This window comes from Arvicanthis niloticus, chromosome 3, assembly GCF_011762505.2.
Source record: "Arvicanthis niloticus isolate mArvNil1 chromosome 3, mArvNil1.pat.X, whole genome shotgun sequence".
NCBI lineage: Eukaryota > Metazoa > Chordata > Mammalia > Rodentia > Muridae > Arvicanthis > Arvicanthis niloticus.
Window position 1 is genome coordinate 51,493,455 of NC_047660.1, and position 288,358 is coordinate 51,781,812.

Below are 288,358 nucleotides of genomic sequence, written 5' to 3' on the forward strand. Positions count from 1 at the left end.
AAGGGATGGCTCAGAGGTCCTGAGTTCAATTCCCAGCAACCACATGGTGGCTCACAACTATCAGTAATGGGATCTGATGCCCTCTTCTGGGATGCAGGTATACATGCAGATAGAGCACTTATATACATAAAAATAAATTCAAAAGAAAAAAAGTGAACTTCATTCAAGTTATATTTTGAATGAAAAGCAAGACTGCACCTTTGAGACCGAATAGTGATTCCGTTCTAATCATCATACTGAAACTCCCATTCATCTCTGTTCAATCTCAGAATCAGTTCGTAGATCTGGGTTCTCAACCTGTGGGTCACAACCCCGTGACTGTTGAATAACCCTTTTACAGGCATCATCTAAGACCATAGGGGAACACAGATGTATACATTATGATCATAACAGTAGCACAATTACAGTTATAAAGTAGCAGTGAAAATAATTTTATGGTTAGGGGTTATGATGGTTTGAATAGGCTTGACTACCCCTAGATTCATGTGTGTGTGTGAATTTTTGGCCATAGGGAGTGGCATTATTATGAGGAGTGGCTTTGCTGGAGGAGCTGTGGCTCCTATGCTCAGGCTCTGCCTAGTACCACAGAGAGTCTCCTCCTGGCTGCCTTCAGATCAGGTTGTACTCAGCTCCTCCAGCACCATGTCTGCCTGCACGCTGCCATCCTTCCAGCCATGATGATAATGGACTGAACCTCTGAAACTGTAAGCCAGCCCCAGTTAAATGTTCACCTTTGTAAGAGTTGCCATGGTCATGGGGTCTCTTCACAGAAATAAACTCCTAACTAGGAGAGGGGTCACCACAGCATGAGGAAAGCATCTCAGTGTTAGGAAGGTTGAGAACTGTTGCTGTAGACAATACACAAAGAGTTCTGTTGTAGTTACAGAAAATCGGTTCTTAACGATATAAAATTAACAATATTTCTGACCAAAAATTAGGTACACAGAAATGCTTCCACAGAGAAAAAGTATAGAGAGCACAGACAGATGTGGAGACTGTCAGAGGAACTTGGGTCCTCTCACTTTAACCACTGAGCCATCTTCCCAGCCCCAATTTTATTGTTTAAACAGAACCAGAAAAAAAAAAAAAAAAAAAAAAAAAACAGCAGGAAAGCTGTACTGAACACATAATTATGACAGTATACAAAACCACCTGCAAAGCTCAAGCCAGAGCAAATCCCATCATGGAGAGGTGAGGTACACACAAAGTCCGACCCCTAGAAGAGAAGATGTTGGCAATCGGTAGCTGCCAGAAACGGAGAGTCAGTTTCTTGAAGCACATACCCTAAGTGGGTTGACCAAACTCCAGTGGAAGACACACATCCAGGAATATATGCTCGGCACAAACTGGATTGATGCGTGGGGGGGAACAAAAGAGGACACAAAATTAGGTTGGTAATAAAAGATAGTAGATATGGGGGGAGGGGAGGAAGGAGTGACTACAAGCACATCACATGACATTCTAAAAGAGCTAATAAAAGGTAAGGATTTAAAGTGGTGTGGCCATTTTCAAAAAAATAAGACAATAATCAGAGACGGCTCAACAGGTAAACATGCTTGTTCACCTAACAGCCTAAATTCAATCCTCAGGACCTGGTGTGGAAGGAGAGAACAGACGGGGGCAAACTATCTCTGCCCTCCCATGCTGGCACGGTGGTATGCATGCCCTCACCCCCACCAAATAAGTAATGTAATAAAGTGGTTGTGTGTGTGTGTGTGTGTGTGTGTGTGTGTGTGTGTGTTTTAATTAAGAAAAGAGCTACATACTAGTGCTAATCTCTGTGTTATTCACCACAGCAGAGGGGTGGGAGCAACTCCAACGTCCATCAACAGATGAGCGGACACACAAAATATGGTCTTCCTGTCCAGGGGCATATTCTGCAAACTTAGTAAGAAAAACATACCATCTCATGGTAAAGCATTGATGGGTTTCAAGCACATGTTGTTAAGCCAAGTGCATGGTTCTTTCTGTCCCTGGGTAGGTGGGCCCTCTGTCTCGTTTTCAACTTGCTTGCAAAAAATGGAACTCGGCCGCTAAGTGTGTCAACTGTTCACAAAAGGGTTAAATTACCTTGCTATCCAGGTCACATCGGCTGAGAGGAAGAGGGGACGGAAGGACTGAAGCAGATTGCCCAGATGGACCTGCTGTAGGCAATTATCTTTTTGTACCAAAGGTGCGGGGGTAGATTGGAGCCGTCATTTCTGGTTTTGACTTGTTTGCTCTCAGAGATGTTCTGAGACCAACACATACTGTCCTGGAGCCCTGACCCCTTGCCTCTAATAGCCTGGACTCCAGGTGAACAGCTGCCTGGATTGCTCATGCAGATATCCTGAGGCTGCAGTAACTGGCTTCTGGCTCCACTTCCCAGACCTTCCTGCCCCCGGCTGTTTGGATCTGCTGTCCTGATGATCTCTTTCCAGTTCATTCTGTCTGTTGTTCCCACCACTTCTTTAAATTTCTCAACTGCTTCATGCCCTCTGCTTTCTTTATTTAAAACTTGACAGGAAATAGCATTATATTTAGCAATACACCTTTGGATCCCTCAGAGCGGCGGTTCTCAACCTGTGGCTTGCGACCCCTTGGCAAACCTCAATCTCAAGTAATATTTACATTATGGTGTATAGCAGTAGCAAAATTACAGTCATGAAGTAGCAACGACAATAATTTTATGGTTATGGGTCACCACAATATGACAAACCATATTAAAGGGTTGCGGCATTAGGAGCGTTGAGAACTGCTGCCTTAGAACATAGCGCTAGGAGCTGTCGGCGTCTGCATTCTGTCACTAACAAAAGTTTAACAGAAAGCCTTGTACACAGATGCAAGTCCAATAAGCCCTTCTTATAACACCTGGTCATAAAGAGGATGACAGGGAAGATCTGATCCATACGGCCTCCCCGAGTCTACTTACTCTCTCCCTTCCTTGTTATCTCTTTCTTACAACTATTTTACAAGTATTCAGGGCAACAGATTAGATCAGCAGTTGGATAACTGCAATTTGTAATTCCAACAGCAGGTGGCACTAGCACCATATCTATCTAGTACTACATTGTGCCTGGCTTTTTTTTTTTTTTAAATAAAGACTCCCCCAAATAACATTTCTTTTCCAAGAATAGCAACATTGCCTCCTTGATCTGATAATTTTTGCCATTCCTCCATAACACAGTACGCTATTCCTTCATAATTTCATAAGCTATTTTCAGTAAGATATAGTGAATTATTGCTATTTTTAAAAACCGCAGGCACAAATTGCTATGGACTGATTTCCCGAAATTTACAAATCTGTTTTGAAGCTTGGCCCTCTTTCTGCAACTCGTTCCCCAGATTTGATGGTCTTTTCCCACTATATGCCAGGGAGACACGAACATTCCGAGGGCTTCTGTAATCCTAAGAAAGGCCATGCCATGTGCTTCTCAGATACTACAGGACATATGTTTATTAGAAAGTTCATACAGTGCTGACTGAGGTCATCCCCCTGTTGCTTGATGGACAGACTCCTGGGTCACTTAGCAATGATGGTAATTATATTTATTTTTTTATGCTCTCACAAATATCTTCCTGTATTTAATCTCCTATGCTCCTGCCTCTGCAACTAGCAATGGCTCCATCTCCACACTGCCGTGGAAGTCACAGGTGACCTGTTACAACGAGGGTCCCTCTTAAACTGGGTCTGGACACCCACTCAGCAGATGCTCACTGAGAGTCAATGCTAGGAAAAGTCTGTGCAAAATCTATTGTGCAACCACTATGGTCTCACTTGTGAAGAGACTTCTGTGGTTTACAGAAAAGACAGCTGATAGAGATCACAATAGCACCTCTACCGCAGGGGCAGGACTGTCAGCTCACTCTGGGTGGGGAGGTGAAGGCTCCTGTAAATGCCTTCTATGGCCATCATGGCACCCTCTTTGCTGGAAGAGTTCAAAATGTCACTTCACATTACTGTAAGACTCCTTCCACCCAGGGGAGTTCCCTTTGACAAGCAAAAGACAGCCCTCTGGTTCTGTCTGTTTTTAGACTCTTCTGCAACAAATCAAGTAATAGCCTTTGGCAGTCAGATTCTCTTCTGCACTTGTTTGTGAACATTTGGGGGGAGAGGAACAGAATTTGCAGAAAGATCATGCATTTCAACATCTTAGTAGATCTTATGAAGGGACTGGTGAGTGTGTGTGTGTATATCTGTGTGTGTGTGTGTGTGTGTGTGTGTGTGTGTGTGTGTGTCTGTGTCTGTGCACTCATGCTTGTTGGTACCCATGAGATAGAATGTGTTAAAGTGTTTTTGTCTTGTTTTGCTCATGGAAAATACAGACTTGGTATTTTATAAAAAAAAAAAAAAAAAAAGAAGAAGTGTATTGTTCATGGCTCTGTTGAGAAGGCCAAGTGTACAAGGCCAGCCTCTGGCAAAGAAATCCATGATATGTTGTGAGGTGAAGGGAGAAAATCCAGCAAAGACCTAAGGAGAGGTAAACTCGTATCACCTCAAGAAACTGCTCTCTATAGTAATATTGAAGTGTTCTTAAGTGCAGAGCTTCTGTAAGCGGAGCACTTCAATGCTGTAGCCCTGGCCATTGAATTTTCACTTGCATTTAGGAAGGGACTGACAAGCTGTGGCTTTCATGTGGTTTTGCTTCATTCAAAAATGTTGCCTCGGTCACCTCTGTTGTCCGCAAGTAAGGACAACCTGGTCTACTCCCATTCATGCATTTTCTGTCTGTCCCTTTTCATTAGACACAACTTCTCAGAAGCTGCTCCAGTTCCAGGGGATTCCCGCACCCCAATCTCTTTCTCTCAGTTTTTATGTGGGAGGTGGTTGAGACAGGGTCTCTTAGATACAACCTGGCCTCAAATTCACCACATACCTAAGGATCTTTTTAAAATGTATGTTATTAATTTTATTTGTTTGGTTGGTTGGTTGGTTTTCCAAGATAGCTTTTCTCTGGGTAGTTCTGGTTGTCCTTGCACTCTGTAGACCAGACTGGCCTTGAATTCCCGGATTCACCTGCCTTTGCCTCCCAAGTCCTGAGATTAAAGGTGTGTAGCACTGTGCCTGGCTCTAGCCAAGGATATTTTAATGCTTTTCTAATGTAATCAAAGCTGATTTCAAACCTATGATCCTCCTGCCTCAATACCCCAGTTACTGGAATTACAGATATGTACCATTATCAATTATTAATATGTGGCCATGTAAGCCACTTTTGTTGTTTGTTTGTTTGTTTGTTTGTTTGTTTTGGTCACGGTGACAGTATGCCTGAAGGAAATCATTTCAAGAGAGTAAAGATTTATTCTAGTTCGCAGTTCCCCTGACTGGTTGGATCCTTTGCTTCTGGCCTGTGGGGAGGCAGATAATCATGGTATAGAACAAACCAGCTCACTCATGGCTGAGAGTAAAGACAGACACACAAAGGGCAGGGGACACCAGGCCCTTGTCGAGGTTCCTCCAAGCAGCCCCCACCTCCTATTTTCACTGTTGTCACCATGAATCTATGAAGTTGAAAGAGTTAAAAAATTTTAAACCTTCCACAGATGGAGTCAAGAGTGCAGATCAGCTTGTTCTGTGCTCTGGGTCCTAGGAAACTAGCTATCCACAAGACAAAATAAATAAGATAAGAGTTCAGAGCTGAGCCGGGCGGTGGTGGCACACGCCTTTAATCCCAGCACTTGGGAGGCAGAGGCAGGAGGATTTCTGAGTTCGAGGCCAGCCTGGTTTACAGAGTGAGTTCCAGGATAGCCAGGGCTACACAGAGAAACCCTGTCTAAAAAAAAAAAAAGTTCAGAGCTGGGAGTTCAGGACAGCGTGATCAAGTGCTATGGGCACCAGGAACTAAAAACTAACCATAAGATTGATTGAATAGGGTTTGAGCTGGGAGTTCAAGTTAGCGTGCCTGTGTACCCTGGATACCAAGAACTTGGCTGACCACAAGATAGATGGCTCTTGGAGAATAGCCTGTTCCTTGTTCTCTGTCACAAACTGAATAATGGGCTGGGACTTTACAGGTGCTCTCCAATAGCCCTCCTTTACTCCCCCTGGGTTGTGGTTCCCCCCTGAGTTGTGGTTTTGGGCTTTAAATTCTCTCTGTCTCCAAAGCCCCGGGGTCAGACCCCATTGCCCCTGCATGGGCTACAGGTCTTGACCTCAGTATAATGATTAAAATGTGCCTCTTGCTGATTACATCAAGTTTGGTGTCTTGCAGTTAATGGGTGGCCTCGAATTCCCGAGGCTTGGGTGAAGTCCTCCATTCGTGGGGGCCTTACAAAGTGACTGGTCCTGTGAGGTAAAAAGATGTCACAGGAAGAAGAGAGAAGAAACCAGTTTCCCACAATCCTCTTGGAAAACAGGCCCCCAGTCCCTTGCCATCCCAATCCCCTACTGGCTCGTCCTCTATCTTAAAGGTCCCAACACCTCCCAGTAGCACTGAGCTGAGGACCAAGCCTTTAGCCCTTGGGCCTTGTAAGTGTCTTTTACACATCTCTTAGCTGATCCTTGGACTTGTCTCTATTGACCTTCTGATAAGATATTCTGTTGACAGATTTCTTGCCATTCTATTAGAATAAAATTCGATAATTCGTTCGACATTGCTCCTTCCACACTACCTGGTGGGATTCATTAGTATCTTATTCTGGATCTCTGCTAGAGTGGTATTTCTGATCTATATGCATATAGAAATACACATTTCTGGTTCTATGCCATATGTTTTAACAAGTTTTACTGCTAGGGTGTTGGGAACAGAAGGTTGTAAAGGACCGGTTATGATTAGACAACATGGTGCTGTTCTGAAATGCAGCTCTTATATGAGTTAGTTAAAATATGGCCGACACTGGACATGGTGCGGGGGGGGGGGGGGGGAGGGGGGGGGGACTGTGAGTCAACACTGGATGTCTGGGGAACCCCAAATGTAAACAGTGATGTAATCTCTTATATATAACCATTTCTGGCAGAAGTCACTTTTGTGTGTGTGTGTCCTGTATAAATACAGCCTTTAGGTCAGACACTAGGACTCGAACCTTTGCTTTCACCTGCCCGTGTCTGTCTGTCTGTCTGTCTGTCTGTCTGTCTGTCGGCTCTGTGCCTAGCCTTTTTGCTGTATGGATATATACCTGTGTTTGCCTGATACCTACAGTGGCTGTCTGAAATAGTGGCTTTCACCAAGAGTGAATAAAGTGTGGCCTATCATTCTACAGTTCCTCCGGTTCTTAACCTTCCAGCCTTCCATGACCCTCCTGTCCTGGAATCAAAACATGGACCTCAAATAGGGTTAAGGTAGTTTCAAAGGGTAAATTAGGAGATTTCTCACCTTTCCGTGTGGATAGTGTGGTGCTCTGAATGAGAAGTGCCCCTGTAGGCTAGGGCATTTGAACACTTGCTTCCCAGTCGGTGGTGAAGATTTAGGTGGTGGGGCCTTGGCAGAGAAAGTACTGGGGTCAGGCTTAGAGATTATAGCATCACCCTACTCCTCTCTCCCCACCTCTTTCTCTCTCTCTCTTCCTCCCTCCCAATCTTTATTCCTCCCTCCCCTAACTCTGTTTCAAGCGTTTGTTTCAGATGCTATTTCTCGTCTTCCTCCTCCTGCCACTATGCCTGTCCCATGCCTCCTTGCCATTCACACAGCCATGCCGGCTGCCACGATAGACTCTTATCCTTCCTTAAGTTGCTTTTAGTCATGTTTTTTTTTTAACACATCAATAGAAAAAATAAATGATAGGGAGAGTAAATGCTGTATTTAACTGACTTATTTTTCAAGTATCCAAAAGTATTTGCTGTTCCAGTTAGGCATTTTCTTTACAAGTAATTTTTTTTTTTTTTCGAGAAAGGGTTTCTCTGTGTAGCCCTGGCTATCCTGGAACTCACTCTGTAGACCAGGCTGCCCTCGAACTCAGAAATCTGCCTGCCTCTGCCTCTCAAGTGCTGGGATTAAAGGCATGCGCCACCACTGCCCGCCCAAGTAATATTTTTATTCCCATTTCTTCTTTGCTGTTTAGTTAACTTGGGCTTGGGTTTTCTTTTCTTTTTTCTTTTTTCTTTTTTGGCTCAATTTTTAAATTTACATTAATAAGGGAATTGTTTCACATTGTGATTCTTTACACTTTATTCACTTCATTTTATAAGACTTGTACGTGATTATATTCTATCTTATACACTTGGGTTTCTCTATGCCTGTGGTTCTAGATCCTTCTTAGTTCTAATTATGTGTGATTATACTTTCCTTTTATTCTTTTTTTTCTCTCTTCCTCCTCCTCTTCCTTTTCCTTCTGAGGCAGGGTCTCTATGTAGCTCTAGCTGTCCTGGAACTCACAGAGATCCTCCTGTATCTCCCTCCCAATTGTCAGGATTAAAGGTGTGTGTCACCACGCCCAGTCTTTTCCTTTTCATTCTTGAGTAAATTCCTTAAGCTGTTCTTGTTAGTACACTTCAACTTAAAACAGGCTATAGAAGATTGAGCTAACTACATGGCTGATTGAATTCTCCTGTTCTCATCTGGGTAACGTAGTTCCTTCTCTTCAGATCTGTACACCATCTTGAAGAGTTCTACCAAGGCAAAGAATTACAAGAGCAACTTGCAAACACACAGACTGAGATTTTGAGAGGACTGATTGGCAAATCACAGGAAAAATAAAAACTACCTCCCATGGTTTGAGTGTGCCAAGACCACTTTAACAAGGGCAGGCAAACAAACAGACCACTTCTAAGTGGGGTTGGCATCCAGGAAGAAGTGAGGGTTAGTTCTCCTCCTCAGGGGCTCTCTGCAAATGTGTCATGCAATGTCTAAGGGAACAAGCCCTGAGGTGTAATATTATGGGAGGGAGGGGCCTGTTTAAATAAGAACATGATGCCACAGTAAGATGACTAAGAAACCACGTAAGTAATGAACTCCAGGAATCCGCCTGCCAGAACTACTCTGCTGAGCTAGGCAGCCTTTGCAAAGCATTTGAAGACAGTTGGTTATCTTGAAAGAAAAGGGTTCTGGAGTCCTGAAGTCATGCCCAAATATGAGCAAGGCTCTTGGACGGAGCTACATCTTGAGACTGGAGTAGGCAGAGGACAGTTCCTAGCACTGCCAGGATGCTAATCTTGATGTAGTTGACACTGTTCAAGGGTTTTGCAAGCGCACAACTTCAAAGAGTTCCTTCCAAGGTAAGGGAATTCAAACTCTTGCCACACAAATTAACAGCCTCTAAAGCTCTGAGTCACTTTTATTGTGTCTGTAACAATTCTACCCTATCTGCCCTTTCTCCCAACAGGACACACACACACACACACACACACACACACACACACACACACACACCATGAATCTTAGGGATAAAGAGCAGGTAGAGGTAACGAGTAGCCTTTGCAGGTCAGTTGATCATGAACATGCCTACTCTACCTCCCAAGCCCCTTCAGGTATGTCTGGAAGACCCCCAAGCCATTCCTCTAAGGACTCACAAAGCAACCTGGCTATTCAATTTTCTTCAGCCTAGCTTTCACCAGGTGAAATCACCACAACCCATCTGGCCCTTTTATTGTAACATTTCCTTCTAGTTCCAGTCTTTCATGGTGGTGGTAGTGGTAGGGTCATCCACTGAGGTTTCCTGTTGTCTGCTATGGCTACTAAAGCATTCTTGTGTGTGCCACTGTCTCACAGAGGGTTGGGTTTTGGTTGTCATCACCATCATCATCGTCTTAGTTAGGATTTTACTGCTGTGAACAGACACTATGACCAAAGCAAGTCTTATAAAGAACAACATTTAATTGGGGTTAGCTTACAGGTTCAGAAGTTCAGTTCATTACCATCAAGGAGGGAGCATGGCAGCATCTAGGCAGGCATGGTGCAGGAGGAGCTGAGAGTTCAACAACTACATCTGGAGACTGCTAGGAGAATACTGGCTTCCAGGCAGCCAGGATGAAGGTCTTAAGCCCACACCCACAGTGGCAGACCTACTCCAACAGGGCCACATTTCCTAATAGTGCCACTCCCTGGGCCGAGCATATATATGCAAGCCATCACAATCATGGTCCTTTGCCATCATTCAGTATAGACTTCAAAGGGGCTAGGTCAGAAGATAATAAAGACAGAGAAAAAACCTGGGTTCTCGCTGCTCTTAGACATGCCATAGTCCCTGGTCTCCCAACCCCACCACCCCACCTTCCCTGTCTCATTGAGAAAAGGTTTTATTACAGAGGCCAGGCTACCCTGGAATGTGCCATTCTCCTGCCTCCACCTCCAGAGCACTGGGATTTCATATTCACAACCCTCTCCAGAGCCCCTGCTTTGTGATTTCTAAGTCAACCTTGACTAGTTAGTGACTTCTTCCCCAGACCCTCATGCATATACTTCCAGTGAGAAAGTTTCTCCTTTGTCACCCAGCCTGCCCACCCACCTAAGGGTGGAGGGGATCCTGTTTTTTTTGTTTTTTGTTTTGTTTTTTTAAGAGCCCAAGTGCCAAGTCAGCTTATCTGTTGCTTTTATATAGCCTGGAGTTATAACTGTCTTTCACTTTCCTAAATGACTGAAAAATAAAATCCAAAGAAGGATATTTCATGCATATGAAGATTATGTGACATTGGGATTCAAGTAAGGTTTTATTGAAACATAGCTATAGTCATCATTTACACACTGACTGTGGTTGCTTTCCTGTCACTGTGCAGAATCAAGTTATTGCAACAAAGTTCCTATTATGGTCAACAAAGGTGAACAGACAGACAGAAACACACACACACACACACACACACACACACAGAGAGAGAGAGAGAGAGAGAGAGAGAGAGAGAGAGAGAGAGAGAGAGAGCTTTCCAGAAAAAGGCCAATGATCTTCAGTTTCCAGCAGGGTTCTGGATTTACTTCTGTCTGACACTAATTAACTATGCAGGCAATTACACCTTCTAAACCACCATTTCCACATTGGTACGGTGAAGAGAACAAGAGTTACATCCGTGGCTCTTGACCTGTGAGTCACGACTCCCACGGGGGTCACATATTAGATTCAACATGAATTGTATCACATTACAATTCATAACAGTAGCAAAATTACAGTTATGAAGTAGCAACAAAATGTATGGTTGGGGGCCACCACAACATCAGGAACCATATTGAAGGGTCAAAACATGAAGGTTGAGAAGCATTGAGTTATTGCACTTATTATGTCTGTAACAATTCTACCTTATCTGCCTCAGAAGATTGCATTGGTAAAAAAGAAACCAGGTATAAGCTTGGCCACTCACATTAAATGGTGAGTATCTTCAAAATTATTCTCATACTTAATAAAGTTTCTAGATCAAGGCTTTGTTTTCATGCCAGACAGGAAGAACTGCTGAATGTGACAGTCATGGAGACAATATAGTTCAGTGTCCCTGGGATCAAGAGCTGCTGTGAACATCACTCTTACTACAGACAGAGGTCAAGTTTAAGCAGACAATTTCCAGCTTTTGCTCACAGCCCATGAGCTTTCCATATTATGTCCCGTTTTTCATCATTGTCTCTTTTGAACAGTTTTACTAAGTTTGTTTTAAAAAGGTTTATTTATTACTTTATGTTATGCCTGTGCCAGCAGATGATTATTTGCACCACATGCATACGGGAACCCACAGAGGTCAGAAGAAGAAGTCAGATGCCCTGGAACTGGAATTACATATGTTTGTGAGTTGCCTTGCATGACTGGAACAGAACCTGGGTCCTCTGTAAGTGGTAAATGTGCTTGACCATGGAACTGTCTCTCCAGCTCCTAGTTTTTGTTTTTTGAGACTGGGTTTCATGTATCCTAGGTTGATCTTGAACTCTTGATCCTCCTACTTTCATCTTCTAAGTGCTAGGATTACAGGGATGTATGACTGTGCCAGGTTTTATGAAGACTTTTTAATGTACATACATGGACTCTTCAAAAAAAATATATATATAATTTAAAACTATATAAATGTAGTTAAGAATTATAAAAAAACATATATATATATATATAATATTTAAAACTGTATAAATGTAGTTCTTTTTAAATCAAAAAGCTTTCATCTACCTCACACAACTGTGAACATATTATAGTTTCAACAAACTAACGATTAATTTAAAATTCTGTGTCTGCATTTATGTGTGCGTCCACACTCATGTATGTGAGTGCTGGTGTGCGTGTATCACGTGCACATGTGGAAGTCAAAAGAAAGCTTGAGTGTCAGTCTTTACCCTATACTTTGTTTAAGATAGGAGTTCTTTGTACTTTTCAACTAGTTGGCCTGCAAGCTTCAGGGGTGGGGGCTCCTGTCTCTACCTCCTTACAGAGGTCTCCTGTAGAGTCCCCAGGGTTACAGCACACCATGGGGCCATGTCCAGCCACTGAGCAAAGTAATGATTTCTTGATGCTCATACCATCAATTTCCTCAGCAAGGTGGGATCAACTTATATAGACATCCTAGAACTAAAACTACAAGTGTCTTGTTTTGTTGTGTAAAAGCCTAAAGTGCTGACCTGTTGCGGTCCAAGCTGCCCCACGCTGCTCTGGTCCTAGGGTCAGGGTTCAGCAAGAGAGAGAGTGAGGACGGACACGAGGAATGGAGACCAGACAGAGTGTGATTCAATCCCATTTATTCTTCAGTCTCTCTTCCTAGTCCAAGTACCAAGTTTTGAGTTCCTAGTCCCTAGTTCCTAGTCCCTAGTGCCACCAAGTTCCAAGTTACTTCTTCCAAGTGCTAAGTGCCTAATGTCTAATTCCAAGTTCTTCCTCCAAGTGCCAAGTGCCTAATACCTAATAATAATTTCTTCTGTCTGCCTCTCGCCTTTTATATGTCTCACTTCTAAGCCACGCCTCTAAGTCACACCTTTAAGTCATGCCCTTAGGTCTTGTCTCTAAATCTGATCTCTAAGTTACGCCCTTAAGTCACACACCTTTAAGTCTCACACACCCAAGAGAAAATCCTGGGTATCTAAAACAAGATGTTATCAGAGTGTGCTCAGCTGTTGTAGGCTATTGTAATCAAGTCTCTCTTCTGGGTATATGGCTCAAGAGGGCTGCAAGGATGATAGCCGCCTTCTGTTGGCTCCCCACACTGACCAAAGCATAAATCTTCCCACAAGGGGGATGGAGAGAGGAATTGTATAAAAAGCACGATTATTGTCTTCCTAACCATTGGGGTCCATGCCGCATCCAAAGCTAGCTGGCCAGTCTAAGGATGATCTGGAGACACTCAGCACCTGTGCAGTTTGAAGTTACAGAGTTGTGTGAAAGTCTCTGGGATGTATGAGAAAGTGCTTCTGGGGGTGGAAAGAGGAGCCCTGCCCTGTTCAGCTCAGGGATCCCAAATTCCAGTGCATGTCCTGTTCCATTGCATTTACCTGTAAATGTCCACCAACCTCTGCTTAGACCCAGTCATCATTTGTATCCCTCATTATGTCTCCTGTAGTTCTAGAAGCAACTTATTTCCTTATGTAGAAAAAAAAAAAACCCAACCCACAAAACTGTCCTTAACAGAATCCATATCTTCTTATGAGAAAGTTGTGTCAGCCAGACTTGGTAAAATAAACCTGATTAATGGGGAAGGTAGAGCCCTGACCAGCTGCCTTGATATCCTATGTTAGGTACTGTCAAGGATAGCTACAGAATTCAGGTCAATTAGCCTAGCCTGGAAATTCATTTCTCTTCATTTCTTCTTCTGGAGCTCCCAAGAGCACAGATGCGAGTATTCTTGTGTGCAAGAGCTGCTGGTATCTTTATGGGCTTTAGAATCTAGATAGCTGCAATTGTGAAATATGTTTCATGGTTTTCTTTTCTTTTCTTTTTTCTTCTGAAAAGACACCAGAGGAAGAGGGAAAAGATAACTCTGGGAAACGTGCTGTTACTCCACCTACCCATCTGGTCAACTGTCTAATTTTAAACTTCATTTTAATAACAAGACTTTGAATAGCTGTGCTTTTATGATTTAAATGGACTTTCAAACCGAGAATAGAACCATCTGATATAACAAAGTGGGTGGACTTCAGTCTGCCAAGGAAAAAGAATAAACACACTGGAAGTTTTTCCCATTTTTCCTCCAACTCTCTTAAAAGCAATCAATCATTGTGAAGCCTGAAATCTCCAGTGTTCAAATTCAAACCTGAAGTTTTGGAAAGAGCCTATAACGACACCAGAGTGTGAATCGATTGAAATGGTTCTGGTTGAAACCAAGTTCCACAGAGTAAAAGGATTTACACTCTAGTGTGCATTAAACGTAAAAAATAAAAATTAAAAAATCCAAGAACAAAGATCATCCATTTCCCTGCACACAGGTGACTGAGGCAACTCTGGGCTGCTCCAGCTCCACGGCAGCCCAGACCTACGTTCCAGACCAAGATTGACAGCTGCTAATGGTTCAGGGGAAGCAGTGGCTCAGCTCAGCGGGGAGGGGGGAAGGGAGGGAGGAAGTAAGTCCTAGGAAATATTCAAAGGTAAACTTTGATCCAAAACAGAGAATGTGAACAAGGATGATATCATGGAAGATCAACAACAAACTAAAATGGCAGTTGTGATCACCAGTCGTTCTGCCCCGGGTTATTCTCTGCTTACTTTGCCCCTCACACCCCAAAGCCAGGATTTGTAGAGCCTACGTGAATATGGTGTGAGAAAAGATTCCAATAGAACAAAACAAAAAAACAAAACCTCAAAGGCAACAAAATAGAAGTTTTTAAAATTACTTAATTTTTGTTTGTTTGTTTCTTGTCATGCTTTTCCCAGAATCACTTGCTGGTAAAGCAGAGCCCCCCCCCCCCCCCCCCCCCCCAAAGCTTCATAGAGAATCCCTGTTTGCCCTGTCTTCCTGTTTGCGCCCCCTTCAGTTTATGTCCAGAACTCCAGCTCTTTTCACAGCTGCCTACCACCCCCTGGTGTCTCCATTAACTGGCATCCTTAGCCCTTCAGAGTCAGCAGACACAGTTAATTGAACAGTGTCTGGTATCCCCACCGACACAAGCTGGAAACCTTTAGAATTTGTAATAACACAGGAAGTCCTCGTCTGGGTCATGGCCCTCCTTCTCTTGTGCCTCTTGAACCAAGTTTCCTGTTTAACTCAGATCACTCACTGTCCAGGACTCTTTGCCAGTTTGGAGCCTGTTAGACCTGCTTGGTGGCCTTTGTGTTTGCTGCTCAGGCAGTCCAGAACACTTCCCTTTTTATCATGGGGTCATCCTCACTTCCTGTAATTCTGTCCTTCAATCTCCCCTTATCTCAGATGTCTCTCCAGATGCATCTGTGTAAATCTCCAGCACCCACACTCCCCATGGCCCTGGCTAGGGTTTCTCTCTGTGGGCCTCGCCTCCTTTGGTATGCATTCATTTCAAGTCTTAACTTCTTCCAGCAGCTGTGTGAAGGTATGGGTCTCATTTACCTCACTACTGAACCTCCATTCCAGGAACAGGGCCCAACACACAGTAGGTCACTTATGGAGGAAGGAAGAGAAATTATCTAGCCTGGGTGGTTAAGTCGATCAAAACATCTAGAAGTTATTTTGGGGGAGATGGTGGAAATCTTCGTGGATGTCAGGTCTACACTAATGGAAATATGTCTTGCTGTGTATTATAAATAGATTCCTATTGGAACTTTTTCTTTCTTTTTTTAGAGTGTTTCCTTAGCCATTTTAAATTTCTTCTTTTGAGAACGGTTCAGTACAGTAGCTCAGTTTGTAGTTTGGTTGATTGTTTTTCTACTGCTGAGACTCTTTGGTGACTTGATTTTATTTTTTAAACATTCAGTATTAAATACCCAATGAACATGTAACTTTAAATTACAAAGGGAATAAATGACACATTATGTAATCATGTTTAACTTTAAGTTCGCCCCTATCAAGAATAAAAACTGGCATCTAAAAAAGAGATGTGACTGAACCACATTAAGAAAGATGGCCAAAGCATGGTCATACTAGGTACCTATTGTTTCTCTCAACCAGGACTCCAAGTTCAGAACTTACTTTCTCAGGAGGAAAACCAGGATTAAAAAAAAAAATATTCAGACATACTTTGCAAAAAGTCACCAGAGTTCACTCATCTCTAGTCAAGCATTACTGTCTTTTACTGTGTATTTTAATTCGATGTTCTTCTGTTCTTGTCAGGTTCCAAACTGACAAGAAAGCCTCCACAGACCCCAAGAACAACACAATTTCCCGCAAGAGGTATTTTTTTCAGATGGCGAAGCTAACTGGTCGGTTAGTCTGAAATTTTACTTCCAAGTGAGAGGTGTCCCTCTACTAAGTAGCTTCTACTTCATTCTGGAGGTATCTCCAAGAGGGAAGCGCGTCTCCCCGCAGGCAGAGGGCGCCAAGCGCACCCCTGAGCAGTTCAACACACAGCTGCCTTTGGAGTCCTCAATCCCAGGCTGGAAAAGGACAGGAGTGGGGGTAGGGATGGGGTAGATGTTCCGGGGTCCTCCCCACAAGGGTGCCTCGTGGGCAGGGGGTCAGTTGGAAAGGGGAACCTCTTGGAGCAAACTTCTTCCCTTAGTGCGAAAGTTTGAGTTGCTGCAACCGGGGAGAAATAAGTCCCTGAGTTTGGAGTGTCCAGATTTGTCAAGTGTCCTAATGGAGGGTCCCCTAGATTGGATACTTCTACTTGTGAAGCGCCCGTGTCCCTTGCACCAGTTCCCTGCGGACCTTGAGGCTCGGTTTCCGGCTCTCGGGGTTGCAGCAGACGCTCCCGGAGGCGAAGGCGGGAGCTCACGGCTCATTCATTCAACAAATATTTACTGAGCGTCCGGAGGCGACGGTGACTCTCACCAGCTCCTCCTCCTCCGCGCTCGGCGGCGCAGCCCGGGAGCGCTGGGGAATCGCAGAGCCGACGGTGGGAGGACAAGCAGGGCAGCTCCGGGCTGCGGCTCCAGCCGGGCGAGGCGGAGCCGGCGGGGGAGGCGGGCGGCCCCAGGGCGCAGAGGGCGCGGCCAGCGGGAGGAGCCGGGGCGGCGCCGGGAGGGCGCGCGGGGCTGCACGGCCGCTGGCCCCAGCAGGTGACCGCGGGCGGGCGGGTGTGCGTGCGGGGCCCCGGGCGCGAGCGAGGCGGGACGGCGTAGACGCGGCCGGCGCGCCAAAGTCGCCCAAGTTTTGCCGGAACATGGCGGAGGAGTCCGGCCGGCGCAGCGGCGCTCCGAGCACGAGTAGCTGTAGCCGCTAGCGCCGCGGGGCGAGGTCGTCGCCATGGCCCGTTGGATCCCTACCAAGAGGCAGAAGTACGGGGTTGGTGAGTGCTTGCCCCGCCCCACCCTCGCCCCAGCGCCACTGAGTCCACTTTGGCCCCGCCGAGCTGGCGCACACTCGGGTACTCGGTCCGCTGCTGCAGCTTGGGGAGTCCAGCCCGCCCTGGTGTAAAAGTGCTTTTAGGCTTGGGGATCCTGACCCACCCCCATCCGAACCCCAGCTCTCCTGGCGCGCACTGTAGGAGCGCGCCGGGTCCCCACTGCTGTAGGTGGCCAGCACGTGGGATGGTGCGCTTTGCTAGTGCCCTTTCCCAGATCCCACTCGGAAGCCCCAAAGTCCCTCTCCCTCCCTCCCTGGGACTGCAGTCCCGACCGCAGTCACAGACAAAATGGGAAACCGAAGTTGCCAGTAGAGGTGATGGAAGAGGCAGGAAGTGTGTGGCGTGGGAAGGAGGGCAAGGGGGTCCTGGGGCTGTGTGTGAGGACACCCATCTGACCTACTGGCGTGGATGGAGAGGTGTGACACAGCTTCCCCAAGGGGCAGGAAGGAGGTAGGTCCCGCGCTAGCGCGTGGCGTTTGTGTTCGCAGTACCCTAGCGCTCCGTCATTTCTGAACTCTGGCCTCTTGGTTTGGATCTGAAACCGTGGCGTTGAGGGGTTGGACCCAGGTGGAAAAACTTTCCACTTTCACTTTTCATTGAGCCAGGTCGGGGAGGAAGCACTCACCTTTAGCCAGACGATTGCCATGACAATTAGACTTTAAATGGAGCCTCTGGAATAAACAAGTGTGTTGTGTGAGCATTTTATCACTTTCTCTCATGTCCACTCACTTGGCACGTTTGAAATGCAATCCCTTACTTCACTCCCCGTCAGCGCACCGCTTTTCCTTCAAATCCGGGACCTGCAGGAACACTGCCTGAAGTTATCAGTCTGCTGTGACATCTAAACTCATTTCAGACACTAAGTCCTATGTGCCCATATAACCAGTACTCAGGCATCCCCTTCTGTCTTTAGTATATCATTAATTTGATGCAGACTGAAAGCCTGCATATGTATATTTGCATATATTTTTTTTCCAAAACTTTTTTTTTTTTTTTAATTTGGCTTTACTTTTAGAAGCTTTGCTCCTCCACATGGCTGCAGGTCACATGGATAGGTGAGATTTCTTCAGTCTCAGATCACCAGGTCTTGACTTAGCCTTGATAAGTAACTTAGCTAGATACCTGCTAGCAAGTAGCTGGTCATTGTGTAAGTGAAATACTGTACAACAGATGAAGGGTTGGGTGTGACAGTCATAGAGCATGCCCAAAGCCCTGGCTTCCTTCCATCTTCGCACCACAAGAGGAAATTAATTTATTTAAGCAGTATAGAGTACTAATTAATGACTAAATCATGCTTAGCAGCAGCTAATCACTAATTACAAAAGGGTCCTTTCTAACCTTACCTGGGTTAAAAGTAGGCAGGAGAGTAAGAATGTTTCCAGTATTTCCCTGTGTTTTAGAGTCAGGTTTTTGGTTATTTATCAGAGGGCATTGAAAGTGTTTGGATAATGTTTCTAGGGGACAGAGCTTAGCAAAGTTGTTCCGGGGTGTGATCTGGGACATTTACTTCACTAGCCACAGCAGATCCAGGTAGGTGCAGATGTTGAAGCACAGAGTATGCGCTGAAGTAAGGGATGAGTGTTCGTGGGGGTCTGTGCTCTTGTATTTGGAAGCCTTCCCTGGCTGCAGGAGAGCCTGAGAGGCGAATTGTCAGAGTCCCCACACAGAAGCCCCTTCCCGCTTCTGTGAACTCTTCACTCATCTCTGTGGTTCAGTATTCCATGGAGAGTCGCTTCCGTGGGACTTCACTCTCCTGTGCTTGTGCCCCCATCGACAGGACCCCCCCCCAACACTGCACTCCCACACTCCAGCCTTTTTCCTTGGGGTTCAGATCTGCCTCCTCTGCCTTCTTCCTTCTGCAGCTCTTCACTGCAAATCTTGAGCCATCCCTTACTTTCTTGCCCTCCCCTCCCCCACCAGGTGTTATAGACTGCTGACCTCTTCAGCAGAACAGCTGGGACTACTTGCCAGCAGCCAGGAGATCAGCTTTATTGACTGTTAATGTAGGAAGGCTTGGGGAGGGTCATTGGTTTCTCTGGAATCCTCGCCCTTCCCTCTGACCCCTTCCGACTAGTTGTTGGTTTTTTAAGACAGGGCTTCTCCGGGTAGCCTTAGCTATCCTGGAACTCATTTTGTAGACCAGGCTGGCCTCAAACTCCCTTGTTCCAACCTGCATCCTGAGTGCTGAGATTAAAGTCATGCACTACCATCCCAGCATGGCTAATCGTGTTAGTTCTACCCTAATTGCACATATGTAAAGGGTGCAAGGGTATTGGAAGGGTGAGTCCATCATCCCTGGTGAGACTCTCTGGTGCTGAGGTTGCTTTGGGGTCACCTACTCATCTCATGCTCTGTAAGGAAGCCCAGTCAACTCATTGGGCCCCCCAAGTGTAACTTTTGATGGAATCGTGCTTTGGTTTGTCATTAGTGCCCTATAAAGTTGGGGTAGATGTTTATGTCTCCCCAGGGGAAGGAAGGATTCTGGCAAGAGAAGTTTGTGGGTTTGTTTTTTTTTTTTTTTCTGCTAATCAGAGGGTTTTACCAGGTAAGCAGTAGTCTTCCTTACAGTTTCATTCTCTGTAGTTAACAGTTATCAATAGTCAACTGAGGCCCAAATATGATATGGGATATGAGAGAGAGAACAAGAACACATCCGTACAACTTATGTTTTGGTACATTATTCTGATCTATTTTATTACTAGCTGTTCCATTTCTGACAGTGCCTAATCTATCAGTTAAACCTCTCACGGGCATTCATGCAGAGCATGTACTTGGAACATGTCTGCTATGGACACTCCTGTGTTCAGTCCTGTGTGTTCGCCCTTGTTGCTGGGGCACCCTTGTAAAGCAGGCTGACATGACGGTTCTAGAGATGTAATGCAGTTTTCTTCCAGTTAAACTTTGACACCTCACTTGTCCCAATATGGGTCCTATTGGAAGAAGGTAAGAGTCCACACTGTTTGGACACCACTGGGTGTATTAATGGTGGTTGTTCTGCCCCGGGACTTGTCACTTCTGAGGGCTACTGATGAAGGAAGCTATGGGGTAACCATTTTGAGGCTCTTGGTGACTCGAAGCTGTATGGGAGGCGGCCACTCAGTGCAGGTTTGCTGTGAAGGCGGGACTGTGATCCACACTTGACCTGTATTGCTGTTCTATTATTGGCAGTATAGGTGACTGAATGCAGGGCCTGTGAGTGTTCGGCAAGTGTTCTGCCATTGATCTGTTTTGCTAGATTGTCCAGACTAGCCTTGAACTTCCTTAGTAGCTCAGGCAGCCCTTGAAACTTGTAATCGTCTCACCTCAACCTTCCAAGTGACTGAATTTGCAGATCAATAGAATCAGGCCTGGTACTTTCCCTTTTTGCCGTTTAAGTGAATAGAGATGTAAAATACTACTAATATTTGAGCCGGGCGGTGGTGGCGCACGCCTTTAATCCCAGCATTTGGGAGGCAGAGGCAGGCGGATTTCTGAGTTCGAGGCCAGCCTGGTCTACAGAGGGAGTTCCAGGACAGCCAGGGCTACACAGAGAAACCCTGTCTCGAAAAACCAGAAAAAAAAAAAATACTAATATTTGAACTTTAAGCACATAGCTATGACAAACATGCTTGTTGATCTTTAACTTTTAAATCAATCATTCTCAATCTGTCTCTCTATGAGTCAGGGTCTTCCCATTGTAACCCAGGCAGGCCTGGGACTAACTTGCCATTCTCCTGCCTTAGCCCCTGACACTCGGCTTATGTATATTTCTAAGCCAACTTCCACACCAGCCGTTTATGTCGAGAACAAAGATTATATTCTTTGTGGCCTGTTTGCAGAGCTGTTCACTGATGCATGTTGGGATTTCCGGTATCTATAGCTATAGTGTGATAGGAAACCTTTGGAGGGAGACACTGGCTTTCACAGTCAGTCCTCCAACAGTTTCCTTGGGGTTGCCCCAGTTAGCCTCTAGCATCGAACTTTGTAGGGCAGATTCTCAAGTGCTGATTTAAGACCTATGCCAGACTCTGGGTCTTTCTAGTGCTTTCAGCCTGTGTCCTGTTCCTGCCATCCTGCCTCACCATGGCCCAGAGTTCCTCAGGCTGGCGTGTGACATCAGGGAGGGGATTTCACAGTGACTGGTCCAGTTGCTTTTTTTAAAAGGATATTTTTTTTTATTATTATTACTATTTGTAATCATGTTTGTATGTGTGGAGGTGCATAGGCATGAGCTGGAGTTACAGGTGGTTGTGAGCTGCCTGATGTGGGTACTGAGAGCTGAGCTGTAAGAACTGTACACCCCTTTAATCCCTGAGCCCACTTTTCAGTCCCCTTTAAAACATTTTTTTTTTTTTTTTAAAGATAAATAGCCCTGGCTGGCCTTGAATTTCGGATCCTCTTACCTATGCCTCCTGAATTACCATTGTAGGTGGATACCACCACAGCCAGCTCTGATTCCCTTTTTTGAGACAAGTCTCTTGTAGCCCAGTCTAACCTTGAACTCTCCTTTCTCCACCTCAACCCTCTCCTGCTAGGGTAATAAGTAACTTCACCTGGTACATGGCAGTGCTGGGGATTAAACCCAAGGATTCCTGTATGCTAGGAAAGCACTCTGTCAACTGCACTACACCACCCAATGTCTTCAGTTTCTTTCAAAGAGAGGAAGTTGGTACCCTGAGAGGCCCAGTGAATTGCCTCACTCCAGGGGTTCTTGGCTTTAGGATTATAGGAAACCCTTTGGTAATCTGGTGAAGCCCTCAGATCTGGTCCACTGAATGAAATTACTGAATACAAGGGACTGAAAGTGAGACTCATTGTACTGAAATACTCATCAATTGATTTCTCATCTTTGGATACCTTATCTTTTATCAATATATTAAATAACAGTGTAGCAACAATAGTTCTAATTATTGTGACTTATTGATGGATGAGTGCATGTGATTTATGTATATATGGTACTTTCGGATAGGATCTGAAGGTGTCTGTTTGTAGGAATGCCTCTTGGGTTTTACTAATCCAACCATGGCTTCTGTCCTAACTCAGTTGAAGTCAGTGCTGGTCATTTAGAAAATCCAGAGGGAGCGTTCTCCTTGAGTATACCAGTCTTCTGGATTTGAGTTCAAATTGAGTCCTTGCCTGAGGCTCACATAATTGATTGGTTGTAGAGCCATCTGTGAAACAGAATTAACACTTGACAGCCCAGCCGTGTCACTGCCTGTGATGATGTTAGGTATTACACAATTGCATTCACTCAAACTGTCCTTAGTGTGTTCATGTTTTAACATGGAGGCTAAGAGAAAGGGTTCAGAGAATCAATATGATCCAGAACTTATGGGTGCTGTTTTATACTCTTTCCCAAGAAGTGCTGTTCTGAATGCTAGTTTTGTATGATTCAGGAGCATGAAGGGGTCTGGAGAGATGTTTTCAGAGCTCATGAGATTCAAAAGCTTTTCATAGTGATACTGAAAAAATCCTTGGCCCCTTTCCATCCTCATGTTGTGTGGGTGTATGTGGGGATGTGCCCAGATGTTAAGTGTGGCATGGTAGTGGATCAGCAGGACAATACCAGATGCCACCTTCGAAGCCAGGCATTAGGGAAGTCCACAAGAGTCCTAGAGAGATGGCCCATTGGCCAAGAGTACTTATTGCTCTAGGAGAGGACCAGTGTTTAGTTCCCAGCACCTCTCATGGTAACTCATCAACATTTGTAACTCCAGTTCTAGTGGGTCCAAGGCCTGTTTCTGATTGCCACAGGCACCAGACACACATGTGGGACACATACATACATGCAGGCAAACACTTATACACATAAAAGAAAAAAAATTAAAGTTCCATAAATATGCCAAAGGCATGCTTCTAAGTGTCTTTTCTTTGAAAAAGAATGTTTTGTTCCTAAAAGAATATATATTGATGTTTCCATGTATTGGGCTCCATACAGTGATTTTAAATTTATGTTTTAAAAAATGTATCGGTTTATGGGGTTTCTATTTTAAAGGTTTCTCAGGCAGTACGGCTCTCTAGGCATGCTGTAACTGACTACTGGGGCAGAGCTGTGAGAAACTTGCCTTTTGCAGGGGAAGCACACAGGCTCCAGAGGCTCATCTGAGCCCCTCCAGTCTCACTCCCAAACTCAACTTCCTTACTCTATATTTCGTCTCCTGGACTTCAGTTATTTATGCTCTCTGATTCTTGACATGTTGGAGATCACTAACTGTGAGATAGATACCTTTATGGCCAGTGCCACAATAGCTAATAGCCTTTAACATTTCCTTTTTTTATGCGATATTTTCTTTCTTTGCCTGGCTTCTTTATTTTTTGAATGCTTCACAGTCATTGACAGATCTGTTCCTCCTCATTGTCTGCCATATAAAACACAGTTACAGAAATAGGGAAAGGAAGTAGCCGAGTGGGACACTGTTACCTCCTTCTTGCCGAAGAGGTTGAGGCTCCGGGCCGGCTGAGTCTTTGGACATCCTTCCAGTCTGTGTAGTTGTACTAGCTGTGTTCTGTAATGTCGCAGCACACACAGAATTAGTGAATAGAGTAGTCCCTCCTACAGATTGTTCTCCACAGTCTGGGTTATTCGCGATCATGGACATAGTAAGTGGAAAACTACAGAACAAGTCATTCATACAGTTTGTTTGATGGTTTGATTTACACTGTGTACTGAGTAGCATGGTGACCTCCACCCCCATCTTTGTCTGTTCCCCAGGACACTCAGCATCCCTTTGTCTCCAGTGTCCACTGCACCACCCATCTGTTAGTCACTAAGGGGCCATTGACTGTGGGTATGGCAGTGCTGTGTTTGTGTGACCTTTATTTTGCTTATCAATGGCCCCGAAGCACAAGAATAATAATCCTGACAGTTTTACCCAAGTATATGGCTGTGTCTATTCTATTTGACTATAGTTACTATTTGCTTACTGTGCCTAACTTATGAGTGAAACCGTATCTTCACTCTGCATGTACAGGAAAAACTTAGTAGATGAGGGTTTGTTACTGTCTGAAGCATCAGAGATGCACTGAGAGTTTTGGAGTCACCCTGGTTGGCCTCCCTTGGGACTTGGGCACATTGTCACCTCTCTGTATGGGTTTGTGAGTGTGGCACCATTGGCAGGATAGATAAGGGAGCTACCAATGAATGTTAATGAGTAGAGACTGGATGCTGAAGATCAGCTGTAGTTAGGAAGAGAACTGGAAATAGGAATCACTTTCTTCCCATGTGGATTTTGCTGTTTTGTTTTGACAGATTTAACACTTCCCCCACCACCCCCACCCCCACCCCCACCCCCCACACTTTTGAAACAGGTCTCCTGTAAGGCAGGCTGGCTTGAATGAAACACTATGTAGCCAAGGATGACCTTAAAAATCTAGGTTTCTCCTCCTCCCACCACCCGAACGCTGAGATAGCAGGCATCCACCACCACCACGCAGAGTCGGGGCTTGAACGCTGTGCATACCATGAAAGCTCTGAGCCCCTGGGTGACTCCAGGAAGTGTTTTCTTGTCCATCCCTTCTCATCCCATCTCTTTATAGCTCTCCACACCCATGTCCTCACCTCTGTCCTCCCTGCCCTCTTGCTTTATCTGAGCGTTGGCCGCCCCAACAGGCTTCTGTGGCTCCTTTACCCTCCTGACAACCAATGGTCCCATTCTATCTCCTCTGACAGACATCTGCTTCCTGGCATCTCTCCATCCCATCCTGCTTACAGCAGGCAGTTCTCCTAGGCCTTGTGATAGCCAGTTGATGCTTAACACAGCATGATGGTTTGAATATGCTTGACCCAGGGGGTGGCACTATTAGGGGGTGTGGCCTAGTTGAAGTAGGTGTGTTACGATGGGCGAGGGCTATAGTACCCTAGTCCTAGCTGCCTAGAAGTCAGTATTCTACTAGCAGCCTTCAGATGAAGATGTAGACTTCTCAGGTGCTCTTGCATCATCCCTGCCTGGACACTGCCATGTTCTCACCTTGATGATAATGGACTGAATCTCTGACACTGTAAGCCAGCCCCAGTTAAATGTTGTCCTTTATAAGAGTTGCCTTGGTCATGGTGTCTGTTCACAGCAGTAAAACCCTAACTAAGATATATATATATATACCAAACCCCATCCCAACACCTCCCTCAGTTCTGTTGTTTCTGTGCACCGAGGGTCAGCCCGTTTTGTCCTTCCTCCATAGTCATCCCCAGACTACCAATTCTCGATATGTTTGGTGCTTTTCTTTTCCCTACAAGCCTGCTTGGCAGCCTTCTAACGCCTTGCTCTTTACCCTCTCTCTAATCCTTACTCAGCCAGGTAAGATTCCAACATGTCTCCTCCCTCCAAAAGTCCTCCATGCTTTCTAGGTGTGGTTGGTGACTTAGGACCTCTTGCTCGTAGCTTAGCAGGCCCTGTGCGTCGAGATCCATCATCTCCTTTCCACCCTTTTGCCTCCCTTTCCCCTGCAGCCCTGCTGTCGTCATTTCTGTTTTTTGAACTCTGCAAACTCAGTTTGACTCAGGACCTTGGCACTTAACGCCTCCCTCTTGTGGAATGTGCTTCCTGGATGTTAAAATAAATCCAGTTCTCTCTGGTTATCCTGTCTTCCTTCAGATAACTCAGAGAGTCCCTTCTGAGGTCCCTTCATTCAGAAGCCCTACCATCCTGCTCACACCACTGCGTGTCAAGCCCTTGTCACAACATTGGTGATCTCCATTCCTGTCCTACCCCGGTGTTTACATAATCCTGTGATTATAAAGTGCTTTAGCATCATTCTCTCTTCTGACTGCCATGCATCTTGTGGGAAGCATGCTCATGCGTATTCTCTGAGTGGGTAGATCAGGTAGAGTTAGGTAACTGATGGACACAGAGTCAATACGTATGCCTTTGCATAGTCACTGGATAATAACGGTAAGCCAGGTAGCATTCCTGGGGCTGGGGTATGCTGCTAGATGCTGGCCTCAGACCTTCATAGTTTAGTGTGTGACCAGACAGCGAATCTCAACTAATTTGAAAATGGAGAATTTCTCCATTATTTATGGAGATACATGGCTGGACGGGGTAAATGGAAAGAAGAAACTGGTGACACTGAATAGACTTTGGGGGTCTGAATCACTGGATGGGTGCTGCGTTGAACAGGAGTTGGGAAAGTAGAAAGAGAGATGTGGAAAACCCTTTGTCTCTGGGTTATGTTGCTTTCCTGTAAGAATATAGATACTGTAGAGTGTGCATACTCAGAGAAAGGGTGAGAGATTATAGGGAATGGGGGTGGGGGGCAGAGAAAATGGGCACTAACAAGCAGCATCTGTTAGCTTGTTGACCATGGGAAAGCTGAGGCAGGAGGATGGTGAAGTCAAGGCCAGCCTGGGGATAGGGTTAGGACCTATTCCTCAAAACACATACCAGAATTTCTGTTCTGGTCTTATGTGTGATACTGCCTCTGTAGTAGCCGAGATTTTAAATGAACTTCTTATTTCCCATGATGAATTTTGAAAGACAAAGAAGAGGAGTTGAGGGTAAGAAATCCTGTCTCTTAATATTGAGTTTTCTTATAAAGCAAACATTTCTCAACTGCTAGCTTATTTCTGGAAATACCCAATGTGATAGCATAGCAACCGTAGTCCTTTACTTATAAAGGAGTTTTAGTATATTCAAAGAAAGAAAAAGAAAAGCTGGATGTGGGTAGCCAATGCCTATCTTCCTAGCACTGGGGAGGCAGAGGCTGGAAGATCACGAGTTTGAGACCTGCCTGAACTACACAGAGAGCTCCTGTCTCAAAGAAAGAAAGAAAGAAAAAAAGATAGGCAGATAAGGTGTTATCTAGTACTTTGAAATTACGTTTAATGAACTTGACCCTTTGCCTGTATTTCTGAGGTTAAGTAGTACGTAGTATTTCAGTAGAGAGTTCGATGTGCTAATACACACCTGTAATCTCATCCCTCGAGAGGCTGAAGCAGAGGGCTTGCCATTAGTTGGAGGCTAGCCTGGGCTACTCAGAACAAGATCTTGTCTCAGAAAGCACCATTTTCTTCCCAATAGAGGGAACTATCGTTTTCCCCTTATTGCAGAGGTAAAGCCACCAACAATGGGCCTTTTCCCTCTGGGCACTAAAGGATTTAGAGAGTTCTTTAAGGATGTTTTAACCTTGGTTTATAATTAGCCCCAACTTGCTTTGTGGGATTAATGGGTTTAGGTAGGAAGCCTTAAGAAGTGCCTCTGGTGAGGTTGTTTAGAGGCAGAAATGGGACCGTGAGAGCAGAGCCGATAAGTGCATGAATTCATTGTGTTTTTCCAAGTGATGTCCAGTGTCCTTCCCTGAGCCCAGGCTGACAGGCCCCATCCAGTGACTGAATTGCTGGCAGCCACGATCCCAGCAAGAGACAAGTAGGCTTTTTGTCTCTGCACTTGGAGCCTTTATACAGCCCCCCCCCCCCCCCCCAGGGTTCAAATGGTGTCAGAATTATTATTCACCTTTTGCTGGTTGAGCCATCTTCTCTCCCATTTTCAAGCCACAGCAGGGGCCAGGTGGATCCCTGGTCACCTCCTCTAAGGAACTTAGGCTCCCTGTCCTTGTAGGCAATGTGAGGGAAGGGGATTGCAGTGGAAATGAGTTCTCTCTGGAAATCAGGTTGTTTCTGACTCAGACAAGATGATCAAGAACATACCCTGTGGTAGCTTTGTCTTCTGAGTACTCTGTGTCCTATGAACCATGTGACCCTCAAATCCCAGGTATGGTGGGGGTGGGGGGGGGGTGGGGGGGGTGTAAATGAAAAATGCCAACTCTGAGTTCGACGCCAACCTTGTCTACAGAGTTAATTCCAGGACAGCCAAGGCCACAAGGAAAACTCCTGTCCAAAACAAAACAACAGCAACAACAACAATAACAACAACAAAAACACAAAAAAACACTCCATAACAAACGAAAAACAAATGAGAAGAGAAAGAGATTGAGAGACAGAGACACACATACATACACAGAGACAGAAAAAACAGAGACAGACAGACAGACAGACAGACACTGAGAGATTGGAAGATTTTCCCCATAGTCTTGGACATTTGAATACTTGGTCTTGGTCCCTGCTTGGTAGTGCTATTTGGGTAGGGTTAGAAGGTGTGGCCTTGCTGGAGTAAATACATCATTGTGGGTGGGCTGTGAGGTTTCAAAGCCTTATCACAGTCCCAGTGTGCTCTACTTCCTGCATGCTCCCAGCTTCTGTTCTTACCACCACGGCTTCACTCTGCCACCAGGGAACCATAAACCAAATAAACTCTGTCTCCATGCGTTACCTTGGTCATGGTGTCTTTTCACAGTAGTAGCAAAGTAACTAAGACACCAGGTGCTCTGCGGGAGAGACCAGCTGAGGAACCGAGTCCTAAGGTATTAGAAGACCTCACGGTTCTGCCCCCTTGGGTATGTGACATAAAGTCCCGAGAACTGGATTCTGCCAATGCTACTTCTTGGGCAACACTGTCATGTTAGAGACGAAGGAGAGTCTAAAGGCATTGGAAACTCTTCCAGAGTCACATTGCTGGTAGCTGATAGAAGCCGACTTTTAAATATATTAAATATTAAAATTAAAAATGAGTTCTTTGAGAACTTCATGCAGTGTATTTTGAGCATATTTATTCCCCTCAACTCTCCTTACTCAGCATCCCATCTCTTCCCATGTACTTTGAGGAAACCTTTTTTCCCCTGACTCCATAGAGTCCCTTTATATTGCCCTGCTAGCCTTGGGTCTGGGGCCTGCCCTGACATGTGGTCAGCCCAGCAGGTGTCACATTAAACAGAACTGACTCTTGCTCTGCCTGTAGCTACCACATGGTAATAACTGCTCTGCTGGTAGTGAGGTTACATTACTATCATCCCCCATCTGTTGTATAGGTCTTGTACATGCTGTCACTGTCTGTGTGTGTTCTTATGTGCACATGCCCTGTTGTGTCTGGAAAACACTCTTTCATTGACATTACCTACCACCTTTGGCTCTTCCAGTCTTTCCTCTCCTTTGGTTCTTTCATTCTTTCTGTCCCCTCTGCCACAAAGATCCTTGAGCTCTGGAGTGAAGGGTTAGTTCAACCTGGTTCCTTGCTACTTTTTTCCCCCTTTATTCTCAAGGATAGAGAAAATGTCTTTATCCGATCTGCATTTCAAGAAGAACATGCCTATTCTTCTTTGCTTACTTTCCAGGTAGAGTTATAAATAAGATCCAGAAACCAGGTGTGATGGCATACAGAAGACAGAGGCAAAAGAATCAGAAGTTCAAAGCTAGCCACAGTGACATGCTGAGTTTGAGGCTAGCTTGGGCTACATTGTTCAAACAAAACAATGGAAAGACCCAGGAGTTGGGGTTGTTGCTCAGTGGTGGAACATTTGTCTTATGTGTGTGAAACCCTGTGTTCTACCTCAACACTGCAAAAAGTAAAGATATCCATGAATAAATAAAGCCCTACCTCTTCCTACCACTCAAGTGCCTTCCCACTGAAACAGGAAGGTACTACCAAAATAACTTCCTGTTTCAGAGTTTCTCGAAGGAAGTGTTTTTGAGCCTCTAGAGTAGAAGAGGGGGCCGTCCATGGTTTGGCCACGGACTTCTCACATGGTGTGAGGCCTCTGCCTTGGGGTCTTGGGTCATGGTTCATAGCACAGTGACGGTGGGTGACATGGGTTCCATCACGAAATGAATAGGTAGGGCTGCTGCTTGCTTCATCCCAGGCAGGTCTGAGAACTGCTGTCACTGACAAAGCATTGAGGGATGAATGGAGGGCATATTTTCAAGGGAGGATCAGGAGAATGGCATAGAAGTTGGAAAAGAGTAGTTTTTGTCAGAACTGGATTTGTGCACAATGAGGATGCCATCTTCTGGAGTCTTCAAATGCAAGCCTGCCACCTTATTCTTTCATGAATTGGCTTCTCCTGCCTTTTGTTCTCTCTGGTGCAGAATGGACGGCTTACCACTGGGTGAAGAGATGCAGCCTCACATCTTTTTAAAAAAATAATATTATCTATTCATTTTTATTTATATGAGTACACTGTAGCTGTCTTCAAATACACCAGAAGAGTTTGTCAGATCCCTTTACAGATGGTTGTGAACCACCATGTAGTTGCTGGGAATTGAACTCAGGACCTCTGGAAGAGCAGTCAGTGTTCTTAACCACTGAGCCATCTCTCCAGCCCCACAGCCTCACATCTTGCAGGTGCTGATGCTCTTCTTCCAGATGTAGCTTCTCTCGAAGTGGGCGTGTTTGTGTGTCTGGTTTCAGAGGCTCTGCTGCAGGGCCTTAGCTTCCTTCAGAGCAGCAGTGAAGAATGCATTGCTATGGTGAGCAAAGGACTGCTGGTCAGATCTGATAGTGTGAATTATGATAAGTTTTTCCTTTCCATCTTGCAGGATTCGGAGGTAGGTTATGAACTTTGTGGCTATCTCCTTTGCCAGGGATCCAACATACTGGGGAGATTAGTGTTCTTAAGATGAGAGTGTAGTTTATCTGCTAAATGTATTTTGGGGTCATAATGCTTTTAACAATCAAGTTGCTGACATGGCCCCCAGCAAGGAATGATTAAAATTGAAAATGCACATAGCCTTAGATTCTTCAACTCCATTTAAAAGAGTTTATCTTACTGATAGGTAGAGAATGATGAGAAGGTCAGAGGTTATTTGTTCAACTATTACTTATAGTGAAAATGTGGAAAAGCATCACTTGCCTGGGGCTGGGTGCCATAACTTAGGATATGTAAAAGTGATGAAAAATAATGTAGTTATTTAAAGGCAGGCAGGCATAGCAGTGCGTAGAGCTGATAAAGATGGCCTAGCATGCAGATGCTACCAAGCTAAGTGCATATTATTCATGCTCAGTTCTTAAGCAGATACTGCCTAGGTGAATTCTCACTTTCTGAAACTTATGAGAAATCTACAGATTTGGGTGATATCCTTTTCTGCACGCGTATCAAACCCAAATAAACATTGTAGAAAATAACAAGGCATTTCAATAAATGTATGCACTGTTGTGGGCTTTCCCAGGGTGTATATGAGAGGCAGCAAGATGCAGGAAGTAAATTGTGAAGTGTGGACTGCATTCATCTAACAAGTACCTTCGCCATACCTGCTACGTGCCAGACACATTTTTAGGCACTGGATATAAAAGAAAAAGAAATCGTATATCCTTTGGTTATACATGTTCTTCATTGCCGAAAGAATTCAAAAGTTAATTGTTCACAATTGGTTCCTAAGGGGACTGGAGATCAGGTTTCAGCAATAGAAGGGAAGGCTGTATTGCTATTTTACATTTTTATTTGGTGTGCATGTATATGTGCATGTTTTTTATGCATGCAAGTGGACATAAGAAGACAACTTGGTTCTCTTTCTGCACTATGTGGGTCCCAGGTTCAAAACTCAGGTAATCAGGCTTGATGGTAAGTATATTTACCCACTGAGCCCCAGAAGGTTCATGGAATCTTTGTGTACCTCGTAAAGTCTGTATGTTGCCATTGGGTTACAAATTAACACAAATAAATTGAACAGCCCTGCTATTATTAATGGCATTTGTGACCCAAGGAAGCCATTGCAGTCACCTCTGCCTTGGAGAGCCAACAACCAAAAAGTGTTTGGAGGTTTGTCCCAAACCACACAGGATGTTCTAGGTGAGTTTGGTGTGAAGGTTTTCCATGCTCTCTCCCAATGCTGACTTGTACCTTCCAGCAAACTGTGACTTGATAAATTATATATAACCATCAAGAATTCCAGGAACTCTGCATACGCTTCACTCCCTTCCACTCAGCTGATGGCTTATGTGCACTCCAGCTCTTCACCATAATCAAAAGAGAAAGAGCCAGGATTTTGCTGCAGATAACAGAAAAAAAATGGAATTTGCAATGTTATTCTCATCTGTTTACGATCCTAAAATGTAAAACTTACAGTCACATCTCATTAATTTTAATTTTAATTTGTTGGCTGTCTCAAAGCTCTAAGTAGCTATTTCATGGTGGATGAAGCATTATTCTTGGGGGTTTCACTCCTCTCAATTGAAAGGCAATTAAATCTGACATAATTACCTTATTTTGCATTACATAAAATAAGGCATCAACAATGAAATGGCTTCTAAATATGGTTATTGCTGTAATCTGGCATTGTCAGCGCACGCTTTTTAGAAGAAACGTGTCTGAGCTACTGAAGAAGATTGAGACACACGTTATGTTGGTTTGCTTAGTGACACATGGAAAGCCGATCTGAGAACCATAGCTGCCACAGTTAGTTCTGCCCACTGTGTGCCCTGCAGCCAAGCCAGGCTTGAAATCGGAATTGTCAAGGTCAAGCTTTGAGAGCCTTTGCTTCGGTGATGCCGGGAGGTAGCTGCTTCAGGCTGGGGGTTTTGAAGTCCTAGTCTGCTTTTATTACACTTTGCCTTTCTGATGTCATAAAGGGCCCTAAGCCAAACGGTAGATATAAGAGTCTATATACATGAATAGTACACATAGCTCACTATCTGCGATAGGCAAGGTATAGCTGTTAGACCATATGCTGGCCTGTCAGTCCAGTGCCATGGTGACTGAGTGCCCTTGTCTGCAGGACATGGTTGACAACTAGGTATAGTTAATAGTGCTTAGCTCCAATCCTTCTTCACAGTTCACAGGCACAGACAACAGTCTAATAGATTTCCAATCTTTTAAACTGTGAAGTGGCCTGATCTTGCAAGGATCTTCTTGGAAAATGTTTTAGTTGCTCCCAGAGGTAACATGAGGTTTGTTGTCTGGTTAGAGAAGAACAATTACTCTCTGGTCTAGAAGAGGCTGGAGTTCTAAGAGGAATGAATGAGTGAGTTGATCACACTCACAGTGAACTCACACGGGTGTTTTGAGTCATGCAAACTAGACCAGGAATCCCCATGTACTGACTACTCTTCTCTCTTATTGCTCAGAGGCAGGCCACATTAACTGAGTCCTGTTTATGTGCAGCAGCATGCTGGGTGGGCATGAACATTAAATAAAAAATGTATAAAGACTGAGGAGGTGAGTTCTGATCCCAGCACTTGGAGGTGAGAAAGTGAGACAGGTGAATCTCTCCAACTCGCCAGCCAGCTGATCTTAACTATCTTCTAGAGACCCTGTCTCTAAACAAACAATAACGTAGAGAACAATTGGGCAAGACACCTGACTGACCTCTGGCCTCCACATGTATGCATTCCCGCACATACATGTGAACATACATGCTATACATGTACACATATACAAAATGTGTAACAGCATCTCAAGTAGGCTAGCTTCTTTCTCTTTTGTCTGATGAAAGGTTGCAGAATAGATTTCCAAATTCAGGAATTATGTACATTATAACCAGGGGTCCTGGACCTGTTCTTTATGTACAAACTATCTATGAATTATCATAAAACCCAGAACGATGTACTTTCTCAAGGCTGATGTGTACTTAAGCCAAAGAGTTGTCTGAGTGTAGAACAGTCTGGATTCGCTTCTTGGAAGATTGGGACGTGTCTAGGAGAGGCTGAGATTCAGTTCGTCTTTGGCAGTGGCAGTGGCAGTGATTGCTTCTCATGACCATTTTCCAATGGCTTGATGATTCTGGGGAGGTCTTCACATAAGCTCACAAATTCAGAAAGGACCAGAGCCTGCAGAAGAATTCTTTTCATGTTTGAGCCTTAGCCTTAGCCAAATCCCTTGGAAATACTGAATCTGCCTGTGATATTTTCTTCCCTGAATTAGATATGGGTTGGCTCGCTCAGTTCAGCATTTGACAATATGACTTCTTCTTTGCAAAGCAAATGGCTTACTTCCATTTCCAACCAGGAGCCCCATGACTTTCCCCTTTGGTGGCATTTGGAGTATGACTTGGGAAGACAGTTTCAGACCAGGGAAAGATAAAGCCAGTCGTCTTTCTGCTCCAAACAGTAAAAAATTAAAGATCAGGGAGGGCACAGGGACATAAAGAACCGCATCCCTGCGGTTCCTTCTTAAAAACCACTGCCACCAAGAAGTGGTAGGGCGGGGGAGACGGTGTAGTCCGTAAAGTGCTAGCTAGCACTGCAAGCCTGAGGATCTGGGTTAGCTCTCAGCACTCATGTAAAAAGGTTAGACGTGGTGGCATGCAGTTTCATCCCGTCAATGTGATGATGGCACAATGTGATGAGGCAGATGGACCCAGGGAATCACTAGGTGAATCAGATCTCTAGGGTCCAAGTGAGCGATTCCATCTCAGAGGAGGTGGATGGCTGTTGAGGAATAACTCCAAGGCTGTTCTGTGGCCTCTACATGTACTTTCACATATATGTACACACATAAAGACATTAAAAAACGATAAAACAGAGATGGGGGAATTGTAATATAATGTGTCCTGTGTTCTCCTCTTCTCTTCGTGTGTATCTTGATCTTCCTGAATACATCCGTAGCCTTGAGTGACAAGTTTCATTCTTTTGGAAGATTGTCTGTGCTTTCTTTCTTCTTCTTGCGGAAATGTTCATAACCATAAGATTCTTACAATTTGTTGGCAGCCCCCCTGTCCCCTCTCCCAAGCATGTGTTTAGAATAGGTTTGCTTTAGGGATTTTCCATTTTGTAAAGATCACTTGATTTTTATATTCAGGGACATTTAGGTTTGGGGGCTGAAGGGACAATGAAAGTAACAGAAGTCCTGGGGCCGTGTAGGACATGTGGAGGCCCACAGTTGATTTCTTTATCACTCTCCATCTTGTATTTCGAGGCAGGATGTCTCACTGAACCTTGTTATTTTGTCTCGGGCTGCCAGTGAGCTCCTGCAGTGGGCCTGTCTGCTCCCCTGCCCTAGAATTACAGGTGGGCATCGATTGCATACCAACTTTCACGTGGTTGTGAGGGTTCTGAACTCTGGTTCTCCTGCTTGTGCTTAGAGCACTTTACTTATTGAGCCATTTATTTCTCTAGCCCCTTGTCTGACTCTCTTATGTCCTCTCTCCCCCAATCTGTAAAATAGAAGTCAGGTGTTGTGGCACACAGTTTTAATCCCAGCACCTGAGAGGCAGAGGCAGGCTGGTCTACATATCGAGTTCTAGGCCAGCCTGGTCTACATAGGGAGTACTAGGACAGCCAGGTAGAGACCCTGTAAATTAAAAAAAAAAAAAAAATTGAGAGATATTTTCTACTACTTCTAGATTCTCAGCGTGTAGAGAATGTTCAGTTTCTGAAGATTCCTTTCTTTTTTTGCTCAGGGCCTTACTCTGTAGCTCTTTCTGCCCTCAAGCCCATTAAAATCATCCTACCTCAGCTTCCCACATGGCACCTAGATGTTTTTGAATGTTTCTGCTAATTAAGCAGTGCCAGACAGGCCATGGTCATTGCCCCCACAATGTCAAGATCTAAAGTTGGCATGCCATGGAACTTCTGAAGGCTTCCTCAGAAGGCTTTGTCTAGAGCCAGGATTCTCAACCTTCCTCACGCTTTGCCCGAGCCTTTAATACAGTTCCTCATGTTTTGGAGACCCCCAACCATAAAATTATTTTTTTTTGTGGCTACTTCATAACTGTACTTTTGCTACTGTTATGAATCATAATGGAAATATTTTTGGAAATAGAGGTTTGCCAAACAGGTCACAACCCACAGATTGATTGGAAACCACTGGTCTAGAAGGTACTTTGATGCCAATAAACCACCCCATGACTTCAAAGCCAGAGTCTCTAACACGCCCGATCTAGTCTGATTTTTTGTAATGTCTTAGTGGCTTTTGTATACATTCAGACTGGTAAGTGACGCCTGATGTGAGGGTCTAAGTGTTTCCACTTGATGCTGAAGTCATGAGTTTGTTCATGTTGTTTTCAGGGCTGAGATTGCCACAAAGCTTCCAGTGACCTTCCCCAAAAAATAATTAAGAGGAGATTGTTTTTTTGTTTTTTGTTTTTTTGTTTTTTTGTTTTTTTCTGGTTGCTGGGGACTGGATTTTCCCCCTAATCCCATTCATACATCGAAATCCTAACGCTCAGTAAGATGGTATGTGAGGTGGGTGAGTCTTTGGGAGGTGGGTGCATTCATGAAGTCAGGAGGTGGGACCGTCATGATGAGTCAGTGCCTTAATCAGAAAGGACCAGAGAGCTTGCTGTGTGTCATGAGATGACACAGACAGATCAGGGCCACCTCTAGTCTGGAGGAGTGTACCCCCAGAAATGACCCATGCTGGCTTTTACTCTCAGACTTCCAACCCCAGTGTTGCAGAAAGATAAATGTCTGCTGTCTAAGTCTGTGGCATTTTGCTCTGGCAGGCTGAACTGCCTTAGACATGGCAGGATTCATACTGAATTATGAAGTCACTGTTCCCGGGTCAAAGTTTAATCTCTGTCATTTAATTTCTGAACCCCCCTCTCCCCACGTACAGGCATAATTCGTACATGTGTCAGAGCCAGGGCCTGTGCAGCCTTCTGGCCTGGAATCTCGTGGCTGCTTTGGTTGTTAAGGCTCAGATGGGTTAGGGGACTCCTGAGCTAGCTGTCTGGAGTCAGAGGTACAGGAAGGGGAGAGAGAGAGGTTCTGATGAGGATCTATAAAAATGTAACTTCCGAGTTTGTTCATCCTCAATCCCACTTTATTGGAAGAGCCTGCTCAGCATTTAGAAGGTTTGGTGAAGCAAACTTAAACACTGTTTGTGGGAGGTTTATAAACTCTAAAGCTGACAGGAACTCTAATGAAAGTAAGGTGGAACATGGACTGGGCAGGTGAGAAGCATGGACTTTGGGGAAACAGCTTGTTTTCACTAAGGAGACTACAGAGAGCTTGACTTTGAGATGAGCATGCTGTTTGTGAAGACAGGAACTCTGGTTCAGCACAGCAAGTGCTGGTCTCTGTGCCAAGTGGGTAGGGAGGAAGTTGCCCCCTTTGGCGGGAGCAAAGTGTAGAGGAAGGGGAGAGGGAGGTGGTATCGATTGTGTCAGATAAGGGAGGCTCCTAATCTATGGTTGTGTGCTCTGAGGTTTTGTGGTGTTTCCCCCCTCAGCCCCAGAAGCTTGGTGTGCTGGGAAGTTTGCTCTCCAGTGGGGGTTAAACAGTGCAGCCCAAATCTGTAGCGTGTGCCAACATCTGTAGTGCACATATCCCCACTGTGGCCAACTTCAGAGCAGCAGCGGATTAGCCGGACGTTCGCAACATTCCTCAACATCTAACCGTTGCCTGTGGGAGCAGTGTAGGCCTAATCCAGCATGAGATTCTAGAGGCTGGATAGTGTGATGAACAGCAACTATAGCTGCTAGCCTACAGCTTCTAGGAGACCTAGGTACCTGTTCTTACCCTCTCTAAGACACCTGCTGCCATGGTTGACTGGTCTGTGAGGGCTTGTCACCCAGGGACACCAGAACAAGGACGTATGATTTAACATAAAGAAGTGAATTACCATTTAGATTAGAGTCTCTCTTTGGGGCATTTATTTGATGAAGGCATCACAGGGGTAGTTTTGCTACAGAGGCAAAAGGTTAATGGAGAGTACTGTGTCCAGGCAACAAGTTGAGACCACTTAATACCCAGAGTTAAGAAAGAAAAACTGAAGAAGCTGAACAATGGACAGAAAGGAGCTGATATGGAAAGAGACCTTATAGTCTACAAAATGAAATCTGGGCCTAGGGCTCTGGCCCTGAGGTAACTTGTAATCCAATGGCACAATTAGACAAGTTTACCTGGTTCTGTGGAATACCTTGGGAACTTCCCATGGACACAGTCTCGGCTGTATCCTTAAGGGAATTGTTCCAGGATTCCTATGGAGTACCTCTCTGATCATACCCAACCCCTTCTTGTACTACCCTGACCCATGCAATACATAATTGATACCCATCAGAAGATGAAAACATCTGGCAATATAGAACAGTTATCCTAGTATACTGAGATAAACGTTATTCAGAGCGTACCTGCTGGGGATGTAGCTCAGTGGCAGAGCACTTGGCTAGCCTGCATGAGACTCAAAGTTAGGTTACTGTAACCTGGAAAAAGAAAGTTATGAATGGTTCATTTCTGGAATTTTTTCCTTTAATATTTGTAGACCACGGTTGACAGTAGGGAGGAAACTTAGAGCAATCCAGCCGGTTAAGGACACTGGGCCAGATGTGGCAGCATACTCATGTGACAGAGCCAGGTTGATGTGTATGAGTCTGAGGCTAGCCTGGTCTACATAGGGAGTTCCAAGCCATCTAGAACTACACTGTCACACTGTGCCAAGTTTCTAAGGACAGGGAGGGATCATGTAAGTCTGACTGAAGTTCGGATAAGCCCTCATCTTTATTTTGATGCCTGCTCTCCTCTCTTTGCACTCTTCCCAAGTGGCTATGAATATTTTCTACCTTTTCATCCGAGCATAGCTGCTTTGAGATCCATGACGGTGAGAACGTAGGCAGTGGAGTACGGTGGGGCGGTCAGCTGTTGATGCCGACTGCTAGAGGAAACTGAGACAATTGAAACCATTGCTGCAGGAAGGAGAATGAGGTCTTTCTCATGCTGAGGGCATCTGGAGAGGCGGGTCTGTAAAGATGCCCTGCGCAGACTGCATTGGTATGAAGGGACATTTGAAAGAGGCTTAGGGCGAGTGGGGGCCTTTTTCTCTGCCCAATGTCCTCATCACATGCAAGTTTGTGAATAATCAAATTGTTGGGAAAGGGAAAGTCGCCCTTGGCTGTTTGGGACCGGGAGCTTAGTCATACAAATAGTGGCATAGCCTAGACCAGTGGACTAGGATGGCAGAGTGGTCCAGTGAGTGAAAGCATTCGAATTTTAATAAGGGATCACTGTGGGCCAGGAAGATGGCACAGTTGGGAAAAGTACATGCTGCATTGAATAAGGATTGAGCTCAGATGTTTGACACCTACATTAGAAACAAACACAACAATAGCACACTCCCGTGATCAAGTTCTGGAGCAAGTGGGGACAGGGTGGTGCCTGGGTTTGCTGGTCAGCCTGTGTAAGTGACTCAGTGAGCTCCAGATTCAGTGAGAGGACCCTGTCCCAAAAAATAAGGTGGAAAGTTATTTAAAATATTTGACATCAATTTTCAGCATGTTCACGCTTGCAAGCATGCTGACAAATGCGTGCGCACGCGCGTGCGCACACACACACACTCACACAGTCACGCTCATAAGTGCACACTGACACACACACTCAGACTCAGGCATGCACACACCCACACTGTTGTGAATCAGGGGGAAGAGGAAGTGTGGATTCACTTTCTCGTTTGATTCTACCTGATACATGACCTTACCCTTAACTTCTTTGGGGAAAGTAATTTCTGAATCTACACTGAAGGATTTTTGCCACTGTATTTAACCTTTTGAGAAACAGAACACCCCTGGTAGTCTAATGAAAGGTATGGATTCCTCCCCCAGAGAATGGTGTGTCTGTGTAGAACTGACATCTCACATACAACCTGAAGAAGTTTAAGAGCCATCTGTTGATGCCTAATCTCTTTCCTCCACCATTGTAATTCTCTAAGACCGGGATCCTGGAAGTGACCTGGGAAGTCAGGAAAGCCCCTGGTTTTCTAAAAGAAACATGCGGTCTCTTCCAGCACTGTAAATGGGAAGCAAAAAGCAGGGCTTGTCTCTCTCCTCACAGAATCCACAGACAATTGAAGGCGAATTCTAAGTAGGCTACAGCAAACAACTCAGAATGGTAGTGCATACTGATAATTCAATATTCAGAGACAGGAGGATATCTACGGGTTCAAGGCCAGCTTGGGCCAGAGAAACCCTGTCTTCATTCTGTGGTGGTGGTTTGGCCATAATAATGCTAAGGCCACAATAACAAGGAGGATGATAGGGTACAAGGTGGGTTTGGCCAGTGTATCTGGGGCTGAATGAAGGAAGTGGAGAGGGGAGGAAAGGGATGGAGAGGCTGGCAGAGGTGGGGGTTGGGATGCTGTGTCCACTGAAACACAATTGTCTCTGCTTGCATAACAGCTAATAATAGTTATTCATTAAGCTGGGCATTCATTTACTGTATAAGCTTGATTTTTTTTTCCCCTCACAATGGCAAGGTTCTGAGCTAGCTGAATAGCAACATGGTAAGCAATCTTGATTGTATGCAGGCAGCATCTGAGAAGCCTTCTAAAGAGAAAGGCTCCTATCAAGATCAGAGTCTCCTGGATACAAAGCCCACGCTTTTCTTTTGTTTCAGGAACTCTCCAGGGGATTCTGCTGGGAGGGGCAGGGGCTGTGTGATGCTTGGTATTCATTGTCAACTTGACACAACCTGGGAAAAAGAGGTTTTAATTAAGGTTTAAATCAGGTTGGTCCATAGGCATGTCTGGCAAGGGACTGTCTTGGTTGACTTCATTGACATAGGAAGACCCAGCTGAAAGAGGGTAGCATCATTTCCCCCACCCCCACCCCCAGGCCCCCAGGATCTGGGTTGTGAGTTGTGTAAGGATGGAGAAAGCTAGCGGAGCATCAAGCTGGGACACACTCATTTCTCTGTGCTGATGTCTGTAGATTGATGTGACCAGCTGTCTGCCGCGCCCACTGCTTCGACTTCTCTGCAATGGTGGACTGTAACCACAAGCTTTCTTACCCAAGTTGGGTTTTGTCAGGGTATTTTATTACAACACCAGAACGAAAACTAGGAAAACCTACTTTTGAGGTGGGGTGGGGGTCAGGGAGTGTACTAAACCATTAGAATAAGGTACTCTATCTTCTGGGAGCATAAGGATGTCTGAGTTATTGTGTTCAGGAGGAGAAGAAGCTATGATTTATAAGAGAAGCACAAGGGGGAGAAAGCATGAATACTTGGTATTGCTGAGATCAGGGAAGTGTCTGTGGCCATTTTCGTAGTCTGAGAAGGTGGATGCTATTAGATCCTGAAGAGCCCCATACTCGGGAGACCCTTCCTCAAGCCTCCGGAATCGCGACCCCCCCAAAATCACAAGAAACCATACCTGGATGCAATCAGCAGAGGTTTATTAGGGGAGGAGCCGGCGGTCAAAAACGACATGCTCTTTAGCTCCAAGAGCAGGGTTTTTGGCCACGTGTGGTGGGTTAAAGGGTCTTTTATAGCATGGGGTGGGGGGAGGAAGGCATTTTTGCGCGCTTACACATGATTGGATATTTTAAACATCAGCAACTTGCAGAACTGGCAGAACTTGTAGAAACTCGGACCTCCCAGAAAAGGGAGGGAGAGAGAAGTAAACACCAGATAGCCCATTACTCAGTTGGGCTTGTTTGGACTTGTCTGGGCACGCCCTTGCATGCCTTTATTTTTTTGTCACCCTGCCCCTGCAGGAGCTTAATATTTTTATTATGACTATATTTAACAAATTGTTGGTGGTCTTTGCTGACCATGAATTTTTGTTATTGTTACAATGCTGCTTTCAAATTTTGTTCTCACATTCCCTACTCCTTTAGTTTGGAATAACTTTAATCTTAAAGTTAACGATCAGTATCTTCTATCTTGTCTCTTATAATCTCATCTCTTTGTCTTAACATCATTAATTGAACAGTATCTATTTTAGTTTTAACAAAAGCTAGCAATCTATTTATGACACATGGGCCTAAACCTAAAAGTAAAAAAATAATTATTATCAAGAGACCGGCCACAACAGAGAGTAGGGTCATCAACCTCAAGGGCACTTATTGAACTAACTTTGTTGTGTCTCTCTATCTGTCTCTGGTCTAATCTTTCTCTAAGTCTCTGCATTGAGTCTTAGACTACCCCAGTGTGATCAGCATAAAAACAACAATCTTCTTTGAGGGCTGCATATAGTCCTCTATCTTTAAGAAACAGCAAGTCTAATCTTTTTCTGTTCTGCAGAACAATATCTGAAAGGGAAGTACTGATTGTTCTAAGGCTCTCAAATCTATATCAATGGCAGCTCTTAGCTATTGGAAATAACAGGGTGTCTGTATTAGTGTAGTAGTACCTGTTTTCATTTCTGCGGCCACTCCAAGTCTCAGTATGATAGCTAGGGTCAAAGAAATAGGCTCTCTGCAGAAGTGTCTAGGGCGTATCTCAAACTCACATTTAAAAATGCCTTCAGGGTGGTAATAAACCTAGGAGACTAGCTAGACAAGTACACAATAATCTTTGACCTCATCAAAGACAGAAGTAGATATATAAAGGGTTAATCTTGGACTGTAAACTCACCATTTATCATTTTTAGGCACTAAGTATCTGTTATCAGGACTCCTTGGGCTCTATTTTACTGACTAGGGGTCTCAAAACACCTTTTTTTTTTTTTCTTTGTAACACACTTTTAAAGTTGTCTTCTGACTTTTCCACATTTTGTGGCACATAGCTGTCTATATATATATAAAATCACATATATAATAAAGAGAAATTGCAAAAGGAACAAATCTATATAACTCTAGATTCACATTTCAACTTCAATCTTGTAATCACAAGCTGTCATTTAACCTTGGGTGTACACACACTAAGTCCCACCCTCCAAGGCAGGATTTTCCCTGTGCCTCTGGGGTGGTCTCAGGAGTCAAGGCCTGCTGCTTCTTTAGCCTTGTAGAATAGCAGAAGACCTGGAGCTAAAGAGTAGGGGGTTGTTCAGGCATCTGGATCTTCTCCAGTTGGCATCAGTCACAGGTGGTGATGGTGAACTTTAAGGAGGTCGGATGGTCCACAGCACCAGGAACAGTCTTTTAGTACCCTGAAAAATCATTTCTCACACAAATGGGCATTCTGGGTATGGAGCAAGGACAAGGGACACTCTAGCCAGCGCCAGTTCCCAAGGGTAGTTTAATTTTAGGGTCCTGTATATTCTCTCTATCTGTCCTGAGCTTTGGAGACAATATAAACAGTGGATCTATAATTCCTGTCTTATCTTAAAACTGCTCTCTGATTTAATTACCTAGGACACTTGAAACCTCGGGAAGGTCCCTATTCTAGGCTGTTTTCTCCTAGGTATTTCTTGTTTATTCTAAGTCTTATTATTTCTCTGGCTCAGAACCTAAGGTCCCTTATACGCTTTAAGTCTCTCGGCTACTTGGTTGTACTCATATTTATAAGAGTCCATCTGTGTATTTAGCCTGGTAAATCCTTTGCTTTCTGGGGAGTATAGTTCTTCCTTCTTGTGTGCACTATTATCTCTTTTTTCTCTAGATAGTATCTGGCAGGATGGCTAGCAGTCTGAGTTCTTTCTCTTATTCTGTGCTTTAAGTGAGGCCATCTCTTAGGCCCACAACTGGAACAGGCTCCCATATCAAGACACTTGATTTGTCCAGTTATTGTCTCAGGCCACTGAGTCTCCTCCCTTTTGGTGTCCTGGGCAACGAGTACTCACAGTTGCTGGCTTCATCAGGGTTTTCTCTCTTGGTATGTAGTCCTGCAGACATGTGCTGTGGCAACAAAAGCATACCTGTTGTCCATGCCGATGTTGGTCTTCTTGTCAGCCCCAAGTTCCAAGGTTGTTCTCTGCACTGATGATCTCAGGGGTAGGGAGTCAGTCCAGATGACATTTGTGTCCACCACAGTAGTGCTGGCTTGCCTCTGACCAGCATGGAGAAAACTGCTCCCGTCTGTAAAACACGTTACCTCGGCTCCCGGCTGGAGTCAGTAGGTGAAGCCTTTCCTCTATCCGTGAGTTCTTGTCAGTTAGTTGCAGCCTGTCTGGGCCCCAATCCTGGGGAGTAAGTCTCAACCCAACAGAGGGTAGGAACAGTCTAGGATGACCATAAATGAATGGGATACCCAGCCCATCTCTTAGTCCACCATTTTCGGGTAGTCCATAAATATATTTTGGCCCATTGGCCTGGAGGAGGACCCTGTCTATCTTAATCGCTGTCTTCACACAGAGCTAATATCTTCACCATCTGGGATGTTTTTCAAGGCCTGGGATTTCTTGGCCCTGGCTTTTATTTGTTAGGGCACTCTTGGAACCGAAGCTGGCTCCTTCACTTGTAATGTACACACTGGTTTTTTTTTTTTTTTTTTTTTTTTCTCTAGACTATCTTTTTTACTCTTTTCCTCTAGACTTTCACAGCAACTTACAGTAAACCTTTTATTTTTTAATCTCTTCTCTATTCTTTTTTTTTAGACTTTCCCAGCAACTTTTCTCTACTCCTTAACCTTCTCTGACTTACTATTATCACCAATAATTTTAACCCTGTCTATGATCCCATCTATCTTATCTTTTTTTTTCTTTTACTCTTTTCCTTTTTCCCTGATATAGTATAGTATACTTCTTAAATCTTTCAATGACTCATTTTGTAGTCTCTCTAGCCTCTGAAGCCTTGTCTACACTGACAGAATGTTTCTAGCTCTCTCAAGATCTGTCAATGGAATCTGGCGTGGGCCTTTGGGTGTCTCTTATCTTCTGTAACCCACTGTTGACCACAGCCTGATCAATTGATGGGGTCCCCATGTCTGAGGGAACATTTTTTTCGGTGTCTTCTCTTGTTTTCTACTCCTGAAGGCCAGAACCTATAAGGGTCTTGTGGAAGAAAGGCTCTTATCTTATTTATTACTTTAATTACCTGTAAAAGCAGTAAATAGTCTTTTAGGACTCTGTACAAACTAATGTATCTGTGAGGCTGCATGACTGCTGTTTACATTATATTAGAGACCACAACCTAATTTAGTCTGTAAACAGTACCTTGTCCACAGGTGTAATGTGAGCTCACCTCTGAAGCTCTAAGAAAGAAATCAAATCAGAACGAATAGCCTTATCTATAGCATTTCACAGTAAGGACTATTACGATGTTTAAAGGTTTACACAGTATTAACATTTTTTTTAAAAAGCAACTTGAGTTACATTTGACACTTATTTGAATTTAACTTTTAACAAAATAGAAACTTTGGTAGAAGTGATATATAATAAGAACAACAAAGTAAACATTTTTATGTCTAACATAAGAGCACAAGTCTTTATCACTTTTTTAATTTTATCTTGTCAAAACTCTCATCTTTGAATCAAATCTTAATAAAAATCTCATATAAATAATGAAATTGTCTCAAACAGTAATGGCTAGAAAATTTATCAAAACTGAAGCATGCATATATATATATATATATATATATATATATATATATATATATATATATTGACTCAGGACAGCCTGTAACTTTTAAGCTGTAATTTTAGAAAAAAAACAAAACATTTTTTTATTTATTAAACTGGGAAAAAATCATTGTCAACTTTTTTATTATAGAAGCTAAAAAAACTGTTGCCCCCCCCTTTCTTTCTTTTTTTTTTTTTTTTTTTAAAACAATTATAACTTTCAGGTGAATAATCTTGCTGCGGCTGTTTTATCCAGCATGGCTCAAGGAAGATGTCTGTCTCCTCCGCCAGGTTTTTTTATCATCTGGGCTCTACCTATTTTTATAGGCAGCAGATGGAAAGCTGCCAATTTGTTACAGCAGCGACCTTGGGGTCCCCTGCATAGCCACACACACACTCAATTAGGTAGCTGTTGTATCCTATCTCCTCCGTAGCCTCCGCTAACAGCAGAGAAACAGAATCTTTTCTTGGCTATAAGCTGTGAGACAGGACCTGCTTGTCTTACTGCTCTGCAGCAGCACTCACCAGCTGCTCTATCTCTTTTTAACTTAGGATGTTTTACACAGTAATTTCAGTCCAGAAGGAAAGAAAAGAAACGACGATCGTCAGTCAGAGTCTAAGAACATATAAACTAAATAACACAGATTACTCACCCCTGCCACGGGCGGCACAGAAAACACAGATAGCTCACCCCTGCCACGGGTGGCATAAACAACACAGATATCGCACCCCTGCCACGGGTGGCACAGACAAACACACCCGGCCACGTCGGCCAAACGCGACCTCAGACGGAGAAGCACACCACGTCTTCTCCTCCAGATGGAGACTCCGTCTCCCAGATTCAGAAACTCAACAGTTGAATCTCTCAACCGCCCGGCCGAATCCCTCGACCGTCAGATGGTCAAATCCCTTGACCTAGCTGGCTCTCCCAGCTCTTCTAGGGCGTCCCCTAGGGTTGTAGCCTGTCCGCGGGTCCACAGACACAGAAACCAAAACACAGAGACATAGACAGCAGCGCTGCACTCAGACACACTCTACTCATTGTCTCCTCTCGAAACGAATGGTTTACTGCCCCTCACGAGACAGAAACAGCTGCCAGTCCAAACCGAAGTGCACTTTTCAGAAACCAAATAATCTAGACAGACGGGCACAAACAACTTAGAAATCAAATATCTTAAACAAACCTAGACAAAACAGCACGCAATTTAGGCAACCCTATCACACGAGAAAGCAGACGATTTGGACAAAAGGTCACACAACAACTAGACAGAAAAAAACCGCGGTGTCCCTTTACCTCCCAGCGTGGTTCTTGGATTAAGGTGGTCGCATATCCCGGACGAGCCCCCAAATGAAGAGCCCCATACTCGGGAGACCCTTCCTCAAGCCTCCGGAATCGCGACCCCCCCAAAATCACAAGAAACCATACCTGGATGCAATCAGCAGAGGTTTATTAGGGGAGGAGCCGGCGGTCAAAAACGACATGCTCTTTAGCTCCAAGAGCAGGGTTTTTGGCCACGTGTGGTGGGTTAAAGGGTCTTTTATAGCATGGGGTGGGGGGAGGAAGGCATTTTTGCGCGCTTACACATGATTGGATATTTTAAACATCAGCAACTTGCAGAACTGGCAGAACTTGTAGAAACTCGGACCTCCCAGAAAAGGGAGGGAGAGAGAAGTAAACACCAGATAGCCCATTACTCAGTTGGGCTTGTTTGGACTTGTCTGGGCACGCCCTTGCATGCCTTTATTTTTTTGTCACCCTGCCCCTGCAGGAGCTTAATATTTTTATTATGACTATATTTAACAAATTGTTGGTGGTCTTTGCTGACCATGAATTTTTGTTATTGTTACAATGCTGCTTTCAAATTTTGTTCTCACAATCCCACCAGAGCCAAGGGACCAAATAGCATTCTGCACTGGGCCTGCACTCCCGAAGTAAAGTGCTCAATAAAATATGCTGCAGTCCTTTGAGTTAAGTTGTAAAGAATGGTGAGACTTTAGGAAATAAAAAATGACTTGTCAGGGCTGGGGAAATGGGTCAATTAGTAAAGTGCTTGCCCTGCAGGACCCCTCTCTTCCATCCCCAGTGATGCCCTGAAGCCATGTCAGAAGGCTGGATAAGATAGCAGGCACTTGGAATCCTAGCCTTGGGGAGGCAGAGACCCGGAGGTCTCTGGGGCCTGGCAGGGAGCCAGCCTAGTTGAATTGCTGAACTCCAGGTAAAAGTGAGACCTTAACTCAAAAGGAAGGTAGAGCACACCTGAGGGATGACACACACACACACACACACACACACACACACACACACACAAAAGTGACAGCTATGATTTATCATCCATGAAAATTTTTTTAAATTTCCATATAAAGAACTACTCAATATTAACACCAATATATTAAAAAAAATCTGTTAGCTTTATGAGTAACGTTAATTGATTAACTAATTAATTAACAAGAGGGTTAAGATTTTCTAGACCTATACCCATCTGTGTAATCTTGACCTGGAAACAGGCTGGTATTTTTAACCTGATACATCCAAGCCCTCTTCATTGTCTGATATTTACTTTATTCACTGACTGGACCAGCTTTAAAGAACATACCATAGCCCAAAGCAATGGGCAACTTTGTGTTGTTCCTCAGAGAGGAATGTAACACTACAGGTAAGAGTCAAATGGAGTTGAGGCTTCTTGGTGTAGGTTGGCACCTAGAGAGAACTGGCTTTACACTTGCCAACAACATCTGGATTCCATTTGAGTTGGAAAGTATTTTGAAAGGAAATACCCAGATGTGTCACGTGACCCTGAGTCAGTCATCAGGGAGTAGTTAAGAGTGTCTGAATAATTTGGTTTGTGTTGATGCTTCCAAGTGAGGTTTGAAAATCTTTGTGCTGTCTGTCCCATAGTGAGATCTGAGAAACAGGACAGTCATGCAGGACCAGGCTAGTCAACTGGGGCCAACATCCTTTGCTCTTTCAGGACTTTGCATTCAAATCCCTGGGAAATAGGACTGGGATTTAGACCTTGAAGCTTGGTTGTATTTAATTGATCCCTGCATTTTAACTGGTAAAACCCTGAACAGAGATGAGTCTGCTGTTTAGAGAATATTCCCTGGTGGATTGAAGGCTAATTTCTCGAGTCCCAGGAAAAGGTAGTGTAGGTTGTATAAGTGAGTTTTGGAACTAGCCCATGGTGGTCGTGGGTGGGCAAATTTGTGTTGAAAGGCTCCACTTGCCTGAACCCCTGGAGTGGTGTGTGTGGGTGGGGATGAAAGATGGAAAGTTAAAACCCTGAGTTCAGTGGGATCCTAATCAAGAAGTTTCCTGTGGATCGGGCCCAGGCCCAGGCCCAGGCCCAGAGGCTGGGAAGGCTTTGTGTTTCTGGCCTGAAATGAACTGGCAGGATGGAAGGGTAGGCGTGGGTAGGGTGACTTCCCTGGGGTCTCTCTGGTGTCTGAAACTCTCTTCACCTAGACTGCTTTGTTTCACATAAAAGTCAAGAGCCCTCTGAAAAGGGGTCTGAATGAAGCAGGGACAAAGCTGGGAATCTCTAGGTCCTAGACCTGTCTGGCTGGTCAAGTCATTTGTAACTTTTCCTTTGTGCTGTGTGTCTGGTTGTGGCTCTCCCCTAAAGGTTTCCAAGATGGGAGAAACTGGAGACCAGAGTGTTGGCCTAGTTTGAGGTCTGCATTTCCCACGGGTTTTTCAGGGGCCTAGTTACTAGTGTCCCTCTAGAGTCCTTCAGCAAGGAATCAGCTTCATCTGCATGTCTCCACCTGCAAGGAGAAGCAGTGGTGCCCTGGAGATGTAGGCATCCAGTATTCAGAACTTTAGCCTGTAAACCTGATGCCATACAAACATCCTGAAGGTCACCATAGTGGAGCCTGGAACATTCCTGTTGTTTCTCATGGCCTTGGCAAAGCAGCCTTTCATTTGGTGATGGAGATGAAGCCTAGGGCTTCATGCATGCTAAATTTCTTCACTCAACTCCACTCCCAGCCCCGAGGGGAACTCCTAACACCTTAGGAAAGGGTGGTGGTGAGGTGAGGCTGAGCCTTTGATCAGCAAGCCAGGGTCTTGATTCTCCCTACCGCCCTATCTGAATCTGAGAGAACTAATTCTTCACATGCATATTGCTCTTGTGATGTTAACCTGCATTTACTCAAAACAGAGAAAGATGGGCTAGGATTCTGTGTTGGAAATAGCATGGGGTCAAGTAGCGTAGGGTGAAGGTTCCATTTCCGAGCGAACGCCACTGTTGAAGGAGAAGTGCCATTTTCACACCTGAACACATCTTGCTCAGTCAGATAAGTATTTCTCTTTTATCCTCAGTTTTACTTCCTCTGGTTTCAGCTATCCACGGTCAACCATAGACTTTATTAAATGGAAAATTCCAGATGTCAACTGTAAGTTTTAAGTCGCACAGTAGATTCTTACACATCCTGCTCCCTCTTATCAAAGATGTGACTTGTCCCTCGGTCCAGCAGATACATGCTCTGTACAGTACCCAGCTGCTAGTGACTTAGTAGCTACCTCACTTGTTAGATTGACTGTCTCGTCGTCAGAGTAAATAAGTAGTGGTTAACTAGTCCTAATTAATTAATAGATAATTGATAATTATTACTTATATAATTTAATGTAATATTATTTAATTAATTGACTAATAATGGCTTTGGTGTGTAAGAATATCGATGTCAGCAATTCAGAGATATCAAGCAAAACACCCATGAAATGTTTCTTTCCCTTCAGTGAAGTTGAATTTTTTTCTTTCTTTTTTTCCCCATTTCTCTGTGGTTGAGTATGATCTATTTTAGATGTCTACTGGGGCCCCAGATATATCCCTCAGGAGAAAGGGGACTGCTAAAGTCACACAGGCATAAGTTACGATGTAAGTGCCTCCTGTTTGGCAGTGCTTACAGAACGGAGCCCAACTGTGGGACTCTGTCGCTATCCAAACCCCATACGCTGCTCCCTGCTCCCCAGTTTATAAATGCAAGAGGAGTGGGCCATTGGGTTGTGATGTGTATGAGAGGCCTTGTTTGGCACAGTTCTTGGCTGGATGCATAGCAGAGAGAACCAGGGATGCCTAGAACTGGTCCCTGGGCAGCTATGTTTCTGTCTGCCTAGTTCTCTCTTGCCAGCAGCCAGCTAGGGACTAGAATGAAAGATGTCACATAAGCCTGGCTGGAAATGCTTTGGGCCATCTGTGTCTGTGCTTGCCCATTTGTGCATAGATGAAGAAGTCCTCGGAAGGCCAGTGTGTTTGCATCTGCACTTAGCGTGTATAGACTTTTGATTTGGGCATTCTCCTCAGTCTACACAGTACAGTGCAACAGTGATTTACATAGCACTCATGGTGTGTTGGGTTATTTGTGTAATCTGGAGATAATTTAAAGCCTGTGGGAGAATGTGTGCAAACTCTCTGCTTCCACCCCCCTTTTTTAATGAGGTAAGGGCACCCACATGTTACAGTACCCTCCTGATTTTTCCCATCTATCAGCAGAGGAGCCTTTCAAGGGACACAGTGTGACCAGAGACTAGGGATGTGAGAAAGCATGCCATTCATAGAGTTGGGGGAACCCTGGACTCTAGTCATCTTGTCCACAGCTGGGATATGGTTCTCCAGTCTAGGAAATAACCTCACAATGGTCCCCATCTTTGTGTTTATTTGAAAAACATGGGGAATTGGGTAACCACTTTGATTTTTGGCATTCAAAACATGGATAAGCCAGAATGAATGTGTGGTCCAGACTATCTTTGAGCAAGACAGTGTCCATCACTGTGTATCCTGAACCCTGAGTTCATCTATTGGGTACTTCACTCAGCCTCTTCATCGTCTTGGGCAAAGCTGGTCTCCATGGAGATTTGTGTGCTATAGTGTCACTTCTTGTGAGGGAGGGATGGCGGGGAGAAAGTGCCCCTCTCCTGCTGGGAGCACAAAGGAATTTGCAGCAACTCAAGCCCTTGGACTTTGTTGTTACTATTTTGGGCGCATTACCAAGACAAGCTTCAGGTTTTTGGCTTAAAGCATAAAAGATCATTGTTGTAATGGTGTCATTCTGTGTTCAAAAAAATAAATAAATAGTAGAAGTCACACCCATTAATGTTGATACAACTTTCTCAGCTTGGATAAAGAAAAGGTTCTTGAAATCACTTGGTGCCAGGTGTGATGGCTCACACTTGTAATCCCAGAACTCTGGTGGAGGCTGAGGCTATCCTGGGCTCCAGAGTGAAACTCTTAAAAAAAAAAAAGTAAGAAGAAAATGAAGTTTCTCAACTAGGAAGTAAATTAAAAATAAAGCATCAAAAGAATACAAGGCCATGAATTTGGAGAAGGGTGGAAGGGACGTGGAGGGGTTGGGGGAGGGAGGAAATGACGTGAATATAGGAAGTGTGTGTGTGTGTGTGTGTGTGTGTGTTCTGTGTTTGTATGTGCCTGCATGTATGATGAAAAATTATTTAGCCTTGAGAAAAGGAACTTCAGATACATGCTGCAGCATGGGAGACCTTGGATGACATGATATGTGAATTCTGCAAGGAACAAAATGAAAAATACACTGTGCTTCCCACTTTGTTGAGATGCATTTAATAGTCTCATTCAAAGAGACAGAAAGTAAGAGGCGGTGGTGGAAGCCAGGGAGGGGGGAAGCAGGACACAGGCAGTGTTTCCTAGGTGCAGTCACACATTACTAAAGATCCTGATTTTGCACAACAATGTGAATGTCCATAACCATAAACAGGAATGCACACCTGTTTAGGTGGTGATGTTTATGTTGTGTGTATTTGAGCAGAAGTTTATTTTTTTTGAAAACTTTGTTAATTATCTATTTTTTCCTGTGTATGTACAGGTATTTTGTCTGCATGTATGTATGTGCACCATGTGTGTGCCTGGTGCCTGTGGAAGTCAGAAGAGTTTTGGATCCCCTAAACTTGGGGTTACAGATGACTGTGTGGCAGTGTGTGGGTGCTAGGAGTCACACCTGGGTCTTCTGCAAGACCAACAAGTGCTTTTAACCACTGAGCCACCTCTCCAGCCCCCAATTACTAATTAGTTAGTTAATTAATCAATTTACTTTTTGAAATAGTGATTTTCTATGCTGTCCTTCTTGGCTGTCCTGGAGCTCACTCTGGAGTCCAGGCTGGTCTAGAACTCACAGAGAACCTTCTACCTCTGCTTCCTGAGTGCTGAGATTAAAGGCAACCACCATCATGTCCCATATGGTTACAATTTGAAAAGATGTAAAATAAAGTTTAAAAGGAGGCTAGCAGAGACCAACCACCTTTCTTTGTTCATAAAAATAGATATGTAGGTTGCAGTTTGCTCTTTTAGATATTTGGGAAGGGTTCATACCCTACCATTGTATTCAAAAGGTGTCCCCCCCCCCCCATTCCTAATCCATTTAACAATGTATCATGGACACCTTTCCAGATAGGTCATAGAGTCCTGACTCACCACCCCATAAAAGATGACTGTTCTCCACTGGTACCAGGATACATTTCATTTTCTTTTCTTGCCTCAGGATTTGTTTCTGCTTCTGAGACCACTACAAGCCTCCTAGCAGTAAACAGCTCTGTTTGTGTTTCCTCACACAGATGCTATTCCTACTGAGGCCAAAGGTTAATTGCTGGGCAGATTATTCCCTACAACACTGAGAGCCATTGGCATTCATGCCAGCTTGTGAGAGAGGCCTGCGTGCTGACCTCTCTGCTGGGGCTGACACTGAGACTGTTGTTGGAAGATGCTTACTGTGGTTCTCAATCTTTGTGACTGAGTGCCCAGGCTCAGGACTGACTGACTGACTGACTGACTTCCTTCCTTCCTTCCTTTCTTCCTTCTTTCCTTCCTTCCCTCCCTCACTCATTTATTTGCATATTAATTAATTAATTAGTATATAGAATGAGGAACTCTCCTTTTTTTTCTGTCTCATCTGTAGCCCAGAGTACCAACATTGCTTTTGACACACCTTTACTCACAGAACAAAAATTGCCATAATTATATGTATTTTTCTAGGTTGCTTTCTCAGATTCATTTACTAATTTTGTGTCTGTTAGATGATTTCGAGTCTGTGGAAATGCATAGAAGGTCTTGGAGAATCCCTAACAATTCCCTTTTTGGCGGTTCTTGTCAGTGCTCAGACACTTTGCCTTCTGTGCATTTTTTTCAACCATTTTGCTCAGTTCTTTTAGAAGAGCCAGTTGGAATCTAGTTATTTATTTCATGTAAAGTCTATGTAATCTGAGGTGTGCCACGAGTTGCCTTTTATAATCAAAAGAAATAATCAAATGGAAATAAATAGATCATGGTTTCTCTCGAAGTTTGAACACATGCTAACAATTTATTATATAGGCGTAGACACAGATCTCTGTACTTTTGAAACTCCTTGATTCATTTAACCAAAAACAGTGGGCTGGCGAGATGGCTCAGCAGGTAAAGATGCCATCAAGCCTGATGACCTGAGTCCCAGTCCCAGAATCCAGATCCTAAAAAGAACTGACTCATACAAGGTGTCCTCTGCCCTCCACACACACCACACTCTGGCATACCTCATAGATAGGTAGGTAGGCAGGTAGATAGATAGATAGATAGATAGGTGGATAGATACATAGATACATAGATAGATAGGCAGACAAATATTTTAATTAATTTGTTATGTATAATTTATAATAAATTATTTGTAATAATTTATTAAAATATTTTAAGAGATTATGATCCATATAAATATTATAGCATGCTTTTTTCTAGTTGGGGAAAATTAATGTAAATTATCAATAACTTTAATTCAGTAAACAGGTTTAAAACAGATAATGAAAGGTTCAAAGTAAGCTTGAAATGGTCACTATCTATAGAGTCAGAAGAAGGGTTTCTTTTGAAAAGGGCAATGACTAGAAGGACTTCTGGAAGTTTCTGTGCTCTGTTCCATGACCAGGCTAATTTTAGGTGGGTAGCATTTGCATGTGCATACATGTACCCATTTTTTTCATAACGAACAGAGCTCAAACACTATGTTTTATCTTCAGAACGGGCTCTGAAAACAAGCTGTCAGCTTGTGAGTAGTGGGTTCAGTCTTGGTCTTTGGTTTCATCCCCAGCACACGCAGAGACATACACATACACGTTCATCTGTTCTGTTCACACACACCCATGGTTGGGGTAGGCGGCAAGATCCTGGATCGTATCCTCTGGGCAGTGTTGATTTTTTTCCCCTCTTTGGTTAAAAATAGCTTCCACCCCCATAATACATCTTGATTGCATTTCCCCTCCCCCTGCTTCTCCTACTTCTCCCACCTCTCATCTGTGTCCACTCCCTCTGTGTGTCTCGTTTAAAAACAAGCAGGGTTCTAAGGGATAATAATGAAGTAAAGGAAAGACTAACACATCGGGATAGGGCAGCACAAACAGAAGGAGAAGAGCCCACGGAAAGGCACAAGACACAGTTAGACACAGAAACACTCATTGGCACACTCAGGAATCCCATAAAAACACTGAGCTGATTATATGCAAAGGACCTGTGGAGCATATAGAGAAAAACATATATAAATTAAAAAAATAAAGATTAAGAAACTATGGAAAGAGAAGCTCTGGTATGACTTTATGAGCCGAGGAGCCTCCAAGGGTGCTGTTGAGTTTGTTCTCTGTTGGTCGCTTTCTGCTACGCATGATGCCTGCCCTAGAGAGAAGAGAGAACACTAAATGCTCATTTGCTAGTAGTTCTCCATTGGCAACAGCTTGTGGGTTAGGGATGGAGCCAAGTGTCCTTCAGAGCCAGGACGCTATCTGGTACAGACCTGTGGACGGAGGCCCTGTGCTGCTTCAGTGTCAGACTTCATAGGATCATTGGTCCTGTGGTTAGAAGGCCTTTTTCATGTCGTTCGTACCCACTGGCCATTACACTCTCTCTACTTCCCCTTCCACAGGGTTTCCTGAGCCCTTGGGGGAGGGATTTGATGGAAATATCTCATTTAGGGCTGAGTGTTCCAAGGTCTCAGTCTCTTCATAATGTCTGGCTTGGGGTTCCTATCTGTTCCTATCTTCTGTGCTTGTGTTTGCTTTGTTTAATTTTGATTTAAAAAAATTTTTTTTTGTTTTGGCCAGTATTGTTTATTGTCGCCCTAGGTTCTTGGGCTATCTAGTCTCGGGTTCTTGGTCACCCAAACAGTGTTGGATATGGACTCCATCATGGAATGGGCCTTCAGGCAAATCAGATATTAGGTGGTTACCCCTACAAGCTGTGTGCCACCATTGCAGTAGTGTATGGCAGGCAGGACACTATGGTGAATGGAAGGGTTTGTGGCTGGGTTGATGTTTATGTTTCCCCTTTGATAGCTTGCAGAATGCCTTCCTGTATCAAGGACACGAGAATGTAGAGGTGAAGGCTCCACGTAGGCGCCAGCTGGACTTCTCCATATTCAATGAGCTGGGCAGGTGGTGTTGTCAGCAATGGGGCCTTGCCATCAGTTTTTGGAGAGCAACCTGTAGTCTTGGCAACAGTCTGGGTTGTTTGGGGATTCTCTTGGGACCCTTTTGGCCAACAACCCAATTAGATGCAATCTATTTCTGGTACTAAAAGCTTCCTTTGGTGACAAGAGATGTCTAGTTGTGGCTCTATCTCCCCTGTTACTTGCTGTTTCATTTAGAACACACACACACACACACACACACACACAAGTTTTGGGGGCTCTATCTCCCCTGTTATTTGCTGTTTCATTTAGAACACACACCCCCACCTACCCCCCACACACGGATGTTTTTGGGGCTCTATCTCCCCTATTATTTGCTGTTTCATTTAGAACACACACACACACACACACACACACACACACACACACACACACACGGAAGCTTTTACTCTATTAGGTTTCTATATTACACCTTTCAAATGGCCCTTAATTTTAGCTGTCTCTCCCGATATTCCCTCCCTTACTTGCCCCCACTTGGTCCTCCTGTTGCAGCCCCCACCTCCATCTATTTATAACCATTGCTGACAACACCACCTGCCCAGCTCATTGAATATGGAGAAGTCCAGCTGGCGCCTACGTGGAGTCTTCACCTCTTCATTCTGTGTCCCATTGTAGGGAGAGTTGTCTGTCTGCCTTATTATAAGAATAGTTCCTTATTCTTATTCTTTGTGGTTCTAGTCTTCACCTCTTCATTCTGTGTCCCATTGTAGGGAGAGTTGTCTGTCTGCCTTATTATAAGAATAGTTCCTTATTCTTATTCTTTGTGGTTCTATGGATTATAGCTTGGTTATTATCGACTTAACAGCTACTATCCACATATAAGCAAATGCATATTATAATTGTCTTTCTGGGTCTGGGTAACCTTACTCAGGATGATTTTCTTCTACTTCAGTTCACTTACCTCTGAGTTTCATGACTTCATTATTTTTAACAGCCAAGTAGTACTCCGTTGTGTAAACGTACCACAGTTTCATTTCCATTCTGCTCTTCTGTTGAGGAACAGCTAGGCTGTTTCCAGTTTCCGGCTATCATTAGTAGAGCAGCAGTGAACATGGTCGGGCAGGTGTGGCAGTGGGAGGGTGCAGAGTCCTCTGGGTGTATCCCCACTGCATTTTCAGACACGTGTTTCCACCTTTGGCTGCCACATTTCTAAACATTTTGTTACTTTAATTCCTATTGGTGAAAATGAAGTTCATTCATGGGCCTCACGGGCTTGCTGCTTCTGTGACTGACCTGTATGTATTCTCCGTAAGTTCATTGACCTGATAGCATTCCTCCTTCTCCCTCTTTTGACCCTTGGTGATTTATATCTTTTGTCACATGTTTTTCTGGGATGATTTTTTCTGTTGTGGGCTGTTTATCCAGTGGGAGTTTTAATTTTTGTCTGACCAAGCCTGTAGTCTTTAGCTGTTTTCACTTGGTTGTCAGTGAGGAAATTTTGTTTTTTTGTTTTTCCAAAATTATAAAAATATTATCATGTAATTTTTTAAAAAAATTTAACACTTATGGATGTTTCTTTTCATATTAAATCCCTAGTTTGGGGGGGGGGAGTTGTTTGTTTTGTTTTACCAATGGGAACCCTTCACACTTGCTCGGTTCTCTACCCCATAAGTCATTATTTAGACATCTGTTAATGAGTGTCTACTTTGTGTTTGATTGCTAGCCTTGTCATTTACTATCCTGCTTAGCTGTGAGAGGTTCGACAGACTCTCAGAGTCATGGGGCTCCCAGAACTAGAATTAGGAGCTCTGTCCTCCGTCCCTGGATGTCCCCACATCCCTTCATCACCAGCCAGCTTCCAGCCTTAGCCCTTGGCAAGCATGACTCTGTCTTCCTGTTTTATGCTTTCTTATGCTTTTCTCTCCTCCAGAATGTTATAACTGCAGGACAGTGTAGGATCTTGTGTGTCCTCTGGGGTCTGGTTCCTCACTTGACCTGCTTTTTTTTTTTTTTTTTTTTTTTTTTAACCTTGTGTGCAACTGTGACTGTCTTATTACTGAGCACAATTCTGGGGAATGGATGTACCACAGCCTGTTTGTTCTAGAGTTAAAGGAATTTTGGATTGCTTCCAATCCTAGGCCAATACAAATAAAACCTTGGCCGGGTGGTGGTGGCGCATGCCTTTAATCCCAGCACTTGGGAGGCAGAGGCAGGCTGATTTCTGAGTTCGAGGCCAGCCTGGTCTACAGAGTGAGTTCCAGGACAGCCACGGCTACACAGAGAAACCCTGTCTCAAACAACAACAACAAGCAAAAATAAATAAATAAAACCTCTACAGTCCAGAAAGAAAAAAAAAATAAGATAAACATAAATTGAAATGGTTTAAATGTTGAAACATCTTCAATATTACTACATTTCCCCCATTATGGGGCAGAGAACTAATTGCTTCTAAACCTAGACAACTAACTTTACGTTTCTTAGTTCCTTCAAAGAGCCAAGGAGTTGCCAAAATGGCATTAACTCTGTCAAGGGGTTGTATTATTCCTACCTCCTACCACTGGTACAGACAAGACAAGATGCCCTCAACAATATTCTTAACTTCCTCTTGAGAAATTCAGCATGGAAGAAAAATCTTAACACTTTCAAACAGAAATTGATGTATACAGGTCCACCTCTGGTGACTCCTGGGAAAACCCTGTGTGTCAAAAGCCTGTAAGCAAATAGACTTTGTCAACCTGAGGACTAGTTGAAGGCAGACCTTTGTGTGGAACCCCACGAGGGACATGGGCAGGCCACATCACACAACAGGTTGTATTGGTGTGGTAGTTTGGATAAGAATGCCTCCCCTCTCCCACCCCTCCCCTTGCCATAGGCTCATACATTTGAATGGTTTGCTGAACTGTAGGGAAGGATTAGGAGGTGTGGCCTTGTTAGAAGAGATGCTTCACTGGCTTCGAGGTTTCCTAAGCCCAAGCCAGGCTCACTCTTTGTCTTCTTCCTGTTTGTGAATCAGCTGTATGTTCTCACATAATGCTCCACCAGTGCCATGTCTGCCTGCCTGCTGCCATGCTCCCCGCCATGATGGTTAGGAATTCACACTCTGGAATTGTAAGCAACCCTCAAATTAGGTATTTTCTTAGTCATTGGGGTCTCTTCACAGTAATAGTAACTAAGACAGTTGACTCAGCTCTGAGTTAGGTAGCTTAGCATTGTCATCCAGAGCGTGCTGTGGGTGAACTGGGCTTTTGTAAATTTAATTTATGGTTAGCATTAGGTCAGATGGAGGAAAGTAGCAAAAGCCCTATTTGGGAATTACAAAAAGAGACTTTGAAAGGAAGGAGCTTCAGACGTTCTAAAGACATAGGCAGGGAAGTATTGGGAGATTTTGAGAAATAAAACCTCATATATAAAGTGAGCAGAGAGCTACTGGAATGACAAGAGTCTACAGAATGGTGTGTTTTGGGGCTGAGGATTAAGACTTCTTAGAAAGTAAGAGAGAACAAGCAAGGCAATAAACAAAGTTCCGAGAACACTCCTGGGATGACCAAAATATTAGAGCCAACTTCCCTGTCCTAGCCCAAAGTCATTTTTATGTCTGAAGCCTCCTTCCTTGTTCTAGCCTAAAATTTGGATTCCTGTCTGAAATTACTTCTTTGTTCTAGCCTAATATTTGATGAGTGCTTTGGGAATATTATTTCATCTCTGCCAGCCCATGATGTGATTCTTAATGCATGTGGGAAGACTGGATGGGGGATGATCAAGACCATAGGGGAGTTATCTTGCATTCAGACGAGGTAAGAAGGCTCGGAGGTAGGATGGAGATAGAAGCTCTGAAATAGCTCTTTCACTCTTGAGTCTGAGTGACCAAAGCCCAGTGTCCCCAGCATTCTATTGAAACTACCTTTAGTTTCCTATTAGTTTGGTTCCCTGCTCCCTTTTTTCCCTCATATAGTATTATGTTCTGGTATTCTAAAAAGTTCCCTGTAGAGTAGAAAGATAGGTTGGAGGTATGAATGGTGAATGAAATATATACAGAGATAAGGTTGGAAGTGTGAATGATGAATGAAATATGTACAGAGATAAGTTAAAAGTGTGAGTGGTGAATGAAGTATGCACATAGGATATACATAACTCATGAAACCGGATGTCTTTGTCAGTAGGAAGCTTCCCCATGGTGGTTTACTGGGTGCAGGCAGAGTTTGAAACTGCTGGGCTTTCCATTGCTGCCAGGGCAATGGCTGTGTAGCTCAGTGCTACACCATGTCTCATCCGAGTGGCGTGTATGAAAATGAAGTATAGCACTGTAATGTGGAAGAACAGCAGATAGATTTCCCACTGATTTTAGAGTAGCATTTCTCTTTAAACGCCAGAAGACCAGCAAGCCATCAAACCTAGATTTCTCCATAGAAATGTGATTTTCCTATTAATGTTTAGATGGTGGTGTAAGTTTGGTGGTCAGATTTTTTTTATGAACTATATTTTCCTTTTATGAGTATTCATGCCTAAAAATACTTTATTGCTTTGGGGAAGTCAAAAGGCATGTTGAAATTGCAAAACTTTTAATGTTACATTTGGTTGTCATTAGATGTATTCGAGAAGAAAATGGATTGCATGTGAAGTTTTTTGAAATGTAAGGGGATTATCATGAAATACTGTCTGTGGGATGTGTATGTGGGATGGGAGGACTGTATGTGCTTTTAGGTTCTGAGAGAAGGTGAAGTTGAAAAAGATTATATATCATTGTTAAATATATGTGTGTATACATATATGTGATAAATGTATACATATATATGATAAATATATAAAAGGATGAGCTCCTAACACAACCATGGATCTGATCATTGTTTACTTTCTGATTTATAGATCATTTATTTTTTACTAAATGGTAGTTGCTCATTTGTTTTTATTTTCTCAAATTTTATACTGCACGTGTGCATGTGTGCGTGTGTGTCTCTCCAAGGGTGTGTGTGTGTCTCTGTATGTGTGTGTGTACTATGACATGAGTAGAGAGCAGAGAGCAGCTTGCTGAAGTTGGTTCTCTCCTTCTCTTCTGTGGGTCCTAGCCTTTGAACTCCAGTTGTCAGGCTTGGTGGCCGTACCTTTATTTATTTATTTTTATCCACTCATTTGTTTTTATGCCTCGGCTGTTTTCTCTGTTCAGAAAAATAGTTAAATACAGGGTGACATTTACTCTAGCTCAGTATAATGCTCACTTACAGAGATGGAGAGATGGTTTAATGATTAAGAGCACAAAACCTCTCTTGCAGAGGACCTAAGTTCAGTTCTTAGCACTTACATCAGACAGCTCACAACCACCTGTAACTCCAGCTCAGTGGGACCGATGCTTCTGACCTCCATGAAACATATGTGTATACATATAGACACACATACACACACACACACACACACACACACCAAATAAAGTAAAATGTCAAAATCACTTACGTGGCCCTTAGAAAATATTGCCCTACTTGCTCACCTAATCCTACCTCTAACTAGCTGTGTTAAAGATCTTTAAACCCTTCCATTTTGGGTTGGGTTTTTATTGGCTCTAGAATTCCCACTAGACTTCCATTTTTAAACATCTCTGAAATTAAGGGGAGAGAAAGCTTTTGTAGTCCTCACCAAAAGACACGTACGTGTGCTGTTGGTGATGAAGAGTGGGTCTGAAGACCTCTGGGGTCCAGCTCTGTCACTGACTCACAGAGATACAGGTCGTTCACATCCCTGGGGACTGCTGGACGACAGGGAGACTTGGGTGCCTTTCATTGCTCAGCCTTTATTCACCACAAACCCCCACACATTAGGGGCACCCCGTAACTACTTCTGTTTTACAAGTAGGAAACCGAGGCTCAGAGTGATTAAATTATCTCCATTGGGAAGTCACAGGAGCAGAGCCAGAGTGTGGGCATAGCCAGCCTTCATTCCGATGGTGTGGTGGCTCATTTCCTGTATTGTAGACCATGGACTTTCTCTGACATCTGTTTTTGTAACTCGAGGGCCACAGTAGCTCCTTTGCTGGTGTCAATGGGTGCTCACTACAGGAATGACAATGGTTTTTAGGGTGGCTTTCCTAAACTAGCAGAGCTTGCAGACATGCTTGCTGTCCCAGACCTTATTAACCTATTGAGTCAGAGGTTAGGCCCAGAAGTCTGTGCCCTCTAAAGCCTTCCATGGGTTTCTGATGCATGCTACAATCTGCAAAGCACTGGGATCATAGACATGGAGGTGTTTGTTAACAGACAAGTGTTTCCTGGGGTGTTATGGGACATATGTATGACAAATATATTACTTGTTTATATATTCTGTTTATTCTCATAAGCAACAGGCTGGTTAGTCAAATCCTAGTTCAAAAAAATGTCATTTTATTAATGAGGAATCTAAGTCTTGAAAAGATTAAACCACTTTTCTCTGAGAGTTTAGGATGGAAGATTTTAGACAAGCTGTGCCAGGCATCTTAAGTGACAGTGACAGGATTTTCCATCACCATTGTCAATTTCAGCTGCATACATGCACATACGCGCACACACACACACACACACACACACACACGTCTTTTTCTCACTGAGGGTCAGTCAGCTGGGGCTCTAGTATCTGTAATGTCAGAGAAGGTGAGGTTCAGTTTTAGGATCTTCCCAGGCATGGTCCTGGGACTGCAGGGCATCCCTTGTCCTTGGATGGGCTATGGGGCTGAAAGTTCTGCTGGGAAGTTTGCTCACATTAAAAGCTGCTATGGAAATCCTCACCCTTCCAGGTAGGAAGCAGAAATGAACAGATTTTGGTAGCCTGGTTGAGGACCATTGTTTTCTTCATTGAAATGAGATTTGTCTTAGAGTCATGTACATACAGAGAAAAGTAGCTGATGACGTCATTGACTGTCATTCAAAGTGCTTCTCCTAGATTCTATTATTCTGGCTTCTAGCTTCTTATTCTCTTCCTCACTTATGATTTCTGTTGGATGCAGCAAACTCGAAAGAATCTTAGATATGACTGGTTTAATCATAGATCTCTTAATCTTCATTTAATAACCTATCTCAGGAGCAATCATTTATTACTTGTTAATTTGTTTGTTTTGACAAGTCTTCACTGTGTAGACTAACAGTGGTTAGTCTGATTCTTGTTGTGTAGAGACTAGGCTGGCCTTGAACTCAGGTCAGTCATCCTGCTCTGTCTTCTTAGTGCTGAGACGCCAGACATATGCTAATGAGCCTGGTTCCTGATGCATTCGTATGAGAGCTTTTGTGATTGGATGTAGATGTTCTGGGGCTGCTTTCTCTCACTTGTGCCTAAAACTGTCTTAGTTAGAATCATGCCCTCCCCCATCTCTTTTCCTTCTCCTAGTTTGATTATCAAGGAGTTCGGTGAAAAGGAACAGAGAGGTCATTGAAACAGAGAGACAGATAAACCAATGATCTTCAGATGGAGAGGTATGATTAAGAGTGTTGCTGGCCTTCTGACTCACACCGTGCCTCCTCCACGTGGCTGAAGAGATGGCTCAGTGGTTAAGAGCACTGGCTGCTCTTCCAGAGGTCCTGAGTTCATTTCCCAACAACCACATGGTGGCTCACAGCCATCTGTAATGGGATCCGATGCTCTCTTCTGGTGTGTCTGAAGACAGCTACAGTGTACTCACATATGTAAAAAATAAATAAATCTTAAAAAAAAAAAAAAAAAGGTTGCAGATGCTGTTGTGCTCTAAGTAGGAAGCTGAGAAGGGAAAGGAAAGGAGAGGACAGGTGACTGCCCTGTAGTTGGTGCCCACCAGGTGTTAGTCATAGTCCAAGGGCCGCTGCACAGATTCCCCTTTCTGGGCTCCACAAACCGTATGAGTAATTGGCTGTGACCTCTGTTCTTCAGATGAGGAAGCTGTGGGAGAAAAGTCCCTGTATGTGTTGTATCCCACAGACTTTTTGTTCTGTAATTTTGAGTTGCTGTGCTTCAGCTCTCCTCACATAAAATATTAAACTTAATCTCATGTTAATTTACGTGAGGTGGCTTGCAGGAGCGAGCCAGCCAGTAAACTATAGTTGAGCCAATATCTACCTAGATCAAGACATTCAACCTATAAATTTCCATAGGATCTTCAGATTAGAAACTTCTGGAATCCAGGCTGGAGAGAAGGCTCTGCTGTTACAAGCACTGGCTGCTCTTCCGGAGGAACTGGGTTCGAGTCCCTAAGCCCACGTGGCAGCTCACGGTTGTCTATACTTCTAGTTCCAGGGGCTGTAACACACACATACAGGCAGACATGTAGGCAAAACACTAATGCACATAAAGGGATAATGAAAGCAACAGCAGAAAGAAGCTTCTGGAATAATAACCAGTAAGTTGGTCATGACAGCCACTCTTCTTCTAAGTGCTTGAGGAAGTCAAAAGCCTGGAAGCTCCTGCCCTCTTGGGGGAGGGCACTGTTGTTAAGAATTGCAACAGGCATTCTAAGCGAAAGCCCCTGGCTCAGGCACATCAGAACAGGATGGGACGTGGCTAACTCAGTGCACATAGACAGGTTTGAAACCTGGTTGTCGGTCTGAAATGATAGACTTTTTGTACTTCTTGGTATTATACCTGTTGTTGAATGTTATTTTCTAACCCCTATTGTGATGTTTTATTTAAGATTTAAAAAAAAGTACATTTGGCCTTCTAGAATATTATTAGTGCATTAAAGCCAGAATGAAGGTCCAAAGGTAGTTGTAGATCTTTAGTCTTGATAGAACTAATGGCCAAGCCCAGATAGATAAATACAATAATGAAATAATAATAATAATAAAACCCGTGTGTGGTAGTGCAAGTCTATCCTACCCTATTCTGCATTATATCCTTCTGAAGCAGGAGCCCTTGCCAGAGAGAGAGAGAGAGAGAGAGAGAGAGAGAGAGAGAGAGAGAGAGAGAGATCAGATTCAAAATTGAGATGAATAAATCCAATCACCTTAATATTCTGAGTAGCAAAGGACTCAGCTTGGAATCGTATCCTTTGCTGGACACTTCTGTAGATTCTATCTATAAAAAAATGAAAGGTTCCAGTTGTTTCTTGGGGGAACTATAATTTGGGGACTCATGAAAGATCTCAATTCATTAGAAAGATTTATAGCTCGTGGCATGGCCAACAGACTTTCCTTCTTCAAATCTGATCCTGTTTGTAGCTTCTAAAAGTGTTCTTTTGGTTGCTTATTATGCAATTTTCAGTTTTCTTTCATCTCCAGCACCCCCTTACCCCATCCCCCTTGTATAAGCCTAGTTTCAAAGAAAAAGCTAAATCTAGGATTTGGTGAGACGCAAACTTATTTTACATTTGTAGACATACTGTCTTGTCTGTTTGGCTCTGCAAAACTACACTTTCCTGGTATAAACAGTAAGCTGCTTAGGGAAGAATTCCAGCAATTTGTCTCTCCCAACCTTGTACAAAGCAGTCAGGGAAGCAGTTTTTATGCCGCAGACTCCCTATTCTTGTTTAATTTCCTCAGACAAAACAAGAGCTTGCGGTGGTGCCTGCCAGTTCAAAGCAGCGTGTCTCTCTGGCCTGGATTGTCACTTCATGAATCAGGAAGCTGGAGCTAACGGGCCCTTGAGTCACCCAGTCTGGTTATTGTTTTATAGATGAGAAACTGAGGTCTAGATTAAGTTAAGTCCTTGAAAGGCATGCTGTTTGCAAATGAAAGAGAGACAGAGAGAGAGAGAGGGAGAGAGAGAGAGAGAGAGAGAATTCTGCTCAGTTTAATTTTGGAATTTCCTAGCTTCACTCTGTCCCTCACTTTCTCTTTTCACTCTTTGGGGTTTTGTTGCTTTGTTTTGAGAAGGGCTCTCCTGTAACCAAGTCTGGCCTCAGCTTTCTGTATAGACAAGGGTGAACTGATTCTCCTGCCTGCTCCACCTTCCCTGAGCTGGGATTACAGCATGTGCCACCATGCTTGGTTTATGTTGTGCTGGTGATTGACCCTGGGCTCATGTGCCACCTGAGCTTCTCTCTCTCTCTCTCTCTCTTTCTCTCTCTTTCTCTTTCTCTCTCTCCAAATTGTGGGCCGGAGAGTTGGCTCAGTGGCTCAGTGGTTAGAGGTACTTCTTGTTATGACTTGATTTCCAGCACCCACATGGAGGCTTACCACCTCCTCGAGCACCAAGCACACATACAGTACACAGGCACAAATATATACAATAATAAAAATAAATCTTAAAAAATTATTTTTATTTTATGTGCATCGATCAGCATTTTGTCTGCATGCATGTCTGTGTGAGGGTGTTGGATCCTTGGGAACTGGAATTATAGACAATTGTGAACTGTCATGTGGGTGCTAGGAATTGAACCCAGGGCCTCTAGAAGAACAACCACTGCTCTTAACCACTGAGCCACCTCACCAGTCCCCTGGTTTCTTTGCAGCAGTTATTCACGTTCTAGAATGAAAACATTAGTTCCTCCCCTAATTAGTGCACTACTTTTTATCCTGTGCATAAAACAGCGACAGGGTAGCACAGGATGGTCACCAGCTATGGGTTTGTATGATAACAGATGGCTTTGGAGCTAGTATTTCCACTTAGCAACAGAAATCTTGGTACGTCTCTATTTCTAGACTATTCAAAGGTACACTGTTGTTACCATTGCTGGCCATCCTGGGCAGAGGAGTGGGCAGCCTCATCAAGGGCCTTGCTTCTGCCAAGCTGAGTCTAGTCCTTAGTCTTAGTCTCCTGTTGCATGCCTTGTGGTTCAGCAGAGTTGTGTAAGAGTAGCGACAAGGGAAATCTGAAGTGCCCTCAGGTGAGGGAAGTGGAGGGCGGGGCTCTAAAGAGATGGGTTAGATACCAGATTGTAAGTGACTGCAGTCCTGTTTACACTTTTACCCAGACATGAATGGGATAGAACACAGGTGTTTTTTGGCCCATTTCTGAGGAACATTGCTGAAAGAATCTGTTCTTTGACAGCCTCAGTTGGAAAGAAATATACATGTTTTTTGTTTTCTTGTGCGACCAAGTGTCTGGGGATGCGGGGGTGATTTCTGAAAACCTGTTCCTGTGCAATGGGAAACCACAGGTACTGTTTTGGAGAGAAGCAGAAACACAGTTGCATTGGGGGAAGAAGGGCGAATGACTGGACTGTTCTGTGTGTTTTGTAGAAGAGTTACAAATAATATTTACAAACAATTTATTTGAAAACGTATGCATACCCAATTGAATTTTTATTCAACCATTAAAAGATAAGAATGAAATTATGTACTTGCAGGGAGATGGATACATGTGTAGAGCCTTGTATCAGTAGTCAGTCAGCCTGAGAATGACAGATGTTGTGGTCTAAATGCCTATGTGTATAAATGTGTATGCACACATATGCATGTATATGTAATGTGAAAGTAGAAAGAGTATTTGAAAGGAAGAAGGGCAATAGGAACAGAGGAGTGGGGGTAGAAAGATAGGCTAATGAGGTATTAAAAAGGACAAATCATATGCTTAAATAAGGAGTGGGAAACATAGCTCAGACATTAGAATGCTGGCTGAGCACGCATAAAGGCCCTCGGTTCAATCCCTAGATCGCATACACCGAGCATGGTGGCTACAAGCCTGAAATCCCAGCCCTGGGAAGATGGAGCCTGGAGATATAGAGACACAGAGGCAAGGTTACATAGAGTTAGGAGGATAACATGGCATATGGTGATGTTCGTAATAAAACAATATGTAACAAATCAAGAGTTGTCATTTGTGCCTTGGATTACTCTCCGGGTTAAGTCCCTAAGTCTGTGTCTCACGAGTAGTTGACCAAAGGCAGTCTGAAGCCAGGTCCACATTCGGGAGAGCTTCCCCTCCTAGTTGAGGCAGACAGATGCGCAGGACTCTCTGGAGTTGCTAACTCAGATTTCTGGAAGGGGAAAGTTGTGAGACTTCAGAGGAGACGTCATGCTGGGTGGAGAGGGTGCTCAGGGGCTGTCTGTGGAGTTGAATTTTGGATGTGAGATTTGGATTGTTCTAAGAAAGAGAGAGGCAATGGTTAAGACAGGAGAGTTGAACACTGAACTTTAAGGAGAATATAAGTCTTTTTGAAAAAAAAACAAAAAAACAAAACTACTTAACGTGCACAGCTGTTTTGTCTGCATGTGCCTCTCTGTATTATATGTGCCTGGTGCCTGAGGAGACCAGAAGAGAGCATAGCATCCCCTGGACTGGAGTTACAGATGATTGTGAGCCCCTTTGTGGGTGCTGGGAATTGAACTCAGGTCCTCTAGAAGAGCGGCCGGTGCTCTTTAACTGCGGAGCCATTTCTCCAGCTCCGAGCATAGGAGAGTGTTAACTAGAAAAGAGGGTGGATTTGACACAATAGAGGAAAAATGTATAATTAAGGCTGGAACATTTGGAGATTGCTGGTCTTTGGTTGTGTGTGTGTGTGTGTGTGTGTGTGTGTACATGCATGAGCATGTGTGCATATCTTTCTGACTTTGTGCCTACGTGTGGTCAAGTTCATTTCTGCGTGTGTTTGCTTGTGTGTACATGTGAACATGCATGTGTATGTGCAAATATGCACACCTGTATTTCCAGCAGTCCTAGGCAGGTGCTTTTACCTGGAGCTGAACAGCAGGAGACTGCCTTTGAGAGCCTCTGCTTACTTTCCCATGACTAAGAATCAGGAAGAGTGAAGATGGTCATTACACAGCTTGTGACAAAGTGGCCTCACTACTTCCTGTTTCCGTGGGGGAGGGGTGGTAGGAAGAAGCATTTTAGGGGACAGCTATGAATGGAGTCTAGGTGGTAGTAGGACTCTCCCGGCCATGTTTTCTGTTAGAAAACCCGCCACATCCTTCAGGGGGAAATGCTTGGAGCAAACTGTAGCAGTCAGATGGTGTTGAACTGTTGTGAGGTAGCAGCAGCTACAGGCTGGGGACACACCAACAGGCCTGGGAGGCTGGAACTCCCTCCTCCTGCGTTCTGTGTCATTTCTCCTAACCCACTTCCCCAGCTGGTCCTTATTCAAAAACCGCAGCCTACTCTGAAAGCACAATAGAAAATAACTGCCAGGGTACTTCTCCAAGTACCCTGTTTGTGTACCAAGGATGCTATTTAGAACTGTGACCTCCATCATAAGAGAGAGGCCATTTCTGAGAGGAGCCTGGGGGCATGCTCATTCTCTTCCCAAGCCCCGGGGTGTGCTGACAAGTTTACTGTGACAGGAGCCAGGCTCCAGCCCAGGGAGAGGAAAACAGGATGTGCCCACCACAGGCAATGATGGGACACCTCTCTTCCTTAACTGGGTAGGATATGAGGATGGACTGAGTCGTCATCCTGCTGTTCAGACCTGTAGAAACGAATCCTACAGTGAATTCCTTGTTTGTAGCTGAGTCTCCCAAGTTGGTACTTTTTTCTCGTGTGGATACAGATTACCCATTAATAAAGACAAGAAATAAATCTATTTAAAGAACTTTTTCTCTGAAACATAATATACAGACTGTCACATCCGTGTATTTTCAGTGCCCAATGGTTTTTTTTTTAAATGTTTATTTGCTTTTTATTTATGTATATTTGTGTGTGTGTGTGTGTGTGTGTGTGTGTGTGTGCCTGTGTGAATTTATGTGCACCACACATGAGCAGGTATCTGTGGCTAGAAGACAGTGTTAAGTCCCCTGAAACTCGAGTTATGGTGCTTGATGTGGGTGCTGAGAACTGAACCCAGATCCTCTACAACAGCAGTAAGAGCTCTAACCACTGAGCCTTCCTCCCAGCCCCCAGTCTAGTGGCATCAATAAATAAAGATGGAACTGTTTACTTGTCACCATAGTTCAGCTTGGGGTTCGTTCACCTCCCTAAGAGGTTCCTGAGTGGATAGGTTGCTCAGGGGCCATTCTCATATCCAGCTAGAACAGCAAATCATTTGCTGTAATGTCCGACAGATTATCATATTCTGAACATTCCAAAGAAAAAGTAGGCGTAGCACACTCTGTGGTTATCCGGGTTGTGGCATGTGTCTGTGTGCATTCTTTTCCATTGCTGAATAGTATTCCGTTGCACTGAATTACGGCCAGCCCTCTGTCTGTTTTAACTAGGGCTCAGGAGCCACATGGCTGTGTTTGTTACTCTCTAAGACAGTTTGTGATACAAAATAGGCAGCCAGTCATATGTTCCATGGTGGGAAGGGGACTCGATGCTGTTTAACAAGGTGTGATTCACTTCAGGTCAAAACTATTTGGAAAAGATACTGTGTCTGTTGAATATGTGTCGATATTTTTTTGTTCTCATTTTCTCTTTGTGTGTGTGTGTGTGTGTATATATACAGTGTATGTATGTATTCATGTGTACATGCATATGCCTGCATATAGGATATATATGTGTGTGGAGGGTAGAAGTCAACATTAGGTGTCTTATTTCATTGGTTTCTGCTTTATTTTTTGAGACAGGTTCTCTCACTGAACTTGGAGCTCACTAACTAGCTAGACTGACTGACTCGTGAGCCCCAGGGAACTTGCTGCCTTCATAATCCCCTAGGCAAGATTACAAATGCACTTGTGCCCTCACCTGGCATTAAAAATGGGTATGGGGTTCCAATGTCAGGTCCTCATGTTTATGGAGCAGAAACTTCTTATTTCTTAAGTGATACAATATAGTCGTTGCCTATTAGCACCTACATTATTTTAGGTCTGTCGGTCATCTGGAATAATAGTGTAGGAGAGGGTTTGCTTAGGCTCTGTCTGGGCCACACCACGGTTTGTAAGAGGTTGAGTATCACTGAGTTTTTCTATCCTCACAGGGCGGGATCGTGCAGTCCACCTGGTGCAGACATCACAGCACACTGTACCATACAGAGCTGTGTTCCCAGCCATAGCTGAGATGTTTCATCTTGTTTACTATTGTGAATAGCACAGTGGCTGCTGGAACAAACGGTGCCATAGTCAATGGCTCAGAACAACAGGAATGTGTTACCTCAAGTTCTGGAGCCCAGAGTTCTGAAATGAAGGTGTGGACTGGTTTGCATGCCCCTGGAGACTCCCAGGAGAGTTCAGCCCATGCTACTGCTGGCTCCTAGTGGTGGTTGACCATTCTAATTGGTTAGGTCACAGCAAATCTCAGCTTCCACGCATTGTAATCTCTCCTCAACTTGTAGAAAATACCCTAAGGTAACTCAGCTCCATCAGATTTTTGCCTGATGAGATAGCACCCACAGCTGCAGGGGTAATTCTTCTGCCCAGTGCAACAACTATGAACACTGAGTATAGGTGTGTAGGTTTTTCTTCTTTCTGCTGCTCTCCTAGGAGTGGATTTGCTGAGTCTAATCTACTCTTAATTTAAAATTAATTATTAGTTAATTTATAAATCTAATTTTTATTAAAAATTAATTAAATTTACATTTAAACTAATTTAAATACATTAGTAAGTGTGTTTAACTTTTAAGACACTGCCTGTCTTGCTTCTAAAGCGGCTCCTATTTTGCTGTTCTTCCAGCCAAGGTTGTGAGCTTGGGCAGCTCCGTTGTCTTGTCTTAAATGCAGCCGTTCTAGGAGGTGTGCAAGTGGCATCTGATGGTGGTTTTGATTTGCATTCCCCTCATGACTAATATTACTGAACGTGTTTTCATATGCCTCTTAGTCACTCCTGTGGAGTGTTGGTAAAAACACCTATGTGAAGCTTTGGCCTGGTCTCCCCAGCTTCAGTTGTGATTTAGTCTGCTGCTTTCTGTTCTGGGGACTTGACATGGTCCTCAGGATTATGGGACACTGGGGTTACTCATCTCCAGGGTACTGAGGGCTGGGACAAGGTGCCATCCCTGCATTCTAACTTATTTCACTCTGTTATAGGAGGTACATGTCACTCAGATGCATTCAAATCACCATGTCAAGGAAGCCAAGAGACCACTCCCCCTGTGCCCTAAAGACCATAAGCTTAAATGAGGTTCACATTGGCCATTATCTCCTGAACAAGGGGACTGACCTACAGAAGTTCTCATTGTATTTTCTAGCCTGGATTCTTCTGTAGTGTTGTCCCAAGTTTAATTAAAGAATTATTTCTGGGATCCGGATTGTACATTTGATATCTTTCTTCCTCCCACTAGACTATCATGTTTCCTAGGAACAGAGGCTACATCTAAGTTTTTTATCTGACACAGGATGTGGTATGTGTTAGGCAACCAGTCAGCATGTTGGAGGACATGCAGCTCTGTCTCATGCTTTACATACAGTGGATCGTAGGAAATCATTCAACAGTGGCAGCTGACTTATTAAGTACTGTAATGGATAGTGTTGGTTGTTAACTTGACAAACCTGGAAAGAGGGGACCTAAGCTGATGAATTCTTCATTTGATTGGTCTGAGAACTTGTCTTAACTGTTGGTTGGTGGAGGGTAGCCCACTGTGGGTAGTACCATCCCTAGGCAGGTGGGCCTGGGCTATGTAAGTAAAGTTAGCTGAGCAAGCCAGGAGAAGCAAGCTAGTAAGTAATGTTCCTTTATGGTTTCTCCTTCAGTTCCTGCTTCCAGGTTTCTGCCTTGAGCTCCTGCCTTGGCTTCTCTAGATGATAGACTGTAAACTTGGCCAGGACTTTATCACAGGAACAAAGAAGCAAACTAGAACACATATATCGGGTAGGAACTTTTAAAAGTACGTGTTTTCTAATCCCCCCTTCCTTTTCCCTCATTTACAGCAATCTACAACTACAATGCATCTCAAGATGTGGAACTCTCCTTGCAGATCGGCGACACCGTCCACATCCTGGAGATGTATGAGGGTGAGTGTAGCAGCCTCCTGCTGGGCGGGGCCCATGAAGAGTCAATAGGAGTTAGTTAGTAATAAAGCACTTCCATGTTAGGATCCATGTGCTCTACTCCTCCAGCTACAGGGCCAATAGCTAAAGCCTTGGAAGACCCTCAGGTCACACAGCCCTACACTGAGAGTAGTTTTCAGCAGAGCCACCACATAGGATTGTGGATATGCCCAGACACCAGAGTCAAGATATTTGCCACTGGATACAGAAAAGTTAGCTGCAGAGCTGGCTAGGGAGACATACTCAGAACATCAGGCCTGTGGTAGCTGGAAGGAAGCATCACCATTTATGGGTGGGTGTTTCCAGGTTGGGGGAGAATGAGGGCAGGGCTTTGTGGTAGTACTGAGACTCTGAGAGAATTAGGTCAGGACTGTAACGGCAGGTCCTGCTTGTTTTTGTTTGTCTGTTTCCTCCAGCTCGCTCAGGCTTGGGAAATGGTTCTGTCTAACTGGAACAATTTTTAAGACTGTGCAAAGCAAAGAGCATGTCTGCGTCTACCCCTCCCATCCTAGGAGACCTCCCCCAGGAGTTCACATCTCTAATCCCAAACCCTGGAACAACAAAAGTATATCCAAGCCACTAAGGTCATAGAGCAAGACAGAGAACACACTTTTGAGCCCAGTTCATCACAACCGTGTGAAAGTTGGGATTAAGAGACGGTGACAGGAAGCCAGGCAGATATTTTTTCTCTTAGAGTAAAGCTTATTGGGACAGACACTCTGCATTGGTAAATGCTGGGACAGTATAAAAGTATCACCTACAAGCCCGTGCAGATCTCCAGGTTAGGACTGGATGACTCAAGAAGGGGCAAAGATGGGAAGCCTAGGGAGGAAGGAAGCAGGATTTGGCCATAGTGAAGCTAGGTCATCCAGCTGCTTGCATGGGGCGCTGCTGTGATGGCTACCTCCCTTGCATGGGGCGCTGCTGTGATGAGAGGGCCATGTGGACCCTTTCATCTGTGTTCCTGCTTTAACTATCACCCTGCCACTTTCAGGCCTCACTAGCCATTGGTTCTAAGTTCTCTACTCATGACACCTGCCATGCATGTTTTAGGACTCTTGCTTCTGGAAACCACAGTCCCCTTAGACCTTACTCTGTCAGTCTTTTGTCAGAGGGATAGGTAAACATGTACTGTGGTCTTCCTGGACATACTTTCCCACTGTGCAGGTAAAAAGCACATGATCAACTTTTATAACTTCTACATGGGCTTAAAGAAAAGAAATGTATACTTAAGGATCGTTGAGTATTAATAAGTTTCATGATGACATTTGGATCCAGATTACTTATACCCATTTTTCAGTCTGCTGTATGCTGTATGCTAACTTTTTTCTGTCCTTTTTGGTTACTGTGTAGAGTTTTCCACCATGATTGTAGTTTCTGTCTCTGCAGAGATGGCTTTTTTTTTCTTTTTTTTCTTTTCTTTTCTTTTCTTTTTTTTTTTTTGCTTTATACAGTCTCAAACCTGTTTTTAGAATATTTATGCCTACTGTTTTAGAATTGTGCTAAACATCTCTTTCAACTTCTGCTTATTAAGCCTTTTATTACTGTCTTCACCCATGCTAAAGCTTTATGCTTTATGGAAATTACAGCTGACTCATTGTGAGGCTCAGCCCTCTAATTTTTGTCCTGCTGGTCCCATAAGGTCCTTAGAAAGGTTACTCTAAGCCACTCAGGCATCCTTTCTTTCATCAGCAAATGCCCCAGGCAAGAAGCCACCACAAGTGCTGGGTGGAAATTCTTCCCTTTTTGTTAGTAAACTCTCTTGTCTCTGTGTGTCTCTCTCTGTGGTGTGTGTGTGTAAGGGTGGTATGTGTGTGTGTAAGGTGGTGTGTTTGTGTAAGGGTGGTAGGTATATGTGTGTGTGTAAGGGTGGTGGTGGGGGAAGGGCTTCCTAATTGCTCAATGGATCACATCAGAGAAGAATAGAATATTGATGTTGATCTGACATAAAGTTAATGCCATCCCTAAAATACATTCTTAAGATTGTTTTCTCAAAATAAGTCGCTCTTGAAAGTTTTTATATAGTATAAAACTATATATTTATATATAGTATATTTTGTGGTAGCTATTTGAAGCACATTGTTCTCATAGAGTAGATGTTAGTAGTGGTTTTGAATATGTTCACTCTTATACTTTGGCTCTCTTATCCAGAGTACTTGGGACTGGAAGGCTATGATTTTAGACTGTTTTGGATTTTGGAATATGCATAGTGAAATATTGAATAGTGCCTAGCTGTAAATTCATTTCTTTTTCACATATGTCGTCTTATGCACATAGCCTGAAGATAATTTTATACAGTATTTTAAGTAATTTCATCACGGTTTATAATCCACCTGTGAAGTCATGTCTGTGCTCGTAACATTTTGAATCTTGGAGCATTTTGGGTTTTGTAGTTTTGGATATGGGATGTTCCTGTTGTATGTAATGTAGACACAGGCAGACAAACCCCATCTGTTTCTGATCCTATGCAGTTGGGCCTCCAAATCCCAACCTGAGGTGCTTCTAGTGTATTGTAGCTCCAACGAAGTGTGAGCGCAGGGGGTGCTGCATTGAGCCCTACACAGAAAGGGCTTGGCATGGCAGTATGAGGATGATCAGGCCCTGCCAGCAGGAAGAGAATTCTCTTGTAGTTGTTGCCACGGAGTATTTGAATGTCAGTCTTAGAATGCTAGCCTCCCAGAGAAGGATGTCACCCGCTGTGCTTTCAAAGTGGACCTGCGTCCTGGTGGGAGTGAGGAGACAGAACACGTACAGAGTTCATGACCTCCAAGTGGCATGTCAATTTCACACGGATTTTGACATTGGATTATATTTCTTCCAATAGCATTTCTCTTACAGGACTCGTTTTTGAATAGTGCCTCCCGTGCCCGACACTCAGGGGGAGGCGCTTGTATCGGCTTAGTACTTCCAGTTCTTGGCTTGAGTCTTGAATTCCTTTATTACTTCAGGCAGTTGAGGACTCGGGGCAGGAGTGCTTTGCAAGCATAAGACCTGCAGGAAATGCCGAGTAATGACTTGTGTTCGTTCCCCACTCCCTGCGCCTATCTTCCTTTAAAACAAATAAACAAAATGGAAACACCCCCGGTACTGCCAGGGAGAATGCCAGGGCAAGGCTGGCACCATTTCTTGGCTTCTGAGGGTTTGTGTCTTGCAGCTTCCTGTTGGCGATTTGGGGACTCTCCCTCTGCACCTTCTGCCCCACCCTACCTTTGAGACAAGCATACCTGATCTATGGGTGCTGTTCTGGCATGGAGCCCAGTCCTCCCAGACAGTTTTCTTTAATGTTTTCCACCCACAACCCACAACAGAATGCCACCGAGGACTCTGCGTGGCTGCTTCCTGCCCTGTGGTTCAGTGAGTGATTCTCCAAGAGCAGTCACAGCTAAGAGTCACAGCTGGCTCCGGCTTAATCTCCAGGTGCTTAGCATAGCTTCTGACGTGCTCTTGGCCCTCAGCAAAAGCCTGGAATGAATGCAGGTGAGACTGACACGCACTCCTGATCTCCAGCCCTCCCTCCGCAGCTGCACAGGGATTTGGTTATTGCATATGTTTTTGTTCTTAATCTGAAACAGAAGCTTTATTAAGCTAGAACTCAAATGCCACACAGTTTGCCCACACAGTCTACCATCCTGTGGTTATTAACTAAGCATACTATACAGGGACTTGGGCGACTGTCAATCACGGTCTACTTCCATTACCCACCCTCATCTCTATCACTTATCAGCTATTTGCCTGGCTCTAGGCAAACACGTACCTGCTTTCTGCTTCTGGGAGTATGTTTGTGCTAGACTTTTATAGTAATGCAGCCAAACAGTGTTTGGTGCTTTGTGGCTGACTTCTTGTGATTAGTTTGGTGTTTTTGGGGGTTCGTGCACACTATAACAATTATTAATACTTCGTTTCCTTTTCTTTTCGTTGCATGGACACACCACAGCTCAAACATGCATCATCAGATGGCTGTTGGAGCTGTTTAGATCTTTCAACCAGGATGCTGCTGTAAACATCCATGGGCCAGTTTTGCGAGGATGTGTGGTTTATTTCCCGTAGGTAGACACGAGCAGTCATGACCGCTCTGTTGTTCTATTCTGACTCTGTATTTAAATGTTTGAGTCTCTCCAAGGCCACTTAATCTTTAGACTTCGGTCTTTAATGAGAGAGCTGCTCTTGATTGTCTCTTGGATCTTGTGACCACCCTGACCCCAGCTTAATTTGTTACTTAAAGATGAAAGAAGGAAGTGAGTTGATAGAGAGGCAGTATTGTAGTTCCCTGAGAGTTGTTTGCCTTCAGAGACTGTCAGAGAAGAGAATGCTAGCTGAAGCCATGGCTCCTTGTCCCTCCTCCTTGGCACCGGTGTGCCTGTTGGTGCTGCTGCCTTGCTTCTTAAACTCTGGAAGGTATTTGGCACCAGGACATGCATCCTCCCCCATGAAGGTTGTTTTCTGCCCCAGATCTGTGAGCATGTGGACACTGGGCACTTCAGCTACAGTCACCTTGTTTTTTAGCCACGCCTGCTTCACACCTAGCATTTGCCCAGTGCATTTAAGCACAGGAGATGGTACCTCTGCTCAAATGAGTGATAAACCAGCCAGCTGCTGCCTCTCGTAGGGTTTGCTTAGAAAGACAAGACAAGAAAGTAAATAAAAAATAACCAGACACTTACTGTGGGGAGAACAGGGCAATGTTGCTGAGTCCACAGAGGGAAGAGACTGATGGAAGACTATGTTAGATTAGGTAGTTCACTCTCATCTGAGTTAACTGTTCCTGGACAAGGCTGTCTCGAATGTTCCAGTGACTCATTGACTTGGAAGTGATCAATTAGAGAGTGGTGCATTGCAAACTATGAATATTGCATTATAAGCGTAAGGTGTCGGCATCTAGTCACCACAGAGTGTTTCCTTCCCGTGATTAATCTAATGCTACTACACATGGCTTCAAGCCCGGGACCTGCTACTTCTGGCACTGGCTTTCTGTGCCGCGCTGAGCTCATATCCATCGATTGACTATTTATTGGTTGTATAAATCATTCATGTGCTCATGAGCGCGGGTGGCTGATGTTAGTAGGGACCCTGAGATCACCAAGTGAAATAACGTCTCAAAGGTGTTCTGAGCTCTGAGAGGCAGACACAGAGTAAAGCTCTGTATTCAGAGTAAGTTTTAAAGACTCAGAGGCTAACACAAATATTTGGACAGTAATTAGGGACAATGAGCAGCCCTGGACTGTTGAAAGAAGTAAGAAGCAAGGACATTCGAGGCTTCCCTTTCTTTACATGTTACTCTTGTATGGAACAAGGCCAGTGTAACTCCACCCATTCCCATATGCAGGCTGAGCGTTCCCTATCCAGAATGCTTACAAGCCGAGGATTTCGGTTTAATTTTTTTTGGAGTGTTTACATATTACATACATATCATAAAACATTCTGGGGATCCACGTGAGAACACAAAATTCACTTATGTGTCATATACACCTGTTACACAAAACCTGAGGATAATTATTATTATTATTTTTAGTGTACCTACCTTTTGACTGGAACCTGTCACATGGTCTGGAGTAGAATTTTTTACTTAAGGACTTCATTCTAGATTTCAACAAGCTTTGAATTTTAGAGCCTTGCAATTTGGATTTTTAAAGGGATGTTCAACCTTTACAATAAAAAGCACACACGCACAAGTGCACACACACACACACACACACACACACACACACCCTTACTAAGCGCTTCAGATTTACTAGATGAGAGGTGTACTAGGATCCTCCATGTATTTGTAACACTTCTGTCGCCATCTTAGTCAAGATCCTGGGAGGTTTGTTTTAATTCTTAATCCATACTGTCACTGTGACTTCGTTATAGAAAGAACTGTCTTTCCAAACGTAAATGGCAATGAGCCCAGCAGCTCAGAATCTGATGACAAGCTCTCCGTGCAGACTCTTGGCTTTAGCTTGGGAAGCACGTCAGGCTTTATGGTGTTTTGATGAGGATGCGCCCGTGGTCGCTTCCCACATCTGCTTGACCTTTACCTTTGGAGCAGCTTGTCATCAGTCACACCTCTGGGAACATTCTTTCCTGAACTGTGTTTTTATAAAGACAAGTGTGGTAATAGGAGTGTGTTTAGGAGAGACCTTAATTAGATGTTACAGCCACTGAAACGTCTCCTCTCAGATTGTGTGTGTGTGTGTGTGTGTGTGTGTGTATACATGTTCATTCGACAATGCATGTGGTGTGGGGGGGTGCATATGCTTGCATGCATACATTTGAAAGGAAACCAACCTCTGTCATTCCTCAGGAGCTACCCACTTTTGTTGAGAAAGGATTTCCTACTGGGATCTGAGACTAACCAGTTAGGCTAGGCTGGATGGGTACCTTCTATCTTCTCCTCCCAGTGTTGAGAGTTTAAGTGTGCACTGCCACAGCCAGCACTTTACATGGATGCTCAGGAGCAAACTTAGGTCCTCATGCTTGTGTGGCAAGGACTTTACTAACTGAGCTATCCCCCAGCCTTCAGATGAAGCCTTCTGCAACAGAAAATGCCTTCTCGTATTTTTTCTTAATATGCTCCTGAAATACATCCTAACATATGTTATTTGGACACAGGCATCTGCCCAACCTTCTGATGGAGAATTTACAACTCTTTCCTGAGTACTAACCTTGTTCCATTAGCCATCATGCACTAGGACTTGGCATTGACCCATTTGGGCAGTTGCCTGTGCATCTTCAGAGACAAGAGAACCTGGAAACAAAGAAGTTTCTGGAATGCCACAAAGGGATGCTCTCAGCAGCACCTGTCTAGCTGATTTTGCTCTCCAGGGATGTTGCCTAGATCAAGGGATGGGAAAGAGTCGTGGAGTGGTAGTTCAAGCTCCTTGTACCCTGCCGGAGCCTCTGATTGCTGGGCCGTTCTCCTTTTGTAAAAAATGCTTTGTAAATAGCAGTTCCCAGACTACCCTGGACCAAGATTCACTTAAGGATTAAGGACATGGAAATCAGAGTGAACATGTCGATCCACCTGGAGAAGTTCTGTGATGGCCCCCAAGGCAAGGCATGTCTTTTTTCTAGCACTGGACACATTTGGATGTGTCACCTCTTGACTGTTCACAGTGACTTGGCCCTCCTTCTGGAGGTATCATAACATGTGAAACAGATCTCTCTGCTTGTCTGTGGAGTTGAAAATAGAGATTTCTGATTTCTGTTACCATCTATTCTAAGTAAGCCGGGGGGAAAAAATAAAATCTTCTTGGTGTTTGTAGCCAGAGTTAGAGTTTATACTGGAATGGCTTTAAAAGCAAGGGTGCGGGTGACTGTGATCTTATTGAACAACAGCTTTTAAGGGATTGAAGCTTCATTGCATTAGATTGGTAGTGACTTCCAGAGTCCAGATGTGTTCTGCTAGAGAGGGAGCAAGGCCTTGTGGCTGGCAATCCTGCCAGCTCCACCCACTCTCCCGGTACAATCATGTGGCTTGTAGGTACAGACTTCATTTCACACTCATTCCAATAGTCTAACCAAGGCCAAAGAGACTGTGTGTTGTGGTTAACATAGCCACCAAATGTTTCCTGAGCATCTGATGTATGCCAGGCTCAGCAAACAAGAATCCTCTTTAACTTTAAAATAAATGTTGAAGAGGCTAAAGAGATGGCTCAGTGGTTTAAAACACTTACTGTTCTTCCAGAGGACCCAAGTTTGGTTCCCAGTATCCATACCAGATGGCTTCACAAACGTAACTGCAGCTACAAGGGAACTATAATGCCTCTGGCCTTTGTCGGCCCCTATACTCACATTCATAGACCTGCATGCAGACACAACACATATATAATTAAAAATGATAGGGCTGGAGAGATGGCTTACTGGTTAAGAGCACTGACTGCTCTTCCAGAGGTCCTGAGTTCAATTCCCAGCAACCACATGGTGGCTCACAACCATCTGTAATGGGATCAGATGCCCTCTTCTGGTGTGTCCGAGGACAGCAACAGTGTACACATATACATAAATACATTTTAAAAAATGATAAAAAGTGAAAGTTAAGTGAAAATAATCAGAATTCATTATATCCATGCATGAAATTGTCAAAACAAATTTAATAAACTAAATTGAAAAAAAGAAATAGAAAAAGAAAGAAAGAAGAAAGAAAGTTAGTTGAAGCTGGGTATGACGGTGCATGCCTGTAATTCCAGGAAGCCGAAGCAGGACACTCAGGAGTTCAGGGTTATCCTAGGCTACATAGCAAGTTTGAAGCCAGCCTGAGCTACATGATGCCCTGTCTCAAAATCAAAATGGCATTAAAGTAGAAAGCTAGACTGTTTCTTGATCAGATAGTATGCATATTTCTCATGCTGATCAGGCCCAGGACTAAGGTCTCCTCATCTGAAAGACTGAGTTCTCAGTGTCAAGTTTGCTGTCCTCACAGCAAAGCCATGGCAGCAGCTTGATGCAAGGGAAAAACAAACAAACAAACAAACACCCCTGTGTTTATCTATGCAGATTGCTTATTTAATTTTATGTAGTGAAGCTGTTAGCTTTCAGGTGCTCTGTCTGAGTCCTTCAAACTCAAGCTTCCGTGGTCAGCATTGCTTATCAAAGGGCTGATGGATTTATCTCCAGCAAAGAAGCAACAGAATGGAGTTGACCTCCAGTATCTTTACATCCTTTGACTTTTTTTTTTTTTTAACCTTGCAGCTTATCTGTGAAAGCCCTGTGCTTTTCGATGTGAACAGCTGAGGCTCAGGGTTCTGGGAGGCAGCAGGATGCTCCCCACGGATGAAGGTGGACCACTGTCCTCTGTAATGAGGGATTTCATACTGAGACTTTCTCCATCCTGTGAGGGTTGGCACCCAGCTGGCTCAGGATCCCTGGAGGTTCTGCAGGGCATCTGTTTTGAAGGGTAGCTCATTGGGTTCTGGCCCTGGAAACTGACAGGTTTACCTGGTCCACAGGGGTGCAACCTTTGACTCTGGCCTAATTAAGCTAGCAGGCCTGAGAGAGTTAAAGGAACAACAACAGGATTTAGCACCTGCTCCTCCTCTGTGGCTGCTGCCTCCTCTCTGCCCCCTGTGTCATGTGGACGCTATAAACAGCCACTCCCTGTTCCTGGCTTTTCATTTCTAAGAGGATAAACATAAGTTATCCATCTTTTATATGTTCGTGAGCAGGAGAGCATGTTTATCTTGTGATGGCAAAATGAAAGGTGCTTGTGTGGAACATTCTGTAAGTCACACACTGGACCATACTTCATTGCCTGGAAAGTCTTCAGCATTCCCCAGTAATTGCCTGAGTCTGGAGCACATTCATAGCACACTCTTTTGTGAACTAGAGTCTCCAATCAGTTCCATTAAAGGGCCCTTTGTATTCAGTTACTTGTTTATGGATCTGTTTCCTTCCTCCTTAAAGATGATGTCTGATAAATCCACTTTAAGAAGCGTTTTATGTATAATGAATGAACGGTCACATAAGCAGTATACAACTCAGGCCTGATGGGTCTCCTCAGAGATTTCCACCCAGGCTTTCCCTCATCTGCTGAAGGCAGCCTTCCCTGCATCTGCTTTGATTCCTTCACTTGAGTCCCTGCTTGAAATTTTGTTTCTGTGTAACTGAATTCTTTTGTTTTTCCTCCTGTGCATTATGAAGTAAAAATTAGGGCAGAGAAACACTCCGTGTCCTGGTCTCCTAGCACGCTGATTGAATAAATGAATTGCAGGACGGCACCGGAACATCTAGGGATAGTACAAACTCATTGAAAATCAATTTGGAAGCATGCCAGGAGTAATTAGGATGGATAATGTTGTTGATGAGATACAAGACAAAAGTACAGCCATGGAGAAAGGTTTCTTATTTTTCGTACCTGACTCAAACTCATTTCAGTGACAATGCCAAATTAAAAGTTCTCAGGCATGTGTGAGTGATATTCTGTTAGAGGTGCTTAGTTTATAAAGTAGTTCTCACTTAATAATATTTTATTCCTTTCTCTTTCCTAAGTTAAAGCCATCAGATATCAGGGAAAAACTTATACGCTGTAACTAACACGCACCTAGATACACAGCAGAATGCTTCTTATCAGGTGACAGAGCCTGTATACCTCACCCCAAAGTGTCCTGAGCTTCTGTCTTACATACAATACCCCCAGCCATTGGCCACTGTTCTTATCTCATCACTAACTATTAGTTTGACTTGCTAGTCAACCCTATGTTAGTGGCATTATATATGTCAGTTGTTTGGATTCTTTCGCTCATTCATAAAGTTATATGTACGTAACTTTTCTGACTTGTTGAATAGTACTCATTACAGAAACATGCCATGATTTGTTCCCTCAAACGTCACGGTGCCTTTCATTGAGTTCCGACTTAAGCTTGAAAGAATTGAAGTATCCGTAATGTTCCTGTAAAGCATTCTTGCAAGTGTAACTTCCCATTTATCTTGCGTAAATACGTCGGCCTAGGAGTATTGCTAAGTCGTGGGTTATGTGCAACTTTAGAAGAAATTATTAGCATGGTAGGAGAATTGTTGGAGTTGGGGGTTTATACTGTTGTTAATAAAGCTCCATAACCCAAAGCAACCTGGGGAGGGAAGGGTTTATTTCATCTTCTGTTAAGGCACCACAGTTCATTATAGAGGAAAAGTCGGGGTAGGAACTCAAGGCAGGGACTTAGAGGCAGGAACGGACGTAGAGGCCATGAGGAACACTGTTTACAGGACTGTGCAGCGTCTTTTCTTACACAACTTGGAACCACCTGCCCAGGGGTGGCACCACCCACCATGAGCTGGGCTCACCCTCATGAAAATATCACATGGGCTTGCCCATGGGCCAGTCTTAACAGAGATATTTTTTCATTTAAGATTCTCTTTCCTCAGACATGTCTAGATTTGTGTCAGGTTGACAAAACCAACAAGCACGTGAGCCCACTTACTTCTATCCCTTGCTTACTGTGGCCACAATCAGTCTCCTTGACCACAGTCATTCTAGTGGTGCTATCCAATTGTATCGCTTAAAATGAAAGGCATAGTTGCATAACGCTCATTATATTTACGATGTAATTCAATGAGCTTTGACAAGTGTATATCATCAGGAAATGCAAGCAGAATTAGTCTCTTTGTCTTAGTTACTGTTTTACTCCTGTGATGAGGTATCTTTGCCAAGGCAACTTATTCTGGGGTGGGAAACCATTGAATTGGAGACTTGCTTACAATTTAAGTGGGTAAGTCCATGACCACCATGACAGGGAGCGTGGCAGCAGGCAGGCATGGCACTGGAGCAGTGGATGAGAGCTCACATCTTATCCACAAGTTGGAGAGGAAGAGAAAGGGTTGTAGAGACAGAGACACAGACACAGACAGAGACAGACAGACACATACACACATACACAGACCGAGACTGACTGGCCCTGGCATGGGCTTTTGAAACCTCAAAGCCCACTCCCATGACACACTTCTTCCAACAAGACCATGCCTCCTAATCGCCCAAACAGTCAACCAACTGCAAACCCAAACATTCAAACTCATGAGCTATTGGGGCGATGCTTCTTCAACCCTCCACACTGTCTTAGGACCCCGTACATTGTCTCATCTCCCTCTTTAGGCAGCTCCACCCTCTCACAATAGACTGATTACCTGCTGTTTTCATTTTACCTTTGCCTGGCTTGCCAGGAGTTATCCATATTTTTGTCAGTTGTAAATTGTACCAGTCATAAAAAACATATAACTTGAAATGTTTAAAAAGTTTTAAATTATATTTTAATTTGTATGTGTGTGTGTGTGCGCACGCGCGTGCGTGTGCGTGCACGAGTATGTGTCTGTCTGTCTGCCTGCCTGCCTGCCTGCCTGCCTCTCTATTTGTGTAGGTATGCATGTGTCCCAGCATGCATGTGTCCCAGCATGTATGTGGAGGTAAGAGTCCAAAATGCCAGAGTGTGTTCCCTCCTTCCATCATGTGGGTTCTAGAGATTGAACTGAGGTCATCAGACTTGTTGGCAGGCACTTGTAACCTAAACACTGAGCCATCTCTCTGTCCCTAGTTATTTTTACTAGTCCATAATGAAAACCAGCAGTTCCTTCTAACTCCTCCTCATCTCAGAGGAGTCTCACTTCTTTCTGAACTCTTTCCAGTCTTTTATCCAACTAAGAATTGACCTTTCAACCTTCCATTCTATTAACCAGCCTCTTGATATGGAAGACAGCAGCCTAGCCCCTCACATGTGCCTCACTAACTCTATGCATACCTGATTTTCACTAATGTTGATAACCCAGTATAGGTCCATTGTAGCTGTTCATTTCTGACACATGTTGTTTGGGTTATTGTGCCCGTGTGGTTCTGGTGGTAAAAGGCAGGGTCCTGGTCACATTTCTTGCCTAGAGTTAATCCCTCTTATCTTGATCCTCTCTGGGCTGACCTTTGTTTCATATCCTGGTATTTGACAGAAATGCTTCTCTCTCAGGCGCATGGCCAGCTATTAAATGATGATCATCATTATGATGCTACGTGGGCTCTGAGCTGTCATGCCGGTGTGACCCCACTGACTTCCCCTCCCCCAGTGCACATGGCCAGGGTTCCACGTCATACCAATAGGATTCAGTTGCTGAGGGAGGGAAGCCTATGGGTCAGGGTCTGCTGCCTGTGCCTTCTACCCCTATCCAAGGCTTTCCCTGTTTAAATCTTCCTGTACCATATGATAACACTTTGTACCATTTGCATAAGCCCAGGAGCCGAACACCCTTTTTTTCTCTATGCTTGCCCATTGCCAGTGAAGCCATGAGCAATTCAAGCTGTTTCTAAATATAGTCTCAGTCTTCTCATCGCTTCCGTTTTCAGTGTACCCACCAGTCTCCTCCTGCTTCTGCTCCTCGCCTCCCTTTGTCTGTTCCTGTATAGCAGCCAGAATGCTATTTTTTTTTCACAAGATGTGATGGCATTTAAGCACCTTTCTCCCCTCCAATCTTTACTATCGTACTTAGGCCAAAGCTCAGATTTCACATGGTCTATGGTGCTTTTGCCTGGGGTGACACTTTCCCTAATGCATTAGTGTCACCAGGGATTCTTTGAGAAGCTCTAATTCTGAGCTTGAAGAAGAATATTTGGGGGAGGTGACCCAGGCATCAGTAAGTTACCCTGGTTGCTCAGGAACCAAGTAAAATACGTTTCCCTAATGAGTCTAATGAGTGCCCAGGATGGTTGCCCACACTCCTGTCCGACCCTCGTGGTGCCACCTCCCTCTCTCACTTTGAGCTCTTTCTGTCTCTGGGTAGAGTTCTTGCCTCATGGTCTTCTCATTAGATTGGCTTCTGTCTGCAAGTTTTTTCCTAGTTATTTTCCCACCTGGTTCCTTTTTAACAACTCTTCTCCACAGTTAATATTTCTTGAACTACCACAGAGGGAGACATTGTTAGGTGGGACACTGTTAGGTGGAAACCAGAAAATACACAGCTCCATCCTCTGGACAGGTGAATGAAACGGGCTGATGGTAGAGTCCTGACTGATGAAGAGTAAAGTGAGCCAACCTGCCTGTGGAATTATTGGCTTTGGTGGTTTCCAGTGAGAGGAGATGCTTTTATCCTGGATTGGGGCAGTCCCCAAGATACTGAAATGACCTCTTACCCCAGAAGTGCTACCCATTTTGCCATGGTGGCTGCAACTTACTTTTTGGAGACTCGTTTCACTAAAATGTAGCTAAGACTCCCGCTCTGGCCCATTGCTGTCCTTGGAATTACATAATTTAGGAACATACCTGCCATTTCATTCTCCCTGTTCTCTGCTTGAGACTACAGACTACTTCTTGATACACCCCTCACTGCCTCTTTGCATCCCAGTGTGTACTGAAGGTTAACTGCAAACTGCCTTAAGTTACGATTTTATATTAAATGTTGAGGGTTAATAGGAAAACTGTTCTTGTTTGTATTGCAACCCAGTTTTATAATATAGGACTCTCTAACTGTGCACCATGGTCACAGCCTTTGGAGTTATTAGCAATCATTAGTAGTTGCATTCTTAGAGCTTTGACACTTATCAGTACCAGCAGACTCCAGCTGGAGACTAGGTGCTTACTGTGCCTGTTGCCAAAGAGAGCGAGTATTCACTTGGACACGTCCAGAATCATAATTTTTTTCTAGCAGTTATACACACACTATGATTCTAGAGACAAGCTCTTAGAAGGATATATAGAAATCGTCCTCCCACCCCCAGATGGCAGGTTTAGGAAACATAATTTTGTGGTGAATGGCTGTGTAGAACACCATTTTACAGGCCTTCGAGCTCCATTCTCCTGGGTACGAGGGCCAGTCTGTCTTGTGACTTCTTGGTTTTGTAGGGCCTGAAAAGTGAAAACTGCCTCAACCTGCTCTCTCTCAGTGTGGCCTTCAGCTCTGTCTTTGATCCAGGGTGACATCAAAACCAGCCATTTGCCCACAACTGTTTTCATATCTTAGTAGAATCAAGGGTACGGAGGGACGTAGACCCTTAAGTCATGGGAGGAATGGTCAGTGTGTTCCAGCTTAACCTGATTTCCTGCACATTGGCTTCCTAAAGTGAGACCAGTGTTTTCTCGACTGTGTGCTGTGGTGCAGATTATAATTCCATACCAAAGCCCTACCCCTTTACCCCTCTCTCCAACACACGGCAAATTCCTTAACTTTTTAGTTTCACTGGTAATGTAAAATTTGTGAAAGCACTACTCAGTCTGCACCCAAAGAGATTAACCCAATTTTCTACTTGTAACATGTAAACAGCAAGTATGGGACTATTTTCTGATTGCTCTTATAACAAGCATGAGACAGCTCTAGAGACCTACTGGCAGGTGCCTGCAATTCCAACTACAGATTGCGTCTATTCACTGTTTACTTACATGATTCTGTTTACAGTAGGCTTCCTGAGGCAAGATGGTCACTGAGCATACGGACGCCTTAGGTGGGCGTGGCTTAAAAACAACTAAGTGTTCAGTCATTTTTAATATAAAATACTTGTTTATGGACACCTTAGGTTGTATACTCTGTGATAAATGAGAAAAATGTCCATATATAAATAACCGTAATGGAACTTTATGAAAGAATTAAAGTTTGGTGTGGTGCATAGTGCAGAATTGTCATCCCGGCACGTGGGAGGCTCAGGCCAGGTGCTCCATGAGAGCAACAGGTGTCCCTAACTGCTGAGTCATCTCCCAGCGCCCTCTGTGCAGATTTTAAAGTCTTGTAGTTAATAAGAGAATACAGCTTTAAAATACATCTTTACTGTGTAAGAAATGAGATGGTTCATAGTCTAAGGCAGTGGTTCTGTGGGATGGTTCACAGTCTAAGGCAGTGGTTCTGTGGGATGGTTCACAGTCTAAGGCAGTGGTTCTGTGGGATGGTTCACAGTCTAAGGCAGTGGTTCTGTGGGATGGTTCACAGTCTAAGGCAGTGGTTCTGTGGGATGGTTCACAGTCTAAGGCAGTGGTTCTGTGGGATGGTTCACAGTCTAAGGCAGTGGTTCTGTGGGATGGTTCACAGTCTAAGGCAGTGGTTCTGTGGGATGGTTCACAGTCTAAGGCAGTGGTTCTGTGGGATGGTTCACAGTCTAAGGCAGTGGTTCTGTGGGATGGTTCACAGTCTAAGGCAGTGGTTCTGTGGGATGGTTCATAGTCTAAGGCAGTGGTTCTGTGGGATGGTTCACAGTCTAAGGCAGTGGTTCTGTGGGATGGTTCATAGTCTAAGGCAGTGGTTCTGTCTTCCTGATGCTGAGACCCTTTAATACACACAGTTTCTCATGTTGTGGTGACTCCCACCATAAAATTATTTCCATTGCTGCTTCATAACTGTAATGTTACTGTTATAAATCGTAATATAGATGTGTGTGTTTTACTGTGGTCTTATGCAACCCCTGCGAAAGGGGCCAAAGGACTTGTGACCCACAGGTTGAGAGCCACTGTTCCAGGTTTCATTGCTAGTGATCTCTTGGTTTCTAACTCAGGATTGCTGAGAGAACATGTGAATGTATGTTGCTGATGTCTTTTTGTCCTCCCAGAAAACATAACATGCTTTCTGTTCTCCCATCTCTCACCCCCACAGGCTGGTACAGAGGGTATGCTCTCCAGAACAGATCTAAAAAGGTACGCACATGGTTCCGTTTCTTTCTTCCCTCGACTGCCCACTAGTTCTGGGTTGTGCTGTGGGATACCTTTATCTGCTGTCTTCAGAGCTCGCTTGCTTTCTTTTCAATGACTCTTCTTTGAGCTGAAATCAAATACTTGGGCCCCAGTGTCCAAGAGCAATAGGTAAGTTCATGGATGTGTTTCCCAAGCAGCTGATTTGAGAAGGTTTCCTGCTGTCTACCCTTGAAGCTGAATAAGACAGCAGGACAGTAACAGTGCCCTAGGGACCTCTGTCAGGGAGGAAGGGGCAGGGCCCACTTCTCCCTATGTCCTTTACTTCCGTCATACACTGTCAGAACTGAAGGGTCATGTTGCCCCCCACTCATCCCATCAAACCAGAGTGGTGACTTCACACTATGAGGCCCATGGAGCAACTTGGAGTTATTTTAGTAGATTTTAACCAACGTGTAACAGAGAAACAAAGCTGAAAAACAGACGGCTTGTGACACGTTTACTTTGGATATTTATGTTTATCTAGTTTGTGATTTTTATTGCTTTTTTTTTTTTTTTTTTTTTTTGGTATGGTACTGGACTATAACTGAGTTTGTTATGATTCACCACAAGCAGCAGAGTTGGAGAAAGCACTGGCCTGGACGCTCTCTTTTCACAGTGTCGGGGGCAGCTCATCATCAAACTAAGGAACGCCTCCTGGCTGTGTTAATGTGCCCCTGGGTTTGCTGTGGACCCTGTGTCAGCACTTTTCCTTTGATGGTGCCTGTGGGGCCTTGCAATGTGCCAGCACTTTTCTTTTGCAAAAACAGCGTTGATAGGGCTTTATTATTTCACAGTTAGCTGGAGCGCCAATAGTAGAGGGTGAGAAAAACTTGAGTTTATCAGGGCAGAAAGGGTAGAAAAATTCACTGTTCTTACTCTTTGACCATACTGCAAGCCAGACGTAGGGCCATGCAAGTTGGCCAATGAAACCCCTCAGATCTCAGAAGAACATGGAGCCTTCAAACCCCTACCTACTAGCTAGAGGTCACAGAAACCCCAGAGAGTATGGCTGAAGTTGATGACTCTTCAGGCTTAGTGTTTGCACACTTGTGTACACACACACACACACACACACACACACACACACACATTATTTACTTTGACGATCTCATAATCTAACCAAAGAACATTTGCAGTCCCTGTAGGTGCCAAGTCCGCCCTGGGGTATTCCTGCCATGCCCTGGTGGCTGAGCTTTTCTGCCCACAGTCAGAGTCCTGTGCCACATACCATTTCCAACTGAGTTGTTTTGCTTCTTCTCTTGCTGACTTCAGCATCCCTAGTGTTCCAGTAGAGATCAGTGTAGCAGTCAGATGTCTGTCATGATGAGGGTATCATAGGGCTAGATTGAAGGCCCAGGGGGTGGGGCAGAGCAGAGCTGGTGCCCGGCACGCCCACTCCTGCTGTGTGTGGGTTTATCCCTGTCACTAGTTATTTTTGTGGACGCTGTTTTGTTTCCAGAAAACAATAAGAGTTAATGACTGGGCTGGCTAAATGGCTCTGCAGGTGAAAGTACTTGTCTCATACCCAGTGACCTGTGAGATCAATCCTGGGATTTCACACTGGAAGGAGAGAACCAACCTCTGAAAGTTGTCCTCTGACCTCCACCAGAGTTCCGTGCCCCACCCCCATTGCCCACAAGTTAACAACTTTGTGCTCTGAGTTTGTGAGAAACAAAGACCACCCAGGTCACTTCATCCTCAGACCTTTCCTCTTTTAATTTAATATGGAAAAAAGTGAACAGAGAACTTTTTCAGACAAATCCTATGAAACATCAAGAACAGCTGGGGGGGGTGTGTGTGTGTGGAGGGGCACACCTGTCATCCCAGCTACTTAGGAGATTGAGGCAAGTTTCAGGCCAGCTTGAGTAACTTAGTGATATCCTGTCTCCAAATCATTTGAATGGTAGACACTACCTAGCGTACAAGAGGCCCAGAGTTTGATTTTACCACCATCTCCATTACAATAACGACGACAACAGAACCAACCACCATACCAAGTAGGTACTGTTAAAACATGTCTCAAGACCTTCACCCTACAGAAGGATTTGTTCCAGTGTGGAAGACCTCGGCTTCTAAGGCATTCTGTGCTTTGCAGTATGTCTACATCCCTCTAGCTAGTGGTGCCTGCCACCACTAATTGGAATACTATGTTCCAAGGAGTCTGATTGGAATACGAAATGGTCCAGTTAGCATCACCTGAGCCATGTGTGTCTGTCATATTCCTGGGAGTTTTGTTTTTGTTCTTAGTTAAAATGTTCTTTAAAACCTGTAAGCTTAAAAGCTTCACCTTCTGGAGAAAACTATTTCAGTAAGAACTCCTCTGTCCTTTGTTTAAAAAACAAAAAACAAAAAACAAAAAAAACATGAGCCCAGGTGTGATGGCCCACACCTTTAATCCCAGCACTCAGGAAGCAGAGGCAGGCGGATCTCTGAGTGTGAGGTCAGCCTGGTCTATAGAGCTAGTTCCAGGACAACCAGGACTACACAGAGAAACCCTGCCTTGGGCAGGGTGGGGAGACATGAATAATTTGATTGTATATTGATGAGTTCTGATTTTTTTAAAAACTAATTATCTTGCCATGTGGAGATCCAAGAAACAAAGATGTAATTAAAGGCATCAGCCTTGAATTTTGCTGGGTTTGTGACACCCCTTAGTTATGAGATGCAGCCTGATAGAAATGCTGTCCTGTGCTGGTCCCTCCTTTTCCTGCCTTAAGGGAAGAGCTATTTGAAAGGCCTATTGTTTTTGTGGAAATTATTGGTGTCAGTTGTAAGCCAACCTAGCCATTTGGAGCGGTGATAAAAGGAAGCTGGTGGCCTTACAAACTGAAGACTGGAGCCTTGAAGAAATTCATCCTTAATCCTGGCAGGATCGTGGTGCAGGGACAGGATAACGTCGGGAAGATAATTAGTTGAAATAAAATAGAATCATTTTATTCGAGTGAGTAGGTTGCATTGAGAAAGGAAAGGCAGAACTGAGAGATGGGCTGCATATTGGAAATGTGAGACCCAGGTTGGCTCTGGCTTTAGGAGAGAAACCAGATGATTATAAATGGCCTAGTGCCACCACGACACGATGATGCTGCAGATGACAGCACAGAGGGATGACAAAACGCATGAGCTCTGGATGTCAGCACCTTCATGCCTGAGTACTTGTCTGCAGCGGCCAGCATCAGGCTAAGTCATCATTGGCGTAGGTTTCCGAGCACCTCTGGCTTGGCTGGCTCCCAGGGATTCGCAGGGACCAGTCACCAGACTAGGAATTCAGCAGGGATTAGCAGTGTTACATTTGGGGGAGAAACATTTACATTACATTTGTTTGGGAGAAACAAAGAATACCCAGGTCATTTAGTTCACAGGCCTTCCCTTTCTTAATATGTAAAAAAGTGAACAGAAAACTCTCTTAGACAAATCATATAAACCATCCAGAACAGCTGGGCCCAGCAGTGCACACCTGTCATCCGAGCTACTTCGGAGACCAAGGAAAGTTCAGTTAAAACCTCCCACGTATCCTGTCTCAGAGCTACACACCTAGCCTCAGCAATGTCGCATAGTGCATCCATTTATGTTGTGTCTGTGCATGTGTGCGTGTGCACATGCACACTCATGAGCCATAGCCCGAAGGTGGAGGACAGAGGACAACTTGGAGGAATCAGTTCTCTCCTTCAACCATGTGGGTCCTGGGGTTCAAACTCAGGTTGTCAGGCCTGGCAGCCAAAACGTTTACCCACTGAGCCAGCTTGTTAGCCCATAGTTACTATGCCTACCCAACCCTTTTCATGAGTTCTTCACTTGTTGATTGTGAAAGACTAGGTGACATACAGTTTACTGTTATATTCATGTATGCACATGCATGGCTGTGGAAGCCAGGGTGTATGGCCTCAGTATGTGTTTTTTAGGTGTCACCCACCATGATGTATTCTGAGACAAGTTCTCTCACTCTCCTGGAACTCACTGCTCCAGCTAGGCTGGCTGGCCACCAAGCCCTGCCTCCCTAGCTCTGAGATGACCAGCTTGACCATCATGTGAAGATATATTTGAGGGCTGGGATTATACTCAAGTCCTCATGTTGGTTACCAAGCAACCTATCTCTCTAGCTCCAGTTTCATACATTGTATATGCACCGAGGTACCACTGTGCCCCACGAATAGAGGCAAGCATTGTGTGTCAGTGAAGGGGTTTTTAAATTTAAAATATGACTGCTTCCTGATAATTTCAGTAGGAAGAAGACATTTAAAAGCCATCAATTAAACATCTTAAAGCTGAGAATAAAAACATAGAGGTATTACACATGAAAGTTCTGTAATTGGGCAGATACTTAAATGGGCAAGGTGGTGAGCAAGCATTCAATCATGGATTGACTAAGCATTTTGAAAACAAATACAGCCCAGTACACGCAAATCCCTTGTAAGAGTGTCTGATATGTGAAGGTGATGACTAATTATTCTCACTCTCTCCCTGTCACCATCAGAGTTATTCCTCTGTCAGGTATCAACAGTGGCCTCGTGGCTTCAGTGTGACGTTGAATTTGTGTTTGATTGTTGCTTACTCTCTCCCTGTATCCCAATTACTCTGTATCCTGTGCACTTGAAGAAACTCAAGGTCACCTTATCTGTGTGTGTGGTGTTAGTCTCTTCAATGGAGAGACCTGACAGTGCCTTCTCACTAATGTGTCACCCTGTCTAGCTGAAGAGATGGGGCCTTTGCTTCTGCCTAAAGCAGTTGCAGGATCCCCTTTGTCATCCCCGTGCCACCACGAGGTCAGCTTAATCCCTAATGTTCTGGCCATTCAATTTTTTGTTGGCAAAGGAAGAAAAAAGAGAAAGTATTGCATAGACAAATGCAGTACATGAGACTGGCCACAGGGGCAGCTGCTGTCTGAGTTCACTGGTTCCTTGTCCCATTGAAGATGACAGGGTGTATGCACATTTTGAACTATGGTCCTGTGGACTGTGGGCTATCTCCACTACCACCTGTGTGGTCAGCAATCCTTGGCATGATGTCCACTGAGAGCATGCCAGCCCTTTCATGAGCAAGGCTAGGAGTAATCGAGCCCAGATGCCAGCTGGTTCATCTGCTCTGCCACGTAAGCTCTTCTAAAGCAAAACCCAGCATCTCCTCCGCTACATGGCTTCATGACAGCATTGCACAATGAGGCATGAACTTTTGGTATTCAAGAGAACGCATGTGGATGGTTCCTGCCTACTGAGAAATCTCTTCCTTCCGGCAGCTCTCTGGTTCCCACCCAGTGGTTTTCAGCCCTTCCCTGGGACTTTTTTGTACTTTCTCTAGTGAGCAGTGTCACCATCCTGATGTACAAATGCCTCTTGGGGTTATAAAGTGGAGAACCAATGGAGACTATGCAATGATGAAGTGGTCAGGTAGCTAAAAATACTGTGCAGTCGGTCTTCAGTGAAGGTACTGACAGGTAGGACGTTAAAGCGTGAGCTGCTCCGTCTCACTCACGATGCAAGGCACCTTAATGGATGCACCGTGGCTCGTGGGCTCTGTACAGATTCTAGGTTCTCAGTATTACGCTCCTTGCCATTGTTGGGTCTCTGAGTTGATGGGACATTTGGACTCTTAATTTTCAAAACATCCTGTACATCCTGATCCCAAATCTTAATTTCCGTTGCTTCAGTGTTTCCATCCTTCCTCTGTGGGAATGTAGTTGGTCCTTATAAGTGACCAACTCAGTTGGGAATTTTCTTTTGTCAAGTTTTTCAAAGCCCACCTTTCAGTATTCATGTTCTTGACTGTTTTTAATATCCGTATAATGAGACTTCTCTCTCCATAGGGCATTTTTCCTGAAACGTACATCCATTTGAAGGAGGCAACCGTGGAAGATGGAGGGTAAGTTCCCATGCAGGAAGACCACTAAAGTGATGGAGATGTAAGATGACCATGAAAGAATGGCCTACACCCATTGATATCTTTCTCCTCTCATTGATTTCACTTGCCTCATAGAATTCCCCCCTCTGCCTTCTCTTTCTGGACTTGTTCCTTCTTGACACCCTTCCCCAGAATAGCAAAGACAACAGTGATGAACTCTGAGGGCTTTCCTCTCAGAGTTGCTAATTACTCACTGGGTACATGAGTGTGAGACCATGTGGACATCTAGGGAGGCAGGACATCAGTCTGTCCCCCTCAGCTCTGAACCTTGGATACATCATGTAGTTGCAAGTACACCTTGGAAATTTTACAGCTTCCTGAAGGAAGACACTGATGATGCGCTTGGTGTGAGATGCTAGCAGTGCGTGGGAACGTGCTGTATAGACAACATCAATTCAGTTTGAGGACTTATTTCTTGTCCGTGTCATCTTTCCTGCAAAGCACGGACTCCGTGGCGCCTGAGAAAAACAGAACACTGAAAACAGGAAGAGAGAATTAAGAAGTCAAGCTCGATCCCATGGCTGGTGCCAGAGAGGCTGTCCCAGAATCCTGGAACCTCTGAACTAGATGAACATTACTGAGAAGTTCCAAAACTTGGCGCCCACATTTTAAGACAAGAGGTAGAGACGTGGTCAAGTCCTCACGGGTCTTCCACAGTAGACCCAGCACGTTGAATATTCTCCTCCACCTCTTCAAGGAATCCTCTTCCCAGTGGGCCATTTCTGGGCAGCCACAGAGTGTCACTTGTAAAGGCAAAGTAAAAGTCCTGTTCTAACTGGATCTGCCAGATGAAAAGCAGGATGCCCAGTTTACTCTGTTACTGAGTCAGCAAATACAGATGTTCCTGAGCTTGTGATTACATCATTATAAACTCTCCAGGGTTGAAAATTTCACAAGCCAGTGTCACAGGCAAGCTCATCATTTTACGCAATTAATATATGCTAATAAGAAAGGACAACAAGAAATGCATTTATTTCACCTAAATTATGAAACATAGCCTAGCCCGGCTACCTCCAGTATACTCAGAACATTTATATCAGCTGACAGTTGTGCAGAATCATCTAACACGAGGCCTATTGGAGGATAGAGTAGTGTGTATCTCATGTAGTGGGTTCAACACTGTGCTGAAAGTAAAAAAGCCAATATCTGTGAGTATACACATTGCAGTCATCTTCAGGTTGCAAAATCAACCTCCCCCCCCCCCAAGTCAGGGACTGCTTGCAGTTTTCCATAGTTAGCATGTAAGAAATGTTTCACGAGTCACATTTGCATGAATATATTGTCTTATTCGACTTGAAGCTTACATCCAGCTACATCTGTTTGCACTGTCACCTGGTGGTCCTACCGCTCTCCCCTGTGTGTTTGCATATCCTTGCTAACTTTCTCCTATTGATGAATGTAGGAACATGGTGGGGGGATTCATGTGAGTAAGTACAGTTCCGCCTCATATGAGTGAGGATGTTGGTTTGTCTCCATTTGCTGTGCCGGGGAGCAGTAGGTGAGAAGAAACCCCCATTCTTTCCAGAGGAGGGCATGGATCAGTCCTCAGGGGACTGGGTGAAGTCATGTGCCACTTACCTCTCTATAGAATGAAGCAGCTGCCAGATGGAACCAGCTAATAATCTGGCTTGGTTGTTGGCAGTTTCAGAGAGGATCAACAGGAGGAAGTAGAGTCTGGGCTTAGCCTGTGCCATGCAAAAACTTAGTTCTGTAGACCATGCTGCTTTCAGTTCCTGGCTTTATTTATTTATTTATTTAGCTCATGTTTACCTGTGTTAAGTTCTCTAAAGTAGATGCCCCCCCCTCCAGAGGCAGATTGGTTTATTTCAAACCACAGCTGCCATGTTCCTACATTGGATTGTCAAGAGTGTGGTGGTCAGGAAAGGCAGTTCCTATCATGTGCAGTAAAGTGTGCATCCTTTTGGTTCCCTGTAGGCAGCATGAGACCGTGATTCCTGGGGAGTTGCCCCTGGTTCAAGAGCTCACGAACACACTACGAGAATGGGCCGTCATCTGGCGCAAGCTCTATGTGGTAAGCTTTCCCTGCTGCTCCCCTGGTGGTGGCCTTGGGTGTCATTTCTGGATGCTCAGTCTGATTGTTGGGCTGCAGAGCCATCTTCTGCGTTGAATTGAGTGAGCCTTCCCTGGAGCTCACAATGCTGGAAGCCATCCGATTCTCATTTCCCCAGAGTTGGGCCACTGATGATGGGATTGTGGAGGGAAGTGAGTGTAATCATTTATTTAGTCTTCTGAATGTGAGTGTGATCAAAAGTGAGTTATAACTTCCAATACTTGCCCAGGCCTTCTTGAGTACCTCAAACCATGAAGCCTCACAACATTGCTATAAAGAAGATGCAATTATAACTATTAATATTCTAGCAGGAACATCACCAAGGTCTGTCAGATGATTCTGGGCCAGAAGGCTGAAGATTTGATGCTCCAACGTTCGGTAATATAGGGGCTTTTCAGGTGTTCAGAGGTCTCTATAAATTGGCTAAGTTTTAGAAGCTATGCTTTGTGCTTCCCACAATTATAGTTAACTCAGTCATTCTGGATTTCTGATGGGGTTGAAAACTTATAGCTATTTACTGTAAGAGAAAAGATTTGAGTGGATGGTCGTCAGCTGACATTCATCCTAAAGCCAGGTTCAGAACTAAATGTTTTAGTTAGGATAGATGACAGAGGTGCTGGTTAGTCAACAAAATAATGGACTGGGTATTAGGACTATCTTGTACCTCACTGGTACAAATTGGCATAATTATGCTCTAATTGTATTTTGAGAGAAAAGTTTCATTTTAACAGGAAGGGTGATGTGTAGGAGGAGCTAAGGTAGGAGGAGTACTGAGAGGAAGAAAAGGAGTAAAAAGAGGAGAAGAAGGATAGGAGAAGCTAGGTGATGAAAGAGAGAAAGAGGGGGAGACAGGGAGGCAGATATTCATGTATCTCCACCAGTCAAAGATAGTTGTTATATCTAGGTTGGTCAGTGGGTTACACCTCTGATTGAACAATTCCAAACTTATAACACTTATGATTAACATTATTTTTAAAAAATGTATAAATGCAAAAAGGAAAAGGGGGCATGGGATAGGGGCTTTCTAAGGGGGGGGAATGGGGAAAGGGGATGGCATCTGAAGTGTAAATAAAATATCTAATAAAAAAATATTCTAGCAGGAAGCTGAGGCACTTGCTGTTAGCATCTTCATGTATGCCACAAAAAAAAAAAAATGACATTTATAAATATCTCAGCTTCTGAGGGGCATTCTTAACCATGACCATTGGGCCATAAGACTCAGGACCATATATAGTGTTAGGCTGAGATCTGGCTTATCTCAGTATTGTCTGTTCTCACACTGGTTTGCCCTCAGAATGCTAATGTAAATGCTAGTTCACTGGGAAATCACATAGGCACCAGAACATCCTCTGTATGACACCCATAATCATTTGCATAATCATTTGTGTAAGCATTTACAACCAGGAGTCTGTGGTTTAAACATAATCTGTCCCTTCTGAAGTTGATGTTAGAATTTTATCCATTGTAGGGCATTAAGAGGATCTAGACCAGGACCAAAAGATGGCTCATCAAGAAAAGGCACTTTCGTCCATGCCTAGAAACTTGAGTTGGCTCCTCTGGACTCACATGATGCAAAGAGAGAAGAACCAACTTCCATAAGTTGTCCTCTGACCCCACATATACATTCGGAAATCTTCAAAGAGTGGAAATTTAATCTATTTGTAGTGTTTAGAGAAGACCTGGGATGGGGGGTAACTAGGAGGCTATAAGAATATTAATGTGTAGGCTCATGGTGGAATACCAGTTGCTTCATAGGAAGAGGGAGAAAGAGCAGAAGACACATATACAAACTGTGTCTCACCTAGAAAGCCATTGTCACATTAGCTCCTCAGGTTTGCTCTAAAACTGAGGCAAAAGGCATGTTTTCTTTAAACACACCCACCCTGTTATGCTAGGACTAGAGCCTGGGACTCCCAGCATTTAGCATCATCAGACTAGAAATGGCTCTTTTGCACATGCACAAGATGCTTAAAGTTCATTGCCAGCATGGCGGCCTCTCCTTCAGTGTAGGAAACTTTTTCCTTAACCCCGAAGCCCACAGACCATTTTCTAATGTTGCTTCACTGGAGAGATTGTTGGTGAACACCAGTGGGTCTCACCTATGTAGGGGATTTCCAGGCTTCTGTGGGTGACCAGGAAATCATGTGGTGAGCAAAGTATATTCTCTGATTAGACGTGTAAACGGGTACATGGCATTGTAGGCTAGAGAGCAGCCATTACCTTTTCTTTATGTGATCAGTCTTACTAAGTCACAGTGATATCCCCCTTCTTGTTCCTGTGTCGTGAGGCAGTAACCAACCTCATTCCAGCATCAGCAGTTAGAGTTCAGGGCTGTGTATTCCAGGATGAGTCATAGCCTTAGCAACCACCAGCCCTTTGTGTGGACAGCATGCTGTATCTCTGTCTACCCACCCTTCAAAGCCTCATTTGTGTCCTTTCCTCTTCATGACGTATCTTCTAAACAAACTCACCCTTAATGTTCTCATCTTGACCTCCCAAACACTTAGCTGCTGCATGCATGGTCTGGCCCTTGGGACTCTATGCCCATATTGAAGGTGATCTTTTGATCTCTTCAGACTTGGTTGATGAGAGCACTGAGTCTGAGCCCCTAAATCATGCACTCTGGGAGGGGAAGGATACAGCTGTCATCCCTGTGGCCGCCATTGATTAACTTGTACGTACGCTGAGAGCACTCTGGTTCTGGTTAATTGATTGTTGAGTGGTGGGTATAGCAGGGTTGATGGGTGAGAAATGGCGGTGGACATAGGTTTGTTCCTTAATGTTCTTTCTGGAAGTTGTTGAGTAAAGAAATGAATCAGGTAAGTACAGGCTAAGTGTTCTGCATGGTCTGTGTTCTGATGTTGTAATGAAATACCTTACATCATAGTCCTGGAGGCTCAAGGATCTGACCATGGAAGTGGGCTTAACCCCAGTGGGTGCCTTGTGGTGGATTGTCTAGCAGGAGCGTGTGTGAAAGGATGCTCCACACCACATAACAAGACAGCTGAGCATGGAGCGCATTGTTTGCATGAGAACCCTCTCATGATGACTAATGTGGGTGATGCTTCCAGTACTCCCGTGTCAATCTCCATTCTTTAGGAATGGAGGCCATACTGGAGGCCAGCTATCCAACACATGGCCCTAACTGTATCACAGGTAAACCATAGGCATTCCTAATCTAAGATTCAAGCACCCGAAATACTCAAAAATCCATAGTGTTTTGAGCACATTCATGATAACACATGTGGAAAAGTCTACCCCATCCCTGATCTCATCCGTGAAGCTTTCTGTCTGTATAAAAATCCATCTTGAGGCTGCTGTCGAAGGCACAGACAAATTTCATATTTAGACTTAAGTGCCATCCCTAAGAAATCTCATTCGGTTTATCTAAATATTTCTTTAAAATATTGAAGAAAAAAAAAAAAAAAACCTTCTTAGCCCAAGCATTTTGAATTATCGGTTCTTACCCTGTACTGTGGAAGGAGTTTTTGTTATTGTTTGTGCCATATGTAAGTACTGTATGAAGAAAGGCCTATCTATGCTCTCTGTAATAGACATCATTGGTCATCTTCCTCACTGTGTCCTCTCTGCATCTACGAGTCATCAAGACTGGTTTTCTAAGGAAAAGAACTAAGATGGGGCTAGGAGTGTAGCTCAGTAGTAGAGTGTTTGTCCTGGTGTGCCCAGGGTTCTGTATCCAGACAGACAGACAGACAGACAGTCACACACACTGGCGAACACACGTACACGCATGCGGACGCACACATGTGCACACAAACATGCACACACCCACACATATACACACAGATAAACATATACAGAAAGAGAGAGAGAGAGAGAAAAAGAGGGGGTAAGACTGAGGAAATATGTCCTGAGTACTTGTGCTATCTGCACCCCACCCCGTTAGTTGCAGGGCAATGAACTGATAAGTAATTTTGAGCATTTTCTTTGTGAGTCCCCCCCCCATTTAATAGCAGAATCGAGTTTTTAAGTGCAAAGCCTAGTGAATTAATTGATTTTTCTTTTTAATTCCCTCTCAGAGGACAGCGCATTTTTTCATCTTAGACATCTGAGGAGTTAGCTGCTACTGATTGGCTGTGAAAGGTGTTGACGGTGGGTGGAGCTTTGCCGTTGTCTGGGCTGAGGCCTGATTGTGCTCTTGATACCTGCTTATCCACTAAGGAGTAGTCCACATAGAAGGAGTTTGTTGCTAATCACCTCCAGCCCCCCTGCCCCGCCCCTGCCAATGCCCCTTTCCCAATGCATTGACAGTTCACCTCAGGCACAATTTCTGATTTTCTTTCTCATGTTAAAGTAACAAACCTCAAATACGGTGTTTCACGGGAAGTATTAAAAGGAAAGAAACCCTCGAATCTTAATCTAGTTTCTAAATCTGTCTTCCCGGATGTACGTCTTACTATTTGTTTTGGATTCTGCCCCTGTGTTCCTTTATCTATGTAAACATAATAAATTTGGGCTCTGCCAGCATACATTAGTACATTAACATGCCCACCTCTTTCTTCCCATAGATGAGTTTTTTAGTTCTTGATTGTAGCTAGGGATTATACTCAGGCCTCTGTGTACATTAGGCAAGGTCACTACCATCAGATCACATCTGATTTGTGGAATGGGATTCCATTCACAAATTTTAAACAGGTATTCTGAGTGACCTTCTTCTGTTATTCTGTTAACCACCTCTAGGGTGCCCTAGTAACTGTGTATTTCTAAATATGCTTCCTGCTTCTGTTCTTTTCTGTCCAATTTCATTAGAAATTTACATTTTGAGGCAGAGTTTTCTAGAGAGATAAGTGCAATCAACTAACCAATTTGAGCCTAGCCCTGAGTTGCTGTATTATTCAAGAAAGAAAAGGTGTTTTTCTCCTGGTTTTAGCAATGGTGTAGCGTAAAATCCTCAGATATATGTCACAATGGGGAGGGAGACTGTCTACACTGAGGAGAGGGGAAGCTTACTTGGGAGACTGTCCATACTGAAGAGAGGGGGCCCCTCACCCAGAGTGGAAAGAGGAGAGGCTCCCTGTCCCCATGAGCTTCCTTCATGGTACCTCTTCTCTCAGGAGAGTATTGTTATTGATTTTATTTCAGCTATCTTTTCTGGTGGGTGTTGACCTTATGCTATGGGGAGGAAACAAACTATAGGAGACAAACACTGGCCTATTAGCTGGGAAAGGGCGTGTCCACTGCATGCCCTGCCCTAACTAGCTCCAAGATCTTAAGCAGAGACTCCAAACTTCTGAAGGATTTTGACACCTTATAAAAGTGACACAGAATATCATTCCCTATCTGAGTATGTATTTTCGTATCTGAGCTTCACAAAGCTATGAGAAGAACATGGAAAGGAACCGTTGCTAAAGAGTCATCCAGCGTGCAGATAATCAGTCAAGGCCTCCACTGGTGGAGACCTGTGGCGGTTGATACTGCCCCATTTGGAAGCAGCAGCCACAGTGGATGCCCTCCCACTGGACAACCTTGACTCAGAGCTGCCATCTCTCCCAGCTGTGGCTGCCAGGAATATGGGAGCCGCTTTCTGTGTGCCACACTTATCCAAGGCCGCTGCCTTTCTCTCCTGTAATCATCTTGGGCAGAGTGGCCTTGAGCACTTGGGGAGCAAGCTGCTGTAGATAGCAAGCCTTGTTGGTTGATGCTCAAGTCCAGGAGGCACAGACGTTTCCAGCATGTAGAGTGCACATTCACAGCAGTTCCTGGGAAGCTTAGCCTGCAGAACCGCCGCCCCTTGGTCAGAGTCAGTCATTGGGTGTTTCCAGGTCTCGATCAGGGAGGTCACTTGGTGATAGGCCAAGGCAGTAGACACTGGGGCTGGACAGACCAAGCAGTTCTTAGAGGGCTCTCTCCCTCACTGAATCTATTTTTTTACATTCAGAAAAATCTACAAACCTAATAATAGCCACTGAACACAAACTGCCCTTTAATAGAAACGAGCATAAATTTGGAAGACTGGTATCAGATCTTTCCAGTTTAAGAAAAGTCCTTGATCTCCCCGGACTCATCTCCTCCCCTAAAATTGAAATTAGGTATTATGCAAGTCTTGAACATTTACTGTGAGAAGTTCACCCAAGCTGGTCCAAGCTAGACCCAGTTAGGTTTGCACTCCAGAAAAGTCTCAAGCTTCTGATCCTCCTGCCTCAGCCTCTTGAATGTTTGGATTATAGGTATGTACCACTATACCTGACTATACATTTTTTTTTTTAAAGGTTTGCCTTTAAAGGTGTGTGCTCATGTGTATGTGTGGACATGTGAACATGGAAGCCTGTGGAGATCAGAGGGTTTTATCTACCCACCCTGGAGTCACAGGGAGTAGCTATGGAACTCTTGACATGGGTGCTGGGAACTGAATTAGGATCTTCTGCAAGAGCTTGGTCTGCTGAGCCATCTGTCTAGCCTTTACCTTTTGAATATAAACAGCCATACATTTCAAGTCATGGGGATGATATTTTCTCAATTGAAAGCCACCAAGCCAGACTGTATTGTGGTAACAGTGTTTTTGAACACAGGACTGTTGGAAATTTGATTGTCATAAGCAAACCGTCCACCATCGTTCTCAGTGAGGTGCAGCCCAATGCCTCTCTCCTCTTCTTGCTGGAAGTCCAGTGAAGTTTTTGTGAGGTAATCGGCTCTTTCTATAAGTTTTGGAGCTGGTGTATATTCCTGCTTCCTGATGAAAGGGAAGAACCTGGTGACAAGAGTGGTTAATACACACAGTGGAATCGGGGAGTTTAAGTATTAACATGTATTCCTAAGAAAAACGGATCTTCATTTCAAAGTTGCTCCAAAATAAACCCTTGTACCTGCTTTAGTTTTGGAGGATTGTGGAATAGAGAGGTGGGGTAGGGAAGGTGTAGGGCACTCTGAGTCACTCTTTCTTCCTGTTGCCACACCCATGGTTGGCTGTACATCTAGGTAGATGAAAGCTGCCTCTGAGCAGCCAGTCACCCACAGGCTGCCGCAGCACACTCTAACGTACAGTTTAGCTGGCCTCCCTTTGGTCTGCTGCTGAAACAGATTTCCTCTTCAGGCGGGACGTGATCTCTAAATTACAAGCTCTGCTTTTATATGGCTTTGTCAAGAAACAGGATGTGACATGGAGATGCTGGAATGTTTTTCTTAAAAACCAAAACTTCTCCAGGCAGGCAAAACTTTTCTGGGGTGGGAAGAGGAAGTAAGGATGAGTAGAAGCCACGGCTGGACCACCAGGTGTCACTCATACTGGACCCAGGAGTTAACAGCTACATGGAAAAGACTTCTGAGATTATTGCAAAGCTCCATCCTCAGGGAGAATTTGTATAATTCCTACTGAGTTTGTGCAGAACAAGGCAAAGAAGTGAGACAGCCATAAGCAGCCAATCAGGAAGTTGTTTTATAGGATGAATTGAGTTGAACAGGACTGTCATAGACTGGGAGATGTCTTTGGGCAGGGATCTTTGCCCAAAGTCACATAGTAAATTAACGATAGAATTAGAAACAGAAGTCAAATTTCCATATGTTCCCCTTTTCATAAAACCCATGAAAGAGGAGGGAGAGGAAGTGAGTACAATTTGTTTCCCTCCCTCCTTCTCTTCCTCCTCCTTCTTCCTCTTCCTCTTCTTCTCCTTTTCCTTCTCCTTCTCTTTTTTCTCCTCTTCCTCTTCTCCCTCATTCTTCTCTTCCTCCTCCTCTTTCTCCTCTTCTTCCTCATCCTCTTCCTCCTTCTCCTTTTTTCTTCTCCTCCTTCTCTCCCTCCCATCCTCCTCCTCCTCCTCTTCCTCCTCCTCTTCCTCCTCCTCTTCTTCCTTCTTCTCCTTTTTTTCTTCTCCTTCTCCTCCTCTCCCTCCCTTCCTCCTCTTCCTCCTCCTTCTCCTCTTCCTCCTCTTCTTCTTCCTCCTCCTTCTCCTCCTCCTCCTCTTCATCTTCCTCCTTCTCCTCTTCCTCCTCCTCCTCCTCTTTTTCCTCTTCCTCCTTCTCCTCTTCCTCCTCCTCCTCTTCTTCTTCCTCCTTCTCCTCTTCCTCCTTCTCCTCCTCTTTTTCCTCTTCCTCTTCCTCCTTCTCCTCTTCCTCCTCCTCTTCCTTCTTTTTCTTCTCCTTCTTCTTCTTTCTCCCCTGGCACCCAATCAATCAATGTCATGATCTGAACAGCCTCCAAATTTCTGAAACACTCCCTGGGTGACTTCTACATTCCTATCACCGTGGGAGGCAAAGCTGTCTTTTCTAGTAACTTTGTTTTTAGTCTCCAGAAGTTCTAACAAAGAAGGAAAAAAAAGATAAATATCTGGATTGCAAACACACCAAGTGAGATACAGGGATATCCGTAGTGTCTGATAGAAAACAGCATCTGTGGTGTGTTCTGTAGGGGTGACTGTTCTTCACTCAAATTCGAACTGGACTGTTGCTTTGAAAGTTCAAGCTGTCAGATTTGTTCCCAAGTTCCCACTATACCCCAGGATTGTGCCGACGTTTGCAGCGAAGGTCAAAAAAAATTAATGTTGTGACAATGGCTGATGATGCAGAAAAGACTAACCTGTGAAGACTGACTAGAGAGAGTAGAGGAGAAGATCTGCAAAGGGCAGGCCTGGGCTATGTAGGCTGTAGGAACCAGAGGCCAGGAAGGAGAGCCTGTTAGTCCATTTTCTGCTCCTAGCACAAAACACTTGAGCTCAGGTGCTGTTTAAAGGGAAAAGGTTTGTCTTGCTCTCAGCTTTGGAAGCCGAACATTCAGGGTCAGACACCTACATTTGTACATCCCTCTTGCCCAGTCATATCAACGAAGGTCCTATGCAAGGAGGATCCCTCACAGGGAGGCAGGAGTGATTTGGAGCCTAGGTCCACAGTCTTTCCTAACAGCCCAATCAAGGACGAGCAAACTGTCCTCCACCTTAGCCAGAGAGCTGTCTTCTGTCAGCAATTAGTCAGAGCTGAGAGTAAGGCAGTCATTGAGAGCTCACTCTAAATGAGGCATCTATATTTTAGTATAGATTTATATCTAAGTCTATACTATCCTGTACTCTTATCTAAACTATATCATACATACATACACACACACACACACACACACACACACCCTGCCCCCTACTCCCATTGCCAGTAGGCTCAGGGAACATCATCCTGTTAAAGGGAGCAGAGAGAATCTAAGAAGGGAGAGGAGTATGTGAACTGCTGCCTTCTGGATGTGCTACAGCCATTGCGTTCAGGAACTCACAGCAGCTGTGTCCACTTGCCCCAAACCTACACAAGATCAAGCCAGCAGCATTGCTCAGCAATCTGTGTTACCTGGACTAGGTGGGTTTACAAATCACCAAAAATCATGAAGGTGGGAAGGATATACTTGAGACGTACTGTATATGTGTATGAAATTATCAAAGAATACATAGGATTTCTTTTTTAAAGAACTGGCTTAGTCCAGGAGGCCAACTTTAATCCCCTCCACTGAGCTGCACCCCTCTGTGGTTTAATTACCTCCTCCTGGGCCATTCATAAAGTCAGTCATAGACATCATGGATCTACAGACCACACCTCCAGCCCAGGACCCCTTGGGGAAAACAAACTATATCCAAACCACTGAAGAGGGCAACAGAAGAGACACAGAAGAATGTATGTAACAGACCCATTCTACTTGGGAGTGCTAGATCTTCCTCTGCCCTCACATGCTTACCCCCCAAATGCATGAGGTGTCTGAGGAGTGGGGTGGGGGGGGTCATCTAGGATGTAGACAGCCTAGCTCAGAGCAGTCAGAACAAAGCCCACTTCCTTGAAGTAAGTGGGGTAGGGGGAGCTAACTTCCTTTGGCCTGTTCCAGCTTGTCTATTGAGAACGAATTTGGCACAGTGAGCAGGAGAATAATGACTGTCTTCATCCTTCTTTGGGGGAAGGACTTGTCAAACAAGGCTGATATGGACAGGCAATAATTAAATTGCCTTGGATAGCGTCTGATATAATTGAGACCAAGAACTTGTGAACATGAACCCCAAACAAAGCACCACCTCATGCCAAGGATTCCCTGGGCCCCTTGAATCCTTTCTGTCTCAGAGTATGGAAATTAATACTTGAATTACAGTTAGAAGATGCTAAAAAGCTACAGGAGTCAGGAGTCACAGGAAAGAAAAAAAATATCCTTTTACTGTCTAGCAGTTCTGAAAGGCAAAGTCTACAGATTTAATTCCTCCTCCTCCCCTCCTCAGTTTGTAATACAATGCAATGGGAACATTCTATGCAGAATTGAACTGAAAAGGCAGGGGTTTTACCCCCACGGATTAAAGGCATGATCTTTCCATATCTCTTTGTGCTTTCCTAAGGCCTGGCTCTGGAGGTTGCACAAATATGTAAATGCCTTCCTGGTTGAAACTGGAATTGCCTTAATTGTGAAGATCTGTGATGTAAATAAAGCCCCTTGAGAACACAGATAAATGGGTACCTCCTCCTTCTCCTTTGTGTTCCCATGAACTTTGAACTTGTTTAGAATTTTTATCAAAAGTTACTAATCTTATCCTTGCCTCTTACTGCCACACCTGTGGGTCCAGGCCTCTTCCTTACAGACCTATGCTTTGTTCAGAAATACCTTGGATGTTTTCAGGTCTGTTCTGGCTGGTGTCTTTGCCTGGGAATCTGTTCTTGGAATTGTCAGAGTAGACCAAACAAGAGGTAAACAGTGGCAGCCATTAAAACATACTCTTGTTGTGTTTCCACCTAGCCCTTGTCTTCTCCACCTCTCCATTCCCCCCCCCCCAATCTGTCTGTCTGTCTATGTCTTCTCTATGAAATGGAGCAGTTAACTATAATTACTTAAACATTATTGAACTCTTCTAATAGTTGACACACAACCACTGAGTTGTAAATGAACTTCAGAACTACAAAGTCCCATAACAGTATCATAACTTTTACCTACAAACAAGGAAACACTAGCATCATAGGCCATAAGTAATGAGTGGTACTGTACACATTTTTATTTGATACATTTCAAATATGGCATACTTTTCCTGATTGTCTAAGGTGGCCCCCTCCACCATGCATATTTATTGTACTTTTTCTTTGCAGATGGGAGTCTCACTGTGTAGTCATGGCTGGCCTTGAACTCACAGAGATACTCTTTCCTCCACCTCCCTAGTGCTGGGGTAAAAGGTGTGCACCACTATATACAGCTTGTTCAATTTTTTCTTTGAATTATTTCCTTTTTCCTACTTTTCATAATCTGAAATTATCTCGTGTGTATAGATATAATAACATAAGCACAGACTGTAGATAACTCAGCAATAAGAGTTCTTTTCTAGGCCTTAAGTTCAATCCTAGTGCTGCTGGGAAAAGCAATCACATAGTACATGGTAAGTACATGCATATGTGTGCCCACTTATTACTTTCCTCCCCCTGGAATGCTGGATTCTCTAGGACAAGAACTTTATTTCCAGTTCATTCTCACTGGCCTATGGTTTTTTAGAGTACATAATGATCCAGTCAACCATTTAGAACAGAGATGGTGAGGGCTCAGACATCAAGCCTTTGACTCTCAAAATGACTGAGCTTCAAATGATGATTTGGTTGTAACTTTACTTTAGCTCAGTTCAGTGAGTTACTAATAAAGCCCAGAATAACAGTTCAGTGTCCATTTGCTTGGGGGGGAATAGAGATTTTTTAAAAATAAAATTTAAAGTCATATTTTCCAATATTCCACATCTCTGAATTAGTTATTTCTCCATTTGTAATTCATCCTTCATTGTCTTTTACTGGCACGGACACAAAAAGAAATGAGAGAGCTGGCTAGGAGAGAGCTAGCCAGGCCAGTCTTCCAGGGTTCTGTATACTGGTGTGGGTTATGAATTCCAATCAACGGAGGGCATGGCAGACTCACAGGCTAAGTCTTCTCCGTTGAAACTGCAGTCAGAATTAGGTACTTGATAGGGCTGCAGTGGTGGTGTAGTGTGGATAAAGTACCTGCTATGCAATTAGGGGGCCTGATTTCAGATCGTAGCCACCCACATAAAAGCTGGACATGATGGCAAACATCAGGGAGGTGGAGGCCAGCAGATCCCTAGGGCTTGTTGACCATCCAGTCTACCTAAGTCACTGAGTTCCAGGTTTAGCCAGAGACTCTGTCTCAAACAATAAGGTGAAAAGCAAGGAAGATTTCTGATGTTGATTCCCCCTTGCTTATACACACACATGTGCATGTACACCCCCACATATGAACATGTACATACAAAAGAGGTTTGGAAGGAGAAGGGCAGTGTGGCAGTGTGGGGAGGAAATCCTGACAGGCTCTGGAACACTTGAAGTGATGGTCATTATCATCACTGTGCATGAAGAAAGCACAGATTCTGTGATGTACAGAAACCTGAAATATAGATGGGGATGTGGCCCAGACCAGCCACAAAATGACTTACCGTGGACCCTCGTATACCTGATGGGAATGTCTAATGGGGTTTAAACAGAGGAAGGGACATGGTCAGGATGTTAGGACGTGTCTGTGATTCTGTGGGTTTATTATGATTTAGGACCCATCCTCGTCATCCTCTTTTAGAGTTGCGTGTTGGGACAAATTAGGAATAGCTTAGAAAAACTTGTCATCATGAAAACGTGCTTCAAGTGTGCAGCTTATCGTGACCTCATGAGTAAGGAACTCCCTGTAGACAGAGTGCGAAGAGAAACGCCTTCTCTCCATTTCACCTTTGTGTCTCTTTCTGTCCTTTTGTTCCTCTCCTTTCCCATTGTAGAACAACAAGGTGACACTATTCCGTCAGCTGCAGCAAATGACATACAGTCTGATCGAGTGGCGCTCCCAGATCCTATCTGGGACACTCCCCAAGGACGAACTTGCAGAGCTGAAGAAGAAGGTCACAGCCAAAATCGATCATGGGAACAGGTAACCCAGGACCATCTCACACTGAGGATGTGGGGAATGACTGGCACCTTCACACTAGATAGTATTCACAGAAACTTAAAAAATCCTTTAAATGGTTTCAAATGGAGGGTTGAGGAGGTCGACCAGTTGGTGGAGTGTTTGCTGAGCTTGCATGAAGCCCAACACTGTATAAACTGGTGTGGGAGCTCTGGTCTCAGGACTCAACAGATGGAGGCAGAAGGATCGGAAGTTCTGATTAAGGATGCATGATTTTATAGTAAGTTCAAGGCCAGGCTGGTTGGTTATATGAGACCCTGTCTAAAAGTCAAGACAAAAAATAAATGAAGTACTTACACATTATACATAATTTACAGGGCACATGCATACAGTACTTATACGTAAGGATGATCAATGAGGTTAAATAGCACGCCTATCACTTTGGCAATCATCATTTCTTTGTGTTGGGAACATTTAAAATTAGCTTCACTAGATATTTTGACATATAAAGTTATTTTTTGCCAACCATAGTTATGCTACTGTGCAGCAGGAAATTAGAGATTATTCTCCCTATACAACTGTGCCAACTAACTACTCTTTCCCTATATTAGTGACTCTTGGGGAGTACAAAGTAGTTCTTGTGTGTGGCCAAATACTGGTTAGAAGAAGCAGCTAAAGGGAGGAATGCTTTACTTTGGCTAGTGGTTTCAGAGAATAGAGTTCATTATAATGGGGAAGGCATTGCAGGGCAGTTCCTTCCTATGCGATGGTGGCAGGATTCTATGGATGGAGCTCCTTTATCAGCCCAGAGGAAAGCAGAGTGTTCTAGACTAGAATCAGAGGCTCACCCTTATTAGCTCAAGTTTATCAGGCAAACACTACATCCCGAAGCTTTCGCAAGCTCTCAGAAACAGTGCTACCATCGGACAAGTGTTCAATCCCATGGCCATGCAGAGGACGGTTCCCTGTCTCCCTCAAGCCCATGTCTCTGCAGCCCCCTAGTGTCATGACAAATGTTTGATTTTAGAGTTGACAACTAATAATGCTTTCTACTTACTGTCTTTGTGTCTTAGAATACACAATTTCATTGAAAAATATCGCAGTTCCCTCCTTGGGTCAGGTGCTGTGTTGGTCCTCTGATCCCACTGACTCAGGAATAGGGAAAAATGAGTTCTCTTCTGTACAAGCTTCTCCATTGGCAGAGAAGACAGGAGTGGTCAGGCATGTAGGAATGCTCTTTTTAGATGCCCGAGACTATGTTTCTTATTCCAGTGATGGATATGAAATTGATTGCTGTCAGACACCATTTTTTTTTCTTATCCTCTCCCAATTGGGATCAGGCCTGTTATTGGCAATGGGGCAGTTCAGATTCCCTGGTATGGTAAGTCGTCCTTCCAGCCCACAAAGGCAATGGGAAAGCATTGACTTGAGCACAGGGCCCTGGCTCTGGGTCTGACTTTCTTGCAGCTGAGATGTGAATCCTCTCCCCTCACACTTGATCTCTATGATGGTTAATGTTGATGTCTCCTAGACAGAATGTGGAATCCCCTAGGAGACAAACATCTGGGAGCGTCTGTGAGGGGGTTTTTAGATTAGGTTAAGTGAGGAGGGAACACCCACCTTGAATGGGAGACAGTATCACTGTGGAGTCCAGGACTGAGGAAGACCTAGCTGCAAAGCACTATCATATACCTGGTTCTAAATAAAGATTTAATGTGATGGGCTATCTCAGGCCCTCTACTGTTCCATCCCTTGAGCTGTGAACCAGAGTAAGGCTTTCTTCCTTTAAGTTGCTTTTGTCAGGTTTTTTTGGACCTAACAGCAAGAAAAAGTAAAGGATCTAGACCCCAGGTGACAGTAACTGTTGCAGGTACACAGCTTCTCATGCAGGTCTTGTAAAGCCAGCTGAGGTAAGACGAGGCTCTGTCCTTTTATGATCTTGACACAGTAACATTGTCCTGAAGATCCCCCAAGACATAACATGCTAATGTCTTCCGCATGGCGAACATGCCTGCTTTCCCCACAGCTGTCCTTGGAAGCAGCTCAGGAAACTGAGACTTTCTACCAACACATCCATGACCCAGCTCTGCCAGCATGCTGTCTCTCAGGTCTGGGTGGCCTGTGGGTCTGGCTGCTCTGGGAAGGAAGGTGCCAGTGCATTTCATTCATCTAGAGCTACTATAGAGCAGGGAGGAGCTACTGTAGAGCAGGGAGGAGGGAATTGAGGTGTGTTTGCTTTCTTCCCGAGGACTTGGTAGCTCTGCTAGTTATCTCTTGAGTGCTCTCTGTGCAGGTGCCTTGAATCTTGGCTGGGGACTGAGTGGATAATTTTGTTCCACCAGTCTCTGACTTCTTGGAACTAAGCATAGTTCTTCCTACTTCGGTGCTCATTGGGCACAGAAGCCTTGGGAGAAGGGTGTGGTCGTCTCTCCTCTTGCCATGCAGCCCTCAGAACTTTCATTGCCAGTTTTCTTGGAGTCGGAGCAAACATTTGTTGGTGCTTACTGTATGTGAGGTTCTATAGATACTTCACTGCCATTGTCTCAATCAAGTTATTGTAACTTGAAGGGTAGGGAACATTTATACATGAAGGGGTCCAGAGTGAAGGGATCCAAGAGAGTAGCTATTGAAGGTTAGGTTCAGACTATAGTGTGAATGACTGCAGAGCCAGCATAGAGATGAATTATGAGAGGGTAGCCACCAGGGTTTACTCCCTCCTTTAAGACAAGACAGTATTGAGTAGGGTGCCACGGCAGGCCTTTGAAGGATGGTACATGGCTCTGTGCTTGTTGTCATGCCAGACCACAGGAGACGGGCAGGGAATCACTGCAAAGAGGGCTTTGGTTACAATCATTGCCAATTTTCCTGTTCTTGTTTTGGACCGATTCCTTGGCACATGCACGTAGGTTTGGGTAGGTGGCCCACTAAGCTATGCAGGATGAGGTAGAGATTGAAAGGAGTAAACTCCTGAGCTGTGCCCAGCCCCTGCCCTTTTCTCCTGCATCCCCTGGGCTTTCTGATACAGGTTCATCTATAAAGAGTCTGACTGTAGAAGGCCAAGCTACTTACCACCTCCTTTCTCTCCAGAATGCTTGGACTAGATCTGGTTGTGCGGGATGACAATGGAAACATCTTAGATCCGGATGAGACCAGCACTGTTGCCCTGTTCAGGGCCCATGAAGTTGCTTCTAAAAGGATAGAGGAAAAGATCCAAGAGGAGAAGGTATGCTTCCTCCAGGATGCAGGTCAGGCTGCTAGTGCTAGGATTTTATTCTCTGCTTTAGTATTTAATGCCAAAAATGATTAATAGAGAATAGGAATAGCAGTGCCTAGAAGAATCACATGCGACCTCATTTTAAAAGTGGGCAGAAAGAATGAGGCCAGTGTGTGTGTGTTCTGCTTTGGAAAGGGAACAAAGGGGTGTGTGTGTGTGTGTGTGTGTGTGTGTGTGTGTGTGTGTGTAGAAAGACTCAGAACTATTTGTGTAAAATAGTATTTGTATTTAAAATGCACACAAAAGGGTATTCACACTTCAGTGCTTGTATATACACAAAGTAACTGGAATGGTTGATAATAAACTAGCCATTAAAAATTTTCTCTGGACCTGAGTTCAATTACCAGCACCCACATAATGCTTCATAGCCAATCAAAACTCCAGTTCCAAGGGATCTGTGCCTTCCTCTGACCTCAGCAGGGACCAGGCATGCACACGCTACATAGACATACATGCAGTCAAAACACTCATAAAATAGATATAAAAAAAAATAAAAATAAAGCTGCCTCTAAGAAAGAGAACTGGGTAAAAGGAAGGACTTTTTATATTATAATCCTCTGTATTTTGTATAAATATTATAATTTCCAAAATAAAACTATTTTTAAATAACATGTTCGGAAAGCCTGGAAAGTAAAGAAAACTTAAAAAGGTAAAGAAAATCAGAAAGAGGAAAATAAGGGAGGGGTCAGCCATCTTCTGATCACTCTGGCCATCATGTTGACAATTTGATCTATTTTCTGTTTGGACACAGAAAGTTGTGTCTCTGTGTTTTTTATTGCTGTTGCTTTCTGTGGTGCAGTCATGACAATATGTGACAACCACACCCAAGGGCAAAGCTTTCTATGGAACTTCTGTTTCCTGTAAAGTTGGGTAGTGGGTCAAAGTGTTTCTGTTTTTAAGCTTCCTCCAGCCTCCCATCATAGGCCACGAAAGCTTCACAAGTCTGCCAAAAACTTGAGTGATCATATGTTTGTTTTTCATGTGCATGTATATGGTTTGCGTGCAGGCATGTCTGTTTGCATGTGTGTGGGCCCACATGAATATGTGTGTGCAGGTGAATGTGGAAGCCAGATGTTGGCATTGGGTGTCTTCCTCTTTCATGCTCCATTTACATATTGAGACAGGGTCTCTCACTTGAGCCTGGAGCTTCCCAAGGCAGCTAGTCTAGTTAGCCGGCTTGTTCCAAGGTTCATCTCTATATCCTGTACACTGAGATGACAGGAGGGCCACTGTGCCCACCAGGGATTTACATGTCTGTTGGAGATGCAAACTCTGGTCCTTATTCTTCCACAGCAAGCACTTTATTTATCAAGCCATCTCTTTAGCCTCCTAGAAAGCATTTGTTGAATTATCTGGGCTCAAGGCCCTGAACAGGACATGGGCAGACTGATGGTGCTGATGTGTTTGTTGAACTGAGGGATGATTGGTCCTCATCTGCTCAGTTCTCAGTCTTTCTCCTTGGTGGTGGTAGCTGTCCCTTATTTGTAGGTTGATTTCTTTGTGAACCTTCCTAACGCCCACCCCCACCCCCACCCCGCCCCCCATTTGCTCAAGTCTTCTCTCCCGTTCCCTGGCCCAGAGCATTTTGCAGAACCTGGACTTGAGAGGCCAGGCAATCTTCAGTACTGTCCACACTTATGGCCTCTATGTGAACTTCAAGAATTTTGTCTGTAACATCGGGGAGGATGCGGAGCTGTTCATAGCCCTGTATGACCCAGACCAGTCCACCTTCATCAGGTAATGGAGAGACCCTTGTCACCTGTGCTTGACCTTGCAAAGTACAGTCTTTAGCTGGCCCTATCCAGGAGCCCTTCACTGGGTTTGAGATGGAGATGTAGAGGGTGGGGTATAGTCACTTCCAACAGTAGGAAATAAAGTCCTTTGGGCTCTACAGGCTTTAATCACAGCACTCAGGAAGCAGCAGCAGGCAGATCTCTTGAGTTCAAGGCCAGTCACTGGTCTACCGAGCGAGTTCGAGGACAGCCAGGGCTACACAGAGAAGCCCTGTCTCAACAAACAAAACAACAAGAACAACAACAAAAAAAGAGTGAATAAAACTGCTTAGGACAGAGACAAGGATACCGAATTCAGAAGACAGTATAGGAAGAACGAGAGAGATGAAGTAGAACACAGTGGGGGATTACTGGCCCTGAGACTGAACTATAGGACACTGCATTGGTGACTGCCCAAGCCCATGGAGTATTCTATACCCACTGTAAACTGTCATGGCAGCTGTAGGCTGTGGGGAGGAGGAGGAGGATGATGATGATGATGATGATGATGATGATGATGATGATGATGATGATGCACCCTTGCAGATTCAGCAGTGACAGATGGGTAGCTAAGGGCTGTGTGCTTGAGAATTCTGCTGGCAGCTCAACTCTGACCCAGGGGCCAAAAAACTACTTAGGAACAAAAGTTTACATAAGGTTGCAAGACTTATAGGAAGAGTCAGAGCATGGTTGAGCCCCGGCATGACTCCTTTCTCTTAGGAAATGGAGATTTATCTTCAAGACGGGAGTAAAAGGTCATCACTAGTGTAGCCCGTCTGGTGGCATGCTTGCTTAGCATACACAAAGCCCCAGCATTGCACAAACCAGATGGGTGGTACCTGACTGTAACCCCAGCACCAGAAAGATGGAAGCAGAAGGATCAGCTACAGTCTGAGGCCAGCCTGGGCGACATAAGAGCCTTTCTCAAAAAGTAAAAACTAGTTACTAAGTTATTTGTGTGGACGATGGATTGGGCATGACTTACCAAACTAAGCTTTTGTAAATGCAGCCTGTTGACACATGGTTTCACTGACTATCTCAGGCTGGTTGGTTTACCATGTAGCCCAGGCTGGCTTTAAATAATGTCCATCAGCCTTCAGAGTGCTAAGATTGCAGTCCAGAACCACCATGCCTAACTCTAAAATTAAACTCTCACTTCAGCAAAGCCAAAGCTTGTATACAAGAAATTTGAGGAAGGATGAAGACCACAGACAAAAGAATCGTATAAAATCCCATGTCTGGGCCTCCGTGAGCAATGTCTGCCACTGTATAGGGTGTTTCCCATATCAGGGACTCTTTCAAAGACAGAATCACCACAAGTATGGCGTATGTGCTTCCCCAGCACCGGCCTTGCCATGGGACACATCTGTCCCTTCTTTTGACCCTTGCAAGTCTGTCTGTGACAAGCCCCTGTCCCAGATGGCCTCTGATTAAGAATGATTTCCTTTTTTTTTTTTTTTCCTGCTAGTGAGAACTACCTAATTCGCTGGGGCAGTAATGGGATGCCCAAGGAGATAGAGAAGCTGAATAACCTCCAAGCAGTGTTCACCGTGAGTCCTGCCTTCATCATAAGAAGTTTTTGCATTCATTTATTTGCTATGTCTCTATGAGTATGGATGTGTTGCTGTGGTATAAGCGTGTGGCGGTCAGAAGCCAGTCTGCAGAAGTAGGTTTTTTCTTCCACTCAGTAGGATGCCGGGATAGAACTCAGGTTCTTAGTCTTGGCAGCAAGTGTCTTCATCCCTGGAGTCATCTAAGTAGCCCGGCCTCACTTTCTGTTTCAGCGTTTTCTTACGGCGGATAATATAGGGATAATTACAGTGATAAATATAGGGAAAACATAAAAGGTAAAGAGCCAGCCATCGTCGTTCTATGAGTAGGTGTGACGCAGTCATTTATTCACTTAGTGAACACATAGTAGGTACCGTGTACTGATGTGTACACAACCATCTGTGAACAAAACGAGGAAAGAAACTGTTCTTGAGCAGCATCTGTGCTGATGGACAAGACAATATAAACAGTAATGACACAAGCAAGTAACTATGGACAACATCAGCAATCTTGAAGTGCTTCCGGGGCCTTGCCAGAGTAGTGTGGGGGGGGGGGGCATGCCTTAGTTGTATATTTATTTATTTTTTTGTTCACAATTTCATTACAGCTGTTTATTGATTTTATTATAATGAAAATGGTTTCCTCTTATTCTTTTCTTTATTTTATTTTTGAGGTCAATATAATTACATTATTTTCCCTTTTCTTTGCTCCCTGTGGGCCCTCCCATATACCTCTCCTTGCTCTCTTTAAAATTTATGACCTCTGTTTCCCCCTTAGTTGTTGCTATATGCATATATGTATATTTAACTTTTTGTATGTATGTGTGTGTATGTTGTGTATTTGTTCCTGTGGTAACCCAGGTGTCATAGTTCACGTGCAGAGGTTAGAGGGCAGCCTCGGGTGTTTTCTTACTGTCCTCGCCTTGTTTTAAGACCAGGGTGTCTTTGCTGTTTGTCATTGCATATACAAGGCTATTCTGAAGAGTCTCCCATCTTATCTAGGAACATGAGGGTTGCAGGTGTGTGCTGTAGCACCCAGCTTTACATGAGTTCTGAGGATCTAGACTCAGTTTCTCATGCTTACATGGCATAGGTACACTGAGCCATCTCCCCAGTCTTGAAGCTGGTGTTTTAAATAGATTGATTAAGTGCTAGGAGTGGAGACTTGTGGTACAGGCACACCCTTAGCAAGCACTGGGCCATGGGGTTAGTGCCTAGCACTCGCTCCAAAATACATAAAAGATATTTGAGGAAGACAGAGAAATTGAAGAGCATCAGCTGTGCAGATGATGACTGGAAGAAGAGCTTCCAAACCAAGGTCACAATGAGGGCGAATGTGACCAGTCCTCTCTCTGCCGGGTGCTGCCGCATGCAGCTCAGGAGCATGGCAGTGTCTGAGGCTGTCATTTGGATCTGCAACTGTCGTCCTCATAGGTTGAACTTTCTGAGCTTCTCCCACTTTTCTTTTTAAGGACACACCCTGGGGCCACCAGGGGCCCTGGGAAACCTTGATGTCTAGGTCCCTAGCTCCACTAAAGAGAGCGAGCTTCATCTTCCATCAGCCCACACAAGTGCTTCATCTCCTGCTCTTTCCAGGCCCAAGTTCTAGTAACACCTAACTACTTGTCTCTGTCCCCTCTGTCAGCCTCCTAGCTCCAGGAAACACATAGGCTTCTCTGTCCCTACACAGAGCCATTCTTATCTCTACCCCTGCAAATGCAGGCATCGAACTTTCTAAGATGTCCCCCCAGACTTTAGTATTTGTTCAGTTTTGAAACAAAGTGGGGATCTCTCTGCAAGAATGGTATTTGTCAGACCATGTGAATGGTCCTTAAAGGCACTGTTAAATCTTTGGTCTATCATTTTAATCACTCTTAACTTATTACAGCTGCAATGGCTCTTGCCTTTCCTCCTCCTCCACCCCGACCCCTGACACCCTCTCTCCCAGCTAGCCAGAGGGTCATCCAGTAAATTTCATGACTAGCCTTTGCAATTAAATGAAATGTGGTGGCCATTTCCTTGGTCATTAAACAGTCTTCAGAACCCATTTATAAATGACTATGTATTGTTTAATGATATCAATATGCTTCTACAACCTGCCACCCAGTGACTTTGTTTTCTATTAAGGGAAGGTTTGCAGAACCTCAAGCAGGGATTCAGGGCAGGTGATTACTGGTGTATATTGCTGTCTCAGTGATGTGTCTCTACCAAATTACAGGGCGTAGATTTGAAGTGATTATTTGAAAAGTAATTCTTGATTCAGTAAGAAGGCTAGGACTGCTGTTTCATGAAAGGGTTCTGAGATATAATGAAGTTACTTTGATGTTAACTGAATGAGATATATGAGCTCATTTCCGGGTCACCTGCTCCTTCTTAAGAACATACACAGGAGCCTCGGCTCCAAACAGGAACAATTACAACCCCCTGCCACTCCCCCACCCCCTCCTCTTGCTGTTCAGTGTTCATGGAAAGGACCTCTCAGGAGGCATGTAAAGAACCTCACAAAACCATGCCTGGGTTACACTTGACTCTGGGGTTGTTCAGAAGATGAACTGAGGGTGAAGAGTGGAGGATGGTAGATTCCTGTAATCCCAGCACAAAAGAGGTGAAGGCAGCAAGATCTGGAGTTCAAGGTCAACTTCAGTTATATAACAAGATCAAGGCCAGCCTGGGCCCTTACTGGGTTCTGTGGATGCCCAGTGAACATCAGCATCATGCAAGCTTCTTTGTCATTTGATTTGACACTGAGATGTGTCTTGTACTAAGACATGGAAAAAAATGACACAAAACATCAGAGAGCATCTTGTCTAATAACCCCTTGCCCACCTCCCTACTGTATCTCTACCAAGAGATATTAGACTAAGTCTGATCCTGATCTAATCTTGAAATTCGAAGTAGGAACCAGGAAAGAAAAGAAGACCAGTTTATGGATAAATAGAAAATAATTTTCTCTGTTCTCTGTAGTTCTTAGATGGGCAGAAAGAGAGGCATCATTGTGGTGGGTTGGTATGGAGTAGTGTTCTCCAGGCAGGGCAGGGCAGCCAGCCTCTCATGTCCTCTCTACTTGCAGGATCTCAGCAGTACAGACCTCATCCGGCCACGTATCAGCCTCGTGTGCCAGATTGTCCGGGTGGGCCGCATGGAGCTGAAGGAGGGCAAAAAGCACACCTGTGGGCTGCGGAGGCCCTTTGGAGTAGCAGGTACGATGAAAGCCCAGAGTCCAAGGAATATGATACAGCTTCTGGGGACTCCCTTCTCTGCAATTTCTAAAAGACTTAAATGTAAACCCATCATCTGATCTCATATTCGACAAAAATCTCATTTTAAGCATATTCCCAAAAGAACTGAAATGCAAGGTCTTAAATACCACCGTCACAGTGGAATTATTCACAAGAGCCGAAGGGGAATATGTTGTTCAAGTGTGCATCAGTGGATGAATGGATAAATAAATGTGGTCTAGACATTAAAAGGAGGTTTTATTCTGCCTTAATAGGGAAGGAATTTCTGACTCATGCCACAGTATTGCTGAATGTTGAGCACACGGAGCTAAGTAGAATAAACCACACACACACACACACACACACACACACACACACACACACAAAAAAACCAACTGCTCGGGATTCATTTCTACGAGGTGCTTAGAAGAGTCAGGTTCAGAGGCCATTGAATGGGATTGGCAGGGCTTGAAGAGACAGGGAAATTGCTTTTTGAGGATAGGATTCCCTCTGAGAAAATGAAAGCATTCTAGTGATGAATGACGGGGATGGCCACATAAGATGAGTGTACTCACTTTTTACTTAACACTTAAGGGTGGTTAAGATGGCAGTTTCTATGTAATGTATATTTTACATCACTTACAGCAATGAAGAGACTTAGAGAAAAGAAGGTGGTAGATGGCTGACTGGAGGCAGACAGAGATAGCAGGACGGCTCCTAAAGATTGGAAGCAATGGCTCATGTTGTCATGGTTGGTCTTGGGCACACAACGTTCATGCCCCAGGACGGCCATTTCTCTTTCCTTGACTCTTGTGTCCTTGTGTAGCCTCTGATTGTGCTTCTCCTTTGTGCCCAGCACCAGGTTTCACACATAGTAGGACTGCTTGCCAGCAGGTGCTGATTGATTCACTGCAAAGTGTTTTCCATGCTTAGGAGACTTGCTTCTCAAAGGTGACTTTATGTCACTAAGAGGAGGGTCTTCAGCTTCAGTCTGTCCTCAGAATGTCCCCAAAGTCCTCTACCTTTGTACTCTCTTAAATTTCAAGAACAGATATTTGGTCTTTTATTAGGATTTGGATCAGTGGTGCTTTTTGAAAGTCATCAATGAAATGTCAAAAATTTGCTCCTGGGACCAGGGCCAGATACTCTGTGTTCTTCAGTCAACCCTGGGGCTTCTGTGAGTAAGGAGGTGGCCGCTCTGTCCCATATGACTGTGTGCCATGTCTTTTGGACTGTTCTCATCATACCTGATGCTCAAAGAGTGTCTAGGGAAGCAGCATGGCTTTTTTGGACTTTATGAGACACAGTTTCATTCTGTAGCCCAGGCTGGCTTGGAACTTACAGAGATGCTCCTGTCTCAGCTTTTCAAGTACTGAGCTTATGGGTAAGTGCTCTTCCCCCGTGCTCAGCATTGTTACTTTATCAGGTATCCAAGTGGAGTCTCAAAAGATACAAGGAACCCAGCCAGGTCTAGCCATCCACATGGCAATGTAAATGTATTTATTTGTCTGTAAAACAGGGTGTATTAGAGGCCTATTCATAGCAGGCCAAGAAACTAACACTTAAACTTGAGGCCTTTCTGTGTTTATGTGTGTGTGTGTGTGTGTGTGTGTGTGTGTGTATACATACATATGTGCGTGTGTGCGCACACGTGCACGGGAGTGGTATGTGATCCGAGTACTGAATGCAGAGAAGACTTAATTCGTTCTTAATCCTGATAGTGACCATTAACCAAAGTTACGTGTCATGAAATGATGACACTGACAAACAGGTTTCTTGTCGGTTTTTTTGGCACAGTTTTTGTAAGGTCCTGTTAGGGGTGACAGCAAGCTACATGTGATGCCCAGCTGTGCGCCCTTCCCAGGCAGCACCAGCACTATTCCCTGGCCTGGTGGACTGTGTTGTCCAGTTCCTTCGAACATTACTGTGTTTCTGAGTACTTACCTCTCTTGTCTACAGACAAACTGGGTGATGGAGAAATGGATTGCTAATGTGCTTGACGGCCAGACTGTAATTCATTAACCACAGTTTCAACTTTTATCAGGGCCTTGTCTCGTGTCAGCCAGCTGCTTTGCAGCTTGCTTCTTAATCCTCTACATAGCTGGGCATAATGGTCGTGTGATTTACAGTACTCTTTGTTAATTCATCCCCTGGCTTTGCTAAAAACTTAAAACTAATTGTGTAGCTGTGGGCTTGGTGGTCCCTTGCTTTTCTGGCATGTCGTAGGCCCTGGGTTAAGTCTCACCCCTGCAAAACAAAAACAGAGCAAATAAACACAGGGAACAAAAAAACAAAACTTGTGACTAAGAGCAAGTTAACCCTTCCCATTCCTTAAGGCGGGGCTCCTCACAGCTGTATAAATAGAAAATGAAGGCTTATGGCCTGGCTTTACTGAAGTACTCTCCTGGGATGTGGGTCTGTTGGGGGCCAACTGCTGATAGTCTGTTCCCCGATACCCTTAAGGCTGCTATTGAAACAAAGAGTACATCAAATCAAAGCCACTTCAAATCTTCAGTTTCTCTCCAAACCTTTAATTCTTCAGACCAACCTGCTAGAAATATACATTCTCTATGTCTTTCAGTAAAGGCTAATAATAATAATAATAATAATAATAGTGCCTAAGTTTTCCAGGAACATAGCAACTGAGTCTTGCAGAGTTTTGAAGGTGTGTCCTGCCTGCAGGGTTGGATATCAAAAAATCTGAGCCTTTCATGGCTTGTTGCCCTACTGGGTGTGGTATTGTTGTTGCTTGATCCCTGGTCCCTTTCTTCTTGTGGTGTTCTGTGTTTACTGATATCATCCTCTTCAATGCGGCTCAGGGAGGCATGATGCCACGACCCCATTAGCGTGTCTAATGACATTTGTCTCTCTCCTAGTGATGGACATTAGTGACATCGTACACGGGAAGGTGGATGATGAAGAAAAGCAGCATTTTATTCCCTTTCAGCAGTAAGTATCTGCCACTCATCCCTGTGACTTGAGGTGTGGCTTAGCCATTCCGTGGGGCATGACTGGAGAAGCAGGAGGGAGGACCCCTTTCTGTTGATGGAAATGTAAAGGTAGTTCTGCTGGAAGACTGTGACCTGGGCCCCTCTGCAGAAGACTTAATTCAGGGGCTTCATGTTGGACTCGAAGAGGGTAAACTGAGCATTTTCTGACTCAGTAGAAGTAACTGGAGGAATATAACATTTTACACATATATACATATACACATACACATACACATACACACACATCTCATAAATATAACATCCATCTGCACCAGAATCCAGAGAATGACGTCATCTGATTGTCAGAGATGCCGTAATGTATCTCTCTTCTGTTGTGTTGAACAGGTTTGACTAACAATCACATGACTGCTCAGACCGGATGATGCATATGAATTGTCAGGGCAATCTTGTTAGAATCAGCATTTGCTCTAGTAGGTCTGAGTGCATCTGACAAGCTTCTGAGTGTTGCTAATGGTGCTTGCCCAGGGACCACACTCATAGTAGCAAGGGTTAGGCAAGAAGAGTATGCAAGGCTGTTTAGGTTTCCTGCAAGGAACTAGGGCAGCCAGTCTGGTAGTACAGGGCAGCTTGGAAGTTGACCCCAGGCTCTATGCTGAGCTGCAGGAACTGGAGCCGTCTAGCCTACTGGGGGCAGGAAGTGAACAAATCTTTTTTTTTTTTTTTCTTTTTTTCTTTCTTTTTATTGGATATTTTATTTACACTTCAGATGCCATCCCCTTTCCCCATTCCCCCCCTTAGAAAATCCCTATCCCATGCCCCCTTTTCCTTTTTGCATTTATACATTTTTTAAAAATAATGTTAATCATAAGCGTTATAAGTTTGGAATTGTTCAATCAGAGGTGTAACCCACTGACCAACCTAGATATAACAACTATCTTTGACTGGTGGAGATACATGAATATCTGCCTCCCTGTCTCCCCCTCTTTCTCTCTTTCATCACCTAGCTTCTCCTATCCTTCTTCTCCTCTTTTTACTCCTTTTCTTCCTCTCAGTACTCCTCCTACCTTAGCTCCTCCTACACATCACCCTTCCTGTTAAAATGAAACTTTTCTCTCAAAATACAATTAGAGCATAATTATGCCAATTTGTACCAGTGAGGTACAAGATAGTCCTAATACCCAGTCCATTATTTTGTTGACTAACCAGCACCTCTGTCATCTATCCTAACTAAAACATTTAGTTCTGAACCTGGCTTTAGGATGAATGTCAGCTGACGACCATCCACTCAAATCTTTTCTCTTACGGTAAATAGCTATAAGTTTTCAACCCCGTCAAAAATCCAGAATGACTGAGTTAACTATAATTGTGGGAAGCACAAAGCATAACTTCTAAAACTTAGCCAATTTATAGAGACCTCTGAACACCTGAAAAGCCCCTATACTACCGAACGTTGGAGCATCAAATCTTCAGCCTTCTGTCCCAGAATCATCTGACAGACCTTGGTGATGCAGGATTATTAAGGACTGATTACTCTGTCTAGGCAGATATAATCAGTCGACTATTCTGCATGTGTGTCCTTTTCTGGACAGTAATTTGTCTGTAGATGGAGAGAGGCAATTCTTGCCTAGTGGCTGTTACCACACAACTGGAGTAACTCCAAGGATGCTCAATTTCTTCTTAGAATCCACAACAGGAAGCTGTCAGGAGCAGACAGGTCTCTAATCAATATGAACATTAATATATAAATATTTGTAGTGTCAGTTCTATGGACTTCTGATGTTTTGAAAACCAACTATCCATGTAAGGTAACCTGGACTGTTGTCTGTTCACTCCTCTCAGCTATTTCTAAATAAAATATGGAAAACACCCCAACAATAAACTCAAAAATATGAATTTGCTATAGTCCCTTAACTCATAGGTTAACCGTCCCAAATCAGTTAAAAAAGTTAAAAAAGGGCTGGGTCTAGGCATTGTATTCCTAAATGTGTTATACAGGCACAATGCCCATGAGAGTATCATTATTCATCTCATTTTTATATTAATAAGAGGCTCGTACCAATGAAAACCTTAAATTTGAGATCAAAGTAAATTTTGTACCATTTAAGAAATTATAACTTCATCTTGATAATAATTATACAGATTTCTACCAATAGGTTATGGCTATGCAATAAGTCCTAGCTAATCCCCCCTGTTCCAACAAAACCACTACTTTTCCCTAGAAAGACAGACCATTATTAACCACATTAGTCCCCAAGCTCAGGGAATAGGGGCGCTGACTCTTCTTTAACTTCTTCAAGCTGATTAAGGGCATTGAGATTTTAGAAGAGGGGTGGGGGGAAGAGTAAGTTGATAAGCCTCTGATGCTGTGTCTTCACTGAATCCAGATGGAATTCCAGGACATCAGAGGTTTGGGCAGGTCTGCTCAGTATGCTTGATGAGTAGATACACCAAGGCTGTGTATTCTGCAATATACAATTCTCAGAACAAGTTTTAGTATCAAGAGAAAAAAAAATTTCCCACCCCCAGGGGGCTGACATTTTTTTTTAAAGATGTTGGTTCTGAAGACTTTTTTTTCCCCGATTGTTAAAATTGGTTGTAGTATTTACATTTCAGATTTTATCCCCTTAGCCTACTTCCTCCCACCACCCAGAAACCTCCTATCCCATCCCCCTCCTCATGCTTCTATGAGGCAGTGACCGCACCTACCCCCCCTCACTATCCCCTCTCTGCCCTCACATTCCCCCCCCACTGTGTGTTCATTTTTTTTTTTTTTTTTTTTTTTTGTGGGACCAAGAAACTCCTCTCCCACCTATGTCCGACAAGGCCATCCTCCCGTACATATACCTCTGGAGTCTTGGGTCCCTTCCTGTGTGTTCCCAGGCTGGTGGTTTAGACCCTGGGGGGCTCTGGTTGTTTGGTATTGTTGCTTTCCACCTGGGGTCAATAACCCTTTCTGCTCCTTCAGTCTTCTCACTAAGTTCTCCATTGGGAAACCCCTGATCATATCAGTGGTTAACTGTGAGCATCGTCCTCTGAGTGTGTTAGTCTTTGGCAGACCTCTAAGGAGACAGCTATATCATGTTCCTCACATTATGCACTTCCAGCCATCCACAACAGTGTTTAGATTAGGTGGCTGTACATGGGGTGAATACCCAGGTGGAATGGTCTCCTGATGGCCCCTCCTTCAGTTTCTGTTCCATGTTTTGTTTCCCTATTTGCTCCCTTAAGCATTTTTGTTTCTCGTTCTAAGTAGAACTGAGGCATCCCCTCTTGGTCTTCCTTCTTCATGAGCTTCATGTGGTCTGTGGGTTGAGTCTTCGCTAATCCAAGCTTTTGGGCTAACATCCATGGAGATATGTTTGTGTAACTATCTTCTTTTGGGGTTTTTGGAAGATTACTTTCTTGCTTTTTCTAGGTTGTAGTTTCCCTCCTTGTGTTGGAGTTTTCCACCAATTATTCTTTGAAGAGGTGGATTTGTGTTGAGATACTGTGTAAATTTGGATTTGTCATGGAATATTTTGGTTTCTCCATCAATAATGATTGAGAGTTTTGCTGGGTATAGTAGTCTGGGCTGGCATTTGTGTTCTCTTAGGGTCTGTATGATATCGGTCCAGGATCTTCTGGCTTTTATGGTCTCTGGTGAGAAGTCTGGTGTAATTCTTATAGGTCTGCCTTTATATGTTACTTTGCCTTTTTCCCTTACTGCTTTTAGTATTTTTTCTTTGTTTTGTACATTTGATATTTTGACTATTATATGGTGGGAAGTATTTCTTTTCTGGTCTAAACTATTTGGAGTTCTGTAGGCTTCTTGTATATTTATGGACATCTCTTTCTTTAGGTTAGGGAAGTTTTCCTCTATTATTTTGTTGAGGATATTTACTGGTCCTTTAAGTTGGGAGTCTTCCCCCTCATCTATACCTATTATCCTTAGGTTTGGCCTTCTCATTGTGTCTTGGATTTCTTGTATATTTTGGGTTAGTAGCTTTTTGTATTTTGCATTTTCTTTGACAGTTGTGTCAATGTTTTCCATGGTATCTTCTGCACATGAGATTCTCTCTTCCATCTCTTGTATTCTGTTGGTGATACTTGTGTCTATGACTCCTGATCTTTTTAGGTTTTCTATCTCCAGGGTATTGTCCCTTTGTGATTTCTTTATTGTTTCTACTTCCATTTTTAGATCCTGCATGGTTCTGTTTAATTTCTTTTCCCGTTTGGTTGCATTTTCTTGCAGTTCCTTAAGGGATTTTTGTGTTTCCTCTTTAAGGGTTTCTATCTGTCTACCAGTGCTCTCCTTAAGTTCTTTAAGAGTGTTATTTATGTCTTTCTTAAAGCCCTCTATCATCATCATGAGAAGTGATTTTAATTCTGATTCCTGCTTTTCTGGTGTGATGGGGTGTTCAGGGCTTGCTCTGATGGGGGAGCTCGGTTCTGATGATGCCATGTAACTTTGGTTTCTGTTGCTTACGTTCTTGCTCTTGCCTTTTGCCATCTGGTTAACTCTAGTGCTGCCTGTACTTGCTGTCTCTGACTGAAGCCTGTCTTTCTAGTTATCTAGCTTGTGTCTGATCTCCTAGGGGTCCAGATGTCTCTGTGCTCTTTTCCAGCTGCACTGATTACAGTGGTACCTCTAGGATGCCTCAGGATATGGTGCCTCCAAGGTAGTAGTCCAGCTAGGTGTCTGCTGTTCTGGGTGCAGCGTCTCCTCTAGAATATCTCAGGATATGTTGTCTGAAGCTCTGAGTTCATTTGTTCTTCTGTGGCTGTGGATTGAGTGGACCTTCCAGTATGTCTCAGGTGGAATCCAGGGTCCACACAACAGCAGACCTGGCAGAGGTCTGATCCAGGCCTCAGATCTGAGAACTAGTTTCTAAGACACTGTCCAAGTTAGAGTGCCTGGGATCCCTGCTTTCTCTGGGTTCTTGGATGTTGGGGGCAGAGCTGCCACCCAAGATCTGCTCAGTGCTCTGGCCCAGACCGGAAGGAACCAGTGTTCCGGGCCGGGAGTGACTTCCTGGGTCCTTTTGGTTCCCAGTTACTCCCTGTTTAGGGCGGGCCCTGCTGTCTGCTTACCTAAGATACTGCCTGAGTTCGAGCGCCTGGGATCCCTGCTTCCTCTGGGTTCTTGGAGGTTGGGGACAGAGCTGCCACCCAAGATCTGCTCAGTGCTCTGGCCGAAGTGAACAAATCTTACCCCCGTAACTCTGACACCTTCTAGTGTGAGCATTGCAGCTGCTCTGAAGTTCAGTATACATAATGGTAGCCTAGGAAGAGGCCAAAGGTTTCTGGAAATGACCCCCGTCAGGGGTCACATGCCAGTCACAGCATATTGTCTTATATAACTTGCATCGCCACTGCAGACTGGTAGAACAAATGGATTTCAGAAGCCAGCCTGAGGATATTTGAGTGAAAAGATCTTTTTTAAAACTACATATAAATGATGGAGCTGGAGAGATGGCTATGTGGTTAACAGCACTAGCTGCTCTTCCAGACGACTGAAGTTTGGTTCCCAGAACTTATGTTGGATGGTTCCCAAGCACCTGTAACTCCAAAGGATCTGATGTGTCCTTGCTGCTCCTGCGGACAACCCCATGCATGTGCAGACACTCACCGAGACTCATACACGTAAATAAAAATGTATCATTCATAATATGCATACACACAAATCCTATTGCAAACGGACAGAATGACGTAATTGTACAAGAGAAGTGCTTTTTAAATCTTAGCTCAGTGTTAGGAAACACCAATCAGGGAGCTCTCACATCACGACATATACCAACACACTCGAAATAATTAAGCAGAAAATCGAACAGCTTAAAATCTTAAATGCTTCAGGACAATAGAAACTGTATATCATAGTGAGCTCTGAAAAGCTATTTTAAAGTCACACATCAGTAATTTCAAACAAACAAAAAAATAAAACAATAAGAAAAAACAATGAGCTAACCTCCTTTCATTTTTTAACTTATAAATAAGAAAAAAAAATTAAGAAAATATTTGCAACAAATGTTAGGAAACTGTTCTTGTTACACATATAGAATTAATACAGATTAATTGGGTTGTAGAAAGCAAATAAACCCATAAAGAAATGGTATACAAAATCAGAGGATACATGAAGCTCGGTTTAAAGCAAAGTTAAGTTTAGGACTTGACCAGGTTTTAAAAGTATTTTGGGCATTCTTTTGGCAGCTGAAAGGAAACCCATATTCCTCATCTGTGTATACAGTGTTACAGTGCGCTCAACAGGTAAAGGCACCTGCACTGGGCAACTGAGTTCAGTCCCCAGCTCCCACATGGCAGGAGAGAACTAACCCACACAGGTTGTGCTCTGACCTTCACGTGAGTGCCATCACACACACACACACACACACACACACACACACACACACACACACACGAAACACATTAAAAATACATAAATAAAAATTTTAAGCTTTAAGTTTTAGATTCTCTGAAGAATATAATTAACTGATTGTATCTGTTGGTTTATTCAGGATCTCACCCCAGCTTTTGTTGTCTCTTATTTTTCCACAATCAATGTACTATACATAATTATATTAAAAATGAAAGAATTTGTAAGAATTCATTGTACCCTTGCAGTATTCTAAGTTAATAGTACAGGAACATGTGCCAAGTAGATTTTCTCTTTTCCTGAGGCTGCTACTAATTATTTTTAAAACATACACTTAGTAGTCTTCAGCTTCCTTACCAACTTCTGAAGAATGTGGAGAACTGAGTATTTCACACAGCTTGGTGCTGGTAGTGATTATCTGAAAACTATGGAATCGTGAAATACTGTTCCTTACACGCATGCACACAGATGAATACACACACAGTATGTGTTGCTTGATGAAGGGACATAGACTGAGAAATTCATTCTTAGACAATTTGTATCTTTGTGTCACATGACAGAGTATATGTCTATAATGAAAGGTAGCTACAGTGTCACTCAGTAACAATCTTATGAGACCACCCTCAAGTATACAGCTCCTCACAGGTGACTGAAATGCAGTATACTGCAGTGTGCATGTGTGTTATGTGACGTATATAAATACGTTTAGACAAGTAGATTCCATTTAATTCATTACCAATATATGGAATTATATTTATAAGTATGAAATCTAATATATTAAGCAGATAAAATACATTGAATAAATGTATAAAATAGAGTTGGGCACAGTGGTGCATGCCTGTAATCCCAGTTACTTAGAAAGCTGAGGCAGGAGGATTATGAATGTGAAGCCAGCTTGTGAATGTTTTCTTAAACAATAAATAAATCTTCTGTATAGAGACAGACAGATATAATAGATATTACATGTACATTCATATCCATGAATGGTGCTCCTTTTTCATAATATATAACTGCATCAAGTTCTGCATTCGTTAATTTAAAAAAAACTATCTGAAAATTCCTTTATCTGTATTCCCCTTTATGGTAGGCTTCTTCCTTCGGTGTCGTGCCTCTCTGTCCAACTTCTGAACCACCACCCATGAGGTGGCAGTGAACCCTGAGATGGTCCTGCTGCAAAATAGCATGTGCTTTCTTTAAAGTCCCCCAGGATCCCCGCCCCAGTTTGATTACCACTGTATAATAGTGTTTATGTTCCCCCTTGCAACCCCGGGCCAGCCCTCCTATTTTCCTACGCTGTAGTGGCTTACGATGAGCGAGGTTTATATGTGAGTTCTGCTAGTCCACCTGGGAAGAATCATTCACAGAAATCAGCCCCCATCTCCAGCCTCACGTTCGGTGTGTTTTATCATCAGGTAAAAGGATGTACACAAAGAAAACTGCCTGGTAGGCAGAGAAGGCGAAAGACTATTGTGTGGCAACAGGAAGATAATGTAGTTGTTGGGGGCAACTTCAAGAGGATGAGGACTGTGTTTGGTCCTTTGGCCTCCCCCCTCTGTGGATCTTACCTGATTTGCTAATTCAGCTGGATCTCATTTGCTGATTGGCCACCGCAATCCTAAATTTAAAGTCATTGAGTGTCTCAAAACACCTTCCCAGTATACCCCACAGTCTGTGTCCATGCACCAAATGTCCTGTGGCTGTGGGCCTCCGAGGGGAACAGGATCCTGCAGACTACTCTGTCAGGTGGAGCTAGTCCTAGGAGCCAGGTCTCCTGTCCTTTAGCTCTTCCTTCTGTCCCATCCAAGCATCTAAATCTAAATGCCTCTGACTTTTACTGCTTAACTTGTCCTTAGTCATTGCCTTGAACTTCAGTGTTTTGACACTGTATTTCAGCTGTATTTCAGCTAAAACACATGCTACAATGTAGGGAAGTTCCCATCTATAAGGGTACCTAAGCAAAAAAGCATGTGTACTCCCTGAGTTAGCTAGTGTTGCCCACCGCCACTTTCTTATTTGTCTTGTCATTTCCTTGATATATGTTTAAGAAGGGGAGGAGGAACGATCATGAGAGTCAGAGGATCAGGGAGTTTGCTGTGAGACTCTATCTCCTAGTAATAAATGAGGAGCTGCCCACTAAAGCCTTGTCAGCCTGACTATCCGAACATGTGCTGAACAAGGACACCAGTGGGCACGCCCAGCTGGACGAGAAAAGGCCTGTAAGGCCTCAACACTGTACAAAGAGCTAAAGGCAACTGAGAAACACTGGGGACAGAGAGGTGTTCTTCCCTAGGGAAGGCACATAGATTGCCCCTCCAGTTCCAAATGGTCAGCCTTGAAAACATCCAGGTAGTATTATATGGACTGAACAGGATATTAATAGTTATATGTATATACATATATGCAGGCAATAACAATTAGTGGAAAAAGAGGCCATGAGTTTGAAGGAGAGCAAGCAAGGAGGGGTATGTGGGAGGATTTAGAGGGAGAACGTGGAAGGGAAAATGTTGTAATTATAATCTCAATATATATGATATTCCTATATATATACATATGTGTATATGTATATGGATGCATACACATGCATATAGGTACATATATACATATATGTGATCAGTGGAAGAATGAAGGTAAGAAAGTACCAGGGACAAAGTTACTTCAATTTACTTAGTTGACCTTATTTCTTATTCTGTTGCCCAATCCTAGGTTATAAGGATTGGGCAACATTGCATGCCATAAAACAGAATAAGTGTTCTAGTGAGCCAAGCAGAGGAGATTGGCTTATAGACAGAAGCAGAAAGCAAACATGGGATTAGTCATTGCTCTTACTACGGCAGGGACAGAAGACAGAAGGTAGCTACCTGGCGGGCCAGCTTCAGGTCATTTCTGTAGGTAACCTTTTGTAGAGAATTTTGTTGACATACTGGCTGAAGCCAGCCTCTTTGGTGGGTAGGGGGTTTAAGCTGTTATAGCACCATGCTGAGGTCTTAGAAGATGGATACTCTACTTTACCAAAGCCTTGTTGCATTTGCACTATGGTGAGAGAGTCCATGTTGACTTTAGCCTGGTCTGTTGGGGGACCATGCAGGAACATAATCCAAAACTGGTTTCCCATGAGCCCGCTGCTGAGGTTTTGTGTTTGTGTTTCCAGATTGCTCTTATAAAACCTCTGTATTCTCGGGTCACACTTTAGAGACTTTCTCTACTTTTGGCTTCCTTTTTACCTCTCCTGTCTTCCCCAGAATTGCCATGGAAACCTACATCCGCCAGAGACAGCTCATCATGTCACCCTTGATAACCTCCCATGTGATTGGAGAGAATGAGCCACTCACTTCGGTCCTAAATAAAGTCATAGCTGCAAAGGAAGTGAATCACAAAGGACAAGGTACACACAGGCTGCCCTGGGTGAGGGGACTTTGGGTGGGGATTGGAGAGTGGACATGCAGAGTCCCTGCCCTTTCACCATCCACTCTGATAGCAAACAGCCTCCCCTGGACACTGCCCTTCTCAGACATCTCCTATTGAAGATCTAAAACATTCACTTTTTCTAGTGTGATCAGGGTTGAATTTGTAGCTTCCGTGGAACAGACTTTTTCTGCTCATGAGACTGTTTTTCTGCCCTCTCTTCCCAGGGCTAACTCCTTGAAGTAAATGTGCCGATGGAAAATGACTCAGGAGTGCATTTACACTGCGCCCTCAATAAACTTACCCCTTGTGTGTGTTTCCAAAACTAGAGACAGAGAGATCCAAATATCTGTCGATATGAATTTGTAGGCTACCTTGCAGAGCTCTTATATTTTCTCCGGAACCTGCATGTACCTGTCATTTGATAGCTTCAGCTATGAGAAATTCTTATGGAAATGTTTTAAATTCAAATCGTAAGGGAAAATATTTGTCATAGCATTAAAATTCAAGGGCCAAGATGGCGGCCAGACTTGAAAGGCTCTCAAAGTGGCACCACCTCTTTTTCACTACCCTTCAACTGTTGTGTAAAAATGAAAGCAAGCAGGAAAACAATTTTCAGGGTGTTTAGTTTCTCACTTGTTCAGTTATTCAGGTAGGAAGAGAAAGGAGTAATAAAGACTCTGAACACAAATAACGAGACCCCCTCCCCTTTTATATGCATGTTTATGTATGAATGGGCACCGAAGTAGGAGTGTGCATGTGTAGGCTTGAGTCTCACTATTTCATTAATTAATCTAGCTTCATCTGGAAATGCCCTGTCTCTGCCTTTTGAACACTGGACGTATAGACGAGCCTTCGTGCCTACCAGTGAGTCATAGTCACACAGGTGCTGGAGTCTAAGATCAAATCTTCAAGCTTATGCAGCAAGAATAAAATAATTTTAGCCTAAGAATATAATCTTGATTAGAGGAGAACATTCTTATACTAATGAGATTACATTTTACATATGATTTCCTTTTTGGAACAGAATGGAAAACAGTGCTGTTCCTTTCTTGCTACTGAACAGAAAAAGCCCCTTTCAGATGTGTTTTTTACTCTGCACAAATAGTCTCTACACTTGTGTGGTGGTATAACATTTTAATGTCTAAAAGTGTTCAAAGCTAAATTTATAGCAAATTTAATTTAAATATTTTGATTGGGTTTTATGTCTCTTTGACAGTTGAGCAACACTTCTTTCCGTAAGTAGGATTAGTTTTCTGACAGGCGGAGCAGGAAAGCTTGGGTTTATAGACAGAGAAGGAAAAGGAAGGACGAACAGGAAGTGGGGAGAGAGGGAGGGAAGGAGGAAGGGAGGTAGGAAGGAAAAGGTAAAAAGCAGTGGGTTTGGGGCAGTAAAAAGGCCAATCCTATTCCTTTTAATGTCAGGACTGAAACAAAGCGAGCAGCATTCCGTGGCTTGCAGGAGCCTTTTTAGGACATCTGGCCATTATCTTTCTCTCCTGATATCTCACAAGGCCAGATAACAGTTTAGTTTCCTTTTTAAAGCTGTAGAACTTGACCAGAGTGACTCCATTTTGACATCTAGCCTGATGAGGAGGGTGTGGGGTCCAGTTCCTTGGATAGGCAAGTATTTTCTAGCTGCTTAATACTATAAACTGAAGCCACCCTGCTGTGACTATTTCTGTATTGAAGCTTTCTCTGTGTTTAGGACCACTGCTTAGGAACTCCTAGTAGTAGGACTTCTGGGTCAGTGGTGGGAACAAGCTTTAACCCAGATGTATGGTGCTGTGTTGCCTGTTCTGGGCACAAAGTGTTCATCCTGTGTGTTCTCCCCTGTGTGAAAGGTGACAAGTAGACAGTGGTTCTCACGTATTTAAATTACCACCTTGAGTCTGTATTGTCTGTATTGTATGGTCTGCCGTCTCTGATTTTTTTTTTTTTTAAAGAAGATAACTGTAATAAGAAATTATATATTCTAGCTAGCCCATATAAAAGACACACAATCCTTATATTTTTATTTACAAGCTATAAGCCTAGATTGGGCAGGTTTGAAGCTATTCTAACTTAGATCCCGGCCACATGCCCTTTGTTACTTGCTCTTTCTCTTGGCTACACGTTCATGGTTCATCTTCTCTCATGGTGGCCCCCTCCTACCCTGGTCTCCCTTGTTCTTCCCCTCCCAGTCGCTCCTGAGACTCCTCACTGATCCTCAAGTCCCACCTTTCTCTCTGTACTGCCCAATCACAGGCTTTAGCCCTTTATTGACAAGTTAACTCTGGGAGCAAGCTTTGCAGAACAGAAGCTGGTATACATGAGAATTCACTCTGCTTAGGGCCAGCAGATCTTGGCGGCCAGGATTTAGCATTTCAGTGCATAGCAGCATCAGACCAACCCCAGCAGATAATTATTCTTCTGTTTTCTAAAATACGCTTTTTCTTTCATTTAAGAAGTGACTAATTCAGGGTTTGGGAAGATAGCTTAGCAATTAAGAGGACTTTCTGTTCCCACAGAAGACCTGAGTTTAGTTCACTCATAAGGTAATTCACACCGTCTGTAACTCCAGTTCCAGGAGAGCTGATGATCCCTCCCATCTCCTGGGTACCAGGCGTCATGTAGTACGGACATACATGATGCAAGCAAAACACTCAAATACCTAAAGTAAAAATAAGTAAATCCTGTAATTTTCAGAGATTTAACAGGTATTCACCTTTTTCCCTTTCAATATTATCTTGCCCTATTTATTTCTTGATTAGCAATTTGTCTTAATTAAAATATAAGATATTAAATTGCTTCTGTTTTAAAAACCAAGAAAAGTACTTTTTGGAATTTGTTTTAAAGATATGCATTTTTATTTATGTATATGTTTGTGTGTTGGAGTATCTGCCACATGTGTAGGACCCCACAGAGAGCAGAAGAGAGGCACCAATTCCTTGTGGGTTACAAACAATTGTGAGCTGCCCAACAATGGTGCTGGGATTCAAACTTAGGACCTCTGGAAAAGCAGCAAGAGGTCTTAATCATTGCACCATCTCTCTAGCCCCTAACATTAGTTTCTTCCTTCATGATTTTCCCTGCCCCTGCCATCTGTGATTAAATTGCCATGCTCTCTCTCTGTGTGTGTGTGTGTGTGTGTGTGTGTGTGTGTGTGTGTGTGTGTGTGTAAAATCCCACAGTTTCCATTAATGTCTGTATCGTTTCTGGCACCACCACCACATAATCTTACTCTTAGAACAAACATACTTTGGTATTAATTGGGATAATTTTTACTTTTTTTGTCCTCCACTGAAGTCAGTTGTGAGTTTGAAGGAAGCATCATTGAAATTTTGCCCGAGGAGGATTACATGTTTATCATGGGGTGTCTGGTTAGCCTCACACAAGCTTTGATGAGTGTGTTGCAAAGATTATACAGAGAACTGGAAGCTTGTCCCTTTTTTTTCCCCTTACAGGTCTTTGGGTGTCCTTAAAGTTACTGCCAGGTGACCTCACACAGGTTCAGAAGAACTTTTCACACCTGGTGGACAGATCAACAGCAATAGCTCGGAAAATGGGCTTTCCAGAAATAATCCTGCCAGGTACACACTTTGCTCGGGTTTCATTTTGTGTTTCTTTTCCATGTTGGAAGAAAGGATTACCTCCTCTCGGACAGTTGAGGCAATAATGGTCCCTAAGAAGACGTCATTTAGAGCTAATGGCATCAAAAAACTGGTGACAGATTCGCAGCACCCTCAAAGACTGCTCAGTAGTCAGGACCCAGAAAACACCACTAAGCATCTCAGCATCCTCAGTTCACTCTTTCCCATCTTGATCTGCAGATGTTTCCCCCAACTTCTCAGGAAACAACCCAGTAGCCCAGTGTCTTCAGTCCAGGAGACTTAAACTACTTTATTGACAAGCGCCTTTCTCCTCATGTGTACGTTGGGTCCCTGTGCTCAGCTCCGTTTCTGTGAGAGCCTCTGTTTCAGTCACCTGAGCTCTGGCTGTGCGTTGCTCATCCCGTTCCCCATGGTCCCCATTCTTGTCCAGTTCTCTCATCTTTCTTGCCACATGTTGGTGACTAGCAGTCACATTCCCAAGTTCACCAGTGTCGCCCATTTAATCCTTTAATATCCACAGGAGACAAAGGGAATCATACTCTGAGGAAGTTGATGAATATTCATATGAACTAATTGATGAGACTTGTGGACAGCTGGTCACATCACATTGAAAACTCTAGAAAACCAACTGCACGAGAATAGATTTTTTTGAGAGTAATTGGGATCTTTTCTCACCTTCGGGACATTAAGGGGCAATGTATTTTCTCCACACACATTACCTGAGAATGAGGGTGTTCTAATGAATGCTCAGAATGGATGAGTAAACATTTCCGAAAAGAGAGACTGTTGTGTCTTCTCAGGAGAGCAGCTTCATCCACCACAAAGCTCTTTTCACTGACTACAGGCACACCAGGTTTGGGGGAAATTGTCTTTTGTCCCCATCTTTAGCACCAAGACTCCTTTAGATTTTAAGCCATCTAGACATCTTCTTCCTCCATTAAGACTCCTGCCTTCTCTTACATCCCCAGTAGCTCACTCTCTTCTTTCCTTTTAACCAATTACCTCTTTCTCAGTGTTTACAGTATGGCTGCCTGTGAATATATTGCTGGTGTTCCTGGGTTGGGTCTCCTCAGGGACTGTGCCCATATCCAGCTAGCTGCATGAACAAGAAACCCAAAAGACACCATTAAAATTGTGCTGGATAGCCTAGCAATATCTAATATATGCTTATTGTTAGACACATATCCTAAAGAATTATTACTGAAAAGAATTGGATCCCTGAGGTGGCTTAGTAGATACATAAAAACTCTTGCCATACAACCTGGATGATCTGTAGAACCCACATAGAAAAGCCAGGTCCCATGGCTCATAGCTGCAATCTCAGCACTCCTGCAGCAAGATGAGAAACAGGAGAATCACTTGGGAGCCTATGAATGCCAGGCAGCAGTAGAAATAGCAAGAGAGACACTGCCTCAAAAACAGGTGGAAGGGGAAAACTGACTCCAGAGAAGTTATCCTCTGACCCCCACACCTATACTATGACATGTACATGTATGTGTGTGCACACTAATAAAAAAAAAGGTCATGTTTTCACAACGTGCACATCAGAGACACCTTGATATGTAGTAAGAGGTGGACTGAGAGAGCAATCCAAAGACTTCTGTGGAATAAGCAGGCCATTACTAGCAGATCATTGCATATTTGCATTATCTCTTGGGTGTTCTATCATGAAACTTTGAAATGAGTTTCCCTCAGGAGCACTCACAGGAGGCTTGTCATGTTATAGGAGATGTTCGAAATGATATTTATGTTACCCTGATCCATGGGGAGTTTGACAAGGGGAAGAAGAAGACACCTAAGAACGTGGAGGTGACCATGTCTGTGTTTGATGAGGAAGGCAACCTTTTAGAGGTATGTACCACACCCCCCACCCCAAATCTCATTGCATCACACCTGCTCTGTGATAACAGCTAGCTGCTAGTCCAACTTACTGTTAATATTCCCTACATCAGGGGTTCTTCTTTTTGGGGATTTTGTTCTTTGATTAGTTTCTGGTTTTTAAGAAAGGGTCTCACTATGTAGCTGAGGCTGCCTCAAACTTGTGATACCTCTGTCTCTGCCTCCTGGGTTCTGGAATCACAGGCATACCCTAGCATGCTCAATACTTTCTCATATGGATACACACACACACACACACACACACACACACACACACACACACACATATATATCCATCCTGATAAACCCATGATTTTCAGTGGCCATTTTTACTCCTAGAGCTATTTAGATATATTTTGATATTTCGTCTCTGCAGAGATATCGAAGGCCACTTAAGCTTTAGGATCTCGGGCTTTTTGACATTTTCAAGTGGTATGGTTACTCTGAGCTTGAGCACCATGGCACAGGTGTCCCAAAGGCCTTGACAGGCACATCACCATCACCTGGGCCAGTGGAGCCCATAGACACCTACCTGAAGGAGCACTGACGATAAAGGCATCCTTGCTGTAGGTCAGCTAATGCTGATTTCCAGTGTTAGTCATTAGAAGCTTGTGCCCAGAGTAGAGTTTTTTTTTTTTTTTTTTTTTTTTTTTTTTGTCTGGAATTGCAGATGAGATGTTAGAGCCAGAGGGGGATCCAGCTGTCCTGACTTCCAGTCCAGAGTTTCTCTGCCTCTGGCAGCTTTCTGGACATCTTGATTTTGATCTGAGAGAGTTGAAAGGCACCGGGTGGCCATTGGAAGCCTCTGTTACCTCTACCTAATTACTTTGAATATACAAGTCAAAGTCTTGGCTCCTGAAGCTCTCTAGATGTCCTGGAGTGATGCTCTTCAAATCTTCAGTCCTTGTTGTCCATAATTCAACCATTATGTTTCTATAAGAGCAGAAAACCATACATATTCAGTAAAGACCCTGCAATTCATAGCATGTAGTACTTGGGGCTGAGGGGACCGAGGTGGCGTTTGTTGACATTATGTGGCATGACTGCTGGCTAGGTACAGCATGCACCTGCTGCCACAGTGAAATCTTTCAATACAGTGTAGGTGACTGCTGGTAGACTTCTCAGACCCACCATGCCTGTGACTTTGAGTTAATTCTTGGATGCTGTACATTCAGAAACCTTTTTCTATTGCCATATTTTTCATGACCTAGTATCATCTCCTAATTGTGTCTTTCCAATCAAAGAAAGCCATTCATCCCGGTGCTGGGTACGAAGGCGTCTCGGAGTACAAGTCAGTGGTGTATTACCAAGTCAAACAACCTTGTTGGTACGAGACGGTCAAGGTGAGAACTCTGTTTCTAACTCCTTCAGCTGTTGACCCTTGTTTAGATCCCTGTCGGCTTTTTTAACCCCAGATCAGTCTCATCATATCTGGAAGTTTCAGATAGTCTACAGAAAGAAATGAACTGAGGATGGGGGTGGGGGGGTGGGGGGGGGATAATCAAAATACATTGTGTGAGATTCTCAAAGAACTTATTTTTTCCAAAGCTGAATCAGTAGTTAAGAAGTCTTTAGAGCATCTATTTTATGAAGCCCAACATTCTGACAGAGTATTCTTATTCACAAATGTATAGAGACTGGAATAGAAAAACTTGTGGCTGGAATAAGGCGGTGGGCTACCAAGATGCTGCAGACAAGCTAAGATATTCCCACTCCATCATCAGCTTCCCAGCGTGTTGTTCTGGTTGGCCCCTGCCCAAGTGTTCTGGGCCTTTTTGGTGTAAGGAGGAATTTTATGAATTGCGAAGTGCTTTCAGATCCAGTATTCCCTGTGGGCTCACAGTGGCCTTAAAAGTAGACAGGAGGGTATTGCTATGACCTCTTTGTGAAGAGGTAGCAGACTCTGGGAAGAGAAGTGACTCCTTAAATCTTGGAGCACCTTGAGGTCATCCTAAAACAGGTTACATCTGAATGCTGGGCAGCTGCAGCACCCGTTGCCAGCATTGGCAGGGTCCTATGAGTTCTAAGCAGAAAATCCACAAATCGACACGTTGTCTTCATATCTCAATTATTTTTCACATTCTTCTGTAGTCTGTGTTTTTTATGGTGCCATTCATGTGAATTTATATTGTGCTTTTTTTTTTTTAAAGACAATTTCTCACTCTAAACTCTGACTGTCCTAGAACTTGCCATAAAGTTCCGGCTTCCCTTGAACTCGCAAAGACTCACCTGCCTCTGCCTCTCTGCCTCTCTGCCTCTCTGCCTCTCTGCCTCTCTGCCTCTCTGCCTCTCTGCCTCTCTGCCTCTCTGCCTCTCTGCCTCTCTGCCTCTCTGCCTCTCTGCCTCTCTGCCTCTCTGCCTCTCTGCCTCTCTGCCTCTCTGCCTCTCTGCCTCTCTGCCTCCCTCTCTGCCTCCCTCTCTGCCTCCCTCTCTGCCTCCCTCTCTGCCTCCCTCTCTGCCTCTCTCTCTGCCTCTCTCTGCCTCCCAAGCACTGAAACTAAAGGCATGTACCACCACTCATGGCTGAATTGTGGTTTTTAAAGCTACTTATCTTGGGCATTGTGAGCTCCTCAGAAATGTGTTTTTAGCGACTCTAGAGAACCCTGATTAATCAAGATACTGATGCTGTTGCACTGTCTTCCTGTAACTTATTGCACTACTGTCCAGAGAACGTCCCCACCCTGATATTCTATCTTTTTTCTTCTTATAGATATTAGTAACCACTGTATCTGCATGTGACTTCCCCTTGGAAGGGTCCTTTGTAGACCTCAAAATCAGGTCTTATCCCTCTGGATGCCAGGCGCTGTGAAACTATGATAAACAGCAGAGTGGTCTCCATCTGAGATGCTTTTGGCTTGGGAGTAGTTGTGAGAAGGGAGCCTGCTAGCAAGCTTTGAGTCTCTGAAGGAACCGGTGCTAGGATAGGATATAGAAGCTAGATCTAAAGTCTCTTTTTCTCAGAATAGTTAAGAGGGAAGATTTTGAATATATCACCCTGAGGAAAGGGTAAAAGCTTAAAGCAGTAGATATGCTAATTATCCCGATTTGAACAGTGTAAAATGTCTGCAGAGTGAAGACATCATGCTGTACCATACACACATATATGGTCTAGGGCCAAAACAATGTGCATTGCAGTTAAGAGGAATGATTCCAAATGAGCCTTGCCTTCCGACTCCTCCCCTTTCTGCAGGTCTTCATTGCTATTGAGGAGGTCACACGCTGCCACATAAGATTTACCTTCCGACACAGGTCATCTCAAGAATGTAAGTATTAGGAGGACCGTGGCACATTTCCACTTAGAGATGCACTCTTTTCTAGCATGCTTTGTGAATTTGGATATCAAAAAAAAAAAAAAAAAAAAAATAGATACTTGACAAATTTAGCTCAGCATTCTTAGGTATCAGGAAAATAGAATAGTGATTTTTTTTTCCCCCTGAGCATGACAGATATGTGCTCTACCACTAAGGCACATCCCTGCCCTGTACTTTTGTTGCTGTGTATTTTTGAGGGAGGGTCTTGATATATATGTAGCCCAGGATGGCCTCAAGCTCGAATTCTTTCTGCCTCAGTCTCCCAAGTAGCTGGAGTTATGAGTATGAGTCACACACCCAACTTCATTAAAGGTGTTGAGGCAGGGGAATTGCCATGAATGAATTTGATTTGGGAGTTCTCCTTCCTACTGTGTGAAAAGGCATGAAGATAGAAGGAAGGGTTTGTAGAGGTAACAGATGTGGTGGTGAGCATGTCTGGGCCTTGGATAGAAACAGAGTATGGAGAGAGAAAGGGGTCAGACTACATCAATATGTTGGACATGCCATTGATTGACAGGGAGGAGATTGGTTGGTACCACTGTTCTGGTTTAGATGACTCAGTGGGCGGTGGTCTCATTCATCAGGCAATGTAGAAAACACACCCTATGTGAAATATAAGGCACTCTCAGTTTGGGGGCTGCTATGACATGAACAAGCTCACTGTTGACCTATGTTTATTACACTGTGGTTGATCATTACACCCCAGAGCAAACATGAAGTTAACTGCCGTAGCTATCACCTCCTGCTGTCTACCCACATGGCTCAGGCATGTATTTCTATCTTTTCAGCCAGAGATAAATCAGAGCGAGCCTTTGGGGTGGCCTTTGTGAAACTGATGAACACGGATGGCACCACACTGCAAGATGGGAGGCATGACCTGGTGGTGTACAAGGTGATGCTCATAGAGCTGGATTTCAGAATGGCTCATATACCCCTGTTCCCTTTCAATGTGGTTTTTCAGACTCCTTTCAGATTACGTGTATAAACTTCAGAAATCTACTGAAAGGTACACGAGTTTGCCCTCTTTAGTCTAAAGGGCTCCAGGTCTCACCTTAGTGGCTTTATGGCTCTTTCACAAGAGAGTTGCATGACTATTGGGTGTTCCAGGAATATCTCACTGAGGGGCAGAGGGTATGCCTGGATTCTGATTGATTAGTAAAGGGCAGGGCTCTTGCTTCTGCCTGGGTTCTGATTAGTAAAGGTCAGGGCCCTTGCTTCTGCCTGGGTTCTGATTAGTAAAGGGCAGGGCCCTCACTTCTGCTATCCACCATCCAAGTGGCACAGACACTGCAGAGGTGTGCCTGGCTAGAACCAGACGGGTATTATAGGATGTGGTTTGTGAATCGTTGTTACCTAGGCACCATTTCCTTACTATCTGGTTCTTGCTGCCTTTCCTGTTTGGTGTCTATTCCCTGCACACTGTTCTGAGCCTTAAACTTACTGAGATTTCAGAGTTTGAAGTATATGCTGGGAGATCTCATTTCCCCAACAATAGCTGGCAGAGGGCAGCTGATACATAGTAGGCAGCTGGTCTGAATTGTGTCTAATCAATAAACATTTTCTTTCCTTAGCATCTCTTTAGTCTATGAGTAGTTTCGGAATCTGTAGGGAACTATTTATTTCTCCATTGTCCCAGTAAAGTATACATATGACTATTTAGAAGTTCAAGAGAATCAAACTCAACCTTATTCTGTAATGTTTGCATTTAGTTCTGGCAGAGAATAAGATGTTCTGATTTCTACTTCACAAGTTACTACTTTATTTTCCATGATAAAGTTATTTCTGCTGCAAATTCCGTAGGAAGATAATGTCTGACTTATAGGGGATTATAAATATAATTTGACAAAGTCTCACATCTGCTAAGAATGACCATGTTCTCCTGGGGGAGGGTATTTTTTATTAGCATGTAAGAGATATTGCCCAGATTCTACTTTTTCTAACTCATTTTCCTTCCAGGGTGATAATAAGAAAATGGAAGATGCTAAATACTATCTGACTCTGCCTGGGACTAAAGCAGAGCTGGAAGAAAAAGAACTCCAAGCATCCAAAAACCCATCCGTCTTTGCACCCAGCAAAGACAGCACGAAAGACAGTTTCCAGATCGCCACCCTCATCTGCTCCACAAAGCTCACCCAGAACGGTAGGGGTGGGGACCACGTGGACACAGATGATTCTGGTCCTCTTAAACTCCTTGGTTAGACTCAAGATACCAGACCAGGTGGCGCCAGGTCTTCTCAGATAGGATACTAGGCTGTGGATTCTGCTTCTCCAGTGACGTTCAGCAGTGCTGTATAAGTTACCTTTCCAGGTGCCATGATAAAATGCATGACAGAAGCAATTTGAGTGAGGAAAGTTTATTTTGGCTCCTAGTTCACGGGGACAGCCCATCACAGTGGGGAACAGCAGAGAAGCATGAGGTGGCTGGTCACACAGTCAGGGAGCAGAATGTGAGGAATGCTGTTTGCTGTTCAACACCCTTTCTGCTTCCCGCACACATTTTAAGTGGGATTCCCCGCCTCCATTAGCACAACCTAGAAACTTCCTTATAGACATATATAGCCAGAGGTTGGTCTCCTAGGTGATTCTCGATCCTGTCTAGCTGACAATTAAAATAATTAGCTGTCACAAGTGCATTTTCATGTCATAAAAACCTAAGCATATTTTTGAGTAGGTGAAATTCAGAAACCTCAGATTACCTTCCTTCAAGGACTCAAAGGTGGGGACTTTGTTTGTTTAAATAGTAGATGATACAGGAACAGTAAGCATTAAGTGGGCGGATTCTGGCTGTAATCAATCTCTTCCCAAACAGGGATAACAGAGAACATGGATTAATTTCAGGGTTCTTTTGCTTGTTTGTTTCTGTTATGTTTTTTGACACAGGTCTCACTGTGTAGCCCAGATTAATTAAAACTAGTAGTGATCCTCCTGCCTCAGCTTTCCAATTGCTGAGCGTACAGATATGAACCCCCACATCCAGTAGAGTTTCTATTTCTCCTAGTCTATTCCCTTCCATTGCTCCAGGAAACCAGTAATTTTCCATGAAATCAGCTGCATGGTTTGTTTAAACGAGGCTCCATTTTGTTTCTCATCAAACCTCTGGCATCAGTTTTAAGCTCTTATATTTAACATGGCATTTGACAACAGCAGCAATTACTCAGTTAACCCGTGCTACATGGAAGGAGCTCTGCTGACTAGGGAGCCCAGGATTTACTGCCCAGGGGTCCTACCTTAGCAGGTCCATCGCTGAGGTGGCATGCACTCACAGGATCAGGCCTGAGTAGGAGGGTGAGTTGGGGTGGAGCAGAACAGGAGCGTTGTCTTGGGGATGGGTGGTACACTGTAGAGAGAGGGCACACTCACGACTCAGATCCTGGTTGCTGTTTAAGAGTCAGTACTCCTAGGGTTGGTTTTGACAAATTCTGGCTTGCTAGAGAATATGGATGCTGTTTCAACTTGGACTCATGGCTGGACTCAACAAACTAGAGTTCAGAGCTAATCTACATGGGAAGGCAAACTCACTTAAGCCAAAGACACAATAAACTGGGCCAGTCTCATAAGCCTGACCGGGGCTGGCGGCAAGGTGACAATATAAAACACTGCTGATGGAGTTAAAGGTACAGTAGTCACAGAGGCTGAGGGTAACTCTCAGAAACTGAACCTGGCACCAGTGAAATGTGCATCACCTCTTATGTATGTGAATATTTTCTGACATTTATAATGTGGGCATGCTGGAAGTAGCCCAAATGGCTGGTGGTTGGAATCCATATAAATTTTAGAGTTTAATTAAATAATGAAATGTATGTGGCCAATGAATACTGAGCTTTAAGACATACTTAATGGCATGGTAAACTTCTTACTCTCTGCATATGCTTCTGATTTTGTTTCAGTGTTTGGAAGTTAGTTGCAGCTAGTTTGCAGTCACAGCTCTGATGACTTCCCTGTGACTTGGTTTTCCCATTTTTTAAACAAGAGTAATGAATAGTACACATTAAATATTCCTTCTCTGAAATACTTGGAACTAGAAACACTTTGGATTTCAGACTTTTAAAAAAATATTTGCACACATGGAGTACACTATCCGGGAGAAAGTCTAAGCATGAAAGTCATTTGTGTGTGCATTTGTGTGTGCATCTGTGCGTGCATTTGTGATCTGCCATGATTAGAATCAGATAGAGCTAGTTAAACTCCACTCCTGCTGCCACTCAGTAGTCATGTGACCTAAAGCAATTGAGTTAGTGTCAGGAAGCCTGTTTTTCTCCTCTGAAACCCAGCTACAGTGCAGTTGTGACATCAAAGGGCACCGATGTGTCTGGATGCTGTCCCTTCCCTCAGAATCTGCCCAAACATGGACAACCATGAGGCAGGAAGTTAGATATTGGGAGGTTAGTTAGGAGTGTTTTCTAAGTTTACTTTTACAATGATGATATCATCATTTGAGAAACATGAGTTCCAGTCAGTGATTTTATGCTCTTGCAGATTAGTAACTGGTTGTTTTTTCCCCCTTTGAGGGACTACAGAGGATCACGAGGTTTTCTCTGATTTATATGAAAAATAATAAATTGCAAAAATTGCAATAATACCTGAAGTACTTCTTCTTCTTTTTTCTTTTTTTTCTTCTTTTTTTTTTTTTTTTTGTTTTTTGGTTTTTGTTTTTTGAGACAGAGTTTCTCTGTGTATCCCTGGCTGTCCTGGAACTCACTCTATAGACCAGGCTGGCCTCGAACTCAGAAATCCACCTCCTCTGCCTCCCAAGTGCTGGGATTAAAGGCCTGTATCAACACATTCGGCAAATTAAATACTATTAAGAGCAGTTAACTTTTAAAAATCTTTGTGTGTGTATGAGATGTGAGTGTTCACATGTGTGCAGGCAGACATGTGCCTCAGTGCACATGTAGAGGTCAGAGAATAACCTCAGATGTCTGAAATGTAGACCAGGCTGGCTCACTGTAGTAGGAGTGCTGGAGAGACAGGGGCTACAGACATGTTCTACTGCAGCCAGCCAGACTGGGTTTTAGAGATCTGAATTCAGGTCTTTACACTTTCGTGGCAAGCACTTTTACCCCCTGAGCCATCTCCCCAGCCTAACAGCACTTATCTTTTCTAGAAAATTCTGTAGCTGTTTCTTCTAATGTCTGTGGTTTGTGCTTGTTCTTCCCAGTGGACCTGCTCGGCTTACTAAACTGGCGTTCCAATTCTCAGAACATTAAGCACAACCTGAAGAAGTTAATGGAAGTGGATGGAGGAGAGATCGTTAAGGTATGTCCATATGTCTTAGATGTTTGAAGCCACAAGTATTCTTTTTGTTATGTTTTGTTTTGTTTTGTTTTTTTCGAGACAGGGTTTCTCTGTGTAGCCCTGGCTGTCCTGGAACTCACTCTGTAGACCAGGCTGGCCTTGAACTCAGAAATCCGCCTGCCTCTGCCTCCCAAGTGCTGGGATTAAAGGCGTGCGCCACCACCGCCCGGCGCCACAAGTATTCTTTGCTGTCTCGTTAGCTCAACAACTTTCATTAAACCAACTGGAAATCTAAAACTTAGAATCTACATGGCTAAGCTAGTATGCTAGTCTTACAAAAGTATTATATTCACACCTATTCAATAGAACACAATAACTCCCATTTTTTTTTTTTTTATAACGTGTAGCAAGTTGGAAACAAAATAACCTCTCTGTTTGTCTTACCTTCAGTTTTTACAGGATACACTAGATGCACTTTTTAACATAATGATGGAAATGTCAGACAATGAAACGTATGACTTCCTTGTGTTTGATGCTCTGGTAAGCAGCTTCTCATGTTGACTAGTGTTTATTCTTTGATAACTTGTTTTTAAAATACCATAAACATTGTTGAGCAAAATTACACATATACGTCTCTCTTGAGTATATTTTTAGCCTGAACTCTCAGAAGTCAAATGAGGAACTGAAGATTTCTCTTCCAGTTGCTTGTTCCCTATTTGGTCTCACCTTTTTGACATACTTTCACTTTCTCCTTAGGGAAAAGAATGGGTTTAATTACATTAAGATCAGCAGGTACTTTAACTTTCTTTTCCATGCTCTGATCAAAGCCCAGGAAGGGCCCTGGATAAAGAAAGATGTATGTCCTTGTCTTTGTATAGCTGTCCACCCGTCAGAGACACTGTGTTCACCCATCAGAGATGAATTGTAGTGTCCTTATATGTGATAAGCAGCATAGCAGACAAGTTTGTCACACAGTGCTTCCTTACACCTGTTCTGACAACTGAAATCAGAGCAGTGATGTGTAATGACGGGGAGCTGGGAAATGCAGACCAGTCCTGTGAGTGGGAGGAAGCCAGCACGTCTAAACCCAGCCTCGTTTTTCTCACCAATGCGGAGAGTCTAGGACAGGATTTTACCTGAGGACTGGGGTTAAAGACATAGGTGGGTTGCAAATGTGTGATGTTTACCAGTGTGGGGAAACTGGTCAATTTGGAAGGGTATCAGGACTTCTGTCTTAGAGTTTTACTGCAGTGAACAGACACCATGACTAAGGCAGCTCTTAAAAGGACAACATGTAATTGGGGCTGGCTTACAGTTCAGAGGTTCAGTCCATTATCATCAAGGCAGGAACATGACAGCATCCAGGTAGGCATGGTGCAGGAGGAACTGAGAGTTCTACATCTTCATCTGAAGGCTGCTAAGAGAATACTGGCTTCCAGGCATCTAGGATGAGGGTCTTAATGTCTACACTCCCAGTGACACACCTACTCCAACAGGACCACACCTTGTAATAGTGCCACACCCTGGGCTAAGCATATACAAACCATCACAACAGCTAAACTAATGTTGCAAGATAGGAGTAGGCAAGGCTGTCAACTTGAGATGGTCCCATTTATAGGAAAAAGAGACTGACTAGAGACCATGCAGATTAAGCCCAGCAGGACCAGGCTGGCTGTTGGCATAGATGGCAATTCCAGGTGCCTCTTCCTTTGTACATACTCATTCTTGGTGGACTGTAGTTCTTTGTAAACACTGTTAGGTTCTATGTAGACATAAGATACCATGTAGGGAAGAAATGGGGAGACCAAACTCTGAACCTCATGGGGAGTACTCATACTCCACTTGGAAAATCTCTTGCAAAGTTGCATTAGTTTACAATTCCCACAAACCCGTTTCTCTACCTTCCTCGTTTCCTGTGTAATTCTGTGACTTTAGGCACCTGTGTGCAGACAGTACTTTTTTTTTGAGACATTAGCCTCCCATGGCCAGTGGTGATGTCCTGAATCCATTTACTCATAGCTGTTGGCTGGACGTGTAGAATCTCTCTGTGTTAAATGTGCACCCTGAGACTTACTGTTCAGCTTGAACAGCAGAATCTAAACGTCGTAAAGATGATCAAGAAAGAGAAGGCACCAGGAGGCTAGAGCCTTGCTCACGGGCAGAGGAGCCTTGGGGGCGGTTCACTGCCGCTGCTGATGCTAGCCGCCTTCTGCAGGTCTTCATCATCTCGCTGATCGGAGACATCAAGTTTCAGCATTTTAACCCTGTACTGGAAACCTACATTTACAAGCACTTCAGTGCCACCTTGGCACACGTGTGAGTATGACTCAGGGGACCTGCGTGTTGTCGGAGTCGTTTGGGAGGCTGGACACTTGAGAAACAAGAAGGGTCTTCATATAGTCAGCCTGGGTGGAGGGTGGGACTGTGTTCTAAGCATCTTTGTAGAAAGGGGCCATTTGACTAACATGTCAGTGGGACAAGGTGTTAAACTAAGTCCCTTTCTTCAGGGTAAGGAAACATTTTTTTTTTTAAAACCCCAGTGTGTGTGCTGGGGAGATAGCACAGTTAGCAAAGTGCTTTCTGTGCACCTACAAAGACCTGAGTTTGATCCCCAGGACCCAATAAAAACCCAGGTATGCTATTGTATGCCTGTAATCCCTGCCCTGGAGGAGGTGGAGACAGGAGGATTCCTGGGGCCTGCTGGCTATCAAGTTATGTTGAATTAGTGAGCTCCAGAGAGAAACTGTCTCACAAAGTGAAGAATAATTATGGAAAACACCTGAAGTAGACCTCTGACCTCAAGACATATGTGCCCACACCCATCTGTATGTACATACACATGTACGAATGCATGTACACACACAAAACCAAAAAAAGACAAAACCCAAGGGCATACAATGGAGAGATGAAGACAGGCACAGAATTCCAAAACAGATGGCCAAACTCAGGACCTTATGAATCAAATTAGTGAGATAATCATGAGGCACCAAATGGTCTGACAGTGAACTAGGCAAAACCAAGTCTGGTAGAAGGACGGGCCACACTCTCAGCCCTACCCCACAGTGCTTTGGGGAACTGATTACTTATAGGAAATTGGGTAATTTGGTTTATTTTCCTTTTACCCAACAGGCAATAGTTTTAACCTTTTGCATAGAGCAGCCTTTCAGTATGCAATTTGTGGCTTGCTGACTAGAGGAACCAACCTGTCATGGTCACTCTTTCTCCCTGTGGTGCTCAGCTCCCCATGGCAGTGTGTGTGGCCTGCAACCCCCATTGTTAAATTCCAGTTACTGTGCAGAGCAGTGAGACCAAATCCTGGCAGGAATGTAGCTGGGATTTTTTAACTGTCCCTTGGACAGTGGCTCTTGCCAGATCATGTTGATTACTGATGTACCAGGTCAGATCATTCTGTGTCAGGAAGATACAGAAACACAAGACATACAAAGATGTTATGCAACATACCAGCTAGGCTTATGATCAGTGATTGCCTCATGGGCGGAGAAGGCAGCACACACGCCAGCATTTGGTACACTTCCACCCAGCACCTTGACTTTCCAAGGGATCAGCAGCTACAGCTGAGAATATCTAGTATAGAATCTAATTACACTGAGTCTAATTAGAGCCCCGGGCAAACATGAATTCCCGATTCTTCTGCCTCTACCTCCCAAGAGCTGGGATTATAGATTCTCACTTTCTCACCTACCTCCTAAGGGAATTTTCAATAGTCACAGACTCAAGACCATAATAGCACATAGACAAGGCCAGTAAGAAGTTCAAAGTCAGATGCTTATCTGCCAGAGAGTAGAAGTAATAAGCTCTGCCAGGTTTATTTACAGCACTTGGATTTGAGGCTAATTATACATGCACCTGTGCGCGCGCACACACACACACACACACACACACACAGAGACAGACAGACACACACACAGAGACACACACACAGACAGACAGACAGACAGACACACACACACACACACACACACACACACAGAGGACTGAGGGGAAACAAAAATAATTGAAATATAGGTACCTTCAGAAGTCCAAGTTACCCTAAAACCATGGTGCTGGGGAAATGGCTTAGTCCATAAAGTGCTTGCTCAAGGGTGAGGACCAAAGTTTAATCACTAGAACCTAAGTAAGGAGGGGCATTGTGACAGACACTTCTAATCCCATGTTAGGGAGGTAGAGATGGGCAGATCTTGGGCTCACTGGCTAGCCAGCCTAATCAAAACTGTGACTTTAGATTCAGTGAGAGACTAGGTCTCAATAAATAAGATGTTGTGAAGAACAACATCTGTGGTTGACCTTTTGCTTCTACCTGCAAGTGCACACACATGTGCAAGCATGTATCTGTACATATACAAGTCATTATAAAATGTAAAACTACATGAAATCCCAGAATACTTGTCTGTTGGCATGTTCAGAATAATGGGTGATATTGAGTCAGACTGAGTCCACTTTTCTCATCAGTGAAGTCTCTATCTGGTACCACATTGATTTCAAAGGGTTGGAGCAAGCTGAAAGCAATTAGCGCAGGCAACTGCAGTAGGCCGGTATCATCTGTCCTTCACATGTCTGCTTTACATGCCAAAAAATAAATATTTCCATAAAGCAAATCTCTTCAACTCTTTGTTTCCCTTTCCCCCCCTTTTCATGCATTTGTGTATGTGGTGTGCCTGTGTACGTGTGTGTGTGTGTGTGTGTCCCAAGGCTGATGTCCATAGTCTTCCTGGCTCCCTACCCCCAAACTTTAGTTAGAAGGCATGCTCCCAGGACCCCCCTGACTCTAACTTCTGAGCACTGGATCACAAGTGGTCCACCAGATACACCTGGCATTTACTTGGGTTCTCAGGCTTTCTGCTTGCATACTAAGTGTTTCAACCCCTGAGCCATCCTCTATAGAGCTCCAGCTCTGCCATCTCCTGATTCTTCTTTTCAGTTCCACCAAAGGATGCTTGTGCCTTGTGGAATTAGTTACTTAATTAGTTTTCCCAGTTATTTCCAAGAAGAAGGGAGGAGGGGTCAAAGCTAGACAGATGTGGAAACAAAACAACAGTTAGTTTGCCTGTTTAGGGTATATTCAAGAGGGTGTATTTGAAAAGCTGGGCCTTGTGCTTCCCAGGTAACCACTGTTTCTTTCTCTGTTGCATACCCTAAGCCTGCAAGTTCTATGACAACATCGCTTTCTTACCTTTTTTCTTTTTTTAGGAAACTCTCCAAGGTACTGAACTTTTATGTGGCTAATGCCGAGGACCCTAGCAAGACGGAATTGCTGTTTGCTGCTTTGAAAGCCTTGAAGTACCTGTTTCGATTCATCATCCAGTCTCGGGTACTCTACTTGAGGTAATGGTACCAGTAATAGGATTCATCTTGGTCCCTTGTTCTTCATGCTTATTTGTGTTGGTTGCTCATGGAACAATCAAACTTCAGATCTTTGGGGTTGAAGGCAGAGGTGAATTATGAGACCACTGGAGAAAGTCCACCGAGGCCCATCTGCATCTAGAGACTCCTAAAGCAGTAACGATACCAGGACTCACGGGTGGAAATGGTCAGTTTGCTGTGTGCTCTAGAGGTCTTGATTGGTGATGACTGCTTTTAGAGAGACAGGTCTTGTGACAAGCCAGGAGCTTGGGTTTTATCTCAGTATGGGGGCAGCACTGGCAGTTTGATTAGTGAGATAACAATCTTTGGCTCCTAAGTGATCATCTCACTTCCTGTGTAGAAAGTGAGCAGCCACCTGATTGGGTGCTCTGGGGTGAGATACTGAGGCTGTACCTCAGATACAACTGCAGAGGTGAGTCGACTCTGGGGGAGGAGCTAATCAGATGTTGTAGGACTTGACAGGGCAGCAGTGGAAGGGGAAGGGCCAAAGACAACCTTGAAGTCAGGGTGAGCAGTGATGGTGTTTGCTGAAGCAAGAACAGTTGAGAACTGAGCACAGAATTGAAGTGTGTTCCATTTTAATTGACTTTGAGCTGCTTTGGGGCTTAAGGTAATTTTATGCAATGTTTTCATGCATGTACATGTTGACTGACCCCTTAATGTAAAGTTAGATGGTACCAGTAATAGGATTCATCTCCTATTTTTAACTTTTAAACTTTTAAACTTTTAAACTTGTGGCTTCATGCCGGCACTCATCGAAGGTTTGGAGTTCTGGAAAATTTTTAGATGTTGGATTTTTAGAAAGATATCAGTGTGTTCATGTGAATGGAGGAGACCAGCAGAAATATGTGTGTGTGTGTGTGTGTGTGTGTGTGTGTGTGTGTGTGTGTGTGCGTGCATGTACTCTTATATGCTGAACCTATTATACCTACTCTTGAGTACTTAGTAGTGTTGCCGTGTTGCCATCAGTAATCTAGTGCATGTTCTTCTGCTTGAGACGTCGTGTTTGGACAAACTACCCAGAGACTTCTGAGTTGATGGCACGTATCGTATGACTCTTATGAGTTAGAATGTTTCACTCAAAGCGAGTGCTTGTCAATATAACATTCAAGGTGCCTGCAGTAGAGCAGGCTGGTAGTACCTGGGAGGCACATTGGAGAAAGTAGGCAATAGCTGGAATTTGTAGGCTAGGTTGGGGAGAGTCTCCACAGTGCCTTTGACCTCAGCTCATATTGAAGCTGAGACAGTGGGGAGGGAGGAAGAGGAGGGATGCAGGAAGAGAATGGGCAAGGATGATTCAGACAGCAGAGGTGTCTGCCCTGGGAGCCTATGCCTCTTATCCTTAGCCATGAGCTGAGGAAGCAGCCACTGCCTGCTGAAGTGACTTTCTGCTATTTTCCTCCTGTGGGTGGTACCCACAAACTACCAGGCCCAAAGGCATCTCCAGGCCTAGGCCCCTTCAGATGGCTCCAAATGACAGTCCTGGTTAGCCAGCTGTAGACCCTGTGTTAGGACTTCACCTACAAATAACTACTTCGCTTTTATCAGAGTCTTGATGTCATTTCAATCTATTTGGGCTGATTTTTAGCCCCTTAAAAACAGTCATGGGGTGCCCCATGAGATGTCTCTGCACAGTTAGAGATGGTGACAGCAAGGCACTGACCTCTAGTGTCATTTTTTGAGACCACAAGTCTACTGTCCATTTTCTTTTTATCACTAGGTTTTATGGTCAGAGCGAAGACGGAGATGAATTTAACAACTCAATCCGCCAGCTGTTTCTTGCTTTCAACACGCTGATGGACAGGCCTCTGGAAGAAGCTGTTAAGATCAAGGTCAGCCTGGTGACCTTGTAGGGGACCCTTTGAAGGCCCCTCATGAAGATGTATCGTGGTAGGAGGGGAAGTGTGACGTAGGCTCACGAAAAACAGGAGAAGCTTAGTAGAATGGGCAGACAGAGAGGAAACGTGCATGAGGCCATGGCTGTGTGGTAGAATGCTTACAGAGCCCCAGTGAGGGCCTGGGGTTTAGACACAGTATTGCTAAAGATGGACACACAATAAAAGTAAGTCTGTCCACATTTTAACTTACACACACAGCTGTATTTTCAAGCGTCAACTCACCAAAGACAGGCTGCCTCTTCAGACATCATGTGAATGGCTGTTATTCATCCTGCTTGATCTCTTGATTTCAGCAAACTGGATCCCCCTGCTCTCACAGCCCCTGCTGTGGCTGTTGCTCTTCTCCGTCCTCCCCGTGCCTCCTCCTTCAAGTGTAAAGTCACCACCAGCAGCAACAGTCTTTACAGACTGGGAGGCACGGAACCTGTGAGGGCTCCAGTTTGAATGTTACTGTTTCTTCCCTGCTTCTGATGGTAACTTGGTGAAAGAAACGTGAATTGCCTCCAAAATATGCACGGAGCCTTTTGGTTAGGAAGACCGAGGCTTGGACCTCCATTTTCAGAAGGACGTTGGGGGAGGTCACTCTGAAGACACCAGCATCTCATGGCAAAGGCACCCGCTTCCAGTTTCTTATTTAAGCCCCAAGTCCTGTCCTTTCCCCCCTGGGACACGGTGGTATATTTGTTTTTTGTCTGCCTTGGCACTGACTGTCTTTGTGCTTCTCACAGGGGGCAGCCTTGAAGTACCTTCCCAGCATAATTAATGATGTCAAACTGGTGTTTGATCCCATGGAGCTCAGGTGAGAAGCAGAACACGATTTGTGTCCTGAAATTAACAGGAGCAGTCCAATGCTGGGCAGACCTGGACCCTGCATTTGCTTCTGTTCTAACAAGTGTTAAGGGAGTGAACACTTATGTGCGCTCAGTTCTGTGTAAGAGATAAAGGATCCAAGAAAGCTGGCCCCTGGGAGAGACTTGTACTCTCTGTGGGGAAAGGAGCTATGCAAAAGAAAGTAGCCTAGGGATGCAGAGTATGATGGCCCTTGGAGAGGAGACTGCTAGAAAAGGCATTTTGCAGAAGCAGGAGCAACAGGTAGGTCTGGAAAGTGATGTTGAGTTTGAGTGTGCTACATCTCCCAGGGACAAACTTGGTTTGAAGGCAGAACCCTCTAGGGCACACGGACAGTGCCAGAGACACTCTCATATCAAGTCTTAGGTCATCCGTGGGTCCACTCCTCCTGCTCAGCTCTCAGTGGAAAAGTGTAAGGATGCCTTCATAGAGGTGTGTAAGGATGATGCCTTCAGACGGGCCAAGGGAACGTACTGACCCTGCTGTGCTTCTCTTCCAGCGTGCTCTTCTGCAAGTTCATTCAAAGTATTCCTGACAACCAGTTGGTCCGGCAGAAACTTAACTGCATGACCAAGATAGTGGAGAGCAGCCTTTTCCAGCAGGCAGGTGAGTCTCCCTGAGAAGCTGCAGCGTTTGGGGAAGGAGTCAGATGCCTTCCACTGGAGTACACGTGTGCCACAGTGGCTTGCCACAGTGTTACAGTGAGCATTCCTGAGTCTGGTACTTTAATTCTCTGTTCTCTGGTCACTCTGTCTGGCTGAGAGTACATTAGTTTATTGTAACAGGTGAAGCCTCAGTTTGAATTGAACACAACAGTGTGTTCGTAGCATGTCTGTGGGATATTTATTGTTATGTAAAGTTACTAACCTAATCCTGAAGTGAGACAGACAGTCACCAAAAAGAAAACTAGGGTTGTTTCTTGGTATTTATGAAAAACTGATTCTAGAACATTCTGTGAATACCAAAATTTGTTGGTGCTAAAGTCATTTATACAAAATATTATTGATCTATAAGCTACACACATTCCAGTATATTAAATGCCGCTCCCCTTCTTCTTTCCGTGTGTGTGTGTGTGTGTGTGTGTGTGTGTGTGCACGCGTGTGCATGTGTGTGATATTTAAGCTAGGGTCTTATATAGCCCAGGCTTGCTTCAGATTTGCTATATATCTTGAGATGACCTTAAATTCTTGACCTTTCTACCTTCATCAAAAAGTGAAGAAGGGCTTTAACAAGAAAATTAGTAATGAAATTTTACAAATGAACTGTTAGGATTAGGAAAGAGATCCCATGGCCTCTGCCCTGCCCCCAAGCCAGGCCATGTCCAGGCCAGGTGCTTCCTTCCCTGCCTGGGTTTTGTTTCTTGCTTTATATGATTTGAATTTGGGACTAGCAATACCCTTGACTATTGGCTAACTCTTGTTTATTCTTCATTTTTACTTATTTATTTGGTCACTTGGTTTGGTTTTTTGAGACAGGGTTTTTTTCTGCATAGCCCTGGCTATCCTGGAACTCACTCTTTAGACCAGGATGGCCGAAAACTCAGAGATCCCACCCGCCTCTACCTCCTGAGTGCTGGAATTAAAGGTATGAGCCACCAATGCCCAGCTAGTTTGATTTTTAGGATCTTCTGCCAAAGAAGTTTAAGAGGCTGAAGTCAGTTTAGTTTTCTTTTTTTATCTTCCCCCATTTCCTCTTTCCCTCTGTGCGTGCGTGCGTGCGTGCGTGCGTGCGTGCGTGCGTGCGTGCGTACACATGCAAGTGCCCAAGGAGGCCAGAAGAGGTGTCTGATCTAGAGCTGGAGTGGCAAGTGGATCTGAGCCACCTGCTGTGAGTCCTAGGAACCCGACTAGGGTCCTCTGGGAAAGCAGCACGTGCTCTTTAAGTGCCAAGACATCATCTTTCCAGCCTCGTTTAGCATCTCTGATAGTTACTATTGTTTCTTTCCTTTTTTACTGAAACAGTCTTCTCTTAGCAGTTCAGGCTGACCTCAAACCCTAGTTCTTCCGTCTATCTCTTGAGGGCTAGGATTGTAAGCATGTAACACCACCCCTAGCTAGATGGTTCCTTTTATCTTATTTTATCCTTTTATTTTTTATGTGTTTGCGCTCTCTCATCCTCTCTCTTATTCTCTCTCTCCCTCCCTCCCTCCATCCCTCTCTCTTTCTCTCTCTCTCTCTGTGTGTACATGCATGTGTGCATGTGTGTCTTTATGTATGCATACACCACACATACATAGAAGTCAGAGGAACTGGTGGGAATCAGTCCTCTCCTTCCACTGCATGTTTTTTGGAGATAAAATTCAAAAGTCATCTCTCCAGTCACCAGTTAGATGGTTCTAGTTGGTTGCAGTAAAACCACTGGTTACAGTCACCTTTGTAATGTCCAAAGAACTTGGAGTCATCCTAATGAAGTACCATCATGGCAGAGATCCCAAGAAAAGGATGTAATGACACTGTCCATAAACCACATATCCGCAAAGATGTGAGCCAGATGTCCTAGCAAGGGACAAGGGAGGCCCAGGAACTTGGTAATTGTCTTGGTCAGGTGGAAACTTTCTGAGAACATGGCTGTCTGCCCTCGTTTTTATCTACTTCCTGTAACTTAGTGTTCATGGCAACGTTTAAAACACAGACAAACAAACTGTAGGGGAGTTAGTGGTGTAGAGCATATGCCTGGCATGTGTAGAGCCGTGGCTTCAATCTCTAGCATCAAAAAACAGAAAAAAAATAAAACTTTAAAACAAAAATGGAAGTCGGGGGTGGGGGAGTAGGCTGCAGAGATAGCTAAGGAATTAACGGCGCTTGCTGCTTTTGTGGAGCACCCAGGTTCAATGCCCAGCACCCAAATGGCAGCTCACAGAGCTCGCAAGCATCGGTAACACCAGCTTTAGGAGATCTGATGCTTTCTTATAGCCTCCGTGGGCTACTGCTTGAATTTAGTACACATGAACCCAAGTAAGCATATCCGCGTCCACATATGCACACATATACAATATAAACAATTTTGAAAATTAAAACCTGGAGAAATTGTGACATAATTTACCCACTGTTAGGGCTTAGGTCTGTGTCTCAGCCATAGAGACAGAGGCCCTCCATCAATCCCCAGCGTTGAAAAAGAAAGACTGTAGTCAGTGCTCACATCTCATCCGCCTGTGCTACGAGTTTCTTAGTTGAGGTTGAAGCTCCGTGCCTAAATCCATGTGCTCTTCTGGCTGGGCTGGCTGCAGGATGTTCAGAGGCAAGTGGAATTGTAGAGAGAGCTGGCGGGTAGCCATGTGTGAGCCATTTTCTGTTCTTCTTCAGAGTGCAGGGAGGTGCTGCTGCCGCTACTAACAGACCAGCTCAGTGGCCAGCTGGACGACCACTCGACCAAACCCGACCACGAGGCGAGCTCACAGCTTCTAAGCCACATACTAGAGGTGCTGGACAGGACGGATGTGGTGAGTCCAGTCACCTCCTATGGCCTGATCCTCTGCTAGTCCCTTTGCGCCCAGCAGGAAGCTGTGGTCTTCCTCATCTCAGGCAGCGTAGGAGCACTGGGGTAACAGAGCAAGCTGTGCCCTTTTTAGAATGGACTAAACATGGTGTACCTCACACTAGGTTGAGACAGATAAGCAAGTGGCTTCATGTGAGGGCCCTAGTGGGCTGCTTTTCCTAACTGGCTTACCATTGAGGTCATTGGCAGTGCTCTTATGGGCTCTACATCGCTCAGGCACGATGGTGGACACTTCAATCTCATCATTCAAGAGGAGAAGGTAGGCAGATCTTTGAGGTTGAGGTCAGTTTGATCAACCTAGTATGTACCAGGCCAGAGATGACTACTTGGTGAGGCCCGATCTCAGAAATTAACCAAACAGATCTGTAAGTTCACTGGCTAAGACGATGGCTCAACGGGCAAAGAGCTTGCTATACAAGCATGACGATGACCTGCAGTTAGATTCCCTAGTACACATGTAAAATCTGGGCATGGCTGCACATACAGATATATAACCCCAGCACTGTTATGTAGAGACAGGCATAGCCTCCAGGGCTCACTAGCCAGCTAGTGTAGCCAAAACAGCGATCTGTAGATCCAATGGGAGACCCCAATTCAGCAAATAAAATAGCAAGAAAGAAGAAGGCTCTGGCATCTACATGCATATGCATAGACAAATGCATCTTTACAGACACATGCTTACACACCCAGACCTTAAAGAAGGAAAAGAACCAATTTCTGCTAAGACCCACTAGATGATTTTCCTGAAGAAACCTCTTTAGCTTCTGCATTCTGGTCTTAGCGTCTCTGACATTGTTGCCATCTCCGGAGCCCCTTAGAAATGTTTTTAAATTTGGTATTCTCTGTGATCCAACCCCCGACCCCACCTCTTGAGCACAGGAGCTGAACCTGCCTGGATCTCCTGGGTCCTGTGTTCAGGCTCCACTGGAGATGCTGGGAAATGGCACAGAACATGTTTTCTTGAACCCTGATGGCACGGAAGGAAAAGAACCTCACCCCAAACAAATGATGGTTGCCAGGGGCAGGGCTTCCCGCACGTCAGGGGACCACTTGTTCTCTTTGGCCTGTGCTTCTCAGCAGTATCTTTAGAGTCTACCCTGCCAAAGGACACAGGAAATACTCTCTCTGTGTCTCACGGCCAAGTCTTACTTTACTTGACTGGCCTCCACCACAGCTCAGCAGCTCACCTCATGCTCAGCTTGTCCTTCCCTTGGGCGCTTCTGCTTTTCTATGCCATCCCTGGCCCCAGAAGCATGTGACAACACCATTGTTTTCTCTGACTCAGCCCTGAACTCGTCTTTCCATATCCTTGAGCCCCAGGACTTCGAGTACTGTTTGTACAGTTCATTTGATATTTATTTATGATAGATAATCCACCCCCTTTTTATCTTTACACATCCCTATAGAAACCACATGATGAAGCTGAAAACATTTTCCTATAGTGCTGTGATTTGGAATTTGATTTCTAACCCAGACCTTGGTAGTGAATAAAAAAAAAATGTGACCAGTCATGTCATATACATAGCATTTTTTAAGTGACTCTTAACTGTGATGGTACATACAAGGCCTGTCAGGTTCAAGCCAGACAGGGTTCCAGCATTGAGAGGGGCAAGTGGACTGTGGGCTCCCAGCCTTAACCAAGAGCTGCCTGCAGTTGACAGCACTGGTAAAGGAAAAATGGATACCCTGAAACTGAGGGGATGTAATGTCAACTATAGACAGGGAAGGAATTAGAGTGTACACATGTGTTCAGCACTGTGTTGTGTTAGTCCGGTGGAGTCCAATAAGAGCACTGTGACCTTCCTCCTTTCCCGGTTATGAGAAGGTTCATGAAGAGGAGTAATGGCCCTGAGTCACTGTTAGAACATTAAGTCCTAGAGCAATGATGTCTAGTCTTCTATACCACACCGCAGGATAGCAGGGCTTAAACAGAAGTTTAGTTCCTTGGAAGTTCTAGAAGCTGGAAGTCTGAGGTTAGGGTGTCAGCATGGTTGAGCTTGGCTGAGGACACTCTGCAAGGCTCATGGATGGCCACCCTCTTCCTGTGTATTCTCACGGACTCTACTCCTGTCTACACAGTAAGAGGCAGAGAGTATAAGCGCACCTGCTTCCCCTCAGTGTCTCTTCTAATAAGGGCACTAATCCCCTCAGATCAGGGCCCCACCCTTGTGACTTTAATTACCTTCCAGGGGTCCTCTGATATTATTGGGTGTTAGGGCTTTAACATTTATACTGAAAAGGAATCACATTTATTGCACAACAAACCCGTAACCTTGAGTTTTGATTGGGGGAAGATTCTTTTTTGTTGTTGTTGTTTATTTGTTTGTTTGTTAATTTGCCCCTGGGCAGAAGCATCAAGAACTTTGTTCTTTTCCCTTTCCTTCCCATGTATGTGCCTGACTGTCCTGGGTGCTCCTCATCTGCTCAGCATCCTTAGCTGGGAATGTCACAGCTGTGTTTCTCCCACAGGGTCCCACTTCAGCACACGTACAGCTGATCATGGAGAGGTTGTTGAGACGGATCAACCGGACCGTGATTGGGATGAGCCGACAGTCTCCTCACATCGTGAGTCTCTCCTGGTAGCCCACACTGCAGGCACATGGTCCTACTCCATTTCACCAGTGGTTCGACACTGAACCCACGTAGGCCTCCATATCACAGTTACACGTTATAAGCATATCTTAGTTTCTGAAGGGTCTTTTTAGATCATGAGGCCATTTTAGTTGAAGGAAAAAGGCAGATGTCATTAAGGATTAGTGAGCAGTGTGTTTTTAGGAAGGCCAATGACATGTCCATTATGCCTAAATAGTTGTCAATAAAGGACAAAATTGAGGCCAGAATAATGATGGAAAGCTGAATGGTGTCGTGATTGAAGTGAAACAGCTTCTATTGATTATACCAAAAGCTGAGGTTAGGTTTTAATTAGAGGACAATTCTGAGGTCCAAAGGATGATCCAAGATGGCCACACTTTAATTTTGAATGGCTGACTTATTAAGAATAAGTAGCAAGGCCGGGCGATGGTGGCGCACGCCTTTAATCCCAGCACTTGGGAGGCAGAGGCCAGTGGATTTCTGAGTTCGAGGCCAGCCTGGTCTACAGAGTGAGATCCAGGACAGCCAGGGCTACACAGAGAAACCCTGCCTCGAAAAAAACAAAAAACCAAAAACAAACAAACAAACCAAAAAGTAGCAAGGAGCAGACAGTGAGAAGTATCAGGCGGACAGCAAGATACCATCCAATTGAGACTTTACAGCATCCAGCACAGGCGACTGGAGTGGTCCAGGTGAGCAAGCAGTGGTAGCATCGATAGAAGGCTCATAAGCATCCAGCAGCAATTCGCTGGTGACGTTGAGATAGTCAATCTGGACTCTCCAAGAGACTGAGCTTTCTCTCCGTGACTGAGCTTCCCATGGCCTAGCTTCTGGCCTCTCATTCCTCCTGCAGGCATTTCCAGATCATGTAGTAAACAATAGCAAAATAACAGCCCCTGCTCAAAGCACTTGGTTTTCCAGCTGTTCTCGGGGGACACAATGTTTCTTTTTAAAATTAAACTGTGTGTGTGTGTGTGTGTGTGTGTGTGTGTGTGTGTGTATGTGGTGTGTGTGTGTGTAAAAGGGCACATGTGTGTGGATCAAAGAACAACCTTCAGGGATCATTTCTCTCCTTCTATTGTGTGGGCCCCAAGCTCGCAGGAAGCACCTTTACCTGCTGAGCCATCTCGCCAGCCCAAGGATATAAGATTTTCAACAACCTTAGCTGTTTGTTGGGGGAAAAAAAATCTAGTTTTTCTTAATATACAACACAGAGTTGGGGGCAGAGGCAGCCCCAGGCAAAAGGGTTTTTAGAGGACACTTAAAACTAACAGGCCAGCATCTAGGCAGTATTGTGTGTTCGTGGTACATCTCAGTGTCCAGAATGGTGTTTGGATAGTTTTATATAATTGTCATTTTGTTTTGTTTTGTTTTTTAGCCGAAATGACAAGCAGTTCATTGAAACTCGGAAAAGTTGTGTGAAAGGCTACTAGGACTCGGGCACTCTTTACAAACTAGGTGGTGTAAAACTAAGTGTGTTTCCTGGTCTTTCTGTAAAGATAGCGGCTGTTCAGAGATTTAAGGGAAAACTCTCATGCCCTCAAGTCACACAAACATGAGATTTAAAAAAGTGAGGTACAGATAAATGAGAAGTGAAGTATAAGTAATAGCTTGTCATATTGTAAGAGAATAATTAAAATTCTGTCAGGCTCCTGCAGTTGAGTCTGTGTGTTTATCTGTGTATGCCTATGCATATGTGTATGTGTTTATATAAATGCATGTTTGTGTGTATTCATGTGTATTTGTTTGTGTGTGTGTATTCATGTGTATTTGTGTGTGTGTGTGTGTATGTGTGTGTGTGTGTGTATTCCTAAGTAAGGTAGAACCAAGTTTACAGGTAGAACTTTGACTTTGTGCTAAGACTCTTACTGAAGATTTTTTAACTTATATCACTTGGAAAGCAAATGAATGGTTTGGGGAAAATTATTTGTCTTGCATTTGGTTCTATACCTTCAAGATAAATGTCAAGTGAAATTAAAAATTCTGTGTGAACAATTGAGTGCTAGAGCAGCTGAGAGAAAGCATAAATGGGTATATACCTGATCCTAGAGGAAAAGGACCATTGGGTTTCCAAATATTAAAAAAGAGGGAAAATTAGAATTTTGTCCTGATAAAAATATAACCCCTATATTTGAAAATAGGTATGTGATGTCAGAGTCAAGCAGCATATTTGGAAAGTCACTAATAGACTTAATATAGAAAGACTATTGTAAGCCAATAGTAATAGTGTTTTAGTTAAATAAGTAAAGAATATAAAGAGTATGAAGGAATGGGGTAGGGCGTAGCTCAGTTGAGCCCGGTGCACATGGTCCTGGGTTTGATCCCCAGCCCCGAATGAACCAAGCCTGTACCCACCTGTAAACATAACCCAGCACTGGGGAGACAGGGACAGGAGAGTCTGAGGTTCAAGATCATCCTCTGTTACATAGGAATTGAAAGTGAGCCTGGACTACCAGCAACCTTTTCCCAAAAGTAAATAAATAAATAGGAATAAAAAGTAAAATAAAATGCCCAGAACCATATGGAAGGAAAGTTTTAACTTAGAGCAAAAGAAATGCAAGTTAAACAAAAGCAAGATTAAATTCAAAATCCAGAGTAAGCAAGAGACCAGAGACCCAAATAGCATTTGACTGTTGCATAAATGCAGAGCATATGGTAATTTGTAAAATGTGTCCAGATCTCAATACAGTTTATGTATTGCCTTATGGGTAGGAAAAATAAGCATTTTCAGTAAAGAGTCTAAGACATACATTCAGAGGGAGGTATACGAGTGCTCTCTTCCCTCCATAAGCCAACATCTCTGCCACATTCATTTAAATTTGTGTAGCTTTTGTAGTTACATGAGTACAAAGGATAATACATTTTCCCTCTGATTAGAAAATGAGGTCTGTGGCTGAAAGTGATGTAGCTGAGGGAAGAGCATCCTGAGTGTGCCGCTTAGACCTCACAAGTAGACAGTACAGCCATCGTGGATTTCTCTGTCCCCTTCTCGGAGTCTGGCACAGAGTTCCACGTGGTTCACAGACTAGATGTAACTGTCCAGAGGGTTCTAGAGTCAGAGAAGTGGCTTTCAAGGGTTCCCATCCTCCTCAGCATTGCTGCAGGTTAAATATCCCTTATCAGAGATAATTGGGACCAAGGGACTTCAAAAATTGTGGTTTTTCAAATTTTGGACCATTTGCATAGATTTTACTGATTGAGCATTTTCAACTCTTAAACCCCCAAATCGAAAATGCTCCAGAAACCTAAGCCGACCCTGAGCATTTCAGATGTTCCCTGAGAGATGTTTCTCGGCACCTTCTGTTTTACTTCTACTCTTCCCACACCTTCCAACCTTCGGATTTGAGTCTTTTCAGTTCTGCCCCAACCAGGAACTCAGAACCCACAAACTAGTTTACGTTAACTGGTAACCTAGTTGAGATCTTTAATGCACCTAGGCTAGCATTTCTCATCCTATGGATTGCAACCCCTCTGGGGTTTAACAACCCTTTTCACAGGGGTCGCCTAAGACTGTCTGCAGACCAGATATTTCCATTATGATTCATAACAGTAGCAAAAGTACAGTTATGAAGTAGCAATGAAAATAATTTTATGGCTGGAGGTCACCACAACATGAGGAACTGTATTAAGGGGTCTCAGCATTAGGAAGGTTGAGAACCACTGCTATAGGCCTACAGGATTCCAAACATTGTAGCTGTTAATGGGGTGCCTACGACTCCAGGTTTTGTAACTCACACTAGGAGATGCTTGAAGCAGAACTGGAAAGGATATGCCTTTGGACCTTTGGGAGTAGTATTTCTAGTTCCAAGTGTCTTTGTAGATAAAGCTTAATGGGTAGAAAACCCCAAATCCATGATGCCCAAAGTCTCTTATCAGTTACTCTAAGGAATCTTGACTCTGCTTCTTTCCTTGCAGGGCAGCTTTGTGGCTTGCATGATTGCCGTCTTACGACAAATGGAGGACAGCCACTACAGCCACTACATCAGCACCTTCAAAACCAGACAGGACATCATTGTAAGTTGTCTGCTTTGGGTCTTCGCAACACTAAAGTGTGTGTGTGCATGTGTGTAGATATGTGTGTTGTAAATGTGTGTGTAAGTGTGTGTGAATGTATGTGTGTGAGTGTGTGTGTGAATGTATGTTGTGTGTGTGAATGTATATGTGTGTGTATTGTGTGAGTGTGTGAATGTAGGTATGTGTGTATGTGTGTGTGTGAGTGTGTCTGTGAATGTATGTGTGTGTATTGTGTGAGTGTGTGTGTGTGTGTGGTATTTTGAGATCATTTTTGTCTAGTACCCAGAACCCAGACCAACCTCAAAGTCATGATCCTCCTGCTTCATCGCCAGCGCACAGCTAGATCCATCCGAAGATTTCTTACATTTAATGACAGGTAACTGAAGCTAAGCATCAAGAGTTCAAAACTCCCTTCACAACCACCACAGTGGGAATGGTTGTCCACAGAGGGCACCAAAAGGAGAGTAGATGCTTCCTCCAACCTGATCGAGTTTAAGTAACAGTTCAACACCTGCACCAGTCGTCACACAGGGACTCCGTGTGGGCCCTTCTTCTGAAACACTTAGACATCTTTTTGCCCAGAAAAGTTTGTTTCTCATTTAAAGAGATATTGGTTCCTTAAACTATGCATGGAGTCTCCGTGACTGAGCATGCTGGTTCTTTGGATTGTGTTCATCTGCCTCTCTTTCTGGGAAAGCACACAGGTTACCCCTCTACCACTTACGGTATTTGGAAGTGATCTCCTGTTGCTTTAAAAAGAAAGGCTGTTTTCCTAGTTTCAATGAGCATGCCTCTAAAGTCTTCAGGAACTATCAATGGAATTTAAGCTGTCGCTAAAGATGGTCTCTGAGAGAGGGCTAAACATGGGCTGTGTTAGCCAGCTGATAACCATGGTCCCTGCCATCCATGCATAGCTCATGCTTGTTTACGATCTGCATTTTTCTGCTTTCCAGTCAGTCTCACCATCCTGAGCACATGTAGCTGATGTACCAATGTGGATACACTCCATCACCCCCATCTTCCTTCCTACAGTGCCCACATGGTAAACAAAACTAGAAAACAGAGACTGTGTCATTGTTAGTCCAATGATGACTTCATAGCATTGGTCCATGTGGCTTAAGCTAGGAGCCCAAGAAGAGGCAGCATGCTTCAGGAATCAGCCATATGTGGCTGTGTCTGCAGTGACCTGGTGCAAGGGAATCCGACAGAGGAAGGGCATGGTAGAGGCCACTAAAACAGCCATATGCTCTCCTTCAGGGCAGATGGTGTAGCAGATAGCACAGGTTTAAAGTGTGGCCATTCTGAATTCTTGTAGGAAATTTGACACAAGCTACTTACTTCATCTTGCTGAACCAGTTTCTTCATCTGTGAGATCCTGTCCACATGGAGGCTTAGTGTGAGCACTGATGAAATCCACTCATGGAAATGCCTAACCTTGTGCTGTGCATGTAGTCAAAGCCTATGAAGAGCAACTGTTTGTATCAATAGTTCCATTCTTATGGGCTGTACAAAAATACCCTAGTGATTTCTTTTTTTTTTTTAACTTCCTGTGAAAAGCAGGTAAAGTAGGGACCTTCTGAGTTCACGGGCAGACAGTTTGAATCTAAATTCAAGGTTATCCTGTGCTACATAATCTGGTTCAACATCAGCCAGGATTATATAAGACAGTCTTTAAATTGATGACATGCATATATATATATATATATATATATATATATATATATATATATATATATATATCACTCTGTCTATCTAGATAGCTAGGTAGAGGTTGGATGGATGAATAGATGGATGGATGGATTGATAGTTGGCCGGATGGATGGATGGATGGATGGATGGAGGCCAGGGAATCCTGTTTCTCAGGGTACTGTGGTCTTAGCACTGCCCAATGTTCTTTATTCCACAGGACTGTACACATAGAGTCAGAGAGGCAAACAATTAGGTCTTCTTTTTAGCAATCTCGGTGGAAAAAAGTCTAAATTTAACTAAGTAGCAAAAATGATTTCAGAACCTTTTAATTTTTTTTAAGCCTGGCCATTCTATTTCTGACTTGCTCCTCCTTTGGACAAGACCAGCCATTTTTACTGTCCCGTGCTCAGTGCACTTGTGGTATTTCTTATTGCAGTTCTCACAAGACACTGTGATGCAATGTTTCCTGCAAAATTATGCCTGTCCTGCTTGTGTGGCACTTTTCTTCTGTTCTAACTAGCCAGGAGGATTGAACTAAGATCTGTAAAATATTGATGACTTGAGGATATTGACTGATCTTACAGTGGACCCAGCTTTGATCCCCAGTATCCACATGGCAGCACTCCATCATGTGTAACTCTAGTTCTAGGGAATCTGACACCAGCTTTTGGCTTCCATTGGCACTAGCCATACAGGCAGTATATTGATATGCATGCAGGGTAAACATCCATACACATGAAATAAAAAGGTTTTCATTAAAATGATTGTTACCCGTTTTTTGAAGTTCAAGAGATGTATGCAAATAGCACAAAGCAGAGGACTAAGAGATGAGGGTTGTAAACATGGGGTCTGTGGCCCCCATCTTGCTTGCTATTTTCTGTGGCCATTTAGTCTTTCTCAGCCTTGTGAAACCATTTGTAAAAATAAGGATAATATTGTGTCCCTCTTTTTATAATAGATTCATACTATGAGACAAAGAAATCTGTCATAGGCCAGGGGTACTTTTGATCATTAGTAATTACAACACTTGGGAGACTGAGTCAGGAGGCCAAATTTAGATTACATCTTATCTCACGATACCAAAACCAAAGCAAAATCAAATTATGCAACAGTTATATAGAAGAATGCATTGTCCATAATAACTTCCTGGAAAGGCCACAACTGTGGGACCTTCATTGTGTCATCCCAACATAGGGGTCCTTCTGTCCACTTGCTGAGAGAAGCCTGAATGAGCCTGTTTTCTAAACCACTCTTCTGTTGTTCTCCACAGGACTTTCTCATGGAAACCTTCATTATGTTTAAGGATCTGATTGGAAAGAATGTGTATGCCAAAGATTGGATGGTCATGAATATGACCCAAAACAGGTGAGAGAGCCCATGGCCATTCTGAGGACATTTGACCTTGAAATGCTCTGGTCTGCCTTGCATATGTGAAGCACTGTTAAGTCTTTATCCCTCACACCTGCCACTTATAAAGAGGGTCTTCCCCCTTTCCTGACCACATCGTGTTGGCTTGGAAACTCCCCTTCACTAGACTACTAATTTCTTTCCATCTGCTGTCTTTGCTTGCCTGGGTTAGTGTCCCCACAAACCTTGTGTTAATCCCTAATGGCCATCAGTTGTGCATACCCTCTCAGTGGCTCCACGTGAATTCCTCATCTTCATGTTCAAGGTGCTGCCTGCCTTTCCAGCCACTTCCTCCTTAAGCATGTAACCCCTGCGCCAATCAGAATTCTAGTTTCTAAACATGGCCTCTGCCTCGCATCACTGCCTCTGCCTGCCATGCCTTCTCCATCCTCTCTGGAAGTCAACCATTCTTCCAGTCATAGGGCCCTTCTAAAAATGTCACCTCCACTGGAATCCTCTGCCCTGAGTTGTCACTGCCTTAGAGAGAGGCAGTTGGACCTGGGAGAATGGAGCCCATTAATGAGGCAGACTAATGGCTCATGCATTAGCTAACTTTATTCAGACCTCCATCCAGACAGTTTATGCCCTGAGGGTTAAGAAAGGTCACATGGATAAGATTCTCACGAATTCAAGCTGCATACGGTCACAAGACAAGCAGCATGTGGCAAAAACATGCTTTTCCATAGAGGCATATAAAGGAGAGGCTAAACATTGTATTGCTGTTAAACACCAGCCGCAGTAATGGGCCACAAACTCACTCCCATTGGCTACTTGTGGGAGGAGCACGAATACTCATTCCAAGAACAATTCTGTGATTTGAAGAAACTGAGGTCACAAGACTCCTGCCTTATTTTCTTAGCGTCCTCTCACAAACATTCAAAACTCTCCTCACAGAACTCCCTGCCCGGAGCGCCTTCCAGTACCCATCCTCGCAGAAATGGCTGGTGATCTTTTGTCCCTTCTGATTTCCTGCATCTCTTTGAAAGTCTGTCACATAATTCTTTTCCGTGGTCTCCGTTGGAAAACAGCTAGATGTCTAAGTGAAGGGTGCCTACTACTGTACTTCAGTCTTCTAAAGACCAGGCCTTAGGTTTGGAGCCTGGCACCTGTGTCAGTATCATAGAATTGCTACCTAACAACAAATGCTTACAAAATGACAGGAAATGAACTGACTATCTAATATTGCATTGCAATATATTATGGCATTAGAATGTTGCCAGTGAACCACATAAGCCAAATCAATATAAGTGTTGTCAGCTTCCCATGGTCTTGATAGTCAGAAAGTCCCTTCCCATTTAGATATCAGCTTCAAGAGAGATTTCATAACGCTGGCCTGTAAGGGTAGGTGTCATAGCCAAGTGTAAACCGCCGGCTCAGGAGCAGAGAGCTTGGTCCTGCAGTCTCTGTTTCACCTTCAGCCCCCAAGCTCTTCCAGACCTTGAGAGAAAGTTTGTTTCTATGTCCTCTTTTGTAGATTGTGCTCTGTGGCCTCTAAGGACACCCCCACCATACAGCTATATTGATTTTCCCAGCCAGGCCAGGGGTGCTTGGCTTCCTGTCCAGAGTGTGTGGAGAAACATCTCCAGAGGCATAGGGCCTCCTTCTTCATCTGTTATTTCCTCCCCAGGGTTTTCCTCCGTGCCATCAATCAGTTTGCTGACGTTCTCACCAAGAACTTCATGGACCAGGCAAGCTTTGAACTTCAGGTAAGCATCCACCCATGTGAAAGGCCTTCGGTTATAGCAAGAGGCTATGTCAGCTGAGAAAGTACCATTTCCGGTCTTATCACTGGCGAATAAAGGAGGATTTCAGGGGTCTGCCGATTTCCTCAAGGGCACATTTCATTGCACAGAGGCAACACACGTAAAAGAAAACATGAGCAGTGCTGTCTTAGGAAATACAGCTAGATGCAAATGCACATACGGTAGTCTCCCCGATCCTCCGATATTCAGCCCAGGAGCACCAGAGGAAGCCTGAGTCTTCAACCAGTGCTAAGCCCTCTTGTTAATACATTCTTATGAATAGAGACCCGTGGTGTTGTTCGGTTTGTGCATTTGGCCACAACACTGACTATAAATAGTAAAATAGAACGATCACAGCAGGATAACAGAAGTTAGTGTGAACTAGAGTCAAGTGGCGTGCTCATGGTTTCAGACCACAGTGGGCCACAGGTCCTGAAGTTGCAGGAAGCAAAGCAAGGGCTAAGGAGGCTTCTCTTGTCCTTGCCTTCAAGGTTAAGATCTTTGTGTTGATTCTGTCCACACAGACACGAATGTGTTTCATAAGCACACCTTCACTGTCAGGTGAATACCTTTAAAACAGGTTAACGGCTGGGCGTGGTGGCAGTATGCCTCTAACTTAGTGAGTTCTAGGTCAGCCAGGGCTATAATGAGACCCTGTCTAAAGCAAAACAAACCAGGTATCTGGTAGCTTCATCTTCATTTATTCCTTCATATGACAAATGGAAGGACGCTTATGTGTGCAGCCAGCAGGGCCTGGTAAAGGCCCACCAGGTCCCAGCTTTGTGGGGGCTTTAAGTCCACTGAACATTTTCTTGTTGTGTGCTTTTTGTTTTTATCTCAAACGTTTAAACTAGAGAGTCATATAACTGGAGGAGGATATATAAGCATGTACATATATATATGAATTGATAATTATATGTGCATACATGTATATAATACATCATGTACAAACCAACATAGAAAAGAGCACTGTAATCCTTTAATGATCCACTGGCTGACTTTCTTTACTTTTTTCCACACCTCTCTGCCTTCTTCCCAATGATGTTAAACATTTTCATAATACTCTGTTAATGGCTGAATATGCTCCATTATGCTCCTGACCTCTGACCTCTTAGTGAGTAAGTTCTTGTTAAGAACACTTGGATGGTTTCTAGTTTTTGTTACATTAAATAGCTGTGAGGGCCTTCTTTGGTTGAAATGTTTTTAACCAGCCGTAGAGGAAAAAAAAAAAAATAATCAGGAAAGTATTTACCAGTTCAAAAGTTTGGAGAAACTGGAGGGCTCTTGAAACTCACTGCCAAGCCACCTGCTATAAATAGGTACATTTCTTGGCAGTACTTCCCTGTGCCCCCAGGGTAAAGAAAAATGTAAAGTTTGGGTTGTTTTCCTAAAGGTTAATATTAAGTCTCAAAACTTTCAGCAGTGAATAATTGAAACCCCAGACGGAACAAGAAGTCCTGTGGGTTTTATTTGAGTTTTTTACAGCACAACGCTCTCGCATGTGGGTGTTTTATCTGGATCCTCACTGGTGTAACTTTCTATTTTGCCCGTTTCATGTATCCCGCGAAGCTCTGGAACAATTATTTCCATTTGGCTGTAGCTTTTCTCACCCATGAGTCCCTCCAGCTTGAAACTTTCTCAGAAGCTAAGCGCAACAAAATTGTGAAAAAGTAAGTTATCCCTTTAAGATCCGGTGACCATTAGGAAGGTGGGGTCTCTGCTTCTGTTCAGCACTGTGATGTTGTCATAGAAATTACAGGGACTTAAGGGCTGGAGAGATGGCTCAACAGTTAAGAGCACTGACTGCTCTTTCAGAGGTCCTAAGTTCAATTCCCAGCAACCACATGGTGGCTCATAACCACCTGTAATGGGATCTGATACCCTCTCTGGATGCTCTCATATATAAAGTTAAAAAACCAAAAAGAAAAAAGAAAAAGAAAACAAAACCCTGCCCTTTGAAATTACAGAAACTTGTTCATGTTGATGATAGTGTGAGTTTTATGTGTAATCTATCTAGACCTGAAGTTCCTCCAGGTTTGTATTGTTTTTCTTAAGGTACCTCCACTCCCCTCCTCAGTCACATCATGCTATTGACAGGGTCGGGGGGGGGGGGGGGGGGGGGGGGGGGGGGGAGCCCTTGCCTGGGATCTCCTGCCACCTGCTGTCAGTTCACCAAAATTGCAGGCATAGTGCCTCCTTAACTTTTTGCAGCATCCCCAGTCTTTTGTATTAGATACTCTGAGCCATCAAGGAGATTGTTTGAAGTATGAGGGAAGCTGTGCATATGGTATGTGCAAACTCCCTAAGCCATTTTGCATAAGAGCCTTGAACAGATCTAAGGGTCTGGGGAACTCGGAACCAGCCCCTGCCTTGCCAAGGGATGACTGTATGCACACAACTCAGTTCCACTTCAAATCCTGTTCTTATTATGATCTTCTTCCTAGATATGGGGACATGAGAAAAGAAATCGGCTTTAGGATCCGGGACATGTGGTATAACCTGGGTGAGTGTCTGACCTTGAACAGACCCCTCTGTGACTGCTTTACTTTTCATTTTTTGTTCTAAGGGAAAAAACACACACCCATTATGAATTCTTATTTTAATTCACATAGCCCTGAGATCTGTCTGTATGTGTGTCCAGAAGTAAAGTAGACTTGTGGTTTCCGTACCCTCTCACCTGGGGCATTGGCAATGAGGCCTCGGCCATCGCACCAGCCATAAGCTATCAGAAGGCAGCATTCTGCCAGCGATCTGTGATTGACATGGTGCCTCACATGAACTTTCTGGGCCCCGTGGAGGAAGATTGATTATGTGAGACTGAGAGTGATGCAGTATTCTAATGTCCCCATTTGCTGTCATTTCAGGGCCACACAAAATCAAATTCATCCCATCCATGGTGGGTCCCATTCTGGAAGTCACTCTGACCCCTGAAGTAGAGCTCCGTAAAGCCACGATCCCCATTTTCTTTGATATGATGCAGTGCGAGTTCAACTTGAGTGGAAATGGTAACTTCCACATGGTGAGAAGAGCCCGGCCCCAACCACGCTACCACATAACGGTTAACCTTTCACTACCATCTCTCCAAATGGAGGGGCAGCAGCTTCAGTGAAAAATTCATTTTAAAATTTATTTTTTACATTTCGCTGTGTAAAAGAATTAGACATATGATTGGGTCTTCTGGCCCTGAAGCTTGAAGATGGAAAGCTGTCCTGATACATCTGACTCCAGAACTGAAGGTGGAATCCGTGTGGCCAGCTGAGGAAGGGTGATGCAGGTCCAGCTCCCGGGCAACCCTGCATACCTTTGAGAGCTTTAGTTAGCCTGTGCTTTCTCTAGACCTCCCTTACCCATACACAGCAGTAGTCAGAGAGGAACAGAGTGGATATGCTGAGTAGAGATCACAAAACAGATTTATTACATTGGCGTACCGTACACAGCACAGGCTGGATAGTCCAACAATGACTGTCTGAATCCGTAGCTGCTCAACCCCCAAGGCTAGGTACCTCAGCGCTCCTGATCTAGAGCTGAAGGCCTGGAAGATTCCTGAAGAGCCTCTGGCCTTCAGTCCAAGCTGGAAGGTCAAAGAAGCTGGGTCCCATATACAGCAAAGATGGTGGTAGTAATAGCAACCACAGGAAGTGGCAGCAGCAGTAGGGTAGATGCACTCACCAGAAGGAGCAACAACAGGCAAAAGGTACAGCCTTTTCCATCCGACTGCCCACTCTCGGGAAGAGTACTCCTTTCATATACCTTCACAGACCTATCCAGAGGCTTTTCTCCTAGCTGATCCCAGATGGAGCCAAATTAACAACCAAATTGACTCAAGTTTTACATCTATAACATCTACGCATCCATTAGTATTGAAAGGAAGGCTTTGTAGCTATGATGCAGAGCAAAAATAATCCCATCACCAAGACCCGGACAAGAAACAAAACTAAGATAGAAGCCCAGGGTATAGCTGTAGTCCCAGTACTTAGGAGTCTGAGGCAGGAGAATTGTCATGAGTTTCTGGCCAGATAGCACTATCTGTATCAAGTACAAAGGAGACAGTGGTTATGAATTTTCCTTGTATCCATAGTGGTAAGTAAAATAGCTTTTCAGGAGTGTTAACAAATGCTTTGGGATGTCTTGATACGTCTTGGTGCACAGTCTGCCTGGGCGAGTTATAGGTAATTCCCCATGTACTTTGGGAACAGTTCACGATTGGACAGAGGTTGAGCCAGCTCTAGAAAGACTGGCCACTGCCTACCATGTGCTCTTCTTAGGCTCTGACATCCTCCTGTGAAATTGTCTTCTCTTTCAGTTTGAGAACGAGTTGATCACAAAGCTGGATCAGGAAGTGGAAGGTGGCCGAGGAGACGAACAATACAAGGTTCTTCTGGAAAAGCTGTGAGTATCTCATCTCAGAGCAGCAGCTCAGGCCAGAGGTGGACAGGAGCAACTGTCCACCCAGCAGCGGGTTGGCAGGTTCAGAATCACCCAGTCACCAACTGGCCCTTGGTCATGTGGATGGGATACACACAGTGGATACACACATACACGCGGTGGATAGTGTTTACCCAATGAGAGTCCCTGCTGGGGTTTTCTAACCAGCCTGGCCCTGGAGAACATAGCGAGGGGCGAGAGGAGGAGATGCACGTAGCAGTGGCATCCTGCCTGGCGTCTTAATTACGAACCTGAACAAAAGTGGAGCGTCTCTAACTGTGGCTTCAGAGCTGCCATTTAAAGGAAGTCAAGATTGAATTTAGACTTCAAAATACCTCACAGGCCATGAAAGAACTCTGAGAACAGTTCTGAGAGCAGTTGTCTCTTAGCCTGCTTGCAATCCATGAAGACAGCATCCCTTCATCTGAGCCCACATTGTCTCTTCATCTGCTGCCTCCCCTACTCAGCCTCTACGAGCCCAGCCCTATCGTGCTGTCCACAGGGTGTGTCGTGTGGTGCGAGCCTTCGGCTATTGGGACTGGCAGGAATAAGTACAAACCCTCTTTTCACCACATTCTCAGATCTTGTCTTTGCAGCCAGTGAGTCAGCCTGCCAGATCAAGCTCCCCACCCCACCTCCATCTATAAGAGTAGTGTCTATTCTTTATTGTCAGGACTAAATGAGGTGGTGTGTCAACAGAGCGTGGCTTGCAGAGTTCACACTTTAAAAAGTTTGACTGCAGGTGGGCAGAGTGGCTCCACCAGCCACAGTAGTTGACTGCCTGAACTCGATCCCTGAGACTCACATGGTAGAAGGAGAGAGAACCAACTCCTGAGGTTCTTCACAAGTGTGCCACAACATGTACCTGTATCTACACACATACACAGGAAATGTTGTGCATTTGCTGTTGTTGTTGTTTTAAGATTGACTGCAATTATAGTCTAATCATCTCATTGTGCACATTGGTTGCTTATGCTCTGAACTTTGATAACCAGCCACCTAGATCACATGTTGTGTCTTCTCTTTGTCACTTGGTTATTCTCCTGTTCTGGAGAAACTATTTTGGACCAGTCTGAGCGTGCATATAGGGACCACCGACTTTGATCATGTCTCTTAAAGATTCCCTGAGGAGGAGCCAACACACCGAGCACATGGTATTAGAACAGGGTAGGGGAATCACCTTCATTTTCAAGAACTGGATGTCTTTGTTTATAGACAGAATGATGTGATCTTTCTATCCTTTTTCATGAGGTCTCAATCTCATACCTTTAAACGCTCCTAGCTTATAGCTTTTGAAATTCTACATTTGTCTGGAAGTTACACACAGATAGAAACAGACATAAGATTTGGGGATAGTTGGGCATGGTGGTACCTGATCCCAGCACCCTGGAGGCAGAGGCCGGAGAATCTCTATGAGCTCAAAGTCACCCTGGTCTATGTGGTGAGTTCCGGGCCAGCCAGTTCTGCATAGTGTAAATCTTGCTTTTAAAAAGATCTGTTGACATATAGTGCAGCAGTAGAGCACCCCCTCAACTTACACACACACACACACACACACACACACACACACTACACAAGATAGAATACACATTTTTTAAAAATCCCTACACCTTCATGGAGAGCTCTTACTTTGTTTCCTTTATTCTTTCTGGATCAGAAAAGTATGACTACATTAATTCCAACACCCAAAAATACACCTAGACTCTGGGCTAATTGTTTTTCTTTAAATTTATTTTAAAGTGTGTGTGTGTGCGTGTGTATGCTTGTGTGTGTAGGTATGTGCTCATGAGTGCAGGTGCCTTCTAAAGAGGATAGCAGATCCTCCAGAGCTGTAGTTACAAGTGGTTGTGAGCTGCCCACCAGGGGTGCTTGGGTTCTCTGCAAGAACAGTGTATGCTCTTAACCATTGAGCCATCTCTCCAGTCTCAAGTCTGGGCTGAGTCTTTAGACCCATTACCATTAATGAATTTTCTTTTAGTTACCAAAGAAGCCCCAAAACTTTGCTCTCTGCGTCCCCAAAAGGGGAGGGCTGGATCTGAGGTGTTGCCCCAGTCTGTCTGCTCTCAGTTCTGCCTTTCTATCTGAATACCTATGCAAATGGTCTGGTTCTTCTGGGCTTGGCTTTTATCTAGGATTTCCAGACTGCCTGTTTAATGCCAGGCCCTTGGGAGAACAAAGCCATGGGACAGGTGTTCTTAGGCGGCTGAGATGGCAAAGAATGTGTGAACAGTGTAGGCAAGGGCTCTCATTTCACTAAAGAACTTGCTGATAACTAGTGTTCAGAAGACATTGTGGCCTCAGGTTCTAAATGATTGATGGGAATTGACTGTGTCCCCAAGAACCTGAGAAAATAGTAGGTCCAATATAGGTCCTATTGAAATCCCTAGGGCACCTTGGGTTCCACGGGGGGGATATCTATTATATCTAGAACCTCTTGCTACTAGGACTTGGTTGGGGCTCACAGAGGGTGCCAAAGCAGCTAGGTGAACCACTGAAGTTTTCTCTCCCCACTCCAGACTCTTAGAGCATTGCCGGAAACATAAATACCTCTCGAGCTCTGGAGAAGTCTTTGCCCTCCTGGTCAGCAGCCTCTTAGAGAACTTGCTGGACTACAGAACCATCATCATGCATGACGAGAGCAAGGAGAACCGCATGAGCTGCACGGTGAACGTTCTGGTAAGGGCCCGGCCCCTGGGCTTGTGAGTGGGCACAGCTGAGCCACCCCTGTTCCACCAACCCAGCTCTGAGTCGATAGCACAGATGCCCGGCCACCCCGGAGCATCCTTATAGATCCCATGCCCTGCTCACAGATAGTAGGACACGGACTCTCAGGAACCTGGAAACAGATGCAAAAAGTGCAATCTTGACACTCTAGCCTTTCCCAGAGCCCTTCTCAGTCTGGCTCTTGATCTTACTTACATGTGCTTGCTTTCCTGTTGTGATATAGCACACAGAAACCTATACCATGAAATAAATTAGTCTGTGCAGTTCTCCCGACAGTAAAACTCTAGTCTTTTTGGGACTACAGACTTCCGTGGTTTAGGTTGCTATGTATTCCTCTGCTTAATATAAACATGACTGCCAAAGACATGAGTGTACCAGGTGGCTTCAGAATAAGACAAGCACATGCTGTTCCCATAGAAAAATCTCTTACATTTCTCAGAAACATGGTCTTAATTTCTCTACTTCTTTATAGCCCATGGGTCTTCCACACAGGACCCATTTATTACCTGCAGAAGCTAGGTGTGTAAGAGGAGGGTGTAGGCAGCTTCTGTGTAGTTTATATTTATATTTATATTTATATTTATATTTATAGAGGATATTCTTAAGGGATACAATGAACTAATAATGTCTCTTTGGAGAAGAGACAGTATTGAAAAAGCAGAAGGTGGGGTGGAGAGGTTGTTTCATGGTTTAGAGTGCGTGCTGCTCTTCTAGAAGACACACAAGTTTGGTTCCCAGCACATGTGTCAGTTGGCTCACAACTGCCTGTAGATCCAGCTCCAGATGATCTGATGCCCTCTTCTGGCCTCTGAGGGCAACTACACCAGCATGCTCAAACATTTAAAAATAAAGGAGCAGTCATGCTTTGGCTATTTTTGTGTCAAGCTCATCCGCAGCCTTTAATTTACGTTGCTATTTTGTGACCTTCTTTTTTGGCAGAATTTTTATAAAGAAAAGAAGCGAGAGGACATATACATACGGTAAGTGAAGGAAATGCCTTGGTTTTGCTATCTGTGTCATGGGTTTGTGGTATATTTTTAAACCAGAAAATACTGCCCCGAGAGCACTGTTGCTACCTCGACAGATTCCGGCAAATACAGGATGTGTGCAGCCGGCCTCAGGGGGTGAGCTCTCTAGACAGAGCCACAGACAAGTACAGTTTGAGGGAGTGTGTAATAGCATCAAGTGTGTCATCAGCATGCAAAGGGGGATAGAAGGGACTCAAAGGGACAGGAAGGAGAAATAACCCACAATGGCCCTTGGTTTGAGGGTCATGAGTCTCTGATCATGAAGTCAGCTTGTCATCAATAGAATTTCCAAAGCTTTACCACACATCCCAAAGGGGATCAATATAAAATAATAATAATAATCAGAAGACAAAAATAGGAAAACCACAGGGCAGGAAGAGGTACCGTGTGCTAGAGAAATCGGAGGTGGTGAGTCTCTTGCCTAAGAGAAGGAAGTGTTCCTGTTAGAAGCAGAAGTTTATGTGCAGGCTGGGACCTGGCTAGAGAATGCTCTGAGTGCTGGCTCACCTCCTTGGTGACAAAGGGCCTCTTCTCTCCTGTCATACCAGGTATTTGTACAAGCTTCGAGATTTGCACAGAGACTGTGAGAACTACACAGAAGCTGCCTACACACTCCTCTTACACGCCGAGCTTCTGCAGGTAATAAATGGGTCCTGTGTGGAAGACCCATGGTGTTTGCCGGGTGTTCAGTCCTTTGGGACTAAATTCTATCAACTTCATGATATGGGCCCGAAAGAACCTTATTCAAGGGATATAGTTTATCTAGGCATGTGTTCCTGTGTTGTGGATAAACAGGGTCACGTTTCAGATGAGACTGGGAAGAGAATCATTTGATGTTTAAAGCTCCTTAGGAAGCGGGACACAACTTAGCAGCCTCTGTGATGGTTGGCATTCTAATTAAATAAATACATGTCGATTATGTGTAAAGAGATTAGTAAACTGATACAGAGATGACTTGTGAATGAATACGCTACTTGGAAAAAAGCACTTTCCTGTATATCCCATCTATCCTCTCCAAATAAAACTATAGTGGGGCATGATATCAATGCTTCTGCTTGTCTCAAATCCTAGGTAATTATTTGAAGCCCTGTCCTCCTCTGGATTCCTGCATAAGCATCAATCTTTGAATGGATAATAACTCAAACTCAACATGTCCAAACCACAAGCCTTTGACCCCACCCTTTGCTCCTTCCCTTCTCTTTCTGACCTCCCCCTTCTGCCCAGGAGCTTAGTCACATTCCATCCTTCTCTTTAGGTTGCTGCCTTCTACTTCTCCATGAGTAACATATGTCCTAAATCTATTTTCTAACTAACTAAATAAATGAATAAAATAATCCCTTGTTGTCATCCATGGCCAGTCTCCTGGCATCTCTACCTGAAGTACTATAGTGGCCTCTTGCTAAACCTTCTTCTGGCTTCCATTCTTAAAATCAAAAGTGTATCTCGACTTGATTTGATTCTAAAATTCTACCCATGCATCATTCTCAGCAGCTAAACACAGGAGTCCCCTGCCTCTTCCATTTCCCAAGAAAAATCCACAGTCCGAGTTCAAGGTTGGGATACTGAAGGGTTTTTGGCGTCTGTGGGGTTTGCTACCCATGGATATCATCAGAGAATGGTCCCTGGTGATAAGCCCTATAGGTCTTTTTATTTTTGCTACCCAGAAAATTCAACTCTCAAGCTGGCCATGGTGGTGCATACTTATAATTCCAGCACTTAGAAAGTTGAAACAGGGGGCATGGTGAGTCCAGGGAGAGCCTGTGATTCATAGGGAGAGCCCGCCTCAAAAAAAATTTAAAAAGCGAAAGAAAAGAAAATTAAGTTGTCCTGATCTGGTGTAAGGTATGAAGTGTGGAGTCAGCTTTTCTTCCCAGCTAGCTTTACTCAGTAGAAACAGTTTGTTAAATATAATCTGAATTTCATCCACTGGCCTAAGATGCCAGCTTTATCTCTGTGTTGGAGGAGGTCCCATTCTAGTATCTCCTTGCATGTGGGCCTCTGTTCGTGCTCTAAGGCTACATTGTTGTTATGATCCTTTCTGTACAGTGTGTTATGGGTGTACTTTCTCCTCATTGCCCCCCTCCCCGCTGCTGCTTCTCCTTCCTTTGTATTTCAAATGACTTGACTCTCAGGTTATAGCTCTGTGGTAGAACACTCACATGGCATGCTCATACCCCTACTTCCTGGCCTAAGAAAGAAGAGGAGAAGGGAGGGGAAGACAAGGAGGAGAGGGGAGGAGAAGGGAAGAGGAAGGAAGGGGGGAAGGAGAGAAGAAACTAACTTTGCAGGGCCTGCTAGGATAGACCTGTAATTCTAGTTGGTAGGGAGGAGGCTATGGCTGGAGGATTCCACCTGAAGGCCTGAACAACTTAGTGAGACTTCAAGTGTCAAAAATTTAGAAATATAAAAACAAGGCTGGAGGTGCAGCTCAGTTGGAGTGCACATACCTACCATGCACAAAGCCTGGGGTTCAATTCACACCACCACCAAAGAAGGGCAGTGGGCCTAGGGGGAGGGCTTTAGTAAGAATTTACATGTTTATGAAATAGTGTTCTCCTCCCAAGGCATAGTGGGGGTTTCCCTTTCCTCAGGGCTGCAGCCGTGCCTTTGAACGGCTGGTCAAGCTCCCTGCATCTAAGTCCTGTGTAATCCTGGTGATGAGTTGTTCAGCGGGCTTCATCATGATGGACCGTTTGCTTCTGCTGTCTTCTGTGTGGCTGTTGTCTTTTCAGCCAAGGTCCATCCTCAAATATTTTTATTCCTTTGCTTCTTAGTTCTCCAAGCTGTGTCTGGTTTTGCACTGGCCTGCCGTGTACTGTGGGGAAGGAAATGTCCGCAGGCAGTGAGTGATAGCTTTACCTGCTCCTCCGTGGTTGTGGGCCTAGCATGTTTCTCTCATCAGGTTGTGTTCGGGATGCCTTCCATACAGTATTACACTGGGTTAGCAGCCTCACTCCATTCCTCCCTTGTTGAGGAACACTGCAGGTGCCTGGCCATTTGGCATGACACTTGTTTCAGAGCGGAGCTGGCATATGGGCCTCCTTGTGTATGTAATTTTGTGTTTGGTAAATAACTTAAAACACAATATGGGTAAGTTGACAGCATGCAAATAAGTGGATTCCTGACTTTTTTGGTCTGAAGTTTTGTCTCATTAATCCCTGTGTTATCTTTTTCTCTTTGTAGTGGTCGGATAAGCCCTGCGTGCCTCATTTGCTGCAGAGGGATAGTTACTATGTTTATACCCAGCAGGAGCTTAAAGAGAAACTGTATCAAGAGATCATATCCTATTTTGATAAAGGCAAAGTGAGTGAGTGTGTGTGTGTGTGTGTGTGTGGTGGGTTGTCAGTTGTTGTCTGGGTTTTGTTGTTGTTTTTGCTACTGGAAAGAGAAAAAAGATTCTATTGGATAGATTTCGAATTCTGAGTGCTGAGTCTTCACAGAGCACAGAGGATAAGGACACTTGTCCCCAGCAAAATGACAGAGGCTCAGGAGATGGTTCAGTGTATAAAGTGCTTGTTATGCAAGAATAAGGACCTGAGTTCTGACCCCCAGCGTGTATCTAAAAGCAGCCATGAGTACATGTATCCATAACCCCTCTAAAAGCCGGCCATGAGTGCATGTACCCATAACACCATTTTTGGGAGAAGGAGACAATAAGTTTTCCAGGGCTTGCTGGCCAGCCAAACTAGCCAAAATGGTAAACTTGAGGTTTAGTGAGAGATCCTGTCTCAAAAAAAAAGGTTAAAAAGGTGATTTGGGAGCTGGGCATGGTGGTGCTCACCTTAATCCCAGCACTTGGGAAGCAGAGGGCAGGGACACCTAATCAGTAATGTCTGTGGAAATTATCCCAAATCAAAAGAGAAAAAAAATATTCCAAATTGGAAATACTGGTAGTCCCAGGCTTTTCAGAAAAGGGCTATTCAACCTGTGGTATTCTCAAAACACTGGGAAAGGGTTAGTTCATCAAACTGTGTTGTAAGTCAGGGTCCCTTATGGATGCTCAGCCTGCTGACTGCTTAGTCTCAGTTATTCTTAGGGGAGGTAACAGCTGCCACATCTCACCCTGCTTTCCTTCTTCTGAAGATGTGGGAGAAAGCCATCAAACTGAGCAAAGAGTTGGCGGAGACCTACGAAAGCAAAGTATTTGACTACGAGGGCCTAGGCAGTCTCTTGGTAAGTCTGGGCCAGCAAGGCTGCTGAATGGGCACTTCTAAGAACAGTTTGGTAAACAGGTTGAAAACAGGGCCAAGGGTACACTTCCCAGTGGAAAAGTAAACCTTACTTTAAAAGAAAAGAGGTATAACCCCCAAATCTTTGACCATTGTTCTCCAGGTTGTCCTCAAAGAAGTCCCCTGGAACTGGGAATGAGGACTGCCCTAGGGAAGGTGGGAACACTGAGCCTGGGTGATCATGCCCCATCCTGGCTACCATGGGACATCATCTGTTCATCAAATACCCTTGTCTTAGGCCAATTCAGCAGATGAAGGCATTTACTGCCAAGCCTGCCAAGCTGAGTCCAATCCCCACATTCTGCATGTTGGAAGGAGGGAACAGACTCTTAAGTTGTTCTCAGACCATGGACTATGACACGTGTGCTTCCACACACTCACACTAAATCATAATTTTACAATGAGAGGACAGCCCATCCTTGAGGCTGGCTTTGCCTCCTCCCAGAATGCTACTGCGCCTACCAGGACAAGCTGTGGATGTTTCTGCTAGCATCTAAGAGGTTTTTGCCACCTTTTCTGGTGTCTCCAAAGGCTTAGCATTGACAGTTCCCTGAGCCTGTGTGTGTGTGTGTTTTTTTAATTTTTTAAAATATTCATTTATTTTATTTATATAAGTACACTGTAGCTCTCTTCAGATATACCAGAAGAGGGCATCAGATCCCATTACAGATGGTTTGTGAGCCATCATGTGGTTGCTGGGAATTGAACTCAGGACCTCTGGAAGAGCAGTCAGTTCTCTTAACCACTGAGCCATCTCTCCAGCCCAGGCCTGTGTATTAAGCCCAGCTGCAGGCAGAGTTCAACTCTTACAAACAAACAGCACATACTGCAGCCACCCACATGCCCAGCAGTGGCAAGAACCTTTTTACAGAAGGAGCCTTGAAAGGTTAGTCGTCACTATCGCAGACTAATCTTTTCCTTGAGGATCTATTTGTCAAAAGCATTTAGTGAAAACTTAACTCATTGACTTTACCAGCTTCTGCCATTGAGAGACTGGAAATTAATTCAACTCAATAGTTTTATAAGCCAGCTTGAGTTAAGATGCTGGCCACCAGTCACCAAACTAAGAAAGCATAGTTCTGGTAGACTATTGCCTAGAACGGTCACCGAGTTCTGTCAACTGTGGTTGGGCTGGGTATGGTACACGATGATAATCTCAGCTGCTTGGGGCATAGAGGCAAGTTCTGCCTAGCATGCAGAACAAGGAAGTGGCCGGGGAGCTGGATGAGGTCTTGGCTCACTCTTAGCATGCATAAAGCCCTGGGTTCAATCCCTGCTTCCACATTAAACCAGGCATGGAGGTACATTTCCGTAGTCCCAGCAGCACCAGGGTAGGCAATGTGCAAGGATCAGGAGTCTGAGGCTAGCCTGAGCTACCTACGACACTGTCTCAAAGACTCTATAGTAAAGCATCCGAAGAGGTGGGACAAGAGAGTGAAGAGTGGGTGGAACTCATCTTAGGGTGATCAGGGCCCAAGGTGGCCCTGCAAATCAGCTGCTCAGAACAGAGACTTCCTCAGCATCTACTTTCACATGCCCGGTTAAGTTTAGACACTGCCTGTGGATGGCAGAAACTCCGAGGAGGACTCCGCCCATCCTGGACCCAAAATTCCAAACATCAGATCCCAGGAAAGAGTCACCCTGTGGCCTACAAGGTGGTCTCCAAAGACCTTCCACTTATCTGATACTTGAGGAAACACAGCAAATGGACTGACCTTTTTCTTTTTTATTTCTTTCTCTGACAGCATCTTGGTAACCTCCAGGCGGAATGTGTTATTTTGTTTTTCAGAAAAAAAGAGCCTTGTTTTACGAGAACATCATTAAGGCCATGAGGCCCCAGCCCGAGTACTTTGCTGTGGGATACTACGGACAGGGCTTCCCTTCCTTCCTGCGGGTGAGGAGCCTGGGGGTGGTCTCCAGAGCCAATGGGAGTGGGGTTCAGGGGAGAGGGGAGACTTATCTCTCTTCCAGATGGCCAGCAGCAGCTGCTGGCCTGTGTTCCCTCTGTGGGAGGTCGGGTCAGGGAGAGAGACCTCTTCCTGAATGCTGGCCTCTCTACCCCACGCCCCTGACACCACTGGTATTCTGGCCGACCCTTTGTCCAATGGCTTTCCCCAGGTGCAAGGAAAGAAGAAAAAACCAGAATTGGCCCCATCCACAGGCCAAGCTTGGACGAGTGGGGATGGATGTGTTTTGCTGCTTATTTTATTTCCAGACAGGGCCACTTTGAAATCAGATATCCCAAGAACAAGGCAACAGACACTTCCCCAAAGTAAAAGCAGTTTTGTACTGGTAACAGGCATGAGAGACCCCTCTCAAAAACACGCATACTGACCCAGTGACTTTAGAGTTTAAGAAACAAAAACTCTAAAAGGAAGTCTTTTAGACCTGAGCTTTATTTAAATACGTATTCTTTCTCATACTCCTAATTTTAAAAATACAGAATGGGACAGGGGTGCAGCTCAGTTGGCTTGCTGCTTGCCTAGCATGCAGGAAACACTGGGTTCCATTCCCAGAATCACAGGACCTGGGTATGTTTGAATATGCCTTCAATCATAACACTTGAGGTGGACTCAGAATCAGAAGTTCAGGATTATCCTCTGCTACATAGTGAGATGGAGGTCAGCCTGGGCTACTTGAGACTGTGCTACCAAAACAACAACAAAAAACAAAACAAATTAAAAAAACAAAACAATAACCACCAAAGAGAGCCATTTCTCTTCCTAATTGCTTAATGAGAAAGCGATGGAGTCTCATCAGTAAGTGTCTGCTCAGGCGCCTGGGAAGAAGCAGCAATGTCCTGAAGTTACTCAGACAGTTCTCTGCCCTCAGCGATTCTACAAGCTAATGGAGGCCAGGTGGGGAGTTAAATATTAACATATGAATGTAAAATTTAAACTATTACCAAGGAAAATGGCCCATGCTGAAAGAGATTATAGCCAGGGAGTATTTACTCAAGTGAACAGGAATCTAATCATTCTAAAATACTGCGGGGAGAGAGCAGCCTTTATCATAAGCACCAAAGCCTATATCCAATGCGCATGTCCGTCAACTGGGGGAAGGAGGGATAAACTCGAATCTACCCAATCAATGCTGCTCAATGCCTGTTGAGTATGCAAATCATGTTCACTGTGCACTTTCCATGGTTGTGGAGAAGCACAGTGGCCTTCTTTATCTTCAGCTCCAGATACCCCTTCACCCTTTGTACCTAATGACCTCCTTTGGCTTCCCTGACCTGCAGAACAAAATCTTCATCTACCGGGGAAAGGAGTATGAGAGGCGAGAAGACTTCAGCTTGAGGTTGCTGACCCAGTTCCCCAATGCTGAGAAGATGACCAGTACCACACCACCAGGAGAGGACATCAAGTCATCCCCAAAGCAGTGTATCCTTGCCATGGGGACAGCGGCCCAGTGGCTCATTACCCTGGGGATGGGCCAGGCCAAGCCAAATAAGTTAAGAGTTGCAGCTCCTTCTCTGTTGGCAGATCCGCTCTGATCTTTCAAACCATGCCTTCCACCACTCAGTGTAAAAATCTTTGGAGGCCCTTAGGGAAGACATGGTCAGTAAGTGTTGAGTATGAATGAATAAGCGTCATACTCGGGGAGCTTAAAGGAAGTTCTGGATTCTGTTAAAGATTTTTAAACTGTGCACTTAAAACCATCATCCAACTTCATTCTTGATATCCTCCCAGCCAATGGCTCCAGGACACCCTCCCCTTTCTATCACGAATGGATACCAAAATCTGCAGCTTTTGAAGTCATTGTATTTGCATGTGGCCCATACACATCCTCCCAGATCCCATGTGCATGTGTGTGTTTAGCTGTGTCCTGGGGATTGTATAGCAAGCACTTTACCAACTGAGCCAGTTCCATAGCCCCTCCTAGTTGACACCCAGATACAGTAAATGTTCTGTAAGTGTTATCACACTGTATACTTTAGGAGATAAGGACTTGGAGGAGGAGAGTCTGTATCTGGTCGTACAGAAGAAAATCCTCACTTGGTTATCTCTTTGGGTACAGAACCTGTAGGCACAGAGGACAGGCTATGTCTACACTGTAAGGGTGCTAGGAGAGGCCCTTCCTAGGATCTTTCATCAGTCCCATCCAAGCAAAACCTCTTACCCCATGCTGGTTTTGGAGTCTGACTTCGCTCCCCGGTTGGGGAATCTTGAAATTTTCACTTCTCTTGGCCTCCAAGTTCTCCTCTGCTGAAAAAGAACAATCTGTCTTACAGGTTTGCCATGAGCTTGAAAGAACAATTCCTCACGAAGGGGCTCACCCCGTCAATAGTAGCACCTAAAGATAGCAATTGTGTTTCCCGGGTTCTGGAGTCTGGCTGTTTCACAGGCATGCATATTCAGAAGAGATCATTTGAAAGCACTTCTGGCTATTTCCTTATACTTTCCTGACACTTCATGTGGCAAGGATATTTGCTAGGTATCTGGCCACACGAGGTGTCCTGAGGAGTCCCACATTGTGACAGGGGACATGGGAGTGAATTTCAGTGCAGTGCTGGCACCAGTTGAAGGGAAATGAGAAGCGGGAGCAGGGACCTCACAGCCTGTGACACCTGCAGGGCCAGCCTTTTCCTTAATAAGCCCTCAGACCTGCAGTGCTTCACGGTAAAGCCTGTGATGTGCTTGCCGCCCAGCTACAAGGACAAACCGGTTCCAGAGCAGATCTTGAAGTAAGTGGTTCTTAAAAAGGAAACAATCAGGCAGGACATGGTGCCCTCCTGTCATGGTAGCAGTGGAGGGACAGGGAGGCAAGTTCAAGGCTAGTCTGGGCTACAAAACAAGACTATTTGGAACGTTGTCAAAAGCAAAGCCTTTTTTCATTTGTTATACTTTGGAAGACCTATTACTAACTGTTCTGCATACAAGATGAAAGCTTATCAAGTTAAAGCAACATGGATTTTTATCATTGAGTCAGAGGGCAAGGTAAACTTCACTTGGGCACAGGATCCTCTCGCCCAAATATCCACTCAAGTATCACTGAGGACCAGCCTGTCCCAGTATTTGAGGTTGCTTCCTGGCTCTGGAGAAGCTACCATGCCAGTGAGATTAATTAACAGCATTATGGCCGAGTATGCAAAGGAGACCACAAACATGGTGGGTATACACCCCTTTTAAAACTGTGAGCTGTAAAATAAACTCTCATGTATGAAAAATAAGATGTGATATGAAACCCAGGTATGTCCCGGGACCTCAGTGTGACCCTGTCAGCCATAGGGATAAGCCTCAGTGTCAGACGTGTCACACGTGGGGTTGTGGGCTGGTTCTGTGAGGTCCAGTGCATTTGCTCTGTCCTTTCCCAGCTACTACAGAGCCAATGAAGTGCAGCAGTTCAGATATTCCCGGCCGTTCAGGAAAGGAGAAAAAGACCCAGAAAATGAGTTTGCGGTGAGTCAGCTTGGTTTGTTTTCTCGGTGTATGTGTGCGTGTCCGGGGCAGGCTACACATGTGCGTTTGGAGGCTAGAAGTCACCCTTGGATGTCATTCCTCAGGAGCTTCCCATCTTGTTATTTTGACAGTGTGTCTTTTCTTGGGACTGCAGCTTAGCAGCCCAGCTTGGTTGGCCACCCAGTGAACTCTAGGACTCCTCTGTCTCTCCTCTCAGCACTGGGACTACAAGCTTATGCCACCACCCTGGCTTTGTACATGGGTGTTGGGGATTGGTTGCAGGTCTTTTTCCTTGCTCAGCAAGCATTTCCCCACCCAAGCTAACTCCCCCCCAGCCCCTGTTTGCCTTCTGGTGAATTCCAGTGTCTTCCCTCTCATTCTCCTTGGCTAAGATAGGAGGTTGGAGCTTCCCCGGTAGGAGAGAGTAACCTGTTAATTACTGACAAGCAGGCTGTCATCCCAATGGGAAACCTCCAAACTGAAGGACCCAGATCTGGGCTCTGCTGCTGTTAGGATGGACCATAGGCAAGTCACACCTACTGAACCTCAGGTTTCCATCTTTAGAAGGAAAGGGCCCAAGGAGACTAACTCCATGCAGACCCAAAGCCCATGATCCTTGAGTTTTATGAGGAATATGTTCACTCCCTAGAAGACATGAGAATGGAGTCTCACCAACTGAGCCAGAGGTTTGGGGTCTGTTATGATCTGGAAGCAGGCCAGTGTCTCATTTTGTGTTTTCTTTCTTGCACCAGACCATGTGGATTGAAAGGACCACGTACACGACAGCCTATACCTTCCCTGGGATTCTCAAGTGGTTCGAAGTCAAACATATTTCAACAGTGAGTCATTTGAAGTTGTAACTCCAGCAGGGGGTGTGTGGTGGGAATCTCTCTGTCTGCAGAAATAATAACTGCTTTTGTTCCGTTCCACTGCAGCCTGCACCGGCTTGGCTTGCCTCCCTCTGGCCAACTTTGTGTTTTAGAGGCGAAATAAAAAGCACACTTGTGTAATAGGGCCACTTTGTAAAGTTGATGTGACAACACCGACCCGAAAGGTCACACTCAGAGACTGACTCTTTGGTGGCCTGAGAGGCGTTGTCTCCTTTTGTAATGCTGTCAGTACCCAGAAACAGTGCTGGGATGTGTCTGGAGAGCTGCCTCTTTACCACACCATCTTTCCGGAAGCCCCTCTCGCTCTCAGCTCGGGCATACCCCTGCCCCACTCCTTCCCAAAGCGCCATTTAACCTTTATAGTACTTATCTGATCTGTCTCCTCTCCGTCCCCAGGTATTTGCATTGTTGTCATCCCATACTGGTCTCTGCTGTACTAAAAAGTCTTTTGTTGCCTGTTTGCCTTGGTCTTTTCAGCCAATGTCTCTCAGGACCCCAGAATGTGGATCCCACTGAGCAGACCCGACTGTCTCATGTGTTCTTACTTTCAAGTCCTCCTGTGGCTTGCTTCCCTGTGCCTGCACTATGGAGCCCGCTCTCATCTCTAGCCACCTGCATTCATCTCCGTCCATCTCCATCTACTTCCATCCATTTGTATTCCTTGCCTTTCATGTCTGCCTGCCTCTATCCATGGCTGTCTTCCTCCTCTCTCCACCTCTGTCTATGGTCTTCCCACTCAGTCCCACCTTCATCCATCTCCTTCCGCATCTCTGAGAGAAGCTGTCAGAACTAAGACTTAGGTGGTTTATGTAGTTAATGACATCGGGTCGTTTGAGGGAGGTGGGTCTCAATGTCCTCTGACCACTCAGTATTATTCCCATCAAGTTAAGTGTGAGATCCACCTTCTCTGTGGAACCAACTCTAGAATACCCAGTCATGGGTGGATGTCCTTTGTGGTGTTTGTGCTCATACCATTCTGGGCATATTTCTAATGCACCCTATTTGAAAGTCTTGAGTTTCTACTAAAACTATCATACTCCTACTAGTTTGAGTTGTAGTAGACCACATAATGTGTAGTTCCAGTCTCAGCAACTAAGCCAGCCATGGGCTTCACCACCTGTGGACAGTGTACTATGTATTTAGGTCTAGCAAGCTGCTTCTCTAGTCTAAATATATACAGACTCTTTCCTTGCCTTATTCCCTAGATAATGTATAATAGCCATTGCTATAACCTTAGGTCCTACCAGTCATCCAAAGCCAGATGTGATGGCACATGCCGTTAATCCTAATACCTGTGGGGTAGAGGCAGGTAGATCTCTGAGTTCAAGGCCAAGCCGGTCTACATAATGAGTTCTAAGACACTCTGTATTCTATATCCAGGGGGGATATAATGATATCCTGTCTCTAATAAAGTAATTAAGTATATAGAAATATATACATAAATTATATATAAATACTGTATCACTTTAGAACCAAGGCATTCATGCACCCTTAGATTTTGGTGCCCTCAAAAATCCAAGAACCAGTCCTCCTACATATTTCTGAGCTGGCTGTGTAATTCATCGCTTTTGTAACTGGTGCACAGCATTGTACTTAGTATTAAATTAAGCATTTAAAAAATAATTCCTGAGCTGATCATGTACAGCTGCTCAGTGTGAAGCACTACTTTGGCATGCACACATACTGCTTTTCATACTCAATAGAGAAAAGAGGAGGAAAAGAGGTATTCTGGGACCCAGGCATCTCCTGTAGCTGGACATGGTGGCACATGCTTGTACCAGCTTTTGGGAGGATGAGTCAAGAAGACCCATGCTAGCATGAGGCTAGTCTGGTCCTCATAATGGGTGAAAGGGGCAATGTAGTAAGACCTTGTCTCAGGACAACAACGAAAGTAAAGGGAAGGGAAGAAGAGAATATTTCTTGGCCATTATGACCTGAAGTTTGATGTATTCCTTGGTGCTAATGATAAATCATTTATTTAAATGTAGCACAGTTTCTGGGTAGAGATGTTAGGAATACATTCTGGAATAGGCGGCCGAGTGGCCAACAGTAGATGAAATGAAGGTGCTGGCTTTTTGGGAAATGTGGTTTTGAGGACATTTCTGGAAGAAGAATCTAGTTCCTGTGATTGCTTCTTCATCTAAAACTCAGTGTGTTCTTGAGTCTTCCTGTTCTTTCTGACTTCCATTGGCCGCAGGATCTACCCTAAGGAGATGAGGCAAGGATCTGGATGTAGGAATTCCAAGACCCCTGCTTTTTCTTACCATGGAGACACCTGAATTTTCCAGGGGACACTTTCCATTGTCAGTGGCGCAGAAGGGTTTCAGATCTGCTAACCAGCGACCACCTCGGAGCCTCTGAGATGGGACTGACTGAGAAACAGTGCTGCTGCAGATCTAGGTTTCTTCACACATTTTGTGTAGATGTTTTGCTCCAATAAACAGTGTCTTCTACAGCCCACAGTTTACAGCATCCCACTCCCTAAGATTTTTCAATAGCCAATTTTGTAATTAACCAATAGAAAAGCATGGGGTCCCTAATGTGTAGAATCCTAACAATTGAACGCTCCTGCAGATTGTGCAGAATTTCCCTCTCTTGAGAAGAATGATCAGGTTATTTCGGTCTTTGGAGTGGAGCTCACCCGGCTACTTCTCCCATCTGCTTCATTCCTCAGGAAGAAATCAGCCCTTTGGAGAATGCCATAGAAACCATGGAGCTGACCAACGAGAGGGTCAGCAACTGCGTGCAGCAGCATGCCTGGGACCATTCCCTCTCTGTGCACCCGCTCTCCATGCTGCTCAGCGGCATTGTGGACCCAGCTGTCATGGGGGGATTCTCCAACTACGAAAAGGTAAGTCCTGCTCCCGAATCTCACAAGAAGGACAGGCCATCCTCCATGTTATGTGCCACTCTCCTCCCTGAATGGGCATGTGGAATTACACAAGGATTATCCCTGGCCTCACATTGTCTTGTGAGGCCTCAGTGAAAGAGTGCCTGGCTCTGTGACTCTGGCGGATGCACCTGCTATCCTGTCCTCTGGGAGGAAGACAGTTCAGGGTACTCCCAGAGCTCAGGATGCACTTCCGGGAAAGCCACTTTTAGGGAAAGCAGAGATGCTTTATGTAGAGTGAGTCTCCAGGAATCTCCATCCTGACTTGAGCTAAGTCGTATGTACAAAAGACGTTTCAGCTTGTATTAGTTACTTCTCTGCTGCTGTAATGAAATATTACGACCAAAAGCAACTTAATGAAGAAAGAGTCTATTTGGTTTATGGCACCAGAGACATAGAATCCATTATGATAGGGGAAGGAACGGTGTGTCATGGTAGCAGGAGCTGGAAGCCAGCTGGTCGCATTTCCATCCATGCACAGGAAATGGAGTGAGAGTAAATTCCCAGATCTCATTCTTGTGATGGACCTGGACTTCCTCCAGCAAGGCCCCACCTCGTAGCTGTTCCATAACCTCTCCATGGAGCACCGCCAGCTGAGGGCTCTGAGTGTTCAGATGCACGAGTCTATGGCTGTCATTGCTCATTCAAACTGGCACACAGCTCACCATTGTCTAACTGGATGCTGCATCTGTTACTCTGAAAAGGCATAAGAGGCATACTGACCATGTGTAGTCCACTGGATAGGGTTTGGCATCATTTATATGGGAGGATGTGAATTCAGCCTAGGCGAAGGAAAGTTGTTAAGAGACAGGAATCATAGCTATTATGGTACATGTTCAGTGGCTGAATATTTTGAGAGTCCTCTTCTTGAATATAACTAAACATGTGGCCAGGAAACTCCTTTGATGAGGGCGAAGATGGGACAGAAAGAGAAGGGACCTGAAAAAGTGGTACATGGGCTGGTACTCTCAGTTCTGTTCGTACACAGTATCCCAGAAGAGTGAAGGTCCTGTGGCCTGTCACTTCTGTAACCTCATTCTGGTTTTCTACTGGCCACTGTATGCTCTTGAACACAAGTGTCACCTCTCTTAGCTGCAGTGAGGAAACTTCCCAACTTAAGGGATGGGTTTGGGGATCAGGGAAGCCATTCTATATATATATAGAGAGAGGAATTTGTTTAATATATATCTCTTCATTATTCACTGTGTAGTAAATGTGGTCCTGTGAAAAGGATGGACATTCAGTCGTTACCTAAGACGTTTTCTCCCCTTTGAAACTGTCTTCCTCTCTCTGCGATCAGCAGTGTGTCATAAGTAATATTCACATGTGTTCTCCTTTAGGCTTTTTTTACAGAAAAGTACTTACAAGAGCATCCTGAAGACCAGGAGAAGGTGGAGCTCCTCAAGAGGCTGATTGCTTTACAAGTATGTAGGCTGGGAGGCATGCAGCTGGACAGCTGTGCACAGTGCTCCATGGGTGTCCATTGCATTTGGCTCTAAGGCATGCTACATAGCCTAAGTGTAGCTATAGGCCACTTTCTGGGGTCCCTCCTTTTCTCTCTCTCTGTCTATCTCTCTCAACATCTCTGTCTCTCTGTATGTGAGTATGCATGTGTGTGTGTTTGTGTGTGAGAGAGAGAGAGAGAGAGACAGAGACAGAGAGACAGAGAGAGACAGAGACTAGGTGTGGCAGTACTCTCTTGTAGTATTAGGGCAGATTTCATGGACTTACTGACCAGCCATCCTCTCCCAGTTGGTGAATTCTAAGTCAGTGAGTCACCCTTTCTTCAAAAAACAAAACTAGGTGGGAGGCATCTGGGAATGACAGGAGAGGTTGTCCTGTAGCCTCCACATGTACACACATACATTTACACACATACACACACACACATTAGCACACATGGGAACTTTGAAGTCTGGTTTCCTAGCCTGTGTTTCTTGCTGACACATATCGACCTCATTCTTTTTCTTATCGTTTCTGTAAATCCTGCTAGAAAACTCAGTCTCTTCAGTTGTATGAGCCTTGCCAGTTGGCCTCTCTAGAGTCTTTGGATCTTCTCTGTTTTCCCTTGACAGAGTTCCCAAGCCCTTGACTAACAAGTGACCTTTTCACTAGTTAATTCTGTGTCTGCTAGTCTCTCCAACTCCACCCTCTTGCCCAAACCCCCGAATCTGAATTGACTCCCTTCCCAAACAGTGTCTCTTTTCTTTCATAACCTTTCTTCCAGATACCTCTGCTCACGGAAGGGATCCGCATCCATGGGGAGAAGCTGACGGAGCAGCTCAAGCCGCTGCATGACCGCCTCTCTTCATGCTTCCGCGAACTCAAGGAGAAAGTAGAGAAGCTGTATGGAGTCATAACGCTGGTACGCTTTGACTAAATGGCCCTTGAACTTTGCTGGGTCTCTCTCATGATATTACCCAGGGTTTCAGATGCCAGATGGGAGTCACACCAGCATAGGTATGATGTGCAGATGGGCAGGCACGAGAGAGTGAGTGTGTTCTACCTTTAGTCACATGAACCATCCTTGGGCTAGAGATTTCCAAACCTAATTGACCTTCAGAACAGAGAGCTTGTGAAACACAGATAACTAGCCTCAGATTTTACAGATGTGGCGGAGCCCCAGTTTACGGTTTCAACAAATGGCCTGGGCTGGAGAGATGGCTCAGCGGTTAAGAGCACTGACTGCTCTTCCGGAGGTCCTGAGTTCAACTCCCAGCAACCACATGGTGGCTCACAACCATCTACATTGCGATCCAATGCCCTCTTCTGTTGTGTCTGAAGTTAGCTATAGTGTACAAATACACATAATTCTTTTTTAAAAAAAAAAATGGCCTGATGACACTATACACCAAGGTGGCTGGACTGGGCAGGCACTTTGAGAACACTCAGAGGTGTTGGCCATTCCTTCCTGTCCTGCCTGATTTTTATAGCATTTCTGGATCTTTTTCTGTTTGGTATAAGTTTGATCATCTGACGCTTTGTGGGAAGGAACAGTTGTAAACTTGACAGATTTCTCTGTCATCTTTGACACACTCTGTGAGGCTTGCATCTTTGTGGGTTTCTCACCTCTCCACCCCCAAGTGCTAAGGGGAAGCATGCTGCTAACCTCCCCTCTCTCAATCAGTGGTGTCACTGGTCCTGGCTCATTGCTGTGTTCTTTTGTCCTCAAGTTCACCTTGCCCTCTCTGACAGTCTTGTTTTGAACTCGACTTTCAAATTCTTTCCTCCAATCAGAGGTCTGCACACCTCCCCACTAGAGTTTCCCCCAGAGGACCTTTCCCACTGTCTCTTCCAGTCATCAGTGTACACAGGCAGCCAGGCGTGGTGATGCACACTTGTGACCTTAGCACCCAGAAGGCTGAGACAGAAGGATGACTGTGAGCTTGAGGCCAGGCTGAGCTACATAGCTAACTAAATTCTGCTGCTCCACTCATCACCAAAAATGCCCAGTTTAGTTTCCTTCCTGATACTTTGCCTCCCCCTACTGCTGTCTAGGCACACGCATGTCTTTTGTGCCCATGTTCCTAGACCATAAAACTGAGCTTTCCTTCCACCCGCTATCCTCGATCATTGTTACAACCCAGCCAATGTTTAAAAACAAATTTAATAGGATACTACATGGGGATGGTGATTCCCTAGTGGAATCCCAGGTTTCTGGAGACTCCCCCTGCCCAGATTGAATTCTATGGCCTCCTTAGACTTTGCTCTTGGGTCAACATGCCATGATTTCATAAGACCAACAGGGTGGCTGCCCCAGACCATGCTGGCCGCATTGCAGGCTCCTAACCCTGAGGGGCTGCATGTGTTTCAGCCACCCAGCATGACAGAGAGGAAGCCAAGCCGTGCAGGCTCAATGGTCCTGCCCTACATCCTGTCCTCCACGCTGCGCAGGCTGTCTGTCACCTCTGTGGCCTCCTCAGTGGTGTCCACCTCCTCCAACTCTTCTGACAACGCATCCTCCAGGCCAGGATCCGATGGGTAAGGCTGATCTTGGCACTTGGGGAGGGTAGGACAATATCTTGTGACATCGGCTTTGGGCACCAACGTGAGACTTTGAGGAGAGTGATTCATAGCTGTGGCTCCTTCACCTCTATTCATGAGGATCATCACTGACGATGCTGTACTAAAAAATAAAAATGAAATGAAAAATCTATATTTTACCACCTACTGAACACAATTGCCTTGTAGGCACAGCACAATTTCTCATTATGTATCATTTTTTGCTTCATGAATTAGTCAGAGAACCATACTCTTACAAAATTCCAAAGGTAGAAAATGATACAAAACCACACACACATACACAACCTCTTCATAAGTTTCTAACATTCAGTTTATTAGAAACACCTGTAGACAGTTTCTCATGTACATGTTTGTGTGTGTGCGCACACATGCACAGGCACATGTGGGTGCTTTCATGCAAGCATGTATAGAGACCAGAGGTTGGTGACAAGGAATCTTCCTCAGTTACCCTCCACCTGATCTTTTGAGGCATGATCTCTCACTGAACTTGGAACTTACTCTATGATTACACTGGCTGGCCAGTGAGCCCAGGTCCCCATCCTTGCCTGCAGTGCTGAGGACAAGGTGCACATCACTTTGCCCAGCTCTTTTTACATGGGTTCTGTAAAGAAAGAGAACTTCAGACCAATCTCCCTTATGAATATTGATGCAAAAATACTCAATAAAATTCTCGCAAACCGAATCCAAGAACACATCAAAACAATTATCCATCAAGATCAAGTAGGCTTTATCCCAGGAATGCAGGGATGGTTCAATATTTGGAAATCCATCAATGTAATCCACCACATAAATAAACTCAAAGAAAAAAACCACATGATCATCTCACTAGATGCTAAGAAGGCATTTGACAAAATTCAACACCCCTTCATGTTAAAATGAACGATCAGGAATTCAAGGCCCATACCTAAACATAGTAAAAGCAATATACAAGCCAGTAGCCAACATCAAACTAAATGGAGAGAAACTTGAAGCAATCCCACTAAGATCAGGGACTAGACAAGGCTGCCCACTCTCACCCTACCTATTCAATATAGTACTGGAAGTCCTAGCCAGAGCAATTAGACAACAAAAGGAAGTCAAAGGGATACAAATAGGAAAAGAAGAAGTCAAAATTTCACTATTTGCAGATGATATGGTAGTATACTTAAGTGACCCTAAAACTTCCACCAGAGAACTCCTAAACCCAATTAAAAACTTCAGCAAAGTGGCTGGACATAAAATCAACTCAAACAAATCAGTAGCCTTCCTCTACTCAAAGGATAAACAGACTGAAAAAGAATTTAGGGAAATGACACCCTTCACAATAGTCACAAATAATATAAAGTATCTTGGAGTGAATGAATCTAACCAAGCAAGTGAAAGATCTGTATGACAAGAACTTCAAGTCTCTGAAGAAAGAAATTGAAGAAGATCTCAGAAGATGGAAATCTCCCATGCTCCTGGATTGGCAGGATTAATTTAGTAAAAATGGCCACATTGCCAAAAGCAATCTATAGGTAGAACTTTTAAAAGGAGAAGTTAACCTTGAAATGAGATAAAGAACTTTCAGATGAGTGTTATGGCTCAGGCCTGCAATCCCAACACTCAAAAGGCTAAGACAGGAGGATTTCTTAAATTTCAGGACAACCCTAAGCTATTATCTTAGTCCCTATTCTATTGCTGTAAAAAGTCACTGACACCAAGGCAAATCTTACAAAGAAAGCATTTAGTTGGGGGTCTGTTTACAGAGGGTTGGTCCATTATCAGCATGGTAGAGCTTGGTATCACTCAGGGTGTGGGAACAGTAGCTGAGAATTTCATCCTGATCCACAGGCAGAAAGAGGGGGAGACAGTCTGGGCTGGGTGTGGGCTTTTGAAACCTCTAAGCCCACCCCCAATGTCACTTCCTAGGGCAGGGCCACGCCTTCTAATCCTTCTCAAACTGTACCACTCCCTGATGAATGAGCATTCAAACATAGCCTGTGGGAGCCATTTTTATGCAAACCACCACAACTACAGAGTGATACCGACTAAAAGCAACAACAGAACAAACAAACAAATACCTACAAAGAGGACCTTGGAGTCTGAAGGCACAGCCATAGAAATCAGTGCTGCTTCAAGCAGACCTCCCTGGAGTTTATCCATCCTGCATCCTCGTAGCTAGTGACAATACTTAATTCTAGACTGCAGAAAAGGAGATACAGACTTTTGAAAGCTTAAAATAATCTACTAAGTGTACTAACTAGTACAGAGAGTAACTCGTAACTGCATCCTAATTCAGTCGAGCCACCCATTTAAAATAATTGTAAGAGAACTGGGAAATTAATTTGAAGATTGTTGCATGGGATTATGGAATGATAGGATTGCAGTCATGAAAAACCGCAAGACCTTATCTTGTAGAAATGCCCTCTGGAACTATATAGATATAATACCAGGCAGCCCCTCCCAAGTCATTTAGTGAGTGCCGAGGGCTGTAACTGGGTATGTAGACTAAACAAGACCAGCTCTGAGATGATCGTTGTTGATGACAGGGGACCTGTACATGAGCTTATTATGTTACCCACTTTTTTGCATTGAAACTCAACGATAAACTGTAACAAAACTTTGCCCCAATCTAATTCCAAACCCTTGGACTTGAGCGATCCTCCTGCCTTAGCTTACTAAGTTCCTGGGACTATAGGCCATCATCCTCGGCTGCAATTACTTTAACTTATTTAGTAATTAGTGAAACCAAATTTTAAACTTTTGGACTTTATTTTTTCATTATATATCCATTTATGTCTTACATTTAAAAAAAAAAAAAAAGTTAGGCTACTCTTTCTATTTTTGAATACCAAAGATGTCTGTCCTCAGCTGAAATGTGCTTGTTACATATCCAGCGCTTCCCCTCTGTGTGTAGTGTTTGATCGTGACTCATGAGTGGCCAGTTTTCATTATGGGACTTGGGAATCTATCATTCATTATAACTAGTAGACATTTTTCAAACACTTGTTGGTACCAAACATTTTTGCAGATCACAAATCTAAGACATTGTACCCAGGTTACCCAGCAAGTAATTGTGGGTAGAACTGATGCAGGCTCTGCAGCCCCAGTTCACAGGCTGTGACACACAACAGAGCTATGAGATATGTACCAATCTTTTATTCTATGGGTTCTGTCCTTATCTCTTCCCAGGAAAGAATAAATATTGATGGGATCTGGGGAGATGGTTCCATCAGTACCTACTGTACAAGCGTGAGGACCTGGGTTTGAATCCATAGCACCCACATCAAAGGCAGATGTGACAGCACACATACAGAACCCTAGTGGTAGAGTTGAATGGTAATGGGCAGATTCTGATAGCTCATTGGCCAGCCAGTCCAGCCAATCAGTTTGGTTCAACGAGAGTCTCTGTCTTGAAAAACAAGGTGGAAAGTGATAGAGGAAGACACTCAGTGTTGACCTCTGACCTTCACATGCATGCTTTCATGCCTGCATATGGCATGTACACAGATGCACATATCCACAAGAGAACAAATATATAACACATAGTGGGTGAGGATAACTATTCACTGATATTTTCTCCCTTTCATATGATAATCTTATTTCTGTACTTTTACCCTGAGTTGTTTGCTTGGTCATTAGACTCTAGGAACCTGATAAGCTGGGTGAAGATGGAGTTGAGGGTCTTGCTGGTTCTTTGGAGTGAAGTCTTATCATTCTGGGATTAATGTTTGGTAACTTTTTTCCTTCCTGGCTGACAGGTCCATCCTGGAACCACTGTTTGAACGCAGAGCTTCATCAGGTGCCAGAGTTGAAGATCTGCCACCCAAAGAAGACAGTGAGAACCGGATTAGCAAGTTCAAGAGGAAAGACTGGAGTCTGAGCAAGTCACAAGTCATTGCAGAGAAAGCTCCAGAACCTGATATGATGGTAAATGGAGGGAGGGAGAGAGGGAGGGAGGGAGGGAGGGAGGGAGGGAAGGAGGGACGACCAAGTAGACACTGGCTGGGTACCTGCCCCTCAGCTGGCACCTATTCATTCACTGCACAGCAGTGAATCACAGTGGCTGCAGCTAGTCTCAGGACACCGCAGCCTGTGCTGGTGTCAAAGCACAGATGGCAGGAAGAAAGGCATATTTGGAGGGGCTCAAGTCTCCAAGTCAGTATTGGCACAAGATCTCATCCCCACAGCGTAAACACGCGGCTTGCACTTGGAACTGTGGCTCTTGCCATGAGTCAGTGCAAACATTTTCATTTCACTTTTGAACTTTAAAACAGATGCCTTTTCCTCTTCTGGAAGCCATGTCAAGTTGTTAGGTGTTTGCAAGACTTTTGCTAAGAGTCCAGGTAGTTTCTTTCCAACTTAGATGGCTCAGAGTATGTGGTCAGAATCAAGCCAGTTGCTAGACCAGAAGTTACCTGTATTTCCGAGGAGGTATCTCTGCCAAGAGCCTGCTGTGTAACAATGCAGTAACCTTAAAAGTGACAATTGGAGAGGGTAGGAAGGATGGGTCAGTAAGTAAAGCACTTGCCACGCCACAGCAAGTGTGAGGATTGGGTGGATGTCACAGCTTGCATGTAATTTCAGTGTGTAGCTAAGCGAGATAAAACACTGAGTGCTGTGTTTAGCTATACAGTGGAGAAGAGTAGAGTCAGATAACCCAGGCAAGCTGGTCCTCACGTGTGTGTGTGTGTGTGTGTGTGTGTGTGTGTGTGTGTGTGTGTGTGTGTACCCACACATACAAGAACAGAAGGAAAAGAGGCCATTGGAATTAAGCCCTTCTGTTAGTTTCTGTCCAGCATTTAAGGTATGATTAAGGTCAGCCAGGTCCGCCATGAATGAGTGTTTAATGTTTTTGGTTTCTCCCTTTGTCTTCAGAGCCCAGGCAAAAAAACACAAAGGCCAAAGAGTCTCCAGTTGGTGGACAGCCGGCTGACACCATTTCACAGTCCGTCTCCTCTGCAGTCTACAGCCTTGAGCCCACCTCCACTCACTCCCAAAGCCACAAGGACCCTAAGTGAGTTTTTCCATGTCTCCTAGAGTCATTCCGCTAAGAAATAGAGAATGGCTCTGAATCCGGGCAGCTAGCCACAGAGCGCATGAGGCTGTCGCAGAGGTGATTCTGTCCAGTGGCCATCGGAATCATCAAAGGACTGGAGTTTGGGGCTGCACTTATTTCAGTAGCAATCCTAAGGGTCTGCCTAACCCTTTCCAACCATGTGTCATGAACCAAGTTAACACTGAGTAGTTAGACCTGTTCAGGGCAATGAATAAACCCAGCCTGAGACTAGCGTCTGCAGCACTTGGGAAAAACTCAAGGGTTTCCATAGTGCAGAGGCATAGGGAGGACACATCTGACAGTGCCACATAGGGACATTGGTCAAGAGTAAGGTGCAGCCAAGTGACGGTTCCTGCAGAGCATGTGCATTTCCCTAAATACTTGGGATTGAGAGTAGTTTCCTAAAGTCAGAAAATAGTCTCATCCTCCTCTTAGTACACATTGGAATCTACACATCAGAATTCCATGTGGAGCTTTCTACTGAATTAAAGAACACTTGTGGTCATGTGGGAACCAAGATCTTCTCCATTCTTTCCATAGAAACCTCAGAAATGGCCACAGCGATGTGTATAAGACTGGTGTAGGTTCTCTGGTGGCAAGCATTATTTTTATGAGGTATCTGAGTAAGTCCTCACTCTGTCTCTTTTGTATCATGTCCAGGCTCCCCATCTTTGCAGACGGATGGACTGATGGCTTCTGTCCCTCCTCCACCTCCCCCGAAAAGCAAACCGTATGAGAGCAGTCAGAGGAACTCAGCTGAGGTAGGAACCCGAAAGTTGCTGGCCGTGTGGCCACCAAGCACCACCCCTGGGAACACAACACTGGATTGTCCAAGCTGTGAAGGGGGGAGGATTTCCCCCACGCGTGGCACGTTAGCCAGTGCCTGAAGCCTCAGGAGATGGGAAGGAAAATATGCCAGAGGCCTGCTTCATATAGTCACATGACTGAAGGAAGCATGTTTTCTGCTTCCCACACTGGTGGTGAGATGAGTGAGTTCAAGTTCACACCAAAGCCTGACTTCTGAATAACAGGTGGCTGTCCTGCAGTAGAGTCAGATGGGTTTCATGGCTCCATTCAGTAAATGTTTACTAAGTGCTTCTTAAGTATAGGCCAGCTACCCAGACATTGGTGATGCATGAGAGAGAGAGAGAGAGAGAGAGAGAGAGAGAGAGAGAGAGAGAGAGAGAGAGAGAGAGAGAGATTGAGAGAGATTAGCTCCAGGGAAGAGAACCATGATTATCATTCCCTTTTTGTCTTGTCCAGATGGTATAAGTAAATGCACATCAAACCCGACAATGACACAGATGCATGGAATGAGAGATGACTTAGAAATAACCAAGAGACTGTATCTAATTCCATGTGTCTTCTCCCCAGATTGCTCCCCCCCTGCCTGTCCGGAGAGATGCCAAAGCCCCTCCTCCACCCCCTCCAAAGGCTCGGAAATCAGGCATCCTCTCTTCTGAGCCAGGCTCTCAGTGAGGCTGTCACCCTGGCTCTGCACCTCTGAGTGCCTTGGACCCCTGCTGCCTGAGAATGGCACCCAGGAAGGGTGGCCTATGATGCAGGGCTGGCTGCCAGCTCTGCTTCCGTCACTGAGACGGCTCCGCAACTCAGAACTGTTTTGTCTGGCTGAACGCTGAGTCGTATCCCCTTCAGCTCATGGCACTGGCCATCTGTCTGCATGAACAAACGAGTGTCCTCCCTTTTCCATGGTGGCATGTTGGCCTCAATCACTGACTTGCTAGATCTGCAGATGCCCCGGCCAGCTCCGCTGTGGTGACACAGGGATAGTGGAGTTGAGGACAACCCCAGCACTGACTCCTGTGTGGATTTCTCAGTTAGCTTCTGGACAGCTGTGCTGAAGACTTCCTTCTCTCCTGCTTACATCCCTGATGTGTATAACCTCCTGAAAGAGCCAGATGCCAAGTACACTCCAGGGGCTAGCATGGCTCTCTTTCCATAATGTCTGCTGTCTCCTTTGAGGAAAAGACTCCAAATGTGTAGCGGACGTGGGCCACTCTCAGGTGTGGATGGCTTCTCCTGAGATATCGCAGACTCACGTTCTGGCATTCTCCTGAAGAGTGGCCCTCACCACACAGCAGTACCTCGCTGTCCCTTGGATTCCATCGATGCTCTTTGGTACTCCTTTCTCATCTTCTTCCTTTGAGCTCAAATCCTGAGCTCTGAGGGGACGTAGGAGCCTGGGCTCTACCGGCTACATTTCCACACTCTGTTGGACTGATAGTGGTCCCTGCCTACTACTTGATTTTACCCTGGAAAATACAGTGCAATATTCCCTTTGATTATTTATTCCTCTTGATCATAGAGTGAATTTGATTAATTACTAATGGTACTAATTAATGGCCATACTCCTTTCAGAAGGAAAAATTCGGGTGACTTGGATGTCCAAATATTATGTTGACATAAATGACCACAAGATGTTATCGATATTTTGAGTTAGATGGGTTTTTTAATTCACACACACATACACACACACACACACACACACACACACACATATGCGCGTGCGCACGCACATGCTCACACTCACCTCATTTTTGCAGGTAAAGAAATAGAGGCTTCATGCCAAAAGTAGACCTCAGGCTTTGACTAACAGCCCAGCTTGCTCACATACGACGTACCCAAGATAGCATCTCTAACAAGGTCTTGACTGCCTAGCCCAGTGGGAATGGTATTTGAAAAGCCCCAGATAGTTCTAACAGACTTGGTTGTTGATGGCAAAACCAAAAGCTTTCTGTGGCTTGGGTATACCCTGGGCATTCTCGAATCACTCCATGGCCTTGCCCTGAGTCTTTTTTCCAAGTTCAAGTGAGCAGGGGGATTCTAGTCGTGAGGATGTGCGTTTGCACATCGTCCTCTGCATTTGCTCGCCTCCTCTCACTGCCTTTGCTAAGGACGATGAGCCCGGGTCATCACAGCTATCAAAGGAGCAAAACACACAGAGGCATGCCTGGCACAGCACTAGAGAAGTTAGTATACGTATCCCAGAAATGCCACCAGAATCTCTTGACTTCGATCAAGGAGCGCCCGCATGCAGCCGTGGAAAACACACGGGCTCTGAAATTTCAAACTACTTTGGTCTCAAAGCCCAGGTGTCACCATTAACTTTGCACTTGAAATTCTCCAAGTGTTTGTTTTCTCACTTTTCAAAGTGGGGAATATTTCCTCCCACACAAGTGGTTGTGGGTTCTGATTAAGGTGGAGCAGGGAGTGCAGTCAATGACTTTCCTCTACTAGACTTGGGTAAGATCTGATACAGTTTATTTCTCTTCAGGGTATTTGAGCCTGAATTCAGATATGTGTCTTCCCTAAACTAGATGGCAGCCTGGGGCACCATTTGCATGAAGGGTTAATAAGAGATGAAGATTATTTTAAGTAAAAAGAACCAGGCCCTGCTGAGAAGCAAGAAGGCACCAGAAGGGTACTAGAGGGCTTCCATGGAGCCTGGAACTTCTGAGAAGAGCCCTAGCAAACCAGCTGAAAAAGATTTGAAGATGTCACCATGCATTGCAGGCAGCCATTGAAACACAGAAACTGGGTGGGGAAAGAAAAACAAATCCTCTGCCTGTTTCTTGCATTGAACAATAGCAGAAGTGAGTCCTCAACCTGGTCTCTGAGCAGAGCTGGACCTGTCAGTGCCTAGATGTGCCAGCCCCCTTTTCTTGTGAGGCATTTTTCCATGATTCCCTTTCCATATTAATGAAAATAATAGCTTTCAGCTGCCTCGACACAAAGGACTCTGGGTGATGTCCTAGGTAGGTGCTGGTTTACAAGGCACTGGGAGATTGACGTCTTTGGGAAGGTATGTTAAGGCTTCTCTTGCTAAGATTAAGCTTGTATCAAGTTGACATAAAAACTAGCTGGCCAAGAAGCTATGGATAAAGGAGTTAATTTGATTAGAAGAAGAGTCATTGTCAGTACTAAGTTGAAGGCTGTAATGACATGTTAAATACAGACAGGACAAAAGGGGGGGGGCAGGACAAACTGGTCTTTATTACCCTTGCTAAGATCTCTGAGGTATTGAAAGGCACTGAAATCAGCCCTGAGATTATCACAGTCTTTATGAATGAATATTGATGGATGGCTTGTGAGTTTGTGGTATTGTTACATCTCTCTATTTTTTTCTTTTTCTACCGTGATGACTTGTCTTGCCTTGAGATTTTTTTTTTCTTTTAAGGAAAGATTTCATTCAGTATACATGCGCTGAAGGCCAGACACAGTTCTAACCCCCTTGGCACACTCAATAGAAACAGCCTGCTCTGCAGTTTCCTCTACTGTGCTGTAGGAGAAGAAAGTCCGTAGTTTTTGGCAAAGAAACCTGAAATAAGGCTGCTTGGCAGTGGGCTGTCTCTTCCCTCTACCTCCACCCCTTGCTTGACTCCAGAAATGAAGTCATCTCTCTAGCCAGAGAAATTATACAGTTAGCCACACTGCAGATCCCCTGGGAAAAACAAGGTGTGTCGTGGGAGCTGAGATGGGACGATAACCACCTTGTCACCACTTTCCACGTTGAGTCTTTCCCTTCTAGTTGCTTCCAAATTGAGGGGCAGGTTTTCATTTTGCAACTCAAATGCAAATTACATACAGTGAGAACACAAAGCACAGGAGTGCAGACAGAGACATCACTAGATAGCTAGACATCCAGGTGACCTTTTCTCAGACAGACATGAGTCCTGTTTCCCAGAAGGTACTTGAGTGCCAATAGCACCATTCTGTAAAACATACTTGGGAGGTCCTTCCAAGTTTGTGCCTCTATCCCTTACACTTCTCAGGTATAATGAAAAGGGGATAAGACCCTCCGATCAACACAAGACGACAGAGATGATATCGCATGTCACAGGTCCACTTCCTTATACATTTGGGACTGCATGGATGTGGTCAGGTCTTTTCTGACCTGGCCTCCTTTTTTTTTTTTCCTAAGGAAACCAAAGTGAGATTTCTGTCCAAAGGTTTTTGCTGTCTGAACTGGAATCCACATTTCTCATCCTTACTGGTGCTTTCAGCCTTCCATGCCTGGCTATTATGATCAAAAGATTTGTGAATATTAATGAGTCTAGCATCTATTTTTGAGGTATTGGTACAAATTGTCCTAATTCTCACAGTAGCCTATGGATGCTTGTCTTCAGAATCACTAACCTAGGCTGCTGAGCCAATCTCCCGTTCCTCATTGGGGATGAGACTTTCCTTGTGTCCCTCGGGGCACTGGATGACTACTGTTTTCTTGGACATTTTCATTCCTTCATAAGTATGTTATTCAAAATTTTAAATCGGAATTGCTGAAGGTGTAGTTCACTTGCTTAGCTTATGTGAGGTCCTGGGTTCTATTCTGGGTACAGCCAAAGGAATAAAAATTGGCAAAAGTGAAGCATCTCTTTGGGTGGGTTCCGAGTCAAGCCATCCATTGTTAGCTATGAAAGAAATAGTTTTCCTTTGGGGATAATTACTTCCAGCTGACTCTTCAGACTCCCACATGCACGCCTGAGCTCATCTCCTACGTTGCCTCTTGCAAGTTGCTCACCCTGTCAAAATTCCTTCACCATGAGTTTATAACTAACTGGGTTTCATACATGGATAGTTAGGAAGATGTGTGTTGAAGAGTTTTGTTCATATTTGTTGTTATTTATTTTGTAAATTAAAAATGGAAATGTATTTTAAAAGTTTGTTTTGTGTTTAGCTGGTTACTGTTCTTAGATTAATAAAATGAGATCATGGAGTTTATGGCTTTTCCCCTATTGACAGCTCCTTCAAGACACTTCACACTCAGGAGCCCTCTGGCGCATTTCATTTTAGGAGCCTGTTGAGATGTCTACTGTGGGATCCTGGTGTCTGTCTTACACAGAACTAATAAAATCTGAGGCCTGTTTGTTTCTTTTCACCCTGCCCATCCAAACCATCATTGTCTGACCTGAAAGTTTTCAGATGGGAATTAATTTCACGTATGTAGGTTCTTTGTGCATTCATTATGGCTAAGTAGGCACACGAAAATGGATAAATAAAATAAGAGTATCTGAGATGGCCCACTTAATCTATTAATTTTAAAAATTGGTGATGCACTATTATCTGCATGTCTAAGGATTACCTTACGTCAGTGGTTCTTAATCTGTAGGTCACAACCCCCACAGACGTCACATATCAGATTTTTACAGTACAATTCAAAACAGCAAAATTACAGTTAGGAAGTAGCAATGAAATAATTTTATGGTTGGGAGTCACCGCAACATGTGGAACTGTATTAAAGGGTTGCAGCATTAGGAAGGTTGAGAATCACTGCCCTATGTACTTATTAAAAAATACAGGTGACATTTTCCCAAGGTATGAGTGAATGTATAGGCTTGGTGTGTTCCAACTGAGAAATTCTGCTCTTGTCTTCTGTCAACATTTGAGTGTTCTTCCATTTATACACACTCACACTGTGTGTGTGTGTGTGTGTGTGTGTGTGTGTGTGTGTATGTTTGTGTGTGAGACTCAAGTTATACCGAAGGATAAAGTGTTCAGATGGAGAGAAAAGTTTGACATTAATAAGGATAATGTTTTTAGGATTCTCCATTTTTCCTTGGTCATTTGGGCCATTTGTCCATTAAGTGGAACCAATTGGCTTGCAAAAACCATGTGTCATCTCAAGTCTGTAACACTAGTAGCAGCTATATGAACACATTTTTATTCCATCCAGAGAATTCATTGCTGGCTCCAAAAGGTTTCTCCAGAGATGGTGTCTGATAGACAAAACCCAAAGCTCCAAATACACTGTATAAAATAAGGGCTGTTGCTTTTTAAAAAAATTATATATATATATATATATATATATATATATATATATATATATATATATAATTTTTATGTATATATTTATGTATATATTTATATGTATATATTTATATTTATATTTATATATATATATAATTTTTATGTATGTATGTATGTATATGTATGTTAATAGCAAGTTCAAGGCCAGTTTGAGGAATATGAGACTGTATAATACAAACTGAAACTTTCATAAAAGATAGTAGGCTTCTGCTTGCCAATCACAGTTTTTGTTTTTAAAATTTAAAAAAAAAATTAGAATTTAGAATCTTTAAATTTAGAATCTTTAGTGGGCATTGCTGAAATCTGAGTTTTTCCAGAACTCCCATGGCTATCTGAAAGTTGTGAGAATATGTGAGAATTGTGTTGTCATGTCTAAGACCTTGTGACTTGGCCACAGTAGAACCAAGTTGGTTATGAGCCTAATTACCTGGTTTTAGTTCCTACCACCCAACCCTCCCATGGCTCAAGCATCTGGCTTCATTGACTCTTCCCTCGTACAGTATAGGGAGTGGCAATCACAGATCCAGCAGAACCGAGTGGTTCTCCTAAACCCTGAGCCTCGGAGTTTCCTTGCTTCAAAGCATAGACAGTCATGGTTATTTCCCATCTTGCTTGAAGATTTTTGTGCATGTAGATTGAGCATGATGTCTGACTTTGTCCTTGGGGAGGATAAAATGTGGCCGAGAAGACATGGGAACACCAGTGTCCTGTATCCAGTGGACAATCTATACTTCTGTTTCTTAAGGGAAATACAAAAGTTCTCAGGAAAGAAAACCGTCTTAAGCCACGGTCCCTGCTGTGCTTTGGATGTGGTATGTGTCCTAAAGATTCAAATTATGCAATCCTGTTTCCAAGATTGTCAATCTTTATGAAGAGGTGGGTCTTTGGGTCATGATGAAAGCACCCTTAGAACGAATGAATGTATCTCATGAAAGTGAGTTAGGTCCCATGAAACCAAATCAATTGTCTCACTTTATAACCAGCTACTCTCATAGTAATTGATTCAGTAGGTGGTTATAAAGTGAGACTGCCCAGTACTGGCATCTTCTGTGAGCATCCTATACCACTGTGATATTGTGGTTTCATGACATGATGCCATCGGCCAGATTATGATACAACATAACAGATATGAACTCCCACCCATGGACTAGTCAGCCTCTCAAACTATGAACCAAAAGAAACCAACTTTCCTTATCAACTACCTAGCCTCAGGGATTTTGCTATAGCAATAGAACACTCAAAGAGTTTTGAACCTCATACCTGGCAAGACCATACAGGGCGGGGCCAGAAGGCACAACCAAAAGCTTAAAAGGCTCTGCCTCCCCTGCTTCACTTGGGTTCTAGCTGACTTTGAAAAGCAGAAGGAGAAGAGTTATTTCCCAGCAGTAGGCCATGGGTCTTGTGTCTTTTAGAGAAGGTCAAAGATGCATTTATAATCCTATAGAAGCCAGGTGAACGAGCTTTCTCTGGCCTCAAGCAGTATGTGAACACTTAGTAAATACAGGGTGGGTAAGTATGAACTGTGTCTCTTGGTCAACAAGACACTTATGACATTGTATTTTTTTCTTTTCCCCCCATCTATCCCATGTCGTCATTGAAAGAACTCAGAGACAGAGGCATGTCATGTTCACAGGACTTGATCCACAACACATTGCTTTATTAAGAAGTCTATGCTGCTGGGTATAAAAACACTGAAGCCCACACAATTACAGAGCTGTAACAGGTCACAAATCTCAGGGGCAAGGTTATACTCGGGTGTTGTGGATCCTCCTGGGCCCCTGCATTTACATCTTCTTCTGCCTGGCTTCCTCTTCAATCAGACTTTCCTGGAAATACATAACACGCTTATCAATGCTGAACTGACTAGCTGAAGAATTTCATTGTCTCTGATGTTTTCTAAAATCCAGATCTAAGAACAGGCTTCATTTGTCGTCCTTGTGCTGGAAAAACACAGCAGACAGTATCTTGTAGAGCTGCTGACATAAAACCTACGTCACTTGCTTAAAGGCTGACACTGTGAGAAAGGACTGAAGTCAAATCAGCCTTGGGATCCTTCGTGATGCCAGGCCTGGGGAATTTCAGCCCTGGTTATTTTGACTGGCCTATAAGCAACATTAGAACAAGAAAGGGAATAAAGATGTTTGCCCACCTTCATCTCTGTCCAATGGGTGTGGAAACTGAAGTTACTAGAGAAAAAGTCTTTAAAAATCGCCTTTCTCTGGACTCGTGATTTACTGAGGATTCCCCTGTTCCTCTGAGTAACCAGCAGTTGGCCTCACGCTTTCTGACTGCCACGAATAAGTGGGACAGTAGCTCAAAGAACACTGCCACCCAACTCTAAGGTCATTTTCCCTGAGCGGTTTGTTTCACGCTTGTGCTCTGGTGAACAACCTGTATTGCAGCCAGGGTTAGGGAAGACACCCCTGTAATTGGAGCTTCTCTGGAGGCTGAAAGAAGAAACCGCAAATTCAAGTTCAACCTGGGCTGCACAGCAAGTGGGAAGCCAGCCTGAGGAACTTAGTGGGATTCTGTCTCACAATTAAAAAGGCCCATCTTGTTTAAACAGGAGGGCTAAGGATATAATGCAGTGGCACAGTGCTTGCCAGAGCATGTTCTTATCTGGGATCAATACCCAGCCACAGAGAGGGGAGGGGGTGAGAAGGAATGTTATGTCAGACCAATAGATTTCCTTTCCTTTTAGGCCTTAACAAAACTGGAAGGCAAATCTGTGCCTGTGAGTTACAAACTTTCTAAGTTTACAACTTAACTATAATCTAAGTAAGGGATGACCTAGAGCCTGGTCCCTGCTTTCCATCCTTTCCAGGGTCCTGCGAGCGATGGCTGAGTCAAAGGCAGGGTAGGGAGAAATCTGCCAGTCATTTCAAAGGCTGAATCTGCAGTGAGTATATAAAGGATACATAGCTGTGTTTGAATCAATTTAAGAAAGAAAATAGTTTCTAAGCGTGAGTGCTCTCTAAGCAGAATGGACATGCTATGAGTTAGCAAAGTCCCCGCTGCAGGAGTGAGTCGGGTGGCTCTGCGGTGCTGGCAGACGACTGCATCCTAAGTCCTTTGGGTCTCTAGCTCTATGTGGTGACTACTGTAACTCACCAGAGCCCCTCGCAGATCCCTGAGGGGTGAACGGGGCCAGTGGACAGTGCATTCAAAGTGCTGGGGTTCGGCCATTTGATCCACCTCCTTGCCCATCTGGAGATAAAGAATGAGAGTCTCAAACCCAAAAGTAAAACAAAAACGGTTTTTTATTTGCACCAAGATTTGTCTGTGGAGAATGAGGTCTGGAGGCTGAGTAGAGGAGGTTTGCAGGGTTGGAGGGTCTTGGGATTTTAAGGATGCACTGTTATAGAGTGAGCTGGAGTTTAGGAGGTGATGGAACAGTAAGAGATCGTGTTCTCTCAGACAACAAGAGGGAAGTGCTCCAATCCTCATGAACAGACTGTACATAAAAAGTACAAGAGCTGCTTTCCAGTCCTGATAGGGCTGGGTTTCTCTTTGCTACATTGATTTTGTTGCTGCTGTTCTTACATTTTATCTCAATTGGGATTTCACTCTGTCCCCCAGATTGCTCTGAGACTCACTGTGTATCCTAGTCTAACCTTGAACTAGCTTAAAGTGGTGTGTTTGCATCTCAAATTGACAAGGGGTGGATTTGTGATGGTTGCTTTTAATAGTCAATGTGACCCAATGTAGAATCACCTGGGGAGAGACTCTGTGTAGATCAGGCTGGCCTGTAGGCATGACTAGGGGTATTACCTTGAATGTTTACTGATATGGGAAGATGGAACCCTTTATGGGCAGCACCATTCCCTAAGTTTGGGTCCTGGAAAGTAAACTGAGTACTAGGCATATATAATTTATTCTTTCTCTGTCCTTGACTACGAATCTAACTAGCTGTTTTGAATCCCTACCTTCATTTCCCTACAATGATGAATCTCTGGAATTGTAAGCTATTTTATATAAGCCATTTTCTCCTAAATTACTTTTTATCACAACAGAAATGAAAACAGGACAGAAATCTTTCTTTTTGATCTCCAAAGGACTGTGGCTACAGGTGTGAGCACCACACCCAGTTAGGTTGGATTTATTTCTGGGTTTCACTACATCCTAGTCCCATGAAATTTGCTTCCTAAATAATCTACAGAGCGAGGTCTTCAGATTCTCTGGCTTCAGTGCCTCTTCAAAATCAGACAGTGCCTTGGCTTTAAGGTTCTCAGCTATGTTTCCCGTTCTCAGTTACTTTTTGGATTAACCAGCTAATGCAAATGGCTTCCCTTGTATAATCTTCCCTACCCTTAAGAAGTGAAGTTTGGAGAAAAAGCAAGTGTCCCACATTAATGCTGGTCTTAGTGCTATAACTTAATCTGCAGGAAATTACATCTAGTATGTTTTCCACCTCACACTCTTACTCTTGATAATTCGTGGATTTGAACATTCGTGTTCTTTGCTTAAATGTCTCCATCCGTGACCAGAAATAATGACACTTACGTCCTTAATACCAATACTTACTGGCAAATTATACAAGAGTATTGATATAAATATTTGAGAGCATGGTGCCTTGTGATGCACTAAGTATCCTACCCTCTTCACATCTGGCCTGCTGTTTGCTTCCTTAATCTCTGTCCAAAGTGCAAGGAGGGGTTTGCCTCCCACTCCACGAAGTCTTGTCTCAGTAGAGTCATTATTTAGGGTAAACTCAGAGTAGTTCCACTGAGGCTTGTACTGCATGGGTCACGCAGTTAGAACTGAGTCAAATTGGTGCTGGGAAACTTACCTCTTGGAAAGAATCAACCAAGTGTTCAGTGTTTCTCTTTCCCCCAGGGCGCAACCCATAGGACCAGTGCTGGCTGGAGCAGCCTTCCAAACACGCAGTCAGCAGTAGAACGCCTGCCATCAGTTTGGTGATTGTGTCCATTCTAAGAGACATCAAGACACAGAGTGAAAAATGCTTAGCAGAGAGGCCAGCACCTGGACCACTGGCTCTACAGAACTGCAGAGGTAGTCACCCAGCTTGTTCAGAGACAAGAAAACATAGGAGCATCTGCCTGTCCTGAGCTTCATAGACATGGGACAGACACCTATACTTGATTCCAGCATATGCAGTACTTCTTTGTGATAACATAGTCCATTTTTTGTTTATTTGGGTTCTTCAAAACCCATAATTCATCCCTTACCAAATTGAAACCTTGCCCGTGCATCTCCCATTATAGTTTTCAATTCTGTCGTTCATGAGGTTAGAGCTGGGCCATCAGCTCTGAAAAAAGAAGCACCTACTAGGTATCTCTGGCTAATAAAAGGTTACATGTGGCACTGCTGACGTTTTTCTGTCTGCCATCTAGTCTTTAAAGCATTACAGCTGGCCAGACCAGCCTCAAGACTGAGGGAAAGCTAAATACTGATGTAGGTGAATGCACTTAGCTTGAATGCCCCCATCGCCAAGTAAGTGTATAGTTAGTTGATAAAACGTGCCTCCAAGTTAATTTCATCTGATGGGAATGAGGCTAAAAATCAATGTCCAACACTGCTGGGTTCATCAGAGGTTGGCTCTCCCCCAAGGCTGGTGGGTGATAAGGTCAGCCAGTAAAGGGCAAGGCTTCCTTGGATACCATCAAGGCATGTGATGACTTGAGCCATGAGTGGAAAATACCTTTTAGACATACAGTAACAAGCAACATTATAAGCAATGCTAGAAATACAAAGAATTTTACCTGTTTGGATGTGAAAGCCAAAGGGATACCAAGCTTCCGTTGATAGGTTGAGTACTTCGATGTTTCTGTCTGCCTAGCTTCCTTTTTATATGATTTTTTTTTCTGGGACACTGAAGCCTTCCCCGCTGGTGAGCACAGTGCAGCGCAGACTGTAGTCTTAATAGCAACATTTAAACCCGCACAAAAAGCCTTTTAATTGTGAACGTAATTGGAACACCTGCTGGTCTATCTGTTTCATTTCCTTAAACCTGGCCATTAAAATCTTAGCTAAAACTTTCACAGCTGAAGCCACCATTCTAAGGGCTTAAAACCCGGCCATGTTGAATTCCCCTGAGGAAGCTGGCAGCCCAATGCAGAGTTCAAGGATAATCGGCGTCCTAGGTTTGGTGAAGTTAAAACACACACTCAAAAACTCACAAAGCTGAGACAGAGTACCTGAGAACCAGTCTTAGCATTTGGGTCTCTGTAAAAGGAAACATTTGAATTACATAATCATAGCGTTGTTCCCAATCTAAAATATCTGATTTAGGGCTGGTGAGATGGCTCAGTGGTTAGAGGTTGCTCCCAAGCCTGACAGCCTGAATTCAATCTCAGGGTCCCACAAAATGGACTAAGAGAGTTGATTCTCTCAAGTTGTCCTCTGATCACCATGCATGTGCTATGGCACATTGACACAGACACACACACAAATGTAATAAAATTTTTGTTTGTTTTTGTTTTTTGAGACTGGGTTTCTCTGTGTAGTCTTGGCTGTCCTGGAACTATGTAGACCAGGCTGGTCTCGAACTCAGAGATCTGCCTGCCTCTGAAAATTTTGCTATCTTTACCCTGTCTATAATCCATGATAGTTGTTTCTAAGCCATCTGCCTGTTAATAGCTCTTTGCATCTAGTCACATATATATATATATATATATATATATATATATATATATATATATACATATATATATACACATACATATACATAGTCTCAATGAATCACTGAATGAATAAAGGACTTTTTAACTAGGTTTGGCGGATGCTGCCTCTATTTCAGAATAAAACCTCTGTGTACAATACATTGTAAAAATGTTTCACCACCTAAGCTGTAAAAATGCTTTAAAAATAACATGATATTTGATCTTTATATAGCTGAGATTGGCAATATTGCTGGCAAGATGCTAACCCCATCAGTCACTGCTCAGTGTTCTTTGAAGTAACTCCATTTACAAGGGTTTCAAGTAAAGAGTAATAACATCAGGACCAAATAAACAGCACTGGCTTCCCAGGACATCTGTGCTTAGTCCTTATGACAGGGTAGGGAAGAGGGACTTTGCAGTGACCAAATCACTTTATTTAGATGCCTTCTCTAACATGCTATTCTGACACAAAGAACAGAAGAATCTCTCTCTAGAGTATGTAGGTAAGATGAATTTCCAATAAGAATTCCTTAAGTTTGAGCAATTTTGGTTTAAACTGTCCACTGTATTTTGTTAGAAATGAGCTTCTAAATGTCACTCAAGAGAAAGACTGTGATCTTTGGCTAGGACTAACAGTAACAAGGATGTCTGAGCCCTGTTGTCGGTGGACTGCTTACCTCAATGTTTCTGAATTGATTTAAAAAAATTAAAACATTTCAAATTGTTTATGAATAGGGCAACATAGACTCAAAACTTCAGATACGCCCAAGTATACCTAGTCTTCTTTTAGGTTATACAGAGCCTATGGACAGAAACCAAATCTGCCTTACTTTCAACAGCATCAAATTGGCTCTTAAACCATTAAGCAATCAGTGAGGTTCTGAGGCTTAATGGTAGACTTTTAGATCTCTCAGGCTTGCATGCTTAGCCAATTTACCCAAGACCTGAAATTGACAAATTGGGTTTAAGTAATTGGACTTTATAATTGTCACAATTTTCTAAATTCAAAAGGTTTTATAGGGAAAAAAACTACTTCGTTTTCAACATTAAAATAGCTCAAAATGGTAGCAGTGATTTTGTAACCTTCCTGAATGATGGGTGAACAACCTGTCTTGCCCTAATGTAAAATCTCAGCAGGAGGACTGTGGGGCTAACTGCAGCTCACATCACTAAGTCAGGCAGTAAAAGGGCTAAGAATAAAGCCTTGGGGAACATGTTTTATCCTGAAATAATGCAACCACTTTCCTTTGTAGTTTGATGCCTTTCATTTTAAAGACACTACCTCCTTGGGTGATTGAATATAATTCTAGAGATTTTCATATATAAAAAGATGATTTAAAGTTCACTTGGGGGAAGACTTATGACATAAATAACATTCATAAAATGAACTGGAGAAAAATAGGTCTTGGTTAATAATGGAAGCCATCATAATAATGTCTTTACAACCTTTCTTATTCAAAATCCCTCAAATGGTTTCTGAGGAGCTTGACTACATGAGAGCCTGACATATATTGTCTTAGACAATCACTCCAGTAGAGACCCAAATTTTATCAATGGAAATCATCTAGCTGATTTAGGCTGAGAACCTTTCTGCAGCCCTCTCATGAGATTCTATTTTAACTTATATACACACACGTTCATGTCTAGAGATAATGCAAGTCTTACTATTTGGAACCCTTCCCCTTTCTTAGAAATCTCTCTCCTAGATCTCTTACTCAACACAGCAAAAGAGCAGTGATGTTCCTCAGCTACAGAGCAACACAAGTCACTGGGTGTCTTCCCTAGTGTAGAACCCAAAGTGCTGTAGTATGGTGGTCTGTGAAAAGACGATCAGGAAATCACACTCAAGAAGTAAATTTGCTTTAATGGATTTTCAACAAAACTAATCCATTACGAGCACTGTGCTGTCCGCTCCTGCATGGCACCATCATGAAGAACTGTGGGGAATGCAGAAAGTGCTGACATATAAAAGCAAGAACAGAAACAACCCATCAGCGTTCCACACCATTTATTAATGCGGTTTACATCAGATCTGAACCCCGCAGTTCCCAAGCACGCTGTGTTTACATCTTTCAGCCCCTTCTGCAGCCTCATGACTGTCTGCAGAGGACCATTCAGTGAATGAATACAGTCTATAATTATTGAAAATAGAGTGCAGTGAAATGAGTTAAATATAATTTAGGCACATATTGATTATGAAAATAGGTATCTCTCAATACAATACTTCTCTGTCTTGGTAAAAATAATAACACAAAGAAAATAATTCATTTTTGAAATTGCTTTCCTTTCCCTGTAAAGGAGTGCTCTCCTCCCGTGTAAGCCCTTTACTGTGAAGGAAAGCTTTGCATATGTAGATATAAGAATAAGCTACAGAATAATGAAGACATGCCACTCTCCTGAAGGAGACAAGGTCATCTGTAATGATTCACTGCCTCAAGCTGACCAGCCTGTAGGATCTAGAACCCATTTGGACACAGCTTCTTCCCTGCTCTTGGGCAACACATAAGGACACTGGGACACCCACTAGGAAGGTAAAGGCCCTACTGCTGTGTTCACAGATAATGACTCAAGAAAACTGGACTAAAATTTCATTTAAAAACAAGACAACAAAAAATATTTAAAAAAAAAAAAAAGAGCCATAGGTACTGACATAGTGCAGTGTATACTAGCCAAATGCTTCATTTTGTTCAGCAATCTTTTTTGGTGACTACAATCAAGCCATCAGTTTAGAATTTCTAAGTCCCCATTGTAGGGTTTCAGCTATAATTATCTGATGTTGCCTTCTTGTAGGTAGGTGACTGCAGGATTTATTCATACTGTATAGCTCCACCTGCAGAAGATCTAGATTGAATGTCTATTCTAAGCTGGTTGTGTATAAACTAATTGGCCTTACATGAACTGTGGTCAGGATAAAGCTTGTGTTTTGGTTCTGAAGTATCTTCCTGTGCTTGTTGACAACTGAGCACGAGAACTGGACTAGTGAAGGGAGAGAGTAGCCTAGTCTGCTGCAGAGTAGAACTCTCCTATAATGACGCAGAAGCATGCTCACTAGACAGCTGCAGCAACTGGAGAATCCTTCCCTCTCCTACACAATGATACACAAGAGCTTTCCTTCCACTGTGTCTCAAAATGTGAGAACAGAGTAGGACTCAAATTTAGCTGTTTTCTTCTTTAAAAGTAAACATAAAAATGAATCTCAAAAGAGCCATAGGGAGTCTTAAACTGACCACCCTCACGTGATAGCTAGATAGGTGTGCGAAGAGAAAGGCATCACTAAAGCTATTTATAAACCTGAACAACTCTTCAGAGTCTTCAAGGCATTTACCAACTTCAACATCCTTACTGCATCTAGGTATTCAATAAATATATTTGCATATGTTGTGCTTTTCATAAATTAAAATTCTCAAATGCATCTTAAACCAAGATGGTACTTCCACATAATGCCTAAATAAAAGCAAATATAATAGCTACTACTCCTGGTCAGAAACCAGACAAATGCCCCAACTCCACTCAAAATGCAGCAGCGTGATCTACTGTCTCTACATCTATGAACAGAGTGTTCTTCTGTTACAGTCACAATGAGGGGAAATGCAATTATTTTCCCTTATGCACCTCTGGGAACAAGCATATGCCTTAAATTCCCTTACAATTTTATCTCCACTAGACAACTCGATGGATGGAGAAATAAAATAAGGAAACATTTTCATCTGGGACATCTTCCTCCAGCTCTTGCCACTCTCATCTGACACTCTGGGACATATGTAATGGTGTCAGCATCTCTTCAAATATGGCACCCTTCACATTGGAACCTCTCAGGTTGGCTTCTTGAAGGTCACACCCTGACAAATCACAGTTCTGTAAGACAAAACAAGACTCATGGAACTCAAATGATTTAGGATCTGACTTGGTTCCCCCACAGAATGATTTCTGGGCATGACAGGACAATATTCCCAGTGTTCCCATTCTTGAAACCTTTCTACTAATGCATTATGGCAATGTGAATAGACACTGGGGGAGGGCTTTGGGATTTGAAAAGACTATGCCAGGCCCAGTCTCTCTCTCCTTGCTTGTGGATCATTATACTGCTACACTGTATCCGCAGTGGAGCTAGGTGATTAGACAGAAGAGGATGTGGAGCTGGGAGAAGAAGAGAGGAAGAAAAAGGAGAGAAAAAAAGGAAGGGGGAGGAGAGAAAGAGAGGAAGGAGAGAAGGACCTTGGCTATCAGCCATGGAGAATAGAAAGCTGTCTTGGGTAGCAATTTCTATCAAAAGGTTAGATATTGGGTAACAACTCTAATTGTGTGGGCATCTTGTTGATTGAGCATTTCTAAATATATAAATCCTTTAGATAATCATCAAGCTTTAAGAGTCTCATTTCTACCGGGTACTACGAGGATGGCAGATATTGTCTGGGGTTCAGCCAAGCTTTGTGGATGCAGCGTGGGGGATGGCTCTGCCAATCTGGTGTCTCGAGGGTGCCAGGGCCTACACATCTAGCTAGCTAGAGCCCCCAGTCAGGGCCAAGGAACAGCAGGAACATGGTGGCTGCCCGGGAACATGACTCGTGGAACTCAAATGATTTAGGATCTGACTTGGTTGACCTGACGAGTATGACCGGATGCCATTTTCTAAACATCCCCCTAGAGATCAGGCTGTAGCTCTCAGTGACTTCTCCAGCACTATGCCTACCTGCCACCATACTCTTTGCTGTGATGATAATGGACCTCTGAAAATATAAGCAAGCCCCCAGGTAAATGCTTTCCTCAGTACTCATGGCAGCTCACAATGATCTGTAACTCAGGTTCTAAAGGATCCACTAAATGGCCTCTTCTGACCTCCGTGAGCACCAGGCATGCACAGGGAATATGCAGCAGGCAAAATACTCATAAACATAAATAAAAAAATAGAAAGGGCTATATTAATGGTGCAAAGGCAGTTTTTGGTGCAAAGCCATTTTTTGGCGCAAATTTTTTCTTTAGTTGAACTTACTGCTCTGCTCCTAAGAACTATCAATAGATCGAAGCTAAAACAAACAAAATAGAAAGTCTGCAATAAGCTAAATTTTCATATATAATTCTATCTGTGCCATGTCACACTGTTCAACATAACACAGCCACTAGAAAATTGTAGCTATTTAAGTTTAAATGATATTTTTAAAATTAGTGTCTCAGTTGTACCAAGTTCAAACCAACAATTAAGTGGTTACTAGCCACTGTATTTAACAGCACAGATACATAAAACCTGTTAGTGCAGGCAGTAGCCTTTGAAAGCATTATGTGGACAAGAGCCACCGAGCCAGGCATGGCAGTGCATACTTATGATTCCAGCACTTGTGAAATCACAAGTTTGAGGCCAGCCTTTGCTATATAATGAGTTCTGATGTACAGACAAACAAACTACCTAAGTTTACAAATCAAGAAGATGTATAGAATACAGGTCTTATGAAAAATAATAGACCAGATTAAAAATCTCAAGCTGAGATTCAAGCTGAGCATGATGCCAAGTTAAAATGAGCTTTTTATGAACCTAATCTTAAACCCAGAAATCATTTAAACGTCTCAAGTGGTTCAAGAAATAATCTGGCCTGTAAAATTCTGTTTGGAATTAAACTTTATTAAGATTGCAATATGCTTGAGAAAGACATAAGAAAAAGGGAGATGAATGAAATCAGGGCTGACGGAGAACCATATCAGTCTCCCTCCACATCTGGAAATGGCACTTATGACTTAGGTAACAGTGGTCTATCTAGGTGTAAGATCTACCTCTGGATCTAAAAGTCATAGCTCATTTCTTGGAGGGGAAGAGAGGCACAGGGTCTCACTGTTTATTCCAGTCTAGGCTCAAAATCTCACTCCTCTCACCTCAGCCGGGATTACAGGTATGAGTCCCCATGCTCGCTTTCTGAACAGGCAATTGAAGGGACAATAGCCTTCCAGCTGCCCTGCCATGTTAAATGGAGCTTCACAGACAATTATTCTGCTTATAATTTCAACAGTCTGCACGATCCCACCAGTAATTCTCATCATTAAAATTCACAGACTGGAGACTTACTTCTAAATCGGTTCCTGCCAGAGTTGCTCCTCTGAGATTACAGTTCTTCAGTTTCGCATTTTTTAAGGTGGCAACTCTGAGGTTAATCCCTGTCATCTGGCTTCCTTCCATGTCCACACCTTTCAGATTAGCACCTGCAAGAAGCATGTTTTTGAAGGAGTTTAACCTAAAAACTTTAGAGTTATCCACTGGAAGCAAAAGCACGAGATGATTTAACAGAGGGGAATGAGACAAGACCATGCAACTTTTGGAAATAAACTTGAAATCTATCTTTCAACTAACCTGCAATATAGATTTCAATGGTAGTAATTTATTTTCTTATGGCATAAATTTAAATGTTTCAGCAATATTTAGAAAAAACAATATCTTCTTTTGATAGTTAGCACTTTTATAATATGCCTCTATAAATGCACAATCAGGGAAACACACAAGCACCATGTCTAAGTCCAGGTAAATGAGGTGCCCAATTCACAAATAATAAAACACTCCTGGGGTATTAAAACCTGACAAAACACTGTAGGCTTAACTAAATTCTTCAATTTTGTCAGCATCAGAATATTTTATTTGAACATTAGGAGGTTGATATTTAACTTTTCAACTAAACATCTGAGGCATTATTTCCTGTGTGCTAGGTGTTGCCTAGCCTAGCCTCTGCCTATGACCGAGGCCAAAGTAAAGTGACTCTCCAGTTCTGACCTCGGAGGAATGTCCGCCCACAGTCTTCCTGTTTCACCTCTAACAACAGCTTTTACTTGGCAGACAGTCTCTTACCCTCTAAGTTGGCTTTAAGACCTGAAGGATCCTCAAAATTACAGAGCCTCAGGGATGCGCCTTCTGCGTTTGAGCAAAGCATCTTGACTCCCTGGAGATTTGCACACTGTGAACACAAGAGTCCCGGCTGTAAGGGTTAAACTTGGTAACATCTGTGCAAGCAATAAGAAAGAAATTAATAGGAAACGTCCAATTCAGCACATCTTCAATTAGTTACTTTCTGTTTATCTTGAAGATGCCTTTAATGAAACTCAGAAAGAGCTGAGAACTTTTGGAAGAGCTACAGTAAAAGAAATAAACAGCAAAGTAACAACACTATGTCCACTTTACATAGAACACGGGTTCAGATAAAGAAGCTTTGTACACCTGAACTGTGACAGCCTATTTCTATCTTTATAAATAGCCCTAGACATTACAAAACATGTTCAAAACATACGCAAAATAAGTAAGGAGGGCATCAACTCAAAGAACGAGTTTTCTGAATCAAGAAAGGGATCAAGAAATAAAAATTCCTGGTGTCCCATCACTTCAGAGGCCAGGACACTAATGCCACCAGTAACCTCACCATTATCTATACAATGCTAATCACCTATTTCTTGGGTCTTTCTGTATCAACCACTGCTACATGGCACTGCCAACCCTGAGCACAATGTGTAATGAAGAAAGTAGAAAGTCAGAAAATGCATGTGAGAGTTTTAAATGTTAAGTCTTCTTAAGGAATCCAATGCATCCAGGCCTGAACTCTGTGAGACCCTGATTCAAACAAATAGTGTCTCTGTAAAACTGACATTAACATAGTTCTTCACAACTGTGACAAAACAGAAGCTGAGAGTGTTAAATTTTACATGGTAGAGTATACACGATAATTATATTTGTCCAAAATCATAAGCCTGATCGAGTTATGTTATAACCATATTTATCAAGGAATACGTTTGGTTTATAAGTGCAATTTTACCCAGCTTATAGTCACCTCCAGCAGAGGGAAACAAAAGAGAGGTCATCCCACTGACAGCCGATGGACAAACACTTGCTTATTCCCATCTCTCTATGCCCTAACGAGGAGTACAGAAGGTCTGCCAAGGTAGATGATATAAGGACATTAAGAGACCAAAATAACTAAAGGATGGCTAGATTTATGTACCTGAAAATCTAACAAAACAAGATGTTGACATGTGCAAATAAATGTCACTGTTTTTTGCTTTGTTGTTGTTTTTTTAATTAATAATCCTAAATAAGACATGTGCAATTTACCCAGACTTCCCAGGTTATTCTCTAGGTAAAGGTCTACACTCAAGGCTATACTCTGGGATCTCATGAAGAAGGGAAGACAGGAGAAACTATAGTAAACTTTACAATTTTTAGCCATGTAAAGCTAAATGTGGAGGAGGCTGCTGATGTGATGCTGAGCATGTGCAATTCAGCTAAGAACACCAGCACCACAGGTATAAGAACTGTCTTACGTTATCAAGAGAGGCAGTGTGGTTTTTTGGGTTTTTTTTTTTTTTTTTTTTTTTTGCCTACAGCACCTGGTATTCCCACTCGGTTTCCCATCCAAGTACTAACCAGGCCTGATCCTGCTTAGCTTCCGAGATCAGACGAGATCGGGTGTGTTGAGGGTGGTATGGCCGTAGATGAGGCAGTGTGTTTTGATGAAAGCAGCTGGGTCATTTACTCTTATTTTAAAATGTATATATTGATATTATATTTCTTAAATAACACTGATCTTTAAGAGATAAAAATTTATGCATTTTGAAATATATATAAGTAAAATATAAAATATCTGTGCTGTGTAAAAAATTCTGTGGTAAGGTACAAATAAGAGAAAGTTGACTACATGATATTTGCTGAGGCTAATGGACAAAGATAAAATGGGACTCATGATATTTTTATAAACATTTGGCATTTTCCAATGAAACAGTCCTTTTAAAAGAAAAAAGTACAAAGAAAACACACTTTAGATTATAGTTCCCATTCTAGTAACTGGTTCTGGCCTCTGGCAAGTCTCTATGCTGCAGATTATCAGCCTATAAAACAGGTCAGACTAAGCAAGCACTCTCGCCAGTCCCTAAGGCTGGACTGAAAAATATGCAGTAGAGACAAGAGTCACCAGGCTCTATGCAGCCAGGTGACTGAGCAGTCGGAACCAGGCAAAGCAGGACACCCTAGACACGCTGAGGGCTATGGACTCCTGAACAGTGATGGCAACAGGGACCACTTTTGGTTTACAGTCAAAGTGGAGGATTTTTCCACAAAGGTTCAGAGCTGGGATGGAAAGAAGCAAAATTATAAAGTGTGTGAGAAGCGCAGCAAAAGACGGACTCCATAAGAGCACACTCTGTGGACACTGCAGTACACATGGCTGCTAACCAACAACCACCCTCAGATACCAAAGGCAACGAGAAGTCGGCTGTGACCCTCAGTGCACAGCTCAGCAATACTCCTCCACAAAAGCCAATTTTATCAGCAGTCATTAACTTATAGTCCTGTAACATTTTACTTCACCAGTGATTTATACTGGCCTTGACGTGCACTACTCAAGGTAGGCAGAGTCCTAGCATACAGAGAACACTATGGCTCAGTTCACAAGAACACTTAATTAAATAGATCTGAAAAGAAGTTGTTTTAAAATAATTAAATCTGTCTTTATCTTTTTCCGTCCCTACCCAAACCAAGCAATCTTCAACATTTCAATGAAGGCTTAGCCTTTCAAACTTGTCGTTATGCTGTTAGTCTGGTTTTTTTCCCTATTTTGAAACTGGCTGAATTGTTTATCCTGAGATAGAAAAGAGTGAGCAGTAGCATCCAAAAAGTGCTCTGGTTGATTTTTTTTTTTTTTTTTAACTAGATTTGATAGAAAAGTTGTGGTAAACAGGCTGAACTAATGAATAAAACCAAAATTATAATAATGAAATAAATGACTATCAAAAGCAAAATGCTATACCTGGTGCAATTAATTAATAAAACAGACTAGAGTCCTGGCATAAAGAACTTAATTTGTCATTGACTCTATCCTACATGTATCCTCTAATCCCAGAATGACCCAGTTAACTACATACATACATACATACATACATACATACACACACACACACACATATGCATAAACATATATACATGACATAGTCTTGCATATGTGCAGAGAGAAAGTGCATCGAGATGCTGACTTCCAGAATGATGCCTACCACATCCACTTCAGACCCCTCCTCCAGATATTCCAGTCAGCACCTTTCCCATCCACAAATGAGGCTCAATGCATTTCACATTCTTTTCTGCTTTACATGTCAACTGCAAATAATAAAGTTCTGACAAATTTAGTCTACTACTTCGGGGAGCTCAGGACCTCACTTCAGGATTTAACCTTTTAGGTCTACATTTCACAAAGGATATGGAAGTCATAAAACCAACCCATTTCACTTTTAGACCCTCCAAAGTCAGCCACACGGTCAATTATCTATGTTGAAATAAAAAACTCTGTAAGAAACATACAACTCCTGCTTTTGAGAATGCTCAACAGCCTAAATTTTGGTTTTCCTTATGACTAAAGAATGATTCTTACGTCGAGCACTGATCCAGAAAGATCAGCTCGTTCAAGATTAGCACAGCAGAGATTTGCATGTGCGAGGTTGCAGCGGCTTAAATTGGCCATTTTGAAGTTAATGTATCGAAGGTCCAAACGGGAAAGATCAGCACCACTGAAGTTTAAACCCTGGAATTAAAAAGCACAGACTGTCATGATGCTGAAACCATCTGTCTGAATTGAGTTTAATCACTGTAACTAAGCACCAAGATTATCAGAAGCCACTGGCCTTTCCATCCGTGGAGTTTATTATCAGCCATGAGCAAAGGGAACTGCGAGTACACGGTGTCTGTGGCTTTCATGGGTTCTCGTAAAAAGCATTCCATCTCTGCGTATTAAGACAGAGATGGCTATACTACATGGACAGGTGGATGGCCTAAAGAGGGGCCACAGTTAGTCACAAACCTGCCGATAGTCATGATCAACTGGATAACAATTATCTTATTAATTCTAAAACCCAAGCATCTTATTTAAGAAGAAAAAAGATACATATTGTGGTGTCTTCAAAACCTATGATGCTTTAACACACAAAAGTTTCTGCCACTGACCAGCCACACACATAGTAATTGTGAACATAAAGTTAAAAAAAAACTGCTATAATTTCCATATGTTACTCAACTGCTACATAAAGCACAATAAAAGGCTATTCCATCTTATCTGCACTAGCCACTTTAAAATTAAATCAAAGCCATGGCTTATAATTAAATTGTACCTTGCATAAAAAAAGAAAAATAAGACAAAACAAGAAGCCCTTGAAGGCTGTGGAGCTGCTCTAGATCTGCTGACACACACAGGTCATGCGTGAATGGTCTGCTTCAGTTACCTGGCAGCGCAGCTCTGACTTGGTTGGAGTGGCCAGCAGAAATCGAACAAATTCCTTTCGGGATATTGGTGAATGATCCTCTGGTGGTTGGGAATTCTTGAAAACAATATTAAAAAAAAAAAAATCAATGGGGTGTTTGGGGTGATACTTAGGATAAGTGTAATACTGACCAAGATAAAAACACAACACAACACAACAATCACCTCACCTTTATGGCCACTTCTAGGTGTTCAATCAGCGAGTCAATACCAAAGAACCTGGCTTCTTCTAGCACACCTATCGAAATACAAAACACGACTTTCACACAGAACAATTCATTTTGCATTTTACATGATTTTTTTTCTGTTAACTCTCACAATAGTGCTGAGGTTCAACAAGTAGGCTTATTTGCTTATCTATTTCTGTGTGTGCTTGCGTGTACTTGTGGGAGAACCCCAGAGGAAAACTTCAAATGTTACTCACTCCTAAGGTGCTGACCCCCTTTTGAGAGAGCGTCTCTCATTTACCTCAAACTTTGCCCAATACACTGGGCTAGCTTTGCAGTGAGCGTCCAGGGATCCTCCCTCCCGCCTGTCCCAGCCCTTGCTGGATTACAGACTCAGACTGCCATGCCCAGCTTCTTTAGGTCTTTAACCCACTCCAGTTAGCCGAACTCTGGCCCTGACACTTACAAGGCAAGCACTTGACTGACTGACACAGCTCCCTAGGCTTCATCAGTGGCAACAAGTAGCTGTGGTTTGGAACACTTCCACAAAATGTTGCAAATATTTTGAAAATGTTTTTTTTTTTTTTTTTCCTGAGCCATATTTGGATATAATCTCCTAACTTGGAATACTGAAGTTGGGGGAGAGTCTGGAACACACAGAGTTTTCTAGCAAGTCTGGGTTACACAGTGAGACTCTGAGAGGGGGAAAACCAGCAAGTTTATTCACAAAAGAAAAAATAGAAAATAAGTTACTACAAAAGCTTGGCACATTTCCAGATTATGTTGTAGTTAGGGAGGCCATGAGCAAAAAATCTGAACACTGCCTACTCCTAAAAGTCAATTTAGTAGTGATTTTATTACTTCGAGTCCAATTAAAAACAATTAGTTCACTTAATGTTAACAATTCATCTACTTTATTAATGGAGTGAATAATCTGATTAGGCTTGCTATCAATATCTTACTGAGACAAAAATATTAAAAATGAGTAATAGTTTAAGTCAAATTTACAACAATAACTCAAAAGTGTAATCCAGACACTGAAACTCTCTTATTCTGAAATGATAAAGGGGTTTTCTCCATCCCAGGCTCGGCTCAGCTTGGTTACATAAGCACATATCTGCACGTGAGTAAGAGCACAGCTAAGCTCTGTGTTCCAAAGGAGGACTCAGTTACTTGGTTGGCTAACCTGACTCAGGAATTACAAAATTAACAGACATAATCCTCCCTTTAGATTCTAAGCTACTGAGAAAGGCCAAGCAGTTAGTTGGGAGGAAAGAAAATAATCTTTCCTATGAAAATTAATCTCCACTTCCAGCCATCCAAGCAAGAAGCAAAGCTCAGAGCGGTGCATACTCATAAGCCACCTAGAACGCATTCCCTGCCCGGCCTCGGGCACACACTCAGAGGCACACGTTCCCTGCCTAGTCTCACAGCTACTTTTCTGCATCCCTCCCAAGAGGCAGTGTGAGTATCAACCCCAAAAGAAACCCAGAATAAGGAGACTTTCTTGGGCCTCTCGCTCAGTTCACCAAGGTCTTTGTGTAAATCAAACCTCTTAGGGAATACGGTATGCTTTTCTAATTATAGGTTTAGAATTAAACTTTACAACATCCAGACAAGCTTTACATACACAGAACCCCATATACAGTCAGCTGAGAAGCTACTCAGTCTATTTTCTACCAGCACCGGCAACACCTGGACGTGCGCTCTAGCTCTGCTACCCCAGTTCAGTCCCAGAAAAACTTACTGTAGATTGTTTTTAAAGTATGAGATGACTTGGGAGAACCTGGAGGCAATATAAAATGTATGGATGGAGACTATACTTAGTAAAAATGATGTATAGAATGAATTAGGAGAGCTCTTCACTCACAGACGTGAAAAGATGATCAACACAGAACCTTGGGACCACAGAAGTGGAATGACAGCTGTGACACACCATGAGGATCTATGCTTTTGATTCGTTTGTTGGAAGAATTTGGATATTTGGAAAAGCAGGGTGGAAAAAGCTTAAAACTCTGTAAGTGGATTTACTAGGCAATACTGTTACAAGCTCAGGGAGCAGTCCCGCAGGAGTGCCGACAGTGAAGGCAGGCTCAAAGACTTCCGGCTGACACAGCTCTACCAGGATTAGAGTACAGCCGTTCACATTACACACTGGCAAAGAAGTTTTCTATGACCCCATGTTCGTCCGTGACCCAAGAATTTGAGTGAGAGTGAACTTCAAAATAGCAGAACACTTAGCCTGGTGGAGGGAACTTCAAGCTAATGTAACATCAAAGCTGCAGCACAGGCAGCTGGCTACTCAGCCTGCTTTACATTGAAAACTGAACACAACAGAAAAAGAAGATTAAAAAAACAAGTATTTTGGTCAGAAAAAATAAAAGTGTTTATAACTTTGTGGACTAGAAGGGTAGCTTGTTAAAGATTACCACCATCTCAAAGAGATCAAGCACTTTAATAGTGGAACTGACCAGACCTTTACCTACCACAAGATCAAGGGTCTGTATTCATTTGAAAGACTTAGTTTTGAGAAGACAGGTGCACAATTAACAAAGTGTGTGTGTGTGTGTGTGTGTGCTTTTTTTTTTTTTTTTTAGATCCATGCAGGTACTCAAGTACCCACTCGACACCATAGTCTAAGGCAGTGGTTCTCAACCTCCCTGATGCTGTGACCCTTTAATACAGTTCCTCATGTTATGGTGACCCCCAACCATAAAATTATTTTCATTGCTACTTCATAATTGTAATTTTTCTGCTGTTTCAAATCCTAATGCAAATCTCTGACATACAGATGGTCTTAGGCAACTTGTCAAAGGGTTATTTGAGCACCAAAGGGTTTCAAGCCACATGTTAAGAACTGCTAGTCTAAGGGGACCTCACTACCACTTGAGCTGGCAGCAGACATCCACATAATACTGTCTCTGCATGAATATAATATGTAATGATTTCAAAAGCAGAAAGTTAGAGATACCAGGAACATGGAATTGTCTGCCAAGGAGAGCTGCTGGGGGCAAGCCAGGTTAGCCAAGAGGAGAAGCCATGGGCAATACAAACGGGAAGGGTGAGGGTGCTTAAACCTTTGGGAGTTCACATTCTAAGCCCTAGATGATCCCAGACACTAGACTAGAACATTTCATGTCTGCCTTACTCAGTTCGGCCCTACTTCAGTCCTTGTGAGGTCCGAATGAGAAGTGTCTATGAGAAATGTCCTGTAGGCTCAAATATCGGAACACTTGTCCCTCATCTGGTGGTAGTCTGAGGGACTGTGGAGCCTTTAGAAGACATAGCCTTGCTGGAGGAAAGCTTTGAGAGTTTATAGTCTAGTCTGGTCTCATTTCCAGTGCACTTTCTACTTCATGTGATCTCTCAGCTTTCTGCTCCAGCTGCCTGCCGCCATGCCTTCCTACCATGATGGGCTTTCCCTGTGGAACTGTAAGCCCAAATCAACTCCTTCTTCCTTTTTACTTCACTACTCAGTATAATAGTAAGTCCAGAATTTAAAGTAAAGAAGCAGCCATTTAATCTAAAGAAACAATACCAACCTATCAAAGTCCCTTGTGATAGAATTTAAATCTACTTAGAATCCAAATAAAAAAATGTATGGGCTAAAGAGACATAAAAGCAAAGATACCCAGGCAGAAAGACGACCTATCCATCCTGATACCTACATCTCCGTACTTCAGCACACAGATGCCTGTGAAATACTTACCCAGTAAGTTAATGCCATCATTTACAATGAGCTGTCCATGACGTAAGTAGTTCAAAATAGGTTCAAAGTACTCAGGACTTCGGTCAATTAAGAAAGCTCCTCTGTGATCTTGCTTATTTCCCCAGACACCTGTGGTACCATTTTATAAAGAAAATCCCCCCACAAACAAAAATAAGGTCAGAATTTGTGGAAGAAAAAAACACCACATAACATGCCATCATGTCTTTACTGCTATAAAAATTATTTCATCCCACTCGAGTTACAAAGTCAGCTCACATGAAATGGACCCAAAAAAGAGAGAACAAGTTCTACTGACCTTTGTCCTTGAACATGTGCGCCAGCATACTGTCAGGCTCTTTAGTCACTAAAGTGCTCCTAAGAATTCAGGGAAAAAAATTGATTTCTTCATGTGTCTTTACAAACAAACATATTTAAGTCAAGAGTATACTTGAGTTCAGCTGTTCTCTCAAAGAGATGCATGCTACAACCTGGTAGGAGTAATGCTGGGAAACAAAAATGTGCAGTAAGTCGCCAACATCTCTTCTAATCTGGCAATTCCTTTGATTTAATTCTGCATTATTATCTTTTTATTTAAATAATAGCAAAACATTTTATTACAATATTCTTGATCTTATATTATCTGATCTTTAAGTTGTCATTTCTAGAAATATTGCTAATTTCTATGTATAATCTGTTTACTACTATATCTTAAAACCAAATTGTAAAGCTGAATTGATGCTTTATTTATGCTTTCTCTGGAATGAAAGGTTAACTTCATTTAAAATTTTTCTTTAAAAATTTCTAAAAATGGTCTCAATTCACATATTGTTAAGGAAGCATTTGAAAATCTTGTAAGGAAATTTAAAAAAAAAAATTGAAGGAACCTGTATAGTCCTGTTTATTCTGTTTTGTCCTTCAACACACACACACACACACACACACACACACACACACACACACCGCTACCTACCTTGTTGTTGTAAAGTATCGTCCTCCTACATTCAATGTCAGCCAGTCTGTGTGGGATCCTAGCAATCCTCCAGGTGGTCTAGCATCTGTCTGAGGATCTAGAGATAACATGTAAAAAATAATAGAAATATTAAGATTGAAGATTCTGGGAAGACAATGAAATCATTTCTCAAAGCAAAACCCTGTAAGAATCTATCAAAGTTCCCAGACAACCATGAGAAAGCAACCCAAGGAAGAGTCCACAAAGCTGCTAGACTAAGGGAAGGAAAGTCCTTTGGGTGATCAAGAATAGTCACGTAAGGGCAGATTTCTTCATGCCACCCTTTATGTCACAACAAAGTGAAATAACTTACTTACAATACCCAAAAAAGGAAAATGTGGCCCAACAATTTTTCAAGGGCTTCTTTGTAAAACTGACATAGATGTACATATTTAAAGTTTAATTTGATAAACTTCGACATGATTCTACATCTGACTTTCAAGTACAGAGCCATAAACTGTATAGCTTGCAAGATGCCAGAGAAAACTGATTACAAAGACCCTGGGAAGAATCTATCAGAGTATGTTCAGACAGACAATCACTAGAAAGAATGGCATAAGCACTGAAGGAAGCATTAGTGCACTTGGGATGGATGTCAATGGAGCTTAGGAAGGACAGACAGTACACGATGGATGTACCTTCTGACAATGTGGAAGCACAACCATTTTAACCCAAAGATCAAGGCAGGAGGCTATACAAAATATGTTAAGCTGTTGGCAGACCCTATCAGTATTGAAACAGTGATTATCCTTCTGAAGTAGTATGTGGTTTTTGAGTGGCACAGAGCGGATGTGACATTCTAATTCCAGCACTCTTTGAATTCTTGGAAATCAGGGTTACAAATATGGAAAAAGGAGAGAAAGTTAAGACGAAGGTAAACAAAAACCTTATAATCCTAAATATACCCTAAAAGATTCAGCATGAACCCATGAGATATTTTATATCATATTACAGAACATAAACATCTCACCTTATAATATATGATAAACTTTATGATAAATAACATGTCAATTTTATCTCTAGCTACTTATATATAGCCAACTCTAATCATAAAAAGGCCTTATAACAATTATAACCACTGTATCTTCGAACATAACATCAAGTTATAACAATAATGTTCCATGTCTGAGACAAAAAAGAGTAAGATGAACACCTTATTACACTAGAGGGTAAAGAAAACATGAAAGACTAGTGACATTGAGTTAAAAAGACGACTAGGTTTCCACTGACCAAATTTGGAACATCAATACATGTAAAGGATGAGAACTTATCAAATATTCCTAAGTCCAAGAAGTCACAGGAATAAACAAAAATCCTAGCAGAATTTTTTTGTTACTTTTTTGGGGACCCCCTCCAAACAAAGGTTAGGAGACTGAACTCAGGTCTCCATATATAGCAGACACAGGTTCTTCACTGAATTAAACCCTAGTCTGACTTTTATTATTTAATGAATAATTTTTCTTATGGCTAGCCTACAAAGAATCAACTGCGTAATCACTTTCAATCAGGCCAGTGGTACAGGATGATGGGAAAAGATCTGCTCATAGTTTAAGGTAGAAGCAGAAGAGGCTATACATTTATTTTGTTATTGGTATTTTGGTGACAAGAGTCTTACAATGTAGCCTTGGCTGGCTTGGAGCTCATGATGTAAATCAGGCTATCTTGGAACTTACAGAGATCCACCTTTGCTTTCTAAGCAAGTACCAACATGGCAGCACACTTACTTTTAATGTGGCTACTGCCTGAAGCAAAGACTCTGAAGAATCCCCTCTATCCATCAAATACAATGACAGTAATGCTTTAAAAAGACTTAAATACACACCCATGGGTAAGTATAAAAAACAAAATTAAGTGGTTGTTAAAGAATAGTTGCTTACTTATGCATTAGGTCTTTTCTTTTGAGATATTCAAATATATACACTTTCTTCCAAATGAAAAGATAGTGGCTGAAGCCACGTCATGCTTTCACGTTAAGATCTGATCGGCAGTACAGGACTGTCAAACACTATGCGAGGAACACATGGGTACAAGTAAGCAATCAGAATACTACTGAAACTCTAGAGATTACTTTCTAAGAATATTTATTTATAAAATCAAAACTACCTTATCATGTCATAGGTCACAAATGTATACATCTAGGACATCTTAAAGGCATTTAAAGGAGGAAATATATAAACTATAATTATAATTCAAATAAGTGTAATTTGACATAAACAGTGAAGAATAAAAAAAGTAAAGATCTGAGTTTAGTCATGATTTTTTCATGTTAAGTCATACAGTTCCTTATAAAGTATTCACCATTTCATGTTTATTACTGTGTTACATAAAATAGGTATTTAACAAAGTTACTTACCAATAAATGGTTCTCCTTCACACACAAACAATACATCATCATCCCTGGGAAAACCAAATTTTAAAAAGCCACAATCAAAAAGCTAGAAAGCATGTTAATTAACTATGACTTATCTGAACTCTTCCTCAGAACTACAGATGACATGTCTTGTCACCAACCTATCTACGAGGAAGCTGTCTCCAGGGCTCTGTTTAACCCTCACTAGATCTAAAGTCAAACACAATTGATCCTGGATATCAAAGGATTTTTTTAAATGGAACAAAACAAAAACTTACTATCAAAATTTATGAATCTGGCCTTATATTAATTGAAGAATGTACTATTTTATGTTCAAAAGACATGACTGAAGCCAGAGGCAACTTTTGTCTTTAAATTAACTCTTTACCTATAAATAAATTATTGGAGTGCTTTCTCAAATAATTAGCAGCTGGATACTTTGGAAATTAAAACAAACTATAAAATTAAATCCTGAAAAAATGAAACCCTGAGCAACTCTGTTCTAAACACCTACTCACCACACATCCACCATGACCACACTTAAATACCTCAACTCACCCATCTTCTTGGATTACCAGTACACCCTCCTCCCTGACCACCCTTGCTCCATTAGTATAACTCAGTGATCAGAGACATTGCTGTGAGCCAGAAAGCATAGTGCAAGCCTCATACACTTCTGCACAGTCGTCTCCATCGGACTTACAGGAGTTATTTTGTGAATCAAGATAGGATACATTGAGTTTTTCATGGGAATAAAATTTATGTTAAAAATTAGTTTGATATATAATATTCAGTGATGTTGGTCAATTATCCATAGAAACTGAGAAAATGAAAAAACCTAAAAAATTCTAATTTCTTTACATTTACATTTATATTTTCTACTTGCTCAGTTTGCTAGTTAATATTTCTAGATTAAAATGAAAGTTTGTTGACAAAAATCAAACTTCCACCATCTATGCCCAGGGTAATACTCCTCACATCTCGGATGCTTGGTCTCCCTGTTTAAAATGGATAGAACCAATGGTTGTAAAGGAAGTCTATTAGACTAGAGAGACACTCTGCCCTGGATTTGAGTGTAGATTAATTATCATATACAATATCATTTAAAGCATTACAGTCTTTGCAGCACCAAATTAAAAACTTATGCTCTGCCAATCAGATGAATAACTTAACCATAGCTTGAGACCACACCAGCAGTGTATGGTCTCTACCTAGGATGTCTCCTTCTTCATCTTCCTGGTAAATTACTTCCCTGTCCTACAACTGTCTCATCCTTTGAGGAATGAGTGAACTTAACACCTGTTTCAAGGGATAATCTACCTGGGACACTGAAAAAACAAAAAGCAGCTTAAAAAAGTAATATTGTGGTTGACCCGTGATGTTATCTCTGGTTAGAATTTTGTAGTATTTAGCATTCCTTGTGATGTTTATAAAATTTGTTTAAAAATGAGTTTAACAATAAACAAGGGCATGTAAGAGATTTTTAAATTTTTAAATTACTATAAAGAAAAAATTTTCAGTGCCATATATGACCAATGTAGACTATCAAGGTACTAATAAAATAGAGTAATGGTTCTCTATCTGATCAGCAGACTTTAAATTCAAGTGACTTCCAGACAATCCCTTGCAAAAACTCAGCTTTCAAAACAGCAGTGAAACTATAGCATAAGTAATAGCACAACACCAAGAAGCAAGGGTACACGACTGACGGCCTTAAAAAGGTCAGAGTTACCTGATCAAAGCAATATCATCAATCAGTCCGCCTTTCCCATTATATACACTGGTGGCTTTTATGCCGAGTTTACTGCTGGCTACTGAGAGCAGGTCAGACAAAGTTCCATATACAGCAACCACCTGTGAACAGACCAGATCAATATGAAGAACATATACAATGACTCACTGACATTACAGATTAGAACTTAAAAGACTATTTATTAGGAGATGCAGCACTCTGCCTGCTAGGCAATTACTCTGTGCCTCCTATTGTAACAAACTCAAAACTAGAAAATAAGAGCCTGCAGGAAGAGAAGGGGAGAGTGCAGGGGTCAGAGGGAAGGGAAGAAACCAGAACATGACACACAGAATAGACTAAGAAGGGCTCACAGACTGAAGCAGCAAGTATGGTACCTGCATGAGTCTGTATCAGGTCCTCTGTGAAGCTGGATGCAGAGTGTTGGATACCAACACTTTGCATCCATTAATGGCTGTCAGCTTGGTGGGACTCCTATCTGTAGGAGCAGGTGTATCTCTGACTCTTGTGCATACTCTTGGGACTCTTTCTCCTATTGGCTTGTCTTGCCAACCTTGATATAAGGGCTTTTGCCTTGTCTGATTATATCTTGTTTTGTTGTTGTCTCTTGAAGGCCTGCTCTTGGAGGTAGGGGAAAGCTGGGAGGAGCGGACGAAGGGGAAGCTGTGGTTGGGATGTATTATATGAGAGGAGAATCTATTTTTAACAATAATAAGAAATTGCAGCCAACCAAAAGTAATATAGAATCTTAATGTTCAACACTATAATTCTGAAGACAGATCTGAACTTAAATCTAGATTAGTATTTTCTATCAGTTACAAACTCTACGATTTGTAACTTTAACTGGTAATTTTTAAAAAGTGTTATCTACTTCAGTTTTATGAGGACATGAGCGTAATAAAGTGCCTAAGCCTGAAGTCCTTATGTTGTTCTTGTGTTAATTTCTTTGTAGGAATGGCTCATTTTTTTTAGAGTAGTTTTCTGCTATTTAGCAGGTTATTCTCCCCATCAACTATCACAGAGAAGGTAACAACTTCCCACCTCATTAATTTTTCAAAGACTAGTATTTTATGAAATCCAGATTTTAGCATCTAGCATTCAGCAGCACACATGTGAATTTTCTACCACCACACTTCTACTGGACAGCACTGTTCTAAGCAACAGGGTAAAGCAAACAACGCTGAAGCACCTATTTTACTTAGGAAACAACCTATAGTAAGTAATGAAGGGGAGGTTACTGCCCTCTAAGGTGGATCAAAAGAAAGCTGTCCCTAGAGGCTCATATATGTGAATGCTTAATTCCCAGTAGGTGAAACTGGGAAGGATTGGGTAGTATGACCTTGTTGGAGGAGGTGAGTCACTGGAGGTGGCCTTTGAGAATGGCCATTCCATTCTCAGACCATGCTTGTCTGCCTGCTGCTATTCTCTCTGCCATATGGTCATAAACTCTAAGCCTCTGAAACTGTAAGCTCCAAATGAATACCTTCTTTTATAAGCTACCTTGGTCACAGTGTCTAATCATGGCAATAGAAGGTAATCAAGATAATAACAGGGTCCCTGTTTTCAACTTGCCATGGAATCAACTTTGAACATGTGACAAAGAAATCAAACCCCCACCAGTGACTGGCAAAGCCTATACACAAGATGGGTCAAAACTTTATGTTGGCTAGAAAACTAAGGAATCAAGGTATAAATTGAATCCAACTTTTATTTTAGTATCAATAAATCAGTTTAAACACCTTTTTACCTAAACCTTAAAAAGTTTCAATGGCAAAGTGAATTTGTCAAAAGTTGCCATTTGTTTTATGAATATCAACCAACTACTCTTGGTACAGCTAATGAGCAGAGCTAAACACAAAACAACCGTGTAACAGGGAGATGGCCTCTGCTACCGAAGAGTCTGGAGAAGGGAGTCTGAAGGCAAGTTAGACTACACAGTAAAAGCATAGATTTGAAAATTAAAGAAGTGTCATCCTAAGCTTTGAAATGGAAGACTCTACGAGGCTAAATGTTACATTACTTGCTTCATGGTAGGCCCCGAATCTTTGAGTGGAATGTCATTGTTTTCAGAGTTTTAAACTAGGTCACATATGTTACATATAAGTTTTTTACAAGAATTTACATGGGAAGACGAATTATATGATATAATTGCAATTGGAAGGGCTATTTATAAAAGGGTTGAAAGTGAGTATGTTTGTATAATGAAACTATAATTGACTACTGATAATTTTTAAATTTTAGTTTTCCAAATTTATTATGAAAAACTCTGTTACACAAGGACAGGGAAAAGTTTTTAATTTATTTTAAAGTCTCCATGCTCTTGATACTAGTTTTAAAAATAAAATTCATAGTTGACAATCTAATAATTAACAATATTGACAACCAAAAGATCATCAACAGAAAAAATAGAATTAACTGGAAGAATTGAAGAGTTCTATAAAGTTGAAATTTTTCCTTACACTGGGCCAATATACTTTTTACTTGGAGAGTTATTATTAGCATTTGGTTATCAATTTAAAGTCATGTCTAACATTCTCACAACATTTTAGAAAACATATTATTAATATGAAATGGCTAAATTATGCATGCTGATTTATCTAACCAAAGCACCAATAACAATTCTTACCTAAAATGAATAGCTCAATTCACTCTACCTACAATTCTAACAAAGTTGAAAATTATTTTATTCCTTAAAAAAAATGGTCTAATACTCCTGAGGTCAAAAAGGAAAACATTAAAAACTGAAAATTCTAGCTGGGCGATAATAGTACATGCCTTTAACCCAGCACTTGAGAAACAGATGCAAGCCAATCTCTGAGTTCTAGGCCAGCCTGGTCTATAGACCAAGTTCCAGGACAATCAGGGCTATACAGAGAAACCCTGCCTTGAAAGAAAAAGAAAAGAAAATTCTGACAGGATAGATTTAACATTGTTCAACTTTGGTGAGGGAAGCTTCTTTCTCCAGTAGGTAACAGTTAATGAACAGACTCAAAACTGATCAAAGTGCAGAGTCTGTGTGACCGTGAGCACTCAGCTGTGGATGCACCATGCATATTAACTTCCCCAATCCAAGTCTCAGGAATCCTCTCGGAAGAGTGGTCAGAAAGAACGGAAGAGCTAGTGGATGAGGAGTGCTGAGAAACACATTAACTCCTAAGAGCTGTAGTTCCTGCAAAAGACCTGTCTACCACATCAAATCAGTCAAAATTCCAAGATGACTAAGGGAGGGGACGCAAAGGGTAAGGCCCGAGTGAAACAGCTATTGACAGTTGAGGCTGCTAAAGAAAGAGGAGTCATTTTCCTTTTAAGACGTGGTTGGTGGTAGGTTGTCCATACTCAAATGAATGCCCCCATACCCACATGCATATAAGCAGCACTAATCAAACTCAGGGGCTTACTTTTAAAACTTATATATCTGAGTAGGGGGAATGGTGTGAGTGCAGGTGTCTATGAAAACCAGGAACATTTGAAGCCCTAGAGTTCAACTTATAGGCAGTTGTGAGACACCTGATATAGGCGCTGATATTTAAGCTTCAGTCCTCAACAGGCAGTAAGTATTCTTAACTGCTGAGCCATCTTTCTGGAGAGGCAGCAGGGGATGGGCATGGGAGTGGAGGGGTTGATGATGGTTCTCAAATTACAGTCCAAAGCCTATAATGGCAAGATTTACCAGAACTGTGCTAGAATTATATAGCCTAGCCTCACTCAGTACTAGGGTTGGAGGACACCCTTGATTTTCAAGTCTTCCCAGTGGTTTTGCGCATAAAGCACTCTAGAAAATTCTTTGTCTTTATGCTAAAGTATATACACAGAATTGTATATGACACAAGTCTGTTGACAGGAGAATGGATAAACTGTGGTAGTGTTTATATATGGCTTTCACTAAAGCATAAAATGCAGACATTATCACTAAGTGATAGAAATATTAAATGAAAAAAGGCAAGTTTGGAAAGACTTCAAAAGCAACAAAGAGAAACAAAATTAATGAAAATGGCTTTTAGTATTTTCCTTTTGTTTTGATGTACATCCATAATTTATATTGCAATCTTCTATATACATCAAATATATTAAAGAACAAACAAACTGAAAGAACACAAAGCTCTAAGGGTTAGATTCCATGAGTCAGATTTTCACCTCTAATAATGTAATGAGTTCAAGCCTGAATATATGATACCAACAACATATTTCTGACCTAATACCGCGTTAGAAGAAAAGTGATTTCCTGGACTAAGAATGCAAACATCAGTCCAGAATACAGCTATTTCCTAGTCTACTGTGTCTGTAGCATTTGGCATGAAGGTCCACACTCACACAGTACTTGTTAAGTGGTAGCTGAAAGAACACTGTATAAAACAGCCTAGGATCTGCCCAGCTCATTATTGATCGCACTAATACGGGGTTGCTCAGAACCACACATTTTATTTAGATGTCTGAATCTTCATTACATATTCTTAAACCTAACCTTTACAGGGAATATTAAAGGCATCAAAGAAAACTGGGAGGCACACAGAGAAAAGATGAAAGGTGTAGGCACAGCTGACCTTTCTGGATCCAGTATCAGCTCCCTCCTCCCCCATAATTCAAACACATCAAAGGTTTTGGGAGTATAATCTTCGAAGCCCATCAGTAGAATGTTTCTGGGCTTGCGGTCAATCAACTGTGTAGTTATTTAGTTGTGAACTGTATACCACCGTCAGAAATGTTTTCCTAAATGATATAAGGACTTTTATTTACTTAGACTACAGACTGGCCAGCAAGAATCTTTTAAATATTTATTATTAAATTTGGTGAGATTCTGCAGAATATATATTTCCTTTAAACAATGAAGGTTTTTATTTTTTTTCGTGGATGTGTGTTTGAATGTGTGTAGGCACATGTGTTCAGGTGTGCATGTACGTGTGTACACATGCATGTTGAGCCCTAAGGTTGATTTGAAGGGTCTTCTTCCATTGCTCTGGACTTTCCTCATTGAGGCAGGATTTCTCCACTAATCCCTGCATTTGCCAACATGGCCAGCATAAAGAGCCAGCTTTCTCCTGGGATTCCTCATCTTTGCCTTCAGGGCCTGGAATTACTGGTGGACTGCCGTATCTGCCCAATATTTGCTTTTTAGGATTCCAACTCTGTTCCTCACACTTGCTGCTTATGCAATACCATTAACCCCTGAGCCATCTCCCAAATCCCAAAATCCAAGACCTTTGTCTGCATGTACAGGAAAATACTCTTTTCATGTCATGCTCATGTCATGTCATGATAAGGACGATCTCATCATACTACTGGCTAATAGTTCAAAGAACAACATACTCTAAGGAAAAAGTTGACTATAGCAGTTATTAAGCAAAGAATTTTCTTAAAACATGTCATTCACTGGCTTCTGAGATCCTTTTATTATTTTAAGTTACAGCTGATGCTAGGAAAAGCAGTCAGCTTTGCCACTTTCTCAATGTTTTCTGTGCTTTCATAATTAATACTGCCTTCAATCTGCAGTTTCTTTGAGGTTTTAAAGTCACTTGGCACTTAGTTGATGGCTAACTCAATTAAGACTTCGTGATGTAAATCTCTATAACTTACTTATAGGCTTCTATATATCATATGTCAAAGAACCAACTGGTAAATACGCTGTTGGTTATTAATCTATTTACATATGAAGACCTCTGTTCTGGAAGAAAAAGTAGGCTCCCATGCTTTTCCAGATTAGAAAAACCAAGATTTTTTTTAAAAAAAATTATTGTATTTAAATAAAAATATAAATAATATATACACCCTCCCAAACCCCAAGGGTCATCTCACGCCCTCCATGGTAGTTCATTTTATTTAGAAAAAAAAAAATCAGCTCTTTCATCAACATTAAAAGCACTAATCAGTTACACAAATCAAAAATGCATGTTGAGGCCGGGCAGTGGTGGTGCATGCCTTTAATCCAAGCACTTGGGAGGCTGAGGCAGGTGAATTTCTGAGTTCAAGGCCAGCCTGGTCTACAGAGTGAGTTCCAGGACAGCCTGGGCTATACAGAGAAACCCTGTCTCAAAAAACAAAAAATAAAAATGCATGTTGAAATCTGTGCCTTTCTGCATCACAGCCCAGTAGCCATAAAAGAATGCTGTAAGAGGGAAATGCATTCAAGAAACTTATTCTCCTGACTAGGGGATTACAAATAGACACCTGGTAAGTAAAGAGACAATCTAAACAATATATTTGACTTTATAGACAGGAAACAAACTATTTCGGAGTAGCATTTCATTTGGAGATATTTTAATGAGCATCCATGTCATGTTTACGTCAATCTTGATTAAATATAGTGACTATGTATACATTACATATCCATATACATTGATGCAGGCAGTATGGATTCTGATGTTTTCAAACAAGAGTCATTTTAGTATTTTTTTTTTTCCATCAGCTGAAAGGAAACAGCTTTGGAACATGTTCTCTAGCTTAGGATTGGGGCATAGTTTCTTTTAAATATTAAATGTTAATATTCTTCGGTTCAGTCTTATGATCATTGTAAAGCATATGTACCCATAATCATTTGAGAAGTACTTTCCCCAATCTTCTGTAAGTCTCAACATTTTTTAAAGTAAGTAAAATTAACCTGGAAACTCACAGTCAAAACCAAAGTTTTAACTTTTTAGAAGTTTTAAAAAATTTAAATACACCAAGAGCAACTCGCTCAATTTTTGGACAATAACTCAGTGAATTCAGAAGAGATTTAGAGCAGAGCTGAGGACTTGGGAGGAACTCTAATCACTTTGACTTCATTAAGTCACACAACAGAGTTGATTAAAAAGTGCTTATCAATACAACTGTTAACACTGGATACACTAAATCTCTCAATAAAAAACTGCACAGACTACTAGCCAACTACAGAGAAGCTAAGGAATAGTTGATCAGAACTGACAGCCTTTTCAGGGTGTATTTCTGAAGCACTGGCTGAGTTTATGTGAATACTATTTCTGTGTGAATATCAAATCTTTAAGAAAATAAAATTGCAGAGCACAAACCCCACTGTGGATCAGATTTCCAGAATCTGTTTATTCAAAACTGCAGAATGGTTGAAAAAACACACCCCCAGCCCCCTGGCCCCCGAGCCACTTTAATGCCCTTGAATAGTTCTGCTATGTATACGTGGGGGAATCAAAGTATTATGGCCAATTATAGAGTGGAGCCAATGTACCTTGAACTGAAACTTTAAAAGGGTTCATTACTTTTGAGATTTTAAACAGGCTTAGTTATGTATGAGGCAGTCATTTAACCACACATTACTAGTCTGCCAGAAAGAGCCAACATTTTCCAAAGAATAACTTTCAAGGGTGGGGCAAGAGGCAGCTGCAACATCGGAAAAATATTTAGCACCACGCCCTCCACAGAGGCCTAAACGCGGCTAAGGCTACAGTCAAATCAAGTCATTCCGAAGGTCTGCTGTCACTGTCCTCTAAGGAATCAAAACAAGGCGACACAATAAAACGTGTATAAAAGTTTGCAGAGTGATGGGGCAAGGGGCCAGGGGCACCTTGAGAGAGAAGGAAATCGGTCCAGACCAGGTCCTCATTCTGAGGATGTCACTGGACGGTCCCCTGGAGTTTCCTTCTCCCGACCTGTCCAGAGTCACCCGCCTCCGTGATCACTGCCTCCTCTCCGGGCTGAGAATTACTCAGCACCGAAAAGGACAGGAAGGCGCAGCGGGAAGGTGGGAGGGGACCTCGGCCAGCTGCTCAGGTGACAGCGGCGCCTCGGAGCTGTAGTAGCCGAACTGCCCCGGGCAGTCGGAGGCTGCGGGGGTCCCCGGGTCGCGCCCCTGCTGCCGCTTACCTTGCCGTTCCTCGGGCTGCCGTTCAGGAACAGCGTGACCCGCCGCATCGCGCCGCCCGCGCCGGGTCCTGAGGGAGCCGCCACCCTCGCTGCCGGCCCGCCACCCGCCGCGCTCCGCGCCCGTGAGACCCCTCCCGCCTCCCACCCGGACTCTCCGCCCTTCGCCACCTTCCTGGTCGGCCCCACACTCCTCACGCACGCACCCTCAGTCCCACACCCCGGGGTTGGCCGATCCTCCTTCCCACCCCGCCCCTAGGCTCCTAAGCCTGCTAGCGGCCCTTCCCCCAACCGCGCCCAGACCGACGCTGAGCTACGCCAATCAACGCGCGGCACTGGCCAGTATTTAGCCAATCAGAGTTTGGCAAGGGGGTGGGCTCAAAGTAACACTAGATGGCGGTGGAAGGAAAGAGAGGCTGAAGGCTGGTTGACGGAAAGGAGTATCAGCGAATCAGAGCAGAAGCTACTGGGCAAAGAGCCTTTCTAAGCGTTACTGAGCAGGCGCACGTTGGAGTGTTGGAGTGCTCATTTGCATAAAGAGACTGGTTCTAAGGAAGAGGCGGGACGCCGAAGTCCCATATACCAGTCAGCTCTTCGCTGGCCTTTAGCCCCTCCTACTACACCCACCCACCGAGGTAACGGTTGGTGTCGGGATTGGCTAATAGGGTGAACTAGCCACCCAGCGGTTCTGTCACGATTGGTCTAGTGATTCATTTTCGAAGTTTCCTGCAGCCAATCCAAGGTGAGAGGCTGGATTTGTTGGTAACTGAAGTGTTGCTCCGCGGAACTCACAGGTAGTCCCCAGGACACCTTTCTGCCGCAGCTGTGTCTCGCCAGGGTCATTCAGAGCTGTCTGTGACTCTCCCGGGATACACGGAGGTCTTCCTGCACGGTCCGAAAACGTGAGGGTGAGGCCTGGAGGGAGTGGGACGCGTGTCACACGTGGGCCGAGGCTGGAGGATATCCGTCCGCGGGGGCGTGGCCGCAGTTTGAATTTGCTGGCGGCAAGTGACGCTTGTTAGCTTCGCCCGGACGCGGTGTGTCCAGGTGTGTCGCGGCCGGCCGGAGGCCAGCTCGGCTCCCTTCCCCGGCTTCTGGTGCTCTCTGAAACGGAGCCTCCGCGACGCTTGTCATAGTCGTCTGAGGGAACGCGCGGAGCCCTGGCGGGAGAGGTAGGCCTGCTCTCCGGCCGGGGTCGAGGGATGCAAAGCCCTGAATCTATTCGGTCCGCTTTGTTTATAGTCAATAGAACCTCCCGCCGTTTCTTCAATCAGAACTCCCCAGCATGTATTCCCCTGGTATTATTGAGTTAGAGGTCTGTCACATTCTTTTTGGCTTGTAGTGAGATTATTTTTCCACATATTATTCTTTAACTTCTTCATCTTCCAGATGGATACCAGTTCACACGACAAGCCTCTCTCTGAATCCAAGGAGGGTGTACTTAATAATTCTGGTATGTAGTGATCTGTTGCCCTCGTTAGATGGAAGGTTTGAGTGTTTTGATGTATTGCTTAACCCTCCAACGTGTTGTCCATTTTCAGAAAAGGACTTTTTTATCTTGGGAACTGGGCCGCTTGTGACCCCTCAGAAGCAAGTATCGGATGTGACTCCTAATCTTTGCACCCCCGGTACCTTTAAGTCACCTTTGGACTTCTCCACAGTAACCGTAGAGCAGTTGGGAATTACACCTGAAAGCTTTATTAAGACCCCTTCAGGTAAGAGAAGGTTTTTTGTTTTGTTTTTGTTTGTTTGTTTTGTTTTTCGAGACTGGGTTTCTCTGTATAGCCCAGGCTGTCCTGGAACTCACTCTGTAGACCAGGCTGGCCTCGAACTCAAATCCGCCTGCCTCTGCCTCCCAAGTGCTGGGATTAAAGAAGAGAAGTTCTTGTATTGCATAATTTTTCCAATAACTGTAGTAGGCCCCAATTTACATGTCTATACTATCTGACTCTCTTTCTGTGTGTATTTATACTGACCCTGCAAACATGCTTATCTGGGGAGAATTATGTGTTTAGCACAGCTCAGCAAATATAGTAGTGTTTCTAAATCAGTGCTTTGTGCCCACCCTAGAAAACATTCAAAAATCCCAAACAGAAAATTGACCCAGATGCTGATTTTCTTCAACCTCACGAATGAAATTCCCGATGGAGAAGTAAATATAGGGATAGAGTTCTTTGAGCTATAGAATAGCGATTATAAAGAAGGGTAATTAGACACTGGGGAAGTCAGTCACACCACACTGTATAAGGCATGAATTAGGTGAAACCAAAGTGACACTCATTCTGTATTGCTCAGAATTATCACATAAAAGACTAGATCCGTTTTTGTGTGCTTAAATGTGTGAGCAAAATTCAGGATGGTATGCTGAAGGTGAAGTAGCTTATCCCAGAGTAAAAGAATTTTGAAAAATAAGAGCAGGAATATAAGTATAAGAATTTTGAAAAATAGACGTGGCTCACCAGTCTTAACCAACATGGGGGCTGTGTTCCAAGGACCGCAGTAAGATTTTAGAACTAAAGCTATGAATTTATAAATTAGCCACAGTAAGAGATGTATCCTAGTCATCTGTGGACAGGCTCTCAGAAACACATCCTATACAAGATGCCATCAAGCTAGTTGAGTTTAGAATCAAGCTTAACCATTACAAACTATTCTCTCTCTGTTTAGATACCACATGGGCTCTTACAGGAAGCACTTTTTAGCTTAGTTGAATTGCTAGCATCACTGCTTGAGGCCAGGGTGAGCCAAAGTAAAATAATGTTTGCATGGACACAGTTACTGCCACAGTGACTATCTCACAGTCCAGATAGCTAGGGAGTGAGTGACCTTAGGTATACAGCATGCGCAGTGTAAGTACTACATTCAGAAGGATGACTCATGTCCTGGGCTAGATGTTGTTGACAGTGGGTTGTATGCGGCTTGCAGTGGTGTGCTTTAAACTTGTAAATTGTTTTAAACTGTTCCCATGTGATATTTTCAGAGTTTGGATGGCTACAGTAAGTGAAACCACAGCACACTGTAGTTTTAACTGTGTGTAGTTGTTGCTGTAAACAAGGAGAGATTTTTTAGCATCAAGCTGATATCTCTGCCCTCTCTGTATTGGGGATATGGGGCACAAATGAAAACTAAATGAGTATTTGTGGCCTTCTGTGTGCCGAGTGCTAATCTAGAAACATGAATTGGTGGTCAAATGGCAGTCTGTCCAACTGTTTATACATGAACTGCTTTGCCAGTACTTTACTTGGTTCTCTGTGGCATGTGCGGACTCTGTTTTTTTCTCGCTTGTGGTGACCCATCACCAGCACAGGACCCCGCTTCTTTTTATTTTGGTTTTTTGAGACAGGGTTTCTTTGTGTAGCCCTGACAGGACCCCGCTTCTGACCATGTTCCATTCTGATTTATGAGAGCGTTTTGTTGCAGGAAAGTCATCATCTTCCCTTCAGAAGGCCAGGCGCCGTTCTACTGTTGGTGTGCGGGGCTCTCCAGAAACAAATTGCCTAATCCGCTTCATTGCTCAGCAGCGAAACCTAAAGAATGCTGTGAGATCTCCATTGGCGTGCGAGCCAAACTTACAGGTATGTTTCCTCTGGACACTCGTGAGTATTATGAAGGAAATGTTTTTACTCTGTTCAAGGGTTCTGCTTTGTAGCACTTCTCCCCTGACCTTGGGGGAAACTGCTTTCCCTGTCTTGCAGGGACTGTGCAGGTAACACACTTGCTGGGTGTGTGGCTATAGTAAGACTTAGCTGGTCTTTACAGAAATGACTTTCTGGAAGGGCTTTCTGTTTTGTAAAATTTTCATAGAATGAGAAAAGCTCCCCTCCCTTGGATCTTTTTCTTCGCATGGCTTTTCTCTATTCCTAGTGTTTTCATAACTACTGGTTGGACAGAGGAGAAAAAGAAACAAATGGCTTATCTTCTGGTGCATTTAGCTCCTGGTTTTTCAGATGTTATCAAACTAATGCATGCCCTAGCAGGTGAAATAGTTAAAGACTTAGGAAAGATAACAAGCCCTGCTCATCACTCTGCAAAGGGAACGTTGGCCGCCTTACTCTAGAGCCATTCACGTGTTGTTTCCACTTCCTTCTTCTGCTTTGCAATGTGGTCTATTCACGAGACAATTTCCTACTGGTTAATAAAACAGAACTTTGGGGTTTCTAGAAGTTTCTAGAAATGTGTGTGATTGAATTGTGTGGGCTGACCTGGCTGTCTTTTCACAGAGCATCAGTTTTACTTGATGGAGCAACTGATAGAGAAATTATGGTTTGTCAGGCTTATAAATGACATAGACAGTGAATCTACCACAGAAACTGAACGATGTCTTACATGTAAGGAGGGTTGCATTTTTAAAGAGGAAGTTAAGATTTTAGAAAACGTGTACCTATGCGAGTATTTTGGGGTGAGGTTTCTGTGCCCACTTATGCTCCCAAGTATCTGCAGCATGTTCCTATGCCCACTTTAGTCCATATAGCTCCCAAATAAAAGACACAGAGACCTGGTATTTTTATTAGCAAGCTGTAAGCCTAAACTGGGCAGGTTCTGAAGTTCTAACCTACATCCCAGCTGCAGGCCCTGTGTTACTTGCAGTTTGAGTCTAGCCTGCCTTGCTCTGCTCTATGTGTGTCCTCATGTCATATCCTCCTGGTGACTTCACATGGTCTCTCCATACTTTTTTCTCCCCATGGTCCTTACTCTCTTCCTGGACCCTCACCTGCCTCAAGCCCAACTCTTTCTCCTGGTTCTTCTCCTTCAGACCCCTGGCTGGGATGGAGATTCTTCAATATTCATTTCTGGAGGGGCCTGTATCCTTTCTATAATTAGGTCTCAGGGCACAGAAATCAACATCTGAATGCACAGAAACATGAGATTCTACTCCATATACCTGCAACTGTGTATTTGACAACTTCCTGAGTGATCAGTGGGTATACTATAAAATACTTTGATATTGTCTAAAATAAACCACTTTTTGGGAAATGTGAATAACAGTAAAAGGTATTTCCCAAATGATCAGTGCCTATGGTTATGAAACTTTATATGTAAAAGATGTCCTACATTGCAAGGTAGACTGATAGATTCATTTTCATGTATGTGGGTCCTACATTGCAAGGTAGACTGATAGATTCATTTTCATGTATGTGGGTTTGTGTATATGTGTGGACATCAGGTCTGTTCCTCTGTTCCTCTACTGCCTTCCACTTTGTTTTTGAGATAGTCGTCTTTTTTTTTTTTTTTTCTTTTTCCCCTAAGGCTTGCCATCTTGTCTATACAGGCTAGCCAAGCCAGCAGGCCTCTAGAATATGCCTGTCTCTGTGTAACACCCTCCAACTCTGGGGTTATAGACGTGTGCTGTCATCCCTAGCTTTTGCATGTAGTTGAGGTATCTGAACTCAGGGCCTCATGCTTGTGTTGCAAGCTCTTTGCTTACTGAACCAGCTCCGTAGGCCCTGAACTTCTCTATTTAAAGATGTTATTTGAAAAAATAAAATGAATGCTTGTGTACCACATGTGTGCAGTGCCAAAATAAAAAGGTCAGAAAGGGAATCAAATCACCTGCAACTGCAGTTATAAGGCTATGAGTTCTGCCATTAAGTGCTAGAACTTCTGCAAGGGCAGCCAGTACTCTACCATCTCTCCAGTGCCCCTGAGCATCTTATTAACAGATTCTGTTACTGTTTGCTTCTATGCTGGCTGTTCACATCCCACAATGCAAACTGTAGAAATGGCCCATTTTCTGCTCATGCTTCCCTTTCTCTCCAGCTCCCCACCCCAGTAGCTTGGTTGTATCAGCATTCACATGACTGTATTATTACGGCCCTGTGCTATTCTGAGCTGAATTTTCTTCTGCAGTTAGCTTACCCTCTTTTCCTTTTGGGTACTAGATCACTGTGTTCTCTGTCTCTGTATTAGTTACTTTTTGTTGCTATGGTAAAACACCATGATCAAGGCAGCTTAAGGAAAAAGAGGTTAATTTTTGCTTATGATTCCAGAGGGTGAGTCCATAATGGGGGAGGCATAGCAGCTGAGAGATTATATCTTTATTCACATGTAGGGGAAAGAGAAGTCAGACTTGAACCTGGGAAGGCTATAAGCTCTCAAAGCTGCTTCATCTCCCGTACTTCAGCAAGGTTGCACCTCCTAAAAGTTCCATAACTTCTCCAAACAGTGTTACCAACTGGGGACCAAGTTCAAATATCTAAACCTGTGGGGAACATTTCTCATTTAAACCACCATATTGCTTTTTGGTGCTCCATCTCTGCCAAATTACTTCTACCTGTGTCCTTTGACACACCCCATTTCCTTCCTTGCCATCCTTTTTGGGGGGACACCCAAGACAGAGTGTGAACATTGGGCTTGTTTAGAACCCGGCCCTCCTGCCTCAAACTCGCAGTTGCTGTGATGACAGGTATATGCCACCACACTGCTCCCTGCCATTCTCTTGTTGCCAGCTACTATATCCTTGCTTGGACTTCCAGTGGCTTTGGCTGTGTCGGTTGAGACACTGTCTCATTTGGATCATAGGATTGTACATTGGTTCAGTTTTCTTCCCATGTCACTGGTTATTTCTGTTTCTTTTGCTGATTCCTCCTAGTTTTCCCCTCAGAAATGCTGGGGTGCCTAGATCTCTCTAGCTCTTGGATTTGAATACCATCTATGTGCTGATGATTCTAAAATGTCTACAGCCCAGAGGTCCCTGGAGCTCCAGACTTAGACAGTAGCTGCCTGTATAGTCACCCTGAGTATTGAGTGAAGTGTTTCAAGCTTACTCTAGCTCACTTAGTTACCTTTTTTTTTTTTTCTGTCACAAAACACAAGAGAAACTGCTTAGAGGGTTTTTTTTTTTTTTTTTTTTTTTTTTTTTTTTTTTTTGGTTCCCAGTTTTAGAGTACAATCCATCCTGGTCGTAATGGCATGGTGAAGGAGGTCGCTTGAGGTCACATTGTATCCACCATCAGGGAACAAGAGAGTGTGAACCCTTAGCGGTCCATTCCTTTTCTCTTGTATAGCCTGGGCCCCTTGCCCATGGCATGGTACAGCCATGCCCAAGCTAAGCCTTCCCTCTACTGTCCGAATACCCTCCTAGACATGCTCAGAAGTTTGTCTCTTCTATGGTTTCTATCCTAGCAAGTTGACAATCAGGATCAGCCATCATATAGCTAAGGCTAAACAATAGGTTCCTATTTCTCAGTCCCTTATCCAGCCCACTCAGATCAATTACCTCTTTTCCTTCCTCCCCAGTCCACTCACATTATGAATAACAAAGAGAGGTTTTAGGATGAGTCACAGTCCCGTGGTTCCTACAGAAATCCGTCTACTTTTTTGAAGCATGTTGTTCTCCTGGTCTGAGCCTGGTCTGCCTGTGGCCTGGCCTCTCCCTCCCTCCAGTCAGTGGGCACATAGGCTTGCTTTCTTCTGCTTGCTCCTGGTGGTGTTATATGCTTGCTCCTTTTTCCCCTGGTGTCAAACCACTTATCACTGTGGGTTGGTTTTTTTTTTTTTTTTTTTTTTTTTCTCGAGACAGAGTTTCTCTGTGTAGCCTTGGCTGTCCTGGAACTTACTCTGTAGACCAGGCTGGCCTCGAACTCAGAAATCCGCCTGCCTCTGCCTCCCAAGTGCTGGGATTAAAGGCGTGCGCCACCACTGCCCGGCATCACTGTGGTTTTAATTCAAATGCCTCTCAAATCTTTCCTAAACTGGCAAAGCCACACATTACATGAGGCAGTCACATTGGTGTTTTCTGCACAGCACCTTACTCTGTTCTTAAACCTTGCTCTGGAGTGTCTCTCCATCCTTCCACTCTTCCCCCTCTTCCCAGACCTTGAGCAACTGGAGCGATGTCTGTACATAGAAAACAACGGAATTCATGGGACAAATACCTCATAGTAATTTTCATTTGTCTTTTTCCTCCATTGGAAATACCTTTAATTAGGGGAACTTAGTTTAAGCATTTCTAAGTGCTCTGAGTTCCTGGGATAAAAAGCCCAGCCCTGATACATTCAAATGAGTTCACAAAATGCACATTCAAAATAACTGGTGTGACTCTAAGATAGTCTTTTGTCATGTAGATGAGTTGCCCCTTAGCCTGTTGAGAATGTGTGCTGTTTATGTCATAAAAGTTTACATCATCAAGTGTGGTTCAGTTTCAGATGTCTCACTATTATGAAGTAGACAGTTTGTCTTATGAATGTTCCTGACTGGGAATAGAATCAAATTAGAAGAACAGATCATCAAACATGATATCAGGATTTTAACAGCTTTTTCTCCATATAATATCCTAAAGGGTGGTCGTTTTTTTTGTTTGTTTGTTTGTCTGTTTTGTTTTTCTTTCACATATTGGTTAGAATGTTAAAATTGCCACAGGTTCCTTATTAGGGGAAATGTTAGTATTTCAAGGAGAAGAAAACCCTAAAGTGCTTGATCAGTAGTTTATCTTTTATATGAACAGAACTTTACAACTTTATGTCATTTACCTTTATCTGGTAGTGTGAATTCATTTTGTTTATCTTTGTGTGGAACCTCATGTGCAAGAATTCAGCCATAAGGAAGCAAGTGTCCTTCAGATCTTACAAAATTAGGGAGCTAGCCAGGAAGAGGCAGGAGTGATGGCAAGATTGTGAACTAGTGGGAGACATCCTTGTCTTGTTCTGGCTTTGCAAGGTGGAGGTCATCTAAGCTTAGAGCATAGTACATTGGAGGCAGTGTACTGATAAACCTGACAACTTCCATTGGATACTTTTAGATAGGAAGGGTTGCTCTGCCTTTTTCTTCCTTGCTCTCCAGCTCTGAGGTTGGCTTCTCGCACAGGTTCATTCTGAACTTCTTTCTCATTCCCTTTGATAGCGTTTTATTGACACTGTCTCAGGTGATGGCTGACAATATTTTTCTTAAGCCGCTTAGAATCCTTTTCAGAATGACTTACACTTCCCAACCCCCCAGAATAACTGGAGATGCATTTGTTCTGGGCCCCTGTAAACACACTTCCTACTCATTTGAAGCTTCTTTTAGCCTGGCTCAGTCGTTCTGGCATTTGGGGTATACGGCTATGGATAGCCGTTAGCTAGTCTTTGCTCAGGTTAGAAATGGGAGCAGAGGAGCACTAAGATGGTGACCACACACCCACTATTCAGACAGAATATCTGTACCTGAGCAAAGCAGGCTTTTCTATGCTAGCTTGTCTTCCTCAGCCTCTCCTGTGCTATGGGTTGGAGTCAGTGGTGACAGGCCTAGCTAAGAAACTGATTTGTAATGCTTCTGTGCTTTATTCATTCACAGGGTAGCCCAAGACTGTATCGAAATGCCAGTGTTTTAAGAGAGCGAATGTCTGCTTTTCGGTCAGCTTTTCACTCCATTCAGGAAACTGAGAAGATGGCCGGTGGTCCCTCAGCATCAGAGGCAGATGGAGAGTCTAAGATAGCAGATTTGAGTAAGTAGAAGGGGTTTACCAAGGTTGACCTTGTATTTATCAAGATAAGCTTTATGAAGAGATTCATTTCTACAAGGTGAAAGCAATGATTGCAGAGTGTAGTTGTTTCTGTAAATGGAGACTAATACCTGAAATTTGTAGTATTTCACACAGAAATCTGGATTTCTGGTTTTAGGGCTTTGTTCTATTTGTTAGTTTATCTGCTATATTTTGGTGGCTCTAAGGCCTCAAATGTCCTAAGTGCTTTACAACTGAGTCACACCAAATCCTATGGTTTCTGTTGAAAAACCTATACCTTTATTTCCACAGTTAATAATTGTTTTGAATTTTAAAAGGCCAGAACCAATTAGCTTATGCCAAGCATCAAAAAGGGCTTGTGGCAAATTTAGGTTTATGTTGATTTTTTTATAGAGTTATTGTTAAACTTTGTAAAAACGTATATGAATAGAAAATATCCTGCCCTTATGTTAACCACAAATTTGTCCAGTCTGATTAATGTGTTGATAGTCTGCTGTATTCTTCACCGTGGTCATATAATTCATTTGGTTTTAGTCATTTGGCTTCTTCAGTGACAAAAATTGACCAAACATTGGCTCTCTTGCAGTTCTGGTACTTTACACTCTAATTATTTAACAGAGTCCAGTTTATCTGCTACAGGATATAGAACCTGGTCAGGGTCCTAATTTGTAGTATATAAGTTACCTATTATTTGAATTGCTGTCTAGGTTTTTTTTTGGGGGGGTGGTGTTTCGAGATAGGGTTTCTCTGTGTAGTCCTGGCTGTCCTGGAACTCACCCTGTAGACCAGGCTGGCCTCGAACTCAGAAATCCGCCTGCCTCAGCCTCCCAAGTGCTGGGATTAAAGGCGTGCGCCACCACCGCCTGGCTTAGGTTTTGTTTTGTTTTTTTTTGTTTTTTTTTTTTTTTTTTACTTCTTTCTTGTAATTATGATGTCATTAAAATCCTTTTGTACATAGAATTAACAACTTGTAATTGTGTTGTTTTTTGTTTTGTTGGTTTTTTTTTGTTGTTGTTGCTTTGTTTTTTTGTTTTGTTTTGTTTTGTTTGAGACAGAGTTTCTCTGTGTAGTTCTGGCTGTCTGGAACTCACTCTGTAGACCAGGCTGGCCTTGAACTCAGAAATCCTCCTGCCTCTGTCTCCCAAGTGGTGGGATTAGGGGCATGCACCACCACTGCCCGGCTGTTTTGTTGGTTTTTGTGTGTGTGTGTGTGTGTGTGTGTGTGTGTGTTTTGTTTATTTATGTTGTTGTTTTTGCATAAAAATTGAGTACAATCAAATTAGAACCTAACTATGTCTTCCAGGTTTTTCCAGCATGTGGTTTGCAGGCAGATGCACCAAGAGTAGGATCTTAAGGTTCTCTAGAGAAATAGAATGGAGGGAATGAATATATATTAAACAGGGATTTATAGGCTGGCTTGCATGCTATGGGCTGGATAATGCAACAGTTGCTGGCTGTACCCTGAAGTGGTTGAGAACCTGGTTGCTGCTCAGTCCATAAGGCTGCATGCCTTGTAAGTACCAATGTGGAGCTGAGGTTCTAGAGGATTCTTAGAGAAGAAACACTGGTCTTCAGTCCCAAGTTGGGAAGCTGAGGAAGCTGGTTCTCGTGGCACTTGAAAGGCTGCACTAACCCACTAGCTGCACTGAGCAGCAGGAGTGAAGGTGATAGGTGAACATAGCACTTTTCCTCAGCCCTCTCTGGGTCTCACTGTGCAGCCCTGCCTGGTCTCCTGATTGCTTTATGGCTCAAGCTAACCTTGAACTTGCTGGTCTCTTCTCTTAGCCTCCCCTGTGCTGGCACTACATGGATGTGTGCCACCACAGCTGCCTTTCAGTTTCCCTTTTTGACTGAAATCAGATAGAATTTTGTTTTCATTGATGATGTAGATACAAACACTAAACTGGCATTATGTTATTATAATGGATGATATTTTTAAATGATAAATGTAAAAAGAAAATATTTATCCCCGTGTCATTTTGTTTTTATTTTTGTTTTGTGCATATAGCCAAAAGAGAAGGTCCTGTTGAATATCAGCAGTCTGGGTTCCCTGTAAACTCCTCTTCAAAGCGGAGGAGAATATCCTCCCAGGACAGCCCCGATGATTATCTCGGTGTCACCAAAACGGTTGCTGACAGAGCATGTACTGGGGGCACCTCCACAGATCTTGCTGAGGTAATTGTGGTTTCTACACAGAAATGGAGCTGCGATTTTCTGCATAGGCAGGTTGAAGACTGTCAGGCCCAGTGATATTAGTTCCTAGTTTCACCATGTTGTTGATATGGTTCTCAAATGAGTGTGTGTGTGCCTGTGTGCATGCGTGCTTGCGTGTTGTATCTTATATTTCTGTGTGACTCTTGTCTGTTGGTTTAGAAGCTCGGAAGATTGCTTGATTTTGATTACTTTTATGGAAAGGTAAAGCCCGACGGTCTTCTGCATGAGGTGTTCTACATGATGGTTCAACTCTAGGTCTTGAGTTGTTCCCTGAGATGGCTTTTTGCCCATCCAGGGAGCACAGGTCCCTGAGCAGATTATTTAGATAGCAACTGGAGTATCAGTTCCTGAAACTGGGAGTGCCTGCCTGCCCAAGTCCACCCACCGTGTGCTTCCCTTCCCTACCCAGTCTTTCCTGAGACTGCCTGGGAAGCAGGCTCTTCTGCAATTCATCTTTGGTCCTCTACATGTTTCAAGGAACATTAGGAACTTTTGTGGATTGTGACAACCTAAAGTCTATCAAGATTGTGGAAAGGCAAAAACCTATGTGAATTTTACTAAAGTCAGACAAAGACTGCTAGTGGAATTGGTGACTGTGCAGCTGTGGCTGCAAAGCCAGTCAGCTGACCCTTTCTTCTTCATTCTGTGGTCAGAGGTGTTTGTTCAGTCCCACGAGGAGATGCCTCACACCGTCACAGCGTAGCTTCAGTATCACAGAGCACATGTGGAGGGCAGAGGAGCATTGCGTTGTTTTGGATTCTAGGAATTCAACTCACGTTGTCGGGTTGGCAGTGGCACCTTCTCTAAGCCATGTTGCCCACCTAATACTTTGCAATAGCAGTAAAAATAAAGAACAGTCATAGCACAGTGATCCCAAAACACTTGTACAGTCTCCGTAATAACACAAGAACTGGCTTATGGTCCTAGTTCCTTCTGCTTTATTCAAGTTAATATAAAATGATCATTTGACAGAAGCAATAGTAATTATTTGTCTCCAGAACTTTTGATTCATTAGACATACATCACAAAGAAGACATAAATTAATTTCTGAATTAATATGGATATGCTTTTTGAGAATTCCCTATTTAGAGGATAGCATACAGCACAGTTCTCTAGACTTCAGAAGGCAGCATCAACTTTTCTTTAGGATTGACAATCATTTCGCGGCATGTTCAGGATGCTGCTGGGATGAGTGCTCTGTTGCGAGTTCCCTGTGTACTTTGCCCTGCTTATGAGATCAGTTGAACAACAGGTTTTCAGTTATCCACAATGCTTATTGAAATCTCCATAAGGGCAGTATCAGCAGTACGTTAGTCATGAATGTTATGCTTTTGATTCCTTCATCTTTTCTCCTAGAAGTCATCTGACATTGTTTCAGCCCAGCTTGGATGTATGGCTGCTCCACTTCCAAAGCTCAGGGAGGCTTCCCAGGGTAAGTTTGTGTTTTCCTTAGTGCAGACGGAGGTTGCCCCATTCATAGACATTTGTGATGAGTGTGTCTGGAAGCTGAAATGAGGGAAAGTGGTTCTTGTGTTACTGGGACTGTAGAAGTGTCCTGGGATCACTGTGCTATGACTGTCCTTTATTTTTACTGCTATCACAAAGTATTAGGTGGGCTCCATGGCCTGGAGAAGGTGCCTCTGCCAACCCGACAACTGAGTTCAATCCCGTAGATCTACATGGTAGAATAGAACTGTTGCTCACAAGCTCTCCTCTGCCTTCCACATGGACTCCATGTGTGCCCCTGTACACACTCGCATCGGAAACATTGCATCAATAAACGTTCCTTAGCTTTTAAAGTAAAATTAGTGTTGTACTTCTAAACTGATGGGATGCTAGTATGATAATAAAACAATGTATAGTACTATAATAGCAGTATAAGGATAGGGCTGGAAAGGGTTGGTGGTGGTACATGCCTGCTACCCCTGCACTCAGGAGGCTGAAGTAGGAGAATTAAGTTTCAAGCTAGCATGGGAAACAGTGAGATTCTGTTTTACTGGGGCTGGAGTGGGAGGACTAAAAGTAGGACCTACAACTGCTAGCCATGCACTATATACAATCTATGTTTTGTTACTGTGGTGTGTGTGTGTGTGTGTGTGTGTGTGTGTTCAGACAGTCTTGTGTAACCCAGGTTGGCATTCAACTCAGTGCATAGCCAGTGATAACCTTGAACTCCTAATGTTCCTGCCTCTACCTTATAAGTATTGGGATTGCAAGTATGGGGATCACCCTGCTTTAAGCCCATTAAGATTTCAAGTAACTATTAGTATGGCTTGATTTACATCTACTATTTTGCTGTATGCTTTGTTTCCATTTACTTTGTTGTAAGAGTTCTGTATTAATGTATTAGTATTTACTGTCTTGTTCTCTTGCTCTGGTATTCCAGCACACATTCTTCTCTGTCCTTTGGTCATATGTACAGCTGTACATAAAGTACACAAGTTTATACACCCTGTGTCTTGCTAATACACCTTTCCTTCCTGTGACTTACAGTCATTTTGATACCCAATTCTTCAATCCTTCTAAAGTGATAACAAGGACCAGTGTTCCTTTTAAGTACCCCCCGCCCCTTAATCCTACCCAGAACAGGGAAAGAAGCAATGCTGTGGGCAATGGGGTTTTGTTAATGTAGTCTAATGTTTCAAACTGCCTGATTATTTGGTGAACCTGTCCATGGTTCAGACTGGTTAGAAAGTTTTGTTAGTCTAGGAGATGGCTCAGCCATTCAGAGTGCCTGCTGACCTTCTGGAGGCTCTTAGCACTTGTGTTGGTGGTTCACAGAGGCCTGTACTTGAGCTTCAGGGGAGTCTGGCACTTCTGGGCTGTGCATGCTCCTGCACTTATGTGCTTATATACACATAAAGACACAAGCACAAATTTAAGTAATGTCTTTAAAAGGAGCCTATGTACCTATTCTCTTCCTTGCCTTCTCCACTTCCTGCCTCTTGCTTCTCCTGCTGAAAGCCCTGTCAAGTAGGTCTCTGTGTTACTAAGAGTTTGGCATTTTGATGGCTTTGCTGATCCTCCATGCCTCCCCTTAGCAATCATGCCTCAACACACCTTCCTTTGCTTCATTTAGCTCAGTAGTTGTCAACCTGTAAGTCATAACCTTTTTGGCCAACCAAAAATATTTACATTACAATTCATATAGTATGCAAAATTACAGTTATAAATAACAATGAAAATAATTTTTATGGTCAGGGTCACCACAACATGATGAACTGTGTTAAAGGGTTGCAGCATTAGGAAAGTTGAAAATCATGATTTATATAAAATGAATTGTTTTTAATATGAGTGTAAACAGTAAATTCATCAGCTGTATTTCTTTACCCTTGCTAGTCCCCCAATAACTACACAGAGAAACCAAGATTCATTCAAAGCTGCATATCAATAGCTAGATAGTTAAATGATCTATAATAACCCCTATGTTAATCTGGCTGCCTCCCAGCCATGGTCCATGATCCCATGGTTTTTGCATATTATCATTGATATGGGTCTTTGAGCTGCAGATGTTTTTTTCTTCTGGTGTTTCCTTGTTTCAGCTCTTATCCTCATGACCGGTCTGAAACATTCATTTTCATTCTCATATTCTCTCTCTCTCTCTCTCTCTCTCTCTCTCTCTCTCTCTCTCTCTCTCGTGTGTGTGTGTGTGTGTGTGTGTATGTTTCTCTCCCCCTTGGCTGGCAGAAGCTTCCATGCTAATTTTTCTAATGCCCAACCATTGGGTGATCAGTATTTATTGACAAAGCAGAAAATAAATGATAAAAACTGTTTATACAAACTTAAGAAATTCTTGATATAATTATTACAATGCTGCATCCGGATTGAAACAAAATGAGGGCAGAAAAATCAACAATTGAATAACTCAAGGGTAACCTTTACGCAATGCACAAACATAGGCCTACAGATTCAGCTGGCTAGAGATGTTTCGTGTAGCACAAATGTCTTTAGTGTATATGTCATACAGGGTTTTTCCTTTATGTCAGATTGTGTCTGCCTCACTGCTGAGTAGAGTTCAGATTTAACTCCCTGCATTTGCCAATATGGAGCCTGTGTATTTGGTGGGCAGCTTCTGTATGAGCTGATACTGTCTCCCCTCATCCCCTCTTCTCATTCCCACTGTGTTTACACATTGAAATGCCTCCATCTTAAGTAGTAAAATGGCTCATTATCAAGGTTTGGCTCAGGTTAGTTTTATATTGCAAATAATATGTATCCTAACAAAATGTCCCTTAGCAGTGCAAGGCTCATTCCCAACCTTTTTCCCCATCCTCTGACCCAGATGTCTGCGGGAGCCAAAACCTCTTATCTTTATTTGTGATAGCCATGTAGTAAAAACTGTGTGACCAGTGCTACTTCTCTATCTTCTGTTCATGTCCAAATGAAGCAGGGAGTTAATAGAATTGAATTTCTATTTCATTTTATGTTGCTAGGGTTTAATCCTAGCATATATTAGGTATGATGGTTTGTATATGCTTAGCCCAGAGAGTGGCACTCTTTGGAGGTGTGGCCTTTTTGGAGTGGATTTGTCACTGTGGGCATGGGCTTTACGGCACTTGTTCTAGCTGCCTGGAAGACAGTCTTCTAGAAGCCTTCAAATAAAGATGTAGAACACTCAGCTCCTCCTGCACCATGCCTGCCTGGGTGCTATCATACTCCTGCCTTGATGATAATGGACTGAACCTCTGAACCTGTAAGCCAGCCCCAATTAAATGTTGTTTATATAAGAGTTGCCTTGGGCATGGTGTCTGTTGACAGCAGTAAAGCCCTAACCATCACATTAGGTAATCACTCTACCACTAAGCAATACTGCTAGCTCTTGGGTTTGTGAAACAGTATCTTACTGTATAGTCTCAGCTGCCTTAAACTGTTCATCCTCCTGCCTCTGTCTCCTGAGCTCCAGGCTCACTAGTGGAATTTTTTAAGTACTGTGTTACCATCTTGGTAAGTGTGTTGAGTATCTTGTGCCTGGAAGAAGCAGATTTGGACAGTCTTATCTTTCTTCCCCTTGAAGGACTTGCAGTGACTCACTGTGTAGAGGGTGCGAAATCAGTTAATGCTGTTCCACTTGACACACCTGCAACATCACTGAGCACAGGCTCAGCCACTGCCACCAGGTCTCCAGCGACTCCTGTATGCGGGAGCAGCAGCCCCTCCGCAGAGACCTTTGTGCTTCGTTCTGTGTTGAAGAAACCTGGTAAGCTGTTCTCAGAGAATGGAAAGGTAAGAGTTACGCTTCCTAAAGCAAAGGAGTTCAGAGATGTTTGCTTCAGAGGAGTAACTGAGGCCCATGTGTCACACTGGTGTGCAGAGAAACCCTCACTTGTTTTTCCTTTTTTTAAAGTCACAATACTATTCTGAGACTGGTTCCGTTTTCAAGTAATATTAGAGTAATATTCAGAATTCAATGTAGATACACTATATAAGTCTAAAAGTTAATCCAACTTATAATTAACTGCATTGCCAAAATAGTTCGCGATCAATGCTTCAGTCTATGGTTTACTCATTCCAAATGTGTGGGTCTAACCTGCCTCTTCCATATTTCTGTGAGTGCACTAGCCTAAGGCAGGAGGGAGCTGCCAATAAATAGGTAGCGTGTTTGAGCAGCTCCATAAGTAGCTTTGGCATGTGTATAGTAATATTGTGCTGTTTGTTGTACATATCCTCCATGTCTGGTGGAAAACACGGAATGTGTGTTTCCCTGAAGAGAGGACTAACTCGGGAGGTTGCTAATGAGGAGGTGTGACTGGGGCAGAGCAGTTCCTGGGGGAGTTACTATAGTTTGGACTGTGAGCAGTACTCAAAACCATGAGCTGGGTAGGGATTCCGGGTAAGGCTGAAGTGTGGGTGGTGATCCCTGCAGGCCTGGCTCTCTTCTGCCAGGCTTATACCATCCCTTCCTTTATACTGTGTCCTCTGTAATCTTTTGGATAAACACAGATAGAGAGATTTCTTGCTCAAGAATATGGTAATTCAGGCAGGAAATTCCATGCTTGTTAAAAGTGCTGTTCTCATGCCTATGGCAAAGCTCCCTCTTGACATCATTTACCTGGTATGTCTTTTTATGTTAGTACAGTTCTCATGCTTGGACCTTGAAGCCTGCCTGATCTGACACCTAAAAGAACACACCATAATTTTAGCCACTCGCACATTTGTTGGATCAAAATGGGATGATTTAAACTCATATTCAGTGATTTCTATTCTCGATTTTGGCTCACAGTACTGTTTATTAAAATATAGAAGCCAGGGGCTGGAAAGATAGATCAATAGTTAACAGCATTTCCTACTCTTTACAGAGCGGATCCAGGTCCAGTTCTTAGTACCCACATGGCAGCTCACAACTGTCTGTGATACCAGCTTTAGGTGATCCAATGGCCTCCACAAAAGAGCTGACACACATGTGGTACACATCTATACATATAGGCAAAACATTCATACACTTCAAAATAAATAAAAAAAATAAAAGATGAGAGAAGCTTTTTCGTGGGCCATTTCAGCGTGGTGTTTTAAGCTAAAACAAGAAAATAAAGGTACTCTTTAAAAAAAAATGTTCAGCAATCCCATTCTTTTTAGTGACTTTATGTTATCAAAGGAGTAAAATTTTTTATTGGTCATTATTCTGATTAGGAATACACCCTCTGTGATGATGGGGCTCATCTGATCCCATATCCTTCAGACTGTTGCAAAGAAGGAAGAGCAGGTATGTTACTCAGTTATTTTTAAACTACGGGTATTATTTTCTTTGTATAACTTGCTATAATGCATCAGGTTTTTTACAATCTGCTCATAGATTACTGCGTCTGAATGACTTAGAAATGGAGAACAGTGGGGAGGGAAAGGTGTCTTTAGAGAGCTTCAATTGATCTTGGGCTTGAGGGTATGCTCAGTGGTAGGTGCTCTGCCTGACGTGGGTAAGGGACCCACACCACACATACACAGAAAGTTTTACTTAATGGCAGAACTTGTAAAGAACTTCAAATACTCTAATTTTATTAACACTTGAAATAGTTACCTTATTTGAAAATCAGTACTACTTTAGTTAAAAGTGTGGTTTTCACCCATTTGAATTGTCTCTATGAATTGTGTTATACAATAGCAGCTGAATATACCACATTCAGACATTCTAGTATATGCCTTTTAGGTAAGAAAAACAGCTTAATTTTTCAACATTTTCTTATTTATTGTCTATAGGTAGAGAAAACTGTCAAACACCAGGCTGTGTGAATCTGAGGAAGAGGAAGAGAGTTACTTTCGGAGAAGACTTAAGCCCTGAAGTGTTTGATGAATCTTTACCAGCCAATACTCCACTGTGTAAAGGAGGAACACCTGTTCGTCCAAAGACCATAAAAGTTAACAGTCCCCTGCATTCCCCAGTTCATGAGCAGTTCCTTCAGCCAAACTTTGATGACAAGGAGGAGAATCTTGTAAGTGTGAAAAATCCCAGGAAAAAGCTTGTTCCTATTTCCATCAGGTTTCAGGGTTTTTTTGCATGAAAATTATGATTTGAAATTATAAAAGTAAGTTAGGTAGCATGCCACATTTCAGTCTTATGTAGTTTCATGAAACCTAAGTGCTGTTGGTTGTAAGATAAACCTGTTTTATATCAATAAGAAAAGAAACACAGATGTCTGAGACATTAAACTATGAAAAAAATATATCCATCTTAGAACTGAGATAATTTATTTTGTAAAATGGAAAAAAAAAACATGTAGTGGTAGATACATTTTAGTATATCTTCAATCAAATTAATTTGGGGGCGAGGAGGAAGAAAAATATGACCAGTATCAAGAAGAGGGGTCATTACTGTATCCTAACAAGATTTTATGGACAGTAGCGGCTTATCAACAACTTCTTGCTGAGATTTTAGCAGTTCAGATAAACCATGTACAGTCTTTGGAACACATAAAGCATCAACCTTCACCAAGAAGGAATACATTGTTTCAATAACCCCATGTTAAAGAATTTTAAATTGTCACTAAAACTTTCCCATAAAGTAATAATTTTGCTAAAGAATTCTACCACATAATTAAGCAAACTATAATATTTCTTTTGTACACAATTTTTCAAATAAGAGAGAAAGACTGTGTAATCAATCTCAGTCCATGCAGAAAAGATGTTTTGTGAAATTGAGCATTTCTGATTAAATATCAAAAAACCATGTGAGCAAACTGTTATGAAAGGGGGATCTTTTCAAACTGTCATATTTTTCTATGAATGAACGATAGTTACCATCTTACAGTTATGTGGAAGGCTTTAAAATCTTGTTTATTTTGCCACCTTACCATGAATTTCATTAAAAAATATTATAATACTAGATGGTTTTTCTTAACGATTTTCTTTAATTTACTTTGTAGAAGTTTGACGATGGAATTTTAAATAAACCAAAAAGTAGCTTGTCGGTGATTGATATGATTCTTTATTGGGGTGGCTGCAGGTGACAAATACATTTGCATTATGAAGTTATCTTTGGTTAGCTTAGACCTTTTCATTTTCTATTGATTTTTTTATTTATTTCCATTCAATGCTTATAATTCCTCCTACCAAAATAAGGCATTATTTTTCTTTGTGGCATGTCATTTACATATTTATTGAACTTAATGGTATCTAATTTGTACTTTTTTTCTTTCTTAGGAAAACATAGAACCACCTCAGGGATCATTTGCAATGCCGAGTCCTAGTAAATCCTCATTCTCTGAGACTCCTCCAGGTATTATTTGTGTTTGTCTTTTGTGGGGGACGGTGAGAGAGAGAGAGAGAGAGAGAGAGAGAGAGAGAGAGAGAGAGAGAGTGTGTGTGTGTGTGTGTGTGTCCATGTGCGTACATGTGCATGGAGCAGGGCTGTTGCTCACACTCTACTTTTACTCCTTTGAGATGGGCTCTCTTTCCGAATCTGAAGCTCGGTTAGTTTCCAGCAAGCCCCAGTAATCCTCCGGTGTCCACTTCGCCATGGCATTGAGATTATCAGCATTCATACAGCCTTGCTAGCACCCACTTTGCTTTTTGAGACGGGCTTTGTCATAGTATAGAGTTTGGTCATTAGACTAGATGGTTGTCTGGCAAACTCTAGGAATCTACTTATCTGGAATCTAGGAATCCACCCAGCCCTAGGATTGCATCTCATTCCATAAGCTACCCTTTTTATTTTTTTTTTAACTTTACATTTACTTATTTATATGTATTGTTATCCTTGTTTATGTATGTATGCTGTACCTGCAGAGGTTAAAAGAAGATGGCAGATCCCCCTGGGCAGACAGTTGTGAGCCTTCCAGTGTGGATGCTGGATACTGAACTTGGATCCTCTGGAAGAACTGCAAATACTCTTAATTGTTGAGCCATCTCACCACCCCCAATACCTGGCTTTTTTGTATAGTTCTGGGCATCAAACTCGGTCCTCATGCTCAAGGAACAGCTTGACAACCGAGCTGCCTCCCTAGTCCCTTAATTCTTATTTTTAACACATAAAACTCAGTCTCTTTATTCTAAATTTTCATATGTGATACAACAATATGTTCTTGATTTTAAGAAAACCAAATACTGTGGATGCAAAATTACCCCTTCTTTCTATTGAAAGTATTATACTTGATAATTACTCACATTTAACTTAAATGGGTTTTCACTGCTTCAAGTTGATAATGCACAGTGCTGCTGATCTCTTAGTCTGTCTATTGAGGATCAATATAGAGTTCTGTGTTCGCACAACTGACAAAGTTTGGATTGTAAGGACCATTTCTAAACGGCCACAAGTCTTACCCACCATTAGCATGGCATTCTCATTGTGTATACTTGACAAGTGTATGTCTTTTATGATCATAGACAAAGGCTTCTCCTGATTTTTCTGACATACCTACCACACTTGGCTGACACAGCCATCTTGTGAATACTTGGATTATGAACTCTGTGTTCATGTATCTGCCCTCCTGAGATCCTTTGATGTCTTCTTACTGCTGCAACATGGGTTTGTGAGCTTAGACTCTAAAGCTGTAAATTACTAAGTTACAGGTAAAGTTTTGACCCTAGTCTGTCATGTTCTAAGCTCTCAACATATTCCACTGTCTTTTATTTGTGCTATTACAAACATCAAGCATGTCTAAGGTGCAGTTCAGTGTTCCACTTAATGCTCTTATTGCACTCAGTCTGTTATATTCAGCAACGTGAACTCTTTTAAACACTGCTCTGGATCTCTCACTGCTCTTATTTATTATGTGTGCCTGAATATGATATTTAAGAGCAACTGACTCAAAAAACACATGCTGTTCTTTAGCCATGTCATTCGTGTTGGTTTTATGCTAAGAACCTGATTTTGCTTGTTTCCTGATACCAGGCACTAACACTTGGAGTTCTTTAAATAAAGATGAAGAAATAATCTCCAGTGTTGGTAGACCTACACGGACTTCTCATAGAAGAAAGGTAAATACTTATATTAAATCTTCATGGTCATAGCAGTGGAGAAAAACCTGATTTTTGATGGGTGCTGTTAAGAATTAATATTTTTTCTTACTCATCTGTAACCTGGAGTCATGTCTTGCTGGTTTGATTTTAATTCTACTAGAGAAATCAGCTAGAACAAGAGCTTTCCTTCAGAACTGTATTATTATGAAAGACAAACTACTTGGTTTTTGTTCCTTTGGTTTTTGTTTTTGCTTTTTTTTTTTGGTTTTGGTTTTTCAAGACAGGGTTTCTCTGTGTAGCCTTGGCTGTCTGGAGCTCCCTCTGTAGATCAGGCTGACCTTGAATTCACAGAGATATGCCTGTCTGTCTCCTGAGTGCTAGGATTAAAGGTGTGCACCACCACCATCTGGCTAGTGCATGCCTTTTTAAACTGTTTTAGTTTGTTTTCTATGGCGGCATTCAGCTGACAGTATATTAGCATCACTTTCATTGGCTGTATATCTTTTGTTTTGTTCATTAAGTTATATGTAATTGGATCTTTGTCTGTATCTTTGTATATAACCATAGCTATACTATTATTGGGTTGTCTTGATGGAAATTGTATGTTCTAGCCTAACTTATAGTTCATGACTTATTATAAGATAATAGCAAAATAAATAATGATGAATTAATAAACCACTAGTTCTTACTACTTTTTTCTTCCTAATACAGTGTCCTTCTGAATCTATACTTGATAAGTTGGAGAATGTTAATTAGTAATTTCCTCTTTTAATTTGGGTTAATGTACCTCTAATGAAATATATAAAAGTAGATACGAGATTTGACTCAGTGACAGAGTTGGGTACCCAATCTGAGTTTTAATACCAAGCACTGAAGGTGGGGGGCAAGCAGGATGGGCCTATCATAGAAAGAAAGGTTAAAGTGAAACCTGGGCATATCATGAAAGGTGACTGCCCGTGTTTTGTATGTCCTTACTTTGATTTCCTTTATAGCAGATGCTGAGTTCTGCAGGAAAGGGTGTTTGCAACTCAGATACCACACAAGCTGAGCCCTGTAAAGAGAAGATGAACAGGAAGAAAACTCAAGAAAAAAAGCATATACACAAAGCACTTCCTAAAAAGAAACAGGCAAGAATGCTTTTCACATTTTAATACATAAGGTGCAATACTTTTCTTCAGTGTATGGTAAGGGAAACGGAATTATCTTTTTTAATGACCTGAGGCTAGTTCTGCATCTACTTTATCTTTATGTCATCTAGTACAGTAGCAATAGACATGTGGAATTGCTTCTCATCTTAAGTAGTCTACCTGATTTGTTTTTAGTTTTTTGTCATGTATCACTATGTGGCCCAGGTTGGCCTTGCACTTACCATCTTCCTTCCTAAACGCCTGGTGCGGGGGAACTTGGTGGTGTCATACGCGGCTCTTAAGACTCTTCATGGATGTACATATCTTTAATACTTTGGATCCTGGGGAAAATGTTGCATGGGCACCTGCACCAGTAGTTTTCTTGTTCTTCCAGGTGTAGTCAGTCAGGTCACGCTCAAGGTGGATTGTTAAGCACACACTCATTGAACTTTGCCTGTTATTTGTGACAGTGACAGAATGACTGTCACAAAAGAGGATTAGCTGTAGGACTGACCAGTGCTCTGTGGAAGGGCTATATACCTCCTGCACTGTGAGCTGCTCTAGGATACAATGCTGCACTGGCCCAGCATGATGATAGCAACTCTGACACTCAGGGTGTCCTCAACCCCTGCATCTTTAAACTCTCCTTGTTACTGGCCATGAGTGCTCACGTGGCTGGTACCTGTCTGGTGTCTGTTAGGGGGATGAGTGACTCAACTGCTACTTAGACCTGTAGCAACAGTCGCCTATATCTAAAGAAAGATTGGAAGTCAACTTTGCAGTTGCTGCTGGCACTGTTGCATTCTTAGCTGATTCAACATTTTTAATACCATTCCTGTCCCTTGGCCTTCTGGTAATGCTTGCTTAGAAATGCTCACTTAGCCTCCTCTCTGACCTGAGCCTTGTGTCTATCCATTATCTACTTCACTTTGTTCCTTCCATAGTCATTCTAGCAATAATGAAACCCTTATCCTCTGGCTACTCTTAAGCTTTCAGATATCTACAGTTTTGTTTCATAAGTTTCCTGAATTTCTTAAGTTATTTTATCCATTCTTGGAGTAATTGCATTTCTGTGTCCTCTTCAGCTGGCTTGTCTACCTGGCAATGGTTCGGCTCCAAATTAGTTATTCCTTCTGCCATCTAATACCATTGCTGAGACACAGATGTGGTTGTGGTTCCATCTGAAATCATGGCTTCAGAATTTACCTGAAATTGAATCTCATCTTGCACTTTACCTGAATTACTTTTCCAATAAATATGGTCATTTAGTTACTAAGATCATCGCAAACGTTATAATGTTATTCGCAATAGACATTTCAAAAGCATTTAACATAATAAAACACTCACTTTTGCAATATTTATGAAAAGTTGATTTTTTTCTTCCACACATTCTTAGCACATGTTTTTCTTAGAATTCTTCTCTCTGCCCTTGTAAATCATTGCTTTCTGTGACTTGATATGAAGCATAGTTATTAATGATCATGTTTTACAACCATGATTTCTTGCTCCAGGCAGTGGTGGCGCACACCTTTAATCCCAGCACTTGGGAGGCAGAGGCAGGTGGATTTCTGAGTTCGAGGCAAGCCTGGTCTACAGAGTGAGTTCCAGGACAGCCAGGGCTATACAGAGATACCCTGTCTCAAAAAACAAAAAACAAAACAAAACAAAACAAAAAAAAAGCATGTCTTCTTGACTTGTAAATTTATTTCCAGCTGCCTGTTTTACATACCTTCTAAAGCCCTTTAAAGTCACCACTTCTAAAATTAGTCCAGCTCCTTAGGAAACCCACATAAAAATTCCATGAACTTCTGTCTTGTTCCATGACACAAAAAGGATTACTTTTTCTTACTGATTAACACAAATATCTCTGAGTCATCAAATTCAGAAGAAACTGCATTTTTCTGCTTTCTTTTCTTTTGCTTAGGGAAATGATGGAAGATTATCTTGCTTTAAAAGTCTGTTTGTGTTCATTCAACGGTATACATGCCACTTGTTGCAAAAGAAATTGATTTTCTTAAATCTGTATAGCTTTTAAAAACACAGTTACAAAAAGTGCATATATATTTCTTCCTAGCAAATCAGTGGCTAGAAAATTCAGGAAGGAATCAACATTAGATTGCCCTAATCCCTTCTAAGACCCTGTTAGATTACTGTAATTGATGTAGTTTAAGCAATAGAGGTAGAATTGCAATGAGAAGGGGTGTTAAGCAACAGATGACAGCCTTCAATGAATTTCTAGAAGACAAGGCAGATGGGAACATGTTGACGGATAGAAGAGGTGGAAAGATTTACAGTTCAGAATGTGCTAGGAAAGAAACTAGAGGGATCTGGGAACCAGCCTGCTTCTGGGAATCCCAAGAGACTCTGGCCCAGAATTGGCAGGTACAATGGATGAGAAGCGTGAGAAGTAGTACTGAAAAAAAGATTAATTGAAGTCTTATGTATGGAATAGTCTGCACCAGTTGGCATGCTATCCCCCTTTCCCACCCTGATGTTCAGAACAGATGTTGCCATCTAGGTTAAAGCCCCATTCTGGCATTTGTAAATTCCCACAATCTTGACAGCCAACTCTTACCCTAACACAAAGCCTTAGACTTAACTTAAACTGCACTTAAACAAAAGCAAGACTTAACTTAAATTGCACTACCTTGCCCCGCGGCATCCCACCTGACCACACATGAAGTTCCCAAGGAAAATTTCTATACGGTAAGGAGTCTGAGCTGGAGCACACAGGAAACCTTATCAGTGTAGTCTGTTCTTAATGAAGAATCAAATCATTGACTGGAACCAATGTTGTCTAAGAAAAGAGAGCAATACTAATAAGTTACAAACAAAACAAAATCCTGACCTCAGAGACTAGAAGAAACACATACATATATTTTATTAGGTTAAAGAAATTAAAGGGATTCTATAAAAAGGGGACAGAAAAATAATTATAAAAATAAAAATTTAGGAGGTTGCAGATGTTTTTGCATCTTCATCTAACTTCTCAAAGCTGCTGAGCCATTGATCTCCATAAGTGGTCCATGCACTTAAACCTGTAAGAAGTAAACAGATGGCCACAATGCTCACTGCATGTCACCCATACCAGGGCAGAGATGGATCAGCTGGCTAAGAGCTGACATTCCCCATGAGTGTTGCATGGATGATTTCAACTCGGGGAAATGCTGCATCTTGGTCCTGATCCACCCGGATGGTTTCCAAATACAGGACAAGGCACTATTTGCACATGGTCAAGAAGAATGTCCATGTCTTAGTCACTGTTCTGTTGCTGTGAAGAGTCACTCTGACCAAGGTAACTCTTATAAAAAGAAAGTATTTCACTGGAGCTGCCTTACACTTTCAGAGGTTTATTGCATTATGACAGGAAGCATGGCATTGTGCAGAAAGACATTGTGCTGGAGAAGGAGCTGAGAGTTCTACATCCAGATCAGCAGGCAGCAGGAAGAACTAGACACTGGGTATGGTAAATTTAACTGTCCACAAAAGTCTTGCTGGGGTTCCAGTAAGGAAGCTGTGTGGAGTAAAAAATGTTCAAATATTGAAAACAACTGTCCAGGAAGCATCAGACCTGGAGATAAAAGTTGGCCTTGAATCCTTGACCTTTTCTCAGTCATTGCCTGTAGAGTTCCAAATGCCTCCACAAGACCTGTGTACGGTGGCTAACTGACCGCCTGCTGCCTTTGCTCTCTCAAGTCAGGGTCCCTTTTTATTTTGGTCACATTTGAGCCTTATTTATGGGATATTCTAGTACAATAATTGTGCCGTCAGATAGGTAATTTTTTAAATAGCAATAAAAATAATCTTAAGTAAAAGACCAGCTCTGAAGTAAAACTGCACATAATCACTGAGGAAGGCATTAAAAGAGAGATTATGGCTTCTCCCTTGTTAATCCTGAGACCAGGGCTGAGCATGGGGCATCTTCTCATACAGCTGTTGATGCTGCAGTCTCTCAAGAGCATGACCAGAAGCTCACATCAAACCCACCATGGTACATCTCAGATGAGTTCATGGGTATCTGTGCACTGATATGGATCTTTAAAAGAGCAATAGCAGAAATATAACAGAGAATGGCTCTGTAGTTGTTGATGCCTGGCCATTTGTATACATGCAGTGCTAGGTGGCGAGTTGTGGGAAATACTGAAATATGCTTTTGTGCTTGTTTAATTATGCATGCATTGTCATTGGTTGAAGAAAAACCAATCTAGGGCTGCTCAATATTGTATTAATTAATTCAGTGTTTGCTTATATTTAAAGAAAGGTCAAATCTGTTTTCACCACAGCCCTTCCCCACATAAACAAATATATGTGCACATATGAATATATAATAGTAGTCAGACTGGAGAATAAAGGAACTTTCAAAAAGTAGAATGCAAGAAAGGCTTATCATAGGAGAGCTGGAGAACCCATCCAAGGGACTACACAAGAGTTCAAAAGGGAAGGAGGACATTTTACTAGAATAAATAAAAAATACAGCATTTCTCAAAATTGAAGGGATGGCTTTTCAAGCTAAAGGAGCCTAAGAATGCCTGTTCTCTTAGTTACTTTTCAGTTGCTATGGTAAAACACCATGACCAGGGTAACTTATGAAAACATTTCATCAGTCCTAGGCTGCATAGGGATAGAGTTTAAGATAGATGGTGAAGTGAAGGCATGGTGGCAGGGAGTTGGAGCAGAGGCCAAGAGCTCACATCTCCATCTGTAAGCAGGAAGCAGAGAGCTAAGTCCAAATGGTGTGTGGTTTTTTTAACTTCAAAACCCACCCCCATGGCATACTTGCTCTAGTAAGGCCTAACCTCCTAATCTTCCCCAACAGCCACCAATAGGAGACCAAGTATTCAAATCTCTGAGACTTACAGGAAAGATCTCATTCTAACCCCAACTCCTGGTACAGTAGAAAGGACTGTACATACATGTCAGTATGAAACTAAAGCACACAAGTAACAGAAGAGTGGATTTTGCTTATAAAGAGACAGTCCGAGAGGCATCAAATGTCTCAGAAATTAAAATGCTTTCTGGGTGTGCAAAGATGCTCAATTGTACGTTCAGCGACCATTTGATCATCAGAATAAGGACAGCCCCCTGTGGCAGGAATTAGCAGAGATTTAGAAGTCGGTAGCAGTGAACAAAAAGATACATTCAGATTTCTCTTGGGTGATGCAGATCTAGGCAGAGGTGAGTTTGGGAGGATCTGGCTGAATCTAATATTCATTTACCCTTTGACCTGGCATTCCTGGTTCTAGGAATGTCTCAAAGATCCACAAAAATGTTGTGTGTCCAAAGTCATTTTTCATATTTCTGTAAGGCAGATTAAACACAAACCAAATGTCACCCAATATGAGACGTGATTGATAAAGTAGACTGTCCACAGAGTAAGTATTACAAAGCTGTCAAAAATAGTGAAGAAAACTTCCATATGCTGCTGTGGAATGATGCCAGAATATTCTCACTTACAAAACAGTAGCATTTAAAATGGTTTTTATAAAGATTAAGCTAAAATGAAGTCATATGGGGTAGTTTCTAATCAAATCTAACTATTCTTATGAGAAGTAAAAATGTAAATATAACACCAGTGGTTCGACATCTTGATCTGAAGGTAGCAGGAAAAGAACTGTGTGTTACCGAGCCTGGGCTTAAGCATCTGAGACATCAGAGCTCACCCCAACAGTGACACACTTCCTCCAACAAGGTCGTACCAATTGTGGCAATACTACATCTCCCAATAGTGCCACTCCTCATAGACCAGGCATTCAAATACACGAATGAGGGAGCCATACTTTTTCAAACTACTACACCTACCAAGCATGTGATGACTTTGGTAGGTTGGTTCTAATAGCTGGACTACCATTATGTAAGAAAACAAGAATATGTATATATTTATGCAAATAGACACCGTGTTTTTGTTTCTTTGTTTTTATTTCCTTAAAAAAAAAAGTCAAAAAAAAGTTTATTCAGGACTGGCAGCAGAGCTTACCTGATAAGAGCATTTGTCACCCAGCCCTGGGATCTGAGTTTGATCTACCTGATCTACCCTGTGGAAGGCAAAAATCAGTTCCCCTCAAAGTTGTCTGCTAGCCTCCACATACATGCTATAGCATGTACAAACACACTGTGATTTTTAAAGAAAAAAATGTAAGCTCATTATCCTATAGGGACTGGTAACTAAAATAGGAAAATATATGCTGTTTTAGATTTGGCTTTGGAGCCGTGCACATGTTTTACATGACTATAATGATAGAATTTATATGACAGAATTCTTTAAAAATTGAGATCAGAATGAAGCAATTTTGTTATATCAAGTATAACCTCCTTAAAAAGCTTTTAAAGCTGGAAATTGAATATATTACAGTATACTTAAGGACTAAAAATACAAAGAAACAGTGTAAGACACTCATTAATAGAAGTTAGTTTAAAGTATAAACCATTTTTATTTTTATTTAGAATTAATGCCCCAAGGCTGGATTGATGGCTCAGTGTTTAAGAGTACTGATTACTTCTAGAGGGCCCAGGTTTAATTCCCAGCACCCACGTGGCAGTTCACAAATTGTCTGCAACTCCATTTTCACACATAGACTCACATAAAATACATCTTTAAGAAAAGTAAGACTTCTCTATGATTAACACTAAATTTGGAACCAGGTAGTGGTGGTGGCAGCAGCAAATGCCTTTAAAACCAGCACTTGGGAGGCAGAGACTCAGTTTGAGGCAAGTCTGGTCTATAGAGCAAGTTCCAGGACAGCTAGGGCTGCACAGAGAGACCCGTGTCAGACGAAAAAAATAAAACAAACTAAGTTCGAAGTTAATTAGCTTGATTTAATCATTGTAAGATGTATGTATATATCAGAATATTACGTTGTATACCATAAAGTATGAAGTTTTAATTTGTCAGTTACACAGATTGTACCTGTTAATGTTTGTCATAACTTAGTTTAACCAAACTTTCAGGTTCCTTGTTATAGTATACACAGGAACATAAAGATACACCATGACTACAGCTACTCAAATCTAGACTTCAGATAATTCCTTGAGAATGAGTGAGTAAGTGGATTTTTAAAGCCACCATCCCTAAAGTAAAACTCCATAAAGTAAGAAAAACTTAGAGCTTTATCAACCAAGTAGGTTGTATTTAGACTTGATTGCAATCCTGAATTGGGCAGCTGTAAGAGGGTGTGTTTTGACCAGCAAGAAGTCCAAATTGAGGAGCCAATTAGGGGAAATTGCTGAGTTGTGAGTATTTAACTTTGAGATCGCTTTGAGAAACATGCAGCTGTAAGAAATAAGGAAGGATGCCAAGGACTCTTGTCCAGTTCTCCATAATGAGTACTCTTGGCAAAACTAGTAAGGAGCACAGCCAGTGTGCAAATGCAGTCAGGATACTAGACATGTTACTGATACAGCCTCTTCTGTTGTGTGTTTACAGCCATGTCCCCTTCCTATCCATAGCTCCCAGCAACAACCACACTCTGTAATTTGACATTATGTAAATTAGAGACATGCATTATGTTTCTGGAGACTCATCATTAATTCTCAGTGTTTTTCTAGGTTATCTATATCAATACTTCCTTATTAATTTAATTATAATTATTTTAAAAAGAAAGTGACTCTCAATCTGGATATAGGGCAGGATTCTTTCAGATGAAATGATACAATATTTATGATATGATTTAAAATCCAAGGATAGGGAATTATAAATGAAACCTAAGTTCTGGAAGTTGCTTGGTAGGTACATGGGATTCAGTATACGATTCTCTCTATCATGGGATATTTAAAGTTAAAAGTACAGCAGCAGTGTGTTCTGAGTAGAAGATGACTAAGAACTGTATTGCATCGTCAGCATTGAAGCAGAGCTTTATAGTCTTTAATGTACAATTTTATCAGCTGTACATGTGACAGGATTGCATTGAATCTTCAGTTTCCTTTTGAGAGAACATTTCATCATGTTGCCCAGGCCAGTGTTGGATTTTTGGGCTGCAATAGTCCTCCTGCCTCAGCCTTTTTTTGTGGTGGGGCTACAAGCACATGATAGTATATCTAATCTTTTTTATTTTTCAAATGTGTATGGGTTCATTCATCTATGGATGTGTACCACCTGTGTGTCTGATGCCCTCAGACCAGAAGAAGGAATGTGATACCCTGTCTCTGGAGTTACAATAGGGTGTGAACTGCCACGTGAATGCTGGGAATGACATCAGGGTCTTCTACAAGAATAACCTGTGCCCTTTAATCACTGAGCCATCTCCAGCCACTTCCCCTCACTATTTTTTGATAGCCTTAAAACCTTTTGTTTTTTTAATGAATTATGTGGCTGGAAAAAATGAAAAGCATTTCCTTATACCTTCTCCCCTGTGTGAAAAAGTACCTGATTTGGAAGCAAGGAGAAAAGAAGTAGGAGCAAGTTCCTTCCATTGTCATTCATCCACTCCGGGACCTGAACCAACCTCACCATTTCAGATCACATGGCTTCTCCCAGGGTTCCATATGTCTTTAGTTACTGTTCTGTAAGGAAAGTGGTTTTGTGTTTTATTTTGTTTGTATACTCAAGTAAATTCCAGTTTGGGGCCAGTTTTTAGTCTTATGGGTAAGATCAGTGCTTAGATACACTGTAGGATAGACCTTGTTTTATTTTTCTGATGTATTAGCTCATGACTTTAAAACAGAATTTTAATTCTTATTCACACGTCATAGGGTTTCTATTGTTGTGATTAAACATTATGACCTAAAGGCAAGTTGGGGAGGAAAGAGTTTATTTGGCTTACACTTCCACATCACTGTTCATCAAAAGAGGTCAGGACAGGAATTAAGGCAAGGCAGGAAGCTGACTGTAGGAGCTGATACAGAGGCCATGGAAGATACCTCTTACTGACATGCTCCATGTGGCTTACTCAGCCTGCCTTCTTATACAATCCCTTCTTATACAACCACCAGCCCAAGAATGGCATCTCGAACAGTGGGTTTGGCCCTCCCCCCATCCATCACTAAAAATGTTCTACAAGCTTAACTCTTAGAGAGGCATTTTCTTCGTTGAAGCTCCCTCTCCTCTCAGATGACTTTAGCTTGTGTCAAGTTGACATAAAACCAGCCAGCATATTCACATTTTAGCAGATTTTAGGTAAACGCAACACAGTTCATTTTTTTTTTTTTAACATTTAGTTACATGGATATGTGAGGTCATGGGTATGCTAATTAGCTTGATGGAACCATTGCATAGAATATACATTATCAAAACATTGTGAGTTGTAGATACTTTTATTTAACAATTTAAAATTTCCTTAAGTTATTTTTCCTCTCAAAGTAACAGGGAGGAATTTGGAAGATTAAGAGTAGCTAGCACCTAGCTTGGGTATGGTTAAGCCTAGTGCTAACCAATTTACATTTGAGCTCCTCCTTTGAGAATTTTTTTCCTCTCAAAAAAAAAAAAACCAAAACAAAACAAAAATGGAAAAGGCCACTAAAAAACATGTAGTCTGATTTTTGTTGTCTGTCTGCTTCAGAGCATGAGGTCTGCCATGTGGTTTACATAGCCACTGTCCCTGGAAGAAAACTGATTATTCTTCTACCATCATTTACAAATACCTTTCTGGCGAGGTGTGGCACTTGCCCACTTCCCCTCCTTCATCCTGAGATTTTTGCTGACTTGAGTTTATGCAGGTTTTGTGTATACTATCTCGGTAACATAACTGTAGCCTTATGTAGGGTACCCTCCTGTCACTCCCATTCTGCAGAGGAGGACAATTCAGTTGACATTACTTGGCAGTTAAATAGTAGAATTTGAACCCAGAGGCCAAATGTTTCTCTTCTGCAACACATCTGTGAACCCCACCTTAAAATATTTCTTTTCTTTTGGCTTCTATATCCACTGACCAAGCCAGTATTTCCTCATCTAGTCCATGAAATGTCAACAGATGTTCCATAAAAAAGAAAGTCTAATGGAAAAAATATTTAACCCAGCACTTTCCTTATGTGCATAGAGATTATTTATGCTGAGAACTTCTCACAAAATCACATGTTCAATATATATTGCATATTGCCAAGGGCAACATTCATCTTGTAGCATTCTAGAATTATTTTGGCATGGAATGTTGTGTTTGGTTTTGTTTTTACAAGTTATCTATCGATAACTCAAGAAACACACAGTTCTGTGCCATTTCTGTGTTCTTGAATCTCATCCATTTCTTTACACCATTAGTTTCTCCTAAAAATCTTGTAGGCAGTTTCTTCAGGATAAGCTCACAGGTGTGTTTGCCTGCCTCAGTGTGCAAGAAACACTGCTTTTACTAGGTTCACTGTATCATACAAGGGCTGTGTTAGGGGCTGTTCCTGCATGATTGCCAGGGCTGTATAGATGCCAGCTTCCACCTATGATCTGTGTTGAGTACCTGCAAATACTGTTCTCTTTACTGCACCACCAGAGCACTTGCCCCAAGATTAAAGTGGAACATTGTTCTTTCTGTGCATTTTGTCTTGAAAGCCTGTCAGCAGAATGTTCTTGCCTGTGTGCCTGGAGACTGAGATTGTAGTGATGACTGCTCTTAAATCAGGAGTCCTTGAATACCACATCCTGTTTACTTTTAGCTCTCACAACACACATGTTGTCCACTGGCTTTACCTCTGTAAATGTTTAGATGGATTCACTTTCTGGAAGTATTAATTATCAAAACATGTTTTATGTTGAAAGTCTGAGAGTATCTTTCATTTCTTTTGTTATTAAAAGTCTTCCTTTGTTTCAGTATAGTTTTAATTTTCCTAAAGTTTGTTCCATATGGAACATTTTTAATTAAACAAGACTATTTCTCAGTGCTGGTAGGGCATTCAGAATTAAATATAATCCTGCATTCCATAAGTTATTAAAACACTTAAAAATTTTGTAGATATTCACATTTTTATAAGTCAGCTGTCTTATTGTCATGGCCTGGCCTCTTACTAGAGCTCAAACCTGGATCCTTTTGCAAGCTAGGCAAGTGCTCTTCCACTGAGCTATAGCCTAAGCCTGTGTGATCTCATCATTTTAAACATGATTCACTTATTGCGTTCATAAGTTCATCCAGATTTCTATTAGCTTTCAATATTATCTAAGCACCTGTTGTCTCTCGGAGCTTATGAACAGAAAGCAGCCTTCCATAGCACTTCAGTAGATAATTCATACTAGATTAATCTTTTTATTATTTTTTATGTATGTATAATTGCCTGTATATGTGACTACATATGCGCCTGGTGCCATTGGACCCCCTGGGACTGGAGTTACAAACAGTTGTGAGCCACCATGTTGGGGGCTAGGAATTGACCCTGAGGTACTTGAGAAGAGCAGCCAGAGTTCTTAACCACTGAGCCATTCCTTCAGACCCTACATGGTAGATTAGTCTTAGGTTTAGCTCTGTTCAACTGTATAGCATCTAATCTGCCATTTTACTTTGGCAAATGCTCAGTAGAACTAGAGAAAGTGTACGTTATTAAGTTAGGATTCATAGATTATCTGACTTTATGTAAGCTACTTTTCTAACATGAGCTTAATTTTTTTTGTTTGGTTGAGGTTTTTTTGTTTGTTTGGTATTTGGATTTTTTTTGTTTGGTTGTTTTTTCGAGACAGGGTTTTGTGTGTGTGTGTGTGTGTGTGTGTGTGTGTGTGTGTGTGTAGCACTGGCTGTCCTGGAACTCTGTAGAACAGGCTGGCCTCGAACTCAGAAATCCACCTGCCTCTGCCTCCCAAGTGCTGGGATTAAAGCGTGCGCCACCACCGCCCCGTAGTCTACAGACTGAGCTTAACTTTTTTTAATGGAATGACTGATTTTAAGTTTTTCTGTTTAAAAAAAAAAAAGCTCACAAACTTTTAAAAAATTAATTGTATAAATAATAGAGACATCTTAGACATAAAAGTGCCAGAATTTATCATGGTGCTATATCATTCTCCAGTTACAAGGTCTTAATCCATATCTTTTCAGGTTTTAAAAAGTTACAGAAAAAAGAAAAGAAAGGGGAAAAAAGGTGTTGAGAAATGCTTGTATGGGCAAAGAGACATCGCGTCCAAGAAGCCACTCCTGAGCCCTATTCCTGAGCTGCCTGAAGTCTCTGAAGCCACACCTCTGGCTGACTGCACACAGAGAACCAGCTCAGGTGCTGCTCTCTGGCCTCTAGTGTATTCTCGCTGCCATTCTGTCTTTTTAGGACTGTACTCTTTGTCTCTCCCCTTTTCCCATTCTTTTATAAACAAGACTGAATTTGTTACCAGTAAAGGAAGTTGAAGTCTGGAACCTGTGAGGGACTTAGACTCAGAATCTGATGAAATTCTTACTTTTATCAGAGAATCCAGACCCCAAATTTGCATGTAATTTTTGGAGAGATTATTTCTGTTCATCTACTTTTTGCTTCTTAAAGCATTTTGTCATGATGAATTATGTTTGGTTGTGTTATCACAGAAAGTGAAAAAGAACTGGAGTTACAAATAGTTATAAGCTGCCATGGGGTGCTGGAAACCAAACCCACATCATGCAAGAGTAACAAATGTTCTTAACCACTGAGCTATCTCTCCACACCCTAGATGTCTTAAGTTTTAAACTGAGTTTTCTTGCTCAAACTGTTGTTTTTTAAAAAGTACCTCCATTTAGCATGGTGGTTTTATATGCAGCCATTTTAAAGTAGCTACCTTTGTCTAATGTCACATGATTTTTGCCTGCTTTCTTAATTCAAGAAGAATGGTTTTTATGCCATCGTAGACGCTGGCTTCCACAGGTGTCTCAACTTGAGCACAAAGTAAGAGTTTAACAGCTACTCAGAGTAACTCCTTTCAGACTCATTCTCTTTTCCTCCTGCCTCATGTGGATTGCCTTGAAATGGGATGTCTGCCATTTCTAACTGTTTAATCTGGCCTTGATTTTGTTTATATATTAAAATGTTCCTGCCTTCATGGCAGGAAAATACTTAGATGATGTTTTTAATCTATAATTACCTTTGTCACCTGAATAGAAGCTTTGAAGCAATTTTAGTTTTTCCATCTCTTTGTATAATTTTCTCTCCCCAACACCTCTTTTTTTCCTAGTATGCTAGAATATATATAACTGTGTGTGTATATACATGTTTTAAAGCTATAAAAGAGCTTAGCTAATATATTCATTGTAAATCATGACCTGTATGAATCTGTGAATCTACATACTATTTTACCTGCTCTAATCATGAATGTGTTTTTAGAGTGACACTGATTTTTTTAACTTTAGACTTAGCTGTTTTTTTATATATATCTTTCACCTTTTATTTCATTTTTAATGAATTTTTTAAAATTTTCATTTTTTAATGAATATAAAAAACATTTTTTATATTCATTTGAATGATGAGCTAAAAACATGATCTTGGATAATAGAGATAGAATCTAATAGCATTGATTTAAAATCATAAGAACTGAATTCCTCTAGATCAATGGTTCCTAACCTGTGAGTTGCAGCCCTCTTGGGGGTCGAATGACCCTTTCACCTAAGACCATCAGAAAACACAGATATTTACATTACAATTCTTAACAGTAGCACAATTCAGTTAAGAAGTAGCAACAAGAATAACTTTATGGATGGAGGAACTACATTAAGGCTTTGCAGCATCAGGAAGGCTGAGAACCACCACTATAGGGCATGTTCTTGTTAATCTCAAACCTTACTAGTGGTTTTCTTACCTAGGAAGTACTTACACAAAGCTTATTTAGTCAGAAAGGAGGGGCAAAGGCTGGACTTTGAGATTGTGGCCCATGGAAGACATGACTGCTGTACAATTCAGCTGCTATGTCTTTAAGTACCCAAGAATTCTGACTTTTATCACCTTGTTTCAAGAAGACATTCATAGAAGAATTAAAAAGTTGTGATATCCATTTTTTCAGGTAAATAGGAAATGTCTCACACTATTGGACCTCATGCTATGGGAAGCACATTAGAGAAAAGGAAATTGCTTTCATAGTCTGAAGTTATGTGCTTTGTTAATTCATGCATTGAACACGTTTTCTTAACCTATGGGCTGGGGCAGTAAGAGGGACAGAGTGACAGCTGAGCACAGGAGCCGTGTGATGAGTGTAGGCCGTGTAAGTTCTGAAAGCTGAAAAGGACCGCATAGAGCGCATCTATGTACTTATGTGATCTCTGCTTATGTGACAGCATTGCTGTTCCTTTGTAATTAAATCTAAGTGTTTTATATGCCCATAGATGATTTCAACATACGTGGTGAGCTGGAAGAAGTGAACTCTTTTGAAATTCCCACAAAAAGGAAGAGATGCTTGCCACAGAAGGAAGATCCACCTGAGCTGGATCCAGCTCGTTATCAGTCTAGTGTCTCTGGCTTGTGCTGCTACTTGCTGCCTCTCACTGCTGCTTCTGAGGGAGGGCCAAATGCCAGTAGCAGAGACACAGGAAACAAAGAGAATGCCAGAGCAGACAGTGAGTGTCGGAGTACAAAGGAGCCAAACACCAAGCCCAAGACCAAAAGCAGTCTTGTGCCTTGTGCTTCCGTGACCCAAGGTCACATCATGTCCACTAGTCCAAAGTCTCTGGGCAGCCCTCAGAGCCAGAACTTTTTCAAGGCTGGTCAAAATTTGGAGAATCCTTGTGAGATCCTTACAATGGTTTCAGAGAGTATGAATAGAAAGTGTGAGAAAGAGAGTGAATGCCTAGCTCCACAGGGGAATCTGCAGGCCAGCCCTTTCTCAACTGACTCAAAAAGAGAACGTAACTGTTCAGAAGATGTCCTCATTGAAAATATAAAAGAACCCTCAAGCCACAGGGAGAATGCCGGAAGGAAATGTGCAGACAACTGCAGCATTGCCAGCGGGAGAGAGAGGAAATGGAGAAGATACACTATGTGTTGTGTGGGTCAGAGTTCATACCTGGAACAAAACAGGAACCCTGCATCTTCCTGCAGTGGGAAAAACTCTGTAGAAATTAGTTTAGAAAATCCCCAGCTGATTGAAGAGCTGTCTGACACCTTAGAGCAAAGCTTTCAGAGAACAGGCAGTAAAACCAAAGTGAGACGCAGCACTAGGCTCCAGAAAGACTCGGGAAATACAGGGCTTGTATGGCTGACTCCAAGTCCTCCCACTTTCCAGAAACCCAAAAGGAGAATGACAATTTGTACCTCAGACAGCAGGGGATTTGAAAGTATATCCTCCAAAGAAGAGACTGTATCCTCAGAGCAAAACCCAGGTTCCCTGCCCTCTATCTCAGGCAGTGAGAGCCAGGGTATTGGCTCTTCTGAGCTACCTAGGAAGAGGAGAAGCTTTTGCGGGTCTACCCTCACAGATGCTAACAGTACCACCCAGCCACCACACTTGAAGAGAAACCCCTTTCTCAAGAAGGGAGAAAGCTCTCAGCTGCCCTGAGGGGCTGGATCCAGGAGAACAAAGACAGGAATGCATAATCCCACCTGTCACTGGCTTTTAAGAAAAGGGACCCAGCTTCCTGTCTGCTTTTTCATCCCTATTCAAACTTCAGTGCATTGCACATTTCTAATAAAAATCATTTGAGTTATGATGACTTTAAGTAGAAATAAGTGAAATTTCTTATCTTCTCCCTCTAAATATATTTGTTTGTCTTTTTGTTTTGCCTTTGTTTTGTTAAAGCATTCATTTCTAGATCCAATAATGTGTTTCTGCAGTTTTATTTCTTTTAAGTAAACATTTTAACACTAAAGGCTTAGACTATTATGGGAAACATCCTTTAGAATGACTTGTTCTTTTCTTTATGTTAAAATGACCAGCTTTGATGACTTCGTTTTCTGTCTGAAATCAAAGTTTTCCTTTGCTAATTAAGTGAAAAAGAGGCCCTGTATTGAAATTTTAATTCATTGACTGGAACTCTATAGATAAACTATTGTAAATGAATATGTAATTAAAAATAACTGCAGTCATTTTTCCAGATTGTTCAAATCAGTCACAGGTACTTCTGAGTTTAATTCATTGTTTCCTATTAAATTTATTTTTGAGAAGTAGACTTAAAGTGGTCTAGAAAATGTGTTAGTATACCAACATGAAGTTTGGTGTAGGTCACTGCTTTCTTCTGAGAGCATTTCCCTGCAGTTGAACTTTATTTCCTACTATTGCTTGCATGTCCCCTCAGCACTAAGCTTTCCACAACCTCCTAGTCTTGGTGGCAACAATTTAAATATCTAAACCGCCTGTATACCAGGAATCTGCAAATGTACATAAATCGTCTTATCATTAAACAATGGTCCCAGAAATCCTTTAAATCATTAGCTGTCCTTCAGCCTGATAGCAGAAACATGTTAACAAATAGAGCTCTCTATAAATAACACACCGGGGAAGAAAGCTCCTGCTGGGCGGCCCATTTCCCCCTCAGAGGTGGAGCTATTTGTTACAGCCTTGGCACCGCCAGGTCTGGAGTCCCTGCTGAGAAGGACTGATGTATTTTACATTAACAGGCAAAGTGATCCCCAATTTCTTCTGCTCAAGGGTGAATTGTCCAAAACTTTCTTTTATCTCTACATGTAAATCATTTATGGGCTTTTCTCTCCCATGTATGTAGTCACTAAGTCAGTACCACTAAACCAAAAGATAAAGAATTAACTTGTTTGGAAACTTTTTAGGTTGAGTGATTTTTTTAAAAGGGGTGGGGGTGGGGGTATCAAACACAGACTTAGAAACATGTTTAAAACGTCTTGAGTTTTAAGAACAGCTTTCCTATTTTGCCCTTGTTTGGGATGAAATTGGTTGCTATTTGCCTCCCTTCCCATGTTAATTCAGCTGCAACTGATGGACAACAATTTACAAACTAAATTCTCAGAAAGTTCTGGCTGATTGGGACTCGATTTGTCAAATGTAAACTTGGTCTCATTTTCCAGTACCTACATTAAAACTGTAAATCCACTCTACAAATTATGTTCATTCTAAAATGTTTCATTATAAATGAATGGCTTGGTTAATATAGATATCCCTTGGACAGTGGTTCTCAACCTTCCTAATTCTGTGACCTCATGTTGTGGTGACCCCCTCCTCAACTATAAAACTATTAATGTCTTGTTACTTCGTAGCTAATTTCACTAGTTATGAATCATAAATATGTGTTTTTCAATGGCCTTAGGTGACCCCTATGAAAAGGTCGTTCACCCCTAGATGGTGAGAACCACTGCCTTAGTTTCTTAAAGAACATTAAGGGGCTTAATCTACTATGTCTCATCTGTATCAGATGCTTAATGTAAAGTTACCTTCTGGGTCTGATCAGGGTTGCTGCACCCACCTCCTCCCCCATGTCTTTTCATTAATGGTAAACTGAAAATCGTATTTCTTTGCCTTAAATCTTTTTTTTTTTTTTTTTTCTTTCTAGAAGTAGCTAACCCTGGATGCTTAGCTTAGAATGTCTCAGGTCTTCCTCGAGTCTGTCCTTGTAGTTATTCTCATTTCTTCCAGAAGATGGCAGTGTGGTTCCTGCAGTTTTTCTTCCCTGTGCAAACATGAAAGCCAGGGCTGCTTGTCCCTACCATGGCTTGAACCTCCCGATCTTTTTACTCAGTTTTTATTAGGAATTGATTATTATGTGTGGAGAAATCAGAGGACACATAATTTAAATGAAGTATAAACAGCTTTTTGTATACAGAAACTCAGCTGCCATGCCTCTTCCAGCCATCTTGTGCCCATCAAGTGTGGTTTGCCAGTGTAGTATACATACATACATACATACATACATACATACATACATACATACATTCATATACACACCACACACACACATGTTATTTGCAGCTTCTACTTCATAGAGTATCATGACTGACAGTCTTTCTGTGGATAGTCCCTTGTGGAATTACATATTTGGACATCTGTAATGTGGATGTGAGTCGTTTCCTGCTTTTGTCACAGGCTCTGTGAGATGATACCAGTGCTGGAGTGGTAGCTAGGGTCTCCTATAGATTCTGGAAAATTCCTCTGACATAACAGCTAGCATTTCAGCCTTCTTTAAAAGTTCATTTATTGAGGTAAAACAGCTTGCAAAAGTGGCTTTAAAAAGAATATACTGTTTGAATTTTGGAAAATGTATTTGGTTACATACCACGCTGACAGCAGAGTAATAGCACCTCTAACAATACAACCTTCATCCCCAGCTCTTACAGCTGATGATCAAATTCAATTGAACTTTTTGCGTTTTCTAGAATGTCATAGAAATGGAATCTCAGATGATTGGTTGGTAGGTAGGTAGGTAGGTAGGTAGGTAGATAGATAGATAAATAGATAGATCAATCTTTTGTACCTATTTTTTTAAACAGCATAGTACTTTTGATTTCTCTATGCTGCATGTTGTAAATGGTCACTGCTTATGCTTATTGCTGGGTATTATGTCACTCTGCATTTTTCTTTATAGGATTTGGGGCTTTGTTAAAGTTATATACTGTTCAGATGGTTCTTTTTACAAAAAGCACATACTTCTATACATCTTGGATACTTGCTTAGAGATCAGATCTCGATATGTACTTCCCAGTGGCTGGTAACAATGTGCATTTTTCTGTTTGCTGTCCTTGTATCCTTGTCTGTTGGAGTGTCTTATCCAAGATTTTTGTTATTAGTGTTGAATTGAAAGTTTGTCTGCATATTTTGACACAACTCCTTTACTAAGTTTTTTCTTACAGATATTTCCCCCAGTCCATGGCTTATTTTTTTTTGTTTTCTTGGTATTATCATTTGAAGAAAAGGTTTTCATTTTGTTGAAGTTTGAATTTCTTTCTTTTTCTTTCTTTTTTTTTCTTTTCTTTAATGATTCATGTCTTTTGTGTCCTAAGAATAGTCAAGCATGGTGTTTCGTGTCAGTAATCCCAGCACTGTGGAGGCTGAGGCAGAAGAATTATTGTACGTTCAAAGGTAGCCTAGAATACCTTTAGTATCCTAGTATTTAGTGAGTTCCAACCTTTTCTGATCTGTCTCAAAAAACCGACAGAAAAAAATACATTTCCCAGCTCAAGGGCACAAAGATTTTTCTAGAAGTTTCATGGTTTTATTTCTTGATTCAGTTTTCTACCTACTTGGAGTTCATTTCTGTGCCATAGATCGTGCGGTGGCCTTTTGTTTAAGTGGAAATCAGCAAGCACCATTTGTTGAAAAGCTCATCTGTTCATTGAACTGTGTTGATATCTTTGTTGAAACCATGAGTCTGTGTCTGGGTTTGTAAGTTTTACTATACCAATGTCACAACATCTTGAAGGCTCTCCTCTTCAGGCTGTGAAATTTATCACTGTTTACTTATGGGGATGGAGTTGGACTAGAAGCCAGATGAAGCAAAGGGTTAACCAAATCTCTCTGGGGCCTTCATTATACCCAGAGCACACTCCCTTTTGGACCATGAGTCAGGAGCACAGGCATCCAGAGAGAGGGTGGGAGGCCAGCTTCCTGGAAGCCTGCTCTTGAGCCCAGTGAAAGTTCATTGCAGTTCATTTGCATCATGGCCCTAAGTCCCTGACGTTGTTTACAAGTCATTCACTTTATTTAGACATTGTCTTCTACATTAAAGTTAAAAAATAGGTTTGCCTTTTTTTTTTTTTAAACAAAAGGTGAATTCATTTCAGTTATTTTCATAAAGTATTATAGTTTGGTTTAGTAGAAAGCTGTCATTCCATGCTCAAAAAGTAACCTTAAGATTTGATAACTGGTAACATAGGCCAATTTCCCTGCACCAAGTCATTTCAGCTTTTACTCAGCAACTACTGTACGCAGGCATGGTTTGGAAGACTTCGGATGCTCTGTTTTCTCCAAAAGACACAGTAACAGTGTAGGGCAGGCATATAAAGGCATCCCCAGTTCCCTTCAGCACTCCAGGTGGGACCAGCTTCTGCAGGGCAGGCTGCTGTGCTTCCTAGGATATCTTCAAAAGGCACATACTTTACAAACACCCTTTCATTTCTTCAGAGTGCAGGCTGGCTTCATCTTCCTGTAGGCTTTTGTTGTGTATTTTTCCCCTCTGTTATGTTTTAACCAGTTGAGTATATTCTAGTGATACATAAATTTGAAAGACTAGTACAGAATTGAATACATTAAAAATATAAAGACACATCTTATACCTTTTAAAGTCTCCTGCTGTCACATCTTGGTCCCAGCAAATCTTACTCTGGTTTTCAAGTCTTAGATCAAGTGAAGTTGTTATTAAATTCAAATAAACAATTGTGCGTACACACACAGAGAACAGATTTTTCTCTTAAATTCACTGGAAAATTGCAAGGCCTTACATAAACTGAGCATAGTGTACCATGACCTAACAATTTCAAGTATGTCCAGTATGTCACTTTTGGGCTCTAATCCTTTTCTTTTTCAGTGATTCAGTAGTAACCTAATTGTTCAAGTGAGGAGATGAGTAATCACTGTCACTGAATGGACATTTTTTTCTTATGTCTTCAACTGAGGTCAGACCCTAAAGATTATCACCCTAAAAGTTTATTACAGAAGTAAGATTAGGATTTAGGTCTTTTCTGAAAGTGTCTTATGTTTTGGTATGTTAAGCATTATGCTATATATATGAAAAGAAAAACATGAACACATTGAGTCCAAAAGAAAATAGAGTTTGTGTTCTATAAGGGCTGGCTGGAACTTCGTCATTAAGAGTCCCAGTGCCCAGTTGAAAGTACCTTCCTTTAGGTCTCTTTACTTTCTCATTTGTCCAGAATGTTTAAGTTGAGCTGAGTTGTTTGCATTGTGAGGGAAGAGTGCTCTGCAGAGCCCCGGCAGCTGGTATTTTAGGTTTAGATAAAGGAAAATTCAGATTTCCAAAACCTGAGGTTTTGCCTTCTGGGGTTTCGAGGAAACTGTTAGACTTGTTTGTTAATTTCTAATTTTTTTGGCCTTAATCACCCAACTTAAATATGCTTTAAATTTTTCCTGCTACTTTGTGATATTTCTGCTTTGAGAGAGGCACTATCCACTAAAACCACACTGCATCTCCAGTTTTCTGATATCCTGGGTGTCTGGTGGTAAACAGAACTAAATGTCATTTCCTTCGCTGAAGGCGCTTTGAGTGTTTACAAAACTGTTCTTCCACATGTCTGCTTCAAGTAGTGGAATACTTTTTTTCAGTATAAAATTGACATCAGGCAGTTGAAATTTCCTAGCAGAAACTGAAGGAACAATTTTTCGCCCCAGAGGGTAAGTTGTATGATTTTCTACCTGACATTTGAACAGATACAGCATGCCTATTTTCCATTGTTCATGCCAGTATTGTCTTTTCTTGTTTTAAAGTTAAAAACTGAGAATGAAGATTTTAAGAATATTCCCCAACTCAAACCTGAAAAACCTGGTGTTAGTCTTGGGTGGTTTCCAGTGACCCTCTGCCTCCTTCTTCCTGCCCCCTGTGTCGATTTGGAACTGGGCAGCCATTTTTGTTTTTGGAAGGGAAAGGAGACAGATATAATGAATGGCTTTTATTGTGCAATATTTCAAACTCTCTTGAATGCATTCGAATGGGATGGAAACCGTTCTGCCCTGTGTCATAGCCAAAACAAACACAACAGATTCCCTAAACCTGGACGTGTGTTTCTCTCAAACTGGCAACAGAGTTCAGCTCCCAGGACAAGAACTTGGTTTGACAATTTTTAGCCCTTGTTCAACTAAATATTAGGAGAGGTCACAGCCAAAGCAAATACCATGGAGGAAACTTAATGCACATATTTACAGCTTACAGGTAACTTTTTTTCCCCTTAAAATGTTAGAGATTTGTCTTAAAGAATTGCATATACAGTGATACTTTTAACTAGACAACTTTTGCTAATATTTTAAGAATGAACTGTCTGATGATACTAACTCCCAATGTAAATAATTTCAGAGAGGTCCCTAAAGAGCGATAAATGCTTGCATTTAAGTATTTAAACATTTAGAGACCACTAAGAATCTGCGAATTCTAAGGCCATCAAACCCAGCAAATATGCACTAGAGGTCCCTTGATAGTAGCTTTCTATGCCTGCCCACCCCCTCACCAAAGAATCCCCTCTAAGAAGCATCAATGGTTCCTTTATGAGGCAACCTCCAGCACTGTGTACTGACTCTAGTCACCCCCACTTGCTGTTAAGGACCACTTTGCCTCCACAGGGAAAAGGTATTGTACATAGTCGATAATTCATTTTGTAATGTGCCATTGTGCTTCATGACCCTGACAAAGTACGTTTATTATTAATCACAGTAATAACTTGGGATTTATGGTTACTTAGCATCCACAGGTTCTCAGTTTGTGTCTTAACCAAGACGTAGTGGAAACAAATTTGTAAGCCAGGCAGTCCGTCAGGCAAGAAAGACTTCAACCCATCTTTCAGATGCTCCCTTGAAACTAAGAACTCTTTTACCAAGTATTTCGCATAGTACTGTCAACATTTGTGCAAATAGGGAAGAAGACAGCCTCCAATCATCAGCTGCTAACTACAGATGAATTTCTGCCTGCATCTTGCAACCTAGCAGTGCACTTCCACGAAAAACTGCAGCTTCCTGAGAACTGCCAGCCCAGTTACATTCCTGCAGAAGACCCCAACTGGTGTTTTTTAGAGACAAATTCTGTAACATTGGTGTTTAGGTTTTCTGTGGTTTAGCTATCAGAAAAATGTGTTTGCAAGATTCAAAAGGGCAGTGAAAGTACCCACAAAATGCCCGGAGTAAAACATTTATATTTCAACTTTAAAATGTCTTTTAAGTTCTTAGTGTCCTTGAGTGACATGGGGCTAATTGGTTTGTTTATCCAAACTCTTACTTTTATTTAACCTTCTGAGAGCTGTAGGGTTCCTTTTTAATCTAAGTAAACTACTTGGGGATTTTAAAACAATTGACCTCTAGTCAAATTAGAGCCATTTAAACCAATCCCACTGTCATCTTTCGCCTCAGAAATGACCCATCTTCCCTTTAAATAAACAACCTTGTGACCTTATTCGAGGCTTTGTCCTGCCCTTTAAAATCTTTTCTTGTTGTTTTGCAGCCCACACTACTAACACATACAGGACAGCTTCTAAGAAACTGTCCCGTGTTGTCCAAGGTACGCAACTCATTGGGACAACTGAGGCAGTAACAGGTCAGAAAGCGTGGAAACCGTTGGCACAGGCTGGTTTCACTACCTTCAGCTACTGCCTCCACCTAGCATGTAGGAGCTTAAGGAAGTCAGGACTCTCGAAGGCTGCTCTGGGAAGCTTCGTTGTTGGACCTTTGAGTCTACAGCTACAGCTGACTGTCCTGAATCTCTCAAAAATGATCCAAAATCATATCTATTGTCATTAACCAGATGGTGAATGATTTGCCACTCTTTAATGGAATGTTTTGGGGGTAGGAGCTCAGAAATGGATCCAGAAGGAGCCCTGTTTATATCAGAGCCAAGTTGGAGTGAGGAGCCATCTCTGCTTTTCAAGCTCATGGGTGGAGCAGTGCAGGAGCCCTGCAGTAAATGTCCTAGTGGATTTATCTCCTATATTTATCTCCTATAAAAACTATCCTAGGCATCTACGGGCATTTGGACAGGAGGTGGTGTCCCTGCCACATGCCCCTGCCTGACCTTTTTCTACTCTGCTCTCCACCAGCAAAAAAAAAAAAAAAAAAAAAAAAAAAAAAAAAACTGGGGCCCCAGGGCCAAAAGCTGTAACAATATTAAGATGTTTTCCTCAACCTTGTCCCCAGAAAGATACTCTGTTTCCAAAAGATTGTTCTCCCCTGGGCATTACATCATGAATTGATTCAGTTCTTGGAGGAAGAAATTGGACAAAATATAATAGATTACCTCTTGGGGAAACATTCTGAGGTGGTTAACTATTCCCACGAGAAAACTAAGAAACTCCTTATATATTACCATGCTGACCATTTAACCTTTTCCCTTCATGCAGCTGAGCAGGCAGCTCACTCATCCCCACCTCTGCTTCTGTAAAGGTTCTTGTTTGAGTGGGTCAAGGTTCCCCTCCCCTTTTAAAGAATACAAGTATTTTCTGGTTTTTGCTGTTACTCATGCTCAGGTGCCAAAGAATATCACCAGTCCCTAGGACAGGTGAGCCTACAGCAGCTCCTCCGATATCCTCATGTACAAACCTGGTCTCCCAGTACTCACTAAAGAAGGAGCAAAGGGAACCATGAAGGTAGGGATGCTTGATATATTTTATTTTCTTCTTGGGGAGCCCTGGAGTATTGTGCCCACCAGAAAAGAATGAACACTCTCAGGCATCTGAAGGTATTGAGTCCTATGGCCTTGGTGACAAGTGTGACATGTAAGGCAGTCTCCATGATTGAGGAAGAGGATTGAGTTTGCTCATTCTTGGGAACTGGATCTCCGAGAGTGATGTCAGTTAATGATGAAATAACTCCCATCTAGTAAACAGTGCAGTGAAAAAATGTGGGAGCTCTTTTCTCTTCCAAGTTCCCAAGGTGGAGTAGAGAAGAGGCAGGAAGACTTGGCCGCA

General features: G+C 43.0%; 5 protein-coding genes and 1 pseudogene across 13 annotated transcripts; 2 read left to right on the forward strand and 4 right to left on the reverse strand.

Moving 5' to 3' along the window:
• Nucleotides 1–16,692: 16,692 nt before the first annotated feature.
• Nucleotides 16,693–17,729, reverse strand: LOC143441687 (uncharacterized). The gene is made up of 2 exons (XM_076930801.1): nt 17,611–17,729; nt 16,693–17,126 (listed from the first exon to the last, which is right to left on the reverse strand). Exon 2 carries the CDS (start codon nt 17,110–17,112, stop codon nt 16,693–16,695), a length of 420 nt encoding a protein of 139 aa, XP_076786916.1. The 5' UTR covers nt 17,113–17,126; nt 17,611–17,729.
• Nucleotides 17,013–205,225, forward strand: Dock5 (dedicator of cytokinesis 5). Of its 3 annotated transcripts, XM_034497595.2 has the most exons (52): nt 17,013–17,153; nt 72,086–72,169; nt 88,223–88,263; nt 94,097–94,152; nt 96,127–96,223; nt 108,973–109,121; nt 112,185–112,320; nt 113,951–114,108; nt 115,612–115,693; nt 118,764–118,893; nt 121,788–121,860; nt 131,451–131,593; nt 135,060–135,185; nt 136,933–137,057; nt 138,329–138,427; nt 140,275–140,347; nt 141,184–141,287; nt 142,352–142,535; nt 145,554–145,651; nt 146,081–146,170; nt 147,846–147,946; nt 150,839–150,973; nt 152,733–152,844; nt 153,639–153,709; nt 154,259–154,365; nt 157,062–157,198; nt 159,724–159,819; nt 163,762–163,860; nt 166,820–166,914; nt 168,584–168,662; nt 170,268–170,368; nt 171,143–171,201; nt 171,563–171,717; nt 173,002–173,087; nt 175,640–175,799; nt 176,787–176,827; nt 177,424–177,514; nt 180,059–180,178; nt 180,959–181,048; nt 182,894–182,998; nt 184,346–184,487; nt 185,710–185,791; nt 186,422–186,506; nt 187,259–187,345; nt 190,071–190,247; nt 191,627–191,710; nt 192,514–192,651; nt 194,101–194,267; nt 198,032–198,200; nt 199,149–199,287; nt 199,990–200,090; nt 200,704–205,225. In XM_034497595.2, the coding sequence occupies exons 1-52, from the start codon at nt 17,111–17,113 to the stop codon at nt 200,806–200,808; spliced, it is 5,607 nt and encodes a 1,868-aa protein (XP_034353486.1). In that variant the 5' UTR covers nt 17,013–17,110; the 3' UTR covers nt 200,809–205,225. The 3 variants fall into 3 exon arrangements, 2 of the variants coding, with proteins under 2 accessions (XP_034353486.1, XP_076786915.1); XM_076930800.1 differs by lacking the exons at nt 17,013–17,153; nt 72,086–72,169; nt 88,223–88,263; nt 94,097–94,152; nt 96,127–96,223 and adding an exon at nt 100,935–102,904; XR_013109304.1 differs by lacking the exons at nt 176,787–176,827; nt 177,424–177,514; nt 180,059–180,178; ... (12 more) ...; nt 199,990–200,090; nt 200,704–205,225 and having other exon boundaries at nt 171,563–171,703; nt 175,640–175,658.
• A 2,550-nt stretch (nt 205,226–207,775) lies between these two features.
• Nucleotides 207,776–212,761, reverse strand: Gnrh1 (gonadotropin releasing hormone 1). 2 transcript variants are annotated; one of them, XM_034497753.2, is made up of 3 exons: nt 210,944–212,761; nt 209,266–209,361; nt 207,776–207,980 (listed from the first exon to the last, which is right to left on the reverse strand). In XM_034497753.2, exons 1-3 carry the CDS (start codon nt 211,094–211,096, stop codon nt 207,939–207,941), a joined length of 291 nt encoding a protein of 96 aa, XP_034353644.1. In that variant the 5' UTR covers nt 211,097–212,761; the 3' UTR covers nt 207,776–207,938. The 2 variants fall into 2 exon arrangements, with proteins under 2 accessions (XP_034353644.1, XP_076786917.1); XM_076930802.1 differs by having other exon boundaries at nt 209,266–211,086.
• Nucleotides 212,762–214,768: 2,007 nt separating this feature from the next.
• Nucleotides 214,769–241,024, reverse strand: Kctd9 (potassium channel tetramerization domain containing 9). 2 transcript variants are annotated; one of them, XM_034497750.2, is made up of 12 exons: nt 240,833–241,024; nt 233,006–233,127; nt 231,277–231,320; nt 228,885–228,981; nt 228,231–228,289; nt 227,915–228,043; nt 224,209–224,276; nt 224,001–224,096; nt 223,157–223,306; nt 219,601–219,706; nt 218,830–218,963; nt 214,769–216,632 (listed from the first exon to the last, which is right to left on the reverse strand). In XM_034497750.2, exons 1-12 carry the CDS (start codon nt 240,878–240,880, stop codon nt 216,516–216,518), a joined length of 1,170 nt encoding a protein of 389 aa, XP_034353641.1. In that variant the 5' UTR covers nt 240,881–241,024; the 3' UTR covers nt 214,769–216,515. The 2 variants fall into 2 exon arrangements, with proteins under 2 accessions (XP_034353641.1, XP_034353642.1); XM_034497751.2 differs by lacking the exon at nt 223,157–223,306 and having other exon boundaries at nt 240,833–240,989.
• On the reverse strand, nt 221,115–221,233 carry LOC117706361 (5S ribosomal RNA; annotated as a pseudogene).
• A 51-nt stretch (nt 241,025–241,075) lies between the features above and the next one.
• Nucleotides 241,076–279,502, forward strand: Cdca2 (cell division cycle associated 2). 5 transcript variants are annotated; one of them, XM_034497756.2, is made up of 15 exons: nt 241,076–242,001; nt 242,219–242,282; nt 242,371–242,544; nt 244,250–244,404; nt 250,100–250,250; nt 252,277–252,443; nt 253,839–253,914; nt 257,497–257,705; nt 259,110–259,182; nt 259,674–259,906; nt 261,114–261,189; nt 262,804–262,889; nt 263,864–263,998; nt 275,935–276,106; nt 278,170–279,502. In XM_034497756.2, the coding sequence occupies exons 2-15, from the start codon at nt 242,219–242,221 to the stop codon at nt 279,336–279,338; spliced, it is 2,940 nt and encodes a 979-aa protein (XP_034353647.1). In that variant the 5' UTR covers nt 241,076–242,001; the 3' UTR covers nt 279,339–279,502. The 5 variants fall into 5 exon arrangements, with proteins under 5 accessions (XP_034353647.1, XP_076786918.1, XP_076786919.1 ...); XM_076930803.1 differs by having other exon boundaries at nt 241,589–241,737; XM_076930804.1 differs by having other exon boundaries at nt 241,861–242,001; nt 263,867–263,998; nt 278,170–279,467.
• Nucleotides 279,503–288,358: the final 8,856 nt, after the last annotated feature.

Excerpts from the sequence above, each read along its gene's own strand:
- Cdca2 (XM_034497756.2), top strand. The coding sequence starts at position 242,219 with ATGGATACCAGTTCACACGACAAGCCTCTCTCTGAATCCAAGGAGGGT. Across the intron at positions 259,907-261,113 it reads ATGACAAGGAGGAGAATCTT|GAAAACATAGAACCACCTCA; the intron begins GTAAGTGTGAAA and ends TTTCTTTCTTAG. Across the intron at positions 276,107-278,169 it reads CACACAGAGAACCAGCTCAG|ATGATTTCAACATACGTGGT; the intron begins GTGCTGCTCTCT and ends ATATGCCCATAG.
- Dock5 (XM_034497595.2), top strand. The coding sequence starts at position 17,111 with ATGGCCCGTTGGATCCCTACCAAGAGGCAGAAGTACGGGGTTG. Across the intron at positions 96,224-108,972 it reads TCTGGCGCAAGCTCTATGTG|AACAACAAGGTGACACTATT; the intron begins GTAAGCTTTCCC and ends TTCCCATTGTAG. Across the intron at positions 135,186-136,932 it reads TCCAGAAATAATCCTGCCAG|GAGATGTTCGAAATGATATT; the intron begins GTACACACTTTG and ends GTCATGTTATAG.
- LOC143441687 (XM_076930801.1), bottom strand. The coding sequence starts at position 17,112 with ATGGCGACGACCTCGCCCCGCGGCGCTAGCGGCTACAGCTACTCGTGC.
- Kctd9 (XM_034497750.2), bottom strand. The coding sequence starts at position 240,880 with ATGCGGCGGGTCACGCTGTTCCTGAACGGCAGCCCGAGGAACGGCAAG. Across the intron at positions 231,321-233,005 it reads GATGATATTGCTTTGATCAG|GGATGATGATGTATTGTTTG; the intron begins GTAACTCTGACC and ends TGGTTTTCCCAG. Across the intron at positions 228,290-228,884 it reads CGATACTTTACAACAACAAG|GAGCACTTTAGTGACTAAAG; the intron begins GTAGGTAGCGGT and ends CTGAATTCTTAG.
- Gnrh1 (XM_076930802.1), bottom strand. The coding sequence starts at position 209,616 with ATGTACAGTCTGTTCATGAGGATTGGAGCACTTCCCTCTTGTTGTCTG. Across the intron at positions 207,981-209,265 it reads GGGATCTGCGAGGGGCTCTG|GAAAGTCTGATTGAAGAGGA; the intron begins GTGAGTTACAGT and ends ATGTATTTCCAG.